The sequence below is a fragment of the Lynx canadensis genome, chromosome B1, assembly GCF_007474595.2.
Source record: "Lynx canadensis isolate LIC74 chromosome B1, mLynCan4.pri.v2, whole genome shotgun sequence".
Classification (NCBI taxonomy): domain Eukaryota; kingdom Metazoa; phylum Chordata; class Mammalia; order Carnivora; family Felidae; genus Lynx; species Lynx canadensis.
The window spans coordinates 150,403,237-150,627,481 of NC_044306.2; the positions used below are offsets into that span (position 1 = coordinate 150,403,237).

The window sequence follows — 224,245 nt, forward strand, 5'->3', positions numbered from 1 at the left end:
CTGGCTAGAATGGAGAAGCATGGAATTACAATGTAACTTGAACTCTAACATGTGTTTCTAAATAATAATACAAAGCATTATCATTAATAAGACTTGTGATTTAGAAGATGTTTGGGTGTACCTGAACTTGCTGTTAACACTTACATACACAAAGACTAGCTTCAGGATAAAAGCTGTATTGTGAAGGAGTGTTTCTGATTTATTCTTTAACAGCATCTTGCCATCCATATATCAATTGAAGTCAGGCCAGAAAGAAGAAAAAAAAGAATCTTGGGAGCATTTTTCCATGTGTACGAGGAGGATAAAAAGAACTGATGGGACATAGGCTAGTTGAGTTGCTTTCAAATGATTAAGAGCAAGAAAAACACACCTTAGATTTTTGGTGGAATGAGCTATCCAATTATCTATTTAGAAATATGTACAGCAGCATACAGTAACTGGTGCTTTTGTAAGCATAGAATTGTAAAGTCTTCAGCTCTCTGCCAGGTCAGATAATCTATCAGGTTGGGAGAATTGATTTGCGTAAGCACTTCGGACAGTGCCTCACATATATTAGGCACTATGTGGATATTTCCTGTATGTGGAGGAAAGGAATGCCTCCATGAGTTTTAAGATAAATTAACTTTGTCAAATGAGTGAATGGCTTTGGGACTTAAATACAGCTCAGAGTCTAATGGCAGAGAGCACAGCCTTTGGAACCAGACTGCCCAGGCTAAATGTTGGCTTTGCCACGTATGAACTGTGTGTCCTGATGCAGGTTTCTTGACATCTCTGTGCATTAGCACTTTTATCTCTACAATTAGAATAAAAATAATACCTACCTCACATGGTTGTTATGAGGATTAAATGCATTAGTAAAAGTAAAGCACTTGGAACAGTGTCTGCACACAGTAGTCTCTCAATATGAACTAGCTACTGTCAATTATTATTAATGTGCTTTGGACTCAATAAAACAGTATATTTTTTAAAAGCAGTCCCTTCTTTAAAATCATGTAATTGATTTAAGAATGCTTAAATTACACTGTAAAAAAAAAACCCTAAGTGATCTACTGAATTTTCAAAATCATGTTTTGATATCTCAATATGTTTAGGACTATGTCTGGTTATAGACATAGTTGTAGGGTGTGTGGCCATCAGTCACCGGGGTTGTGACTACAGAGATGCAGCAGTATTCATCTTCAGGGTTCACATGTACGACCAAAGTGCTTGATTTCTTGTTCTGATATATCAGAGAAAAATCTAGCCTTTCTATTTCTTTAATGACAAAGTTTTGTTAATTTACATGTATGTATGTTTATCTGTAATATATGTAAACAAGATAAATATAACTTAAAAACTTTCCTAGTTATCATTTACATCTTAATATTGAGATACAATAAACACAAAAGGGTCATCCACTCACACTCTCCTTTCAAAGGAAAATGTCACCACATTTCTGAGTTGATGACTGCTAATAACTAAATATCAATAGAAGCAGAGTAAAAACTTGAATGTTTATACTTCCTTCTATGCAGAGAAACAAAAGCTTCCTAGAGAATATTTAGCATATTTAAGATGTATTTGATTCATAATAGACCTTTTTATATTAAAGCTAAACATAGTCTTTTGTAGAAAGAGGAAAACAAATCTGTCTACAAAATCAATAAATTTCTACTGTGTAAGTTCTCTAACAATGAATATATGCTTTTGTGTAACTATATTTACATTTCATAAGACTGAGAGCTTTTTTGCATAGAAGTGCCTGTGAAACTGCACACTGATTTAAATGATTCAATGCTCAGTTCAAATTCAATTCAGTGACATTTTAACACAAATGAGAGCAATAAATACAAAAGGCCATAAGTAAATCTGAGAAATGGAAAAGTGGATTTTTAAAACAGGATTCATATGTCCTATTTTTAGTTTGATACCTGATCTGTTGAGTGGTATTATAGGAGTCATGCAATGTATTTTACCTCATGTTTTCCATCTACCAAATGGGACATTAACTATCTACCTCATGGGATTGTTGTGAGGCTTTCCTGTTGAATAATAAGTTGAAAAGTCAAAGAATGTTTAAAGCCTGCTAAACAAATGTGAAGTGTGTTATTGTAAACTGGTATCAGTACAGATGATGGTGCAAATACATTAAGATTGTAAAAAAAGGTTGTATTTTCTAAAATAGTGTTCACATTTTTACTGATAAATAGTATTGCCTTGTGAATTTTGCAAAAATATTGTGGTTAAAAAAAAACAAATAACAAACAAACCTGGGTTTTGCCTCCTGTGTTGTAAATGTTATAGTAATACTCTCATCTTAAAAAAACAAACAAAAACCACTAAAATTTGCTTGACATATTGTTTTGAAAGACAGGTCAAATCCATTAAACTGACAGTAAACAATACAGCACATAATCCCTGTGGAATCCTGATGGCATTTGGGGTGCCATGAGAACTAAAGGGTTCGTTTTTAATGCTAGAATAACAATGGACCAAAATTTTTGCAATGTTTAACCATCTCTCAATGAAATTCACAATTCAACAATAAGAGTAAAAGTACATCAATGGGAATCTACCCTCTTCAACTGAATAAATCTGTCACTTTGTTAATATGTTTGTTTGAGGATGAGGGGATGTATTTAAGGCATTCCTTCATGTACTCATGAGAGTGAAAAATAACCTTGTTACAAATGACTGGAACCCTTGTGGCCAGTCTAGTCTTCCCCCACTACTCTCATCTGTTATGTGGCTGTCACTAGCCAGGAACATTACAGTTCTAGAAGTCGCAGGAATTAGATGGGGTGCCTGGGTGGCGCAGTCGGTTAAGCGTCCGACTTCAGCCAGGTCACTGTCTCGCGGTCCGGGAGTTCGAGCCCCGCATCAGGCTCTGGGCTGATGGCTCAGAGCCTGGAGCCTGTTTCCGATTCTGTGTCTCCCTCTCTCTCTGCCCCTCCCCCGTTCATGCTCTGTCTCTCTCTGTCCCAAAAATAAATAAACGTTGAAAAAAAAAATTAAAAAAAAAAAAAGTCGCAGGATTTAGATTGTTGCCAGCTAATGTTTCTCTGTGAAAAAAAAAAAAAAAAAAAAAAAAAGTGAGGAAAATTAAATTCACTTAGTATTCAGCAAAGTTTCATTGGACCAAAACAGTTTTACTGTTAAGACAAACAACAAAAGTATATCCAACTATACCTAAGGAAAGGAGGATAATTTTAATGAGGCAAAGCTGCAGAGCTAGGTAAATTGACAGCAAATTTAAAACCTTAATATGGTATAAATTAAAAATCTAGATTATATTTTTAAATAACGAGCAGCAAAAGATTTTGAACTCTACTAAAACAACCAATGTCTTTCTCTTTGCTCTTTTCACTGCCTCATTAGAAAATCTGTTTTATGAATAGATAAAACACAGAAAGCCCACTAAAATTCAGCAAATTAAAATTTTTGATTGAGTTGGGTTTTTTTAATGTTTATTTATTTACTTTTGAGAGAGAGAGAGGGAGCGCATGAGCAGAGGAGGGGCAGAGAGAGGAGAGAGAGAATCCCAAGCAGGCTCCACACTCAGCACAGAGACAAACCACCGACTGAGCCACCCAGGTGCCCTAAGCTGTTTCTGTAAATACTTCCAATAAACATTCTTCTACAGATTTCAATATTTTCCTTGCCTTAAAGTTTTAACATGGCTAATAAGAAATGCAATCATGTCATAAAATTAAAAATCATGTCATAAAAATTAAAAACTTTGCTTCCAACTCCTTCAATCTGTGAAATGCAACATTAATCTACCTACCTCATGATGTTTATGAAACTTTCCTGTTGAATAATACCATCTAAAAATCAGAGAATATTTAAAACCTGTTTGAAAAGTGCAAAGTTTATTGCTGGACACCGATACCAGCATGGTTGATGCCAAACTTGCACTAAGATTGTCATAAATTTTTATACAGTGTTACCATTTTCATTTATCAATACTAGTTGCTTTGTGTATTTTGCAAATGCCAGTGTTTTGTTGAATTATATTTAGTATTTTTTTTGTTAATGTTTTATTTATTTTTGAGAGAGAAAGAGACAGAATGTGAGTGAGAGAGAGGCAGAGAGAGAGAGAGGGAGAAACAGAATCTGAAGCAGGCTCCAGGCTCTGAGCTGTCAGCACAGAGCCCAAGGCAGGGCTCAAACTCCAAACTCAGAGATCATGACCTGAGCCAAAGTCAGATGCTTAATCAACTGAGCCACCCAGATGCCCCTTTAGTGTTTTCTTGAAAAGAAATAATATATAATCCAACTCATGTGTATTATTATTGTTAATTTACTGCAAAAAGAAAAATAGGCAAATTAAATTGTTGTTCACTTGATAGCTTTAAGAATGATTATAATCCAAATTCATTTCATTTAAAGCATATTTTACTATAACATGTTAGAGAACTCTATAATCAATCTAGTGGCAACATTTTATTTTATTTTGATTTTAAATGTTTATTTATTTTGTTTTTGAGAGAGAGAGAGAGAGAGAGAGAGAGAGAGAGAGAAAGAGCAGGGGAGGGGAAGAGGGGCAGAGAGGCAGAGAGAATCCCAAGCAAGCTCTGCACTGTCAGCTTGGAGCCTGAAAGGGGCTCAGACTCACAAACCTCAAGATCATGACTTGAGCCAAAATCAAGAGTCGGACACTTGACCAACTGAGTCACCCAGGCACCCCTCTGCTGGGAACATTTTAAAAGCTATTGTGTAGTTGACAGTGGAAAATATCAAAGGCACTCCAAAATTAGCATTTAACAAAGTATACTTTAAAGAGTCTGCTTTGTAATATGTTAGTCTATATTTGGATTATTAAAAATTCTTTAACAAAGGTATGCAATAAAGAGTAAGCTAACCAGTTGTCATAGCTTTCCTTGAAGTTCTATTTTTATATATTTTGGTCCATTGTCAGAATCTATATCCCTACTTTTATTTAAAAAATGTAGTTTCGTAAATAAGGAGGTCATCCCATTGGATCTTTCTTCTCTTTCTACCCCAAACCTAGGTATTGTCTGTAAGAGATGCTCAGATGTCCCCCTTTTAAAAATTTCCAGGAAGAGAAATTTCATAAATGCATGGGATTGCCTTCCTAATGGTTTTAATAACCCCCTTCGTCTGTATCGTCAACCAAGGAAAAGCGGCTGTAAAGCAACCAGAAGTGTTGACTTGGGGTCTTAAGGATTGCAATCCAGGAGACAGAGTGGACAGAAATTAAAAAGTGTGCTCTGGAGGTGCAAGCGGGGAGTGCAGAGTTACCAAGGCAAAAACCACAAGGTGACACAACTTGTTTCAATGGAATTATGATTGGTGCTGACAGAGTTAAACTATCTAACACACTTATTGGCTACTTAGCTAATAGATGGGACCTTATCTCTATTTTAGTCCGAAGTACAGGATGTGTTCCAGAAGGCGGTCCACATGTAATGGACAAGTTGCCGCTGACAAAAGTAAAAAATCCGTGGTGCTCCAAAAATGGAAAGAGGCATGCATAAACTGCTTCCTCAGGGTCTTCCCAACACTATTTTGAATGACTCTCTTAGCAATGCTTACTTTACCTTTGAAATCTTTCACAGTATTCAAAACAAGCACTTTTTGCCGAACCTCAAACCTGTATCCTCTTGTTTAGATGTAAGTGGAGATTACTGAACTCCTGGGATTCACTCCACTAGTGTTTGTCCTACAAGTGATAATCCTCAGGGAAAGAGAATTAGAAAACCAAATGAACTTAGGCTGAAGTGCACTATGGAGAAAAGAATTTAAAAATGGAGAGGAGAGATCAAAAGAATCTGAAAGTAAAAAGGAAGCCATTGGAAAGACAAATATTAAGTACCAGCTACTTAATAAACGTTTCAGAGAAAATAAAATAGTTGGACTACTGAATAAAATATTTTTTTAAAGTAAAGGGATGATTGATTTATCTCTTGAAAAAATACTATAGGAACATTATAACTATACTTTTTGAGAGAGTGCACACAATTGTATTGGCTTAACTATTTCTGTTTTTATCTTCTAATCCTTATGTATATTTTACAAAGTTGACGTTAAAGCATATATAAAATTATGGGTTTTTTTCTGAGATCACATTATATATTTTTCAATGACTACGTGTTTGGTATAATTATTTTTTCAGGGCTACCTTTGAGTTGCTACATCAAATTGTTACATTACACAGACCTTGCCCAGAATGACAGGTTAGTCTACTGTCAACCAAATTTTATACTAGGGTCATGAGCTATAACCTAGGCATCCTTCTCTTCCTCACTCCATGAATCCCCTAGCCCTGCACCAAATGAAGAGCCCTGTAATCACCTACCCTTTCCACCTTTGCTTCTTTCCCATTATGCTTATGGTTTCTTTTCCTCCTCATACTGTTCTTTTTCTTCCCTCCTTGGTTTAAAACCTCTTTACTACCCTCTTTCTCAGCTGATTCCACTGACTCTTCCTTGCTTCTTTTTATTAAAATATTCCTAGACCCTCAACCTTTTCACAGAATGCTCCCCCACCAGCTTACCAAAATCTGGATGCCCCTATCTAACATATCCCTTCATTTTAGGCTTCCCAAGTGATTGTCCTTTTTCTCTGGCTGTAGTATTCAGTCAGAATTCCTCCAACTCTTAATTACAAGCTTCTAAATACTTGTAGTCTTCCAACAATTACTGCCACACACTAGTATAAAACATGTAGTATTTTTAGTATATAGGCTCATACCTCTATCTATTCCACACATTGTGCCTCCTAATTACTGCCAACCTCTTGATCACTCCTCACAATTATTGACTTACTAGGTGTCTGCTCAAAATAGATCTCTCTCCCTAACTTCTGTCTTCATTGTAGTCAATTTCAACAGCCAAGTGGATAATCCACACTTAGTTTCAATTCTTTGAACTCATAAATCCAAATGACTCTAACTTCCAAATGACCCCGCCTCCATAATCCCCTGCCTAGATTTTTGGAAGAACTCCAAAATGATCTTCCTTCTCCAACTTCATGTCCTCTAGTCCATTCTCCTGCACTTCTGTTTCAATTACCTCTAATTTCTCCATCTCCTACAGAAGAGATACTTACTTAATTTAGAGCCCAACAACTTGGATAGAAAAAAAATCTTAACTTTATTTTCACTAACTTTTAACAGAAATTTGCTATTTCTTTCTATTATAAAATAGGCATAAAAAACCCAAAAAACAAAAATAAAAATAGTAACATAAGTTATATCAGTGACTTTGTCACCAAGAGAGATTATAGATATTTTTACTACATTTAACGTTGTTATATACTTATCAAAATATGTTTATGCTCATCGCAGCTTTGAAACTATGTTATTCAACATTGCTAAATCCTGTGATTTAATATGTTAATGGAAAAACATATTTATTACTCTGTCACAAATTTAAAAATTTTCCCATAACTATACTACTGTATATTGGTTTCCCTCTAATTCTGTGTATTCTATTTTATGCATCTAAAAAAAACACACATTTTTAGGAGAAGGGATCCACAGCCAAAGATAGACATGGCATTAAAATAAATTAAGAGACCTTGACCTATAGAGTAAAAAACAAAATCCATTTTCTTGATGTTAAAAAATTTCATGATTATACTCTTCCTATTTTCCATTTTAATCTCCTATCTTGGCTTCTTCCTTTTGCCATTCTTCACTTCAGTTTTTAAAAAGGTACCGCTAGTCCTTTAAATACACTGTAATGTTGCATCGCAAATGAACCCTTTTGCATAGAAGCTTCCCCACCCCCATCATTTTTAGCAAGTGTGCTTTCTGAAACTGTTATACCAACTGACCATATTCCCAGAGTATATGATGTTAAATTTTCACTAAAATCTACTAACATTATTAAACATATAGGATAAAGGATAGAAAATAATATTTTCTTTTAATGTTGTGGTAGGTAGGCAGAATTCTGAAATGGTCCTCCAAGATCTTCTGTCCTAATCTCATTGTAAATAAAATGAGATACACATGTCCATGATAATGTTACATTACATGACAAAAGGAACTTTGTAGATATGATTAAGATTACTGATCAGTTGACTTTGAATTAATAAAAAAGGAGGTTTTCCAGGTAGGTTTAATCTAATCTTTTAGAAGTAGAGAATTTCTCTTTCTGGTAGAAGAAAAGTCAGAGATTCTAAGTATGAGAAGACACACTATTTCTTGCTTGAAGATGGAAAGAACTGTGTATCAATTGCAGATAGCATTTAGGAGCAGAGCAGTCTTAGCTGACAGGCAGCAAAGGAACAGGGAACTTAGCCTTTCTTCAAGGAACTTAATTCTGCCAATGACTGGAATGAGCCGGAACATGATTTACCTCCATAGCTTCCACAAAAGAACCTAGCTGAGCTCATACCTTGCTTTCCACCCATGAGACAGAAAGCAGAGAACAAAGTTGAACTTGCCCAGACTTCTGATCAGCAGAATAAAAACAGATAACAAATGGCTGTTGTTTTAAGTGGTTAAGTTTATAGGAATTTGTTACTCATTAATATAAAAATTGGCAAAGATATAGAATTTTTATTTATTAGCTAATTTGAACATTTTGTCCATATATCACTTATCAATTGTAATTATTGTGTGTTCCTGTCTTGCCAAAAACTTTTTTTCAAAACAAAAGAGGGATGGAAATGTGAGTGAATGTGGATTGTCAAATCAATGTTATAAAAGAAAGACAGTACCACATGTCCAAGTGTTTGCAGAGGTGCTGATAAGTGCATTTTCATTCAAAGACATCAAAGTTTCTAGCCTCAAATGTTTCACTCTTTAACAGGAGAGATGGATCCATAGACCTGAAAATAAGAAAAAGTAAAACTAGATGCTAGCTTGAAGGGAAAGCATGGGTGAGGGGTTGCTCAGACAGTGTGAGAGCCAGGGAAATCTGGAGGAGTCATCTGAGAATGTAGGCTTTCAAAGTCTTGGGACTCTGTGTAGACGGATTCTAATTAAATTACTTGAATCTTACAGTGAGGTGGATTTTGAATTGAGAGCAAGAAAGAAGGGAAAGGATATTTTAGGCACGTGGGCAAAGACACAATAGGAAAAAAAAAAAGGACTTGATAAACAGAAACGAAAACTCAAAGTCAAAGAAGGCAGATGCAGCCGTAGCTACAAAGAGCATATGAAAGAGAGTATGATCAGCTGGTGAAGCCTTTTAAAATGGCAGTCGGCACAAATATATTTTCATTTTTCTACCTTGAAGCTGGATTCCCCTTTAGAATACACACAAATGAACCACTGGGCCAGGCATAATGAGTACAGGTACCATTGCACTGAGAAAAAAAAAAGTCAAGGGCTATCAAATGTTTTACAAAAACCTTTGGTCTTGTTTCACGATTGCTTCTGAAAGAGAGGAAGAGCAGGGCCTGAGGACTAGACCTGTAGTGACTCAGAAGGAAGAGTGACACCTCTTGAAAGACAAATACAAAACTTCTCCAAGTTTTCAAGGGTGTTGCTTAGGTTTTGTAGGCGATACTGTTTCTCATTTATTTTCATTAGCCAAAGCCAGGAAATTCTTACTTCCTGCAACAAAGACTTATCAAGTGATTCTTCACTTCAAACCCTACTATTGGCTAAAATGTACCCATCCCAACTTGTTAAACTAGTTTATTCTAAATCCTTAAGCATTCTTTCTTTAGTTAGCTTACAAGTCTGAAAGAATGCCCAGGATGCTACTCATTTGACAAGAAATCTTAAGAAACACGGAGGTGGAGAAGTTTGTGTTCTCAGCAGAGTATGATGTATCAGTAAGTTGAACTTTATTTCATGTTTGACAGATTTGTTTCAGGTTGTGGTTTCTACTTCTGAAAATTATCGCGAACTGGAAATTGAATAGGTTTTTCTTTTCCTTGGCTGTTGTTGAAGACAATACGGTCGTGTTAGTGTTTTTTATTTCAGGAAACCATGCTAGCAATTTCATATTTAGGATTTGAAAGGTTTAACAAGTTGGATTTTTATTGGAAATTTTAATGTGAAAATGAGATAGTCACAGAGACAGGAAGGAGAAACAGAGTCTGGGGTAACATTGTGTAAATTTGTATGAGTGAAAGGATGGGGCAATTCTTGCATGTATCCAGATTCTAGAATATCTAATGCTGTTTGTGATCTTTCCAAATCATGCATTCAGTTGACACATTGAAGATACAGGAAATATACAAGTTGTAGAGCAAGTATTGTATTTTACCCCCATTCTGAAATTGATCAACATCATTGAAACTCAAAAAAAAAAAAAAAAGGGAACAATGTCCTTTGAGACTTTTTTTTTTGCTTTTTAAAATAAAAAGTTAAAGAACAATATAAGAATAATGTATACACAAGAATATAAAATAAGAGCAAAAAAATAATCCTAATATTTTTGTATTTAATAGATTTGAAAGGAAGTCTATGGAAAATAAATCTTAGATGTTTTTTAGTTCCCACTCCCCTGTCTAATCCATTCGGCATTTTTCTATATTTTTAACATTAATTATTTATTTGCAAATATGAGTCAATTAGTACAAATTACTCAAAATAATGAGGGAATTACAAATATCTTTCCTAATACTGTTTTTCTAGAGTTGCACTATTTCCTTTGTTGGTAATAATTGAATATTGTGTATAAAACTCAATTAAGCACACATGGACTTCTGGATCACAGTCTCCCAACAGATTTAATTCTCAATAGTCATTCAAAATGTTCATCTTTCTGCCTGCTCCCCATAGAGCTACACATTAATAACTTTAGGTTGTTAAAAGACAACATGAAATGAACAAAAACAACTTTTCACACTTAATTGATCTTATTTCTAGAACTGGCACACATTAGGATTCACTTTTTAAATGGAATGTAATAGAAGTGGGATGATGATCATTATTAATATTATTTTTATTTTTACTTAAAATTTTCTCCATTCTGTAGGGGGAAAAGTGGTGACTCCATATGATAAAGATAATCCAATTAATTAATTAATTTATTATTATTATTATTTTTTGCTCTTCAATATGCTATTCAATTAACAGTCCTCAATTTATTCAAGAATTACTATGTACTAGTCACCATTTGGGACATCAGAGGCATAGGGATGAATAAACACACAGTTTTATTGCTTCTTTTAAGGGTTATGTAAATGTCAATTGTGTATTAGGGCTGGTTAAAGAAATCTACCATAAAGAAATGAAAGTGACATAAAGGGATAGAGACAGGAACAACAAGCTGAAGTAAAAATCTAGGAAAAGCAGAAGACCTACCTCTGATCAATTGACCAGGAAACCATTTACACCTCTCCATTCCTATTATTTTATATTCTTAAGATTTTCAAAATTTTCCCCTCCAAGTCCAAAATCCTTACAAATTCTATTGCCCCTATCCATATTCAGATAAATGATTATATCTACTGTATAGATTTTTGCCATATTTGCTTTGGTTTTTCTTAGTTTTGTGGCTCCCAGAAGTAATAAGGGGTACGGGTGTTTGGATGGGTGGGGGAGGTATTGAAAAACTATCTCTATTCTTCCCTTTGGAAATCCATGCCTCAGTGTAGTTAAATCTCAGATTTTCTCCATTTGAAATATACAGGTAAATGTTTATTAGTTTTTGTCACCTGTGGGTAATGTGAAGAAAATATACCTATTCTTCGTTGTACATGTTAGCACCTAGTAGAATTCTTGGCATGTAATATGTTAATTGAGCTGTTTGATTGTTCTTCAAATTTATATGGGACTAACAACTTATCAGGTTTGGTTATTTGGAACTTCTCCATTTGACTTAGCTGGATTTCATATCACTTTCAAAGACTCTTTCACACAGAAAATTTTGTTTACTTTTCTAGTAAGCCACTCTGTATTTAGATATAGTGGCATAAACAGGTGTAAATAGATTTATAATTTTTAGTCCTTATTTTCTTTCCTAAAACTGAGTAACTATGAAATAGATTCCTTGGATTATCACATTCCTACAATGAGGTTCTGAATAATTTTACATTTCTCTTTGCCTCACAGACATATGAGTCTCTTTTCTTTTTTTTTAAATTAAGACATAATTAACAAACAATATTACATTAGTTTCAGGTGTATAACATAATGATTTGATATTTGTCTATATTGTGAAATGATCATAATAAGTCTAGTAAACATCCATCACCATACAGTTACAATTTTTTTTCTTGTAATAAGAACTTTTAAGATCTACTCTCTTAGCACCTTCCAAATATGCAGTATAGTCTCCTTGCTATACATTACATCTCCATGACTTATTTATTTTATAACTGGAAGTTTGACCACTTTTGACCAACTTCATTCATTTCTTCTGCCCTCCCTTACTGCCTCTGGCAACCACCTAGAGTCTCTTTTCATGTAGTAACACCCACCAATGGATTTTAAGTTCTCTCCCACATTGATTGTAAAAATCAAGTTTGGGTTTTATAACAATAGGCATAAAAAGACTCTGTCAAGGTTTGTTGTTGTTTTTTAAATATTTTTCAGAGAGAGAGACAGATAGACAGACAGAGACAGAGTGTGAGCAGGGGACAAGCAGAGAGAGAGGGAGACACAGAATCCGAAGTAGGCTCCAGGCTCTGAGCTGTCAGCACAGAGCCCAATGCAGGGCTTGAATTCACAAACTGAGAGATCATGACCTGAGCTGAAGTCTGATGCTTAACCAACTGAGCCACCCAGGCTCCCCTCAGGTGATTTTTAATTTGGAAACCAAGCTTGTCATTTAAACAACATATTTCCCTTATCTTCTGTAATTTCCCTCATCTTTTGGGCTCTAGGAATTCAGGACTGTCAATGTAGGGCTAGGACAAGATACCAAAAAAAAAAAAAAAAAAAAAGAGAGAGAGAGAGAGAGAGAGAGAGAGAGAAGACAGATGGCCCCTAAACTGAGTAAGAGTAATTAGTATATCTGAAGTAGCAAAATTCCAAGTTTAAATTAGGTTTACCAGAACACACTCACATTATACATCGATATACATTTGTATTTTCTTTTTTATCAACACTTTTAAAAAATAAGACTTAATGAGATACAAACATCTGTTTTTCTATAGCTAAGTATTTTTACAGGATGATGTCATGATACATTATCTCTAATTGAAACCTCTATTTGTTTTTGTTTTTTAATTTTTCAATCATAGTAAAATGGATACACATATCGTAAACAACACTGTAATAATGAACATCCTTCTGGATAATTTTTGCACAATTTGAAATTATTTCCTTAGGATAAGTTATCTTGTGCATTTTCACAATTTTTGGAATGCCATCCCTTCATTAACAAACTGCTCTACATCCTAACCTTCTTTTTTCTCTGTGTATTCTCTATATCCCTATAAAACTGAAATATAATTCTTTCCTCAAGACACGTTATTTTTTTACAACCATCTCAACTAACGGTTTATTACTGAAGATTTAGTCTTGGTCCTCCTCACTCTTTACTGCCACCTCAGACCATAGTTCTCCACACCCTTGTAAACACCCTTGAAAACTGCCTTTTTCCTCTGAGGCTCACACAGTTTGCTCTCTGCCCTCTTTCTTTTCTCATCATGGTCCTTATGGACCCATGAGTACGCCCCCTCTTTACTGAAGACTGGCACTTGCTTCCCTTTTTTTTTTTTTTTTTTTTTGTAAAGTGTATTTATTTTGAGAGAGAGAAAGAGACAGCACAAGCAGGGGAGGTGCAGAGAGAGGGGAGAGAGAATCCCAAGCAGGGTCTGTGCTGTCAGCATGGAGCCTGACGCTGGGCTTGAACCCACAAACCATGAGATTATGACCAGAGCTGAAATCAAGAGTCAGGCACTTAACTGACTGAGCCACCCAGGCACCCCGGCACTTGCTTCCCCATCTCTTCCTCTACTTCAAGTCCTACATTTACTCTAGGTAACATCACTACCATTGTGCTTCATCTGCAACATCCTGGCCATTTATTTCCTCGATCTTCTCATCTCTAGAATATTGTCTTCAAATACTACTCTCATGTCCACACCCTAGACTTGGTCATGACTTGGAATTACCTTTCTGAATCATAACTTTGGACAACTATTTGTATTCTAACCTTCCTTCTTAAAGTCTTAGTTATTTCTAGTGCATAAGGGTTTTTTTTTTTATTCATTGGCTCTTCTAATCTGTGAAATCTCCATACCTATTAGTTGCCATCCCCAACACACACACATGTGTGCGCACACACACACATGTTTTTGTTTTGCTTGTGATCCTTGTATTCATCATTTCAATAAATTTTTTAATGATGGCAAACTCCACTAAATTCTATTGTCCTTTTTTTCTTTCATCATTCACACCTGGATAAATTCTAGAGAGAATATAATTGTCTGAACAGTGGCTCACCCCTGCCCACACCAGAAAATTCACAAATGTACAAGAGGTGCCAATTCATCTAGGATTCAGCTCTCTCCAGCACTCCTACTACATTCCCTTAGTCTGTACTCCCATTTTCCACTGCTATTTCTACCTCCTCCAGCCTCTCCAAATTTCCAATTCTCACCACCTGTCCTTTCATGTGTCTACTACTTCAAACAGAGAATGTGATTTATAAATTAGAAAAGAATTCCTTCAACTTCCTGACATTGAACCAACAAGCCTACCTACATCCATTCATACTCTAACTGGATGCCTACAGTGTGTCCAAATTCTTCATTCTAGGTTAAGCCGTATGAAAACGTCAATACATGAACACTTTTGACCTCCACAAATAGCAATTTTATATGTAGGAACCTAAGAGTTTAGAATCCAGGATCCTTCAAATATCCACCCAACCTCAGGATCTCTGCTGGCTTGTTAACACCATTGTAAGCATACTCAAAACTGTCCCATTCACAAGGGGGAAAAAATCCTCCATCAACCCATATGCCTTGATGACTTACTATCTCCCCATCCATAGTCAAATTCATGGTGGGAAAACGTTTACATCTGCCTTTCTGTCTCCTCACTCCCAATTTATCCTCAAGTCCACTGACATTTTGTTTATAATGCCACTACTCTGTTCCTTTTCCTGTCATAGTCACCAGTGATTCACTACTGCTTAACCCAATGGGTTTCTACATTTTTATCATATTTGATTTCTCAAAGGTGTATGCCACTGTGGATCAATCCTTCCTTGAATATCCTCTTTCATCATCATATCACACTTTACTTTCCTCTTTATTTTCCTCTGTGGTTTTCAGACTTCATTCTTTGCCCATATCTTAAATGTTAGTCTTCGTTAAGATTCCTCTCTGAGTCTTCCTTTCTTCCTATTATTTCAATTAAGAAAATTATTGACCACCTACCATATTCCATGTGCTAAAAGTACAGTAATGAATTTGACACAGTACCTGGATTGTTCACTGCCATAATCTCAGTTACCAGAAGTACCTGGTATAAGTATAAACTTAATAATCATTTTTTTTGTTTGTTTTTTTTTTGTTTTGTTTTTTCAATATATGAAATTTATTGTCAAATTGGTTTCCATACAACACCCAGTGCTCATCCCAAAAGGTGCCCTCCTCAATACCCATCACCCACCCTCCCCTCCCTCCCACCCCCCATCAACCCTCAGTTTGTTCTCAGTTTTTAACAGTCTCTTATGCTTTGGCTCTCTCCCACTCTAACCTCTTTTTTTTTTCCTTCCCCTCCCCCATGGGTTCCTGTTAAGTTTCTCAGGATCCACATAAGAGTGAAACCATATGGTATCTGTCTTTCTCTGTATGGCTTATTTCACTTAGCATCACACTCTCCAGTTCCATCCACGTTGCTACAAAAGGCCATATTTCATTCTTTCTCATTGCCATGTAGTATTCCATTGTGTATATAAATCACAATTTCTTTATCCATTCATCAGTTGATGGACATTTAGGCTCTTTCCACAATTTGGAATAATCATTTTTAAATGGTAAAGTAAAACTGCTAATGCATATTGAATGTTTTAAATTCATGTTTGTAAGCCAACCTACCTATTCCTTTCATATTTGGAACATATAACTTAAAATTTGCCATTTGACTTTCCTTTTATTTATGAAAAATTGATAAATAGAAGATTTGATCTATTATTATTCACTTTCCTCTCCTTTAAAAAAAAAGTAGTCAAATTATTTAGTGTTTCCTGTGATGATGTCTACATGCCATTTTTAGGAAGTGAATATCTCATGCAAAAATGCAAAAGCAAAACATGAAAATAAACTAAGATCATGTGATACTGATTTATCTAATCTGTTAGCTCCAAGAACTTTGCAAGCAAAGGTATCAACTTTTTATCAATGCTCGGTATCAAATAACTTAAAACAGTGAAAAAGACACAATTTATACAAGCAAGGCAGTTTTTAAAAGAAGAGTTCTCCTCCTGGTGTGGCATTTAAGTAAAACACAAAGTGGGGTTTTTTTTATTTTGGGGGTTTTTTATTTATTATTTTTTACAGTGTTGGCATAGTACAATATTTTAAATGTCCCTATAGGAATAAGTAGTGTGCAATAATTATTTTATTTTACAGACTTATGGAAGGGAAGTTTGTAGTCTGAAAGTACTATTGCCCAGTCCATCCGCAATTAATCTTATTTCACAGATTCACGGCAAAGTTTTTCTGTTTCCCAGTTCACTAGCCATCTAAGAAAAAACTCCTTCCAATTTTCCTAGATATTGGCATATTACTGAGTTAAAATGCAAACTTAATCCTCAGTTCTGGTAAATAAACCACATAGAATTTCAGACTCATACACAGGGGTCATAGTAAGTGGATACTGAGAAAATTTCTTATGCAAACAAAAGATCTAAGTAATAATAAGATGAGCTCAATGTTAGTTTATTTCAACAATAACAATGAATGTATTCAATTCCTACCAAGGACAAGACTTGTAACTGGGTACATGGTAGGGGAATAAAGGAAACCTGATTTCTGGTAAGGGGATGATTGGAAGAACAATAAGTAGTAATGAATATAATACAATTTAAAATTGAATAAATGTTAAGTACAAGTATAATCAATGCACTTCAGCAAAATTACCTGAAAGACCAGTACCCATACTGCTGGTGACAAATGAAATGACTTTAGGTAGGATTTATTTTAATGTATGATAGAGAAGATAAAGCTACTATGTCATACTCAGCATTTGGTGGATATTATTGCTTAGGGATTGGCTATATTAAAAATGAGTTCATTTAAAAATGTAAGGAAATTACCTTGAGTTATTAGTGCTTATGGCAAAAAAAAATTGTGATGATTGCAACTAAAATTTGAAAATCATTCGAAAAAAGAACAATGAATTTTAAGCAGGACAGAATATGAACACTTCAAACACAGCACTTGAGTGAGTTCTTGAAGATGAGTACATTTTATGTACATAGGGAAGTGGCAATTGTAGACTGGGGTCGTTAGATTCACAATACAGAAAGCCTCCTTATTTAGTTAATGTAATAGGTGTTAAGTTTTAGCTTTGACCACATTGAAATCCTCAAGAAAATGCAAATTAGAAGCCCTACTTTTTAAAACACATGCTCATTATGGGTTTATTATAGAGGGTACTTATATACTTCAGCATACATAAAAATAAAATCATAAACACAGCAGGGGAAATTTTGATTTTTAAGTTTCATGGTTGATGCTTTTTTATAATTACTAAGGCTAAATATTGCTTTGATTGTAACTACCTGAATTTTTGAACAATGTTTTGAACAGATAAACTTTCAAGTTTATCAAATGGAATCTTCTATAATTTTTGCAATTCAAGCTCAAATACCAACTCTCTGGCAAAATATTCTTGTGCCCTCTAAATAATCTCTATTTTATGAAGAACTAATAAATTAAAATCCAGATTACTGAAATGTTCCCCTTACAAAATAAATAGCAGCTTAGAGCAAATAGCAGGGAAGAAACACTGGGTTTGGAGTCAGAACACCTAAATGAAAATTCCTCTAGTTAATAGCAATGTGTCCTTGGACCATACACAAGACCTGTTTTTATTGCTGTACCAGTATTTCAGATAAACACCATGAAAACTACAAAAGATTACAAATGTGAAAGGTTATCATTGCTAATGGACCCCAGTGAAGGTGCCAATTAGAAGACAGTTTAGTGTGTTAGGATTTATTTGATCATGACCCTTATGCCAGACACACATGTGTAACAAATGACTAGGTGATTTTCTAGGGGGTTGTTATACTTCTTTGACTTAGATTCTTACTTAGGTTTCTGAGAATAGACTCCATAGAATGGCTTATAAATGTCCCACTTATAAGCGAATTAAGTCTCTTCCACAAAGGATTTTAGTTCCCTCCAACAGGAAAAATCATTTTCTGTCCTCTACTGCTTTTTTGGGTTCCCTGAAGGTCATAGCCCAGATAGTCGGTGACCTCACTGTCGTAAGACATGTGACTAAGGCATGCCTCTCCCACATGGTCTGCTGAACAGCTCCACTGTAAGGCTTTGGTTGCCCTGGTTACTACGCAAAATACTAGAAGCTCTTAAGTGCTGCCATGTACTATTTTTCTGAGTCTTGGTGTTCTTCCAGATCCTTGGATTTGGGCTGAAAATGAAATTGCTTTTTTTTTCATACAGTTCTGCTCAACAAAATTTCCCTTCCTTTTCCCAGGTTTCTATTTTTCTCACATACCCCACTGGTCATTGCTGTCGTAATTTTGGATTAGAACCTGTGTTCCACAGAGAAAAATGTTCATAGGTAGAAGACGAGGAACCTAGGTGGGCTCCAATAGTTAGTACTTTTATGTTCTTGGGTAAATCTTTATAGCCTCAATTGAAAAATAGGCAAATCATACCATGTGAACTTTACAAAGTTATGGGATGGGGGTGCAGATCAAGTGTTACGGGGTATGATAAAGCTTTTTAAAAACTATAAAGTGCTATATAAATTAAAGCTATTATCATTATTATTATTGTTAGGGTGACCTGTGCTTCACCCTTCCACCCTCTACCTCACCCTCCGCTCTCCCAAACCTGTTTGAAATAAGGTGGGGCATCCTTGACTAAAGGACCACTCCCTATCTTCTCAGGGGCCCTAAGACTCTCTAGAACCACCCCCACGAGGCTCTGATTACACTGTGCAAATTTATCAAACACAGACAGAAAGAACTCCCAACAATTAAGATAGCTTATCATATATATACAAATGCCATTTATATTTAACTGAAGTAATACAGTCACCCTGTGGCAGGTATTTTGCCACTGAAATGTGAGGATGAGTCATAGGAAACTGGGGACAAGAGAACTGTCTGTACACTCAGTTATCACATAGACAGGAATCTCCCAAATGAGTGTGATTTCTATGCAGTGGCTGGACTGCCTTGGTCAGAACAGAGTGTTTATATTTTTCTCTTCTTTCATTCTTTCTTTTTTCTTTTCTTTTCTTTTCTTTTTTTATACTTTTTAAGCCATCCCATTTTGTTCAGCAGGGTCAACCAGTCTTCCTCATCCAAGTCTGATAGCAAGAGCTAATATCAAGTGAGAATTTACTAGCTCTTCATTCTTGTATCTCTGTAGGGATCATCTGCATTTTCCAGATTAATAAACTCAGGCTGTAATAAATGAGGCAAGGTCATGTGACTAGTGAGAGCAAAGGCATTTTGTCTGAAAACGACCTGGGCTCTTTCCACCCCATACATGCAACCTCTCTTCAGAAAGCTGGTAAGGCTGCTGTGACCAAAGCAATCTCTTTAAAAAAAAAAAAAAAAAAAGTAATGTGAGAAATATTGCTTGTTTTCTGTTGAAGACTGTGTGATACATGCAGAATTATCTAGAAGAGATGGAATATCATGTAAAAATGTGTAAAATATTGTAACACGGTATTGTCTTCAAACATCTTATTAAAAGCCTGACCCATAATAGTGCACAATACATGCATTAAGATACAATCCAATAAATACGCTACTGTCAGCTTCTTTCTTCCTCATGAGGCCACAGCAACCCAGAGAACTTTCAAATATGTGACAGATCACATCCAGACCAGTGGGATATTGAGAAAACTCTCTGGGCAATTAGGAGAAATTATCTAGACAATTGTCTTAATTCTTGACTTCATCTTTTCAAAGTGATTCTCTCAGATTGTAGGGGGATAAGACTAGAACCCAATGTTTTCACTCCTTATCCCATATGCCCTTCAGTTAAATTTCATTGTCTCTGCAGAAAACAGAACAATGTTTTGAACAGAACAGTTCAATGAATAAACCAGAATTTATTGCCCACTTTGGGCCAAACACTGTGTTAAACAGTATTGTTATAACAAGAAGAAAGGCAGAGAACACAGATGGGCACAGAAATAAGAGATAAAAAAGCACAATAGGGGTGGCAGATGTGTTGGTGGATGCTTTCTTCTGATTATTTCTATTTCCTCAGTGAAATTGTTTTAAGGTCACTAGCTGAGGGTGAGGATGAAGGAGGAGGTATTGAAGATTTGAAAAGACAAGGTATGAATAATTATCTATTTCTCACACTGGGAGAAAGAAAGAATAACTAAATGAGTATTATGGCAAGGAAGCACTGAGGCCAACTTGAGGTTAGTGCTCCTGCATTTACAATGAGACTCATCAGCAAAATTGGGTATTTTTTTCCCAGCCATATTTGTATAAACACAGAGTAGGTATAAAGTTGTATTCAAACAGGGTTGGAGTTTTGTTAGATGATTATGACAGAGAGAAGATTACAGGATGAAAGATGTATGCCAGGAATGAGTATAATTAGAGACCATGGGATTTATGCCAAGTAAGAGAGCAATGTCACCATGAGGGTGATGGGAGACAGTGAAAAGATAGTAGGATCCATGTATTGTAAGTACCAGTGGGGGTGAAGTCAGGGTACTAAGGTAATGAGCTGGAAAAAAAAGAGTGGTGGTAGTTGCAGAGCTGGTTGATTAAAATTTAGATTGTGGAGAAATTGAAGTTATTGGTAATAACAAGATATAGAACATAACCTTGCTGGACAGCTGAGGTAGGGTGAAGGACAAAGTGACACAAACAACCAGAACATGAGATAGAACACAACCAACCCAACAAAATAGCAACAACGCAGTAGAGGAAACTTCAAGGTGGCTGCTAACTGGAGTAGGATCGCAGTGAAAGGAACTGGCCCTTAGAGGAGGGAGAAGGCATTGGAGTAGCACATCGAAAGGTTTCCAGAAATGGAAATACCAGCAGCTGTGAAAAGAGGAGGTTAGAAATACAGGGGAAGAGAGGATATTTCAGGCAGAGGAAGTGTTGTGAGCAAAACAGGAATGGGTGAATGTAAGAAACAGAATAACACATATGAAGAGAAGTACTATCCACTAAAAACCCAGAATTAAGCTAGACACACCAAATGAAAGACTCTTAAAAATCTAAATTATATCATGTTCTTCCTATATTTAAAGTTGTCCAGTGGGTTTCTATGACACTTTGAATTATCAGTGTTTGGCATTGCCTTCAAGGGGTCCCATGACTTGATACTTGTTTGTCCCTCTGGCTGAACCTCTTCTACTCTTTCTGGGACCGATCATGATCCAGCACCCTGGCCTGATTTCTTTAAAGAACTCAACAAGCTCACACTCTTTTTCTAGCTTTAGGAACTTGCTGGCACCTAGTTGTTCTTTACTCAGAAGTAAAGTTTCTAGAAGCTGTTTCTTCACAATTCACCTCTCAGCTGAAATGGCATCTCTGCAGGGACAACTCCTTACTACTCAGTTAGGCATCCACTCTCTATTCATTAATATGCTTTATTTTCATGAGATGAAACTTATTCTTTGGCTTATTTTCAGCCTCTTTCCACTAGCCTGTGAGCTCCATAAAAGGAGATAACTTATCGGTCTTTGCCACAGTTTTTCCAGCAGCAGAATCAGTTTTAGCACATAGTGGGATCTCTATAAATATATCCTCAATGAATGATTGAACGAATGAATGAATACTAACCCAAAGAGCTTACAGCACACACAATGAGAAATATTCAAGGGTTTTTGAATGACAGAATCACATTATTAGAAGTGTATAATTGGAAGATAATTCTGGCAGCAACACTGTAGAATGTATTTGAGGGGAAATTATCTGGGCATGAAGAGATCTATTAATAGCTACTGTGTTTGTCCAGGTGAGACACATTGAATGCCTGAAGTATGATGATGTTAAGGACATGCAAAGAAGGGGACAAATGGGAAGGAAAATTCAGAGGTAGACTGACTATGTGAAGCAGTTGTGCAGAGGGAGATGTCCTATGATTTCAAGGTTCACAGAGTGGGTAATCTAGAAAACTGTGAATAATCTTATTAACACATATATTTGTCTTTTAAAAACGTTATTTAAAAAAGTAAAGGGAAGTGAAGGAAGAGTGTAATAATAAATGTACAGACTTAGCTAAAAAGAGGGTGGTGATACAATAAGAACAAAGCAAAAGAAATGAGTAGAAGGAAGAAAACGGAAAGAAAAACCACTATGGAGAAGCAAAAGGAAAAAGAAAAGATTAGTGAAGGTGTGAAGAAATTATAACATTTTTACACTGTTGATAGGAATGTAAAATGGTGTGGGCACTTTGGGGAAGTTTAGCAGTTCCTCTAAATGTTAAGCATAGAGTTATCATAAGACCAAGAAATTCCACTCTTAGCTATGCATGCAAAAGAGATGAAAACACATTTCCAGACAAAAATGTGAACATGAATGCTCAGAGAAGCATGATTCATAATAGCCAAAAAGTAGGGACAATCCAAATGTCCATCACCTGATGAATATACAAATAAAATATAGCATACCCATAAAATAGAATATTATTTGGCAAAAGAAAACAAATGAAGTCTTACCTCCCACTATGGAAAACAGTATGGAAATGATACATACCATCACATTGATAGCTTTTGAAAATATTATGCTAAGCAAAAGAAGACAAATACAAAAGACATTTGTTATATGATTGATTCTGTTTATATGAAATGTCCGGGATAAACAAAACAATAGAGACAGAAAGTAGATTAGTCATTGCCTAAAGTCAGGGAGTTAGGAAAAAATAGAGAGGGACTGCTAATGGGTACAGAGTCTCTGTTTGGGGTAATACAAGGTTTGAAAATTGATTGTGGTGATAGTTAATTTTGTGAATATAATGAAAACCATTGAATTCTACATTTTACATGAGTAAACTGTATGGTATGTGAATTATATCTCAATAAAGTTGTTTAAGAAATAAAGGAAGGAAGGAAGGAAGACATCAAAAGGCTCTGGCAGCTCAAAGTGTGTTTTGATTAAATGTAAAAACTCCTGACAGTTATTCACTAAAGCTGTCAAAGTTACCTACCTATCATTACTCTCCCCTTTTGGCACTCATGTGACTTCTCTAGCAGTAACAAACCTTTCTTTCAATAGTTCTTTCTGACTCAAGAAAGGCTTTGCCTCATTTTCTTTTCACATTTCAAATTTAATTTTTAGAAATAAATATTTCCCTGTGGTTAGATACAGTGACAGTAGAACTTGTTCATTAGAAAATATTTGTAGCTAATACATCTGTGCATGCTTCAATGTTCAAAACAATCCTTGCCTTCTTGTGGAGGTCAAAATTTGTCATTAAACAGCAGTAGGAAGAGAGATGATTAAGGATAAATGATGCTTACTTGAAAATATTAATAAGAGCAAGAAAACGTACCAACAAAACTGAACCAGTGTTGGCCAAAGTAGTGTGGTACTTCTCTGGCCGATCACCTTCTCTTCAATAACGCAATAAGCCAATGGCCTATGCAACTTTTTGGTCCTCATCAGGTTTTAATTGCCTCAATACTCTAAATTTTCTTTCAAGGGGTACACCTGGGTGTCTCAGCCTGATAAGCATCTTACTCTTGATTTCAGCTCAGGTCATGGTCTCATGGTTTGTGAGTTTGTCTTCCACGTTGGGCTCTGCACTCTGTCAGTGTGGAGCCTGCTTGGAAGTGTCTCTCCCTGCCTCTCTGCCCCTACCCGACTCGCGCGTGTATGCACACATGTACACACACACTCACTTTTACACACACACTCTCTCAATTCAAACAAACTTAAAAAAATTAAAATTTCCTTCAAGAAACAGCTTCTTATAGAACTTCATGCAAATTTGCATTCATGAACAGAACTTAATTATCCCCTTCTGAACTCTTATCAGCTAAAATACCAGTTAATTATGACATTAGTCAACTTTTCACTTATGAGACATTATGTCTACCTTATTTGCATAATGTGGAGTTATAGAAACAAGACACACAGCTTGTCAGAACACGAAAGATAAAAGAAAGCTCAAATCTTTCCATTTAATCTTTTTCACAACTTGTAGTATTTCTACTCACATCACAGGTTTTATGCAAGTCTCATCATATCTGGTGGTACAATTAAAATCATCATCATCACTGCTAAGCCACTGTTACTATGATAATAACACCATCACCTCCTGATACTTACACAACAACAACTTTCTTCCAGAACTGTTCTGTCTTCCCTAGGCAATGGGTTAAAACCCCAGCCAGGTGATTCAATTATCTTGTCTGAAATTTTCTCATATCCATTATTGTAATTCTTCCCCTTATGGATTCTCCAAAATGTGTTCATTTGATAATGCCCACTTCTGAAACTAGGGATTACTCTTGAAGGCTCTGGTAGCCTCCCTTATCTCAAGCTTAGACTCTTATCTGCTGGAACTCTCCCTGGAGATCATCAGGGCTTTTCTAGGCTCCTAAGGGGCTTCCCAGTCTCTGCATAGTTTCTGGCCAGTGTTGTCACTCAGATTCCAAGGTCCTGGGCACCAATTCTCACCTCTTTCCTTCATGAGGGGCACATCTACCATCCAGCACATATTTTCTACCAGTTCACCCCATCTCATCTATGTACAAGGATATCTGCTTGATATCCTTTGTCTGCTGCTTTTGATAATAAAAATAATAAAATAATCAAAACTCCTAAGTCTTCACTAGGTTTTAGTTACTATCCTAAGTGCTTTAGGTATATTAACTCACTTAATCCTTGCAATAATCTCACAAGATAGGTATCATTACCCGCATTTGGTAAAGGGAACCTGAGGCACAAAGAGGTTGAAGGACTGCCCAAGGTCCCACAGAGGAGGAGCCAGGATAAGAAATCAGGTAGGCCGGCTGCAGAGCCCACATCCTTAACTACAATGAATAACCTCTTTCAGAGACCATGAACCCTTCAAGTCATGTGGCCATGGCTGTGGCAGAAAGAAAACCCTTTATCTCTCATCTTTGAATCACTGAGCGACAATATTATGGTTATATAAAATGTTTAAAAGCTCCAGGAAAACAGTAGATGGTAGGAGAGCTATATAAAAGGAAGGACCTGAATATGTACCTTGGTAAAAAATTGCTACATTGAAAGAAAATGGCTGACACTGATAAGAGCAAGGAGAGTTCATTCCCTTCTGCTGAGCTTTGGTTAAGAAATACCTCCCCATGAGACAGTCTGGATAATGAGCCACTCAGAATGTAACCAAAGGGAGGGGAGGGATCAAAAATGCTTTGACTTTTTGTGAGTGACCTGTTGAATGAGTAACTTTTGTCACTGCTCATCTTTGCTTTGGCATAAACATTTCAAAGGTGAGGTCACTTTAAGTGTTTTTGTTTGAATGTCAAAGGTTTCTCTAAGGCTGGATTTTCCTACACTACACTGAATCTGTTTAGTCATCTGGCTAGGATAGTCTGACCAAAATTCAATTCTTTGAATTGGAAGGATTAGGGGGAAGGAGAAGCCAGGAAAGCAAGAGAAGGAAAGCATTGTCCTTTAGAGATTTTTAAGTGCAAAATTTATAATTGTATCTCTATCCCACATAAATGCTTAAGATCATTTCTCCTCCTACCATATTTGAAGAAATTAATCTCTTGCAAGACTTTGCTTAAAAGTGTTTTCTTGTTTTTTGGGGTTTTTTTGGTCACAAATAGTTTAGGGCTGCCTGCTTTTTTATGACACATAATTTTGTTTAGTAGACGAATATTTGCCAAGTACCTATGAGATACAAACTCCACCAATCTAGAACAGCCAGTGATATTTCATCAATTTTTAAGTTAAAATTAGATTAGTACTGAAAAAAATCAGGAAGAAAAATTATTTTATTTTTTAAAAAAACATTTAAGAATACATTTTAGGGCATGTCTACATAATTAACAAAATGTACTCAGAGTGCCTGAGTGGCTCAGTCAGTTAAGCGTCTGACTTCCACTCAGATCATGATCTCACAGTTTATTGGTTCGAGCCCTGTGTAGGGCTCTGTGCTGACAGCTTGGAGCCTGCTTTGGATTCTGTGTCTCCTTCTCTCTGCACCCACCCCCCCACTCCACTCATGCTCTGTCTCTCAAAAATGAATAAATGTTAAAAAAAATTCTAAATAAAAAAACAAAGAAAATGTACTCACACAATTTTTCAATATGACCCGTATGTAAGACTATAATTCATTCTTAGTGATGTTTCTGGTGTTAGAAGTAAAACAGTTCAAGGAAAATTTTGTTTTGAAACTAAATTGCCTCCTTATGAATGGTTTTCCATATCTGACTCAGGGGAGAGGAAAGATGGGTCCAGCATTTTCAAGCTTTAAAAAATTATCATGGTTAAAATAAATAAATAAATAAATAAAAATTATTATTTTTCAACCACTGTTTCCTCCAAAGAGAAATCATTAGTCCTTCTCTGAAATTGTCTTAGAAATACTCTACAGCTCTAGGAGCAATTTGGTACAATGCCATCCTTCTCTATAAGACTATAAGTTCCTTGAGAGGAAGATCTATTGAATATTCTTCATTATATTCCCCTGTTTTGTACATAGCAATGCTCAATAAATATTCACTGAGTTAACTAATGAATACATGCATTAATACATGCATTAATTAGGTATATCTATATTCTCATTCATAAATTCTACTTTCTCATGTATATCCTTGAGAAATCCTTGTCTTTGTTTATGTTGTTCCCTCTGCCTGTGGTAGACATCATTCTCACCAGTTCCTCCTCCTCAGCCTCCAAGACCCTGTTCAAAGGATAAGTTCTCTAAGGCAAAACCATTTGTATACACTCATCTCTCATTGCTTATTGGACATAATTCCATTATGGTATTTATCTCTTGTATTTTAGTAGTTACTTAATGTGTTGCTATAAGATGAGACTATGTCTTATTCACTTTTGAATCCCAAGCAGAAAGTGGCACACGAAGAAACTTGGTAAATGTTAACTGAATGAGTTCATGATTGCCCATGGTCTTCTATTAATAAAGGCAGTGAATATTTTCATCAGCTCTTTCCTTGCCCAGCTCTTCTAAAGATACCTCAGATGTTTGTAGATTTTAATACTCTTGTCTTGCTACCAACCAAAGAAAGAGTGGCAAGCCAGAGTAACTTTAGCTCCTTCCAGAAACACAACAACACTCAGAACCAGTGCTACCTGAGATACTTATTAGAGCTCAAGTTGATGGTTCTTGGGTGAGGAAACTGCCTCTAACTTCTTTGTGAAGATACAAGGATACAGAAATATCCCCACTTTTTCCAGATTGTTGATGCCAAAAGGTACCCCAAGGTGATATCTTCAATTATTTAGTGCTGATCTACTTTCCACTTTACCACAACCATCCACCGATCCAGGGAAGGTAATTCTTTCTTCTGCTTTTACATGTGTAATTTTAACAGAACAAGAACCGGTACCTTTAACTTTCAGAGACATATTCCTGCCTAGTTCTCCCATGAATCAGATGCTCCTGGACAAGCCATGCCAGTTTTATTCTAGACTGTCTCAATTCTGTAGTTATCCAGATTTAGCCTTTAGATTTTGGGCCCTGACTCTGGGATAGGGACAGAACTTTGTCACATCCCCCTGCCTCCACACTGTTTTTCCGAAATATCAGTCATTTACATACCACTTTCATGCTTTTTGCCATATTTGCATACTACTGGTACTATTATTGTCTTAACATTTTTGTTTAAATTGATTATTTACTCAGGTAAATATGGCCTGTTTTATCCAATATCATCTATTAAAAATCACAGGTCTGAAATCTTATAGCCCTATGAAATAGATATTCATCAAACCAGTGGTTCTCACACCACGAAGTTCCTGGGTCCAAAGTCCTGAGCTATAATTATTTATTTGTTCATTATATTGATGATCTCTTTTTGATCTACCTATTATTTCTTCCTTATAGCTCTATTGTTTTTCTTCAACCTGTCCTATTCTAGATATTCTTCATATGCATTACAGGTTACTTGTCATATAAATCAGGATTATGGGATTAAGTACAGAGGTCTGAAAAAAGCCCCAAAAGCCAAAGTCCTAATTCCAGTTCCCCTAACACCCAACTTTAAGGTTTTATTATTATTATTATTATTATTATTATTATTTATTTGAGTATTATTGACACACAGTGCTATATTAGTTTCAGGTATATGACTTAGTAATTTGACAAGTTTATGCATTTTGCTGTGTTCACCACAAGTATAGCTACCATCTGTTCCATTACATTGCTATTACCATATCATTTATTGTATCCAACTTTGAGCCTTTAGTAATCACTTTGAGCCTCTGTTGGGTTTATGCTAGAATGAGAAGAGTGACCCAGATGCTCTCATTATTTGAGGCTTTTTGGATGTGAACCACATGAGTGAAATATGTTTTTAGTTCATTTAACAAAGAAAAACATATTTCAGAAAATCTAGCGTGATGGGCCAGGAAGTATATGAAACAGTAGTCAGTTGCAGTAAAATTCTGACTTTCTAAAATCAAAATACAAAGTCAAATGTCAATCAGTTATATTTTTAGTATTTTTTTAGTATTTTAGTATTTTAGTATTTTTTAGTATTCAGTATTTTAGTATTTTTTTCGATTTTTTATAGAACAATATATTTAATGTACTAAATGTAATATGAACAAACCATGAATTCTAGAGAAAAAAAATTCTATATCAAAACTATGAAAAACTAAGATTTTAGTACTTAAGTTCTATTTGACTTTAATATACAACTCTCTCTCAAAAGGCCAGCAACACTGGGTAGAAGGACAAGTTCACTGAAACCATGGATGACTGCCCTTATTGTCACAGCTGTTGTGTTGGTTCTATCAATAATCATCGGTCTCCTTGTGTATTTTTTGGCATTTGGTAAGAATATACCTCATTGTATTATTTTGAAAATTTCAAGAGCCACTCAATTTATTTCAAAGCCTAATATTTTCTAATATTATAGAGTACAATTTTAATTGCAACAATAATTTTCATAAATCTATGCATACTTCATATGAAGCAGTATTAATTTGCATAAACTTATCTACATTTGGGAAATGATTATCCTTTATGTATAAAAATTATTTCTAGCATTTAAAATTTGAACTGGTTCATATAATATTATCTCTTGAACAATGCAATACATATTATTATATTGCTTAATATTTAATGTACTGAGGGTAAAATTTATTTTAGTAGCAATTCTGACTTCAAGGTTAACTTATGAGGATATATTATATTCTGTCATTATCTAATTAACAGCTTAAATGTATGAATTATTGTTAACAGGTAATAATTTTATTATGAAACAACTGACAACCACATAACTCTGAGAATGTGTGATCTTAAAAATAGGTTAGAAATACTTGCAACTCATATGTACAATAAGGGGTAATATCCAAAATATATAAAGAACTCAAATAACTCGAAAACTGAAACCAAAACAATCCAATTTAAGAATGGGCAGAAGACCTGAATAGACATTTTTCCAAAGAAGATATACACATAGCTAACAGGCACATGAAAAGGTACTCAACATCACTAATCATCAGGGAAATGCAATCAAAACCATGATATCACCTCACACCTCTAGCATGACTATTATAAAAATGACAAAAAATAGGGATAACCAGGGGGCTCAGTCAGTTAACCATCTGACTCTTGATTCTGGCTCAGGTCATGATCTCACGGTCGTGAGATGAGCCCTGTGTCTGGCTCCGTGCTGGGCACTGAACCTGCTTAAGATTCTCTCTCCCTCTCCTTCTGCCCCTCCCTGTTTGCACCCTCTCTCAAAAATTAATAAAATAAATTAAAAAAAATAAAAAGACATAAAATAACAAGTATTGGCAAAGATGTGGAAAAAGGGAAACCACATACACTGATAGAGTATAAATCGGTATAGCCACTATGGAAGACAGTATGAAAGTTCCTCAAAAAATTAAGAATAGATTTACCATATGAATCAGCTAATCTGCTTCTGGGAATTTATCTGAAAAAAACAAAAACATTAATTCAAAAAGATATATGCACCCCCAAGTTCACTGCTGAATTATTTACAGTAGCCAAAATCCACAAAAAAATTTAGTGTCTATTTATGGATGAATAAAGAAGATGTGATTATATAGATACAGATACACACACACACACACACACACACACACACACACACACACTATGGATTACTACTCAGCCATAAAAAAGGAGGAATTCTTGCTATTTGAGACAATATGGATGGACCTTGAGGGCATTATACTAAGTGAAATAAGTCAAACAAAGAAAGATAAATACTATATGATTTCACTTTTATGGGCAGTCTATAAAAGCAAGCCAAATACACAAAACAAACTCATAAATACATAATACAGATTAGTGGTTACTAGAGAGGAAGAAGTTATCAGAGGGGAAGTTGGGGATGGGCCAAAAGGGTGAAGGGGGTCAATTTTATGGTGACAGACAATAACAAGACATTGTGGTGATCACTTTGGAGTTTATACAAATATCAAATTATCATCTTGTACACCTGAAACTAATATAATATTATATGCCAATTTTACTTCAAAAAAAAAAAGAGAAAGAAAAGAAAAGGTTAGAGAGAGGTTTTGGCCACAGCTATTGAATTTTTAATTCCCAATAGTTCATCAATTATAGGATTTTTTTCTATGTTATCCCCTCTACTTCTGATATTTATACAACTCAATGAACTAAAGCAAAAATGTCCATTTTTGTTCTCCCTTCCAGATCAGAAATATTACTATTACCAAACCTCCTTCCAGATCCCCAGTATTGAATATAATCCTGAATTTTCAGTTGAGCACTCAAAAATTAGAACAGACCTGAAACAAAAAGTCAATAATGAGGTAAGTCTGGCATCATTTCTACCAATAATACTATTGTGAAGAAGGTTAAAATAAAGTTAAGAGATGATTGAACCTATACTGGGATTGCCAGATAAAATACAGAATGCTCAGTTAAATTTTAATTTCATATCCTCCTGAAAATATATTTCATTCAATATTTTAAACATGCCTATTCCTTAAATTGAAATGTAACCACATTTTAGTTTGCTAACTCTGGCAACTCTAACCGACATTTTCACAGGAAAATTGGAAAAATACCCTGGACAAAGAATAATTGCATCAAAGACTAAATAATAGAAGCCCAACAGAAAAATTAAATAGCTCAAACATAAAAAATGAAATTATTAGAGTTATCTGGAAACATAACTCAATCATTCAGACACAAACATTACCATGTATCAATTTTTAACCACCTAATGTATTTATGAGCCTCGTACATTTCCCACCAGGCAAGTTATACTAAACATTTATTCCTGAAAATACACCACAGAAACATACAGACCAGTTCTTCCACTGAAGACTTCAGTTGTGTACACAGCTTCTATTGTGCCTAGCATTGACCAAAGATGATAGATCATTTTGCCAGCTTTAGACGTATTTCTTTCTTCATTTCCTCAACCAAAAGTAAAAACTGATGAAATGAGTTGAAGGTTACAACTGAGTGGGATTGACATGTCTTTCCAAAAACACATCATAAGGAAATTTTGATTAAGAAAAAATAATCAGGGCAGGGTATATTTTGTTATAGGAAGCAAAATATTTAATTACAGTCTAAGCATTGAAGTCAGGACATCCATATTCATATCCAAATTTTAATTTTTGACAGCCTATCAGCTTTGATAAAGCTCCTTGACCCGTCAAAGTTTTAACTACAAAACAGGTATAATTTCACCTACCTCCCTCAGTTATTCTGAAGACTGGTTTATGTTGTGAATAAAAAGTATGAAAAGTTATGTCCAAATAAATGTTAGCATCTGTTTCCTGTGCTCTCACAGAACTTTTTATACACCTCTGCTAAAGCGCTTACCACCTTGTTACAACATTATTATTTTGTATGGCTTTGTCCTTCTGAATTTGTGAGGGGCTAAGTCTACTAATTCTTATATTTCTGGTGCCTAGAACAGTGCCTGTCATGTGGTAGGACTATAAAAATACACTTCAAGGAGATGACTAGTAAATAACGCACTAGAATTGGCCCTCTCCTCTAGAGTATGAATGGAGACAACATAATTAAGGGAAGTACAGTAATTTAGACCAGAAGTTGGCAATTTTTTTCTGTAAGTTACCAGATAGTAAATATTTTCAATTTTGCAGGCTATGTGGTCTCTTGGCAACTATTCAAATCTGTCACTGGAGTGCAAAAGCAGCCATAAGATAATACAACAAATAAGTATGGCTATGGTCCAGTAATACTTCTTTATGGACACTTAAAGTGGAATTTTGTTAAATTGTTAGATGTCACAAAATATTCTTCTTCTGATTTTTTTCAACTATTCAAAAAATGGGAAGACCATTCTTAGATGGTTGTCTAGATTTTTCCTACAGGCTGTAATTTGCTGACCCCTGATTTAGACTATGAGTTACAGTTCTAGGAAATATTTTCCTAAAAGAAATTATTAAAACCAGTGCCTAAAATGAATTTTAGAAACTTTTTGTGGAGTTCAATAATCTAAATTGTTTATACGTTCAATTACCATGGGTAATACATGGTTCACAAAGCAGTGATTTCAAAAGAAACAAGAAAAAATAATGAAATTGGAAAGAGAATGGAAGGAGGCAAGCAGAAAATTTATGATTATATATAAGATATGTAAGTATCATATATAAAGACATATTAATGTATGTAGAAAATCTGGAAGTACATAACCAAAAATACGAATAGCAGGTTCTCTATATGGTGACTTAGAAATTATTTTAATGCTTTTTGCTGTATTGCTTGCTTTTTATAACTTTTTATAATGAATATGTATTTGTTTTCTCAAATAATGTATGTATGCTATAAAGATATTTCCTTAAAAACCAAATGTATGTATGCTATAAATGTATGTATGCTATAAAAATATTTCCTTAAAAACCAATTTTCCCTTTATAATCAGTTAGAAGGAAGACACATGGTCATTCATTTTTTTGCTATTGATTTCTCAATAAACATGCTCACTAAATCATCCAATATGATATGGCATGGCACTTCGCCAGAAAAGAACTGATAAATCAAATTAACTGCATGAAAAGCATTTGTTCAACACAGACCCAGTTTCAATATTTGCAGCTCTTCACCTTTGATTTGGGAAACTGATTATTGAGACTCAAGTTCACTTAAGGTTTGGCATATGGTCAGTCTTTTTTTCAAGAAGCCAACTTGACAAGTTAATGATAATAAACAGGTTTGTAAAAGCATAGATTCTTTAACAAGCTGTGGTTTTAGTAAGAAATAATTTATTCTAGGAATTTATAGTACAGAGAAATTATCCCACAGAGAAAAGTCTAAAATGACATACAAATGGCATATATAGTCTTGTCTTTTCTAAGTAATTATTTCATGCATTTTTTCTTGATGAATATATTTTTTTAGGAAGTACCTGATAAATACACATCCTGCACCTCTCCTCCATTTGCCACAGGATCAAAACATGGCCTAAAAATTTCACCAAAGCCTACAAAACTGATTCTTCAATCAATGATGATAGCTGAGCTTTAATGATAATGACTATACACATCAAATTTTCAAAGAAATTCAGTCTCAGCACCTCCATCCCTATGTATATTTTATATTGGCTACTGAAATATCTAGCTTAATTCAACTCTTTATATCAGCCATCCTGGATCATGTGACAAATTGTTCAAAAATCAGCATCCACTTATAAGGATGACCTTTATGACACCAGGATTGTGCCCAAATGAGCTTTCTGAGGATAGTTGCAAACTTAGAAGTAAATGCTATAACTGCAGATTTTACACAGGCATTTTTGTGATATATTGAAATGTGTGAATTCATATTTTAAAAGTTCTTTACTGTTGTTTTTTTTTTTTCTTTTTTCAGATAGATCAGATATTTCGAAGATCCAGTTTAAATCATTATTACATCAAGTCTCATGTTGTCACTCTCAGGTAATCACAACTAATTAATTTTTATAATGAAAAGACAATTTGTATTATTTAGTTATTTTTCAATTGTTCCATTTGTGGACAGGATCTAAAAATCTCAGATTTAACAAGAGCACAAATTTTTTAATATTATTACATTTAATTGTTATTCTTTCTGTATAGAGTACCTATAGGGAGAGAATTTCTTAGTTTGGGTATTGATACAATATATTCTACTGGTTGTCCTCTTAAAGACTTGCATTTTAGTTAAAGATTCTTACAATCCTTAAATACTCTTCTCAGTTTTGCTTGCTTTATTTTTTAACAATAAATAGATATTGTGAATTTTTAAAAATCAAGAAAACATACACAAAGTTGATGGATTTAACAAGTGTTTTTTGATGTATTTTTCCAGAAAAAAAAATGTAGAACTCTCAGATACTCAGCTTTCTCTGAATATGATCAAGTTACACAAGGAGGGAATAATTCAGGTATTAACACCTATATGACACAGGAAGGAGGAAAAATCCATGACAATAAAATACATAAAATATTTATGTTGATTTTCTTGAAGATGTAACTAATATTTAAATACTAAGGTATAAAATAATCACAACTATGGCTATGACTTTACTCATTGTGGTGTTTTTCTTTTTCAGGTCAAGTAATGATGGTTTGAAAACAGATGTATTGCTTAAATTTCAGTTTGTTTCTAACAATGCAGACACAATAAAAAGGCAAGCTGACAACATTTTGCATCAGAAGCTGATATTAAATGACAGCTTCTTGAAGACAGATACTTCATTACCTCATCTTAAAGGCAAGAAATATCATTTTCCTTCCCTTGTTAGAGTTTATCATTTTAGCAATATTCTCAACTACAGAGAAAAGTTTATTTCACCATAAAATGAAACCACTTTTCATTTTTAAATCTCTCCTTTACTTAATAATAAACAAATCCCCACACAATCGACACCAAATATTATCTTCCTTTGGTTAGTATAGAAATAATTATGAAACAAATTATACTTTAACCCAAATATAATTTTTTTAAAGTTCTTGGTGGAATTGTTTGAATTAATTAAGCATGTATGAGATAAAAACCTACATTCTGCTACTGATACAGTAATCTATAGTGCCTGGCTCTTTCTGTTGTAATATTTTCTTCAATCTGAATCCAGAATGTAAGAGTGGTATGAAGACAGAAATCATGATATGTGGAACACAAACATAATTTGGGCTCCTGTGAAAGGAGACCTGGCTCTTTTTCTGACACTACAATAAGCCTTCCTACAGCATGCAGGATAGGACTGGTCTAGGGCCATAGAGGAAACAGAATAAGAAAAATGTCAGACCCTGATAATACCTGCCTCTGGCATAAAGGCACCGTATCATTTGCAACACAGGCATAAGGAACTAGGTGATAAATGTTTGGGGTATGAGACTAAACAAAGCTCATTATAATTCCAAGGCTATTGTTAGCCTCATATATATTAACTTTGAAGTTGTCATATTTACAAGAACTTATGTAAGCTATGATATGAGACTCTAAGGCTGACAGATAATTAAGTTACTAATAAGTATTCCCTTGGTTACCCCCCCCCCCCACCAAACTGTCCAGAGCACTAGAGCAGATACATTGTAATAAACTAACAGAAGAGAAACTTGCATTTGGCTTCCCAAAAGCCAGAAAGAAAAAAAATAGCTTGAAGAACTCTGAGTCTCTGTGAGTAATGGCCAACATTCAGTTCTGTGTATCTATCATGCACATAGAACAGAGTAGACTGAATCCAATGTGCTGGGCTTTAGACAGCAGAGACAAGACTTCCTGCAGAAAACATTTTGTTAAGGATATAGGTACATGTGAAATTTTGACTTTTTAAAAAATGTGATTTAATCTTGAGCTCCCATGAAGCCACATGCTAGAAATTTAAATTCCATCATTTCTGGATCTATCTGCCCACCCCGACTCCCACTTTGTGGTGTTAGGGCACTTAGGCCCTTCACAGTGTTGCTGGATCAGGATGGGGATTGGTCTATTCAGGGATCTCCTGGTGAACCATCCATCACCAGATCTTCAGTTGCCTATCAAAGCAAGTTACTTTTAAGACAATCTTCATTCCCATGCAAAACTCTTCTCAGATTCATCATTCATCCTGAGACTTCTGTGTTTACCGAGGGTGCTTAGAAATTAATTTGCACATACTTTATTTCATCTATCTTTGCAAAAGACTGACATTCTTGAATATGAGAAATGTGTCTTCTGTAGTTACAACCACATACCCAAGATTAGCACAGAACTCAGCACAGGGCAGGACGTTGGGATTTGTAAAATGTTCTATCTTTAACTGTGTAAACTAACTCAATCTCCTGAAAGTGAGCATGAAACATAAGCAGTCTTAAAATCAACAATCACCACAGAACACTGAGGAAACTGGAATCATTCCTTTTTCCATATAGACTTTTAGCACTGCATGAAAATACAGAAAAATTTTAAAAACAAAAGCTGAGTTTCATAGGGTGAGAGAAATCATTTCAGTATATATAGTAAAAAGAAAAATGCATGGAATGTATTCTAGGAGACACTGCAGGTGGTAGTGGGAAGAACCTTAGACTAGAAGTCAGGAGACCTGTGTCCCAGCGATAACCATGGTAGTGCAGCCTTGGGTAAGTTGCTAAAATGGTCTCAGTTCCTATTTTGCAAAATGAAAATAGTAGCAACTGTGAGATTTATCCTTTGGAAAAACTTTAAAATGCTTTGAAAAGTATAAACATATTAATGTAATGTATTATTTTATGGACTTTCTCAGGTATCTTTAGCAACACTGATCCTAGGAAGTTGGGGAATTAACTTATCTCTTGAAAAGGGTACCTGGAAAGCTAAAACACACACATAGGCCCCAAACACAAATATTAGAAGAGTTAGTTGGCTAATATCTTGAGTCCAACAAAGAAAAAACAATGCAGAAATATATTAGGTTTAATTTTATAAAAGTAATTTATACAGGATCACAATAAAGCTCAAGGGGAAGCTTTGAGTGTAGCTTTCAGAGTTAATAAAGTACAAGTTTGATAAATAGTTATCTATGTATATCTCATTTTTAAAAATTGCAGAATTTAAAGTGTTCATGCATAATTTGGTGAATTTTTTTCTAAAATTTATAGCTTTATGAAAATTTCTTCTCATTTTATACAAGTCAGAATACTCTCCAGTGATTCTAGTGACTAGATTTTGGGGGAAAAAGGAAAGAAGAAAGAAAAGGAAAGGAAAGAAACGGAAAGGAAAGGAAAGGAAAGGAAAGGAAAGGAAAGGAAAGGAAAGGAAAGGAAAGGAAAGGAAGGGAAAGGAAGGGAAGAAAGGAAGAAAGGAAGGAAGGAATGAAGGGAGGGAGGGAGGAAGGGGAAAACAATTAGTTGGAAGACAGAATTAGCTAATATTGCCAGTGTCTCAAGAAAGTGTACTTTTAGTCACTGATTTTACTCTAAACCTTTCATGAAATTATTAGTTCTTTTATGATCCCTAATTATGCCTCTATTTCTGTTTCTTTTCATAATATAAATATATACAATATAAAGAAAAATTCATGGAATTTACTTGTAGGGAGGAAAAATAATTTTCCATTCATACTTCTGAGTTCTTGATTATAATAAAAGACTACTGTAATAAAAGATGATTAACAAGAAAAAAGAAACAAAAGTTTATTAGCATGATGTATACATGGAAGATAAGTAGGGGAAAATGAGTAACTCAAAGAGGTGGCTTAGAATTTGGCTTTTATAGCATCTTCATCAAGGAACAAATTTGTGAAGAAATGAGAGAACAAAGGAGAGTAGTTTTAGGCTTTCAAGGACAGAGATAAGGGCTAGTTAGTAAAAGTGTTATAAAGATTCTTCTGGTGCCTTCTCCAGGCTGATAGGGTCTAAAATTATCTCTAGGAATTAACCTTTCTCCTTCCTGGTAGAGAGAAGAAGAGGGACACCTTTGTAAATTTACGTCCTGCCTTTAGGCAAATAGAGGAAGGGCAAGAGGAATTTCTTGTATCTGCTTTTTCTCACTTACCTTTGATTCAAAATAACTCATATACCAAAGTGACATATTTTGGACTAGCATAATCTGATGCTCCTCACACTCTAGGAGAGGATGTAAGTGGTAGTCTTTTTTTTTTTTTTTAATCATTTAGGTCAGTTATGGGGTTTTTTTGCTTGCTTTTAAAATGCATAAACTTTGAGTTTCCTCAGAAAATTAAAAATAGACCTACCCTATGACCCAGCAATAGCACTGCTAGGAATTTATCCAAGGGATACAGGAGTACTGATGCATAGGAGCACTTGTACCCCAATGTTCATAGCAGCACTCTCAACAATAGCCAAATTATGGAAAGAGCCTAAATGTCCATCAACTGATGAATGGATAAAGAAATTGTGGTATATATACACAATGGAATACTACGTGGCAATGAGAAAAAATGAAATATGGCCTTTTGTAGCAACGTGGATGGAACTGGAGAGTGTAATGCTAAGTGAAATAAGCCATACAGAGAAAGACAGATACCATATGGTTTCACTCTTATGTGGATCCTGAGAAACTTAACAGGAACCCATGGGGGAGGGGAAGAAAAAAAAAAAAAAGAGGTTAGAGTGGGAGAGAGCCAAAGCATAAGAGACTGTTAAAAACTGAGAACAAACTGAGGGTTGATGGGGGGTGGGAGGGAGGGGAGGGTGGGTGATGGGTATTGAGGAGGGCACCTTTTGGGATGAGCACTGGGTGTTGTATGGAAACCAATTTGTCAATAAATTTCATAAAAAAAAAATAAATAAATAAATAAATAAATAAAAATAAAAAAAAAATAAATATTGGTGTATAGTATTTGAATATCAGTTTTCAATACTGTTGGATATATATACCTAGGAGTGGAATTTCTGGGCAATATGGTAACTCTATGTTTGACTTGTTAGGGAACTGTAAACTGTTTTCCACAGTGGCTGCATCATTTTACATTCTCACCACAATGTATAAAGGTTCTAATATTTCCCAATCTTCATCAACACTTGTTATTTTCAAATGTTTTTATTGTGACTATGATAGATGGGTGTGGTGGTGTGACAGGTGCCAAATTTTGTTGAATATATCTTCTAGATCAATTGACATAATCATATAATTTTGTTCTGTAGTCTGTTGGTATGGAAGATTGCATTAATTGATTTACAAATATTGAACTATCCTTACGTACCTGGAATAAACCCACTTCATCACTCCATATTATTCTTTACATACATTGCTGGATTCAATTGGTTAAAATTTTGCTGAGAATTTTGCATCTAAATTCATGACAGATATTAGTGTGCTTTCTTTTCTTATCTAGTTCCAGTATTAGGATAATACTGGCTATATCAAATAAATTAGGAAATGTTCTCATTTCTTATAGTTTCTAGAAGGAATTGTGTAAAAGTGGTGTTAATTCTTTGAATGTTTTGCCAAAATCTCCAGTGAAGCCATCTGGGCCTAAGGATTCTTTTCTAATCTTTTATTACAAATTCAGTTTCTTTAACAGTAGGACTGTTCAGGTTATCCATACCATCTTTGATGAATTTTAGTAGTTTATGGTTTTCAAGGAATTCATCCTTTTCTTTTAAATTATCAAACTTATGAATGTAAGGTTGTTCAAAGTATTCCTTAATTAACTTATAAGGGCTGCAGGCTCTTTTGTGATATCCCCTCATTTAATTGCTGATATTGGTGATTTTTGTCTTCTTTATTTTTATCTTTATCAATCTTCTAGAAGCTAATCAATTCGATTGATTTTTTTTCTTACAACCAGTGTTTTTTGTTTCAATGATTTTTTTATATTATTCTTCTGTTTTAACTCTTGATTGAAATTCTGATCTTGATTGATTTTTTTTCTTCACTATTTCCTTCTTCTACCTTACTTTAGGCCTACTTTGCTCTTCTTTTTCTAGTTTTTTTGAGTTAGGAACTCAGAGTGTTGATTTGAGATTATTTCTCTTTTCTAACATAAGCATTTAGTACTATAACTTTCCTCTCTGTAATGCTTTATCTGCATCCCACGATACTTGGTATGTTGTATTTTCATATTCCCTCAGTTCTATGTAATGTTTTTATTTTCTTTGGGACTTCTTGGACCATATTACTTAGTAGTCTGCTGTTTAATCCCGTGTTTGGAGATTTTCTCATTGCCTTTCTGTTATTGGTTTCTAATTTGACCCCACCATGAACAGAGAACATAATCTGATCTCAATTCTTTTAATATGCAGAAGATTATGATACTGGATATGGTCCAGTTTAATGAACATTCCATGGCTGCTTGCAAGGAATGTGCCTTCTGTTATTGCTGAATGGAGTTTTTTATAAATGTCAATTAGGTCTTGTTGTTGATGTTGTTTAATTCCATACCCTTGCTGATTTTCTGGCTAGTAACCCTGTCAATTGTTGATATTAGAGGATGGTGAAGTCCCAACTATAATTGTGAATTTGTCTATTCCTTCTTCCAGCTCTTTCGGTTATTGCTTGATGTATTTTGAAGCTCTGCTATTTGTAAACACACAAAGTTGCTACATATTCTTCGTAAACTGATCCTTTTATCATTATGTAATGTCCCTCTATGTTCCCAGTAATTTTTCTCTTCTCTGAAGTCCACTTTATCTGAAATTAATAAAGCCACTACTGTTTTTTTTTGGATTCATATTTGTGTGATATATCTTTTTCAACCTTTTATTTTCAATTTAGATATTTCAGTGTAAAAAGAAAATAGTTGAGCCATTTCTTAATTATACTCTGCCATTCTCTTTTAATTGATGTATTTAAACTATTTACACATTAAAGTAATTATTGATATGTTAGAGCTTAAGTCTCTCATTTTATTACAAATGCTTTCTATTTGTGCTGTGCCTTATGTCTCTGTTGCTTGTTTTCTCCCTCCCTGTGGGTAACATCAATATTTTTTAGAGTTCCATTTTGATTATTTGTAATGTTTTTAAGTTTATCACTATGTATAATTGTCCTAGTGGTTGCTTTATGTATTAATATGCACACATGTAACTAGCCACAACCTACTGATGTCAACATTTCAAATGAAGTATAAAAACTTTACCTCCATGTGGCCTGTGCCCTCCCCATTTTTTAGATATATTTTTCTTAAGTATTTCTTCTGTATACATTCAGCACATGAGATGGTGTCACATCTTTTCCTTTGGCCATAAAATATGTTTAAAGAAACTCATGAAGTGAAAAATAGTGTATTATGTTTATTTCTGTGTTTACACATTCTGTCTCTTCCTTTCCTTTCTGAAGGTGCTAGCCTTCTATTATCAGTTGCTTTTTGTTTGGAAAGCTTCCTTTAGCCCTTTTCCAAGAGTAGGTCTGTTAGAAACAAATTCTTTTAATTTCTCTTCATCCTAGAATACTCATCTCCTCTTCATTTCTAAATACAGTTTCAGCGGATATAGGATTCGTGGTTAATAGTTTTTTCTTTCAGAGCTTGAAAAATGCTATGCCACTTTCTTTTGTCTTCCACGGTTTCAAATGAGAAAACTGCTGTTATTTGAATTGGTGTTACTTTATAGGTAATATATCATTTTTCCATTTTTAAGAATTTTTCATTGTCTTTAGTTTTTAGTAACTTAATTATAATGGATCTTGGTGTGGACTTGAGTCTTTCCTATTTGAGATTTTCTCACCTTCTTGAATCTGCGGATCTCTGTCTTTAGCCAAATTTGAGAAGTCTTCAACCATTGTTTCCTTCAATCCTTTTTCAGTCTCACACTCTTTTTCTTCTCCTTCTGGAACTCTGATAATATGAATGTTAAATCTTTTGTTATCATCCCACAGATCTCAGATGTTTTCTTAATTTTTTTTCAGTCTCTTTTCTCTCTGTTCTTCTGAGTAAACACTATTTAATTTAATTCAAGTTTACTGACTCTATCCCCCATGTCCACTCTCCATTATTAAGACCACCCAGCAGGGTTAATAACAATAATAATTAATAATAAATATAATAATATGAATATTATTGTAAATAATATTTACATATTATATAATATTATATATAAATATAATAGTATAAATATAATAATAATTATTACTTATACTTTTCAGTCCTATAATTTTGCAATTGGTTTTTGTAACTTCTATTTCTTCGCTCAGATTTTCCATTTCTTCACTTGTTTCAAAAGAATTTGTAATTGCTGAATTATTTTTCTGGCATCTGCTTTAAAATCCGTATCAGATACTTCCAACTTCTTATTCATCTCAGTATTGGTATTTGTTGATATTCTTTTCTCATGCAGAGTGTGGTTTTCCTGGGTTTCAGTATGGCAAGTAACTTGTTTGTATTCTGAACATTTCAGTTTATGTTAGGAGACTCTTGATCCTATTTAATTCTTTTATTTTGGCAGATAGCCAACTTGTTTAAGTTTGGAGTATAGATTCTCACCAACTTTTGTGGTTTCAATAACAACTTAGCTTGCAGAGTCCTTGCAGTGTTTATTCTAGTCTTCTGGAACATCCTCTCAATTCCTGCTGCCAGCAAAATATATGGGAATAAAACAGGCTTCTCTCAGCTGCCTTGTATCCCTTGGCCATCCTCTCCATGTAGGGGTGTGGTGGGCTTGAACCTACTTATGTCACAGGGGAGATAAAGGTTGATGCTGTCCCTGTGGGTGTCAGTCTGCAAGCTGGTGCCCTGATTGGGAAGTGGGGTTTGGGATGGTCAAGGGCTTATTACTGTCACTGCTGCTAGTAAAATAGATAGCCAGCCCTGTGTTGTGAAACAGGAGATTTGGGCTCCTCACTAGGCCTCTGTTGTGCTTCTTCTTTCCCAGTATTTGGATGGAGAGAGCAGACTTTTCTTAGGATTTTTTTGTCTATGCCTATGGATGGTTTCAGATTGCAGGCCTTTCTTGGTCCCCAGTCCAAATGTAGGTGAGATGAAAACAAAACTAGGAAGCTCATCACACTGTCCTTCAAATACTGTAGTCTCTAGCCATTTTGCCTTCCTCCTTCCAGCTTGAAGAATTATTTTACTGTTATCTGCTAGATGATTTTCAGGATATTTAGTTGTATTTAGTTATAGGAGAAGGGCTGAGAAAAGGGAGTCTACTGTCTTGTTCCAAAATTGGAGCTATTCAACTTTTGTCCTGCAGGTGAAGCACATCTGCTGGGTAACGTTCACCTAGGAGATTTCATGTCTTCTCTGAAGTCCCTCAGTAGTTGCCGCAGATAGAAATAAGCCCAGACTAGTTACTCATGAATTGACCATAATTCCACTCCTCTCATTGTTCCATTCCTACAGAAGGTGACACTAGACTATAATTGACCTTACAGTGAAATGGTTGTAGAACAAGCTTTATACCTGAAGAAGTATTTAAATTATGTCCTTAATACTTTTGCCTCATACTGCTATTGGGAGGATATAAGCAATGTTTGTCATACTCCCTAGTAGATAGGACTCAGTAAATTACTAGTTATCATAACTGCTCATTATTCATTTAGCAAGTATTTATTAAGAACCTATTTGTGTCAGGAAATTACCTCTCCTCATAGAACATCGTAATTGGAATAAGAAAGACAATGGCCCACTAAAAAATAAGTAAACAAAAGTTATATCAAATAATTTGAATTTTCATATTCAATAAAGAGAATAGAGAATGGGAGGTTGCTTTGATTTGTCATGGAAAGCCTGTCTGAGGAGAAGACTTTAATTTCTGAATGACAATAGGGAACCAACCATAAAAATGGCCAAGGGAAGAGCATTTCTGGCAGGGGACAACTAGAATAAAGACTGTATGAACACCTTGGCACAGCCAAGAAACAGAACGGCCAGGGTGACCACTGAGTCATGGCTAAAAGCAAGAACAGTTCAACATGACAACAAAGACGTAAATAGGGACCATGTCATGCAGATCCAGGTAGGAAGTTTCAGTTATAAAGATCAGGGAAGCCACTAGAGAATTATTAGCAAAACTAATTCAAAGGGATTCATTCTAACAAACAGTAATAAACATAAGCTTAGTTCCCTGCTGATGAACTCAATCTGAGTTTAGAGTCTGAAAGATGCATTAATTTTTCAGGCTTACCAGAACTCCACACTAGTTTTCAACTTAACAAAACTGTGGATCTAGATTATTCATTATATTATCTGGCATGAGGAACAATTCATATAATTTCGGGGAGCAGTCACTGATCATGATTTCTTCTATTTTACTTTATGATAAAATGACTAACATATTTTGAAGATTCATTAGTACACTGGTGGACCTTTATTCTACTGGGAGACTCTGTGGAGATGTCAGGCATCTAAGATGCTTTGAGTGCCTTTACCATATCACTAATGTGTGAATGAGGACAGAAGGAAATGGTGCCCACCATATAACAGTACACATGTAAAAGTAGTCCTAGACCCTCTTCTGTTTGACTTGCATTTTAATAAATTACTATGGCTAAATTAATTAGATGTAGCCTTCCTTCAAGAAAAATAATATCCTTCTCTATGCAGATGATTTTAAAATCATAACCCAGGATTTTCCCAGAGTCCATAAAGAGTTAGAAGAAGGGTTTAATTTATACCCAGGTCTCTTCTTCTGGTGGGATTTCATTTTATTGCCTTAAAATTAAAGAATGTCCTGACTAACTCAGCTCATCCCAACCAGAAATATTCATGTCATGTAGGCATAGTGTTTCCAAATTATAATTGTTCTACTGCTGAGAAATCATCTTGCTTTTTCCAGATATGAATGAAGCACAAGCAGAGCACATTCTGAACAGCTGTAAGTTCGAGACTACCCCTGTGATGTTTGTAAATCAAATGCTAAAATTCAAAATACCGCTAGAGTTTCTCTATCCCCAGGTTTACTATTTCCCAAAAGTATGAAATATCTCTGAATGGATACATGATTTAACACTCTGTAAGAGGAAAAATTATTATTAATAATAATTGGCCATGCCTATATGGGCTCCTTGGAAATAACTTACTATTCCTCACAGAATGTTTCCCTGATAACTTATTTTAACAATTCCCTATCATTTTATTGTATTTATTCTTATTTGGCTCACTTTGTTAAAGTAGAAAATTTTGCTTAGAATTAAATAACACCCATTAATTTTAATATGTGAATTTTGATACATTTGGGTAATGGCTATAATATTAGACAGGTATTTTAAATGTACCAGTGGTACTTTTCTGCAATAAGTAGCATACATTGTGCACTCAAAATTGTCAACGATCATGAAGTAAACTGTTGCACATAAGAAAATGACCTAGTAAGATATGAAAAAACAAACTTTAAACTGAAATTGCTTTAAATGCACTAGGGAGGATATTAAATAGTTTATTTTTTAAGTTAATCCTTTTTCAATTTGAATGATCATTATTCTATTACATAATTTTGATTAATTTTTTGAAGGCAAGACAAACTTATAACTGTTTCCATCTTTATGTGCTAAACATGCCTTGACATGTTTAAAACACTGTTTATAAATAACCATCTTATAGCTACACTTGTTGCGAGCGCAGCATAATGATAGAGAAGTTGAATCTCTATAATGTACAGCTAATGCTAATGTAACATTGTGTGTCAACTAAAATGAAATAAAATAAAATAAAATAAAATAAAAATAAAACAAAACACAACTATCTTATTTCCTTCTGACAGGTTGTGGTAGAGGGAGAGAGTTTCCATCCATGGAACGAATTGCTGAAGGTTATCCTGCAAAAAGAGCTGATTGGCCATGGCAAGCCAGCCTGCAAATGGACGGCATCCATTTCTGTGGCGCGTCTTTGATCAGTGAGGAGTGGCTCCTGACTGCTGCTCACTGCTTTGACATGTAAGTCCTCAGTCTATACCAGCAGGATGACCAATTTCACCTTCTTTTCTTACCTTCATCTCTCATAATTCTCAAAAATTTTTCATTCTTTTATGAGCATCTTAGGCCTCCCACGGGAACTCAACATTGTGAAGCAGGCTTAGGAAGAAATGACAGTAACTAAAGAATAGTAGAAAAATTAGAGAATCTTCAGCTGCAACTGGAAATATATTCCCCAGCAATCCTAATGTAACTAAGAACAAGATAACACTTCAAAAGTTAAGCACACTCACCAGTTTTCCTAAGATATATTGTGGATTTTTTAACTCTGCTAATAGTACCCTGATGCACAAATTTACATCAGATTATCCTACATGAATGTCTTTAGTCCTGCACTTTAATTATATCTTTTTTGAAGATGTAACATATGGGATACATGGAGATAATAATGAGATACAGTAAATCTAGTGAAATTCATATCAAGTGGGAAAATATTCTGAGTAAAATGTTAACTAAAAATAAAGGATGACAAAACAATCAACATATAAAGTGTGCCTCCAAGTTGACACCTCTCCCTCTCCTTCTCCCTCCCTTCTCCCTTTCTTTCTCTCTCAATAGCTATACATACATTTATATTACTGCATGCATATGGGAGTATATATGTGCATGGATGTGTACATATATGGGCACATAAGTCTAATTTCTTATTTACTTATAGGCTTTTCAACTACTCTGTATTTCTTTCATAATCAAAACTAGCAATAATATTTTGTTTCCTTTAGAAAATACAAACTCCCCCTCAAGGGGAGTAAGCTACCTTAGAATGGGGAGGCGGGGCGGATTTGTATCACCTAAATGAAGCAGAGCAATCCTGGGGGAGATACCTCAAGTAGAGTGGGAAGACCCCGATCAACTATCACCTTAAACAATTTTCTTTTCACTTTTTTTCCTTTTTTTAATTTATTTTTTAAATTTGCATCCAAGTTAGTTAGTATATAGTGCAACAATGATTTCAGCAGTAGATTCCTTCACCTTAAACAATTTTCCCTTCTACCACCTCTATGTCCTATGCTTATTTGGAGTCCTGGGCAACTTTAGATCAGAAATGAACCAACTTTAATACTTTTAATCTGTGATCAGTTACAAAAACCCCAAACTCTGGATGGCTAGTTTTGGAACAACTCTCAGCCCTCCTCTGATGAGAAGAAAGATACAATCAATTATCATTCACAACAACTATGCTACCCATAAGCATGATGACGACATTGCTGTGGTGAAGCTTTCCACCCCCGTCCTCTTTTCCAATGATGTGGGCAGAGTCTGTCTCCCAGATGATACTTTTGAAGTCTTGCCTCAGAGTCCAGTGTTTGTCACTGGATGGGGAGCATTAAAAGCTAATGGTGAGTATCTCAGTAAAAAGAACTAAGCAAAAAATGCAAAGCTGTCTTCCATTTGAATGGAGATATAAAATAAGATACAAAATCAAAATATTGAATGTAAGAGATGAAATCAAGATGTCCCATGAAAAATATCACAAAACAACAAACAAAAAAAAACAGATATGGTGACTTATGGCAACTTTGGCTATTACTATTAGACAGTATCTATGTTTAATGCTTTCTTTATGGGCTATTTTGGTTATAATTTTACAGCTAGTTATAACTTCCTTTTCAAAAATTATTAAGGCATATTTTTTCATATCATTTACTTCTTTGTTTCTGTCTCTTTTTTGTATTAAAAAAATTTTAATGTTTATTTATTTTTGAAAGAGAGAGACAGAGACAGAGAGATAGAGCATGAGCAGGGAAGGGCCAGAGAGAGAGGGAGATGCAGAATCCAAAGCAGACACTAGGCTTGGAGCTGACAGCACAGAGCCCAACACAGGGCTTGAACCCACAAACTGTAAGATCATGGCCTGAACCAAAGTTAGACGCTTAACCAACTGAGCCACCCAGGAGCCCCGTGTTGCTGTCTTTTATGTGTAGAGATTCTGCCATGGCTGCATGAATCTTAAAGTATGTGATTTGTGAGCAGTAATAACGATAAATTTCTGTAATGTGTCATACAACTAAACAAAAACAGACTTAAGCAATTTTTTTAAGTAAACAATTTAAATGTCATGCCTGATGCTAACTATTAAATGGGACCTTTCTGATCCATGTATCTATGGAGCAGGTTTTAAGCCTCAGGATTTATACAGTTCAAAAGTACAACATTTTACTACATTTAATAACACACAATACACTGCAAAGATAGATCTTCAGATCTTGATAGGAGTCTCTGTTTCTACCTTTCTTAGGTGAGCAATTTACATATAGTTTAAGCAGCCTTTGAATTTCTGATTCTTGTTCCAGTCTCTTGTTAAAAAGTTATAGTCTTATTTATGTACTTGCTCCAAAGATAGCTTTTATGTACTAAGTCTCTGTCACTTCATTTTTATAGAAATCTGCTTCCCTTCAATATGAACTCCAAAATTCTGATGTTGGGTCCAGGTTGTTATACTGTCATTATAATCTGAGAGTTCTTTTCCTCATCTTGGGGGATCTGCCTTGTTCTATAGGCAATGGTGATGAGAACAAAGAGGAATCAAATCCTTTGGGATTAGAAGGCCACTATACTGACTAGAGTAGAAATGGAAAGCATCTAGCACTAGGGCAATACCACTACACTTCCTCTAGACCCTAATTAAACTTAACACCACCCCCTCCCAGAGTAGTAGTTTGGGAGTGATTTGGGACTTCATCATGAATCGTTCAATGCCCAATAGTGTGTAGATTACTAAACTTTGATCTATCTACTCTAACAAGTTGTATGCTTTCCAGAAATAATGTTATAAATTTGTAAGACGTCAGTCTAAAGTTAAGCATTAAATATTTGATTATGGTTTTCTCTGTATTTTGAAACTGAGACAAGGACTAAGGTTTTCTTCTCTTACTTCCCCAAATTTTTCCAATTATATCTAATTAGAAATCTTGTTACCAGACAGCTTGTAAAATAGAAACTTTCTATTCTGGATGGTTTCTTCCTTGAATAGTTGATAATGTAAAATAGCTTGTTATATTGTTAAGCACTTGAATTGACTTTTTAAAAGTTGAGATTAAGGAATTATAAGCACTTGAAGTTTAAAACTAGGCATCCTAGGGGCGCCTGGGTGGCGCAGTCGGTTAAGCGTCCGACTTCAGCCGGGTCACGATCTCGCGGTCCGTGAGTTCGAGCCCCACGTCGGGCTCTGGGCTGATGGCTCGGAGCCTGGAGCCTGTTTCCGATTCTGTGTCTCCCTCTCTCTGCCCCTCCCCCGTTCATGCTCTGTCTCTCTCTCTCTGTCCCAAAAATAAATAAATGTTGAAAAAAAAATTAAAAAAAAAAAACAAAAAAAAAACTAGGCATCTTAGGCCAATTAACATAACACATAAAAGTAGGCACACAGAAATTATAAATAGTTTAAATACAGTTGATTAAAACCTAGGAATACCTATAAATTTTAAATGTCAATTAGAGAGGACAAAAGAGATAGTATTGAATATTGCTGAAGCATCTACACAGTTTAGCCTGTTCTAAAAATCTGTATAAAGAATAGATAGTGAGCAGATTCTTTCACTAGGACCATTTCAAAGAGAATCAGAAATGAAGAGAAAATGGTCATATAATGACCCTCCAGTGCTTAAAAATGGTGAAGAAATGCACCAGATCCTAGATAATCTTTAATGACTATAAAAGATTTAGGCTTAGTTTTTCAGCAAGATAGTTAACGCTAGGTAAGTGAATTTACTAGGCTTAATACAGAGAATTAGATTTATTTACAGTTAGTGACAAAATCCCTAGAAACCTATATCTTCTCTTATAAAAGCTCTAGCACTCACTAGCCATCTTTGACATTGAAGTGCAGCTTAGTACCATGAGGGTTTTAAATACATAATTTCATACTCTACAATCCACTCCAATAGCTTCCATTGGCTGAAATCTAAATGTGGGACAAAGCAGTATCATAATTGGTTACACTAATTATTTTTTTAAGTTTACTTATTTATTTTAAGAGAGAGAGAGAGAGAGATGGAGCACAAGTGGGAGAGGGACAGATAGAGAAGAAGAGAGAGAATCCCAAGTAGGCTCCTCACTGACAGTGTTAGCCAGATGCAGGGTTTGAACTCATGAACCATGAGATCATGCCCTGAGCTGAGATCAAGAGTCAAACACTTAACCAACTGAGCAACCCAGCACCCTAACATTAATTATTTTTTAACCCTTACAACAGACATGTGAGATAGGTATCATTTACTCCTTTTAGCGAGTAAACTGATGCTTAGTGAGATTAAACAACTTGCCCAAGGCTAAATAGCACATAAATTGTGCAGTATTCAAACTCACACGTGCTACTGCTAAGCCTAGAGTCTTTAGCACAGAATTACCCTGATTCGTTGGTCAGATTGACAGCACTGCCCTCCTTCCTCCTTTTAATTGTCTTTGAACCTTTTGTAAACAGTGCATCCATCTTTATATGAAGGACTAATACAGTCTTTAAAATTAAAGCTGATCGGGGCGCCTGGATGGCGCAGTCGGTTAAGCGTCCGACTTCAGCCAGGTCACGATCTCGCGGTCCGTGAGTTCGAGCCCCGCGTCAGGCTCTGGGCTGATGGCTCAGAGCCTGGAAGCTGTTTCCGATTCTGTGTCTCCCTCTCTCTCTGCCCCTCCCCCGTTCATGCTCTGTCTCTCTCTGTCCCAAAAATGAATAAACGTTGAAAAAAAAAAAATTAAAGCTGCTCAGGGGTAATGAGAAGAATACAATGACTAAAATGGTACAATACACAATTAAAAGCACTTTTCATATAACAACAAATCAATGAATGTGTGGATTATTAGTAAAACAAGATTTAAATCTTATCTTGGTATTGGTTACTTACCCTGGAATTAGTAGTGGACAGCCATTTGAGCTATTATCAAAGTAGATATGGTCTTTCTGATGAAGCAGTAGGGTTCCATTTATTCAGTATTAAAATTACTTTCTGATCGTACAACCTCACTCTATACTGCTCTTCCTGAAGGATTTTCAATTCCCATTATAGCTGTGTTTTTTAAAGTGATGTGGCAGATTTCCAGGTAAGGTAAGGTAAACTATCACAGATTTTCCCAGGTGGTGAAAAATGCCCTGGGTTTAAATATGATGTTGTCCTCCATTTAGCTATGTGATCAGAGAAAGACTCATAACCAGGTAAGCTTTGGTTTTCTCATCTGAAAAAGAGAATATTCATATCTACTTTTGTTGGTTGTTGCAAGGATTAAATAAGATAGTGGAAGTAAATGTGCCAAGAATGGTACCTAGCACCTAGAAGGCACGCAAGAAATAGAACTTGAACCTGAGCACTGTCATCGAGCTCAGAGTCCTACAACTTTAAGACATATATCTTATCACCAGTACATCCTTTATAAAACACAACAATTAACTATCATAAGCAACAGTGTGAAAATTCTTCATCTATTAATTATTTTCTTCTTTAGGCCCTTTTCCCAATACTCTGCGACAAGTTGAAGTAGAGATCATAAGTAATGATGTATGTAATCAAGTTCATGTATATGGTGGTGCTGTATCATCAGGAATGATATGTGCTGGATTCTTGACAGGAAAGCGAGATGCCTGTGAGGTAAGAATAGACTCAAATCCACAAAAATTAGTGTGTTGAATGGAGGTGGCCTCACTGACTATAGACCGATGTCACTTCATACAACTATAAAATTAAGTTGACGAGGAGGGAAGAGAGTGTAAAAAGAGGGAATGGGAGAACCTTAAAAAATACTCCTCATTTAACACCCTCGTATTGTCCAGAACCATATGTAAAAAAGGACCATCAGTTGCAAATTAGTACTTTGATTAGAGAAAAAGACTGGAAGCAGATAGTAGAAACCAAGCCAGGGAGCCACACAATCATTGCTTCAAGTCTCAATGATAACCAATTAGGTGTCTGACCCCTACTACTTGTAAGGCACTATGGAATGGAGTCTGAAGATCCCTCCATGGCCAGAGCCATCATCCCACCAGCGCTTAACCCTTTTGACCATTAGCAGTCCACATTCATATAGAATCACACCATTTAGGAAGAGAATACATTTATCAACACTTATTCATATTAAAGTGTTGCCTCACAAATTATATCTAAAAAGTAAATAAATAGCATTTCACTAAACCATACAAAATCTTAGGATTAAGCATTTAAGGAGAATATCAGTTTTAAAGTCAGGCTACTTAAAAGACTAAAAATAAGTAACTAAAATAATGAAGATTTTAACTTGGGTCCAATAGTTTAGCAATTCTTAAAAGATTAGGAAATGTTTTGAGAATTTGACACATATGAGTGCTTTACTTAAATGCAAAGGGCCCACTATTGATCTGCCACTACCTGGCTGTAATGTGATATAATAAATATGCATTCACTTATTCATTCCATTTGTTTTGTATATTGCAAGGTAATGTGGCAATTACTGAAGGAAACATAAACATTTAAAAAAAAAGCCTACACTGAACCCACAATGAATTTACAATCTAATAATATAGCAAACAAGTAACGAAAAGAACAAAAACCTAGGATTTGGCTACATATTCTGAATATAAGATCTCCTTCCACTCACTTTCCTTCCTGAGGAGAAGCAAAAACAAGGCTGTCCACAACACAACCGGATAACATGACTTTTGAGCAGAAACATAAATCTATGTAAAAGATGTTCTCTTTCCATTGGTCCATGTTCCCATGCTTCCTTCGCTAGCAGCAAAGTAAAATACTAAGGACCTAAATTAGGATGTGGTCTTACAGGAAAAGAGCTGAGAAGCATTGCTTTTAGTAACCAGAGTTTTCACACTCTGTCCACTGAGCCCTAAAGGCTACATGGGAAGAGAACGGAAGGGAGCTAAGAGCCAAAACTCTAGGATCCCAGGCCTGCTTCAAACAGGATCATTTGTCTTATAAAATAAGTCTATAATGGGCTTCCATATAGGTTTATTGCTAAAAGATAAATTTAAAAATCATCTGTCTAAACCTTCGGTTAAAGATATCAGGGAAGTCCTCAGGATTCACACACTTCAAAACAGTTCACTTGGGCTAGGGATTAAACATTAGTTTGGAAACAAAAGCCTGTCAGTGATAAATAGTGCATATTTGCCTGGAGTGACCTTTGCATACCCTTCTCTTCACACACCTATTCCAGGACACCTTCCTATCAATTGGTATGAGTGGAACAAGGTGCAATTCAAATATGGGGTGTCTGGGTGGCTGCTCAGTCAGTTAAGCCTCTGACTTTGGCTCATATCATGATCTCACGGTTTGTGAGTTCGAGCCCTGCATCAGGCTCTGTGCTGACAGCTTAGAGCCTGGAGACTGCTTCAGATTCTGTGTCTTCTTCTTTCTCTGTCTTTCCACTGCTCGCTCTCTCTCTCTCTCTCTCTCAAAAAGAAATATTTTAAAAAGTAAAAAAAAAAAAAAAACACAAATTCATAGCAAGTGACTATATCTAGCTAACAGAAGAGGCTTCATGGAGGTGACATATAGTTGAGCCTTGAGTTCATCAGTTATGTAACTATTATTGTATGCCTGGACTCAGGTTCAGCTTGTGCTCCCTGTTTAGATAGAGCAAAACTAAAAACTATACAAGGGTAAAACTGAAATATTAGCTTTATTCACACTATTCCAGATGAAGATATTAACACAGGTAAGTAGAAGTAGTAAGATAAAAACAGGTAATAAGCAATAAATTCAATTGTATTAATAACAATGGTAAGTAAAAACAGAATTCATTTTATATGCTTTTGTTTATTTTATTTTTTTAATGTTTTTATTTTATACGTGAGAGAGAGGGAGAGCATGAGCAGAGGAGGGGCAGAGAGAGAGGGAGACACGGAATCCAAAAGAAGCTCCAGGCTCTGAGCTGTCAGCACAGAGCCTGACATGGGGTTCGAACCCACAAACCATGAGATCATTACCTGAGCTGAAGCCAGACACTTAACCTACTGAGCCACCCAGGCACCCCTACATACTTTTATTTAAAATAGTAATTTAGTAGTCATTCACAGGCTCATAAACTTTCATTTTTTACTCCCCTTTATTTATTGCATTGACAATGTACATTTCTTCTTCTCCTACAGGGTGATTCTGGAGGACCTCTGGTTATAGCACATGATAGAAACTGGTATCTTATTGGGATAGTAAGCTGGGGAATAGACTGTGGAAAAGAAAACAAGCCTGGACTTTACACCAAAGTGACTTGTTATCGGGACTGGATTAAATCTAAAACCAACATCTAATGCAACAATCACCTGTACATCCAAAATGTTAATGTGGTCGCTAGCAAATTGCGTTGCTAGAATGTGTTGCTATGTATATTGTCATCGAGTTCAAGATGCAAATAAGCATGAACGGACAACATTCCCCTTAAACATGAGGAAAGCAGACTTTCTTTTACATCATCTGAAATGTTTTGCTAATCTGAATATACAAGATATCATCAACTCCACAATGATCTGCCATTGCTGCTAAGTGTCTCCCATGATCTCCTTGCTCATTTTTCTGTTCCTACTCATTTAAAATGAGAACAATCCAGTTTAATCAGACAAGTACCAATTGGCTAAGCATTCTTTATTTTTTCTTCCCCGACAGGGCACACTGCCCTTCCCTGACTCCACAGTTTTCATGTTCCTCACCAAATAATCTTCATTAAGAATCTGTAGGTTCACTGTACTCGACAAATCAAGGTAATTACTTCTGGCCAATGTGAACACAAATGATGGAGGGGCACTAGGAATGAAACTGGGACTTAAGAGATGGCCCTCCTATCAGCCCTTTCCCATTTGTCCTCACATGCACATTCACCTCTCTCTGAGACTTGAAAAACATTGACATGACAGTGTAGATTTTAAACTCTAAACAACTACCTAATATTTGCTTTGGAACAATAAATAAATCTGTGTACCAGACAGGAAAACTGAAAACACTGCCTAGCACAGATTCTGTGATACACTACCTAAAAATGCCTTTTTTTTTTTTTGTATTTAGAAAATAAAGAGAAAGTTTCTTGGTCTTTTTGTTAGATGGAAATGAGAAGATAAAAGGACTCTGTGAGAAGGATTTCCTTTCCATCTCTAAAAATGAGAGATGTTCCAAACCTGGTATAAATTAACTTTTCACTTATGTTTTATTACATCTTACTGCATTTTCTTTTCTAAATAGCTTTATTTTCAATCAACTTCAGAACAAGTAAAGGACCCACAGAATAAGAAGCCAATATAAATTAGATATTCATAAATCATTTACATGAGAAGACAATATAAAATTAGATATTCATAACCAATTTGATATAAGATTTTGGAAAAGATCTGATTGTCTAATATTTAAATTTACTGTTAAAAATGGCTGGCATTCTTTATAGTATTTTTGGAGAATACTCAAATAATCCAGAAAGCATCTTTGGAGAGATTTAACTTATATGACAAAATAGTCATTTTCATATGTATTTAAATGTATATTTCCTGACACTATATATGACTATGGACTAGTATTCAACAAAACTCAAACTTTTTCTGTGCTTCTAAACCTTTGCTCCCCCTGTTATGATTAATTTGGCTAATGAAATAACTGCTGTGCTAAGATTTTCTTCTGAGTTTTACATCAGCTGAGAGTCTTTCTTGGTCCACATACATAATGTTATATTGTATACATTAAAACATATTTATAATAATAAACTCAACCTCATTTCCTTTGAATCATCAGTATATTGCATTACACATCTCAACTTTTGCCCTGCTGACATTAGTCAGAGACAATTCTTTGTTGTGGGGGGAAGGTGGCAGCTATCCTGTGAACTGTAGAATGTTTGCAACATTTCCTACCTCTATACACTAGATGCCAGTGGTAACCCCCACCAAGTTATAATAACAGCAAATGTATCCAGATATTGCCAAACATTGTCTGTGGGGCTAAATCACCCCCACCTGAGAACCACTGCCATGGAATCAACAGTCAGAGGAAAAAAGTCACTTGTTAAAAATCTTACAACCACAATTTTCTTACATGGGTCTGAGCATATCTTTCTTCTCCCTTTTCTTACAATGCAAATGTGTTGAGAATGCTAAAAAGACCGTCTATGATGATTACTCTCATATCCAAAAAATCCTAACCAAATTAAGATCATTTGGAAAGTGAACCTGTTTGGGCAAAGGAGGCTGTTTATATAGATCTATTGAGATAGAAGTCTATCTATAGATAGATGTCAACTGGTCTATATAGATTAGAGAAATCTACAAAAATTTCTCTCTAGAAAGAGAGATATTTGTCATATACCTAAATCCTGCATAATCATACCACATATATATTCTATTTAATATTCTCTGAATGAATAAATAAATACTGCCTGAAAAAAGATTTACATATTCGGCTGAGGCAGAATGGCTCAGTCCATCATTCACTAGCATTGTAGAGTGGAGAATAGGAAGTTGCATAGCATCACTATGCACTAAAAGCTGCATTATCTGAAATAGTAGCCACTAGTTAGATGGGACTATTTAGATTTAAATTAATTAAAATTAAGTAAATTAAAGTTCATTTAATTGAACTTTATAATAGTATCAGTTATACTAATATCTTTTCTAATATAAAAGAGTCAAATAAGGCTAATGGTACCATATTGGGTAGCACAGATATACATCATTTCCAAAATCATGAAGTTTTATGGACATCACTGGCCTACAGCATTGTATGCAACTGCTTGCATAAATCACTTATTCATCTAACAAACATTTCTTGAAATACTGTGTGTCAGACACTGGATATTCTAGATATTGGGTATATAATTGTATATAAAACCAAGTCCTGTTCTCAAGACAACATAGAGGTAAAAGTATTTTTGATAATTATTGTTAAAAGTAACAGAGCCTTTGGGTAGTGTGTTTGGCCTTGTATATCATGGTGACTTCCAGACTCTTCCTCTAGTGTCATTGGCCCACTAGTACAGAATGTTCTTTGTATAAGCTATATCAGGCCCAGAGACCCATAAGGAAATTGAAGTGGTCACAAGTGGAATTTTCAAACTTGGACAAAGATCCCAGAACTTCTTCAATAAATAGTATATTAAAGAATAAAAAAGTTTAAAATATATATTTTTATTATTTTATTTAAGAATAAAAATATTTCGGTAGCTTTTTAAATCAGATAATTTCTTATAACCCAGAAAGATATATTAATGGCAACAAAAGAGTAGCAAGTAATAGAGGAGCATCAGAGTGACTTAGTCACAAAATTTAAAAATATCAAGTAATATTTTAAGCAAGAAGCCAACCCAGGTATATAACAGGGACTGGATTGTGCAATATGTTAATATTGTTTTATTATAGATGAATCCAAGAAATGTAGAAACAACAGATCACTATAATCCAAACCTATGTTCATCAAAAACCCAGTAAGAAACAGACCAAATGTGTTACTATGCTGCCATCTCCTGGTCTATATAATTTATTTAAATATACTTTTATTGTAATTGCATTTCAAGCTCTAAAGTTGCATAAGCTATTTTCCAACACAGATTAGTAGAAAGAAAAATCAGACAATCTCTCCCCAGTTATCTCCTGAGGTAATCAAAGTTTAAAACCGTATATCCTTAGGGCGCCTCGGTAGCTCAGTTGGTTGAACAATCGACTCTTGATTTCAGCTCAGGTCATGATCTCATGGTTCATGGGGTCGAGCCCCACATCAGGCTTTGTTCTGAGAACCTGTGGAGTCTGCTTGGTATTCTCCATTTATCCCTCTCTCTCTATCCCTCACCCACTAGCACTCCCTCTCTTTCTCAAAATAAATAAACCTTTAAAAAATGCATATATCCTTTCAAATTGTTCTGTTTATACAAATATAAACAAATATATTCATTCACTTATAAAGAGCTTACCCACTTTTTAAAAAAATAGCAACATTTTATATGCATTCATATATATGCAATGTGTGTGTGTGTGTGTGTGTGTGTGTGTGTGTGTGTAGTATCTGGGCTTTTGTTTCTGCTAAAATAATGTACTAGCGTAAGATATTCCCTCCAAATGAAAAAAAATCAGATAAACTATAGATGAAAGAAGCAAACACGGGTTCTAGGCCAGCAAATGAAAATAAAAATGAAAGGCTACGAGACTAGGCTCTCGTGAAGTGAATTATGTAGGGAGGGTAGGTGGCTGACACCCTGAGTGGAATAAAAGAACAGGTCAAAGAAACACTGTTTATGTTTTACTCTTGCAGTCCCCAACACCCTGCCTGCCCTATATTGCCTTAACAATACATTCACCTGCCCTTCAGACCAGAAACTAATCACAGCAATCCAGACAACTACTTTTGGGAGTATCAGGGCAAACACCTACTAAGGGGAGGAGGCTCTAGAAAAAGTGACCACTAATCAGATGCTTTCAGGTATTCCTCACCCTCACTCCTCCAAACCCCAGGACGGATGCATTAGTAGCTGGTTTCCTCCAGTACCGCTTCCCTCTGAAGCCAGCTCTATAGCTGCTCCTCGTGTGGTCAGCCTGCATCTGCAGGGGTGAGCCACCACTGAACTTCTTAGCTGCGCAGGAGCCCCTCTCACCAGCTCATTTGTAGGGCTTTGGTAAATGGTGTGTCATCTTGGCCTTCCCATAAAGCACATCTCCCGCAGGGTCTTCTGGCTTCACATGGCAGATCCATTCCAGCATGGCCACTTCCCTCAGCTTCTTAATTTCTTCTGCCACTGCCTGCCAGGACAACTGGGACGTTTCTGTTTCCCTCAGCTTTGGCTATTTCTTTCCACAAGATGTTAAGAGCCACTCCAGAAGCAAGACTTCCCCAGTCTCCTTGGGTCCTTGGCAGGGTGTTAATTCTATATTTTGAGAACATCAATGAATTCTTTTCCAGTCTTCCATTCAGCCCTCCTTCATCAAGCACACTCAAAACCCAATGTCAGGAACAGGAGTACTCTTCTCACTAATTCTCATAATCCCTCAAGTGCACAGTCTCCTTCCTCCCTTATCAGACCCAGCACATTGTAGTGGAGTTACCGACAGGTTTTCAGCTGAGGAAGGGGAAAGGGCTTGTGGGGAAAGTGCTCGCCAGTATCTTGCTGCATGGGAGAAGGGCTGGCTTTTACTAAGGAGTGAGGGACTACTTCTGCAAATTCTCAGGATTCAGAGGATCTGTAGAACAATATCCTCAAGGACATCCATACACTTGACTCCAAATTGCATTTCAAGGTCCTAGGTATTCCAAACCAGGGACCTGACCTAAAGAAGCATGGCAGATCTGCTTTGACCAAGCATTCAAATTCTGAGAAACTAATTATTAGGTCTTCATCCTGATGCTGAGCCACGTCTACTATTTCTCTGTAGAAGATTAGGGCCTCTTTGTAACCTATCTCACATAGCTTTTAACTGATTACAAAGGACTCTCAGCTTCTCCTTATCCTTCTGCAGGGCAACATGCAATCTAGCAGTAACCAGCCAACTCCACTATCTTTGTAGCACTCCTCCTTCTCAGCTTGCCTCACCAATTGCCTGAACCATAATGGCTGCAATCATGCCCCTACCAGGAAGTTTTCCCAGGTCATCACTGGTGATATCTTCAGTAATTCAGGTGTCACCTTATGCCAGGGATTATCTGTGCTCTGCATGCTTCTCAGGGTGGTGTTCTCTTTACCCAACAGGCAATGTAGTGAGTTAGTCAGTCCTAAATTTTCTCAGACTATTCAATCAAACCTCAAGGTGGGATTTGAGAGATTGGGGAAATTTCTGTGAAGAAAATGGAATAATTCCTGGAAGAGTCAAAGAGACCCTAGAGAAGACAGTTCAGGTTGTCCCCTTATGCAGCAAAGAAGGAAGGAAGAAGAGTTAGATAGGAAGAATCTCGTCAGATGGCTGTGCATTCCCAAGAAAATTTGACCAAGCCTATGGGGAGTCCTCAAATCAAAGCTGTCCATCAGAAAAGTCCCACATCTCTCAGGAGTGAGCTTGCCTTAACAACTCTGCTGTGCACGGTTACAGGCTGGGAGAGGCTTAAAGGAAGCATGGCCTCCATTAGTGCAATGGATGGTTCTGAGCACAGCAGCTTGGGCCATCTGTCAATTCTATCCTGCAAATCAGGGGATCTGAGAGGCACATTTCCATTATCATCACCATCCTAGATCTTTGCCTGAAAATATGCACAGGGGCACTTGGGTGGCTCAGTCGGTTAAGCATCTGACTTTGGGTCAGGTCATGATCTTGCAGTTCGTGAGTTCAAGCCCCATGTCAGTCTCTGCACTGACAGTGCAGAGCCTACTTGGGATTCTCTCTCTACCTCTCTCTCTGCCCCTCCCCTGCTCTTTCTCTCTCTCTCTCTCTCTCTCTCTCTCTCTGCCCCTCCCCTGCTCTTTCTCTCTAAATAAATAAATAAATAAATAAATAAACTTTTAAATACATAAATAAGTAATAAATAAACTTAAAAAATATGCACAAAGGTTGACCCCCAAAATGGATTAGAGATGTAAGTGAGAAGGGAAAAAAATGATAATGTTAAGACAAAAAAGGAGATTGTCTTTGTGACCCAGGATAGGTAATAGATTATTAAAGCAAAGTATAGAGAGTATTAACTATAAGGCAAATAATAATAATACAATGGACTATTCACTGCTTTTTTTAAGTAAATGATACAACGGATAGAATGGGAAAAATATTTAAAATGCATAAACTGAAAAGATACTAGAATATACAAAATAGTCCTGCAAATCAACAAAAAAGAACAGTCTCAGAAGAAATATGAGGAAGGATATGAAAAAGCAATTTATAGAAAAGAAAACCAAAAAGTTAATAAGCATGTAAGACAAATGTTCAAATAACTAGTATTGAGAAAAACACAATTAAAATAAAAGTAAATCATTACTGTACACCACACAGACAAGTGGAATAATAGCAAGTATAGGCAAGGATGTGAACTTGGATTGCTGGTATTCACAGCCAATTTTAATTAAATTACACATACATGTCCGATGACTCCCAAATTCTGATATTTCACATCATGCATAAATTCACTTTTAAATTGTATCCCAGTACATTTTCTTCAGATTAGATCAGATGGAAAAGTTTTAATTTTTCATATAATTTCAAGTGCAAACCAAAAATCACGAACACAGAAATTTTTCATTTGACAAGAGTTTAACTATGAGAATTATGGCAGAAGGAAAAGAAAACAAAAACATGTTATTAAGTAATTCTGCCAATCCCCACAGTCTGCAGAATCAATGACCCATATCTATTTAATTGCCGAAGGGAGAAGAGTTTTTCTCCATTTGAATAAACTGCCAGAGGTTGTTAGATAAGCAGTCAAGGATTACTCTAGCATCTATGCAAAATAACCAACATAAATTTCATCTCTCAGAGTAATAGGCAATAGGAAGAGAAAGGTTTTATGTATTAATCTTCTAATTTAAACAGATTCTCATATTTATAACTAATACTTGCACCTAACTGCACTAACTGGTAACTTTGATTAAAATGTTAGCACATTCTGTTTGGTCTACTTAATTAATTGTGGACAGTATTATAGCTATGCCTATAATATTCCTAGGTCACTATCCAATCCATGCCCTTTCTTTAGCGTGGAGCAGGACAAATAGTCTCCTCTTGAAACCTCTAGGACAAGAGATTTCCAAGGACTATCTCTCAGGAGATACAGAGATGCTGAGTAATTGGAGTTCAGGTATGCCCTGCTCACATCAACCAGAACTGCTCACTGTGATTTGTTTCTCGAATTAGCTTCAGCATAAAATTCAGTTAAAATAAATGGTTCTACTGCTTTATCTCCACCCACCCAAAATAACTGTTGGAATTCATTGTCATAGGAAGATATTTGTTAGATTTTGTGACCCAGTTCAATAGGAACAGAAAGAGAGGTGGGGTGTAGATTCTTGTGTGAGAGGAAGATTTCATAAAGAATAAGTACAGGTCATGACAATTCAATTGATGTGGGACACTCAGGAATGGATGCAGAGAAATCAGAGTACAATAAATTGTTTGGTTATATCGAGTTTGAGATTTCAGAAACAGATTCACACTATTCTAGGAGACAGAACTTTAATGCAGAAGAATAATAACCAATGTTTAGAGATTTGTGGGTCAAATGCATACAGGTGCTATTTGAATCTGTGGCAGTGGATTAAAAAAGATAGGTGACAAGCTTCATGATATTTAATTTGGCAATGATTTTTTAAATGTGACAGTAAAAAAATAAGCAACAAAAGAAAAAACCGACAAACTGGACATCACAATTTTAAACTTTTGTGCATCAGAAGATGCTATCAACAGAGTGAAAAGGCAACCAATGAAATGAAATATTTCTAATATTTGCAAAATATTTTCAAATCATATATCTGGTAATGGATTAATAGCCAGAATATACACAGACCTTCTACAACTCAACAACTAAAAAATAACCAACCAAATTTTAAAAGGGGCAAAATACTTGAATAGACATTTCCCCAAAGAATATATACAAATGGTAATATGTATATGATAAAACTCTCAGCATCACTAATTATAGATAAATACAAATGAAAACCACAATTAGATACCACTTCACATGATAATGGGTATTAGGATACAAAAAAAAAGTGTTGGTAAAGATGTGCACTAATTGTGCGTTATTGGTACAAATGTAAAACAATACAACTGCTATGGAAAATGCTATGGCAATATCTTAGTCCATTCTGACTGCTATAACAAAAGTACCATGAACTAGTTGGCTTAAACAACAAACATGTATTTCTCACAGTTTCAGAGTCTGAGAAATCCAAAGTCAACGTGCTAGAAGATTCACGTCTGGTGAAAGCATGCTTCCTGGCTTAACTTTTCATTGTGTTCTCTCACCTGGTAGAAAAGGCAAGAGAGCTCTCTGGAGTCCCTTTTATTAGGGCATGAATCCCATCCATGAGGGTTCTATTCTAATGACCTAACCATCTCCCAAAGGCTCTATCTCCTAATACCATCACATTTAGGATTAGGATTTCAGCATAGAAATTTTAAGGAGACGCATTCAGTCTCCTTAAATCACTTATCGCTTAAATCACTCATCTAACAGGTGATTTCTCAAAAAATTAAACACAGAGTTACCATATGAAACAACAATTCTACCTCTGGGTATCTTTCCAAAAGAGTTGAAAGCAGAAACAAACAGATATTTGTACACCCATATTCATAGCAGCATTATTCTCAACAGCCAAAAGGTGGAAGTAACTCAAGAGTCCATTGACAGATGAATGGATAAACAAAATGTGGTATATACATACAATGGAATAATATTCTATGCTAAAACAAAGAAAATTCTGACACATACTACAACAAAGATGAACTTTCAGGACGTTATGCTAAGCGAAATAATCCAGTCAGACAGAAAAAGGCATACTGAATGAGTACACTCATATGAAGTTTATAAAGTACGTACAGTAGTCAAATTAATAGAAACAAAAAGTAGAATGGTGGTTGCCAGGGACTAGAGGAAGGGGGAAATCGGAAGTTAGTATGCAAGAGGTACAGTGTTTCAGTTTTAGAAGACGAAAAATTCTGAGGATGGGTAATGCTGGTTGTTGCAAACAATGTGAATGTACTTAATGCCAAAGAACTGAACACTTAAAAAATGGCTAAAATGACTTGTTTTAGTTTTGTGAAATATGCTGTTAATATTTTTATAGGGATTGACTTAAACCTGTAGATTGCTTTGTGTAGCATAGACATTTTAACAATATTTGTTCTTCCAATCCATGAGCATGGAATGTCTTTCCATTTCTTTGCATCATCTTCATCTTCAATTTCTTTCATCAATGTTTTAAAGCTTTCAGAATACAGGTCTTTTACCTCTTTAAGTTTATTCCTAGGTATGTTGTGATTTTTGTTTCAATTGTAAATGGGATTGATTTCTTAATTTCTCTTTCTGCTGCTTCATTAATAGTGTATAGAAATGCATCAGATTTCTGTACATTAATTTTGTATCCTACAACCTTACTGAATTCTTTTTCCAGTTCTAGCAGTTTTTTGTGGAGTCTTTAGGGTTTTCTATATATAATACCATGTCATCTACAAATAGTGAAAATTTTACTTCTTCTCTACTAATGTGGATGCATTTTATTCCTTTCTCTTATCTGATTGCTATGGCTAGGACTTCCAGTACTATGTTGAATAAAAATGGGGAGAGTGGACATCTTTGTCTTGTTCCTGACCGTAAGGAAAAAGTTCTCAGTTTTTCCCCATTGAGGAAGGTGTTAGCTGTGGGTTTTTCATATAAGGACTTTATTATATTGAGGTAAGTTCCCTCTAAACCTACTTTGTTGAGAATTTTTATCACGGATAGATGTTTTGCTTTGTCAAATGCTTTTTCTTCATCTATTGAAATGATCCTACGGCTTTTATGCTTTCTCTTATTGATGTGATGTATCACGTTCATTGATTTAGGAATATTGAACCTACTCTTGCATCCCAGAAATAAATCCCACTTGATTACGATGAATGAATTTTTTAAATGTATTGTTGGATTCAGTTTGCTAATATTTAGTTGAGGATTTTTGCATCTATGGTCATTCAGATATTCTGGCCTGTACTTCTCTTTTTTTATTGTGTCTTTATCTGGTTTTGGAATCTGGGTAATGCTAGCCTCATAGAATGAATTTGGAAGTTTTCCTTCCTCTTCTATTTTTTGTGATATGCATATTTTATCACAAAAAAGAACAGGAGAGAGACAGCAAAGGAGGGAACACAGAACAGAAAAGACAACATGTTGAGACTGAGACAGAAACTGGAGTTTGCAGATACAAGTCAAGGAACTCCTGGAGCCACCAGAACTAGAAGAAACAAGGAATGATTATTCCTAGAGCCTTTGGAGGGAGTATAGTCATACTGACACCTTCATTTCCGACTTCTTGTCTCCGGAACTGTGAAAAAATAAATTTCTGTATTTTAAGCCACCAGGTTTGCGGTAATTTGTTACAGCAGCCTCAAGAACTCAATACAGTGATGCAGGGATCAAGGCCATCAGCTAAAATTGAGAATGGAAGAGTAAGTGAAGTGGTTTGAAGAAAAAAAAGAGAGGTGAGAGACTTCCCAGAAGTGTGGGGAAGTGAATGGCCTAGGGACATGTAAAATGACTACCTCCAGCATCAGGAGCACACTTTAGGATCATGCACAGGAATTTAAAACTAGATCAGTTTGTGTTTTTCTACTTGGCGTGTTTATCTGCAGAAGAGTACAGCTAAAGAATCATGGAAACAGGTTTATCCAAAATTATCTTTTCATTGAGACAGCACAAAGTGAAAACAAAGTGAAAGAGTTGATGATATATACAAAGAAGTGACTTTAATGATTATCTTTTTTTTTAACTTCCCTAATATCCAAGTACCTGAAATATATTCTGGTGCATCATAGGAACTGAGCAAAGATCTACTTAATGAGTTACTGAATGCCATGATTTTTAACATAGTAGGCTTCTCTGAAATAACCACAACACAAAGAGGCGGAGCTCCTATGTGCAAACACTCCTAGACTAAGGGATGTTTAACACCTGTTCATTCTCAACATGACAACACTTATTTGTCATTTGGCATCAGTTAAATTTCCTCTTATCAGACAGAGGACAAAAATATCAGTTGAAGGAAAATATTCAATCACAGAAGTTATATTGCTATTGTCTCATGATATAATCCTTATGCACTATAAGAGTTTTTATCATTTAATAGCACAATAGGAGACAAAAGCAAAGCAGTAGCATGCCAATTTAAGTTACACTGACAAACCTTCTTTAGTACTTATTTTCTGTGAAAAATTCCAACTTAAAAATTTTTTAATGTTTATTTATTTATTTTGAGAGAGAGAGCACAAGTGGGGGAGGGGCAGAGAGAGAGGAGGGAGAGAATCCTAAGCAGACTCTGCACTGACAGCATAGAGCCCAATGTAGGGCTCGAATTCACGGAACTGTGAGATCATGACCCGATCTGAGGTCAAGAGTCAAACTCTTAATCAACTGAGCCAGCCAGGCACCCCTCCAACTTTAAAAGTATAGGTTTGGACATGACAACTATATACAATCTTTTGAAACAGTGAATTATTGAGATCTACTTATGCAGATGTCTAAAATGAAAATATATACAATTTTATCCATATAAAAATGTGATTATTGACCATCATAACTCTTTACATCTTTACATCTTACCTTGTCACATTAGGTTAATTAGGTTGGGACGTAAAATATAGACCAGAATAGTGGCCAAGGACTGCTACCTCTTACTACAGCCTCTGTAATCAGCTAGTGATAAGAAAAAATAAAATTATTTTTAAGGGTCAGCTTTGTATCAAGTGCCATTCATAAAGTAGATCTAAGTGATAAAGATAAGGGCCTTTTAGAGTCAGAGACACCTGAGGGGGAAAATGCCATCTTTACCCCTTTCAGATGTGAGATTAGGCAAACTATTTAACATCTATGAGTTCCAGTTTCTATTTCTGTAAAATGGGGTTAATTTGTATCCCAAAGAGCTGTTGCAAAGTGTTGATTGTATTGCTTGGCCTTTGATAAGTACTGTTTACTTGCAATTTTTATAGTCTCATTAAACTGTTTTTCTATATTGATTATATATTTGTATTGAGGTGTAAATTACATTCAGTAAAATTCACCTTTTTTTTAGTGACTAGTTCTATGAACTTTGACAAATAAGTTCTTTGAACTTATAACCATCACCACAAAATATAAAACATTTTCCCCCAACTCCTAAACTCCCTTCTTGTGAATGCTTGCCTGTCACCACCAGATGCTGGAAACTCTGATTTTTGTCCTTAGAAGCTGGGCATTTTCTAGAACAGCCTATTAATGGAATCACACAATGTGTTGTCTTTTGAGTCTGGATTCTTTTACTCAATACAATGCCTTTGAGGTAATCTCATTTAATTTGCACATATATTACTATTCTCAGAGAAGGAAAATTACATTCAGAAAGTTAAATAACTTACTCAAAGCTGTAGTTAGACAGAAATTTCGTCCTCACTTTATTTGTTTCAAGCTGTGTGCTTCTTGTTTGCTACACCATATTGCCTTCTGTTAGCCTACAGCTTACTGAACTTCCACTACCAATTCTGGAATTTATCTTCGTATTCAGCCATTATTCCTCTACCTTCCCATAAACAGAGACCTGGAAAACTGAGGACCCAGAGGACATCAAGGCCAAAAGAGGAGTCCTGAGCAAATGGCCTGCCAGGTTCTGCTGTGCTGACATTCAGAGATGTCGCCATTTTATCTTAATACAGTTTACCATTCAGTTCTTGAATGTATACAACACACAGTATGGGGAGCATGTTACATGTACTCTCTCATTTAATTCCTACAATAGTCTGCAAAGCTATCGTTAATTCTGTGCACAGATGAGGAAGCTAAGAAAGGTCAAGCAGCAGCTATGTTAGGGGAGCCTGGATTTACAGGCAGGTTCATCTCCCTTCAACATCTGGGCTTTGTTTACCAGGCCTTCTGCCACACACTATGGAAGCTGCCGTTTATTACTAGACACTGTGCTGGGCAGTGTTATACACACCATGTCACTTAATTCTGACGAAAGCCCTGAACATAAATGGTATCAGCTCATTTCATATAGGAGGAAATTGATGCTCAAAGGGTTTAAGTGGTCTGTTCAAGGTCACATAACTACCAAGGAGTCAAAATCCCATTTTAGGGGTGCCTGGGTGGCTTCTTCATTCAAGTGTCCAACTTCAGCTCAGGTCTTGATCTCACCATTCATAAATTTGAGCCCCACATCAGGCTCTGCACTGATAGCTTCAGAACCTCTGTCTCCCTCTCTCTATGCCCCCCACTCAAAAATAAATAAACACTCATTTAAAAAGTTAAAAAAAAAAACTATTCCATTCTAAGTCCATGCCACTGTTGACTATTCCATGGAACCCTGTGTCAGAGAAACAGCAGGGAAAAGATGGAAAGGAAGAATGTAACTACGTGTGCTCCTTGTATAGCTCAACATAATGAGCTTCACTAAGTGTTTCTCTGTTAAATAGGAAGAAAATATATGCAAATAAACTAAGATCTTAATATTAAAAGTTAATAATATCGCTTCTTGGCCTTTTGGCTAAGATCAAGTGTAATATTGAGTTAATATTTCTGTAGTGCTTCCATTGCACAAGGTACTATTCTAAGTATTTTACATATATTGACACATTTACATTTCTAAAAACCTTAAAAGGTAGTCACTAGTATTATTCCTATTTTACAGATAGAAACTTCTAACATTTGAACCCCACATCTAATTCTAGAGTCTATGCACTTAAAGCATTCTACAGTACTGAGATTCTTTTGAATGGTACTTTCCCTAAGTGCTAGAAGCAATGAACATTAAATTTTCATTTAAAGTAGGGTTTCCTTTTAAATGGCTATCATTTGGTTGTGAGATTATAATCAAGGCTAAACACTAAGTATATTCATACTGCATGTAGCTGTTAAAAAAGATAAGGTAAATGCATTTCTCTCAACATAAAATAGAGTATCAAGGGAAGAAAAACCAAACTGCACAAGGAAGTATATAATACTGTTCAATCAATACTCATATGTTTTTCTATGGGTATACATGCATGTGTCTGTTTGTGTGTAAATGCTTAGTATATTCTGTAAGAAAATGGACCTTAATAACATTAGTTGCTTCTAAGGAGAAGGAAAGGCACCATGACCACAACATGGTGAAACAGCTTCAGCCTCATTTCTAATGTTTCAGTATACACAAAAAGCATGTATTCATGTCTGATTGAAAATTTATTGAAAATATTGTTTACTTATATTCTTTGTTTTCTTCACATTGATAAATGTCTCTCTCTTGCGCTCTCTCTATATATGTATATATATATATATATACATGTATAGAAAATATATTTGTAATTCATATTACATAAATATAAATTATAGCATGTGTACGTATCACATTAAGCCATTTTAGGAAAAAATCTGGTTTGATATGAATTTATTTGCACATACTCTCAGAAGTATGTATTTTTTAAAGAAAAATAATTATACATTAATAAATTCACTCTACCCCTGTCATACATGGAGATAGCTGCTATTCAACTAAAAATTAAACACTATTTCTTGAATTATATTATGAATCTAGGTTTTAAGGATACTTGATTGTTTTTATTAAGAGCTTTTATATAAAGGTTTCTTTAAGGTATTTGTATACCTACCAATAATCTTCTTTAAATTCTTAATCCTAGTGCATTCCTAAGGTATTTCTCATTCAAATCCTCTCAACCAGTTTATCTCCCTTTAACAAAATTAGTCAATACCAAAAGAAACTATGTTGCTTTCTTATTGGGACTATGCTATCTCTGGCTGTTTTCTTCAAGCTATCCTGCGGGTTGAGGCTCTCTGTTCAGACTTGTCTAACTAGTTTCATTTCAACTATTTGTAATTTGTTTTAATTTCTTTCAGCCATAGACCTCTAATACATCTAGAGGTGACATGCAGTTGATTAGAAAGTCAAGTTCAGTGGGTGCAGACCTGCAAGACCAAATTCTTCCTCTTACAGATGATGTATCGGTAAGTTCAGTTTTGTTTAGCAAATGGCTTATTTGCTCTACCGTCTGTCAGTGTCTAGATTCCCTATTATGTCAGGGCACTGCCTATAAGATGTCCTCAGTGCGTTCAATCTGTATGGATCTTGTGAGATTTCTGGAATTATTATAACAGCTGGATTAATTAATCTCTGTAATTGAAATCAATATCTTTGTATTAAAAATCATTCTTAGCATTATTTCATGTTGCCAGGTTCAATAGTTGGGATTTTAGAAGAAGTTAATGAAGAACTGTATTATATTATGTTCTGATTGAGTCTGGTTTGGGGACCTGTGGAAGGTGTTCCTTTGTTTTACAGAAAGCCTTCTTTAAGTAATCTGACTAAATTTATCTTCTACAGCATTTTCTGTTTTGTTGCTTTTTCTTATACCTTATAGTCAGTCCTGGGAACTAATAGGATTGGGAGGTCCATAGCTACAGAGATACCTGCCTTCTCACAGAAATCCTAGGATTCCTGTGGGAAGAATGGAAGCAAGAGACCCAAACCTGTCTATTCCCTAAAACTCTCCCATTAAATACTAAAGAAAAAAAACTGAATTCTTTCATTTTATTTCCCAAAAGGGCATTTGCCACATGCAAAGGAGAGGAAAAAATAAGATTCCTTGGAATAACTTTATATGGAATTAAAACCATGATTTTAAACATCCATGATGACAATAATACTTCACGATTGCTTTGATTTATGCCACTTTCAAAGTATTTTTACATATGCCATTCATTTAATAGGACACCCTTGTGAGATCAGAATAGGTATCGTTAACTCCCTTTTTGAAATGAGGAATTTGAGGGAAACAGAAGTTAAGGGGCTTCTTTGGATCTATGGAGCTGTATGATGACAGAGTCCAAGAGCTGCCATCTACAACTTCCAAGTCCAGTATTCCCAGACTCCCGCAGCCTGTCTGGGTGGCAAGGATTCTACCTGGGAAATTTCAGAGAGATCAGCCACTAAGGAAATCAGGAAATTCAGAGATCAGCTGCTGAGTTAGTGAACTCCACTGGGCTTCCTTCCCCACTAATAAAATACACATTTGTATCAGTCCTATAGTGAATTGCTAAAGGGTCTCTGAGATCCTTGGGCAGCATCTACAAGGTTTCACACATAAGCAGCACTCCATAAATATTTGTTGAACAAATGAATGAGTACACAAATGGAAATGTCTAGCATAATATTTTGCTTATTCATTAAAATTCATTGACTTTTAAAATGCCTATTTCATGTTTATGGAAGTCATGATATTGTAAAGTAAGTAGTTCCAACCTTTCATATTGCACATCCCCAAAATTATTCTCTTTAAAATATCACGATTATAGACACCAAAAGTCCTCTTTTCTAATGAATATTTGTGGGTTTACAGAAAGTTTTTGGCTTCAGGGAAAAAAAATTAGGAGTAATATTGGGGGTCAGTGATATTGTTCGAGATAGCCATCACATTTGGTAAAGAAAGGAGAAGGTGGGAAACTGAATGTGCATGGTTTCTTTGAGATAACTTCATGGAACACTCATCCAGGATTTGGAAGATTTTCAGGAGATGGCAGGTCACATTAATAGGCAGGCTTAAGGATTAAAGAAAAGCAAATGCTTAATTACTACTATGACACCCTACATTCCACATATAGTACTTCTACAATATGTTTTATAGCCATGCTCACCATTCTTCTCTATTAACAAGAAATATAATGTGGACACCTTCTCAAAATATATTTGATCCATATCTTTGCTGTTTCTGCTACATTGAACTTTGGCTACTTCTCTATGTTTCATGACCATCTTCACTGTATTTCAGAGATAGTCCTTAGTGCTCAGCTTTGCTGTGAATACCCATCTTCATTTGCCTTTAGCAATATCCATACCCCTACTCCTTCCTATACATGTATTAATTGGGTGATTCATTCACTTAAAAATCTCAATTATTTTTCATATAAAAGATAAAATATCAAATGACTCATCATATCAACAAACAGGTTACTGTCTTGTTCCCAGAAGTCTGGCATCGTTCTCTTCTTACAGGTCATTATTTTCAATATTGCTTATTAATAAATGTAAAAAATAGGTTCTTTCTCTTCATTATCATCCTTAAAAATTTTTTTTAATGTTTATTTAATTTTGAGAGAGAGAGAGAGAGAGAGGGAGAAAGAGACAGAGTGCAAGCAGGGGAGGTGCAGAGAGAGAGAGGGAGACACAGAATCTAAAGCAGGCTCCAGGCTCTGAGCTGTCAGCACAGAGCCCAACACGAGGCTCAAACTCTCATGAACCATAAGATTATGACCTGAGCTGAAGTCAGATGTTTAACTGACTGAGCCACCCAGGCGCCCCTTCATTATCATCTTTTAGAGAAAAAGGTAGTTCTGGGCAAATCTTATAAATATTGATGATTTAAAGTTTAATTTCATTTTGAATACTCATGCCAATCAACTTGTTAATTTGCCAAATTCATTCTCTAATTTATTCAAAAACTATATCTTCAGGGTTAAAACCAAAATGACAAAACCTTCATGTTACTGATTACTAAATTGTGTGTAAATTAGTAACTAAATTTTACTGTTTTGTTAGTTTTCAACAACTCATAGTGCCATATGCATGCTATATTATATTAGTTCATTCATTCTCACAATCCTACAATTAGATGCCATTATTATCTCCACTGTATAGATAAAAGTTAACTGGCCCTACATTACAGGCTAAGAGAGCCAGAATCTGAACTTAACTATTAGGATATCCTGCTTTTCTTTCTTTGATAACTTTCAAGAGAAAACAACTTTTTGTTTTTTCATACAAAAACTGAGTAAGAGGGGTACCTGGGTGGCTCAGTTGGTTAAATGTCCGACTTCAGCTCAGGCCATGATCTCACAGTTCATGAGTTTGAGCCCCGCATTGGGCTCTGTGCTGACAGCTCAGAGTCTGGAGCCTGCTTCAATTTCCCTGTGTGTGTGTGTGTGTGTGTGTGTGTGTGTGTGTGTGTGTGTATCTCTGCCCCTCCCCCACTTGCTCTCTGTGTCTCTCTCAAAAAGAAACATTAAAAAAAATTTTTTTAAACTGAGTATGAAATTCATAGTGCTAAAAATGATTCACTGAGTTGGGTTTTTTCTGTAGTCAATAAATTGAAATATGTGTTCATATCATCAAGATTAAAGGCTAGTATCTTCTTTGTTTTGCTTTCCTACTTTTCCACTTGTGTGGCATATAGGGAATAATATACTTATGGATAAAAATAGGCATTCTGGCAGATATGTATATAAAGTACTTGGAAACCAAGATGTTAAGAATTTATGATCAGGTAAGTATAGGAATCCTTACTGGGTGGTAGTTTATTTGTAATTATTATAATAACATCTGCCATTTATTATCTATTTACAAAATGTGAATCATTTTGCATACATTGTCTCATTCATTATTTACAGTCCTCATACAAGTTAGCCTATTTTAAAGATCAGAGTTAGTGACTTTAACTCAAGCTGTACATGCCATCCTATATTCCCAATTCATTAACAGCTGGAGCTGTGAAACATCTTGGGCAATGACAAGAAACTGACCTACTGGGGATATAGAAATAAGATAGGCAACATTTGAATAATATACTATGAAAGGCTTCACGTTCATTATCACAGTGGTCTGGTTACAAATGGGACAGACAGCCTTAAAGTCAGACAGTTAAGGACTTCCTTTCCCTTATCTCTGGTACCTGTGTTGTTTGCCTCTCTGATTCTTAGTTTCCTCATTAGTGAGTCAGTGATAAGGTAACAAGGCCTACTCCACAAAGCTGTGTCAACAATTACATGAGATAAGTCACATGAAAACTCCTGAGCCAGAGTAGGAATTTGATATGTGCTAGAGCCTTTCATTTACTCACTTTATTGCCTCACGTCTCTGGGTACTATTTATTACCACCACTTTACAAGTGGAAAAACTGAAATTCAGAGAGGTTTCAAAAACATCTCAAGATATATGTCAAAAAATTAAATGCAAGGACTGAGGCCAAAGTCTTCTGATCCTAAAAGGCAGAGGATGCCTGGAGAGGATTTGTCTGGGCAGGTAAAGACTTAAAGGAAATTTTTTAAATATTTTTCTCAGAAAAACTCCCTGTGTTTTCCTTTACTAAACCACTAAACTCCTTTCCTATGTCACTACTCATACTTATGATACCAGCTGTGTCGGTTTTTGTCAAAGCAATTCTCTAACATCAGCTGGGTATCAATTCAATTTTGACATTAACTGGAGTTAGCACAGACCCCACAGGTTAAGGGCTTGGTCCATAAGACTTCCCCTGCCCCCATTTCAGACAGAAATCCCAAGTCCAGGTTGTTGTTACCTGTGTTCTTAACGACTGGCTATAAATTGGAGCTTCCCAATTTTATTTATTTTATTTATTTATTTATTTATTTATTTATTTATTTATTTATTATTCCCAATTTTATTTATTTATTTATTAAAATAAAGCTTCCTCCTTTATTTTAATATGCTAGGGTGGCTCACAGAATTCAAGAAAACAGTTTACCTAGTAGATTATCAATTTATTCCAAATGATATTAAAGGATATGAATGAACAGCCAAATGAAGAGATACATATGATGAGGTTCAGAAGGGTCCCCAGTACAGGAGATTTTGTCCTTGTAGAGTTGGTGGTATACCACCCTCCCAGGACAGAGATGCCCAGCACCAACTCAGAAGCTCTCCGAACCCCATACTATTGGGATTTTCATGGAGGCTTCATCGCATAGACATGATAAATTCTGAATGCAATCTTCAGCTTCTCTCCCATTCCCAGAGGTTTATATGGAGGGGTTGGTTGGGGGGGAGAAGGGGAATGAAGCTGAAATTCCAAGCTTGTAACTATAGCTTGGTCTTTCTGGTGACTAGTCCCTATCCTGAAGCTATGTAGGAGCCCACCCAGAGTTACCCCATTGGAACAAAAGACATTGCTATAACCCAGGAAATTCTAAGGGATCGAAGAGCTCTGTGTCAGGAACCAAGGTTAAAGACCAAACAGAACAAATGATGTTCCTGGTGCTCTTATCACTTAGGAAATTATAAGGGATTTAGGAACTCTGTGCCAAGAACTGGGACCAGAGATCAATATATACTTTTTCTATTATATCAAAATTTTTAATGCTCATTTTTGTTACCTTAATGGAAATTTATTATTTGTGTAATTTTAAATATTTATAGAAAAGAAGTTTATAATACTTCATTATTTTCAATCACATGGCACAGACTGAGACAAAAACACTATGGGTTGGTTGTACCATGAATTACATAAGGGTAGAATCCATGTTTTATTCATCCACGCCTTTCTAAGCCTTGAATGATGCCTTAAAACAAAATAGAGGCTCAATAAAATATTGTGAAAAAAGAAAGATGGGTGGATAGGTGGACAGATGGACGGATAGTTGAATAGACAGACAAACAAAAGGACAAAGGAGGAATAACACTGTAATAGCTAATCAATTCTTAGAAGTAGTTTGTTAGGGCATATTTATGGTATACAAGGCTCTGACCAAGGCATTTGAATACAATTTATTTTTCACACATGCATAGCATCCCAGTGTGGACCTTTGCCTCTTATCTGATACACATTTTACAAATTTTAATAGGTGGGACTGCATCTTATGCCAAAACATGTCAGGACTATACCAAACACACACATATAACACACACAAACACACATGCACATACACCACATAATGTTTGGTGCTATCTTTTCTATAAAGTATAACATTCCATAATAAGTTTCTGTTTTGTTACTCAATCCCTTATTCCCACATTAATATTGTACTTATAAAACAGCATCTGCATTTTATTGTCACTCTGGGCCAGCCACAGTGGAACATATTTTTTGTGGATTAATACTGCATTAAAAATATTTGGGGTATTTACTAATACCCCTCCTATATAAGCTCTTTCCTGTAGGGCCACTCCAAGATGATCCTAAAATCTCAATTACCTACCATAAAATTCTCATAGTAAAATGCCCATTGTCTCAGCATGGCTGATTTCTATCAAGTGTGTAATAATAATAACAACAAAAATCGTGATACTAATTCACATTTATATAGTATTTACTATGGTCTGGTCACTTTACATGAATTAATGTACTTAGTGCTTATATAAATCCAATGAGGTAGATATTAATTTCATTTCCATTTTCCAAATGGGAAGACTAAAACACAAAAGGGCCAAATACCTTGCTTCATATTGCAGAGCCACCAAATGACAGAGCTAGGACTTGAGCTCAGGTAGTCTGGCTCCAGAGACTCGTTTCTTATCATTTAATGCTATACCACTCTCAATTAGAAGTTAGCTCAATGATGGTGCATTAATTTAAACTAACATGTGACTGTGCTCTACCCCTAATCCAAAGTCTAAGTTCAAAACTATTTAAGAAAGGCTTTGCAGCTATAAGCTAGCACCATGAACCTTCATTTTGCTGTTATCTGAAGATGGAAGAGAGTTAAATGCCTAACCTCTCAGAATACAGCCAAGAAATCCCTCTTACTAAATCAAGACAGAACGATCTAGAAGGGACAAGAATCTGAAATTGATTTCACTCATTAGGGTTGGGTAGTTGCTAAAGACAGAGCTACAAGGCTTTAGAGTAAATCCAGCTTAGCAAGCCAGACATGACTAAGCAGTGAGTAACTGTGCAGGGAAGTGGCAGGAGGTGGGAGTTTCCCTCCATGGGGATGAAGTATCCATGGGGAATCTAGGAAAGGTGTTCTCAATCCCTTTAGCTTATGCTTTCCTCTTACAGCCTTAAAATTCTCATTCATGCTCCTTTTTTGCCCGTGTGCCCAATTTCCATCCCTGGCACCAGAGTAAAGACATTTCCTTAGATAGGTGAAGAAATAGTCTTCTCTTCTCTGGGTCCTAATTTTCCTTCCCTGAGACCTCTGAATTCAGCTCAGCTTGAATAATTTCAACATTTTCCACAGAAACTTTTCTTTGCTCTGGACTCACAATGGTATTTTATTCAATTCTGCCCCTCGCCCCATTGTCCCTCCCATATCTGGGAGTTAAACACTGAAGGAATATAAAAAGTTTTCTTCGTTTCTTCTTTTTTAACCTCCTGACAAGCATTCCATGGAGCATCACAGTGGCATAAATATATCTAGAGCTATGTTTTCAAAGCTGTGTTCTGTAGAACATCAGAATCCCACAGGATATGAGTAGATAGGGTGTTTTTTTAAAAAACGTATATTTGAGGGGCACCTGGGTGACTCAGTCAGTTGAGTGGCCGACTTCGACTCAGGTCATGATATCCTGGTTTGTGAGTTTGAGCTCCACAACAGGCTCACTGCTCTCAGCCTGTCAGCTCATAGCCTGCTTAGGATCCTCTGTCCTCCTCTCTCTGTCCCTCCCCCACTTGCACTCTCCCAAAAATAAATATTGAAAAGTAAAGAAAGAAAGAAAGAAAGAAAGAAAGAAAGAAAGAAAGAAAGAAAGAAAATGTAATTTAAAAAACCTTTATTTCAGTCCAATTCAATAAATAGTATTCAAGATTCTGCTAAGAATCAGATAATGTATGAGGCACTGGGGTTGTATCAGTGAAAAGAATATATACAAAACCAAGACAGAAATGTTGTTCACATTTACTTCCACTTAAAACCAGATTCTGAGACTTCTAGAAGTGAGGGTCCTCTCTAATTTTATTTAACCCATTTTTTTCAAACCTGTTTGAATATGGAAAACCTCCTTTCCCCCACCACCTGGGAACATTTTTGGAGAAATGTCTCAATGCTATATATGATGTTTTCACTATCTTCAAGATCTTGCCCACTTTAGGGTAAAAGGATATTTATACACATTTCAAGAAATAAAATATATAGAGAACTTGTAGGAGTATGAAAAAAAGTGTCAAATTAGATAAAAGCCTTCAAAGTTTACAGACAACCCCCAATATGGTTATCATTCTATCAGCCCTACCTCCCCTCTGCCCACTCCAGGTGACCTCTGCCACTGTTATAGGAGATTCTACGGGGAGGGAGAGAAGGGAATCCTAACTTTTTCAGAGTTCATCAAAGTGTAAAGCCAATAGAAAGGAAGATGTGAAAGCAAAATAAATTTCAGACTTAACCACAATGAGGGTGGGTGGCCTCTCTGATCAAACAACCTCTACTTTCACTTCCTAAAACTCTTCACTTGCCTTTCATGCTGCTTGAAATACCACCCATTATTCATCTGAGTTCATAGGAAACCTGTTCTAAAAAAACGTAAAAATGACTCTCAGAAAGAAGTTTGATATCACAGAGAAAAATGGGCTTTTGAGTCACAGAAGCCCAAGTTAGGTTCTAGTTCTGCATACTGGCTTCATGAATGGAGCAAGTTAGTCACCTGTGAAGCAAAGATACATAATTCTACTGACAAGCATGTTTGGAGGATGAGATGCGACGATATACCAACAACTCCTACAAAGTCAGCATTTACTCCCTAGTAGCTCTTGTTGTCACTCTTAGTATTAAATGGTCACCCTAAAATAGCCACTGTGGAAGACAGTATGGAGGTTCCTTAAATACAAGCATCCTATGATCCAATAATTCCACTATAGGATATTTACCCAAAACATACAAAAACACTAAATTCAAAGGGATACATGCACCTCTATGTTTACTGCAGCATTATTTACAATAGACAAATTATGTAAGTGGCCCAAGTGTCCTTTGATAAATGAAAAGATAAAGAAGAGGTGGGGGTGCCTGGGTGGCTCTGTCAGTTAAGTGTCCAACTATTGATTTTGGCTCAGGTCATGATCTCACAGTTGGTGAGATTGAGCTCCATTGTCAGGTTCCACACTGACAGCCTGGAGCCTGTTTGGGATTCTGTCTCCCTCTCTCTATACCCCTCCCTTGCTCTCTCTCTTTCTTTCTCTCTCTCTCTTTCTCTTTCTTTCAAAATAAATAAATAAACTTTAAAAATAAAAAAAGAGGTGGTACACACACACACACACACACACACACACACACACACACACATATACATACAATGGTATATTATTCCACCATAGAGAAGAATGAAAACTTGCCATTTGCAACAAGGATGGAGCTAGAAAGAATCATGCTAAGCAAAATAAGTCAGAGAAGGACAAATACCGTACAATTTCATTCATATGTGGAATTTAAGAAACAAAAGAGGAAAAAAAGAGAGACAGATAAACCAAGAAACAGACTTTTAACTATAGAGAACAAACTGCTGGTTACCAGAGAGGAGGTGGGTGGGGGATGGGTGAACAGGTGAAGGGGATTGAGCACATTTACCATGATAAGCACTTAGTAATGTGGAAGTGCTGAATTACTATATTCTATGCCTGAAACTAATATACCACTATATGTTAATTATACTGGAACTATAATAAAACACTTAATTAAAAAATTAAATTAAATTAAATTAAATTAAATTAAATTAAATTAAATTAAATTAAATTAAATAATTAAACAAAATAGTCCCAGAGTACCCAAACAGATATTCACATGTCAGAGTATATTAGGTTACCACAAAATGTTGCTCTTCTGTAGCAAACATCTGACTTGAGTGACTCAAAGGAAATGACGATTTTCATTGGTAGAAAGAGAATTTGGCACTTTGGCTCTAGAACAACTTTCCTCCAGGGATGGGGACCATGCTAGGGAAAGAAGAGCAAAGTTTTTTGCACCAAATGCCTTCTAGGAATTTGATGCACTTAACACCTTTGTTCAGTTACATTAGAAGTTCAGTAAACTTGTAGGTGGCCTGGGAAGCTAACCAATAATTTATTTTTAAATAAGATTGCATGTTTTAAACTTCAAGAAACTATCTTTATGAAGATTTATGGGAACATAATCTGTCTGTAAATTGGCATTTGAATACTATTCACATGCATTTACATTTGTATAATGATAACATGCATCTACAAGAAAACAGAAGACTGATCCTGAAAATAGAAAAATTTAGAGTTTATAGATAAAACGATAATGGGCATGTGGTTGACTGTAGAGCAAGCCTAAGTTGCTGCCTTCAGGGAAGGCCTTTCTAGAAAAAGGAAAATCCATGTGGATAAAGAGGTCTATGATGTCTTTTGCTGACTCAAACCTCTTTGAACTCACACATATTAAAGTCCTCAGCTTAGAGTCTGGTTACTGAAGAATATCCCAACTCAGATCATTAACAGTTCAGACTGCCCTATATATTCCTCAAGATGTGTATTTTTCAGTCTGAAAAACTGCAGAAAGCAAAGTCACAAAATTATTCAAATTATCACCATGTTTTCATTGACATCTTTGGAAAAATGATGCCACGCATATGCCCTTTTAAACACTGAATACTCAAACTTAATGAAAGTAAATGAATATGATAAATTGGATTTCATACAGATTATAAATTGTGTTACTCTGAATTAAGTATCATCTGTACTTGCCCTTTCCTTTAAGGAATGCAGAATGCCAAATAGGTCTTAAACAGGGATTACTTTTAGCTGCCTTCCCATTTCAAGTTCCAAGAGTTTATTTTGTATTCCCCCAAATTTTTAGTTGAATAAAATATACCTTAGTCTTCTTCTAATTGTACATTCAACATAGAAATTTCCTTTTAATGAAATAGTTTTCTACAACCCCCACAAAAATTAGAAATTTTAAATATCACATGCTTTCTCTGAAGGCTATAGAGATTTCTGTCCATTTTCTGTTTCATGAAAGTTATATTTCCAGCTATGATAAAAAAAATTTTAAATGACCTCTAAGATTCCCATCCCTCAGTGTACACACTCCTGGACACTCAAACACTAATTTAGGTGCTGCTGTGAGGGAATTTTGCAGATATAATTAAGGTCTCAAATCAGTTGGCTTTAAGATAGGGAAATTGTCCTTGGTGGACCTACTCTAATCAGGTGACACCTTTGAAAAGGACTAGGCTCTACCTGGCGAGATATTCAGGATGTAAGAGATTTGTTGGGAGGGTGATTCTCCATTGCTGGCTGTAGAGATGGAATGGGCCACATGCAAAGAATGTGGTGGAATCTATGAGCTGAGAGAGAGAGGCCTGTGACAGCCAGCAAGAGAACAGGGACCCCAGTTCAACTTCAAAGAACTGAGCTATGCCTAGAACCTAAGTGAGCTTAGAAAATGATCACAAATGTCAGATGAGATAGCTGCCTCAATCAACACCTTGATTTCAACCTTGTGAGATCCTGAGCAGAAAACTCAGCCATGACATGTACAGAACCATGAGCTAATAAGTTGGTATTGCTTTAAGCTGCTAACTTTGTGGTAATTTGTTGCACAGCAATAGAAAATTAATAGATCAGTGTTTGTTTTCTGATGCAAGTAAAGCAGGAAAAAAAATGCATGGGCACAATGGTGCGGTGCATCTCTACTTACAATCAGGCTAGATTCCCAAGGCTTTACTGAGCCTATTTTTCTCCAAATCTGAAGTGATATTATGCAAATCACTAGCAGGACCTCTCCAGAATGGAAAGTCAATGATGCATATTGGCTTTCATGCATCTCTTCATATTATCATATTATTCATAAAAGTTGATACTGAGTTGACAGTTTATTCATACAGGATTAAATAGCTGCAGATTTAGACTATGGCTCCTGAAGCTTTTGTAATATGGCATTGTACACCTGTTATTCCCCAGAGGTTCTCACAAAAGGAGAACCTAACACACCTATTTGTTGGTCGTCATTCCCCCTGCCCAGATGTTCACAGCTCCTTGTATGGGATTTGTAGATATGACTGCCACGGCACTTGAAGCAGTGGGCTATTGGTTGTTGAACAACTCCTCTGCTAAGAGTCCTACCATTCAGTCTATACAGTGATGTGATCTTCCTGTCATCTGCTTTCTCCATTTGCCCTATTCAGAGAAACTCTGATGAGAAGACAGATTTGAAAGCCCTTAAGTCTCCTTACGTTCTAGCCTTCCTTCTTTGGTTCTCTTATTGATTTTGAATGTCTTGGAAACATACTAAGATTCTCTGAGAAAATGAATGGTCAAATAAATGAAGAATGAATGAATGAGTGAATAGATGAATATATAAATAATAAATCAATTTAAGAGAATGCACTCAATGGAGTGGAAGTGTGGCACTGCGGGAAAAACAATGGTGCCCTAGGAGTTAGAAGGCGTGAGTCTGAGATGACCACTAGTTCTGTTACATCAGAGGTCATTTAATCATTTCTGGGTGTCAGTTTTCTCACCTGGAAAATGTGTTACATTCTACCAAATAGTTTCCAAGTTATCCTTAACTTTTGAATTTAGGTTTTATTTAAAAAAATTTTTTTTTAATGTTTATTTGTTATTGAGAGACAGAGAGAAATGGAGCGTGAACAGGGGAGGGACAGAGAGAGAGGGAGACACAGAATCCAATGGAGGCTCCAGGCTCGGAGCTGTCAGCACAGAGCCCAACACGGGGCTTGAACTCTCGAACCACGAGATCGTGACCTGAGCTGAAGTTGGTCGCCTAACCCACTGAGCCACTCAGGCACCCCTGAATTTAGGTTTTAAGTCATTCAAGAGGCTAAATAATGTTACACTCCACAGAGCTTCTGTTTGTTGTTATATTCTGGCACCTTGATTCTTGTCCATTGGAAGACACACTGCCTCTCCACAGCCAGCTGTCTAGATTCTTTTTAATCAGCCAATGCATACATTGTCAATATTTTTTTTTTTTTTTTTTTTTTTTTTTTTTTTTTAATATATGAAATTTATTGTCAAATTGGTTTCCATATAATACCCAGTGCTCATCCCAAAAGGTGCCCTCCTCAATACCCGTCACCCACCCTCCCCTCCCTCCCACCCCCCATCAACACCTCAGTTTGTTCTCAGTTTTTAAGAGTCTCTTATGCTTTAGCTCTCTCCCACTCTAACCTCTTTTTTTTTTCCTTCCCCTCCTCCATGGGTTTCTGTTAAGTTTCTCAGGATCCACATAAGAGTGAAAACATACGGTATCTGTCTTTCTCTGTATGGCTTATTTCACTTAGCATCACACTCTCCAGCTCCATCCACGTTGCTGCAAAGGGCCATATTTCGTTCTTTCTCATTGCCACGTAGTACTCCATTGTGTATATAAACCACAATTTCTTTATCCATTCATCAGTTGATGGACATTTAGGCTCTTTCCATAATTTGGCTATTGTTGAGAGTGCTGCTATAAACATTGGGGTACAAGTGCCCCTATATGTCTGCAGTTTATTTTTTTTTTTTTATTATTGTTATTATTATTATTTTATTTTATTTTATTTTATTTTTATATGAAGTTTATTGACAAATTGGTTTCCATACAACACCCAGTGCTCATCCCAAAAGGTGCCCTCCTCAATATCCATCACCCACCCGCCCCTCCCTCCCACCCCCCATCAACCCTCAGTTTGTTCTCAGTTTTTAACAGTCTCTTATGCTTTGGCTCTCTCCCACTAAAACGTCCTTTTTTTTTTTTTTTTTTTTCCTTCCCCTCCCCCATGGGTTCCTGTTAAGTTTCTCAGGATCCACATAAGAGTGAAACCATATGGTATCTGTCTTTCTCTGTATGGCTTATTTCACTTAGCATCACACTCTCCAGTTCCATCCACGTTGCTACAAAAGGCCATATTTCATTTTTTCTCATTGCCACGTAGTATTCCATTGTGTATATAAACCACAATTTCTTTATCCATTCATCAGTTGATGGACATTTAGGCTCTTTCCATAATTTGGCTATTGTTGAGAGTGCTGCTATGAACATTGGGGTACAAGTGCCCCTATGCATCAGTACTCCTGTATCCCTTGGGTAGATTCCTAGCAGTGCTATTGCTGGGTCATAGGGTAGGTCTATTTTTAATTTTCTGAGGAACCTCCACACTGCTTTCCAGAGCGGCTGCACCAATTTGCATTCCCACCAACAGTGCAAGAGGGTTCCCGTTTCTCCACATCCTCTCCAGCATCTATAGTCTCCTGATTTGTTCATTTTGGCCACTCTGACTGGCGTGAGGTGATACCTGAGTGTGGTTTTGATTTGTATTTCCCTGATAAGGAGCGACGCTGAACATCTTTTCATGTGCCTGTTGGCCATCTGGATGTCTTCTTTAGAGAAGTGTCTATTCATGTTTTCTGCCCATTTCTTCACTGGGTTATTTGTTTTTCGGGTGTGGAGTTTGGTGAGCTCTTTATAGATTTTAGATACTAGCCCTTTGTCCGATATGTCATTTGCAAATATCTTTTCCCATTCCGTTGGTTGCCTTTTAGTTTTGTTGGTTGTTTCCTTTGCTGTGCAGAAGCTTTTTATCTTCATAAGGTCCCAGTAATTCACTTTTGCTTTTAATTCCCTTGCCTTTGGGGATGTGTCGAGTAAGAGATTGCTACGGCTGAGGTCAGAGAGGTCTTTTCCTGCTTTCTCCTCTAAGGTTCTGATGGTTTCCTGTCTCACATTTAGGTCCTTTATCCATTTTGAGTTTATTTTTGTAAATGGTGTGAGAAAGTGGTCTAGTTTCAACCTTCTGCATGTTGCTGTCCAGTTCTCCCAGCACCATTTGTTAAAGAGGCTGTCTTTTTTCCATTGGATGTTCTTTCCTGCTTTGTCAAAGATGAGTTGGCCATATGTTTGTGGGTCTAGTTCTGGGGTTTCTATTCTATTCCATTGGTCTGTGTGTCTGTTTTTGTGCCAATACCATGCTGTCTTGATGATGACAGCTTTGTAGTAGAGGCTAAAGTCTGGGATTGTGATGCCTCCTGCTTTGGTCTTCTTCTTCAAAATTCCTTTGGCTATTCGGGGCCTTTTGTGGTTCCATATGAATTTTAGGATTGCTTGTTCTAGTTTCGAGAAGAATGCTGGTGCAATTTTGATTGGGATTGCATTGAATGTGTAGATAGCTTTGGGTAGTATTGACATTTTGACAATATTTATTTTTCCAATCCATGAGCAGGGAATGTCTTTCCATTTCTTTAAATCTTCTTCAATTGCCTTCATAAGCTTTCTATAGTTTTCAGCATACAGATCCTTTACATCTTTGGTTAGATTTATTCCTAGGTATTTTATGCTTCTTGGTGCAATTGTAAATGGGATCAGTTTCTTTATTTGTCTTTCTGTTGCTTCATTGTTAGTGTATAAGAATGCAACTGATTTCTGGACATTGATTTTGTATCCTGCAACTTTGCTGAATTCATGTATCAGTTCTAGCAGACTTTTGGTGGAGTCTATCGGATTTTCCATGTATAATATCATGTCATCTGCAAAAAGCGAAAGCTTGACTTCATCTTTGCCAATTTTGATGCCTTTGATTTCCTTTTGTTGTCTGATTGCTGATGCTAGAACTTCCAGCACTATGTTAAACAACAACGGTGAGAGTGGGCATCCCTGTCGTGTTCCTGATCTCAGGGAAAAAGCTCTCAGTTTTTCCCCGTTGAGGATGATGTTAGCTGTGGGCTTTTCATAAATGGCTTTTATGATCTTTAAGTATGTTCCTTCTATCCCGACTTTCTCAAGGGTTTTTATTAAGAAAGGGTGCTGGATTTTGTCAAAGGCCTTTTCTGCATCGATTGACAGGATCATATGGTTCTTCTCTTTTTTTTTGTTAATGTGATGTATCACGTTGATTGATTTGCGAATGTTGAACCAGCCCTGCATCCCAGGAATGAATCCCACTTGATCATGGTGAATAATTCTTTTTATATGCTGTTGAATTCGATTTGCTAGTATCTTATTGAGAATTTTTGCATCCATATTCATCAGGGATATTGGCCTGTAGTTCTCTTTTTTTGACTGGGTCTCTGTCTGGTTTAGGAATCAAAGTAATACTGGCTTCATAGAATGAGTCTGGAAGTTTTCCTTCCCTTTCTATTTCTTGGAATAGCTTGAGAAGGATAGGTATTATCTCTGCTTTAAACGTCTGGTAGAACTCCCCTGGGAAGCCATCTGGTCCTGGACTCTTATTTGTTGGGAGATTTTTGATAACCGATTCAATTTCTTCGCTGGTTATGGGTCTGTTCAAGCTTTCTCTTTCCTCCTGATTGAGTTTTGGAAGAGTGTGGGTGTTCAGGAATTTGTCCATTTCTTCCAGGTTGTCCAATTTGTTGGCATATAATTTTTCATAGTATTCCCTGATAATTGTTTGTATCTCTGAGGGATTGGTTGTAATCATTCCATTTTCATTCATGATTTTATCTATTTGGGTCATCTCCCTTTTCTTTTTGAGAAGCCTGGCTAGAGGTTTGTCAATTTTGTTTATTTTTTCAAAAAACCAACTCTTGGTTTCGTTGATCTGCTCTACAGTTTTTTTAGATTCTATATTGTTTATTTCTGCTCTGATCTTTATTATTTCTCTTCTTCTGCTGGGTTTAGGCTGCCTTTGCTGTTCTGCTTCTATTTCCTTTAGGTGTGCTGTTAGATTTTGTATTTGGGATTTTTCTTGTTTCTTGAGATAGGCCTGGATTGCAATGTATTTTCCTCTCAGGACTGCCTTCGCTGCGTCCCAAAGCGTTTGGATTGTTGTATTTTCATTTTCGTTTGTTTCCATATATTTTTTGATTTCTTCTCTAATTGCCTGGTTGACCCACTCATTCGTTAGTAGGGTGTTCTTTAACCTCCATGCTTTTGGAGGTTTTCCAGACTTTTTCCTGTGGTTGATTTCAAGCTTCATAGCATTGTGGTCTGAAAGTATGCATGGTATAATTTCAATTCTTGTAAACTTATGAAGGGCTGTTTTGTGACCCAGTATATGATCTATCTTGGAGAATGTTCCATGTGCACTCGAGAAGAAAGTATATTCTGTTGCTTTGGGATGCAGAGTTCTAAATATATCTGTCAAGTCCATCTGATCCAGTGTCTCATTCAGGGCCCTTGTTTCTTTATTGACTGTGTGTCTAGATGATCTATCCATTTCTGTAAGTGGGGTGTTAAAGTCCCCTGCAATTACCACATTCTTATCAATAAGGTTGCTTCTGTTTATGAGTAATTGTTTTATATATTTGGGGGCTCCGGAATTCGGCGCATAGACATTTATAATTGTTAGCTCTTCCTGATGGATAGACCCTGTAACTATTATATAATGTCCTTCTTCATCTCTTGTTACAGCCTTTAATTTAAAGTCTAGTTTGTCTGATATAAGTATGGCTACTCCAGCTTTCTTCTGGCTTCCAGTAGCATGATAAATAGTTCTCCATCCCCTCACTCTGAATCTAAAGGTGTCCTCAGGTCTAAAATGAGTCTCTTGTAGACAGCAAATAGATGGGTCTTGTTTTTTTATCCATTCTGATACCCTATGTCTTTTGGTTGGCGCATTTAATCCGTTTACATTCAGTGTTATTATAGAAAGATACGGGTTTAGAGTCATTGTGATGTCTGTATGTTTTATGCTTGTAGTGATGTCTCTGGTACTTTGTCTCACAGGGTCCCCCTTAGGATCTCTTGTAGGGCTGGTTTAGTGGTGACAAATTCCTTCAGTTTTTGTTTGTTTGGGAAGACCTTTATCTCTCCTTCTATTCTAAATGACAGACTTGCTGGATAAAGGATTCTCGGCTGCATATTTTTGCTATCTAGCACCCTGAAAATCTCGTGCCAATTCTTTCTGGCCTGCCAAGTTTCAAAAGAGAGATCAGTCACGAGTCTTATAGGTCTCCCTTTATATGTGAGGGCACGTTTACCCCTTGCTGCTTTCAGAATTTTCTCTTTATCCTTGTATTTTGCCAGTTTCACTATGATATGTCGTGCAGAAGATCGATTCAAGTTACGTCTGAAGGGAGTTCTCTGTGCCTCTTGGATTTCAATGCCTTTTTCCTTCCCCAGTTCAGGGAAGTTCTCAGCTATTATTTCTTCAAGTACCCCTTCAGCACCTTTCCCTCTCTCTTCCTCCTCTGGGATACCAATTATGCGTATATTATTTCTTTTTAGTGTATCACTTAGTTCTCTAATTTTCCCCTCATACTCCTGGATTTTTTTATCTCTCTTTTTCTCAGCTTCCTCTTTTTCCATAACTTTATCTTCTAGTTCACCTATTCTCTCCTCTGCCTCTTCCATCCGAGCCGTGGTGGTTTGCATTTTGTTTTCCATTTCCTTTAAAGCGTTTTTCAGCTCCTCGTGACTGTTCCTTCGTCCCCTGATGTCTGTAGCAAGAGATTCTCTGCTGTCCTGTATGCTGTTTTCCAGCCCAGCGATTAATTTTATGACTATTATTCTAAATTCACTTTCTGTTATATTATTTAAATCCTTTTTGATCAGCTCATTAGCTGTTGTTATTTCCTGGAGATTCTTCTGAGGGGAATTCTTCCGCTTGGTCATTTTGGATAGTCCCTGGTGTGGTGAGGGCCTGCAGGGCACTTCCCCTGTGCTGTGGTGTATAACTGGAGTTGGTGGGCGGGGCCGCAGTCCGACCTGATGTCTGCCCCCAGCCCACCGCTGGGGCCACAGTCAGACTGGTGTGTGCCTTCTCTTCCCCTCTCCTAGGGGCGGGATTCACTGTGGGGTGGCGTGGCCCGTCTGGGCTACTTGCACACTGCCAGGCTTGTGATGCTGGGGATCTGGCGTATTAGCTGGGGTGGGAAGGCAAGGTGCACGGCGGGAGGGGGGGCAGGCTTAGCTCGCTTCTCCTTAGGTGATCCACTTCAGGAGGGGCCCTGTGGCAGCCGGAGGGAGTCAAATCGCTGCCGGAGGTTTGGCTCCGCAGAAGCACAGAGTTGGGTGTTCGCGCGGAGCGAGCAATTTCCCTGGCCGGAGCCGGTTCCCTTTGGGATTTTGGCTGGGGGATGGGCGGGGGAGATGGCGCTGGCTAGCGCCTTTGTTCCCCGCCAAACTGAGCTCTGTCGTCCGGGGGCTCCGCAGCTCACCCTCCCTTTGTCCTCCAGCCTTCCCGCTTTCCGAGCAGAGCTGTTAACTTATGACCTCCCAGACGCTAAGTCGCGCTTGCTAAGTCGCGCTTGCTGTCTGAACACAGTCCGTCAGGCCCCTCCGCTTTTGCAAGCCGGACTCGGGGGCTCTGCTTGGCCGGCGAGCCGCCCCTCCGCCCCGGCTCCCTCCCGCCAGTCCGTGGAGCGCGCACCGCCTCGCCGCCCTTCCTACCCTCTTCCGTGGGCCTCTCGTCTGCACTTGGGTCCGGTGACTCTGTTCTGCTAATCCTCTGGCGGTTTTCTGGGTTATTTAGGCAGGTGTAGGTGGAATCTAAGTGATCAGCAGGATGCGCGGTGAGCCCAGCGTCCTCCTACGCCGCCATCTTCCCAGAATCCTCCACATTGTCAATATTTTCTATACCCAACAGAATTCAAGCCTCTCAAGCTCCACTAGGTTTATTGGGTAAATGTATTGCTTATGCCAAAGCTATTATCTTCTTAATTATTTAGGTCCATATGACTTGTATCTTTTATGCTTTCATTTACATATAAAATATGTCTATATTCAAAAGAAAAATTTCTTGTAAATCAACCAATGTTGATTAAAATTACACTCAGTGCAGGGGCGCCTGGGTGACTCTGTCAGTTAAGCATCTGACATTTTAATTTCAGTTCAGGCCATGACTCATTGTGAAATTGAGCTTCACATCAGGCTCTATGCTGATAGTGTGGAGCCTGCTTGGGATTTGCTCTTTCTCTCTCTCACTCACACTCTCTGTATATCTCAAAATAAATAAATGAACTTAAAAAAATTAATGAAATAAATAATATAAAAAATAAAATTACACTCAGTGCAAAGCATTGGACTAAATCTTGTAAAGGAAAAATACCTTCTGTCCCCAAAGAGGTTGGTTTAGCAACACACACCCACCCAAAGCTAACTTCTAATGAAAGAGGTAAATAAAGTTGATCTTAATGGCAAGTTGTAGAGAAGGAGACTACAAAACGAGTTAGAAGACCAGGACCTTTTTAAACCATTTGACTCTAATCAAGTGTCCTCTCTCTCAGCCTCTGTTATTTCATATATAAAGCTGGCATAATATCTTCCTCTTACGGATTTGTAAAATTCCTACTCTTTACCAGGCACCTTATTAAATCTTAATGATAAAAAGATGAACAATACCAGTCCAGCTCATTGAGGAGTTCACAATTAAATTTAGATTAATATACATGCAAACAAATACTTGACACAATGTCATTAGCACTATTGTTGATAAGAGATGTTAGGACTGACAGCACAGACAGCCAGTGCCTCTAGAAATAGAAACCACGAGTAATATTGTACATTCCCAGATCTTGATCTTCTTAATACATCCCTTCACCCCAAGATAACCTTGATGCATATCCAAGACAAATGTATTCTTGCTGGAAAAGGTAGACCAAAAAAACTTGCTGTTATCCAAAGGAGAACCAGAAAGCTTGTAACTGTTACAGTGTAAGAGTAACCTGCTGAGTTTTGCTTTTTACAGGACAGTAGGATTTGGCACCCAGAGCAGAAGTTTGAAACCATGGATGATTGCCCTTCTCATTGTGTTATTACTGACAGTGGTGGCAGTGACCACTGGTATTCTGGCCCACTTGTTAGTCTCTGGTAGGTAAAAATTGTGAATTTCACTCAGCTTGATTTCATTTTTCTGCAAACTTTCATTTGTATATATGTAAATGTAATTTTATCTAAAAGTATTTTTGTGCTTTTACCAGCATTTAGAATTTAATTTTTTTCAGTCATTTTATAAAAATGATTGAATGCCTATTGTATATGAGTACTTTTCTGGATGACTCAAGGTACAACATTATGTAAAGCAGACCAGTTTCCTATCTCCTTGGAGCTCACAAGCTAATATTCTTTTAAGACTACACAAAAGATCAAAAATGGTAACTGAAAGAGGTGTCTGGGTGGCTCACTAGGTTGAGCAGCTGACTCCTGATTTCCCAGGGTCATGGGATCAAACCCCACGTTGAGCTCTGTGCTGAGCGTGGAGCATGCTTAAGATTCTCCCCTCTTGGGGCAGCTGGGTGACTCAGTCGGTTATGTGTCTGACTTTAGCTCAAGTCATGATCTCACAGTTCATGGATTAGAGCCCTGCATCAGGCTCTGTGCTGACAGCTCACAGAGCCTGGAGACTGTTTTGGATTCTGTGTCTCCCTCTCTCTCTGTCACTCCCCTGTTTATGCTCCGTCTCTCTCTCTCTCTCTCTCAAAAACAAATACTTAAAAAAATTTTTTAAAAAGATTCTCCCTCTCTCTCTGCCCCTATCCCCCACTCACACACTTTCTCTCACTCTAAAAAGATTTAAAAACTAAAAAAAGTAGCAGCTTAAATCTACTGGTAATCATAATAAACAACTCTAACCATTCAAGTGAAAAACTATGATAAATTAGTTATTATATTAGCTATTAAAACTGACTCATTTACTCATCATTATGTCCACCAACATTTCAAGGGCCAAAGAAAAACACATGTCCAACAAAATAATGAATTTTGAAATAATTGGTAAACTATAAATATGACAAATATTGTTACTTATTTTTAGAGAAAATTTTATCCTTTCCTAAATGATATTCACGTATTTTTTAATTGCCTGATATATTTATAATCACACAAATAATGCATTTCAGAATTCTTTTTAAATTACATCTTTCTCTGCACAGACTGCAAAGCATTAACATTTGCTGACAAATCTCCACAGGGTCACTCACACAGATGTGTTTGATAAAACAACTACCTCAGGCTTCTTACTTGAATGGCCTCACCTATTGTCATCTTCCTCAGACTTGGGGCGGGTGAAGACTATCATGATCATTAAAGGTTTTAAGAACACACTTCTGGGCTTTTTGTAACAACCCCGCCTGTAGTTTATGCTAATGGCAAAAGATTCTCAGGTCATTTCATTTGACTGCCTACCAGCCCCTTTACTAGGAGTATAATGTTTGATAATGATATGGATTGTGCAGATGAGTATCAGGGGGACCAAAAAAAAGCACTACAGAGCCCAGAAACGTACCACCTAGAAGATGTACCATTCTGAGATCCCTCTCTCTTTCCTAGGTCCATAGCTGGGAAACCCATTGTGCCCACTGTGTCCTTCCTAGGCCAGGCTCCCTAAGGAGAGATGCTATTCTGTGGCTGGTCCGTTTTTCTATTTTCAACTCTTTGTAGGGGCACCTGGGTGGCTTAGTCAGTTAACCATCGACTTCAGCTCAGGTCGCAATCTCATGGTTCATGGGTTTGAGCCCTGCCTTGGGCTGTGTGCTAACAGCTCAGAGCCTGGAGCCTGCTTCAGATTCTGTCTCCTTCTCCCTCTGCCCCTCCCCTGCTCACGCTCAGTCTCTGTCTCTCAAAAATAAATAAATGTAAAAAAAAAAAATTAACTCTTCGTAAATTTCTTGCCCCCCCCCGAAGGCCAGACTCCTAAGATTACTAGATTTCTTAGGAGCCCCACTGCTCTGTTTTCTTATCTTTCCCAGCAGCCAAGCAGAGATCTGACTGATTCACCCCATTTACACACTGTTCTTATCTCCCACCTCTGACAGTTTGTTCCCTTTCTTTTCCTGTCTTTCTTACTTTGCCTGGCTCTCCCATTATAAATCAAAATTCACAAGGATATTGATATACATCTACTTCTAGCAGAGTATAAGGTGGTATACATTTTACCTCAGCAAGACCTAATATAGGAATTAAATGTTTCAGCTTTAGAGCTAGTCTCTCTAGGTTTAAACTCAGGCCAACTCACTAGTTATATCGCATAGAGCAAGTTACTTAACACCTCTGTGCCACACTTTCTTCACCTGTGAAATGGAGGTGACACCAATCTCAGGGAGCTAGAGTGAGAACCAAATGAATTAATACATGTAAAGTGCCCAGAACAGTGTTTGGCAATATAGTAGACACTCAATAAATTCCAGTTATTATTAACATAAAAATTAATTATTATCTTCATTATATTTATTAAGAAACTAAATTAGAAAGAAGTCTCAATAATAATTTAAGACTCTATACTAACGCCATTACATCTGTGCCTTAGATCCTGAAATCTAATGTAATTTCCTACTTTTCCTTTTTATCACAGGACAGAAAACGGAGTACTATCATGGAACATTTAAAATTTCAGATCTACAAGTCAATAGAAATTCTAGACAAAACAACACATACAACCTTAAGGACTTAAAGGAGATGAGTGAGAATTTGGTAAGTCAGATGTATTCTTTCTGTTTTAAAACAATGTTGAAGGAAGAGATTTGTGGATCATTTCCCTCAATATTTCTCAAAAGACTATTTTCAGACCACTTGCATTAAATCACCTTGAAAATTCCTAGGCCCCATTCCAGACCCACTGAATCAGTGTCTAATGGGATGGGTTGGCAGGGATGGGGGAACAAGGAAATCTCCATCCTAATAAACAGTGATTCTGATAAACCACCCTTTGTGACTCAACCACCTTATCTAAAGGTAAGAGAATTGGGGCATCTAGGTGGCTCAGTTGGTTAAGTGTCTAACTGTTGATTTCAGCTCAAGTCATGGTCCCAAGGTCATGGTATCAAGCTGCATGTTGGGCTCTGCATCAAGCCTGGAGCCTACTTAAGATTTTCTCTCTTTCTCCCTCTGCCCCTCCCTCTTCCTTGCTCTAAATAAATAAATAAATACATAAATAAATAAATAATAAAAATAAATAAAATAATAAAAATCCATAAATGGAAGTGAACAAATGCAGAGTGCATTTATGATAGTAATACTGTGTTTGAAAGTGGACTTTTAAATTTCAATAAATCATGTATTTCTCAGAGTGAAGGAGCTTCACGTGCAAAGACTGAGTTAGGTAATGACAGATTACAATCATGAGCACATGCAAGGCCCTTCACTGGCTGTCATTATTTATTACTCTCATTTTTTCACAAAACGTACTCCCATTCACCTCCCTCAGCAGGCAACCCTTCTTTGTGCCACATGTATTCTTTTGTTTGTATTCATTCCTGTAAAAATGTATTTTGTTGTTTTGTGTGCACATGCTTTTAATTTATTCTTTGTGTTATAAATCATTCATCTTAGTCATTTTGGGCTACTACATCCAACTACCAGATACTGAGTGGCTTGTAATATCAGATATTGATTTCTCAAAGTTCTGGAGGCTGGAGGTCTGAGATCAGGGAACAGCCAGGTCAGATTCTGATAAGGACCCTCACTCAGGTTGCGGACTGCAGACTTCTCAGTGTATACCCACATAGTGGAGAACAGACCTAAAAAGCTCTCTGGGTCTCATTATAAGGGCACCACCAACCCCACTCATGACCTAATCACCTCTCAAAGGCCCCACCTCTTAACACCATTACATTGAGGGTTAGCGTTTCAACATATGAATTTGGGGGCAGGAAACAAATATTCAGTCCATGGCATCACTTTTTGTTTCATGCCTTTTTACTCAGAACTTTTTTTAAAGCTCTGTCCATGTTGCTAAATGTACACATAATTCACTGCTATTGGCTACTACAAAATGGTTTATAGTGTGTTTTGCCATATTTTACCTCCTACCTATCATCCCAAGAAATGCTGCACTAAATAGCCTCCTACTTGTCCCCTATAGACCTGTGCAAGTTCTTCTGCGAGCAGAATTACTGGGTCACTGGGTGTGTACCCACTTAATTTAACTAATTAGTGTGGATTGCTCTTCAGAATGGCTGAGCCAGTGTACACGCCCATCTGCAGTGCATAAGGATTCCTATGTCCCCACATCTTTGCCAACACTTGGTATTATTTGGCTTGCTGACTTCTGCCAGCCTAATAGGCAATAAGATATGTCTTTTTGTGATTTAATTTACATTTTTCTAATTACTGAGTTTCTGCATTATTAAATATGCTTGTTAGCCTTTCGAGTTTTCATTTTTATAAATTGCTTGTACCTATCCTTTACCTGTTTTTCTGTTAGAGTCATTTTGTTTTATTAGTGTTATTTTCTAGAAGTTCCTTATATTTTCTAGATATGAACAGTTTGCTGGTTGAGGAAATTATAATCATCCATTCTATCTTCTATTAATTTGGACCATGTTGTCCTTCATGAAATAGAAATCCATAATTTTGAAATGATGATCTTCATCAATTTTGTCTTATGTTTGTGTTTTTAAAGTTTTTTTAAGAAGGTATTCCCTCTTTCAAGTCATAAAAATATTTTAATTTATTTTCTTCTATTAAGTTCAAAATTTTACCTTTTATATTAAGCCTTCAATGTATCTAAAGTCCACCTTTGTGTGTGATGTTAGGTAGGAACCCAGGTTGTATTCTCCAAATAAGTTTTCCCAATTTAACTAAACAATCTTTCCTCCCAATGGCATGGTTGTTCAGCTCTTTACATTTCTTCACACCTGAATCTTGCAGAAAAGGAAACATGATCTAGCTCCTCAAATTGCTTCATATCTTTTTGGAGATATGAGAGTAATGAGCATGAAACTGAACACCATGACATAATTAAGGACTAAATTGTATGCTGAGGACCATAAGGGCAGAAGAACTTCAAAGAAAAGGAAATTCAGCTAGGTTTCCCATGGTCAGGAAAGGCTTTGTATTATTTAGCCTTGTTTAAATGAAACAAGTGTCCTTTTTCCTCCACTCACCACCCAGTTACCTTCAGAAGAAGTATGTGAATGGTTCATGCCTCATCCTGCCACTCCTGTTTATTGTTGCTGAATCCCAATGAATGAAACCAGATTCTTCTCTCTGCCCTATATGGGTGCTAATTAGACAGCCAAGAAAGACAGGTTGCAGGTCCTGCTCTTCCTCATAATTTGGGATTTACTGATTTGAATGCAAATGGAGATGCAAAAGTAAAATGAGCTCATGCTCAGATACTGCTAAAAAGACTTCAGTAACCAGACACCTGTAATTCATGACACTCCCAAATAGGTAGGTCACTTTCTTCATTATTATAAGTTCGGGTAGGATCACTATCTGATGTAGTACTTCATTTGAAGAAACATATTTCAGAAATATCAAGAAATACTTTTAAATTACAGGGTCATTACAGATGTGAAAGTCATAACCTTGTAATTCCATAACACTAGCTAGCATGTACTGAGTGCCAAGCACTACGCTAAAGCACCTTACATGTATTTTAGCTAATCCTCAAAAACAACTTTATGAGGTAACTACAATTACTATCACAATTTTACAGATGAGAAAATCAAGGTAGAGAAAAGTTAATTTACTCAAGATCATAGAGCTAGCAAATGTAGCTAGTAAATGATTACATATTCTTAATAAACTTCTGTCATCCATAAGAATAATCTGTGTGACTTTATTTCCCACCTACTATGCACAAAATTCCAGATATCAAGTAATTATCCCCGGTACATTAGTCTATTTCAATTACACTGTCAACACAGGCCAGTGACCATCGTCTCATTAAAAATGGGAACAGTTGGGAATTTTCTTAGGGATGTCTCCCCATAAAAAAACACTCCCTCTGTGCCCAAGGAGCACTCAGGGACACCAGAAAAGGGCTTAAAATGATCTTCCAAATATCCTTAATGCTATGTCTCTAGAACTTTAGAAAAAAAGGAGCTTGGAAACAGAAAGAGATGCAGAGATAAACTAGTTAGAAACACTCTAAAGGAATTAGAAAACAAAAGTGAGAGATTGGGCTCTGATCAACACTGAAGCAGGAAGTGCTTCTACTGAGAAAAATTAGTCGAGATAAATTTAAACTTAGCAAAAGTATTAGTCCCAAAGTTTGGATTTGCAGAAGGTAAAAGAAGTAAAAGATGCTCCATGCTTGGTGTAGGATTGTGGCCCTATGCCTGGAGAGAAGATATTGGATTTGGAAGATTTAAGAAAAAACTAAGCAGACATTATCAAGAAACTTCATGTTCAGAGGTTAGAAAAATTGAATGGAGAGTATGGCCAAGTCCTTTCCTGAGAACACAGACCTACATTTATTTTGAAATTAAAGATTAGGCATGTTTAAAAGAGGAAGATGTGTAACACCTCTACCTTAATTTGAATCCTGGAAGAAAAAGATAATTGTTGTATATTTCATGTCTAATCTGCAATGTAACACTGCAAAGGAGGCATTATTATCCACACTTTAAGGATAAGGGAACTAAACCTCTGAAGTTAAGGTCCATAGCCAGTAAATGACAGAGGGGAGATTTGAAGCCATATAGGTAATTTGAATATGTGCTCTTTCCACTAAATTGTTCAACTTGTCAGGAAGAAACTCAGCTAATATAGGAAGCTCAACTCTGTGTCAATTCTTCTCCCATTTAATATTTAAATTTATAAAGATTATAAATCCCATATGCTGTGCTAGGTAATTTAAGCAACACGTTGGGTTTACTTGTTATATAAGTGTGTCCTCCTCCATAGTATCCTCACTTTCCTGTTCAGCTTTTGGTCCAGCTTTATTGAAACACAATTTACAGATAACATTGTGTCAGTTTACAGTGTAAAGCATGTTGATTTGATGTATTGCAAAATTATTATCACTGTAACACTTCCATCATGTCACATAATTACTATTTTTTTGTGGTGAGAACATTTCAGATCTTATACTGTTAGCAACATTCAAGCAGCATTCAGTATTATTATCTATAATCACCGTGCTGTACATTACATCCCTAGAATGTATTCATCTTATAATTGGAAGTTTGTACCCTTTGATCAACATCTCCCTGCTTCTCCCACCCCTCCCCCTCAGCCTTGGTAACCACCATTCTATTCTGTTTCTATAAATTCATCTTTTTAGACTCCACATATAAGTGATATCATACAGTATTTGTCTTTGTCTTATTTATTTCACTTAGCATGATGCCCTCAAGGTCCATTCATGTTGTCCTAAATAGCAGGATTTCCTTCTTTCTCATGGTTGAATAATATTCCATATGTATATATACATATATATATGACATATTATTGTATTGTGTGATTGTGTGTGTATATATATATATATATATATATACATACATATATACATACACACACACACACACACACACACACACACATACAACATCACATCTTCTTTATCCATTTATCAATTGACAGGCACTTAGGTTGTTTACATATCTTAACTACTGTGAATAATGATGCAATGAACATGGGAGTACAAATATCTCTTCTGTATGCTTGCTTTCATTTCCTTTGGATATATACCCAGAAGTATGATTACTGGGACATATTATAGTTCTACTTTTAATTTTTTGAGAAACCTCTATACTATTTATGATAGTGGTTGTACCAATTTACATTCTTCAAAAGAGTGCACATTCTTCAAAAGAGTTGCATCCTCTCCAACACTTGTTATCTCTTGTCTTTTTGATGATAGCCATTCCAAAAGGTGTGAGATGATATTTCATTGGGTTTTAATTTGCATTCCCTGATTATTAGTGATGTTAAGCCCCTATTCATGTACCTGTTGACTATTTTGCTATGTCTTCTGTGGAGAAATGTCTATACAGATCTTATACCCATTTTTAATCAGATTTTTTTTTTGAGTTGTATAAGTTCTTTATATACTTTGGATATTAACCCTTTATCAGATGTATGATTTGCAAATATTTTCTCCCATTCCACAGGTTGCCTTTTCATTTTGTTGATAACTTCCTTTGATGTGCAGAAGCTTTATAGTTTGATGGAGTTCCACTTAGCAATTTTTGCTTTTGTTGCTTATGCTTTTGGAATCATATTCAAATAATTGTTGCCCCAACCAATGTCAAGAAACATTTTGCTCTATTTTCTTCTAGAAGTTTTATGGTTTCAGGCCTCATGTTTAAATCTTTAATCTTTAATTTTGAATGAATTTTTAATTTAATTATTTTCAGTTTAATCTTTAATTTTGAATTATTTTTGAGAAGGAGTAAAGGGGCCCTATTTCATTCTTCTGCATGTGGTTATCCAGTTTTCCAACACTATGTATTGAAGAGATTATCCTTTCTCCATTGAGTATTTTTGGCTGCCTTATTAAATATAAGCTGGTCATATATGTGAGCATTTATTTCTGGGCTCTTGATTCCTTTCCATTGTTCCATGTGCCTTTTTATGGCAATACCATGCTGTTTTGATTATTATAACTTTGTATTAGACTTTGAAATCAGGAAGTGAAATCAAGAAGTGGCTTTGTTCTTCTTTCTCAAGACTATTTGGCTACTCAGGGTCTTTTGTGGCTCCATACAAATTTTAGGATTTTTTTCTATTTCTGTGAGAAATGCCACTAGAATTTTAATAGAGATTGCATTGTTCTATAGATGCTTTGGGTAGTATACGCATTTTAACAACATTAATTTTTCCAATCCATGAACATGGAATATCTTTCATTTATTTTTGTCTTCTTTGATTTCCTGCATCAAAGTGTTACAGTTTTCACTTCCTTGGTTAAATTTATTCCTAAGTATTTTATAATTTTTGATGCTACTGTGAATGGGATTATTTACTTTCTTTTTCAGATATTTCATTGTTAATATATAGAAATGCAGCCATTTTCTGTATGATTTTGTATCTTGCAACTTTACTGAATTCATTGATTACTTATCTGCTTTTTTTGTGGGAATCTTTAGGATTTTCTCTATATAAAATCATATATCTGCAAATAAAGACAATTTATTCCTTTTTGATTTAGATACCTTTTATTTCTTTTTCCTGCTTGATTGCTTTGGCTAGAACTTCACTACCATGTTGAATAGGAGTGGTGAGAGTGGGCATCGTAGATATCTTGTTCCTGATCTTAGGAAGATTTCAACATTTCCCTGAGGTATATTGTATAATCTGTGGACTTGCCATAGATGGCCTTTATTATACTGAGGTATGTTCTTTCTATTTACAACTTGCTGAACGTTTTTATCATGAAAGGGTGTTTCATTTGTCAAATGATCTTTCTGCATCTATTGAGATAATCATGTGATCTTTATCATGTGATCATTCTATTAATGTGTGTATTACATTTATTGATTTGTGTATGTTGAAGCATCCTTACACATCAGGAATATATACTGCTTGATCATAGTGTGTGATCCTTTTAATATGTTGCTGAATTTGATTCACTAATTTTGTTGAGAATTTTTGCATCTATGTTCATCAGAGATTTTAGCCTATAGTTGTTTTTTTTTTAATTTTTTTAATTTATTTTTTAAAATTTATATCCAAATTAGTTAGCATATAGTGCAACACTGATTTCAGGAGTAGATTCCTTAGTGCCCCTTACCCATTTAGCCTATCCCCTCTCCCACAACCCCTCCAGTAACCCTCAGTTTGTTCTCCATATTTATGAGTCTCTTCTGTTTTGTCCCCTTCCCTGTTTTTATATTATTTTTGTTTCCCTTCCCTTATGTTCATCTGTTTTGTCTCTTAAAGTCCTCATAGGAGTGAAGTCATATGATTTGTGTCTTTCTCTGACTAACTTCACTTAGCATAATACCCTCCAGTTCCATCCACGTAGTTACAAATGGTAAGATTTCATTCTTTTTGATTGCCGAGTAACACTCCATTGTGTGTGTGTGCGTGTGTGTGTGTGTGTGTGTGTGTGTGTATATATATATATATATATATATATATATATATATACACACCACATCTTCTTTATCCATTCATCCATCGATGGACATTTGGGCTCTTTCCATACTTTGGCTATTGTTGATAGTGCTGCTATAAACACTGGGGTGCATGTGTCCCTTCAAAACAGCACACCTATATCCCGTGGATAAATGCCTAGTAGTGCAATTGCTAGGTAGTAGGGTAGTTCTATTTTTAGTTTTTTGAGGAACCTCCATACTGTTTTCCAGAGGTAGCCTGTAGTTTTCTTATAGTGTCTTTATCTGGCTTTGGTATGAGGATAATGTTTACCTTGTAAAATGAATGTGGGAGTGGTCATTCCTCTTCAATTTTTTGGAAGATTTTGGGTAGAATTGGTGTTATTTCTTTTTTAAATGTTTGGTAGAATTCATTAGTGAAACCATATGGTCCCGGGTTTTTCTGTATTGAAGGGTTTTGATTACTGATTCAACCTCCTTACTCCTTATTGATGTATTCACATTTTTAATTTCTACATGATTTAGTCTTGGTAGGTTGTATATTTCCAAGAATTTATCCATTTATTCCAGGTTATCCAATTTGTTAGTATATAAATTTTCACAGTCATCCCTTATGATCTTCTGTATTTTTGTAGCATGAGTTGTAATATTCTTTCATTTTCTGATTTTATTTGAGTCTTCTCTTTTTTTTCCTTAGTTTGCAAAGGTTTTGTCAATTTTCTTTAACTTTTCAAAAAAACAACTCTTAGGTTTTTTTTAATCTTTTCTATTGTCTTTTAGTCTCTATCTCATTTATTTCCACTCTGATCTTTGTTATTTCCTTCCTTCTGCTAATGCTAGTTTTTTCTTCTACTTCTTTCTTTAAGTTTTAATTCAGTTGAGTTAACATAGTGGTATATTAGTTTCAGGTGAACAATAGTTTTTCCTTCTTTTTCTAGTTGCTTGAGGTGTGCAGTTAGATTGTCTATTTAACATCTTTTTTTCTTAATGTAGGCATTCATCACTATGGACTTCTATCTTAGAGCTCTTTTGCAGCATCCCATAGTTTTGGTATGCGTTTGCATTTTCACTTGCTTCAAGATATTTTTTTTTTATTTTTCTTTTGATTTCTCCTCTAACTCATTGGTTGTTGAGAAGTGCATTGCTTAATTTCCACATATTTGTGAATTTTCTAGCTTTCCTCAGTTCTTAACTTCTAGTTTCATACCATTGTGGTCACAGAAGATAGTATGATTTCAATCTTCTTAAATATTTGCTAAGACTTGTTTTGTATCCTATGATGATCTACCCTAAAGAATGTTCTGTGTGTGCTTGAGAAGAATGTGTATTCTCTTGTTGGGTGGATTGTTGTTTACATGTCTGTTAAGTCCATTTGATGTAAAAAATGGTTAGGTCCAAGGGTTACTTGTTGATTTTCTGTCTGGATGATCTATCCACTGCTAAAAATGGGATACTAAAGTCCTCTATTATTATTGTATTATTGTCTATTTCTCTCTTCAGATCTGTCAGTTTTTGCTTAATTTATTTAAGTACTCTGATGTTAGGTACAATATTTATAATGGTTCTATCTTCTTGATGAATTGACTCCTTTATCATTATATAATGACATTCTTTGTCTCTTGTTACTAGTTTTGGCTTATGGTTTCTTGTTTGTACCAGTTTTTGAGGAGGAAGACAACAGAAAAACAACTATAATATGGGAAGGAGGTGGATGGAAATATCAGCATATATTTATTTAGCATAAATAATCTATGACTGGAGGGAAAATGTGGATGGTTGTTTTCTGAGAGAAGTTTTTTTGAGAAAGGAAGCAATATGAACCATCTCAAAACTTCCTGATAAAGTTATGAATATATCACAGTCTTCACTCTACTGGATAATCTATTTAGATGATGGCTCATCATTCTGGAACTGTACAAGAGTCTAAGAGTAATGATTCATACCCTCTCTTTCTCACAGATTAATCAAATTTAGAGATTTCAAAGACAACACACCTGGAGAGGACAGGAACCTTCTAAAGAAATGACCTTTCCTTGCCTCAGGCATCTGGTTTAACTATCTTTAGTGCAACTTTAAATACACACAAATTACATATTTTCCTCTTCTAAAATGGTAATTCAGAGATCTAAGCTTTTGTGGTATACTGAAAGTTAATAATTTATCCTTTATCACCCTTCACTGCAAACATTTTAATTTCTTGAATTTACTTTGCCTCTCAATCTCAGGAATACAAACCAATTTGGGATAAGGTTATCCAATATATTGCTACTTACTATGTGTGATTAAACAGTCAGAGATGTCCATCTGTTTCTTTCTGACATTCTACAAGGAAACACTGAGGAAGGACCAGTATAGTCAAATAAATAACTTTGATAATATCCTATAATGTCACAATCCATTTGCTGATACTATTACCTCATGGTTTAGAGTAATCATACTTCCATAGTACTCCAGTCACACACCCTTATTACACAGGATCCAACTGCCATCTCTAATAGACACAGCACTGGGTTCACAGCTGTGGGAGGTTTTGTGTTTTTTTTAAAGGATTTTTGTGAACACAAAGTGACGTGATACCCAGAAAGCCACCAAAGCTTCAGAATCCTGTAGATACCATCACTGCTCAGGTTGGCCATGCCATACATAGGTTTAGAAAAATTATTCATAGCTGACTTTTTGATTCTTGGGTTGTACCAAAGATCTAGAGTTTTAAATAGATAGAACTTTTAAAAATTGCAATAAGAACTATAAAGATTATAGTCCTAATTTTTTTTTTAATTTTTTTTTCAACGTTTTTATTTATTTTTGGGACAGAGAGAGACAGAGCATGAACGGGGGAGGGTCAGAGAGAGAGGGAGACACAGAATCGGAAACAGGCTCCAGGCTCCGAGCCATCAGCCCAGAGCCTGACGCGGGGCTCGAACTCACGGACCGCGAGATCGTGACCTGGCTGAAGTCGGCCGCTTAACCGACTGCGCCACCCAGGCGCCCCAATAGTCCTAATTTTAAAGGACAAAGAAAACAGACTGCCTTTGGAGGGGGATATAACAGTTTCTTGATCTCTTACATGCTGCCTGCTACACATCAGTGAGTAGGAGTTTGTTTTATTTATTTATTTATTTATTTATTTATTTATTTATTTATTTATTTATTTATTTTAAGTTTACTTATTTAGTTTGAGAGAGAGAAAGAGAGCATGTGCAAGTGGCGGGACAGCAGAGAGAGAGAGAAAGGGAGAGAGAGAATCCCAAGCAGGCTCCACATTGTTAGCACACACCCCAAAAAGGGGCTTCAACCCACGAACCACAAGATCATGACCTCAGCCAAAGTTAGATGCTTAATCGACTGAGCTGCCCAAATGCCCCAATAGAGGCTTTTACTAAAAACACACTTGTGTGCTCATCCCAAGGTCAACTGGCTCATTACTTTTTCACCTTGGGCAAGTCACTTCCTCATCTCTGTAATGCAGATAATAATAGTATTCACCTGAGAGGGTTGAGGAAAAAAGCAAAGGAGCTCATAAATACAGTGGACTTTGTGCTTGCTGCATAGGTGATCCACAACAGTGATGACTATTCCTACTATAATATCTATTGTAGTCTCACCTGGGAGGGGCTTTCCACAAGCAATGAAATTACCTGAAAATGTCCATAAGGCAAAAGACTTCCCATCAGTAATTCATAGTCAATTTGCTTTTTTCTCCAGAAGCATTGATCTAAATCTGATGAAAAGCTCATTAAAAACTCTTACAAGTTTCCTGGTAATGGCAAGGCTTTCTGATAAATTCTCACTTTTTTTCATGCATTCATTCAACAAAAACATGCTACATTTCTACATACTATGGAACGAGAAAAGATCAATCACCACACTTAACATAAAGGGTTTGCAGTTGAATAAAGGAGATAATATATTTGCATAAATAACTATATTAAGGGAATAGTAGTAAGCATAAGATGGATTAGAAAAATCACAACAGAAAGAGGAAAGATTAAGGAATAACCACAAAGAAGCTTCAAGGAATAACCACAAAGAAGGTATTATCTGAAATAGACATTGAAGGAGAGATATGATTCAGAAAAGCAGAGCCAGCAGAATGGGGGAGGGTGCTATAGTTTCAAGGAATAGCCTGAGAAGGGCAAGTATAAAGGAAACAAGGGCCAGGGCTGACAGGTACACATGGTTGAAGACTGGACAGGATGGAAAATGGGCAGAAGGGGAAGTCCTTGAATATCTGACTCTGTAACCAGAGGCCCAAATGAATCGTGCTTTACTCTTTGTACTTAGAGTTCAGCTCTTGTAGCAAGGCAATCTCAATTAGGACTTATTTAAGGCAAAACAAGTGTTGTTTTTCTAAAGCATCTCTTATACTGTTCTTTGTGTGCTAATCTTATTGTAATTAGGAGAAAGCAACAGGATCTGAAGTTTTCTTCATGGCACATTGGTGAGTCCTTTAATTCTCAGGGCTCATCTGCTATGACAGTGGAAGAAACTGCTTTTATATTCCATTGGCCAATCTTCAGTGGCATATCTATCTTAAGTTTACAGCGCCAACCCTGAAACACCTCCTACGTAACTACCAAGACTGCTGAGAGAAGCCCAGTTGGGGAGCATCTGACAGTGAAAGGCTGGCGACATGTGTAAACAGGGTTCTTTCGGGAATGAGAGCTGAATGGTTGGGCGAGGCTGTGTGTTGGAGTTAACAGCCTCTCCCTCACTCTTTTATTAAACACCCAACTAACCTTCAATTGCCCTTTTAGAACTTAATCTCAGTGCAACTTCCAGCATTACAAAATCATCAAGCATAACGAGGTACTAGCCTGAAAGGGGGAGGCTCTCTGTTAAATTAAGAGACTAATCCCAACTATCAGACTCTGCCAATGCCCCCAGAAAGGAGGTGGGATAAATTTATTAATCACTATCTCTATTAGCTTCTGTGAATAATAAATTTATAACAAACTGGCACGCAGTTAAAAAAAAGCGTCCTTTGAAACTTCTACAAATTTAGAATGCCAAATTATTGGCAGAATGTTTCTCATAAGGCAAGCCTTATCTTCCAGGAAAGATTAATCATTATTTTAGGGTCTAAAAAAGCTAGTTCATACGTAAAATCCACTCAGCAATAAAGTTTATGTTCATGTTTTCCCTGATTTTCCCTTGCTGAAAATCCCTTTTTGGTAGAAACCCATTTAGCCAATCCCTATGCCCTAGTATTTCTCAGAGTGTTTTCCTCAGGCTACCAGGATCACCTGAAGATCCTGGGGCTCACCCCAGGCTAATCAAAGAGGCTTTATAGGGGCAGGGTTTTGAATTTGTATTCGAAAGAAGAAAACTTCTTTATTTCTATGATTACTAAAGTCACTTAAACCAAAGATGGAATTGATGCTGGGTGCAGATATTCTTCTCAGCAGGCATGTGGCCAGATGAATGATGTCATCTAAAGCCAAAAACTTAATCCAATATCTTCACCAACAAGTTATGAACAGCCAGCAGAACAATTGTGGGTGGAATTTCAGAGGATAATTACAAATCAAACTTCTATAAATACGCAACTGCTATTTGCTTTTCTTCCTTTTACTACTTGACACTCCTCTCCCTGTTTTTGTTGTTGTTGTTTTGTTTTGTTTTTACCTTTTCTTTGCTTTTGGATCTCCCCCCAGATACTGAGTAAAAGACTAGCTATGTGTTGTGTAACAAAAAAAGAAATTAAATTTAAACAGTTCCATTTCTAGCATATGAACCGCACATTTCCTCAGTCCATTTAAGCTTTTCTTATGTAAATACAAATAAATGTATATTTTGGATACTGGCATTTTTTTTATTTTCTAAATACTACCTTTGATCTTCAGGTTTATAAATACATTACCAATTATAGCTTGATAAATGTTATACTTTCAATCAACCAACTGTTTATTTTATAACTTATTGTTATGGGTTCTGTGAAAGAACCTGAAGCAACATGTACATCATATTTATCAAGGAGGCTGTGTGATTGATAAGAAGAGATGAAACCACAAGCAGAAGATCTAAACTTAAGTCCCAGTTTATTATCCACCTGATGCCAGGGAAATTTATATAATGTCTTCAAGTGCCAGCTTCCTCTTCAAATAAAGAATCAAAATAATTTTTACTCCATACCGTTATTGTAAGGGTTAAATGTGATTAGGAGTATTTTGTTTCCCAGTTAAGCACTTGGGAATGCCTGATAGTGCTAAGGGAGTCATGACTTGTTCCTTGATCTCTGAAACAGCTTTCCATTTATTCCATTTATTTTTTCCATTTATTCCATTTATTTTTCCATTTATATTTGTGTTTTTCAAAATGAGAGTTGGTCTTCTTGCGCCTTAGGGATTTGGGACATTGTTTTTACACATTTGGCTCATCACATTCATCAAATGTGAAATGGAATGCTCAAATTTAGATGACACTGTTGCCACCAAGTGGTCACCAGAAGATATTGCAATCCAGTATCCAGGTGTGCTAAGCCACAGCCACATGATGTCAGATCAGGCAAATTAAAATTCTGTGCAATAAGGCTTATCTTCTTCTTCCTTCGTGATATGAAATGAGTGATAAAACTCTAATCTAAATCTTCAACACCATCTTACTCTTTATTCCTCTCTGATTTACCTAGGGCCCACAATCAAAAACAATGAAAAAATTGTTGGCTCTCCCATATCCCTAATGCCTCTTTATACTTTCCACCAAAGACCTACAAAGAAATCTGAGACCTGAAACACCAGGATGGGGGCTAGGGAACCACCAGAACTTCATTGCCAAAATATACTTAGCATTTTTTGTGTGTGTTTAATCTTTATAACCCTATGAGCAGTATATCAATATCTCAGTTTGGAAACTGAGGCTCAGGTTGGGTTCGGTCACTTACAAGGTTGCCCAGTTCATGAGTGGCAGGATAGGCTTCAAATCCAGTACTCAACCAAGGTTCTCTCCACCATCTCTCAAGGTTTCCCTGGATGTCCCACCTTGGCTCTATATCTTTTACTTTACCTTCTATATAATTTTAGGAAGATATCTTCTATTCTGGATATCTATGTCAGCACATTAGAATCACCTGGGGAGATTTTTAAAAATATGAATGCCTAGATTCCCTCCAGATCAATTATAACCAAGACTCTGAGATAAGGGCTCCAGCATTTATAATTTTAAGGGAAAAAAATGCCAATGATTCTGCTGCACTGTGAGAGTTAAGAACCACTGGTTTAAATAATATTACTCATGTTAAAACTTCTTTTTATTGTTTTAGCATTTAGTCAGGGGGATATCCTTACTATAAAATATTAACACAGAGTTTCTGTCTTGTAATAACAGGTGGATGAGATATTTATAGATTCGGCCTTGAACAAGCATTATATCAAGAACCAAGTAGTGAGACTGACGTATGTATATTTGGGCAAAGGTGGAGTCACAGCCTGGAGGGACATAGGGCAAAGGAGATAGGAATTCCTCACATATTGTTGCCTCTGTGACCTTGGCTCTTGCCTAGGATTTCTCATGAATAGCATCTCTACAGTGGTTTGGAGATATACTGCTGGCCACCATTTTTAAAATGTAAAAACTAAGGTGCAGGGAGGTTAAGTGATACATTCAAAGTTCCCCAAGTGACAGAACAAGGATTTAAACCCCATCAGCTGATTATAAGGTCTGGGACTAACAGAACCTGTGGCCTTGGGAAAACCCAGCAGCATGTCACTGCATACACCAAGTTCTTTCTTTAAGTCATGTCATTTCAAAAATAAGAAGGCCAAGTTGGCTGTATAATGGGATCATAAGTTTTACTTGTAACAAAGTCCCAGTAACAGGAGGCATGCCCAAACAAAAAGATGTTCCTGTTTTAATAAGTTTTCTGTTTGTTATGGTAGAAGGGGGAAGTTCATATCAATTGCTGAAATAGCTCAGAGGTGTCAATTGTGTTATTTGGAAAGCATGTAGCAGAACACACACATAATAAATACAAATCTATGGACCTATATGACTCATCTTCTTAAAAATGTATATATTCAAAGAGATTTATATTAAGAAATAATCACTTTTATCACCAATAGACTAATGCCTTATTGGAAGACATTCCACGTTCCTTATACCTTTACTAAATAGCCAGTGAACTCCAGAAGAATTTTATAATATTAATTGTATAAATTGTATAATATTTAGGAGATAAAAAGCACATATTTGTTGAAATTTTCTAGAGTTCACATCCTCTATTTTCAAATTCTGATTTGCCATACAATTCTAGCAATATTATTACAGTCTTGTGAACAAACTCCTTTGAATTTATAGTCATTATCATTATGTAAGTTTTTGTGTGTGTCCAGAGAAACTCCACCTTGTAAACAAGGTCTTCCCTTTGATTCAAGAGGGAATACATTTGACAATTGGACATAAAATTCTGGTTATTATATCTTCACATTCTAGAACCTAAATGGACCACAATATATAAAAAGCCTCAAAATCAATATGATTTCCTCTTTTTTTAGTCAAAAGATTTCGGACAATAAGGCCTATAGTGCTTTTCAGAGCTTGGGTCTTTTTAGGTGTAAAAATAAGAGATATAACAGATCAATACATAGATTTCAATTTTTTAAAGACCTTTAATTGTTTGGCTTTCCTAATTTAAGAGGAAAAACTGAATACTACAGGTAAAGGGACTTGAACTTGTTCATATGAAGAAAGTTCAAATAACTGGACATGTGTAACCTAGGGAAGACTCAAAACCAAGAATGCCGTTGTCTTCAAATACTTTATGTGGAACAGAAAATTAAGGTTCTATATATGTCCCAAACTAGACCTAAGCTTAATGTAATGGAAGATATAGGAAGACATATTTCAACTCAAAATGAAGAACTCTCTTAAAATCAGAGCTGACCAAAGAGAAATAGCCTCTTAAGGGAAGTAAATTTCCCATCATTTTAATTACTGTACTGGGATTAGAGGGCCACTTATCACAAATGCTGCAGAGGTGGTTTAGGTATCAGATACATGAGCGATTGGCCAAAGAGACACCAAAGTTTCTTCCAATTCTCAGACTTTATGATTCTGAGAAAATATTTTCTGATATCTGAGTCTTACCCAACTGCTATAACAAACCTTCAAATTAATGGGGGAAATTTACAGAAAAAATAATGGAAACTCGAAGAGACAACATATGAAATGACCTTGGGTCAGAGGGTGACATACAGATGAATGTCAATGTGAGAGGATTAGTCCTTGACATTTGCAGCAATTAAGACATAATTTAGGAGCATTAAGTATAGGAAAGAGTATGATATCCAATGTATTCTTGGAATAAATACCTTTCTCTTGTATGTTGTAGGCCAGAGGAAGATGGTGTGAAAGTAGATATCATTATGATATTCCAGTTCCCCTCTCCTGAGCAAAGAGCCATGATAAAGGAGAAAATCCATAGTATCTTAAATCAGAAGATAAGGACCACAAGAGCCTTGTCAATAAATGCATCCTCAGTTCAAGTTAATGGTAAGTAGGTGCACCTTCTGTGCTATGTGAAGTTTTCTATTAGGTCCATTTTATGTCTAATCTTAACCTTACTTGCCATTATTTCCTTTCCGAATAATAGCTAGAATTTAGATGGAAAAAAATTTCAAGTTAAAAATATGACATTTAAGGTTTTATTTTCCTCTGTTGAAAACATGTCTGAAGTTAGTTGTCAAGTGGTTTATCCTATAGGTATTGACTGGTACTCATCATAAAATAAGGAAACCTTACCACTAACAGAGAATTAATCTGACTCAGCCACTGCCTTCATGACTAAGCAAGTGAAAATACCAAGCATTTAGCAACAACTACTTTTTTAAGTGGGACCTTCCTAAAACATGAGGTCATTTGTTGCCTTTTAAAAATATGGATAGTTTCTGTATATAGTCAAGTTATGAAGTTTCTGTTTTTTCCTATGGGCATTTGGGAATATGGTAAACCAACTTTGTAGCCACTAAAGCCATCTTTTAAGTGATGCTTTAAAAATCACTGAGCTAGAAAAAAATCATTAGAACCATTATACTATACCATTATCATTTCTCTAAACAGGAAAATCAGTCTTTATCAAGGCCTTCTCTATGCCCTTCACGTGCAGCATCTAATTTCCATATTCTTATGAAATAGGCAAATTTATCTTTTATAGATATAAAAGAGAGATAAAAAAGTAAGGACTCTAATAATTAAAATGATATAAGATTCAAGTCTAGATCTCTAATTTCTTGAGAGATTCTATATAAAAAGGGTTCTGTGGTCAAACACATCTTAGAAATTCTGTCTATGATATTCATCTCTTACGTTAGCATATTAAAGGCTCTGAGGAGTCCAGCCAGACAGAAACCTGTTCACCCTTGTACATTAAGCTGCTTCCACAAGCACCTACTTCTGGCAGACAAGTGCAAATTTCCCCTACAAATTCCAATGGACACCAGACTTAAGAGAAGCACAAAGGAAGTGATTAATATCAGAGGTGAAACAGGATGCCCTACCCTTGTAAGGGTCTGGCTGACTCTTCAAGAGGAAACCTGACCAGGAAGTGAAAATCTGAGGGAATGGGATGGGCAGGAGTCTGCTGAAGTGACAGTCAGCTACTCCGGGAATAAAGCCTGGGACCTCTCCCAACCCAGGAGGGAAGGGCTTAATCCACCTTCTTTGTTAGGTGGGGAAACAAATGAATCAAGGTTGTGAAATAGTGGCAATTCTGATAAATTATATGATGTGTTACAATTATAATTTCCAATAACCAGTTAATTTGGCAGAAATTTAAAAGCCTGAGCTATCTGAAACCAGAAATGAAGCATGAAATGGTTATCAGTTGCCTACCTTTTGTTTTTTCACAGGGTCAGTTTGTGTGCTATAGTTTATTTTAATGACTAAGAAATTATTAAAAGGCAGGGTGTGCTGATTGAGAACCTATTTTGATCCCACTGAGTCACTGCAAGACCATCCAAGTAATTGGCCCATGACTTTACCTCCATTCTCTCAACAGTAAAATTGCACTAATAATGTTTGTTCTTCCTACAACCATAGAAATAGCATGAGGATATATAAGAAAGTAGAACATATGCAACAAATAGGCCATTACCACTTAGAAAGCTAGTAGGTTGTACATGTGCTTTGTACACAATGCATGTGATTAGTAGTAGAATAAGCCAGAACCTTCATGGTTTCAAAATTTCCAAATGTAAAAGGATCAGTGTTTACTAGCACGTAGGAAAACCCATTTAGTGAAAAGCTCAGTATTATCCTCAAGGCAATTTTTACAGGCAAAATCATTGCTCTCTAGGAACACTCAATCTGGGGGATTCCCAATGAATGGAAAACTGCCAAAATTCTAAACCAAGTCTAGAAATAACCCTGCAGCCCAAGATTATCTGTCATTTGTCAAGAATCTGTGTTTTGTTTTGTTTTCAGGAAAAAACAAAACTATGTGGTGTGGGTCCTTTATGGGATGCAATGTGTCAAAGCAAAGCTAAAATCAACTTCTTTGCATTGCAAACACCATAGTTATGAAAGAGCAGCTCACTGTTCACATTTGGTTCATGTGTGCTCCAGTTCCTCTGATGTTACTTACAGCGTGCAGAGCCCTAATTACTAAATTACTCTCAACTCAAAGTATGTTAGAGGGTCACTCTCATGTCTAAGGCGTTAGTTTATTTCTCTCCTACACATGAAAAGTAAAATTCTTTGGTAAAAATTAGTTATGTTCACTGGTTGAAATAAATACTTCATCCTCATTCTGCTCATAAGCCTTTTTACCTTGAAAATCATCACAGTTTTCATATAACCTTCCACTGATTTCAATTTAAATTCTCATGTTTCCTTTGTCAGAATCCTAACTGTTGGAAATTGACAGAATTTAACTTTATATTCTCTCCAATAATTGGTCTTTACTAATACTTAGCAGATGTTGGATAAGAATACACAAGTTTATTCTTCAGAAAAAAATCATTTTGATACTTTAGAAACTGTGTTTTAGAAGTATTATTCAATATAGTTTATTTGGGTGCTTTATTTTTTCATTCCTAAACGCTTTGACCAAAAAAATGCTTTATGCGAAAGCTTAAATAGAAGAAATAAAAGCAGAGTTGTTCTGACTGAGGCTGGATTTGAGCCTGGAGATCCTGTCTACTTGCTGCCTCTTTCCCCATTTCACTTCACCCCTGAAATGAAATCCAAAGAGGTTGTATCCTACACAATTAGAAAACAACTGTTCTGTATTAACACAAACTATTTATGAATTTTAATCATCCACTGTTTGTGCCTTAATCACCCACTGCTTGAGGATTTATCCACCTAATTAGAGGTTGCCTACAAATCTCTATAAAAATTGTATACATATCCTGTTTTATTGGGTAGCCATTCTCCTGAATATTTGTTCAACTGTCTAGAATCCATACGTAGTCAATATCCTCTGGTAATTTCTGGTTATTGAGACCAACTGAGAGAATATCATATTATCATTCTATGTTCTCTTTTGTTTTTCAGCAATGAGCTCATCAACAGGAAAGCTAACTGTCCAAGCATGTAAGTCTAGTTAGCTTATTAAGAAAAGTTCAATTTCCACATCAGAAGAGAAAATATCTTCAAATATTAGCTCATAATTTCCCATCCATGTCATACATTTTCTTTGGAAGAGAATAACAATTGGACAATAAACAAGTATTTTTTTTCTAGCTCTGAAACCAATCTTTACATCATGTTCAATAAAAACATTTTACATGGTAGGAATTTGGGGGCAATTTGAATAAACTATGTATTTCTGGCTTGGAATAAATGGGCTTGCTTTTCTAATTTTGAAAAATGCTATGAAATGTTCTTTCTGTTGAGAAAGGAAATAATGAGAAAGTGATAAATGGGGAGGAAATAGACTCCATTATTCGTGACTGAGCTATAAAATGTGCTTATTATGTTCATTTTCATGATTGACACCAACTCCACTCACTCCCTTCATATCACTATGGCCTAAATTTTGAAAGATTTAATCAAAGTGGTGATGACTTTGAGCAAAAGCATTCATGCATTTGTTTCTGTGTCTTACAAACAAACTATATGTATCTATTCATTCATTCATTTATTTGTTCAACAAATATCTTTTTCACATCTACCTAGTGCCAGAAAGTGAATACCACTATGAATAAGACAAGATCCCTCCTCTAAAATTAATCGTTCAAAGGTAGGGGAAAATATAAATAAATCAGGAAATGTTAAAATAGGGTGATAAATGCTACAACAGAGAAAGTGCACAGTGCTATGAGAGCCAATCACAGAGTCAGCTTAACCTGGTCTCATAGAGTCAGAAAGTGATCCCTAAGACAGGAGAGACCATGAGTCAAGTGACAAGTGGGATGAGTGTCCTTACCAGGGGGAGCAGTATGTAAAAATGTCATTAGAAAAGCAGGAACATGGTCATTTATTGTAATTGAAAAATGTCAGTGTACCTGGAACATAGAATGGGGGGTGGGGAGCATGGGAAATGGATATGATTAATAGTGATCAAGGACCAGAATGATGCTGAAACATTTCAATTTCATTTGGAGGGCAGTGGGAAGTCACTCACTCAGATTTCAGTATAGAGAATGGATTAGAAGAGCAGGACTAGAGGCAGAGCGATGAGCTGGGAAGCTGTTCCAACCCTCCAGATGAGAAAAATGGTTGTCTAAACTAGAGTAATGGCAGAATGGTGGAGATTTCTACAATGACTGGCCACAATGGAGTGTAGTCAGTATCAGTAAAATGAGTTTTCTCTTGTGATACCTAATTAGTTGGAACAAGAATTGAATCTACTATATTTTCCTTATTAGCACCATGTTCTAAACAGGCTTAATTCTTAGGAACTTAAGCAACAAAGTAATCTCTGATCTGACACACATAATAGAGTACATATTTAGTCCCACCAATAGTGAATGGGATGTTTGTGTGGAAACATGGAACTCTTCACCCTGAAGAGTAAGAAACTGGTCATTATATGTTAACCCATGCACACCTTAGGAACTAGTCATACAGAAAAATGTATGGGAGAAGGAGTTTCAGCAAATGGGCAATTACTTGTCTGGTGAGTTCTACGGATAAAAACTTGTACTTTTACTGTATAAAAATGTGTCAAAGTAACACGCTGGATCATCTGAAACTGGGAAGCAAAAATTATAGTAGGAGCTCCCAGGATATCTAGATAATTGATACCATAAGTCTTCAGGAAACATAACTTTGTGTGATATATCAACACTTTGAATTTTTTTTTCAACATTTATTTATTTTTGGGACAGAGAGAGACAGAGCATGAACGGGGGAGGGGCAGAGAGAGAGGGAGACACAGAATCGGAGACAGGCTCCAGGCTCTGAGCCATCAGCCCAGAGCCCGACGCGGGGCTCGAACTCACGGACCGCGAGATCGTGACCTGGCTGAAGTCGGACGCTTAACCGACTGTGCCACCCAGGCGCCCCTACACTTTCTAGTTTAACATAACTTTAGTGGGCAATATATATACCCACATCTATAAATGCAGGGATGAGCAAAACATCAGTATATCAGGAAACACAGAGGATAGGTGTTAATATTGTACATGTTTACATAATGATAGATGCAAATATTGCATTCTAGTACTCTATTAGGTACTCTGAATCAAAGACTATGGAGATATTTCTTATAACTTAGTGATTTTATCTCTTACAGGTTGTGGTAAACGAGTTGTTCCATTAATAGTCAACAGAATAATGTCTGGAGACATTGCAGCCAAGGCTGCCTGGCCATGGCAAGCTTCCCTTCAGCGAAATAACATACATCAGTGTGGGGCCACCTTGATTAGTAATACATGGCTCATCACCGCAGCACACTGCTTTAAGAAGTAAGTTATTGACTGTAAGTTGGCCCTCACTACTGCTAAAAAACTGAGTATTATGTTCTGATTAATAACCAACGTCCCCCAATATTACCGAGGTAAATGAGAAAATTTTCTTTCAGGCTTTTTTCTAATGTGTTATAGTTGCATACGTATTTGCAAAGTCAGTGAGGGTAGTAGTCCTTATCCTAGCATTCATTCGTCATGTTCTCACAGGTTTTGGTGGCTTTTTTGGAGTATAGTTGACACAAATGTCACATTAATTTCAGGTGTATAACATGGTGATTCAACTTCTTTATGTTATGCTATGCTTACCACAAATGTAGCTACCATCTGGCACCATACAACGCTATTATAATACCATTGGCTATATTTCCTATGCTTGCTTTTATTCCTGTGACTTATTTATTCCATATTTTCTCCATCCCTCAATACCTCTCCCCTCTGGCAACCACCGTGTATGCATATATATATATATATATATATATATATATATATACATATATACACACACACACACACATATATATATGTATATATGCATGCATACACACACATACACACACATATATAAACACACATATATGTACATATATGTATATATCAATATATATCAAATCTTTCTTATCTATTCATTTATCAGTGGACACTTAAGTTGCTTCCATATCCTGGCTATTGTAAATAATGTTGCAATAAAACATAGGGGTGTATATACCTTTTTTGTTTTAGTTTCTTCTCTTAAAGTTTTTATGTAAATTCCTGTTAGTTCACATACAGTGTGACATTAGTTTTAACTGTAGAATTTAATGATTCAGCACTTACATACCACATCCAGAGCTCATCACAACAAGTGTACTCCTTAATCTCGATCACTTTTTAAGCACATCCTTCCACCCACCTCCACTTTGGTAACCATCAGTTTGTTCTCTATAGTGAAGAGTCTGTTTCTTGGTTTGCCTCTCTCTTTTTCCCTTTGTTCATTTGTTTTGTTTCTTAAATCCTTCAGATGAGTGAAATCACATGGTATTTGTCCTTCTCTGACTTATTTCACTTAGCATAATACCATCCAGCTCTGGGATAACTGGTGGCTCAGTTGGTTAAGCGTTGGACTCTTGATCTCAGCTTAGGTCTTGAGATCATTGTCATGAATTCAAGCCCAGCACTGGGCTCTGCACTGGGCTTGAAGCCTACTTAAAAAAAAAAATAGGGGCGCCTGGGTGGCGCAGTCGGTTAAGTGTCCGACTTCAGCCAGGTCACGATCTCGCAGTCTGTGGGTTCGAGCCCCGCGTCGGGCTCTGGGCTGATGGCTCGGAGCCTGGAGCCTGTTTCCGATTCTGTGTCTCCCTCTCTCTCTGCCCCTCCCCCGTTCATGCTCTGTCTCTCTGTGTTCCAAAAAAAAAAAAAAAAAAAAAAAAAAAAAAAACGTTGAAAAAAAAAAATTAAAAAAAAAAATAGTCTCTAGCTCCATCCATGTTGTTGCAAATGGCAAGATTTGGCTTGAAATTAGCTTGGAAATTGGCAAGATTGGCTTGAAATTTCTTTGGCAAAAAATGGCTAAGTAATATCCCATTACATATATACTATATCTTCTTTGTCCATTCAACAGCCAATGGACATTTGGGCTGTTTTTATAATTTAGCTATTGTAGATAATGCTGCTATAAACATCAGGGTACCTGTGTCTCTTTGAATTCATATTTTTGTATCCTTTGGTAAATATCTAGTAGTATGATTGCTGGATCGTAAGGTAGTTCTATTTTTAACTTTTTTGAGGAAACTCCATACTCTTTTCCAGAGTGGCTGCACCAGTTTGCATTCCCACCAACAATGCAAGAGGGTTCTCCTTTCTTGGCAAGCTCACCAACACCTGCTGGTGCTTATGTTGTTGATTTTAACCATACTAACAGGTGTGAGGTGATATCTCATTATAGTTTTCATTTGGGGTGCATAGATCTTTTTGAATTAGTGTTTTTGTTTTCTTTGGATAAATACCCAGTAGTGAAATTACAGGGTCATATATGGTAATTCTGTTTTTATTTATTTATTTTTTTAAAGTTTATTTATTTTGAAAGAGAGAGCCCACACATGGGAGCAGGGGAAGGGCAGAGAGAGAGGGAGAGACAGAATCCCAAGCAGACTCCCCACCATCAGCACTGAGCCTGACACAGGGCTCAAACTCACAAATTGTGAGATCTTGCCCTGAGCCCAAATCAAGAGTCAGATGCTTAACTGATTGAGCCACCCAGGCATCCCAGTAATTCTATTTTTAATTTTTTGAGGAACTACCATATGATTTTTCAAAGTGGCTTAACTGATTGAGCCACCCAGGCATCCCAGTAATTCTATTTTTAATTTTTTGAGGAACTACCATATGATTTTTCAAAGTGGCTGTACCAATTTACATTCTCACCAATAGTGCCTAAGGGTTCCTTTTTATCCACAACCTGGCCAACACTTGTTGTTCCTTATCTTTTTAATTTTAGTCATTCTGACACGTATAAGGTGATGTCTCATTTGGTTTTGATTTGCATTTCTCTGATTACCAGTGATGTTGAGAATTTTTTCATGTGTCTGTTGGCCATCTGTATATCCCCTTTGGAAAAATGTCTATTTGGGCGTACTGCCCATTTTTCAATTAGATCACTTGTTTTTTTGGTGTTGAGTTGTACAAGTTCTTTATATATTTTGATTATTAACCTTTATCAGGTATATCATTTGTAAATATACTCTTCCATTCAGTAGGCTGCCTTTTTGTTTTGTTTATGGTTTCCTTCACTGTGCAGAAGACTCCAAATAACCAAAGCCATCTTGAGAAAGAATGGGGCTGAAGGAACCACGATCCCAGATTTCAAGATACACTACAAAGTTGTGGTGATCAAGACAGTATGATATTGATACAAAAATAGACACATAAATCAATAGAACAGAATAAAGATCCCAGAAATAAACCGATAATTATATGGCCCATTAATCTACAACAAAGGAGGCAAGAATATACAACGGGACAAAAGACAGTCTCTTCAACAAATGGTGCTGGGAAAACTCGACAGCTACATGCAAAAGAATGAAACTGGACCACCATCTTACACCATACACAAAAATAAACTCAAAATGGATTAAAGACCTAAATGTGACACCTGAAACCACAAAATTCCTAGAAGAAAACACAGGCAGCAATCTCTTTGACATTAGCTGTAGACATTTTTCTAGACATGTCTAGACAGGTAAGGGAAACAAAAGCAAAATTAAACTATACCAAAACTATACTACTATTCAAAAACTTTTTCACAGTGAAGGAAACCATCAACAAAATAAAACAAAAAGACAACCCACCAAATGGGAGAAGATATTTGCAAATAAAATTCCGACTTTTGATACCATGGTAATTCTGTCTACCGGAGTCTAAATTTGAATATAGAGACTTAGATTCTTAAAGTTTGAAAGACATCAGAGCTCAACAGGCCAATATGTTAGAATGCAAAGAAATCCCTAGTTTCCTAGTTGGGAATCTAATATCTCAAAGTAAGGAGAACTTACTAGCTCCAAGTCAGCCAATTTTGTGGTAGATGGATCCACTTTTGCAAATATCCTTATAACAATGAACATCAAATCTGCAACCTAATAACTTTTATCCACTGATATTTGTTTTTTTTTATCTGGAACATCAGGGATCAAATTTATTTCCTTCTCCATAGAACCATGGAGAGAACTAATTCCTTATCTTCTCTTTTTCAGGCCAGATAATATAAAATAAATGAGAATCTCAAAACCATATGTGAAAATAAATATCACTACTTTATTTCACAACATCAGCTTCAGATACCCTACAATCTTACTTCTTCTCCTCTACATGTTCTTGATTTTGTCAGTGTCTTCCTTAAATCATGCTTCCAAGAACCAAAACACTCTTCAAAATAGATAGTATGATTGGGGTGCCTGGGTGGCTCAGTCAGTTAAGTGTCCAACTCTTGATTTTGGCTCAGGTCATGATTTCACATTTCATGCAATTGAGCCCCACATCAGGGTCTGTGCTGACAGCGCAGAGCCTGCTTGGGATTCTCTCCTCTCCACCTCTATGCTGCCCCCTCCCAAATAAATATAAATAAACATATTAAAAAATGAGATAGCATGACTAATGTCATAATGACAAAGTAAAATGCGAGGGCTTTTGAAAAAATAAAATAATATAAATTGAATGGAAGGTTATAGTTAGCTCAGTAACTGAACAATTCTATCTAAAGGATGATGATTAAGAATTGCTATTGAAAGACTGCAGATGTTTTTTATGGCCCACCAAAGATCTTTATTCTGCACTGTGTCCTAGACAATGTATTTTCTAGGCTTGGTAGGTGATGTGGAAGTTATAATCAACAAAGTAGCTGATGATAGATGCTGGAAAGGATAACAAATGTGGGTAAGAAAAACAAATTTCAACAGGACTTTAATTATGTTAGAATCATAAGCAAGAACTAAATGATTAATTTTGGTAAATATAAATGTAAGGCTCTACACTGAGTCAAAAAAATCTAAGTATATCAGTACCAAAAGCATATTTGTGCTTTAACATGTGCAAATTGCTTAAAATTTTTTTCAGAAAATATCCTACTATGAGTTAGTTGTTCACAAAACTACATTATGATTTAAATTGAATTAAAAGAAATGCAGATTTCAAAATAAAGGAGACATCAGACTCTTTGTTGGTCAAATCCTGACTGGGATAGTGAGTTCTGTCCTGGACAACACACTCAAAGAAAAATTGAGAAAATGAAATGTTCTCAAACTATAGAGTGTTGGATGGTAAAGAAAGGTGATAATATAATTGTATGGTTTACTTTGCCATTCAAAGCCTATGTCTGAGACACTTTCCTGTGCAAGAGAATTAGGGAATCAAGGAAGAACTTTCTTTTTTTTTTTTTTTTTTTAATTTTTTTAATGTTTATTCATCTTTGAGAGACAGAGAGAGAGAGAGAGACAGAGCATGAGTGGAGAAGGGGTAGAGAGAGGGAGACACAGAATCCGAAGCAGGCTCCAGGCTCCAACGAGCTGTCAGCACGGAGCCCGACGCGGGGCTGGAACTCACAAACCGCTAGATCATGACCTGAGCCGAAGTGGGCCGCTTAACGACCGAGCCACCCAGGCGCCCCAAGGAAGAACTTTCAATAGTTAGAGCTGCTCAAATATGCAAGGGATTCCAAGGTGAAGAAAGAGATTCTAAGGGAAAGGCGATGTTCCCATCTGCAGAAGGGTTCAAGCATAGACAATTGCTACCTGAGACTGTGTTCTTACAACAACTATTAGCACTTATTAAGCTCCAGTGTGGTAAAAATTTTTGATTAGATCCTTAAGATTGGTTTTACATAGGGGCACCTGGGTGACTCAGTTAAGCCTCCGACTGTGGCTCAGGTCATGATCTTATCTTATGGTTGGTGAGTTCGAGCCCCACATTGCATCAGGCTCTGTGCTGACAGCTCAGAGCCTGGAGCCTGCTTCAGATTCAGTGTCTCTATCCCTTTCTGCCCCTCCCTTGCTCATGCTGTCTCTTTCTCTCTCAAAAGTAAATAAACATTTAAAAAAAATTTTTAAAGGATTGATTTTACATAATTCTTACACTCACACTCACCTCATTAAGTAAACAATGCTTGATAAGCTTTTTTTTCACTGAGCAAAATAAGAAAAGTTAAGTAACTTGCCCAAGGTCACAATGTTAGGGGAGGGTGGAATTGAACACAAGCATGTATGTCTGCCTCATGCAAAGTTCCATCTTTCAAGCACTGGATCAGTGAGAGGACCAAATGACTTTTTATGGCCTTCCCTAGTTTGAGATTGTTTGATATCATTGCACTCTTATACTGACTGAACCCTTTAAGAACTCTTATCACGTGGATCGATTTTCAAGCTAATAATCAACAAAATTCCCAGATCCTTTTTATAGGGATAGTTTCCAACCCAGGAATCACACTTTCAATTTTTACAATTTAGTCTGGGATCTGAATTACTGTTTTATACTCATTATCATTATCATTTTTTTTATTTGGGCCCAGTTTAAAATTTTTTTAAGTTTATTTGTAATCTTCACTTAGGATCTTTCATGTCAGGTGTTTCTTTCAGGTTTTCTGTCCACAATGTAACAAATACAAGTTGTATTAAATAGTATCAGGGTTTTGTTTGAAAGTTCTGAAATGATCATTTAAGTAAATGCAATTCAAGGTCTGTCCTTTGCACTTCCAAGTTCGAAATACTTGATTTATATTAAGTTTATCTAGGTATGACTAAGGTGAGGGAGCAGATTTGCACAAATAAAATTCACAAGAGATTTATTTATAAACAAAAATGTCAATATATTTATGCAAATGAACAATTGTGTTCACAAACCATTTTTATTTAGCTTTTCTCATTATTTTTGCACATCAAAACTGTGTATAAAAACACGATTTAAAATTTAAATTTAAGTTCCCGTAAAGATAAAAATAATAATCCCAACACAATTACAGCTGTCAAATTGGACTTAAACCCTATGATATGTTTATATGCTTCTTTCTATGACTAAAGCTACCTATTAGGAAATAATTAGGTTGAGGAACAAGTATCTATATGGGCAGTATCTGTTTCTGCTTATCCCTCATGGACGGTGTTAGTTAAGTACTTAGTTAAGAATACTAATCTTGCTACTAATAAATAGATTTTGATGGGAGACCATGTCCAATAAAGAGAAGAGCAGAGAGAGGCAAGCAGACATGATACGTGGCAAATAGTTTAACCTATCTAGGTTTTATTTTCCTTATGTATAAAACAAAGGCTTTACTAGATGATCTTTTATTACTAAATGACCTTTCCAATCTCCATATGTACCATGATCTGCCAGTTGTGCGAGCCCACAAGCTAAAAGTTGCTCACAAGCTAGAAGTCATCCATACTTGGTCATCTTTCACAAGACTTCTGACAAATTTTTTTCTTAAATGTTTATTTATTTTAGAGAAAGAGGATCCAAAGCAGGCTCTGTGCTTTCAGCACAGAGCCCAATGTGGGGCTCGATCCCAAGAACTGTGAGATCATGACCTGAGCTGAAGTGAGAAGGTTAACTGACTGAGGCATCCAGGCGCTCCTACTTCTGACAACTTTTACCTCATTCACTCTTACCTTCCAACAATCTATTCTCCAGAAAGAACTTATGTGATTTTTTTTTAATGTAAATGAGACTACATTACTCTTGTCTTAAAATTATCCAGTGAATTCCCATATCACTTGAATAAAATCTAAACACACTATTCATGACCTATAAGACACTCTAAAATCTGGTTCCTGCCTACCTCGCCAGCCTCATGCCCCACCACTCTTCCCTTGGGTCTCGAACTGCAGCCCATCTGATGTAAGCCTTGGGAAGTTTGTCTGGAAATTTGTCTCCCTGCCTTCTCACAGCTAATTCCCCATAAACCATGTCTCAGCCTAAACATCCTATTCTCAAAAGAGAATTATCTAACTACCCCCCTGTACTCTATTCCCCTACCCTATTTTATTTTATTCATAGCCCTTATCACTGCTTGGATTTACTTATCTGTTAATTCATTTTGCTCTTTTTCCTTCACTGGAATTGAATACTGCCACCAGCAGGGACCTTTTCTGTCTGGTTCACCACTTTAATCCCAGCACTTCAAATAAGACTTAGCATACAGAATTTCAACAAATATTTGCTGAAGAGATAAATGAATGATAGCTTATATGCTTTACAGTTCTAGAATTCAATAATTCTTATTTGGATTTCAGCTCTAAGATGCTATTTGTATACAGTTTATCTTTCAAAATAGCAATAGTCTATATTTAAAGGTCAAAGGAAACTATCATACAACCAAATATTTTTAAGATGGAGTTATTAGCCTTCATGCAGTTATTATAGTGCTGCAGTTTATATGTACAGTTTATATGCATTTCTAACCTTTTCCAGCAATGCAAATCCACATCAATGGACTGTTAGCTTTGGAACAACAATCAACCCTCCATTAATGAAAAGAAATATCAGAAGAATTATTGTCCATGAGAGATATCACTCCCCAGCAAGAGAGTACGACATTGCTGTTGTACAGTTCTCTCCCAAGGTCACCTTTACTGATGACATCCGCCGGGTTTGTTTGCCAGAAGCCTCTGCATCCTTCCAACCCAATTCAACTGTTTATATCACAGGATTTGGAGCACTTTTCTACGGTGGTAGGTATCTCAGAAAGGACACAGAGCTCTAAATCCAATTTAGGACAGTGTGATTTAATCTAATCTCCATTAATATATCCTGCCAGCCATTTCCACACAGCTTGATTGGATTAGTTAGAGCTCTTACTTTGTCAGTGACAGAAACTCAACTCAAACTAACTAAAGCAAAAACAATAATAAAATGGCAAATTCGGCCCTTGTGATTTGTAAATCAAGAGAGAGGAGATGAGTCTTGTTTTAGACATAGCTGGATTCAGGAGTTTGTATGTCATTAGATGCTGAATCTCTGAATCTTCCCATTTCTGGCTCTGTTTTCCCCTAGATTGCCTTCATATGGAGGGATTCTAGCTCCATATAGTGTCAAAGGTGGCCAACAACATCAAGGTTTACATCATGTTCCCTTAATAGATGCGGAGGGAAGAACACGTCCTGCTCTTTGCCAGAATCTACATTAATCCCTGAAAAGGTTTCCTTTGGCCCCATTTGTGTCCAGGGCACTTGGGTTGACTCACTAACTCAGGTACTCACTCCTGTGCCTATACCAAGAAAGGAAGGTGTGTGATAGACAGCCTGGTCAGACTCACATAGAATAGGGAGAGGCAGCTCCAAAGGGGTAGGCTTCAAGGAAGACATAAAAGAAGTGAATGTTCCCTCAGCAACACTAGAGTCTATTTCTATGTGCTGTTGTCTATGCAATGCCAGGTGTGCATCAGATGTGTTGTCATCTTCATGCCCACTTTCCCTCCAACGCTCCCTCCCTTTATGCCTCATCTCTGTGAGCCCCCCTCTACCCTTTTAATCTATTCATCCCCTTGGTTTGCTCCACTACTCATTTTCACTTTCCTGGGTCACTTCACAAGTTTTTCTGTTTCTCAGGTACAATGTCCAATTACAGCCAAATCTGCTTCAGAATTACAGAGGCTAATTTAGAGATCGTCTCTGATAACAAAGCTTCCGTGGCTCTCTCTAAACTGATATAACTTGATATACTACCTTACACTTCTAATAAGTAAAAATGATTTTGTTTTTGAATGCTTTTTTGGCATAGTCAGATACACTCTGGATTGTAAAATCTGGTCTAGGTACTTACATATAACAACAGCAAGGGAGTTTCCTTAACTCTGGGCATAAGAAGATAAAGAAAAGCCTTTCTGGGAATGACAAAATCCATTCACAGAGCTCTGTACAATTCCTTTATACATAAAAACCCTAAAGAATAAACCATTAATTCTTAGTCTCCACTAAGGAACTAGGAATATCTTTCACTAATGTACCCAAGAATAGTCTTGATGGTCTCTAGATTTTTTCCAGGTGTCTCATATGGTTTCATTACTATTATACAAGCTGAGATATGTATGGCTTTCTTTACAGCCATATTACCAATCACAGAAATTATTCATAATCTTACTAATCCCAGGGCAGCTGAGTAGAGCTGTAAGCATAACACCTCTATGTCTGCACTCTCTCTGATGGGTTTTCTTATAATATAGAATTTGCACTCCCTGCTTCATGATGATGGGAGGGGCACTTCATTTTCCCTTTGGTTTGGTGGGAAGAATCAGTTCTGGCCTGGAGTTTGAGGTTGACAGAAATATACCTGCTGTAATACTTTTTGAGTAGCAATGGAATCTAAATGGCATGTATAGAACCCAAAGCTGAACCCAATTTTTTCAACCATCCATAAAATATTCACCAATACTGACCAAAAGTAGATCATATCTAGCTCCATAATACAATCTTCAACAACTTTAAAGAACTGAAATCATACACAGTATCTGTCTGATCATAATAAAAGCAAACTAGAAACCATTAGCAGAAAGAGAACAGAAAAATCTCTAACGGCTTAGAAATTAAACAATACCCTTCTAAATAATACATAGGTTAAAGAGGAAGTCTTAAAGAAAATTTTAAGTATACAAAAGACTGAAAATGAAAAAGAAAACAACATCAATATGCACAGGATGTAGCTAAAACAATGCAGAGAGGGAAATATATAGCAACTGAAGACATTAGAAAAGAAGAAAATTCTCAAATCAATAATCTAAGTTCTTACTTAAATCAGAAATAAAGAGCAAAATAAGCCTAAAACAAGCAAAAGGAAGGAAATAATAATAGGTATAAATGAATAAAGTCAAAATTAAGAAAAAATAGAGAAAATTAGTGAAATAAAAGGCTGACTCTTTTAAAAAACAATACTTTGTGAGAAACATCATTAAGCATTCCCACAATAGTTGAGAAATAGTTCAGGGATGCCTGGAATTTATGTGCTGTATTTTTTATAAATTTTGCCAACCAGTTTTCTGAAAAAGTTATAAATTTATATTGTCAGGTACAATATGTAGATTGTCAATTTCACTTTACCATTCCTGACACTGGATGTGAATTTTTTTAACTGACAATGCTGTAGGAAAAAAAAAAAAAAAAGACAAAACACCAATTGATTCAAAGAACAGAATAACTTAAGCACTTTTTAAACACTTCAGTAATCACCTCTCCAGAAATAAATCCTGAACTGGTATTCTACTAAAATTGGTATGTCTATTAGTTTCCCACTGCTGTGTAACAAATTACCACAAATTTAACAGCTTCAAACAGCAAGCATTTATTATTTCACAGTTTCCATGGGTCAGAATTTCAGACCCAGCTTAGCTAGGTCCTCTTTTCAAGGTATCACAAAACAGCAAGCAAGGAGTCCACTGGAGTTGTGGTCTCCATCTGCAGCTCTGGGTTCTCTTTCAAGGTCACTGGTTGCTATGGAATACAGTTTCTTGCAGCTATAGAACTCATAGCAGCTTGCTTCTTCAAAACCATTAGGAAAAAGTCTCTGAACTCAGGGAAGGCCTAAACCCTTTTGAAAATGAGGTTCACCTCATTAGGTCAGGCCCACCTTGGATAATCTCCCTTTTGATGAACTCAATGTCAAACTGATTACATCCGGAGAATTCCCTTACCTGTGCCATGTAACATAACCTAATCATGAGAATGACATCCATTATATTCACAGATCCCATCCACACTTGGAGGCCGAAGCAGGGGAGGAGATCACATAGGAATCTTGGAAATCATTGTAGATTCTGTCTACCACATGTCAGTTTCCTGACCAGTATGTGGTTTGATATAAAGAATCCCCAAATGCTTGTGATATTCTTTGTTTCCACCAGACGCAGTTATCTTCCTGTCATAACATTGGTTTCTACAACTCAGGATCTAGTTTATACTCTGGAGTCCCAAACTTGTAATACATTAGAAATTAAATCATTGACTTTAAATGTCATTATATATGTAAAAGTTCTTCATAAAATGTAAAGGATAAAATAAACATACACAGTATTTTAGTTATTTTATCAAGCCAAGGGAGGAAGCTATCTAAACCTGACAAGTTTCTAGAAACAATCTGGAATCCACAAATACAAACTGTATTTTTAAAAATGAGTGCTTTCCTACCTATATATATATATATATATATATATATATATATATATATATAGAAATGGATTGGTTTAAAGAAAAAGTACGATGCTAAGCCAAATAATTCTGTCAGAGAAAGACGAACACCATATGATTTCACTCATATGTGGGATTTAAGTAAGACACACACAAACAAAGGAGCAAAGGAAAAAAAGAAAGAAACAGACCAAGAAACAGACTCTTAACTGATGGTTACCAGAGAGAGGTGGGAGAGGGGATAGATAAAATAGACAATGGGGATTAAGAAATGCACTTGTTGTGATGAGCACCGGGTGATGCATGGAAGAGGTGAATCACTAAATTGTGCACCTAAAACTAACATAACACTGTGTTAACTATACTAGAATTAAGATAAAATAAAATAGGGGCGCCTGGGTGGCTCAGTCAATTAGGCGTCCGACTTCAGCTCAGGTCATGATCCTGCAGTTTGTGAGTTCAAGCCCCTCATCCGGCTCTGTGCTGACAGCTCAAAGCCTGGAGCCTGCTTTGGATTCCGTGTCTCCCTCTGTCTCTGCCCCTCTCTGCTCATGCTCTGTCTCTCTCTGACTCTCAATAATAAATAAACAGTAAAAAAAGATGAAATAAAATAATAAAAATAAAGTAAATGTACAAAGGTTTTCCAGAAAAAGACACAAAATGTTTTTCTTACAAGTATAGGTATTTACAAAAATATGATAAGGGCAATAATTATCATTTAAATGTGCCAGATTTTAAAAACAGATTTATTCTCTAGAAACTGCTTATATTAACTTCATTTTGTATTGACAGTTTTAATATGAAATAGGTTCGATTAGGAAAAAAGTCCACTCACTTCTTTCTAGCTAAGGACGTTGATTGTAAACACTAAAATTACTTTGTTTTCCCTTAAGGGGAATCCCAAAATAATCTTCGAGAAGCCAGACTGAAAATCATAAGTGATGATGTGTGCAAACAACCACACATATATGGCCATGATATAAAATTTGGAATGTTTTGTGCTGGATATCTGGAAGGAATTTATGATGCCTGCAGGGTAGGTAGAAATTATTTTGATATCATTAACTCAAAATATTTTTTATCTCTTTCAAGAAATATTCAATGTTCTTTATGTTTGTACCAATATAGATATTTTGTCAGTTCAGTAATTTCTAAATGCATATTTCACAACACAAACATTTTTGGATGTTTTATTAAGCAAAATTATATAAGCAGAGTTTCTTTAAAGCTATCAAACAAACTAACTAACCAAATTAAATTTTCTTAATACCAGAAGTCCAAAGGTTCATACAGCAAAGTCCCTTTTCTTAAAGCGGTCTCATCTAGAAAGGAAATCATCATGAACAATGAGCTATGATGAGATGTTTTAAATGATATAATGGAGAGCAAATATCTTTAGTGTGAAGGGAACAATTTTACAGCAAATATCAGAGAAATCACACTTAAATGAGGCCTGAAGCATAAATGGCACATAGCAGTTATACAACAAGAAAATACTATTATTTTTCTATACATAGAAAGAGCATAGCAAAAATAATGAAGGTATGAAATTATAATTCATATTTGAGGGAATTCTAAGTAATCTGTTGGCTCTCAGCATAAGGAGAATGAGGGGGCGAGAGGCAGTTAACACTGAGTGAGAAGGTGCATTAGGCCTGGTGCCCTTTCCAGTGCCTTCCTCTGCTGTCTAATAGCTATCCTGGATGTACGTTTTCTGATGAAGGTATAAAGTATGTTTCTTCCTGTAGGTACTTGCTTTATAACATGAGATTCTTGAAAACTTCAAGGAGATGATTGCACATGATGAAATAATGGAAGTTGTTTTGATGTCAGGTGGCAGAAAGCTCTGCCCTGAGTCCCATAAATTACACATGTAAACCTCTGTCAGAAAAGGAACAGGGAGTTTTGTAGCATATAGGCTGGGCAAGAGCAGAATCGGGTACATATCCAGCCTCAGTTACTGAGAAAGAGGAGAGAGGCAGCTAGAATTCAGAGAATGCACAGAGAGGTCCAAGCCATGATGGAGAAGGGGAAGGTGGTGACAGGAGTCCAGGAGCAGACAGGATATGAGAATCTAGGCAAGTGGTCAGATTCGTGATATGCCTCAGGAAGGAGGTGGTCATAAGGAGATTTCACTAGATTGGGAAGCAGAGATAAAATTCCTGCTCCATGACTGCGCAAGTGAGTAGTAAAACAAAGCTCTAGACACAGAAAAACTGGGAAAGTTATTGAGAAAAGACTCAAGGACAGGGTCCAAGACATGAATACAGCAATTATAACTGAGGTGCGTGATGAGGGGATTAGTCTCTCTGATAAAACAGAGATCCAAGAACCCTGCTTCGAGCCAGGAGAAAACCAACACCAACTAGACTTTCTGTGTTGTGTATTTTTTTTTAATTTTTTTTTTCAACGTTTATTTATTTTTGGGACAGAGAGAGACAGAGCATGAACGGGGGAGGGGCAGAGAGAGAGGGAGACACAGAATCGGAAACAGGCTCCAGGCTCTGAGCCATCAGCCCAGAGCCCGATGCGGGGCTCGAACTCACGGACCGCGAGATCGTGACCTGGCTGAAGTCGGACGCTTAACCGACTGCGCCACCCAGGCGCCCCTGTGTTGTGTATTTGAAATTTGCCAGTAGACCCTAGGCATTCTACACACACACACACACACACACACACACACACACACACACAGTAACTATGTGAAATGATAGATGTGTTAATAAAACTGATTGTGGTAATCATTTCACAAATTATATATATATATATATGTATGCTAAATATCACATTGTACATTTTAACTATATACAATTATATTTGTCAATTATATGTCTATAAATCTGAGAAAATTAAAATGTGGAAACTGAACTTTTAAGCTTTTATAACTTTTGAAATCCATGTTTCAATTAATTGTTCTGTAATTGGTTATCAATAAATATGCTGTCTATAATAAAATATGTGCTTCATCAGAATATTTTAAGTAATAAGTTCTATATTGAGGTAATTTTATTTCTCTCTTTTATTTTCAGGGTGATTCTGGGGGACCCTTAGTTATAAAGGATTTTAAAGACACCTGGTATCTCATTGGAATCGTGAGCTGGGGAGATAACTGTGGTCAAAAGAACAAACCTGGAGTCTACACAGAAGTGGCTTATTACCGAAATTGGATCACTTCAAAAACAGGCCTCTAATTCTCTATAAAAGTTAAATATTGACAGCTTTAAGCAACCTATACATGTATGAGAATTTAAATGTTTAGTGAATACAGTACAATGAAGTGAAATTAAATGACATGATTTATTTTAAAATCACTTTAATCAACCCATAGTCAATTTATAAGGGATTTAAATTCTTATAAATTTGTAAAGTAGTGGGTCAATTTATCCTGGCTGGAAGAATACAGCAGAGATACTCAACTCTTTACATCATGCAAATTGGAATATAAAAGAGGTGTAATGAAAATTCTTGAAAATAATCTGGATTTTTGGAACATCTTTGTCAAGGGTGTCTCCTTACGTGAGAAACCTTTTAATCTCTTAAAGAATTCAGGGAAATGTTATATAATTTCTAATCATTTCTCCTGAGCTCACAAATACTTTTTTCTGTTTCTTTATTATTCCAAGTTTTCCAAAGAGATTTTTTATTTAATACATTTTCTACTTATAAACCCTTTAGAAGGATCCTCGAAAAAAAGTTATATCTAGGAAACAATATATGGTGATAAATCAGGCCAGAGATCTTCTAACCATTTTTACTATGAAACCTCCCTATTTTTGGTGATTTTTTTAACACACACCCACCCACACCCACACACACACACACACAGAAAAAAAGAGAACTATCCCCACCCTTAGATATATCCAAAGAAAGCCTGATTAATAAATGAGTGCACATAATAATTAGCTAGTCACAAATGTATCTTTGTTACAAAACCTGGGGGAAAGGTGATGGTAACTTCATGAGTCATTCCAAAACAAGGGCACAAAAATTTGACGTTTCATAGATGCATTTACATGTTTGAACCTCTAGGAGGTAGTTCTTTACATTATTGTAAGGTTAAATGCCTAGAAAAACGAGAATTCCCTAATATGTTGAAGAATCAATGAGTTTGTCTTTCTACATAGAAAGAAACATTTATATCTTTGAATTGATGCAGCCAATTATCTCCTAGGGCTTGTGGCGGTAGCCTAACTATTGCAACCATGAAACACTAGTTAAAAAAAAAAAATGAAATGTAAATTTCAAGGACCTACTGCACAGAACACATAAACAAAGTAATCTGAAGAAAGCCCCTTAGTGTCTCATGAAGACATTAGGAGAGTCAGGCTTGGGTATTCCATGGTACAATTAAATGAAGGCTTTGTGGAAACTGACTCCCTGACAAGGTCAGCGGAATATCAGGTTTGTGGGCAGAGACTGTCATTTATTCATATAAATATAATTTATATTCTATAACTATAAGTCAAATATAAGTCCAAATATAAGCCAAACCATGGAAAAATTGAGTTACTTTATAATAATGTCTCCCCATGGGCTATTGATAAGGCATGAAACTAATCCTACAATAATCTAAAAGAGACTAACAATTTATTCACACACACACACACACACACACACACACACACACCCACAAATCCATAAACTAGACTCACAGAATTTTAAAGGTTGAAGAAGACTGTGAGTCATTCAGGCCAGCACACCTATGGTTCAGATAACTGAAGACAGGAAATGTCAATGACGTGGTAAACCTGTAGGTAGTTTGTACGCCCAGTGGGCCTAGAACTGAGGTACCAATTTCACATGCCCTTTTCCTTACAAAGTCTCTTTATGATCACATATATTTATTGGAATAATCAGATCTATAAGAATTTCAGTGACTTCTATTGAATCTATTTTAAATTAGAACTCTTATTTTTCACTTATTGTTATGCATTTATGTTCCTATGTGTCTTTTTGTGGCTTGATAGCTCATTATTGCTGAATGATATACCATTGTATGGATGTACCACACAATTTGTTTATCCATTCACCTATCGAAGGACATCTCTGTTGCTTTCAAGTTTTGGCAATTATGACTAAGCTGCTATAAACATTGTGTGCAGGTTTTTGGTAAAAGAATAGATAAATCAATTCAACAGAATAGAGAGCCCAGAAGTAGAGTCATATATATGTAACACCAATTGATCTTCGACAAAAGAGCAAAGGCAGTTCAGTGGAGAAAGAACAGTCTTTTCAACAAATGGTACTGGAACAACAAGACATCCACAAACCAAAAATGAATCTTGATGCAGACCTTACACCTTTCACAAAATTAACTCAAGATGGGTCATAGACCTAAATGTAAAAGTTTTAAATGATATGATTCACTTGGGCAGCTGACTGCCAATTCTCTGAACTCACTTCAAGATAAAGTTGCTTCTTCATATGTAAAAACATACATAGGCTTATACGTTAGTCAATATTATGGTAGTAGTATATAATTCTGACTTTCGATGTTAAGATTCAAGAAATGAAATTAGAGTTACAAACTTTGTATTGCTAAACTGTTTTGGGCAGCATATCATTCTGGCTTACAAATAAGCAAATGTTATATCATTTTAAATTTAATAATAAATAATGATCAGAGCATTCTACAAATAATATCACTGAATCTGTGTTAGGCCAAATCTTAGCATGAATCTTTCAACTGCTCTTACAAATTGCATTTCTTTTAAATAACTAGTTTGAGTGATTCTGAAGCAGAATTTCTCAACCTTGGCACTTTTGACGTTTTGGCCCAGTTCATTCTTTACTGTGAGGGGCTGTCCTGTGCACGGAATATTTAGCAGCTCCCCTGGCCTCTGTCAACTAGATGCCTACAACACACTCCTTCCTCCCAAATTGTGATAACCAAAAATGTCTCCACATGTTGACAAATGTCCCCAAAGGAGCAAAGTGTTCCCTGTTGAGAACTGCTGTTCTGAAGGCATTTGGTCACGTTAGAAACTAAGAGATACCTCAAAATTATGACATTGAGTATTCAAAAATTATGGTCTCCTGATCAAACTGAACATTCACTATCATGTTTCTAAAAGAAATAGAAGAATATGTCAGTGGCTATTTCAAATACAGACTGAGCTCCCTATACACAATGTGCTTGAAGGATTTCTCTCATACCCCTGCCTAGACTATATTTGTGGAGCCCCATTAACCATTACCATAAAGACAGACTTTTATAAATACAGCCTCTTGTATAGTCTCTCTATCTTGACCACAATCCACAGTAGAAAATATATTTCACATCATAGCTCCATAAATACATAAATAAATACATATATATTAAAAATTGACACAGAAGTTTCATAAAATAGTAGTTGCCTTAGTGCAATAAAATCCAATATTTTCTACTCTATTTCAATTTTTTAAAGGGTATGAACATTTAACATTTATTTTATTTTTTAAAATATTTGTTTATTTTTGAGAGAGCTCAAGTGGGGAAGAGGCAGAGAGAGGGGGACAGAGGATCTGAAGCAGGCTCTACCCTGACAGGCTGACAGCAGCAAGCCCCATATGGGGTTCAAATTCACTAACTGTGAGATCATGACCTGAGCCAAAGTCGGATGCTCAACCAACTGAGCCACCCAAGTGCCCAACATTGTATTTTACTTTAGTTTAAAGTTTATTTATTTTGAGAGAGACAGAGACAGCACAAATGGGGGAGGGGTAGAGAGAGAGGAGACAGAGAATCCCAAACAGTCTCCACACTGCCAGTGCAGAGCCCAGCGTGGGGCTTGAAGACATGAAACTGTGAGATCATGACCTGAACCAAAATCAAGAGTCGGACTTGTCTGACTGAGCAACCCAGGTGCCCCTCTATTTCAAATTTTTTAATATTTACCCCACAAAGTAAGTTAATTTTAAAACCTAGCAGGCCATGACCTGCAGGGCCTATAGCACTTTCTAGAATAATAATCCACAATTATTAACATCATATTATTATTATCTCACCTACCCCCACTGCTCTTCCCACCTTCAGTTTCTCCCTAATCTGTCCATTTAGCAAATTGCAGCTCAGTTATGATGCTATTCAGTAACATTATTCCCACTCACTCAAATCATCACTGATTTTCTCTTTCCCTGACAGAGTCTAAACCATATCACCTTTTACAATCTGCTAACAACCAACAGACTTTTTGTTTTGCTTGTGTTCAGTGTCCATAACTCTGAATGTTACACTTTATATCCTGAATACATTCTCCTCTCTGGTCATGCCATGTTCTCTTCGCTCTAGAAGGTCTAACCCAAATATCACCTCTACCAAGAATACTTTTATTATTCCAGATAAAATTACTCTCCATTCAAAAGCTTTTGGAGTTTTTTTGTTCCCCCTCTAAAGCATTTCTCATACTTTACTCTGCATTGCACTTTTAATATACATGTATTATCGCTAAAGTATAGTGCTAGTAGTTCCATAAGACTAAAGACTGATCATTCATTTTTGTATCACTCACAGTATTTAGGACATTTTTCAGTATATATTATGTTTAGCGAAAGAATAAATTAACAGAGGCAAATTATGATTTCTATGAAGGTAAGAGACCTCAATTCTCAGTTGTTAACTGCTTCCCCCATGTCACTTTCCTGTACACGGCCTTCCAACCTGCGCTGGTCCTGCTTTTATATTCCTGAATGTTCCTAAAGGCTCCCCCCTCCCTGCCTACACCAGAAGTAATCAAAATACAATAAAGCATGCATAATTGTGGCCTTTCAGGAAGCCCTCTAAATCAAAACCTGTTCTCTATATTCCCTTAAATGAGTACATCCCAAACCCATAGGAATATTTGGAAATGAGGCTAAAAATCTCCCATTCTCTTTCATCATTTTTATTTTACCTACCAGGGACTGTCCTTTCTTCCTCTTTCTGCCATGGGCCTCACAAATCTGGGTACTTCCCATGGCCCTGTTAGATATCCATGATTATATTCTTCTGATTGAGGTCCTTCTCTGTTGAATCTGCCTAATAGGAAAGAACAGAGATAAAACTAAAACATACATACTATATACTTTTTTAAAGTTCACAGAAATAAAGGAATTTGAATTTTAAAAAATGATATTTGGTTTATTGATTTTAATTATCCATATAAGATTGCCCTTTTCATGTCCATTAGCAATCAAGATTTAATTGATTAATTTTTTAAAACTGTTTTTGTTGTTTTCCAAGTTCAGAAGACTCCTCCACACCAGTAGTCACTAAATTAAATACAGGAAGGAAAACCCAAAATGCAACACTGAAATCCAAAAATATGCTTAATGGAAATGATTCTGGGGCTCATACGTTAATGAAGGACTGAGAAACTCCACGCAGCGAGAGTGTTAAGACCTTTGCTATATAAGTATATGCCAGGAATATCCAAGCTGGAAGAAAAATACCACATTTTAGACTCAGTAACTGAAAAATCACTTGTCTGTAACTGTGGTATTCTGAGCTAAAGTCAGAATTGCTGAGGTACAACTTTAGAGAGAAAGCTGTGTCAAAACCATCTTACAAGATGTTTAACCTGACGATTAAAGCCAGTGGAGAGGGCAATCTAGATACAAAGTCACTTAAATGGAAACAAGAGAAGTCTGAAAGAGTAAGTTCAAAGGAAAGTTTGAAAATTCAGAACCTAATTCTTAGAAGAACTAAAGGCAAAATGAGGCAGATTTTAATAGAGTAACAGTATTGTTATTTGTAAAACTAATGGTAGAGGAGTTAAAGGTATCATTTCAATTTTACTCATTGAAAGACGCAAATTGCTTGCTACATTTCTAAGGTGGGAGGTGGGTTACTACAGTAGCATCTTCAGCCTATACACTTCTCAGTAGACAAAAATAGGAGTTAGCTGGCAACCTCTTCATATACTTACGTTTTCGGCTTCAGGTTAATATAATTGGGATATGTAGATATAAGCTAGAATGCGGTCTTAATTAATTGGCATAGGGGAGAGCTGAGGAAGAAGGGAGTGATGGGGACGAATGGGAAAATTAAAGCTGAAAGTTAGGAGATTAATATTAATAGTTACTATCACCTCAAAAGGGCCCATCAAACCTCTAGACCCTGGCACTGGCCAGTAACAACAGTCAAGAGAGTATATTCTACATAGTAGTCTTCCATATGGTTGGAAATTCAGCATTCTTAACGATGTCACACAGTTGACATACTGTTGGCACCTGATCTTGATACCCCAGAGACAATACTGGTGCCACTTTTGTATGTACACTTCCCAACTGCTAAAAAACTGCCAGAGGAATGAAGAATGGTACAACCACTTTGGAAGAAAGTTTGGCAGTTTTCTACAAAACTAAACACATTTTTATCACATGATCTAGTAATGGTGCTCCTTGGTATTTTTACACAAGCAAATTGAAAACTTATGTCAATGCAAAAACATGCACGTGGATGTTTATGGCAACTTTATTCATAATCGCCAAAATTTGTAAGCAATCAAGGCATCCTTCAGTAGGTGAATGGGTAAATAACTGTGGTACATCCAGATCATGAAATATTACTCAATGATATAAAGAAATGAGCTATCAAGCCATGTAAAGACATGGAGGAAACTTCAATGCATATTACTAAGTGAAAGGAGACAATCTGAGAAAGCTGACTACCATATATTTCCAAGTATATGACCATTCTGAAAAGGTAAAACTATGGAAACAGTAAAAATACCAGCAGTTTCCAGGGATTAAAGGGAGGGATGGATGAACAGGTAGAGTATAGAGGATTTTTAGGGTAGTAAAACTATTCTGTATGATACTATAATGTTTGTCAAAACCCTCAGCATGTCAATGTTGAGAGTGAATCCAAATGTAAACTCTGGGCTTTGAGTGATAATGATGTTTTATAGTTGGCCCGCTGGTTGTAACAGATGTACTACTCTGGTTGATAAGAGTGGGGGTGGCTCTGCGTGTCAGGGGCAATGGATGTATGGGAATTCTGTATTTTCTGCTCAATTTAGCTGTAAACCTAAAATTTCTCTACATGTAAAATCATTTTTTTAAAAAAGCCATTGGAGCCTCAGAGGCCCTTGAGATGGGGTTGAATAGTATAGAGGCATACTGAGTTTTAACTCGCAACGTAGTTAGTATAAGGGAATTCTTCTGGAGGTAAATTGTGTTGTTGGCAGAAAATATAAAACATATTCTTCTAACGATCAAGCTTAAACTCTTTTTGTCAGTAGAATTAAGCAGAGAACAAAAACTAAAGGTATTTTTCTTCAATGAATAACTGAATATCATGTACTCTAAAATTCCACAGAAACTGATGGTAACAGTGTGGAGTGAGGCCCCGCACAGGGACCGACAACCTCATGAGGGTATTGGAGACCTCCAGGGCAGTGTTACTACTGTTGGCTGGGAAAATCAAAGATAAAATGCAGGTTTCAGGAACGAGACAAAGAAACAAACAACCATTCCTCAGATCACCCTAATCTGTCCTCAGTCTTAAAATAGGTGTTACAGGTTTAGACATACTAGATGATGTTATGTGGTATGCAGTGTCACTGAAAATCCCTGCATAACCTGTTGAATATTTTGCATGGGCTATAATCATCAACTAGGGTAATATCGTGGTACAGAAAAGGCACTAGGTTGAGCACCTCCCTGACCGAGTTATGCAGCCCTCATAAAGTGGACTACATCTGCACTCTGGGCCTCCCAGGGCCATCTCAGAAGGCTCTGGCATTCAGTTACACTCTTATCCACAGGAATTCTCCTGCTTTCCTTTGAGAGATCATCTGCTTTAGCTGGAAACTGACAGCTAGAGGACTTCAAAATTCTCAAAATCCTCTGTTTACTTCAGCGAACGTAACACATTCAAAGAAAACGGAGGCAGTAACTATGATAGTACAAGACGTGGAAGTCCAGGCACATGGCTCCATGACACTGGTTCCCATCAAAGGAATATTTATAAATCTTAAAACCATGCTTAATGTTGAGGAAACAATATTTCTTCAAGGTATTTGATCTTTGTGGGAATGTTTCCCTGGAGAATTGGATATGAATGGAGATCCCTGAGAAAAGGCAGTTTCAGTTTCAGTGATTAAAGGTAGGGTTAGTGTATAAGAGATTGGAGGAATTTCTGTCATTATCTATATGACTATCTATAAACTACACAGCTACCCTGGGGTTCCAAACTAACCTCCTCCAACATGAAGATTTGTTTTACTTTGTTTAAGTAACTAAGACATTAAAGTATGAAATGAATCACTGGGGAAACTTACATGTTTGTTACTAACCTAAACGATTCTCACATACAAAACTGTTGTGTCATTTATCTTGCTGGGATTATGTCTAGATGAAGAGATCATTTGCAGTTCCTCTCAGTGCTCTTCTTGAAACTATACTCAAAGTGGTAACAGTCTGGCTTCATCATATATGCATGATGGTGGTCCAGCACAAGCCTCTGGCTGAGCCTCCAACTCTCAAAGCCCCTCATGCTTTCCCAGGAGTCTAGACAGGCATTGAGGAGCCCCTTCTAGGATAGGAGTCATGCCCACAGCCTAGAACAGCTCTGTCTCCTTTCTCCCACTGTGTCTGATGCAATGAATATTGCCTTTGGTGCAAAAGCACAAACATTACTCCTAGCTTTTCATGAAAACCATTCTAGACACAGTCTTTCCCTCATACTGCCTTTCACTGGGCCATTTTTAAAAAGAACTTAACAACATACTCTGATTATGCCATCTCCTATTTAATCCAAAATCCTTTTTAGATATCTCTAAAAAGATCAGATCAACAGATTAGACATAGGACAAAAAATACACAGACACAAAAATACAGACTAGATTCCAAAGTGAGCTGGATAGCTTCTCCCTGTTCCATAACTATAGACTATTCCTAATCCTAGACAACTATCATAGTATTAAAAGTATTAATCATGGTATTAAATGGCTAAAAGCCTTGGAAAACAAATAAGGATGAATCAGTGGAATTGCATCAGTATCACTGAAAACAAAAACAAAAAAGAAGAACTTGAGTACATCTTCTTCTGACAGTAATTGAGAATTGTTATCTTTGTGTCAGAAGGGTGTTATATTGTACTTTCATGGTTACAAATGACCTCAAGCTCTGTTTAAGTACCTCTCTACAGTCATATATTTCATAGTTTGGTGAAAGAGTGAAACACCAATACAAAACCTGCCCATTGGTGCTCATTCGAATCAACTGGACTATTGAATAAAGGTTCAAATACTCTTAAAACAGTTGTAGGGGCATCTGGGTGGCTCAGTTGGTTAAGCCTCGGACTTCAGCTCCGGTCATAATCTCACAGTTCGTGCATCAGGCTCTGCACTGACAGTGTAAAGCCTGTTTGGATACTCTGTCTCCCTCTCTCTCTGCTGCTCCCCCCTCCTCTGCTCATGTGCTCGTGTGTTCTCTGTCTCTCAAAAATAAATAAATAAACATTTAAAATATTTGTAAAAGATTACATCACCAAATCACACATTTGCTGAATCGTGGATAGTATAACACAGAGGTAAACAATATGAAGTTCAATGGAACTGTATTTGAATCCCAGCTCCACAACCCTCCAGCAGAGTGACAATGGGTCTATTATTTGAACTTCATGATGGTTACTTTTATGTGTCATCTTGACTGGGCCACAGTTCCCACATATGTGGTCAAACATTATTTTGGATGTTTCTGAGAGGTTGTTTTAGATGATGTTAATATTTTTTTCCAGGTTTAAGATATAACTGACGAATGAAGTTGTATATATTTAAAGTATAGAACATGATGACTTGATAATACACATACATTGTGATATTATTAGCACATTAAGTTAACACATCCATGGGGCACCCGCATGGCTGTCAATTGAGTGTCTGACTTCAGCTCCAGTCACAATCTGATTCGTGGTTCGTGAGTTCAAGCTCCGCATCAGGCTCTCTGCTGTCATCACAGATATTTCAAGTATACAATATATTTCAAGTATACAATACAGTATTATTAACTGTAGTCACTACTGTGTATGTCAGGTTGTCAGGGGCTTAATGGCAAGATGGTGGTTAAAGAGTACAAACTTTCAGTTAGAAGATGAATAAGTTCCAGGATCTAAAGTGCAGCATGGTAACAATACTTAATAATACTGGATTATACTGGGGCGCCTGGGTGGCGCAGTCGGTTAAGCGTCCGACTTCAGCCAGGTCACGATCTTGCGGTCCGGGAGTTCGAGCCCCGCGTCAGGCTCTGGGCTGATGGCTCAGAGCCTGGAGCCTGTTTCCGATTCTGTGTCTCCCTCTCTCTTTGCCCCTCCCCCATTCATGCTCTGTCTCTCTCTGTCCCAAAAATAAATAAACATTGAAAAAATAATAATAATACTGGATTATATACTTCAAAGTTTCTATGAAAGTAGAGCTTTAATGTTCTCATAACAACAACAACAAAACGGTAATTGACATGAAGGACATTTCTCAATATCACATTATACACATTAAACTTTCATAATATTATGTGTCAATTATATCTCAATTAACCTAGAGGAAAAATCAGTACATTACCTTGAATTTAGCACTAAACATCTAGAAAAAGAAATAGGAGCTGGAGGAGTGAAGATGGCAGAGAAATAAGGGGACCCTGGGCTTTCCTTGTCCCTCAAACACAGCTGTACTGAAGTCAGATCACTTGGAACACCCAGGAAATTGATCTGTGGAGTGGCGGAAGGATCTCCACAGCTGGAGGGAGAGAGCATGGCAGATGCAAAGTGAGAAGTGAATTAAGGGAGAGAAAAATGGCAATGCCATGGAGGGGAAGGAACACTTTCCATGGAGAGATGAAAGGGAGAGAAAGAGGGGGGTTGAGAAAGTGCAGCATCAAATTTGCACGAGAGGAAAACCTCTCTGGACCATGGACTGGGGAGCAAGAAGTACTTGCAACCTGAATGTCGCAGTTTTTTGTTTTTTGTTTCTTGGGTGTTTTGTTTTTGTTTTGTTTTTGTTTTTTGTTTGTTTGTTTTTGGCAAATAGCATTTGGAGCTCAAACTCTGAGGTTTTGGAAGTGTGCACCTTTCTCCAGAGTGGAGCTGTGGCACCTGCTCCTGAGCAGAAGGGAGCTGGCCCCATAGTGCATAGGGTGGTGTAGGAATCTCCAGGGCATATAGGGAAAGAACATTCCCCTTCCTGGAGTACTTTTGGAGTATACTGCCTCCCCAAGTACAGCAGACCCTGTAGGTGGTCTTTCATCAGCAGGGGACAGAGGTGCTCCCAGAGGGAATACAACCTTTGCTGCTTTTAGCAGTGCTACATCATAGATTCCACACACTGTGCATGCCTGAGACTTTTTTTCAGGAACGAAGAATTTCAGACATAGCATGGAGAGGCTCTATTCTGGAGGAGAGGGGTAGGATCTGTGTGGTGCCCGGTCCTTTAAGACTTGAGCTCTGAATCCCAGCCACAGGCCAAAGAATAAACACAGGAAAGTTGTGGCCCAGGGCAAGCTGACTGACTGAGCTATTCTGTGAGGGCCGCCTAAACAGTGTGAAGTGTGAGATCCCCAGTCCGGGGGTTGAGAAATTGGGGTGGTGCCATTTCCCCCCAACACCAACACAGTGTGACTTCAGAGAGCAGTACAGCAGCCCCCAGTAGAAGCAGGACCTGCTTATACCAAACCCTAACCCCTGTGCCTGGCAAATGGTTAATTATTGGGAGGAGACTGACCCTGAGCCAATGCAGCAGGCCCTCTTCCAGGAGGGCAGCACCGCCAGCATCCCACATGGACCAAGTATACTGAAAATCAAGTGCTTCAAAGTGTTACTTACAGTTCTGGTGGAAATAGATTCAGACTTACTTTTTTTTTTTTTTTTTTTTTTTTTACTTTTTTCTTTATTTTCTTTTTCTTTTGGAATCAGGCTCATAGTTTCTTGTTTGTTTTGTTTTTTTATTTCCCTTTCTCTTTTTGGATCAGGATTTTTTTATTATTATTATTTTCTTCTACTTCCTTTTTCTTTTTCTTCTTCATTTTTTCTTTGGAATCAACATTACAGTTTTTTGATTCTCTGGGGTTTTTTTGTTCCCTTTCTTTTTCTCTTTTCTTGGAATCAGGCTCCCCTCTGCCCTTTTTTCCAGGAATTATTGCAACAAACCAAAGTACACCTAAAGATCCAAACAGTCCCCACTGCAAGCAAGGAGGAGCTCTGCACAGGACTGACCAGTGTCAAAGAGCACCCAGAATGCAACATCAGAGTGCATACAGTACGTACCAGAAACACTTCCTGAAGTGCCAGACCCTGGACAGTGTATGACCTTTTTTTAATATAGCAGTACTCTCAGGTGCAGGAAACATAACAAGCTTTAAAAAAATGCAAAAGACAGAAACTTAGTCAAAATGACAAGATGTAGGAATACTCCCCAGAATAAAATATCCATATTGTAGGAGTTCCAGAAGAAGAGTGGGAAAAAATGGCAGATGGTTTATTTGAGCAAATTATAGCTGAGAACTTCCCTAATCTGGGGAAGGAAACAGGTATTAAAGTCCAAGAGGCACAGAGAACTTCCCTCAATATCCAAAAAAAAAAAAAAAAAAAAAAAGTCAACACTACAACACATCATAGTGAAACTTACAAAGACAAAGATAAAGAGATTTCTGAAAGCAGCTAGGGACAAAAGGTCCTTAACCTACAAGGGTAGACATATAAGGTTAGCACCAGACCTGTCAACTGAAATTTGCTGGCCATAGGAAATGGCAGAAAATATTCAATGAGCTGAATGGGAAAAATATGCAACCAAAAATTCTTTATCCAGCAAGGCTGTCATTCCGAATAGAAAGAGAGATAAAGAGTTTCCCAAACAAACAAAAACTAAAGGAGTTCATGACCACAAAACCACCCTACAAGAAAATTTAAGGGGTACTCTGAGTGGAGGGAAAAAAAAAGACCAAAGCAACAAAGATTACAAAGGACCAGAGAACATCACCAGAACACCAACTCTACAGATAAAACAATGGCACTAAATTTGTATCTTTCAATAATCACTCATAATATAAATGGACTACTTGCTCCAATCAAAAGACATAGGGTATCAGAATGGATAAAAACCAAGATCCATCTATATCCCGCTTACAAGAGATTCATTTTAGACATAAAGTTACGTGCAGATTGAAGGGAATGAGATGGAGAAACATCTATCATGCTAATGGGCATCAAAAGAAAACTAGAAGTGCCTGGGTGGCTCAGTCAGTTAAGCTTCTATGTTGGCTCACGCCATGATCTCCTGGTTTGGGAGTCTGAACCCCACATGAGGCTCTGTGCTGACAGTTTAGAGGCTGGAGTCTGCTTCAGATTCTGTGTCTCCCTCTCTCTCTCTGCCCCCGCCCCTGCCACTCACGCTCGCTTGCTCTCTCTCTCTCCAAAAAAAAAAAAAAAAAAAATACACATTAAAAAAAAATTAAAAAAAAAGAAAGCTGGAGTATACATACTTATATCAGACAAACTAGATTTTAAAACAAAAACTGTAATAACAGATTAAGAAGGGCATTGTTATCATATTAAGGGGTCTATCCACCAAGAAGATCTAACAATTATAAATATTTATGCCCCTAACTTGAAGAACCTAAATATATAAATCAACTAATCACAAACATAAAGAAGCTCATTGACAATAATACCATAAAGTAGGGGACTTTAATACCTCACTTACAGCAATGGACAGATCATCTAAGCAGAAAATCAACATGAAAAAATGGCTTTGAATGGACCTAACAGATATATTCATAATATTTCATACTAAAGCAGCAGAATACACATTCTTCTCAAGTGCACAAGGAACATTCTCCAGAATAGATTACAAACTCAGCGGGTCACAAAGAAGCCCTCAAAACATAGAAAAAGATTGAGATCATAACATGCATATTTTCAGATCACAATGCTATGAAACTTGAAATCAACCACAAGACAAAATTTGAAAACCCTCAAATACATGGAGGTTAGAGAATATCCTACTAAAGAATGAATATGTTAATCAGGAAATTAAAGCAGAAATAAAAAAAAATACATGGTGCAAATGAAAATGAAAACACAAGAGTACAAAACCTTTGGGATGCAGCAAAAGCAGTCCTCCGAGGAAAGTACATTGCAATTCACGCCTATTTCAAGAAGCAAGAAAGGTCCCAAATACACAACCTAACTTTACACCTAAAGGAACTAGAGAAGGAGCAGCAAATAAACCCTAAAGTCAGCAGAAAAAAGGGAAATAATAATGATTACAGGGGAAATAAATGATATAGAAAAAAAAACAGAACAGCTCAATGAAACTAAATGCTGGTTCTTTAAAAGAATTAACAAAATTGATAAATCCCTAGCCAGACTTGTCACAGAGAAAAAGGTAGATGAAATCATGAATGAAAGAGGAGAGACCACAAACAAAACCAGAGATACAAATAATTATAAAAGAATACTATGAAAATTTATATGCCAACAAACTGGGCAACCTAGAAGAAACAGACAAATTACCAGAGACTCATGAACTATCAAAACTGAAACAGGAAGAAAGAAATAGAAAATCTGAACAGACTCATAACCAGCAAGGAAATTGAATCTGTTATCAAAAATCCCCCAACGAACAAGAGTTCCGGGCCAGATGGCTTCCCAGGGGAATTCTACCAGACATTTAAAGAATTACTTTCTATATGGCACCAATGTACCTTGATCACAAACTCCACTTGCCCCCCACCCCAGGCCCTTTGCTTACACATACAAGTTAATGATTACTATCTAATTGTTCTCTTCACACTCACCACATGTGCAAGATCTTGTTTTCTTCTCATTCACCATGTGGGTAATATCTTGTGAGCTCAATAAATATGAAGACAAAACCCCTGTTCAAGGCTCTTCTCTCCCCCTAGACATTAGCCCCTCTCATATTCAATTCTATGTTCACTCTCTTGCTGGACAAGAAAGAACTCTAGACTCATAGTCTGCAACAGTTCGAAACCAGAAAAGACCCTGAATAGCCAAAGTAATGTTGAAAAAGAAAACCAAAGCTGGAGGCATCACAATCCCGGACTTCAAGCTGTATTACAAAGCTGTAATCATTAAAACAAATGGTACTGGTACAAAAACAAACATATAGATCAATGAAACAAAAAGGATAACCCAGAAACAGACCCACAAATGTATGGCCAACTAATCTTCAACAAAGCAGGAAAGAATATCCAAGAGAAAACAAGCAGTCTCTTCAGCAAATGGTGCTGGGAGAACTGGACAGCAACATGCAGAAAAATGAACAAGGACCACTTTCTTACACCATATACAAAAATATATTCAAAGTGGATGAAAGACCTAAATGTGAGACAGGAAATCATCAAAATCCTATCGGAGAAAACAGGCAACAACCTCTTTGACCTCAGCTGCAGCAACTTCTTACTAGACACATCTCCAGAGGCAAGGGAAACAAAAGCAAAAATGAACTATTGGGACCTCATCAAGATGAAATTTTTTTTGCATAGCAAAGGAAACAATCAACAAAACTAAAAGGCAACCAATGGAATGGGAAACGATATTTGAAAATGTCATATCAGATAAAGGGTTGGTATCCAAAATCTATAAAGAACTTGTCAAACTTAACACCCAAAAAACAAATAGAAAACATGAATATACACTGTTTGAAAGAAGCCATCCAGGTGGCTAACAGACACATGAAAAGATGCTCAACATCACTTATCATCAGCGAAATACAAAACAAAACCAAACGTCTATATGTTTATATGTATATGTATACATACATACACATACACAATGGAATATTACTCAGTGATCAAAAAGAATGAAGTCTTGCCATTTCCAACAATGTAGATTGGGCTATAGTGTATTATGCTCAGCGAAATAAGTCAGTCAGAAAATGACAAACACCATATGATTTCACTCATATGTGGAATTTAAGAAACAAAGCAGATGAACATAGGGGAAGAGAGGAAAAATAAGATAAAAACAGACAGGGAGACAAACCATAAGAGACTCTTAACTATAGAGAACAAACTGAGAGTTGCTGGAGGGGAGGTGGAAGGGGGGATGGGCTAAAATGGGTGATGGGCATTAAGGAGGGCACTTGTCGGGATAAGAACTGGGTGTTATATGTAAGTGATGAATCACTGGGTTCTACTCCTGAAACCAGTACTATACTGCATATTAACTAACTTGAATTTAAATACATAAATTTTCTTAAAAGAGAGGGAAAAAAAGAAATGGGAAAACTATTCAAAATAACAACAACAAATCCAATTTTAAAAAAAATCAAGAAATTTAATTGACAATCCCCAGGCCAAGGCAGAAAGAAATTCAAGTTCAGTAAAAGGTCTATGTGACTAAAGATCTAGTAGGGCATGTTAGGTATATTATATGTAAAACAAAAAACAGAGTTTTCAAATCCCAACTTTAAAGTGAAGATCACAAGGACAAACACTTTAAATTACAAGTGTTTGATTTGTAATCTATATAGATGATGCTATGTAGTTTTTTCTAGAAAAGACAGACCCAGGGGATTATTTATTTACATACAGTTAATAATTCCTCAGAACTAGATTGGTATAATTCTTAGTATTCCTTTAAGATTTTTATTAACCAAGATAATGTCAGCATTATGAAATTCACTGAAAAGCTTTCAGCATGTTCTATACAGCCAAGGGAACAGTTAAGACAGCATAGAAAGAGGAGGAGCCAAGATGGCGGAACAGCATGGAAGCTTTTTGTGTGTCTCACATCCATGAAATACAGCCAGACCAACACTAAACCATCCTACACACCTAGAAAACTGATTGGAAGATTAACAAAACAATCTGCACAACCTGAACCACAGAATTCAGCAGGTATGCGACACAAAGAGCTGAACTTGGGGAGCGAGAAGTTGCAAAAGGTAGGGAACCCCTTTTGCGGACAGAGAGAGGATGGAGACTGGGGGGGGGAGCCTATGGGAAAAGCACCCCTTCCCAAAAGCAGCTAGAGAGAAAGTGGAAAATTGGAAACAGCCGCAGGGACTAAACTAAAAAGGGAGAAAGGAGAAAGGACAAAGGAGAAGGTTTAAATTCCATTAAGACTGTAAACAAGGGGAGCGCAAAAGGCAGCAACTCCACAGCTTGATACTTGGCGGTGCTCTGGTGGGAACAGTGAATCCCCAGGAACAGAGTGGGGTCCAGGAGGTTCTCGGGCCACACAGGGAAAAGTGGTTCCACTGCTGGAAGGACATTTGGTAGAAACTGTTGAAGCCACCTGGTCCCAGAAGATCCCAGAAGGCGGCCACATCGCTGGTGCTGGAGCAAGGTCATTGAGGGTGAAGGCTAGTGCCAGATGTGTGTTGTGATTTTCCATAATCCCTGAAACGCTGCTGCTACACTGTCTCGTGAACTTTCTTTGAGGCAGGCTGGCACCTGACCGCAGTCTCAGGGCACCAGTAACAGCAGGGTCCAGTGGGCATTCCTGGGAGCAGCCGACATTCGGCCATTGCTCATTCAGCCATTGCTCAGTGAGACTCTCCCACAGAGGGGCAGAACAGGTCAAAGCCGCAGTCCTTCGGAAGTAAGGGGCCAGGGAAAACAGCCTTATCTGAGACAAAATGTGGGAGAGGTACTGCCTGGGGCCTGGTCTCAAAGAGAGAACAAGCAGGGAGTGGACGAGAGCTGAAGACAGAGGACTGGTGTGTAATTGCTGATCTGGGAGAACAGACTGGGTAGCTGGGTGGCGCCATTTTCTCTGCTCCCGCGCATGCGCATAGGCACCTACAAGCACCGCAACAATCCACCTCAGTAAGCTAGCAGCGCCATCTTGTGGAGAGCGGAACTCTTACATCAAGCCCTGCCCAAATGGGCCAACTTAACTCTTTAAGAACACAAGCGTCACCGCCAACTTGATTTATGGACTATAAAGAGCTCAAAGACTGACCTCTAGGGGAAAACGAAGCAATTTCAGTCCTACTTCAATCTGTTAGCAGGTTCATCTACTCATTTTTTTTCTTTTTTTGTTTTTTTTCCTTTTTCCTTTTTCTCTTTTACAATTCTTTTCTTTTTCTTGAATACAGAAAGAGAAAAAATTCATTTTTATTTTAAATTTTTATTAAAAATATCTGTCTTTAATTTTTATTACTATATTTTTTACTTTTATGTAAATTTTTCAAATTCTACTTTACTTCCATTATTTTATTTTAGTCTACTTCAGTGTACTTACCTTTTCAAATTTTCAAATAATTTCCTTTTTTTCTTTCTTTTTCTTTTTTTTCTTTTTCATTTCTTTTCTTTTTCTTGAATGCAGAAAAAGAAAAACTTCATTTTTACTTTCAATTTCTTTTAAAAATATTTTATTTAATTTTTACTACTATATTTTTTGCTTATATGTATTTTTTTTCAAATTCTATTTTACTTCCATCATTTTATTTTAGTCTACTACAGTGGGTTCACTTTTTCATATTTTCAAAAGATTTCTTTTTTTTTCTTTTTTCCTTTTTTCTTTTTCCTTTTTTGTCTCCTTTCACTTTTCTTAAATACAGAAAATGAAAAAATTCATATTTTTAATTTTTATTAAATATTTTTTCTTTAATTTTTTATACGATATTCTTTACTTTTGTGTATACTTTTTCAAATTCTATTTTACCCCCAACATATCATTTTAGTCTACTTGAGAGTATTCATTTTCTCAAATTTTCAAACGATTTCTTTTTCTCACCCCCCCTTTTTTTCTCTAATCTGTCGAACCACTTTCAACACCCAGACCAAAACACACCTAGGATCTAGCATCATCTATTTTATTTGTGTGCGTGTCATTTTTAATTTTAATATTTTTTTTAATTTTAATTTTTTTTAATTTCAATTTTTCTGCCTCATTAATTCCTTTTCTCCCTTCAAAATGACAAAAATGAAGGAATTCACCGCAAAAGAAACAGCATGAAGAAACGACAGCCAGGGATTTAACCAACACAGATACAAGCAAGATGTCTGAACCAGAATTTAGAATCAAAATAATAAGAATACTAGCTGGAGTCAAAAATAGGTTAGAATCCCTTTCTGCAGATATAAAAAAAAGTAAAAAATAGCCACAATGAAATTAAAAATGCTATAACTGAGCTGCAATCACAGATGGATGCAGCGGTGGCAAGGATGAACAAGGCAGAACAGAGAATCAGCGATAGAGAGGACAAACTTATAGAGAATAACGAATCAGAAAAAAAGGGAGATTAAGGCAAAAGAGCACAATTTAAGAATTAGAGAAATCAGTGACTCATTAAAAAGGAACAACATCAGAATCATAGGGGTCCCAGAGGAGGAAGAGAGAGAAATAGGGGTAGAAGGGTTATGTGAGCAAATCACAGCAGAAAACTTTCTTAACCTGGGGAAAGACACAGACATCAAAATCCAAGAAGCACAGAGGACCCCCATTAGATTCAACAAAAACCAACCATCAACAAGGCATATCATAGTCAAATTCACAAAATACTCAGTCAAGGAAAGAATCATGAAAGCATCAAGGGAAAAAAAGTCCCTAACCTACAAGGGAAGACAGATCAGGTTTGCAGCAGACCTACCCACAGAAACCTGGCAGTCCAGAAAGGAATGGTGGGATATATTCAGTGTGCTGAATCAGAAAAATATGCAGCCAAGAATTCTTTATCCAGCAAGGCTGTCATTCAAAATAGAAGGAGAGATAAAAAAGTTTCCCAAACAAAAATTAAAGGAATTTGTGACCACTAAACCAGCCCTGCAAGAAATTTTAAGGGGGACTCTCTGAGGGGAGAAAAGATGAAAAAAATATATGTGTATATACATATATATACATGTGTATATACATATATATATGTATATAAATAAAAGCAACAAAGGATTAGAAAGGACCAGAGAACACCACCAGAAACTCCAACTCTACAAGCATCATAATGGCAATAAATTCGTATCTTTCAGTACTCATTCTAAATGTCAATGGACTCAATGCTCCAATCAAAGGATGTAGGGTAACAGAATGAATAAGAAAACAAGATCCATCTACATACTCTTTCCAAGAGACCCACTTTAAACCTAAAGACACCTACAGTTTGAAAATAAGGGGATGGAGAACCATCTATCATGCTAACGGTCAACAAAAGAAAGCCAGAGTAGCCATACTTATATCAGACAACCTAGATTTTAAAATAAAGACTACCAAGAGATGCAGAAGGGCATTATATCATAATCAAGGGGTCTATAGACCAAGAAGACCTAACAATTTTAACATTTATGTGCCAAATGTGAAAGCACCCAAATATATAAATCAATTAATCACAAACATCAAGAAACTCATGGATGGTAATACCATAATAGTAGGAGACTTCAACACCCCACTCACAGCAATGGACAGATCATCTAATCAAAAAATCAACAAGGAAACAATGGCTTTGAATGACACACTTATGGACTTAATAGATGGACTTAATAGATATATTCAGAATATTTCATCCGAAAGCAGAAGAATATACATTCTTCTCCAGTGCACATGGAACATTCTCCAGAATAGACCATATACTGGGACACAAATCAGCCCTCAGCAAGTACAAAAAGATTGAGATCATACCATGTATATTTTCAGACCACAACGCCCTGAAACTCGAAATCAACAATAAGAAAATATTTGGAAAGGTAACAAATACTTGGAGACTAAAGAATGAATGGACCAAAAAGAAGTTAAAGAGGAAATTAAAAAGTATATGGAAGCCAATGAAAATGATAACACCACAACCCAAAACCTCTGGGATGCAGCAAAGACGGCCATAAGAGGAAAGTATATACCAATCCAGGCCTTCCTAAAGAAGGAAGAAAGATCTCAGATATACAACCTAACCTTACACCTTAAGGAGCTGGAAAAAGAACAACAAATAAAACCCAAAACCAGCAGAACACGGGAAATAATAAAGATTAGAGCAGAAATTAATGCTATTAAAACCAAAAAAATAGCAGAACAGATCAATGAAACCAGAAGCTGGTTCTTTGGAAGAATTAACAAAATTGATAAACCACTAGCCAGTTGGATCAAAAAGAAAAAGGAAAGGACCCAAATAAGTAAAATCAAGAATGAAAGAGGAGAGATCAAAACAACACAACAGAAACAAAAACAATAATAAGAGAATATTATGAGCAATTATATGCCAATAAAATGGGCAATCTGGAAGAAATGGACAAATTCCTAGAAACAGATACACTACCAAAACTGAAACAGGAAGAAATAGAAAATTTGAGCAGACCCATAACCAGTAAGGAAATCGAATTAGTAATCAAAAATCTGCCAAAAAACAAGAGTCCAGGGCCAGATGGCTTTCCAGGGTAATTCTACCAAACATTTAAGGAAGAGTTAACACCTATTCTCTTGAAACTGTTCCAAAAAATAGAAATGGAAGGAAAACTTCCAAACTCTTTCTATGAAGCCAGCATTACCTTGATTCCAAAACCAGACAGAGACCCCACTAAAAAGGAGAACTATAGACCAATTTCCCTGATGAACATGGATGCAAAAATCCTCAACAAGATATTAGCCAACCGGAGCCAACAATACATTAAAAAAATTATTCGCCATGACCACATGGGATTTATACCTAGGATGCAGGGCTGGTTCAATATCTGCAAAATAATCAATGTGATTCATCACATCAATAAAAGAAAGGACAAGAACCATATGATCCTCTCAATAGATGCAGAGAAAGCATTTGACAAAATACAGCATCCTTTCTTGATAAAAATCCTCAAGAAAATAGGGACAGAAGGAGCATACCTCGAGATCATAAAAGCCATATATGAAAGACCCAATGCTAATATCATCCTCAATGGGGAAAAACTGAGAGCTTTCTGCCTAAAGTCAGGAACAAGACAGGGATGTCCACTCTCGCCACTGTTATTCAACATAGTATTGGAAGTCTTGGCCTCAGGAATAAGACAACACAAAAAAATAAAAGGCATCCAAATCGGCCAGGAGGAAGTCAAACTTTCACTCTTCGCAGATGACATGATACTCTATATGGAAAACTCTAAAGATTCCACCAAAAATGTGCTAGAACTGATCTATGAATTCAGCAAAGTGCAGGATATAAAACCAATGCACAGAGCTTGGTTGCATTCCTACACAACAACAATGAAGCAGCAGAAAGAGAAATCAAGGAATCAATCCCTTTTAGAACTGCACCAAAAACCATAAAATACCTAGGACTAAATCTAACCAAATAGGTGAAAAATCTATACACTGAAAACTATAGAAAGCTGATGAAAGAAATTGAAGAAGACACAAAGAAATGGAAAAAGATTCCATGCTCCTGGATAAGAAGAACAAATATTGTTAAAATGTCGATACTACCCAAAGCAATCTACATATTCAATGCAATCCCAATCAAAATAACACCAGAATTGTTCACAGAGCTACAACAAATAATCCTAAAATTTGTATAGAACCAGAAAAGACCCTGAAGGGCCACAGCAATCATGAAAAAGAAAACCAAAGCAGGAGGCATCACAATCCAGGACTTCAAGCTGTATTACAAAGCTGTAATCACCAAGACAGTACGGTACTGGCACAAGAACAGACACTCAGATCAATGGAACAGAATAGAGAACCCAGAACTGGACCCACAAACATATGGCCAACTAATCTTTGACAAAGCAGGAAAGAATATCCAATGGAATAAAGACAGTCTCTTCAGCAAAGAGTGCTGGTGCTGGGGAAACTGGACAGCGACATGCAGAAGAATGAACCTGGACCACTTTCTTACACCATACACAAAAATAAACTCAAAATGGATGAAAGACCTCAATGTAAGACAGGAAGCCATCAAAATCCTCGAGGAGAAAGCAGGCAAAAACCTCTTTGATCTTTCACATAGTAACTTCTTACTCAACACATCTCTGGAGGCAAGGGAAACAAAGGCAAAAATGAACTACTGGGACCTCATCAAAATAAAAAGCTTCTGCACAGTGAAGGAAACAGTCAGCAAAACTAAAAGGCAACCAACAGAATGGGAGGAGATATCTGCAAATGACATACCAGATAAAGGGTTAGTATCCAAAATCTATAAAGAACTTATCAAACTCAACACCCAAAAAACAAATAATCCAGTGAAGAAATGGGCGAAAGACATGAATAGACACTTCTCCAAGGAAGACATCCAGATGGCCAACCGACACATGAAAAATGCTCAAGTTCACTCATCATCAGGGAAATACAAATCAAACCCACAATGAGATACCACCTTACACCTGTCAGAATGGCTAACATTAACAACTCAGGCAATGACAGATGTTGGCAAGGATGCGGAGAAAGAGGATCTCTTTTGCATTGTTGGTGGGAATGCAAGCTGGTGCAGCCACTCTGGAAAACAGTATGGAGGTTCCTCAAAAAACTAAAAATAGAACTACCTTACTACCCAGCAATTGCACTACTAGGCATTTATCCACGGGATACAGGTGTGCCGTTTCAAAGGGACACATGCACCCCAATGTTTATAGCAGCACTATCGATAATAGCCAAAGTATGGAAAGAGCCCAAATGTCCATTGATGGATGAATGGATAAAGAGAGTGTAATGCTAAGTGAAATAAGCCATACAGAGAAAGACAGATACCATATGGTTTCACTCTTATGTGGATCCTGAGAAACTTAACAGGAACCCATGGGGGAGGGGAAGGAAAAAAAAAAAAAAGAGGTTAGAGTGGGAGAGAGCCAAAGCATAAGAGACTGTTAAAAACTGAGAACAAACTGAGGGTTGATGGGGGGTGGGAGGGAGGGGAGGGTGGGTGATGGGTATTGAGGAGGGCACCTTTTGGGATGAGCACTGGGTGTTGTATGGAAACCAATTTGTCAATAAATTTAAAAAAAAAAAAAAAACAAAACAAACAAACAAAAAAAAAAAAAAGAAGGGGTAGTATATATATACAATGGAGTATTACTCGGCAATCAAAAAGAATGAAATCTTGCCATCTGCAACTACGTGGATGGAACTAGAGGGTGTTATGCTAAGTGAAATTAGTCAGTCAGAGAAAGACACAAATCACATGACTTCACTCATATGAGGACTTTAGGAGACAAAACAGATGAACATAAAGGAAGGGAAACAAAAATAATATAAAAACAGGGAGGGGGACAAAACAGAAGAGACTCATAAATATGGAGAACAAACTGAGGGTTACTGGAGGGGTTGTGGGAGGAGGGATGGGTTAAATGGGTAAGGGGCATTAAGGAATCTACTCCTGAAATCATTGTTTCACTATATGCTAACTAATTTAGATGTAAATTTTAAAAAATAAAAAATTAAAAAAAGAATTTGCAAAAAAAAAGCATAAAAAGTAACTGTTTCCTGAAACATTAGGAGTCCAGATCTTTTAGAAAAAATTTTTTTATGTTTTTCATTTATTGTAGAGTTGTTTTCCTGTCCAAGATCCCTAGCTCTTGAATCAATTTCAATAATTTTCTTTTTTTTTTTTTTCAGAAATCTATTTTCTGAAGGCTAAATATTTTTAGTATAGTTTCACATATTATCATTTCTTATCTCTTCAATGTCTGTTATTATTACATTATTGTTCTCAATTTTCTAATTGTGATATATTTGTGTACTTTTTATCAACACAAATTACCCTCTTTGCCCTGGTTCCCTTTGTTGCTTTGGATACCTACCCCTACCCACTTTGTATGTTTGCTTGATGATAGTTCTTCTCTTTAAATTTCTTTTCCTTTTAAAACCGTCAGAAGAGACTTTGTTTCATACTATATCCTTTGAAACCACTCATATATATTAGCATAATTTTATGTTTAGTACAACTTCTGTCACCTTTCTCTCTACCACTTTTTTTCTTATATTGCCTGGCTAATTTCTTAATTATATTTTATTCCCCAAATACATGCCCATCCCCAGAGCAACAGAAAGCTTACTAATATTTCTATGTACTTCCCTCCTTTGGGGAAGATTTTCAACATTGTATTCATAATGGTCTAGTCACTGTTTTAAATATACATAAATTGTTTTCTTAAAGCATCTAAAAACAAAAGTGAAAAAAGTTTTGTGCCAATACTTAATGTAATTTCATCTTCCACAACACTCCGTCTTTTCCCTCCTCTCCAGTGATATCTCTCCTTTTCCAGAGGACTGGTTTGTGCTTTTCTAGGATGTCATGGTGGTTCCCAACAGGGTTTTAGGAAAGCTACTCACCATGGGAATCCATACCCATAACTTAATAGGTTCTAGGGCCCTTAAATTACAACACTGCACAGCTATCGATATATTATTCAAAAATAACTACTTTAAAAATATTACCATATATTCAAGTCAATATATGATGAGGCATTGTCTCAGACTTAAGATTATAATTAAATTCCTTTTATTTTTTCATCGTCTTTGCTATCTTTCATGTCATTGTTGATATTAGACAAAAATCTTCTAAACAATACTTTCTTAACACTAAGCAAGAACCATCTATAAATTCTTGTGGGATTTTTATACTGTCTTTGATATAATTTTAATATCAATTTTAAATACCAACAAATGTTCTATTACTACTCAAGAATCCTTCATTTTAGAAAAGACAGATACAGGGGCGCCTGGGTGGCTCAGTCGGTTAAGCGTCCAACTTCGGCTCAGGTCATGATCTCACGGTTTGTGGGTTCGAGCCGCATGTCGGGCTCTGTGCTGACAGCTCAGAGCCTGGAGCCTGTTTCAGATTCTGTGTCTCCCTCTCTCTCTGCCCCTCCCCCACTTGCACTCCTTCTCTCTCTGTCTCAAAAATAAATAAACATTAAAAAAAATTAAAAAAAAAAAAAAGAAAAGAGAGATACAAAAGATATGACAGAAGAAAAAACAAGTCCACCCATGTCACACCTCAAATTACACTTAGTCATAACCTGAAGAGAACAGATTTCATAGCAAAAAAAAAAAAAAAAAAAAAAAGAACTGAGGCAGGTGGGAGCAAATGCTGTTTGGGCCCATACACAGCCCCCATTTCTCCCATAGTAGCCATCTCATTTATGTACCCATCATGCCAAAACTTAGTGATACTGCACTAGAGTGACCATCTGTGCCAGTTTACCTAAGATTGGGTTTCCAGAATGCTAGAGTTTCAGTTTTAAAGCCTGGACAGTTCCGGGAAAAATGGAGCAAGTTGATTCCCTACTGGTACCCTTCTCACTAGCACATTCCTGATGGCCTTGGTGAATGATATATTACCTGGGCCTTCCCATGAAACATGATTTTCTAATGAAGCTTTGCATAATATATCCATTCCACCATGCCTACTTCTCTGAGCCTTTTAATCCCTTGACCTCTACTGTCTCCCATTAAAATTCTAGAATTTCAACCTTGTTTAACATGGGCCATTGCTTTTTCTAGACTTCTGGGAGCCACCCCAGCAGCAAATTGACACCATCCCCTGTACCTTGCTTGGCAGGTGTTATGTCCTGTCTACTGAGAGACTGCCCCAAGTCAATCATCCCTTCCTTAACCAGCCTTATGTACCGGAACAGTTGCTCAAGCACCTTCCAAATCCAGTCAAACAGAACGTACACCCACAGCACCTGCTAGCACCTGCTGCCAGTTTTTGCAACTTCTTTGTAATATACATACTTTCCTCTCTCTTTAGGCCCAACACATTCCCAGATGTTTATGTTGCAACTTAACATTGGTAAGAGGCCTGGCATCCAGGAAAGGAGATACATGCAGCTCCTGAAGAGGATAGCTATCACCTTGTAGGAAAAAGGCCTCTGCAGTGTCTCTGCAGAATACTAACTCTCAAAAGACAGAGAAGACCCACTTATGAAAATTCAGAAGGCTCAAAAGAAGTCTGCAGATCAAAATCTTCAGGGATGTCTAGCCAAATAACTACATTCCATGTGTCAGGTCCCAAGTTTTCCCAGGTAGGACTCTGACTTTGGAATAACAGACCTCTCTCTGTTGAGCATTCAACAATCATGGGAGTTCAGGCACTCTATCCAATCCTGTGCTTGGTATGCAGTTTTTTCCTACTCACTTACTTACTACATGAGATGAGGGTTTCCTAATAATCGACCAAAGAGAAACTTTGGATCTCATACTCAGTTTTCAATTACATTAATGTCCCTCAACTTTCCATTATCGTTACTACTGCATTATGGGGCATACATACAGCCTACCAGCAACCATGCAATTCCACTGTCCTTATGTCTACTCCCCCCCCCCATTCCTTTCAAATACATGAATCAACACACTGGCCTATGCATTCACCTCTACTGTAATGCTGGCCCAGCTCACCGGTGGTGAGAATTTTAATATCACATCACCACCTGTGTTACAGGCTGTCAGCGTGCCACCTACCACCGAGTCCTCATTACCATCTGGGTGGTGAGTGATCCAGTCCACAAATCTCATCTTATTGCCTGTTTTCCTGGAGCTCTCTCAGTACTACCTTTCACAAGTTGGATTTTCTGGACAACAAACACTGAGACAAAGTACAAAGGCTTATTGAAAAGTAACACCTATTAAAGGAAAAGGGAGGAAGCTGTATTGTCAGGGGAGTAATGCCTATCCAATAAAATCTCTGCCAGACCAGCTGGGAACTCTGGAGTAAATGTTACTTGTTAGATAAATTTACATTACATGGAAATGGCAGTAATCTTACATCACCCTCTTGCTCAGTCATTGGTTGAGTAACCACTGAGAAGAAAATGCCCTTGCCTTGAAAAATGAGGCAAAACTTGGCAAAACTAGCAGTTTCAGGGTGTCAGGTTGTCTTAAGCATATCTTTTTACTCTGGTGCTTTGATATCTGGGGCTTTGCTAACCCTAGAGGGACTGCTGCTCCCAGGGCTAGCTAGTACCTAGAGACAGCAAATGACTCCACCGTGAGGGAGTCCTTCATATGCAAACGAACCAATCCAGAGTTCGTACCCTAACCACCTCCTTTTGTGAGGCCTTACAAAATCAGGTAATTGGATTTTGTATGTGTGGCCAAGTTTAATTTTACATATTATCACTTGTACATAGTTGGAAGTAAGGGAATAAGTATATCCCACTATGTTTCAAAGGCTTTTGTCTATTCAAATGGCACATTGTGGTAGAAACAGTACACTCTTTGAGGTCAGAATACACCTGGATCAAATCTAGGTTCTTCTGCTTATTCTAAAATTTACATTTATAATAAATGTTAACATGCATATTTAAATAACATTTTACAACTTCCAAAAAGTGGGAAAATTCACTATCTTTCTTTTTGTATCTATGTTACAATTCTGTGAGAGAGTCATGACGCATTCATTACCAACCATAGCCATATGACTGCTGCCCTGAACCTAAAGACAAAACAAACTCTAAATTGAAAGAAAACACCAGTGGTCCACACCTTCTTAGATCATCTGCTTTTTGGTTATTTTCTCTGCTCATATTGTTATGACGGGCTCCATTCAATGATTCATACATCTGTCAGAGCAAGGCTTATTAACACACATTTGCATATTTGGAGATTCTGTCTTTACCAGGATCTCTCTGCCTCAGCCTAGGCAGGCAAAAGAAGCAACCTTGATAGCTCACACACAGCATGATTTCTTCTCCCCTAAAACAAATGATCTAGTTCCCTGAAGCCTGTTCAGGTCAGTCCTCCTAAGTCAGGTTGTCTTGGTTTTGTAAATGCAAAACTGGAGTAATAAAATCAAGCCAATGACATGGAGGAAGAAGATTCTGATAATTTTTCTATAATGTCAGCCTATATGCTTTATTCTTGCAATGGCTATTTGTTAAGAATAGAAAAGTCAAGACCTATCCTGCCACTCCCTAAGGATTTGAAGATTAAGATTCAACATCTTTTGACCTAGCCCCTGTTAAGAGCAATTCCTTTGCCTCACAAACCATAATTTCATGCCCCACCTCTTTTTCTGTGTTGAGCTCATCACAGGCAAGCAGGAAGTCACTTTCAGACTGAATGCAGTTTTTTTTTTTTTTTCCTTATGCCGCTCCCCTGACTCACTCCCAAGTTCTGCTGTGAATCTGTGATAGGGCACCAGGATCTGCATTAATATATTCAGTTACTGGACACTTAAGTAATATATGTTGACTAAGCACCTACTCACTAAAAAAAGGCCTTTGCTAAGTACTCCAGGTAATACAAAGATAGAGAAAAGCAAGCATGTGCAGTTGGGGGAAAGTGCTGTCAACAAAAACCAGAATATTTCATATCCTTGAAAAAAAATTTTTTTAAGTAAATTTTTAAAAGTCCTTAAAATATTTATATAATTTAGTCCAATAAGTTACTTTTCCTTTCCACTTATTTCAAGGAAACATTTAGCAGTGTAGTGAAAAATAAAAAGTATATTGGTGAAGGTGATCATTGAAAGAATCACCTACAGTTAAAACAAAGAAAACATCTAAATACATTGGGAGATGGTTTTAGTATTTTATGATAAATCTATTCAGTATAAGATGATTCACCGTTTAAATTGGAGCCATTAAAATTGGTAATAACTGATGAATCTATGTACTACATCTGCCAAGTTTTCTTTCAGTTTGAAATTACATCAAAATAAAAAATTATAATGTACATTTTATACAACTATTAGGTACATATACAGATACTAAAATAGTATATATAACTACTAGAAATAAAAATGTAATAACACAGGGATATGCTTATAGAAATAACATTCAGTATAAAGAGCATAATACAAAATTATATACTGTGATATAACTATATGAAAAAAACTTGTACATGTTAAAAGTACTTAAAGATTAATATGTAAAATGAAATAGTTTGTTTAGATAACTTTGTTCAAAAGTTATAAAAAATTTTGTTTTTACTAAAAAAACAAAAAACCAAAAATAAACAAAAAAACCCCAGAATATCAGACATGAGATATAGGATCCGATGGAAATATGTAAGTGAAGGGTAGAACAGTAGAGAGGAGCCCACTCCTTCCTGTCCCTCTTGTCTGATTTGCACATTATATAAAAAAAAAAAATGTGTAAGAAACTGAACACTTGTCTAGTTGAAGTCCTGGAGTGAATTCATTAGCCATTAGCTATCAGTGATTTACAAGATAAAGGCACAGAATCTGAGTTGAAAAGAATCCTCTAAAACCTTCTGATTTAGCTTTCTTTCTCAGTAAGTTGATGATATTCATAAAGGAATAAGTGATTTTTCTTCTTAGGCTACAGTTAGTTGGCAAAAAAGCTAAGACTAAAATTTAAGTTTTAATACCTGATCTAATTCAATTACACATTCTGATTCTTTAGCATGCAGTATTTCTCACAAAGTAACCTCAGCACAACCTTCCAGGTATATTTCCTACTCCTTCCCAACACATGTGATAGAAATGTCCTTTCTACTTCCATGCTGTTCCTGCCTCTGTGTTTTCATGGGCTCTGCCCTTGCCTGCAAACACTGCCGACATTCTCCATCCTTACCCTCACCCCACGCTTGCTTTTTCTATGTTTTGCTATCTACTCATCTGCTAGCAGTAGAGATTTAGAATATTTATTTCAAAACACATACTTGGAAAAAGACAAAGTTAATTTTAGTTCCAACTATTCTGCTTGCCTATCCCACAACTTTTACACCTATTCAATTACTTCTCTGAATCTCTGTTTCATATTCCGTGAGAAAAACAGTATTTTATAACAGAGATGGGGAATTCGGAGGTAGTACTACCCATTAGTGCTTGGAAAATATTTTCTGATCATCCTCAGCTTGCTGTGGCAAAGAAGGAAGTGTATAACAATATAACACAGGCAAGAGTGTCATAAACTCTTGAATTAAAAAATGACTAGAGCGTGTGGAGTAGTCTCAAGCTTTTGCAAAACAAAATACCTATCACCTGTTATCATGTTTAGTCACAATTTACCAGAATAAATAAAATTCTTACTGATTTGTGAAATTCCCTGTTTCTGATTCCATTCTACAAGTCATACTATTGGTTCAAGTTGATTCCTTCAGACTTGTTTAACAAGTTAGATTTTAATTACGTGGGATTTCCTCCTTTGTTTTCAGCTCCTTCAAAGATCACACATAATACATAGAGTCATTCATTTGAGTAGAAATCTCAGAGAAGTTGGATAGGCAGAAGAAAGGACCTCTTCATTATTAAGGATTAAAATGTATAGGTAAGTCCCGTTTTTGTCTCTGTAGTTTTAGAAGTTTTATTATATCTTAGAGCATGTGAAAAACATACAGAAGCTGAAGAAATTTTGGCTGTGTCTAACAATCTTTTCCAGAAACTTCACTGAAACTTATAGATATTGTTTACATAATATGTTTGATGTTGTTTAAAAAAGGTGTTTGGCTGACTGATTTTTTTTACAAAATTAGTAAACCTAAAGAGACGGCTTAGGATTATGAAAACATATCTTTAAATAAGGAAATGTTTTTGTTTTCTCATGCTTAACTTTTCAAAAAGTGATGAGTGGATTTTAAAAATGTAATCAGTAAAAAATTCTTCTGTTGTTTTAGAATTTTTCCATGATTCTGTATTTTGACTTCTGTATAGCTACTAGCTATATGTAATGAACCTGAAACCTGAAGTCTTCTTTAAGAAGATAAGATAGTATTTGTTTACTTTTCATAAACTTACCATATCCTTATTTTCAAGTAAATTGTTATTGATACTTAAGAAAAAAATAGTACTTGTTCAGTTTTCTTTTTAATTAATATTTATTTTCATACACATTTACATAAAAGGAGCAACAAACTGTGGTCTAATCCAAAATCAGATCGTACAATCTCAAAAATCACTATACAATTTGATATGTTTATATGTGTATCTATGATTATACCTATTGTTCATTTTGTTTTTCCATGAACACAGAAAAACCTGATACTAAGCCATTTAAAAAGTCATCTAAAAAATGTGCTAAATAAAAACATTAGCAATAGATTGGCTACATTAAGTGTAGTTGAGTTTACTTTAAATCTACCAAACTTTAGAAAACTCAATGAAAACTTAGATCATTTTAATAAAATATATATACAATTATGTGCATTTGAATATATATAAATACACAAATGAAAAATAGGTAACCATGTAAGTTTCTAACAACAATAAAGAATAATATATAAATAAAATAATTTCATGCTCAATGGATATGCTGAATTCATTAAAAGGGTTTAAAATCTCTGAATTTATACATTGTATCTGTCCTCACTGTATGCAAAAAGCCACAGTTGTATTTACTCATGGACTATCACATCACAGAGCTCTACTACTAATCATGCTTGTTGTATTAAACTGGTAAGCTTATTAATTACCTTTTTCCATTATTTTTAAACTATCTATAACAATGTAACATTGTTTTGGTAATCAAAATACAGTTTGAAATGCATTTGGCTGAAACATTTTTATTTTAATTTTGTAAAGAAATTTCTCTAATTTTTCAAAAATTGGCCCTTATAAGGAGCTAAAGGTGCATCAAAATATCATTCAAAGGAAAATATAGAAAGATATAAAAACAATGCAAATAATAAAAGAGATGTACAATTTCAGAATACCTCTATCTAATTCCTAAATTGATCCACCCTACGTGAAATACGACACTCAATCAGAACCAAATTTTCCAATCACAAAGACTCTTCTTTGAAGCCTTGATTTCTACAGATCAGTCTGAAATATTTTATCTTTTAAATAGCCTGCACTATAAAAAATCAATCTGTGCTCCTTTTTTAACCTAAAATATATATAATTACCAATTAGTTTTGTTCATGGATTAGTTGGGTTCATATATCATGACCCGGGCTGAAATCAAGAGTCAGATGCTCAGCCAACTGAGCCACCCAGGCATCCCATGGATTGGTTGGTTTTTATGAGAATGAGATCATCAAAGTTACCATGCCAAATTGATGAAATTTTGAAAATAGTTTATGGATTCTCATCTACCAATTTGAGGATCCATGCCTAAAAACTAGTGCCTTCTGTCAACCTGAATAAAGAGCAGACTTCTCAGTGGAAAGGTGAAAGAGTATTCAAATGGGCTGGGGAGTTAAAAATTAGGCAAATTTTCACTCTGACAATTTTACTTTAAAGCCAAGACATCTGCCTGAGTTTAACACTACAAGGGATGAATTAAAACATACAGTTTCCTTCTCTGCTAGAATATTCCCATCAGCATAAAGTCATGCCATACTATCTCCAATTTAAATCTCAAACTCCACGATTTTCCAATTCCTTCATATGCTCTGAAAAAGCATGGTATCCAAATTGGGTAAAAGAAGGGAAATAAAAGTGTGTAATATGTTTTTCAGGTAATTGTAGGCAATTTTTAGGGAATTTTTGGTATATTTCTAGGTAAATTCTGTGATATATTTTGGTTGAGAATGGGCTCTCTTGGATGGTTTGATTACTTTTATATATACATTAACCCCCCAGACCCCTCCAGGTTGTCCTTTCCTAAAGGTTGCAAAAATGCTGTGTTCCTATCTTCATCTACCTTGTTCACCCCTCTCCAAAGAAAGAAATCCTACCACAGGGCCCAAGAATCTGCACAGCTATGTTATCATGATATAATAATTATTCATTTTAAATCCTTGGGTATTCCAGATTTTGTCAAGTTTACACAAGGAGTGTCTATCTATGTCCACTAGATTACATAAAAAGTATGAAATACAGTTTGGAAAACAGGATAAAGATTTACAAGCTGGAATTCAGAATGTAGTTTAAGGAAAGACTTAAAGGTAAGGGAGCATATCTCAGCTCAGGAACAGACAAGTCTTAGCAGAAAGCCTTAAACCATAACAGATCCTATTTCCATTTTCTTCCCATTTGTCTGTGCTTGTGATACAATGAACTGTCTAAACAGACATGCCGAAGCCAATCAGGTGCTCTGCCTTCTACCAGCTCAAAACAACATGAGACAAAAGTAGGAGGAAAAAGCCATAACTGTCAAAAACATATTCCAAACTCTGCCTGTTGTTTCAATGCTGCTTTACAAATTGCCATTTTAACTTTCATAAACCATGCTTTAAATTATAAATCATTAGCAAAGAATATATGTCTTAATAGAAATTAGACAAGTGGGTATCAATTTATCTTTACAGACACAGCACCCAAAAATAGTGAACTTAAAGTTCACGTTTTTGCCCACAAAACCCCAGGCTGCGTACCAAAACACTTGCCACACTTGGCCAGACTTTTTCTAATGGTGGTACATGCTGGGAGGTGGGGACATGGCATTACAATACATAGGAGGTAGGCTACAATTAGTCACCTAGGATCATATATTCTCCAACAAATTCTCTCATGTCCATTTTCTTACAAGAAATTTTTTTAACGTTTTTATTTATTTTTGAGACAGAGAGACACAGAGCATGAATCGGGGAGGGGCAGAGAGAGAGGGAGACACAGAATCGGAAGCAGGCTCCAGGCTCTGAGCCATCAGCCCAGAGCCCCACGCGGGGCTCGAACTCACGGACTGAGAGATTGTGACCTGAGCTGAAGTCAGACACTTAACCGACTGAGCCACCCAGGCGCCCCTCTCATGTCCATTTTCAATTTGTCCTCTAGAAGGAACTGCCAAGTTATTTCCTAGAAATTTGTTACTTACCTGATTTTATGCTGCTTCAGCCCCCAACATGGCTACGGTTGATACCCCTAAAATAAGTCATGAATCAACACCTACTATTATAAGGAAACTTAAAGATATTCAATCCAATTCCTTAAATCCAATTTCTCCAACTACAAGGATCCCATTCTCTTGAGCAAAGAAAACGTCACAGTTTTTCAAAGTATGCTTTAAGTCTAAATATAGCATATGTTCATGATATGTAAAATAGAAGCACCATTCCAAGTCTAAAGCCATTCATTGGATAACTATCCAAAATGACTGAAAATAAGATTGACTTTGGGAAAGTTTACACATGGATGACTAACTCAGCAGAAAGAAAATGGCAGATTCTATTGAATACTTATAGTATCCATTTGCCAGAGATATGAACAAGTGTTTCAGTGATTAATAAAAGGATAAGTAACCTCAAGCTTTAAGGAAATATATTAAAAACAGCCATTGAACATATTTTTTCTAATCTAGACAAATTTTTACCCAGACAATCTTACTTCTTAGCCAGGATATCTGCCTGAGTTTAATATTACAAAGAATGAATTAAAGCTTACCATTTGTTTCTCTGCTGGAATACTCCCATACGATTTCCAGTTTAAAAAACAAAAAACAAAAAAAATCCTTCCTAGACCTACATTCCCTCTCCAGCTGGTGTTTTATTTCTCATTTCCTCCCTTCAACAGCAAAACTCTGCCAAAGGTTTGTCTAGACACACTGCCTCCATTTCTATTTCCTTCTTCACTACTTTTCTTTTTTTAACTTTTTATTGTGAAATATATTGCATAAAGACTAATTTTTAAAATGAACCTCAAGGCAGTCACCATTTATTAAGACAAATAGCATCACCAGTATTTTTGAAGACTGTGGCCCCTCCCCAACTGCATCCTGTCTACTGACTGTGTTCTCCCGACCTGGCCCAATCTGTTATCTGGCATGTTATCTAAATGTCCTTGATTTTTGTGATTTTACTGCTCATAGATAGATCCCCAAATAACATATAATTTAGTTCTACCTACATTTAAATTAATATAAATGGAATCAAAATTATGTTTTAATAAAGTAGGTAGTAATAATTTATTCATTCACAAGCAATATGATATTCCATTGTAAGAATATATTCTAACTTACATAGCCACCCTTATGGTATTTTGCCATTACAAATACTGTAGCTTTAAACATTCTCAAATGAATCCTGTGGTACAAGTGTGCAAGAGTTTCTCCTGAAAATGGATTTTCTGTGTCACAGAGTGTGTGCATATTTATCTTTAACCTACTCTCTCTTGTCTCACTGCAAAAAGTTTCTCTTCCCTACGGCTCTGAAATAGCTCTTGTCCAGATCTTCAGAGATTGTCTGCATTGCAAAATCCAATGGTCAGGTCTCAACACTCATTTTTACTTAATAGCTCCAGAGTAGATCATTCCTTCCTTGAAACACGATCTTCATAAAGCTTCCAAAACACCATTGTCTCCTGAATTTAATCCTATCCCATTGGTCAAACTTTCTGAATTTATGTTATTGGATTATTTTCATTTTCCTATTGCCCAATTTCTGAGTAATCTGAGGTACAGTTTCTCTTCTGTAGCTATACTTACTTTCTGTATGATTCCAACTAGTTCCACGGTTTTCACTACTATGTAAGCTTATGGTTTCCAAGGGCAAGTACTGTTCCCTCAAGTCTTCAATCATTCATTGGGAAACCCAAAATGTTCTTGCTTGAAAACAAGTTTTAATTCAATGTGGCAAAATAAGCCATTTTGAATCCTACATATCCATGCACTTTATCTTTAAGTCTTTTATGATATTTATACTCCATAAAGGATACTGCATTCATTCATTCATTATTCACCCATTTAAAAAATACCCACTTTTTCAGTGGCTAATAGTGGCACTGAAACCGTGTGGGGTGCTAGACATACAGAATGGAACTGCTTTCATGTTGTTTATTGGTAAGACAGGCACTAAAAAATTTAAACAAGCAAGTACCTATCTAATTATAGTTGTGGTAAGTACTACAGAAAAAAGCTTGGGGGTGGCTTTTATTAATTAAGATAAATTGAAGCAATTTTCATTGAACATATTTATTCTATGGAAATCTCAACAGAGCAAAAGGTAGTCTTTGTTGAAAATCACAAACTTTCTGGCCAGGAGACAACCTTTATAGTGATTGATATGAAAATATGTGGTCTCATTTTTACTTTTTTAATAGGATGATATTAAAATAAGTATTGTAATAGAGGAAACTAGCCATTTATGGAAGGTTTCTCTAAGGGAGTATTATTTAATCAGAAACTTAAGTGCAGGCATGAAACAGATTATGCTAGTCATTAAACACCATAAAATGGAGTTGGGATTATATCCTGATAGAAATGTAAAACTGTTAAAGGTTTGGTGAGGGCAGAGATATTACTATGCTAGGATTTTTAAAAGACAATTCTGGCTGTCTGCAGGGAATGATCCTTGGGGAAAGGAGAGACACCCATTGATGAAGGAAGACCAGTTGGAGGCTAGTGCAGTATTTCAGAAAAAAAAAAAAATGAAGATGGAATGGACAAATGTGGTGGGAGTGCCGATAAAACAGACATAAGAAGCAGAAAGGATGGCACTGGCACTTGACTGGGGATGAGAGAGGTGTTGAGGATGAGCACTGGGTGTTGTATGGAAACCAATTTGACAATAAATTATATAAAAAATAAAAATAAATAAAAAACATGAAAAGGCAAATTTGAAAAAAAAGAGAGAGAGAGAGAGGTGTTGAGTAGGACTTTCGGTTTTTCTACATGAGTAACTTGAGAGATATTGGTATCATTTACTGAAAAAGAAATGCCAACAATGGGCTGTTTGATGGGGCAGAAACAGGTTACAAGTGCTAGAAGGGAGAAGACAGTAAATTCAGCTTTAGAAATGCTGAGTTCTAGACACCAAGTGAGACTATGTAAAGGATGTAGTTGAAGACTTTGGCTTGAAAATCATGTGTAGATCAGTGTTTCTCAGAGTGTATAATATTTCAGAGTGTATAATCTCCATCTGAATCCCCTAAGGCAATTAAGTGTTATATTTGAGAGATGAATCACTAAATTCTACTCCTGAAATCATTATTATACTATACGTTAACTAACTTGGATTTAAATAAAATTTAAAAATTAAAAAAAACAATGAAGGTTTCTGAGTAGCAAGACCAGACCCACTGAAACAGTTTACCTGGATATTGGATACAGGAATCTTTTGTTTTTCCAAGCTTTTCAGTTGATTCTCATGCACACAAACACTTGAGAGCTGTTGGTTTAGATGGTAATTGAAGCTGATTGCATGAGATCAGCTAGAGAGAAAAGAGAACACCCAGACAGAACATGAAGAAACATAAGACACCTAAGGCTGAATACAGGAGAAGCAGCCAACAAGACATTTAAGAGGAGGAACCAGAAAGCTAGAGTGTGAAATCATGGGAGAAAAAAAAAGACAGTGTTTCAATAAAAAAAGGAACTGTCAATAGTACCAAACGCTGTTACCAGATATGTCCTAGCCTTCCTCAGAAAGACAGGACTGCCTCGTGGCAAAGACAATTCTTTGGCCATTTTTAAGATGTCCCCAATGCCTAGCAGAAGGGCATTGTAAGTATTCAATAGCTATTGATTTTCCTAACGTTTATTTAATAAACACTGTTAATAGAGTGCCTACCATGTCCTGGGTTGCAAAAAAAACAATAAAATAACAAAGAAGGGGCACTGACAAACAAAGTCAAGAGGCTTCATAGCAGCACTTAACCTCTCTGTAGATCAGTTTATTCTTTTGCATAACGGGAAGTCGGAGTGGTTATTCCTGAAATTCTCTTCCATTGTTAACATTCTGTGATTATACAGAATGTTACCACTCTTGAGAAATGACATTATAAAAAAAGATATATTATTTGCAGCTAAAGCTGGGTTCTACCTAAAAGAAGAATGTAGAATTTACCATTTATTGAACACAGGCCAGAGTTCTAAATACTTTTACAAATAGTATCCCATTTAATCTCACAGCCCTCCTTGGCATGTGATTGTCTTCATTTTATAAATGAGGAAAAACTAAGGCCCAGAGAGGTTTTATCACTTGCCAGCCATCAGCTGGTCTGTCTGATTACAAAAGTCATATCACTATTGTACGATATTATCTTACATTGTCTTTTTTTTTTAATGTTTATTTATTTTTGAGACAGAGACAGAGCATGAACAGGGAAGGGGCAGAGAGAGAGGGAGACATAGAATCCGAAGCAGGCTCCAGGCTCTGAGCTGTTAGCACATAGCTCGATGCAGGGCTCAAACCCACGAACTGTGAGATCATGACCTGAGCCGAAGTCGGACGTTCAACCGACTGAGCCACCCAGTCGCCCCTATCTTACATTATCTTATATTACTTGTGTAGCAATTAAAAATACAGGCTTCTGGACAGGGCTAGTGCTTCATTGAATACTTATATAAAAATAGAAGAAACCCAGTAAATGGATGCATTGGTTCAGGAGACAGAAAAGAACCCCTACGTGTGTGGCTCTTCATGCCCATGTTAGGAGCCATGTTCACAGAGTAAACAGGGCCCCATCCCTGTACAGCTCCACTTAAACACAGACCATTAAAAACTTTGAGAGATACAGTGGAGAATTAATTACAAGCAGTGCCTGCCCTCATTTATTTGATTGACCAAGCACCAACACAGGGCCCAATGCCAGATGTAATTCTAGCTATGTTAACAAATGTTTAACTCATTTGTCCTCACAACAGTCTGGAGGTACTACTGGTATCTTCAGTTTGCAGGTAAGGACATTAAGGAGAAATTAGGTGAGTTCCCAGGTTCATATAGTAAGCAAATGGCAGAAGTGGAATTTGTAGCCAGTGTGTCCACCTTCAGAACCTATGTTCTTAACTGCTGCCTCTCATGGTGCTTACCATCTACTAGGAAGCAGGGATATGAAGATGGGGAGATGGATAGGACCTTGTAAGCAGACAGACTTTCTTAAGAAATAGTGTTTGCAAAAACAGCGTGGGCAGTAAAGGTAAGAAAACCTACTAATAGAGTGGTCATGGAAATTTAGAAGGAGCCACCCTTGTAAAGGAGGAAAGAACAGTGTGAAGGTAACAAGTAAATTCACTGATTGTTTGTTCAATGACAAAAGAGAAAACTGGAGTCCAGAGGAGTGATTTGCCTCACGTCGAGCAGCTTTTCTGACCACTTCAACAATGTTCTACCCCCACTATACATATTGTTTCCCAACATAAACCATATGTCTGCATTTTTCCTAAGCTCCAAGGGACATATTCTATTGTGTAGGCCTCAAAAATATTAGGATCAGTGACCTTGGAATTCTGTTCATTTCATTATGACATAAAACCATCATGGGAAAATAATACTGAGAATCTCAATTCTTTCCTCTGCTTCTGTAGGCAAACTGGGCAATAAGCCACTAGAATTAAATTCAGGGGGCGCCTGGGTGGCTCAGTTGCTTAAGCATCCAACTTCAGCTCAGGTCATGATCTCATAGTTCGTGGGTTCGAGCCCCACATCAGGCTCTGTGCTGACCGCTCAGAGTCTGGAGCCTGCTTTGGATTCTGTATCTCCCTCTCTCTCTGCCCCTCCCCTGTTCGCGTTCTGTCTCTCTCTCTCTCTTTCTCTCTCTCTCTCTCTCTCTCTCAAAAATAAATAAACATTATAAAAAACTTTAAGAAGTACTAAACAGCTCCAACTACAATGAAATTCAACAGCTACATGGTAGTCTCTCAAGTATCCAAAACGGAGAGAGAGGCACAGCAAGAAGCCTCCTTGTATATTTAAATATGAATAAGCGTGTCTTCTAAGCTGGGAGTGCAATAGTTCCCATGCTCTCCTGCAGAAACACTTAATGCCTTGGGCAAGTTAGAACTCACAGAGCAGCATTTTCTTAACTGGGTGCTGGGAACATTGTGATCCTCAAAATGTTAGGTATTTCAGGAATAAATACTTCTGTGCTCAAATAAGCTTGGGAAAACTCTAATATCTAGTCAGCTTAGGGTGCATATGGGAAGAAAGAATCAGCAGAATTAGGGAATGTGCAAAGAACAAATGGGTTTTGTCACATCTGAGCTTGAATTTAAATATAAGCTTTTTTTCTGGAATTTCTTGGCCTTTTTTCCCCACCCTGACATATGATAGTAATATGTGTGACACACCCCCAGGGATCTAACCAGGCTTATAAGCAATTCACCATGCACTACTTGTAACTCCACCCAAAAATATAAGAAAACGCAAATCAGTAAGAGGAATGTTATGCCAGAATTATCGACTCTAAATTGTGTAAGAAGTAAATTATTTCAAAACTCTGAATCTTTAACTATTATTTGTAACAAATCACTTGCTATCAACAATAATACACCACTGTATTCCAATACTTCACTGAGAATTGCATGGCAATGGCATTGAAACTTGAACTGAATTGGGGCGCCTGGGTGGCTCAGTCGGTTGAGCGACTGACTTCGGCTCAGGTCTTGATCTCATGGTTCATGAGTTCAGGCCTTGCATTGGGCTCTGTGCTGGCAGCTCAGAGCCTGGAGCCTGCTTCTGATTCTGTGTCTCCCTCTCTCTCTGCCCCTCCCCCACATGCTGTCTCTCTTGGCCTCTCAAAAATAAAGAAAACTAATAAAAATTTTTTAAAAAAAAGAAACTTGAACTGAATGGATTATTGAGAACTTTTCTGCTTCTGTGAGTTTAAGCTACTCTGTCAATTATTCTCTGACAGTTTGGTAATTTTGTTATTGCAATAAGTTAATAATCAATAAAATATGGATATAATTTTTTAACAGCTTTATTGAGATGTAATTCCAGAACATAAATATCACCTGTTTAAATGTATGATTCAGTGGTTACTGGCATATTTATGGAGTTGTACAACCAACACCAAAATCCAATTTCGGAACATTTTCATCACTGCAACAGATACATTTAAGTTTAAATTTTTTAAACTACTCATTTCCCAAAGAGCACCTTGACAATAAAATATCACATATTTATACTGCCATGAATATTTCCTTGTAATTTTCAGAAAGTTGGCAAATAATGTTGGTGCCAATAAAGGTTACAGATCTTCAGCCAAAAATAAGGAAAAAAAGGAAAGGAAAAGAAGGGAAAGAAGAGAATGAAGGCAGAAAATAAAACTTGTTTATTGAAAACTCAAACCAGATAGGTAAAAAAATTCTATTTGGAGGAAAATAGATAAGGAAACAAATCTTCAACTAAATAATTGTTTCTTGCTTAGAACCTGCTCTAGGTTCAATAGCTCTGTCAATAATTACACTTTCTAGAACTCAGAGGGAATACTAACATTGAACAGCAGTGCCCTCTATAGTACACTAGGTTCTCCCTAACATTAATTATCAAGGAGATAGGTAACCTGGGTCAGGAATTTCTCTGTCATGACTGTTGGTGAAACACTAGGCGTATATTCTTCTTTAATGATTGAATCAACAAAACATTGCTCCCATAACTTTGTGGATTTGATGATTTCTAGAGAAATACACTTAAAATGTCAGCATCATGAAGTTTGAGAAGAAATATTTCCATCTGTTCTGTTGTTTTCAAATCACCTAGGTAGCTCACCTTTATACACCACGCTACCATCTACCATAATGCCACTGTGCCCATTTGCACACTGAGAAGGCTCCATAATCTCAGTGATGGAAGCAAGAACCCACCCTTTGGGCAGCTGTAGAGTTCCAGCAAAGATTACTTTCCTTATAAAAGCGAGTGTATATTAAGCATAGCAGGGCAGTAAACAGAATATGCCTCCAAGTCCTTAACTGACTCTCTAAGTCAGGAGTCTTCAGACATCTTCTATTAATAATTACACAAGACTGATTCTACAGTGTAAATCTCCTAACTGCATGTCTTTTTCCATATTCCCCTTAGAACTCTTTTACAATGAGAGAATTGAACACTATGCTCAGAAGTTTAAAGTCAATTAAAGGAATATTTCATATCTTAAATCTTCTATTTCAAAAACATGGCTGATGTTAGAACAAAGGAAATCTCACAAAAGAAGAAATAATTTTTAATTACAAAAATTTAAATGCCTGCCTTACTTATTACAGAAACATAAAGTGAACACTATTAACAAAACTTAAAATATTACAAAATTGAAACTATTTTTCAACTTAGCAGTGTCCAAATAAATTAAGATTTAATACACTATGATGAAGTATAATTTACAATATTTTCTTTCTCTAGTAGTTGTTTAATGCAGCCTCAATCACTAGGACCCAGTGAAATTTTTCTAAATCAGTTAATAATTGTGGTAACTTATCTTGAAATACATTTCAATGCTATAATAAAAATAATAAAATGAAAAAAGAATGCCCATGGACTTCCAGTATATGAAAATGAATCCTTCAAGTTTAAGACCAGTTAGACAAAGTATGAATAGAGCACCATTAGGAAAGGCATTTATTTTTTCCCTCAACAGTAAAGGTAGATTTTTCCTCTTGGGGCCACACTCTCTCATGGGATTCATCCTATGACCTCAATTTATTTAAAAGAGGCTGAGTTCCAGAGTATAGCCTGAGTCCTAAGAAAGAAAAAACTTAACAAGCCAGTAAAGGAATTGAGAACACACTCTTAGCTTTACTGGCAGCAGGGTCTTACAAACCATCAACTCCCAACTCCAGGACTTCAAACACACCCACACACACACACACACACGTCTACCTATTAGTCATTTGTTCATATGAACTTGCAAATTTGGTGAGAAGAATTTGAATCCCAGATTGACTTTCCCTACAAACAACAGATTCCAGGACTTCAGCACATCATTTCAGGTCTGCTATATACAGTTGTGAAGTTTGTGCAATGCACTAAATTGCATGGCTCGGGGGAAGATTCGAAGCTGAGATGGAGGCTGTGCTCCCTGGCAAGCTGTCTGTCCCAGAGTGTTGCTGCATGCAGCCCAAGGAGCAGCTTTCATAATTGTCTCTGTGTCCCAGAAAAGCTGCCTTTTCCTAATTCTCATCAAAGTATTACATAAGTTAGCTCAGGTCCTCCACCACTTGCCCAGCCTCTGTAGCCTCAGGAAGCATAAAGTGATTTATATCTCCAAGGAATATAAACTTATTTCAATGCTACCCAAGAGAAAAATAAATTGGCAAGTAAATCATTGATTTAAAAGAAAGTCACGTAGTGCATTCCAAAGGTACACAGACATAAAGTGGTGTGGGTTTGTGATTCAAGGATAAGATTCTTATCTTCCAAATTAACCTAGAGTTTTCAGAATGCACCATGGTTTAATGAAATAAATATATTCAAGAAGTCTTAAAACTGTGTCAATGACTCTGCCATCATCTAGTTGTATAACGGGAATAATCCTCTTGTGTCTCTCTTTCTTGCGCCTAAGTTTATCAAGAACAGAAAAATTTAAGAAAGAAAGAAAGAAAGAAAGAAAGAAAGAAAGAAAGAAAGAAAGAGAAAAATGTTGGACTAGATCAGTGAAAATTTACTGGAAATAGGAGCAGGGGATCCTTTTCTCCCATCCCAAATTCAAACAGAAAAGCTATTCCATTTAATGTTTTCCATTATTGAACTTGCAAGCAAGACCTTGTTTGAACAAAGTGTTTCTCAACCTAAAAAAATTAAAACGTTGAATTAGATGTCTAATGTCTGCCTAGTGGAACCATTTCAGAGTCTTCATAACTCCAATACATAACGTAAATACACACACATACATATTCAAATATACGTGTTTGTATATCCTATAACACAAAGTCTAAAGAAATATTTTGAACTTTCCATTTCTTAGCATCAGCAATAAGGTAGGGGATAGAAATGGATAACAACAACATGATAATTAACATAAAAATCTCCTCCCATCTGATGTGGACATTTGCAGTTTGAGCTTGACAGACCTGGATTCACATTCCAGCTCTGTCATTTACTAGCTGAGTAAGTAAGCCTCTATTTCATCATCTGTAAACTAGGGTTATTTACAAGGATTAAATTCAATGATGTAGAAAAAGTCAATACAGTGCCAGGTACATGGTAAGCACTCATTAGATGGCAGAGATTATTCTCCAATCTACATTTTGTCAGTATTTAAAATAAAAATGCACATCACACAATCCTATATGAAGTCCTTCTAAACTATAAATTATTTTTAAATCCTTCTTTGCAGTGTCACTCGTCATTTTTTTCCATAAACAAACCTGATGCCGACTCTGGGATGGGTATTATGCTAGGGATGGGGCATGTCCTGACAGACAAGATGCAGGTCTACTTTTCATGAGATACAGCCTGGAGGTGGGTGCAGGGAAGAAGATCGTTGTTTCCCACATGAAGGGATAAGGACTAGAAGAGGGAAATTCATTGAACATTATGAGATCAGATGAGGGGAAGCTAGGGGAGAAAAAGGCATCTACCTGGAGGGAAAATAAAAATGGTTAAATTATCTTCAGAATAAAAGGGGAATCTGCCAGGAAGTTGAGGTATCACATTTTCTAGACAAAGGGTCATCACACTGACGTGGCTGTCCCATTTGGTCTGGCTGGGGTTAAGCGGGCACATGAGGATACGACAGAAGATGAAGCTGCAGAGGTAACTATGAAGAGCTTTCAATGCCACGTGGAAGGTTTGGATGCCATCCTGAGGAGCTTGACAAGCTATAGATAAATTTTCAAATGAGATAGGGGAGGGGGAGAAAGTCAGAACCTAAGATTTAAATTCAAAAAGTCCCTGGAAGGATTTTAAAGTGTTGATTAGAAAGAAACAAAAATCCTGAATTCAGTCTAAAGCCCTTCCTTTCCCATATCTCATAAATGAATCATCAGCAAATTCTCTAGGGTCTAAATTAAAAATATATCCAAACTCTGACATTTCTCTTACCACCTCCACTGCTCCCATGCTTGTCTCAACTAGTATCATGTCCCACCTCAACTACTGAATAACAAGTTATCTGCCCTCCATCCTATCACCCAGAGTGATGCTATTAAAGAAATAGATCTGATGTCACTCCTTTGCTCAAAACCTCAAAGACTTTTTATTTGACTCAGAAGGCAGACCTAAGCCCTTACATGAAAAGCCCTAAAAGATCTGCCCCACCACTGACTCCTACTCTTATCTTATCTCCCTCTCATGCCCTCTACCTCTACCTTGCTCATTCCACCCCAGTCCAGCTGCCCCCTTGCTCTTCTTCAGATTTACCAGGTGAGCTCCTGGCTCAGAGCCTGCTGTTCCCTCTGCCAAAATCATTCTTCTCCTGGTTTCTTCTTGCATTAACTAATTAATGATTGAGTAGTTAATGGAAGAAGGGAGACCAGTTAAGAGGCATTTCAAGCAATATAAGTCAGGTGATAACAGTCAAAATTAAGAACAAAATAGATTAAGATAGGAAAAAAAATTTAGGTATAAGATAAGCACTGTTTGGTGATCTCTTGAATGTGGAAAGTGACTAAGAGGGAGCAGGTGCAGCTAATTCCTAGGTCTCCAACTTAGAATACAAGGTAGATAGCAGTGACATTCACCAATTTTAGAAACAGTACAGAGTAAGTGTAGTGCTGGGGAGAAAATTCAGTTTTGAACTGAACTGTTATATTTAAGGAGGTTTTAAAACATCCATAAGGTGTCTGGTGATAATAGGCAGTAATGGCATGGAGCTCAAAAACAGAGGTCTGGGCTAAAGATCTATCCTAGAAAATATTATCCTATAGAACGTTTGCTAAAACCATGACATAAAGTATGATTACTCAGGAAGAATGCTTCGTAGGAGAAGACAACTGTGGACCAAACCTTTGTTACTAAGATATCTGAAATCTTATTTAAAAGGACACAAAATTGTCTAAAAGTCCTTTATATACATATCATGTGCATCTGAATTTGCAGTTACCCTGTCACTGTTTTCCTCCATTCTTTCAGATAATGGAAATTATTGCCAATGGCTCTATTAATCCACAGCCCTATAATGGTTGTAAGTATGTGTCAATAGCAAAGATTAATTACTACAGTAGTCCTATATAAATTTGATATATTAATGTAAGACTTACTTTCAAATTAAAATTAAATCAACAATTATTTTATTGCACACTTACTAAAGTCCTACCTCTCAGTATATGTTGATCCCCTTTGCTTCCCCCAAGTGAAGTCAGAAGAGACAGAAGTCCCAAAGCTTTCCTATCTCCTGTAGTGTGAGGGAGGAGGTGTATATGAAAGGAAGAGCATGTGCTTTGATTCAAACAAACCTAGTTTCAGTTTTCAGCTCTGCCATTCATGAGTAATTTTTAGTTATTTACTCTCTGACCCTCAGTTCTCGTATATTCAAAACAGGGTTCATAATACCTGCTTTACAACTGTGAAGATTGGCAATATACATGTACAATGCCTGACACTTAGACTCTCATGATAAAAGTATGGAATACATTTTCCAACATTAACATAACGTTTTCAAGTCAATAAAAGAGAGCAAAGAGAGGGGGAAGATGGTTAAACATGTTACAACTGAATTATCTGTTTTGCTGTTTAAATGCAAGCACTAAAAATCTCACTAATCAGGAACAAGCTTTGAAAGCAAAGTATTTTCTTGCACAGATTTCCATTGCACTGAGTAAAAATTCAGTGTTTACAAACATGTTTTCTCTACTAGTTTACAAAGTAAATATTGTGCACAATTTAGACTGTGTTGGCATAAGCTTTGTAACCAGCCACATACAGAGAGGTTCAATGACAAGGTTCACTATCAACAAGAAAGATATTTCTTCAGCTGTTTCTACAGGGTGGAACAACCCATTCTTATGCAATTAATTATGGCTTGTGAGATTAGATGACTTGAGCTCCACACCCTTTATTTATTGAGTCATATGTTTCATGGTGCTTTTTAGTCATTGAGTTTAACGTGTTTTCCATGAACTGAAGCAAAGTTGGTGCTAAAGTCATTCCCATGGGAGGCTCATCCAAGCTAAAGCATATGCTGACTTGAGCCTTTGGCTTTTCTTTTCAGCCTCCAACCTACTCCTAATCTTTCAGTACTTCTCCCTCCACACTCACAAATCTTAACACATTAGTTCATCTCTGGTTGAGGAGAAGGGTCAATCCATTGGCCCAAAATCCATTAGGTTTTTGGGTTTACCCTTGACTCCAAACCTGTCTCCTTTTGGCTCTGCCACTACTCAGCAGCCACTAACATTTTCTGAAATCACAAATGCCAAACTCTGAATTTGTGATCACATGTCATTGGTACAGTGACCACCTAAGGTAGAAGATGAGTAAATGGAGTCTCAAAAATCAGCAAATGTCAAAGTGCCAATTTTCTCCAACTTGAAGTTTACCACAGTAGTGGTTTCCAAATATTGGACTCTGGACCAGCATCAGTGACAGTCAGTTTTCACCAGTATAGCAAAATGAACAAAGGAAGAGCAATAGAGTAAACAGGTATCATAAGGCTAAAGCCAAGTTATTTATTTTCTGATAGCCTGAGATTATGTCCTTCCTACTTCTACGTACTTCAGTGTCCTTTCTTTAAATGATAAGGTTTGAGCATGGTTATTTTTTTTTAACATGTTTATTCACCAGAATTGAAGGTTGGCAAGTCTAGGTCTGCCTCCAATAATCTTTTGAAATGTTACTGGTCCCAGAACCACAGAATACAATGTGCAGGTGGTACATTGCAAAATAGCAGGAAGTGCCCTTCTGTAAGTTTCTGAGTTATGCAGAGCCCAAACAAGATCAGGCAACCCTGCAATGAAACCTAAATGTCTGGGAATCACTGACCCTCAGAGCATTCTTTTCACACTTATACCAGAATGTTGGCAAAACAAATAGGAAAAATGAAAGACTATATTCTGGCTAAATGTAACTGCTTTTCAGCTCTGTGAAGTCTTTTAAATCTGACACATGCTTATAAGTTAACACATGCAACAAATATTTATAAATATCATAAGTATTTATCACCTATTTATGCCAGGCAACCTGCAAAGTGTCTGAAACATAAGCATGCACACTATCTCTTCCCTCCAAAGGCACACAGCCTAGTGGTAACCTATTTAACTAGAAATATAGTTCATAACATAACTTCATTGATCTTCAAAATGGCTTGTGAGGCAGATATTATTAATTCCATTTGTCAGACTAGGAAAGTCTCAGATTAATGACAGTGTGATCTCCAAGCACACAAGGGATAAAACAGAAATTCACACTTAGCCCTTTTGGTTACCTCCCTCGTGCAAGTATATGTGGTTGTGGGTAGGTGAAGAAGATAGCATCTGGACTATATACTCAATATAATGCCATGTACTCTATTAGTACAAATCTTTTGACTCACACTGAAGTTGACAAATTCATGGGGGAAAAATGATAAATCATGCAAATCTGCTGCTGGTACAGTTCTTCATTTCAGGGGCTTGCTACTCTTTCTGGATCTCAACATTTATCCTCTGTTCACACCCCACTTTTAATAATATGGAGAATATGACAGTGAGGAATGCTACTGTTCTGACTCCCTTCCCCCCACTCCCCACCCAAAATGATTAATCTTCTATACACCACTGGGATGGTGCCCAGTTATGGGAGGTTACTACAGTAAGTGTCCAACATAGGGTCTTAGAAAAACTTACAGCAAAACAGAACAATTAGCTGTTATTCTTGAGAACTTCATCAACTGACAGAAGAAGGGAAAGTAAGTGCAAAGCATAGGTCAGATTTACTTATTTTTCTATCAACTACCAAAATGTCAACAGTTCTGTGCTGAAAGAAATTTGAAAGAAAAATTATTAAGGAGAATGTTAGTTCAGGTTCATTTCCAGGATTATGTTCTGATCAATAATCACTGCAGTTTCCTATAAATAGAACCACATATAGGCTAAAAGACTTGGGGAGGCAATAATGATCATGAGTACTGAAATCATGGCTTCTTTAAGTGAAAGAATTAGTCTTTGATCATTTTCTCTTGTTCTAAGGCCAGCACGGGTACCATCAGCCTCAAGATTCATGAATCCCTATGTAGTGGGTTTCGTTGTTGTGGCAGGAGTGGTAATCCTGGCAGTGACCATAGCTCTACTCATCCACTTTTTAGCCTTTGGTAAGTACTAGAAGACTAAAAGTACCACTTTTTAGGCCAAATAACTAAATACACCTTCAGATGACAAGTCTGTCATTCTTTTATTGCCACTTTTATTTTCTAATATAACCTGATTGAGGGTCTTCTATATCTCTAAATACATGTTTGTGTCTATATATTCCCTCAATCAGTACTTTTCTCTTCTCTGTCTTTTGTTTTTTTTTATTTTTTATTTTTAAAAATTTTTTTTTCAACGTTTATTTATTTTTGGGACAGAGAGAGACAGAGCATGAACAGGGGAGGGGCAGAGAGAGAGGGAGACACAGAATCGGAAGCAGGCTCCAGGCTCTGAGCCATCAGCCCAGAGCCTGACGCGGGGCTCGAACTCACGGACCGCGAGATCGTGACCTGGCTGAAGTCGGACGCTTAACTGACTGCGCCACCCAGGCACCCCTCTTCTGTTTTTTTTAAATAAACATTATTACCCGGGCAAGAATTACTCTAGCCAAAGGAAAAACGTCTCTTGATTCTTTTCTGACACTAGAATTTGCTTACTGTGTTTTTTCACTTAATATCATGATTTCCTTCTTCATATAATAACCTGATAAAACTGTAGAAGTGAAATATTGCAAAGAACTTTAAGTTTCAACACCTAAAAATTGGATGTACCTAGTTATTTGTTAATTCATGATCTATTGCCTGATAAAACAGTCTTAGTTAAGAGAAGAGTTATGAAAGATAAGGGAAAAAAACAAATTTTTAAAAAGATCTGTTCTTTTACTTTTCTCTATTATAACAAAAATGTAGAACATATGGACAAGAAACAATATAAAGAACACATATACCCTGCTCATTCATAAACAATGCTCCTTAATATTTCAGTGAACATCCCTTTCAGATGTTTTAACGTAAATATGTCAAATTTCACTAGATAACATAGGCTATAATCTGATTTTATCACTTATAAATGTACTTTGAGGTTATTTTATTTCAGCTACAATTGTGTTAAGTCATTTAAATCATATGTGTGGGTGTAGGTATGTGGGTATCCATGAATATGGAGAGAAAGAGAAAACATAACTTATTGTATGTTCTATTGTAAATGGGCAAAAATGCTTATTTGAGAGTTGAAAAACTCCTAGTGGCACAATAAAATTACCAACACTAGAAAAAACAGTAATGAGGAATAATATTTCTCAGCCAATCTAATTACAAAGTTGTTGCTACATTTTGCTATCAAATCACCCAGAGTCAACTATGTCTTAGGTGAACTACAGAGGCAGGAAAAAGAAATCTCAAGTTTCCAATTAAATTAATGAATTTTCACTTTTGATGGTACTATATTGTCACACAAACAGAACCTAGGTTAATCCTCTTCAGAGGGTGACCATTTACAGCCCTTGAAAGACTTGTCCTTCCGCTACAAAGGAATACATTACCCTTCCACCAGGATCTCCAACTTTTTCTCCTGATTGAAGTATTTCTCTGCATTAGTTATCGCATATGAACGATCAAAAGAAAGCAGGGATTTTCCTGAGACAGGTTAGGTTATGCCCTTGTTCATAATGTTTCTAAGATGTATACAGTGTGTTTTGAGAGTCTTTATTTTCCTCACACAGCTGAATATGTCCTCTGGAAGACTTTTTTTGATGAAAACAATTCACACTGGACAACCAATTAGATATCCTGTTCAAAGGCTTATTTTCTAGTTTTAGTCTAAAAAACTAATGACAAGTCAATAATATCCCTAAAAAGATTATTATTTGAAATAATTTTAAAAACTATTCAGAATTATTTTGGGTATTCCTTAGGGATAAATGAATAATAGCATATTATAGACATTCATTAATATTTCTTGAATTAATAAATCTTCAATCACAAATCTCCCAAAAATATAGTAAAAATGAAAATTATGATACTTCTGAGCAGTTTGATTTCACAAATGATGCTGCTCTGATTTTCCTACATCTTTAAATTTTCAGCTTTGTCAATTTAAAAAAGAGAGAGATGAATAATCTTATTATAGTTACATTTATAATAAGTTTGGAGTTTTAAGAGAAGCAACTTTTTTTAAATTGTGTAAGATAGCCTCCCATAATCCTGAATAAACTAAAGATTAAAGTACTTAGCAGTGAGATTGATTCTGTCTTTTCTTTGTTTTACAGATCAAAAGTCTTATTTTTATCATAGCAGCTTTCAAATCCTAAATGTCAAATACAGTAATCAGTTAAATTCACCAGCTACACAGGAATATAGGGATTTGAGTGGAAGAATTGAATCTATGGTAAGTTAATATTTCTCTTTGCTCTTTATCCCATCATCAAACAAATTTGATAATAAATCTGATATTTTGTGATATATCTGTAATTGCTAGATGCTCTATATTGTTTTCTTCCCTGAATACTGAAAGATATGTTTCTTTGTGATTTTTCCAAGTTAATTTGCTAGTATACTGGTTCTTCTTTACATTTTTTAAGTCATAAGTGGAAAGTGTTAGAAGAGTCTTGAATAAATTAATATTTTATATGATTATGACTTCAAAGGCTGGAAGTCTATTGTTTGTGCAAGTTGAGCATTTATTACTGCTCTCCTTGAGACTGCCTTTCTAAATCCTTTTCATTTTGCCTTCTTTCCTTTTTCTTATCCAACTAAACACACAGGTAGCAGGTGTTAAAAGATATGTTTGCATGTCCATAATAACATAGGTTAGACAACACCCTACTTTGGCTCAATGATACACATAGAAAATATGCAAAGCAAGCTCGGGCTTTCAGTTGAAGAGGCCTGCCAGGAAACCTCACAAGTGGGCCCTTTGCATTCATTTATGACCATGGACCAGTGTGTGACCTTTCACCCAGAGACTCAGAGTTGACCAGTGTCAAGGTTGCTTACTTACCCTTCCTTTTAAAGAGTCCTAAGAATATAAATTAATCCAGTTGCTCTAAAACTTAAACATTAACAAAATCACCTGGCAGGCTTTTCAAAACACAAATTTCTGGGCCCTGATGTAGAGTCTCTGATTCAATAGGTCTGGGGTAAACTGAAGAATTTCCATTTCTAAGTTCCCAGGTGATGCTGATGCTAATGGTCCAAGGACCACAATTTGGGAACCACTAAGTTAATCTAAATGAGGACTCTCATGGCTGGGGGACTGAATCACTGGCTTGTCTAACACATTTTTCCCCAGAGGCAAACCTCACTAGAAGCCAACTTATGGGACAACTGCTTAGTTAGCATGGGATTAGAGCAAGGGAAGTTAGGTGTATCATTTAAATGTTTAATGAGATCAGAATAACAGCTGAATCAGTGATTTGGGAGGAGAATCTATGACAGATCCTAAGATTTTCCTTGTTTTGAGAACCTTGAGAGTTTTGCAGAGTACTGGGCAGGCATTTTGTAAAATCCCATAACTGGGCTTTCTAAACTATTTCCTCATGCTTAGGGTGGAATTACAGGTTCAGGGGAGGACGGCCATAGAGAAAGAGTATCATTTTCACTCCATCACATGAAGGGGGTTCATTAAATTGTCAACATGACTTATCACTGTCAACTTGATCACCCAGCTGAAGTAGTGTTTGTCAGGTTTCTACACTGTAAAGTTACTTCCTCTCTTTTCCATACCATACTCTTTGGAAGAAAGACACTATGTGCAAGCCACACATAAGGAGTAGAGGAGTGAAGCGTTAAGCGTTGAATGTTTGAAGACTATTTAAAATTCTTCAGTCAATTCTCCCATGTATTTATCAACCAGTTGCTTATATTAATATAGTGGTCTCTGCATTTTTAAGATTAATTTTTATTTGTTTATTTATTTTTAACTGTACCTATTTTTAAATTTTTTTTTAATGTTTATTTATTTTTGAGACAGAGAGAGACAGAGTGCAAGTGGGGGAGGGTCAGAGAGAGAGGGAGACACAAAATCTGAAACAGGCTCCAGGCTCCGAGCTGTCAGCACAGAACCTGACGCGGGGCTCGAACCCACGAACCATGAGATCATGACCTGAGCCGAAGTCGGATGCTTAACAGACTAAGCCACCCAGGCGCCCCGAACTGTACCTGTTTTTTTATTTTTTGTTTTAAATATAATTTATTATCAAATTAGTTTCCATACAACACCTAGTGCTCACCCAACAAGTGCCCTCCTCCACTCCCAATGTTTATAGCAGCACTTTCAACAACAGCCTAAATGTCCATCAACTCACAAATGGATAAAGAAGATGTGGTTTATATATACAATAAGATTAATTTTTAGGCTGCACTCCAGAAGTGCTCCAGTTTACATTTTCACCAGCAGCACATAAGTATGCACAAGTATGCTTATTTCCCCACAGCATTAACCCTCAACGTTGTAAATCATTTTAATTGTTGCTAATCTAGTAGGTGAGAAGTGATATCTCACTATTATTTGGATTTTCATTTCTTTGATTACTAAGATTTAATCTGTTTTCATATAGTAATAGGTCATTTTTATGACTTCATTTGTCAATTGCCTGATCATGACTTTGCCCATGTTCTTACTGGAGCATTTGTCTATTCTATATGGATTCGAAAAAAACAAAAACAAAAACAAAAAGAATACCACTTATCCTTATTAGCATATTAAAGTTTGCCTGTCATTCACATTGCATATATTTCTCTAATAATGTGATTTGACTCTCAATCCTATTTATGATGTAGGGATTTTTTAATGTTAAACATTTAGTTTTTTTATATATTTCATATGTATTTTATATATTTCATGTATATTTTATATGTTTATAGAGCTAAATTATCAATCCCTTTTATGATTTCTCATTTTGTGTCATGTTAAAAATGGCTTTATTCATTCTAAATACTCTTTAAAATATTAACCCTCATTTTCTTTTTATAATTTTATTATTTCAGTTTTTAGTACCAAGCTATTGAGAGTACTGTGGTTTTATAATATATTTAAACACCTGGCAGGAAAAGATTTCACTTGAAATTCTTCTAATGTATGATTTTCATAATCTCATTTATTTATCCTTCTGTAAAACCACTTTGAACATTTAAAACATTATATGAATGATACTCTAATAAGGTGCTAATCTATAGTTTACAAAGCACTTTCACATGTATTATACAGTCATATAAATTGACAAATAATTTTTATAGATGCATAAAATAAAGGTTGTGAGTTTAGGAAACATGTCAAAGGCCATTCAACTGGAGTGTAGTAGAACCAGAATTCAAACCAAGGTCTCCTGACTCCAAATCCAAGTATCATACCATTTCCCAATGGTAACATGAGTATCATCATTGTCCTTGTCCCACAGACAACATTGTTTTCCTTCATGAGCAACAGAATAGTCTCAGAAACTTCTATGAGGCAATTCATCTCTCTTTTCTAGCTCTCAGTTTACTCATCAGTGAAATAAAGTCATTGGACCAGATAATTTTCACAGTACATTCTAACTCAAAAAGCCTATGATTTTATGACTTTCATGCAATATATTCATTTATCTGTTTTTCCTATCCTGCCTCTCTTGCCACTCCTCTCTGTCTCTATAGGCTCACCTTCCTTTATACTGTCATTAAATTTTGAAATTCCCCAAGGCTTTGACTTATGCTCTCCTCTTTTCTCACACTGTTTTTTTTTTTCTATCCTTAGATGTTCTCTTTGATGAGTGTTACTTCAACCAACACTTGTACACTAATGACTCATTCTGTCTCCAGCCCAGACTCTTCTTCTGTACTTCAGATCTGTTCACCACACTGCCAGCCTAATGTCTCCACTTGGCTGTTTTTTTATTAATCTTAAATTTATTCTGCCCCAAATCAAACTCATGATTTCCCCAGAGCATCCTAGCCTCCTTCCAATAATCCTGTCCCCATTAACAACATTTATTCAGTTTTCCAAACCCAAACCCTGGAATTCATCTTTGAATTACTGCCCTCTATCATTCCAAATACCCAATCCATTACCAACCTCTGCAGGTTTTATCTTCTTTATTTCCCTCAAATCCATTCATTTCTCTTCATACCTACTAACACCATGTCCATCCAAACCATCACCTCTACTCTGAACTACTAAAATAGCATTAACTGATTTGCATTTCTTCCCTAAAACTAAATATCCATAGGCAGCAAAAGAAATTATTCTCAAATTGCAAATCTGATTATATTATCCTTTTGTTTAAAACACTTCAGCAACTTCCCATTATTTATGATAAAGACCACTAACAAGACATGCATGGTCTGGCCATTCTGACTCCCTAGCCTCCTTGCTCTCTATGCTACAGCTGCACTGGCCTTCTTTCATTCCTGAAACACACCTGTGTGTTCCCACCTCAGGACTTTGCATGTGCCATTCACTTCACTGGTGAGGCTTTTTCCTTCCTCTTCAACTAGCTAACTTTGATTCTTCCTAACAATCTCAACTCCACCAGCATTTCCTCCAAGAAACTTTTCTAATATTGATTGGATCAAATTCCTCTACTGTATTTCTGTACCTATCAGTTGTAATTTTACTTAAATGTGGATAACTTGATTGGTGCTTGTCTGCTGCCATTAAACGTAAGCTCCATAATGGCAAGGACTGTTTATTTTCTCTCACCATTGTACCCAGTGCTTGATAGAAGGGGTTTGCAGCAAAAAAGTTACTGAAAAACTGTTGTTGAATGAGTGAAAAAAATGAATAAGGCCATCTAGAAATATTGAAAGCACCAGTTTGCAAAATATATATATCAAAACCATGAGCGCATTCTGACTAAATGGGATGGGTCTCTGTCAATAAAACAAAAGATTTCAGTCAGGATTCATACCTGGGATCAACTGAACTGTTGAAACTCCCCTTTGTTATCAGGTGTGATAATGCAATAAATTCTGCAAACAATTGCCACTTTTTCCAAAATATATCTAATTATAGCCCCATGAACAAACTAGTTCATAGGAAGAGAAAGAAAACAATACCCATTTGAGATTAATTTTATCATATCACTTAAACCATCAGGGCTTCTGGGTAAAATTCATTTCAGTTACGTCCATTTAACAAGCATTAATTATTGGGGTGCCTGGGTGGCTCAGTCAGCTAAGCGTCTGTCTCTTGATTTCAGCTCAGGTCATGATTTCATAGTTCATGAGATTGAGCCCAAAGATGGACCCTATGCTAACAGCACAGAGCCTGCTTGGGATTCTCTCTCCCTCTCTTTGCCCTTCCCCTGCTTATGCACAGGCCCTCTCTCTTAAAATAAATAAGTAAGTTTAAAAAAAAAAGCATTGATCATTACTTAATGCCAAAAAAAAAAACCCAATTTGATAACATACTTGACAATGAAATGTTCTTTGAATGAATAAATAAAAGACGCATTCTATCTGTTGGTTCCTGTGCCAAGTCTTAGGGATACAAAATAAAGACATCATTGTAGTCAGAGGCTCACAGTGGTCTCCAAAATGGGGTTGTGCATTCCAGGGAGGGATTCACAGTAATTAATTGTAAATACTCAAATACTTGGATATCACTCTATATGTTTTCTTCTCATAAAGAGTATTTTTTAGAAGGAAGTGTTTTGTTACTATTTAATAAATGGACTGGCATTGGTACCTTGTTTGGTTTTATGTCAGCTGGTCCCACACAATGTTTGTAAAGGTATCTTGAGGGAAGAGGGGAAGGGCAGTAACACTTTTACTTGCTCTGAGTAGATTTCAACAATGTGCAGTTTCAACTGGATTTAAAGATTTTATTATCTAGTTCTAAAACTAAACAAAGCCTCCCCGAAATCACTAAAGGAACTGAGAAGAATCCTGCAAAACACAAATTTTAAAACCACAATTCGGAGATAACTCTAATATGCCAAGGACAGTAATGACCAAGTAAAGGAACAGTAAGGTAATAACAGAACTGACACTTCACTGCTACTGACTAAAGCAAATTTACCAAGTGAAGCAATAAACAGTATCTTTCTTAGAAGATATTTAATACACACAAACACACATACATACCCTGTCTCTTCAAAGTGTAAGAAATTAGGCGCTTTTTAAATAAAGTTCATACCATGGAGAGAAGACTTTGAAAATATGTTTAGCAACGGGTCCATCATGAGGTGTTTGGATTTTCTTGTGTTTTACTGAAAATGTTGCATCTTACCTATAAAAGTGCTTAGACATGCACACATAAAAACTGGGGGGGAAGGATTAACTATCATGTTTCGTTGATTTTGAACATACTTCTTTTAATGTTTTTTAAATGTTTATTTATTTTTGAGAGAGAGAGAGCACAAGCAGGAAAGGGGCAGAGAGAGGGGGATAAAGTATCTGAAGCGGGTCTGCATTGTCAGCACAGAACCCAAGGTGGGGCTCAAACCCACAAACCTTGAGATCATGACCTGAGCTGATATCATACGCCTAACCGACTGAGCCACCCAGGTGCCCCTAAACACACTTCTTTAAAAAAACATATAAAATGAAATACATTCCATTTGGTTTGCAAGGATAACCAACTGAAATCAGGGAAGACAGAAAGTCACATGTTAAATTTCAACAAAACCTTTGCACAATGGTTGGGAGGGACTGACAACTTTGTGTCATGATTTATTAAATTCTGCCAATGAGGCACTTTATACATTTATAGCCACGTAATGGTGTGGAAATGTCTTCAGCATTCCAAACCAAGTATTTAAATTAAACTTAGAATCATAACATTGAATCATTTTATCACAAAGTATTTCAAAAATTATAAATTCTATCCACATTACCAATGAAAATATTATTACTAAATACAAAGGGGATAAAATGACTAAATGTTTGCTCTGTTAATTTGGTCTTTTTAATTTCTAATTTTGTCAATGTTTTATAGTATATATTATTAGCAGTACAGTGTTACTGCATATATATAATTTATAAATAAATATACATGTTTGTGCTACTCATGCATAAAATATTTTATCCATAGGAATGCATAATCAAAAATTTTTGGAGACCACTATAATAATAGATCATATTGCCACATATTTTATCTTTTTCTTGAAAACTGAACTTTCCATATCTGGTTAAACAAAAAAGAAACTGATAACTGGAGGGTGGTTGAAATCACAAAAACAACATTATTTCCATTATTCAGCTCATGAATAATATGAACAAAACCATACCTATCAAGTAAGAAGACACTAAAAATAAGGTGATTTATCTTCATGGGTAGCTAATAAGATCTTTCTTCTCTAATGATGGAAATGTGTGATAACTGCAAACATTCTATATGTAATTGTCTTACACTTTAATGGCTGGTCTATTAACAAATTTAATGATTCACTTTGTTAGAATTTAAATAATCCACATCTCACTTCAGTTCTTATCAACTATGAACATTACTGAGGTATGAGAATTCTAGACTATTCTAGAATACAAAGATAATACTGACACCCTCAATCAGTGAAGAAATATAAAATAGTACTCTGTTTTTCATTGTTTTCTTGATTTTTGTCCAACACCCTTCGGAAGAGCCACCAAATCACACTGAGTACAACATCTGATGTTTAGATGTCTTCTAGTGAAGATGCATCCTATCCATTATCATGTTTGTATCATAAGTGAAGAAATAGGCACTGCATCAAAAGGCTGTTTCCCCAGACTAAATCAATCCTATGTGTTGAGATGGAATTGAACTAAAATTTCATTGAAATTTGAACTGAACTGAACTGAACTGAAAACTCCAGTCCCTATTCCTCATTAACTTAAGTCCTGTGTTGCAAGGTTGGGAGGAAGGAGAACAACTGGAAGCATAAAAACATTTTCCCCTTTCTTTCTATAGATTACTAAAACATTCCAAGAATCAAATTTAAGAAATCAATTCATCAGAGCTCATGTTGTCAAACTGAGGTAAGTGGAACTATATAAAAATATATATAAGCTTAGGGGCGCCTGGGTGGCTCAGTTGGTTAAGTGTCAGACTTCAGCTCAGGTCATGATCTCATGGTTCGTGGGTTCGAGCCCCATGTCAGGCTCTGTGCTGACAGCTCAGAGCCTGGAGCCTGCTCCGGATTCTGTGTCTCCCTCTCTCTTCCCCTCCCCAGTGTATGCGCGCTCTCTCTGTCTCTCAAAAGTAAACATTAAAGCTTTAATGTTTATTAAATAGTAATATTACTAGTAATATATTAAGCTTATATTAAGCAATATGGCCCATTTGACTTTTGTTCACAGCATAGATAATGAGACATTCACACAATTTGTTGCAATATTATGAAAGTAGTATTATGGGCAGCTTAAAAAACAATGCAAATAAACAAAAACAAAACATGCCACATTTTGATCTATTACTCATGTAAGTAAGCATATCACTTGAATACATGGTAGAAAAAAAAGAAAGGTTAAAGAGAGTTGGGTGAGGGTACAGTAACAAGGCCATCCTACTGTATAAATCCAGTGGATACAATTCACAATACAGTCTATGTAAACAGTGCCCCCTTGGAGTTGTGCAATTCTGTGGTCCTGGGCATATTTAGCCAAGATCAGAACACTATGACCAACATCAAGCTTTTTGGTTTGTATCTGCCTGGAATGCTATAACACAAAGGACCTTGTGGTCAAATCCAAGCATGTGTGGCATGAATTAACAATAAGGGGAGTAGCAGCATGCATTCTAGTTATTTGACATTCCTACCTTAGTTGAATATATACTTATCTGTGTGATGTGATGAGACAGGCTCTCCCAGCTAAAATACTGACCCTTACTGACCTTACCACAAATGCCTCAAATGCCCACATTACCCAATCCTTCAAATAATATGCAAAAGTCCTTTGAAAGGGAGGTGTTTCCCAAATACCACCACCACAAGAAAATTAATAGTTCTTATTTGCTGTAGAAATACTTAGTAAGTCCAGAGCATGAACATCTGGTCAGATATGTTTTGTTGAGAAATGAGAGGGGAAGGAAGAATCCATGGGAAGAGTACTACCAAATCAATTTTAGTCAGTTCAGCACACTTTCGCCTTAGCACTGTCTTGTGAAAATCTCTGTACTAGCCACTGGCTTTCAAAACTTGTAGGATTGAATGAGTCATCTGTACTATTTTACTTCCCATTTACTGCTCAATCCCCTGCAATCTTACTTCTGATGCCACCACAAAATGCTAATCGCCTTTGCCAAATTCAACAAGAAGATTCAAATCACAAGCTCTAAGCAAATTATATCATCTTCTGTTTGGACCTCTCAGTGATATTTGGTACTGTTGTATTTTTAATCCTTCTTAAAATAGTACCATCCTGTAGTTTCTGTGACCCTACACACCCTATTTTCCTCTTACCTCTCCATTCACTCCTCAATTTTCTTCACTAGCTCTTATTCCTTCTCTGCACATCCTTCAAATGTTGGACATTAGGCTGTGCTATAAGCCTCTCATCTTCTCAGTTCACATTCTTGACTTTCAGTGGCTTAATTGACCCCTATATATTCATCATTCTCAAAGTTGCATCTCTGGGCCAGTCCTCTCTTCTCATCTCCAGTCATGAATGTACACAGCCATCTCCTTAATGTCATCACACAGGTATCTCACAGACAACTCAACTTACTAAATCCAGACCTGAACCTATCAACTCTCTCCCACCAAATGTTACCTCAAATTAATTGAGGTGTCACTTTCAACTTAGTTGCTCAAGAAATATGTAAGTCATCTTTAATTTCTCCTCTCCCTCAACCCATACATCCAATCATCTAATCTTTCAGTTCTATTTTCTAAATATCCCTAAGATCCGTAACTTTTCTTCAAACAGTGCCCTCAACCATCTCTCTCCTGGACTATGAACAGCCTCCTAATGAGTCTCCTTTCCTCCAGTCTTGCTCCACTCCACATTCTGCAAAGCAGTCAGAAAGACTTTTTGAAACAAAATTCTAAACATATTTCTCCCCTGGTTAAAATCCTTCCATCCTTCCATTGGCCTCTCCTGGGCTCATCTTTCACTATCATCCAAGTAGACTTCTTTCAGTTCTTCACTAGCCCTAACCTCAAGACCTTCATATAAGTTATTCTCTCTGCTGGAAATGTACACACACTTTCCCCCCTTTCCCTTCAGTTTTAAACACAGTGTGTAAATAGAAAGCTTGAGGTACGTAAGTAAAAAAAAAATCAGGAAAGGATTACCCTTAAAAAGATAGTTTGTTACAGTTCACAAGAGGAGGGTACATGCCTCTTTGGTAGAGTTGTTATAAAGATCAAATAAATTAGTGTAAAACACATGGTCCTGTTTGGGTATCTTATTCAAAGTTTGTCATTCACTAAAGATAACCTCTTCTTTGAATTGGTTCTTCTACTTTTGTTAGTCTTTTCTTGTTGACTTGTAGGAATTCTGTATTTATAGTAGGTAGCAATCATTTGTCACTTTCTGTGTTGCAAATATATTCTTCCTGTCCATAGCATATCTTCAAACCTTATGGCATCTTTTATTGTGAAAAGTCAGTTGCAAATAGTCTTATTTAAGAAATTCTTTCTACTCATGTATGTAAAGACATTCGTATTTTCTCGTAAGTTGTAATCATTTTTGCTCATATTTAGACACTTTGTATATGATATGAGAAATAGATTTAAATTTTTCCATATGAGTCATTTTCCTTCCATTTGTGATACCACTTCTGCAATACATTGTTTACATATGTCAAAGAATCAATTTCTGGTCATTAATTCTGTTCCTTCCTATTAAGCTTAATACTTGTCATTCAAATAAAATCTACCACTATAGATTTATCTATTTCTCCTTATGCAATATATTTTGAGGACATAGTGTCAAGTACCTATATGTTTAGAATTGGTATATCTTCCTCAGGAATTAGTTCTATCAAGATATTAATCTTTTTTATCCCTAATTAATTTTTTTTAATCTTAAGATCTCTTTTTTTAATGTGTATTTATTTTTGATGAGAGAGAAAGAGTGTGCAAGGTGGGGAGGGGCAGAGAGAGAGAGAGAGAGAGAGACAGAGGATCCAAAGCAGATTCGGTACTGACAGCAGCGAGTCCAATATAGGGCTCAAACTTTAGGGCTCACAAAGCATGAGATCATGACCTGAGCTGAAGTCGACCACTCAACCAACTGAGCCACCCAAGCACCTCAGTCTTAAAATCTCTTGTGTCTGATACCATTATAGCTACATTGACGTTCTTGTGGCTATCATTTTTCAATATATTTATCTATCCTTTTATTTTTATTATTTACATATTCTTATAGGTTAGACATTTCTCCTAAAACAGAAAGTTAGATAATATTTTCTAATGCACTCTAATCATCTTTGCTTTATTTTAGTGATTATCCTTAAAATTTAAATAAGGAGAGTTGGCTTAATCCATTACCCTTCTTCTACTTGGAACTCTTATTCATGTTATTATGAATGATGTTTTAGCTCCACCTTATTTATAATGACACCAAATCAGTCATTGTAATGATAGATTACCAGTTTGTCACTTTCTCTGTTCCCTATTTCTTACTGTACCTCAACTCTCCTACGCTCAATCTCTCTCTTACTGAAGTACTTCATTTACAAATTTTCACAAGAGTCAGGGCATCTGGGGGGCTCAGTTGGTTAAGCGTCCAACTCTTAATTTCGGCTCATGTCATGATCTCACAGTCATGAGATCGAGCCCTGCTTTGGGTTCCATGCCAAGCATGGAGTCTGCTTCAAATTCTCTCTCTCCCTCTGCCCCTCTCCCCTGTTCACGCTCTCTTTCTAAAATAAAATAAATAAATTTTCACAAGAGTAAATGATCTGTAAAGTATCCTTTTTAATTTTTCTTTGGTCTACAAAAAGTCCTATTTTATCTTCATTCTTGAATAAGACTTTAGTATGGATATAAAATTCCAAATTAATAGCTATTGTGTCTCAGTGCTATTGTGCTCTCAGTGTATATATACAATTATATATCACCTTTTTCATTGCTATTAAAGAACCTGTCCTTCAGTCAAAATGTTCTTTGGTAGCTAATCTCTTCTCCATTGTCTGAATATCTTCCATTTGTCTGTGGAGTTCACAGTTTTTTAATGATGTATTTGTATGTGTGGGTTTTTTTTTTATTTAGTATGCCTCAGACTCATTGTGATCTAAGCCTTCATGCCTTCATCAATTCTGGATAATTCTCATCATCTCTTGTAATATTGCTGCTCCTTTGTTTTTGTTATTCTTTAGTTTTGCATTAGGTAAACATTGAGCCTTCTCTAGTCTCTTAGCCTCTATTTGATCTGTTTCATCTCTTTATCTGTTACGTTTTGTGTGATGTCTTTATGTTCATCTTTCAGTTCACCAATTTCTCTTCAGCTTTGTCATATTCTATGTAACCTACCCATTGAGTTTTTACTTTCAGTGAAAAGTTATCATTATGTATTCCTGTCTGCAAGCTCTGTTTGTTTCTTTTGTGAACCTGTCTGGTCTGTTTTGATAAAGTCCTGTACTTTTCTCATATTTATGACTCCCCTTTTATGTCATTAGTCATTTCAAGTATAGTTATCTGTTAATTTTATTATGTGACGCTTTTGAGGATGCTCTCCTTTTTCTGCTGAATCTAGCTCATGATATGTTGTTTGCCATTGGGATTGTATGCTTATATTTAATCCCACTTCATAAGTAAGACACTATGCAGCCTGGATTTAACATTCAATATTACAGAGCATTTGTTACTCTAGGAGGATCAGCAGCATATGGACCTTTTTTGTTTGTTAATTTCTTAAAGTTTCTGGAACCATGAAGGTGGTGGTACTATAAATCCAAAACTTTCAGGTAGCTAGGCTCATGATCATGAATTATCAGGAGAATCTTCTTTTTTCTGTCTAGACCTGGAACCCTAAGACCCATAGACCTACAGACCTTTTTTTTTTTTTTTTTTAATGACATGATGAGCGTGTTTTTTTCTTTCCAATCCATGCTTTCATTGAGGGTTTAGTTCTTTGAGAATCCTGGTCTTATTTAGAAACCTAATGTTCATCTCCCTATTTAGCACTATCCCAAAGAGTCCTCTCCATTAACTATGTAAATGCTAAAAGTCAAGCCTGTTGGATACTCTAGTGCTTATCACATAATATTCATTTTCCTTATTTTTGGCTTTCCAAGATTTCCCTTCCTTTCACGTGACTTTAGCTTTGCATTCCAAATGAAATGTATTGTATTTTATCAAACACTTCTGGTTATTTTATATGGAGAAGGTTTTTTTTTAATTATTTGGGCTTTTGAGATGTTAGAAATGGATATAAATATTTCTTCAGTGTCTGCTCCTCCATCTAAACTGCAAAATCCATGAGAATAGCAACTGTGAATCTTGGTCACAGCTAATTTCTGAAACCAAGAACAGTGCCTAGTGCAAGAAGGTACCTATTTAATATTGCTAAGTAAATATTAAATTAATATCTGGAATAAATATTACGGCAGAAATGACTATTGAGAGGAGAGGAGGAGGCCTAGAATGAATATGAGAGACAAATTTGTCTAAAGCACCTTTTAAGGAGAGAAGATGGCCAATGTTAGGTGGAGGAAATGATTTACATGGTAATTTACACAGAAAGAAGTGGAAATTATATCCATTTTTGATAATTATAGCCTTCAGTCAAATTATTAAGGCTCACTGTGAGAACTATCTGCGGTTAGCTGATAACAGAGGTAAAATTTTAACATATGACTACAAAAGTTAAATTTCGCTTTTGTAGCCACATTAATGGGTTTAGGTAATAGAAAATTAACCTGAGGCTTTAAGTCACATAAATTTGGAACCTCTCTCCTTACTGGTTTGTTTAATGAGATAAGGGTGTTTTGTTTTATTTTTTAAGATATGTGAAGTCTAATAAAAGCTAATATGTACTGTATACTATTCACTCTTCCCAAAAGTTTTGCATATATTAATGGACATAATCTTCATAACAACCCATTTTAATGTGAGGAGACTTAAATACAGAAAGATTAAGAAACAAATAACTTACCAAAGTCAAACCATAAATGGCAGAGCTAGTATTATTCAAATTCTGGCATTCTGACTTCAAAGCAAGCTATACCAAATAGTGGATACCACATACTATGCATCAAAATCAAATATTTGTGGAACAGCATTGTGTGATAGATCATTAAGTATGCAAACACTGTTATGTGACCAGTTAAATTCTAAAGTTGAATTGCCCAAATGAATCTTTTTAATGTTTAATCAATAAGAGTATATAAACAGAACAACTGAAAATTATAATTATCTATTTTTTAATATATTTATGGTTTTCAGGCAAGAGGGTAATGCTGTGAAAGCAGATGTTGTCATGAAATTTAAATTCACTAGAAACAACAATGGAGCATCAATGAAAAGGAGAATTGAGTCTGTTTTACACCACATGCTGAATAACTCTGGAAACTTGGAAATAAACCCTTCAACTGAGATAACATGCAAGTACCATTTCTATATACCATTTTATCCCAATATATCAACTAAACCAGTTTTAATTCATATTTTAATTTAATGAGACTGACTTTTCTTTCCTTGGAATTAAACGTTATGAAAACTATATATTATAAAGCTAGACATAATACATAGTTCTCTAATATAAAACATTCTAAAATTTAAAGAATCATTTAGCATTCATATAATAAATTTTATTTGCTAAACATTCTTTATTACTTTTCCCTCTCAACACTCCTTATCTCTCAACAGGAGAGACATTACTGTCAGATCTTCAATCTGTAGGTGTGCTGTAGGAATGGTAAATAGCTGCTCAAGGTCAGAGAACAATTGAATTAACACTCCACCTCACCCAGAACCCAGCATGCAATCGGGAGGTGTGTGATTAATACTTCTAGAATAAAGAAGAAAATTAGAAGATTTAGCAACATCCTAACTCCTCTCTGAAAATATCTGTACCTCTTCTTGTCTTGAATCTATTTTCATTTTTTCCCATCCCAATTGCTACCACTCTGGTCCAAGCCAACATCATTTCTGACTTGAACTATTTGCACTAGCCTCCATACTACCCGTTTTATTTACTGTTGGCCCCTTCCAAACTATTGTCCACATACTGATGAAATTATGTTTTATATTTTAAAACATAATCTCATCATTATTTAAAAGCTTCCCATGACTTCCCACAAAAACACAAAACAAGGAAACAAAAAAAGACCTGTAACTGGGATACCCAGGCTTACCCAGGACAGTCCCAGTTCATGTCAATTGTCCAAGAACCATTATTAATATTAATCCCTAAGTATCTTGGTTTGGACAATAAATGATATGACCATCTCATTTAAAGCCCTGCATGATCTGGTTCAAACTTACCCCTTCAGCTACTTATTATACCACTCTTCCTTATTCACCATAATCTGGCCACATTTTCATTTCCTCCACCTGCCAAACTCTTCTCCTCCTGACTCAGGGCCTTTGTATACATTGTTTCAGTTTCTTATAATACTCTCTAGTTCATCCCTTTACATCCATCAGGTCTCATCTGGGTCACTGGTTTCTAATGTAAGCCTTTTCTAACTTCTATTACTCAATTATTTACCTGTATCATGGACTCCATTCTCCTTCATAACATTTATCACAATCAAAACTACAAAATTATTTGTGTGATATTTCTGTTGATTGTCTTCATCCTACTCTGTAAGTTTCCTAAAGGCAAGAACAAGTCTTTCTTGTTCATCCCAGTGTGCTTCTACGACCATCTACTACATAATAGATGCTCCATTAATATTTCTTGCATGACTAAAAAAAAAGACTTGATATGTACATAGAATTTAAGGACACTCCTCCAACTTTGTCATGCACTATTAATAAACCATGATTCCCTTAATATAAGCTCAGGATTAAAGGATTTTGGTAGCCCCAAAATCCCACACTGGACTGGTATTCAATTAGTATATGCCTGTTATAGCTGTACTAAATGTTATGATATTGAAATGCTTTCCTATCTATCGGTAAACCACCATTGTACCAAGCCCACAAAGATGTCTTCCCAGCCTTTTCAAATACTCCCATCCCTACCCCCAGACTCTCAGTTCATCCCCCTGCAATTGAAGAGTTAATGCTTAGGGACTTCCAAGACACTGCTCTAGCTCCACGGTTTATTACATCCTTCTGACTGGCTGGCTAATGCTCATCCATTACAATTTGTTTAATCCCCACAACAACCATAGACTCTACTTTTATTGTTCCCACTCAGAAACGATGGACAATTGCCCAGAGTCCTGCAATCTTCATGTAGGGGAGGCAGGATTTGAACTCAAGTCTCTCTCATTCAAAGAATAAAAAGGAGTGGTCAGTTCTTTTTATTCCTGGCATCCAAAAGGATATTTGGACTCCCCTGACACAAAGCAGATATGATACCCAAACCCTGTGAAAGTTCTGGCAGGAAATAAGTTTGCAAAAATTGATTTTAGAAAGCATGAAAACTTGTCTGAGAAGTTTAGATATCTTTTATAGGAAAAAAGAAACTGGTTTCTCATCAGAAGCTTTCAAGCAAGGAAGGATATGATTGGACATAGATTTTTAGGGAAAAAAAAAAAAACAGCCTCGTAAAGTAAAGGCAGACACATTGAAAAGTGCAAAGGTGGAGGCAGCGAACGCAGACTGAAGGTTGTTATAATAGTACAGGTGTTAGGGGCGCCTGGGTGGCTCAGTCGGTTAAGCGTCTGACTTCAGCTCAGGTCACGATCTCGCGGTCCGTGAGTTCGAGCCCCGCGTCGGGCTCTGGGCTGATGGCTCAGAGCCTGGAGCCTGTTTCCAATTCTGTGTCTCCCTCTCTCTCTGCCCCTCCCCCGTTCATGCTCTGTCTCTGTCTCAAAAATAAATAAACATTAAAAGAAAATAGTACAGATGTTAAATGACGAAAGCATGAACTAAAGTAGTAGCCAAAGGGATGGGGAGGATAGGCCTGATTCAAAGGATAGTTAGAGGCTAGAAGATATAAAATCTGAAAGCAAATAAAATGTGAAAATGACAGGAAGGGAGGGAACTGGAGACTGTTTCAGAATTCTAGCCACTGGTAGAAGTGGAATCATTTCCTAAAGGAGGAAATATAACGAAAGTAGCAAATCTGGGGTAAAATTTGGTGACCTTGAGTTTGAGAGGGCTGTAGCATGTGCAGACCTTAAACTAGAATAGACAGACCTTCACTATCTACTATCAACATAGTTTTCTGTCTGCGCCCTCCTCCCATTTTCCCACGTCACACTTTCACTCCTGACTGAAATTGTTCACTACTGACTTCATTGTTCCACAAACATCATACATCTCCATGCACTTGTGCCCACTACACCTTCCACCTGGAATACACTTTCACTGCTTGTCTACCTAGAAAATTCCTTTCATGTCTTCAGAATACAGCTCATATGTTTTTCTCACCATGATAACTTGGTGAATATCTCAAGTAGCATGACCACCCTCTCCTTTCTCCTCTCTACTTCATACTTAAATTTATTTGAATGATTTTTTTTATTAATTTCTAAACTGTAAGTCATGTGAGGGCAGACCTCCTGTATTTTTCTCACTGTTACACCTGCAGTACTAAGAATTGTATCAGTTGAGTAACACAGATGTATCAATATCTACCTACATATATATTCAGGTAAATGAAAACTTAACTTCTCTTATACAACTTATCACATCATATCTCAACAACTTGCTTATGTTTCTCTTTTCCCAACTAAACTGAGTGAATTGAAAGCAGGAATATTTTAAATATCTTTTAAGTATCTTTTAGTGTTTGATGAGAAAAAAGCACAAACTTAAGTATAGATAACAATAAATTGGGGGAAGACTGTAAACACACATTTCTAGGACTTATGACTCAGAGATTCTTTCAGCAGATCTGAGATGAAGCCTAGAAATCTGTATGTATCTTATCAGGCCCTAAGTGATTCTGATGGTGGCTGTCTGAAGACTACATTTAAGAAATTAAGACTACATGTAATAATATACAGTCCTTATTGTATTCATCTTACTCTCACTTTTTTTTTTTTTAACACCAGCAATTACTGACCAGGATACAGTGGATATGTTCACTCAAGGTAAGTTTCAAAATTACCTTATAAAAATGTTTTCCAAAATATAAATAGTAAACATTCAAGTATTTGCACTCTTTGTCAAGGTAGTTTCTATTGAGGTGTTATCTTTATTCTTACTTCACTCCTGTGGTCTGAGATAAGACATTGCTGATTCCAACAGCCAGTGGAGTGATGTGTAGGTTTCCCCTCCTTTTAGAGGAAGGTGCTGGCAGCAATGGCATTCTGTGTCAAGTCTGGCCTCAGGAAAAGTTTTTTTGCAGCTTTGGGAAGCTTTTCCTGCCCCAGTTCTATGGTGGCACTCCTTTAGACTTATAAATTATGTTTGGTGACACCATTTATATGGCTTCTCCTAATCACCAGAATAGCTTGCTTTGTTGCGGATTTGGGTTAATCGAAAAGTATAGTAAAAAAAAAAATTATAAAAAGTGATGTTAGTTTTAGGTCTCAAATCTTAAGGAAAAGTCACTACTTTCCAATGTCATTCTGTATACTCTCAGGCTAGGATAGCAGAAATATAATCCCTAGAAAACAGCTGTTTACTTCTCTGGCTGATGAAATATAGTTAGAAATTAGTTCAATGTACCTCAATAGCTGGCCTATCTCAGATACTTAAGTGATGTTACAAGGTAATGGTACCTTTTTCAACTTCATTTTATATTTAATTCATGATTATTTTTAATGAAAATGTGCTTAAGTAATTTACTAGGGAATTTGGTTGAAGGATGCAGCAGAGGAACTTATGTTCTATGTATATTCTTTTTTTTTAAGTGTATTTATTTACTTTGTGAGAGAGGGGGGCAGGGGAGAGAGACAATTCCAAGCAGGCTCCACACTGCCAGGGCCCAGCTGGACACAGGGCTCAATCTCAGAACCATGAGAGCATGACCTCAGCAGAAATCTAGAATCAGACCCTTAACTGACTGAGCCAACCAGGTGCCCCGTTCTTTGTATATTCTTAATGAAAGTCTGGAGGTCTGTAAGAAAAAAAAAATGCCTTTGGATGGATGTTCTATTGAAGTAGTGTCACTACTTTAGAGCAACAGAAGTTGTTGCTGATGATTTACTTCTTATTTCTTAGTAATAGACTAAACAAAAGGAAATAAATCATGGGAATGAGGATGAAGAGGGCTTGAATAATCATTTCAGCTTTGGCCATTGGAGTGTTCATGGGCTTTCTCCTTTAAGGCACTTAAATAAATCTCATCTAGATGCTTAGAAACCCTCAGTTACCCTCAAGAATATTCTGTGAAATATGCCCTTGAAAAATGGCACATTTGGTAATATAGAGTCAGTTACAGAGGTAGACTGGAACTTCCACAATGAGCTGGATTACCACTGTGGAGATTTCTTGATGAAAGCAGTTTTCCTCCAACTTCAATGTGGACATGAATCACTCATAAGAATGTAGCTTCTAATAAGTTCTGAGGATCTGACATGCAGCATGGTGACTACGGTTAATAATACGGTATTGTGTGCTTGGAAGTTGCTAAGTAGATCTCAAGCACTCTCACCACACACACAAGAAGAGTTAACTATGTAATGTGATGGAGGTGTTGGTTATCTTGATCTTGGTAATCAACAATGTATATGGATATCAACTCATCACACTGTACACTTTAAATATATACAATTATATTTGTCAATTACTCCACAATAAATTTGGGGAGAGGGGGAATGCAGCTTCTGATTTTTTTTCCTGGTGTGGGTCTTAGAGTCAAGTTTTTTCAGCTTTGAGGTATAAATGACAAAATTGTAAGATATTTAAAGTATACAACATTATGATTTGTTATACATATGCATTATGAAAAGATTCTCCCATCTAGTTAACATATTCATCACCTCACATATTTACTCCCACCCTTTTTTTTGGTGAGAACATTTAAGTTCTACACTCCTAGCAAATTTCAATTATACAATAATGTTATCAACTATAATCATTATGTTTCGCACTAGATCCTCAGCAGAACTTATTCATCTTATAGCTGAAAGTTTGTCCCTTTTTATCAAATTCTCCACATTTCCCCCACCCTCCAAGCCCCTGGAAACTACTTTCTATTCTTCCTTTCTAGGAATTTGACTTTTTTTTTTTTTTTTTTTAAAGATTCCACATATAAATGGTATCAGGCCGTTTTTGTCTGGATTTGTTTTTGTCTGGATTATTTTACTTAGCATGATACCCTCCAGGTTCATCCATGTTCTTGCAAACAACAGGATTTCCTTCCTTTTCAAGGCTGAATAATATCTCTGTATGCATGTATGTATATACAAATATATACGTATATATCCCTTTGTGTGTGTGTATACACACACACACACACACACACACACACACATTCTCTTGACCTATTCATTCATTGATAGACCCATAGGTTATTCTACACAGTGCCAACATGTCAACATTTTTAATAAACTTCCAGGGTATACCCATACTGCAGGTCCACAGATCATACTTTGGAGTAGCAAAGCTATATGGAAATTTCCTAGTGAACTTGTGGCCTGAGCTGGTATATCCAACACTAACCTATCTTAACCCCCTTTGATAAGGAATTTCAGAGAACCCTAAAGTTGCTCTAGAATTTGAAGTCTCTATGTCAATTAAGTTCAGAAATATTCTCTAAAATGCAGTCTATAGGCAATAGTAGTCACAAAGGTACTCTAAAAAACAACACATTAATCTTGCTTTTGGAAAGGCTAGCCTGTTCTAAGGACAAATACACAAAAGACAGAAAAGCTGTAAAAGATGGAGAGACTCTAACAGCATCTCCCAAATGTAAATGAATCATAATCTTCCCAGCACATTAATGCTTTTTTCTTATTAGGATGTGGGGCCCGTACAGACCTAATAACTCTGTCTGCGGAGAGGATACTAGGAGGCACTAAGGCTGAGGAAGGAGACTGGCCATGGCAAGTCAGTCTACAGACGAATAATGTTCACCACTGCGGAGGCATCCTGATCAGTAGCATGTGGATCTTGACAGCAGCTCACTGCTTCAGAAGGTAAGGCTATAGCTTATCTACCCACCTGGGAACAACTAGGAGAGACAGATACAGGACTCCACCCTGGACTGAACATGATTGGATTATGCTAGAAATAATTGCATGTGGAAAAAAATTAATGAGGCTTTTCTTCCTATTCATGATAGCAAAAACATTTTTTTTCCTCCTTCAGCTGGCTAATTTAATACTATTTTTCTCTTTCAGGTAATAGTGTGCCATCATGGTAAAGAACAATGATCTATATGTAAGAGTGTTTAATTGAAATCCTAGCTATGAAAACTTGAGAAATTTACTGAACCTTTATAAGCCTTTTTTTTTTCCTAAATTAGGAAGATACTATTATCTGTGTCTTAGCCTTATTGATAGGATTAGATACACTAATGCAAACATGTTAAGTGTTAGCAAAATTAATTGCTGTAGGAAATTTGCACATTACATCATATAAGCTGATCAGCAGGCTCATGGCTGATCTGAGACTGCCTTATGCCATTAACTAATTCTTTCAAAACAATTATTGAGTATCTACTATGAGCACAGTATTATCACAGAAGGTAATTAAACACTGCCTATACTTTAAGTGAGCCTATATTCTAATGTTGGAGATAGACATACACAAAAATAATGATCAATAACAGTGAGTAGCATAAATAAAATGAATTTAAACAACTTCTAGAAAATTCTTCACTGATGTGACTAAAGGATAGTGCTAACATGAGGGTAATAAACGGCCAGTGGATAGTAGGATGCATAAACTTACTCATGATAGAAATTTAGACCTAGATGACTCAAATCTGTAAGGTTCAGACACACCTTATTATTGGAGCATCCTAGACCCTAACAGTTGCTGGGAATTAATCTCAAAACATTCACTAAGTGAAGAATCTAAACTCAAACGTGCCTCTGACCATATTTACTCTTTTCTCAGACTCACTCAATATCCATAGTCTAAAATCCAACTTACTACACACCCATAGCCCTCCTATTGAAACAATCCAAATTTCTTTCTCAAAGCATGAACCTTGAGCTCCAGTCAGACTGCATTATTCTCTTCCCCTGGATTCTGCCTACTTTTTCAGGTTTAAGAGCATTGTGCGCTAGTCTTGTTAAACTTTACTCCCTCTTAATTTAATCGTTTTGTAACAGGCACTATATTATGCAGCAATACCCTCAAATCTGCAAAGGACTTCTTAGAAATAGTGAAGATTGGGGCGCCTGGGTGGCGCAGTCGGTTAAGCGTCCGACTTCAGCCAGGTCACGATCTCACGGTCCGTGAGTTCGAGCCCCGCGTCAGGCTCTGGGCTGATGGCTCAGAGCCTGGAGCCTGCTTCCGATTCTGTGTCTCCCTCTCTCTGCCCCTCCCCCGTTCATGCTCTGTCTCTCTCTGTCCCAAAAATAAATAAACGTTGAAAAAAAAATTAATAAAAAAGAAATAGTGAAGATTTTTCTGAATTCCAATACGAAGAAATGGAGGAAGGGATATTAACATTTTAGGGAGAAGAAGAAGATTGAGAAAATGCTCTTAAACCTGAAAAATAGTAAGAGAATAATGCAATCTGGCTGGAGCTAAAGGTTCAATCTTTATTTCCACTTGAAAGGCCAAAGAAGAACTATGGAACTAATTGATTTTAATCACTTCTGAGTGTGGGAACCAGAAATGCAAATGCTTGGATTTAGTATAACGAAGGATGTAATACATAAACAGTCTGTATTCTAAGCCCTATGCAGACCCAACTACCAAAAGCTAAGTAAAGGATATCACTATAATGAAAGTCACCATTATAAATATCATCAATGTTTACCAAAATAATTCATGATTTTAACTTTTTTTTTTATTTATTTGGAGAGACAAAGAGTGAGCAGGGAAGGGGCAGAGAGACGGGGAGATAAAGAATCCCAAGCAGGCTCTGCACTGTCAGCACAAATCCCACAGACGGTGAGATCACGACCTGAGCTGAGATCAAGAGCCAGACACTTAACTGACTGAGCCACCGAGGCACCCCATAATTCATGATTTTAAATGCTTGGAACATCTTTGAATTATGCCTCCCCAATCCTTCTATTCACTACTAAATTGATCCAGGAAAGCTAACAAACTATGTGAACCTTATATCGGCACACTTCCAGTAGGCCTGATTGTCACTGAGAACCCATCAACGAGGATTTCTGGGGACACAGCCAGCCTTACATCAAGATATATAGATGTGATAAGGCCCTCCAAGAGTCCAAAAGAAGATTTTTGAGTTATCACTTCCCCTATGAAGTCTTCCCTGATGCTTTCTTCCTCCCCCATGGTACTCTCACAGAAATCTGCTCACTTATCTTTAGCAGTAGTCCCTGTGATTTATGATACTTAATTGTCTCATGTGGAGCTGCTCATGAACAGAGACCATAGTTATTTATATATATTTTAAGATTTTAAATTCCAGAAAGTTAGCATACAGTGTAATACTAGTTTCAGGTGTACAATATAGTGATTCAACACTTTCATACAACACCTGGTGCTTTTTAATCCTCATCTATTTAACCCATCCCCCCACCCACTTCCTGTCTGGTAACTATCAGTTTGTTCTCTATAGTTAAGCCTCTGTTTCTTAGATTGTTTCTTTTTCTCTCCTTTTTCCCCTTTGCTTGTTTGTTTTGCTCCTTAAATTCCACATATAAGTGAAATCATATAGTGTTTGTCTTTCTCTGACTGACTTATTTCACTTAGCATAATACTCTCTAGCTCTATTCACATCATTGCAAAGGGCAAGATTTCATTCTTTTTATGGCTAATATTCCAGTGTGTGTGTGTGTGTGTGTGTGTGTGTGTGTGTGTGTACCACCTCTTCTTTATCCATTCATCAGTTGATGGACACTTGGGCTTTTTCCACAATTTGGATATTGTAGATAATGCTGCTGTAAACATTAGGGTGCATGTATCCCTTTGAATTAGTATTTTTGTACTCTTTGGGTAAATACCTGGTAGTGTGATTGCTAGATCATAGGGTAGTCCTATTTTTTTTTTTATTTTTTTAATGTTTATTTATTTTTGAGAGGAGAGAGACAAAGTATGAGAGGGGGAGGAGCAGAGAGAGAGGGAGACACAGAATCTGATGCAAGCTCCAGGCTCTGAGCTGTCAGTACAGAATTTGCAATAGGGCTTGAACTCATGAACCTTGAGATCATGACATGAACCGAAGTAGGATGCTTAACCAACTGAGCCATCCAGGTGCCCCAGGGTAATCACATTCTTTAACTTTTTGAGGAAACCAGAGTAGCTGCACTAGTTTGTATTCCCACCAACAATGCAAGAGGGTTCCCCTTTCTTCATATCCTCACCAACACCTGTTTCTTGTGTTGTTGATTTTAGCCATTCTGACAGGTGTGAGGTGGTATCTTATAGTAGTTTTGATTTGTATTTCCCTGATGATCAGTGATGTTGAGCATCTTTTCACATGTCTGCTGAATGTATGTCTTCTTCGGAAAAATGTTTGTTCATGTCTTCTCCTCATTTTTTAATTGGATTACTTGTTTTTTGGGTGTTGAGATTTATTAGTTCTTTATATGTTTTGGGTAATAAACCTTCTACACTTTATCAAATATATCATTTGCAGATATCTTCTCCCATTCTGAAGGTTGCCTTTTAGCTTTGTTGATTGTTTCCTTCACTGTACAGAAGTAATCCCAATAGTTTATTTTTGCTTTTGTTTCCCTTGCCTCAGGAAACATGTCTAGAAAGAAGTTGCTATGGCTGATACCAAAGAAGTTACCACCTGAGTTCTCTTCTAGGATTTTTATGGTTTCAGGTGTCACATTTAAGTCTTTCATCCATTTTGAAATTACTTTTGGCTATGGTGTAAGAAAGTGGTCTAGGTTCATTCTTCTGCATGTTGCTGTCCAGTTTTTCCAACAGCCACTGTTGAAGAGATAGTCTTTTTCCCATTGGACATTCTTTCCTGCTTTGTGGAAGATTAGTTGGCCATACATTTGTGGGCCCATTTCTGGGTTCTCTATTCTGTTCCATTTATCTAGGTGTCTGTTTTTGTGCCAGTACCATACTGTCTTGATGAATACAGCTTTGTAATATGGCTTGAAATCCAGAATTGTGATGCCTCCAGTTTTGTTTTTCATTTTCAACATTACTTTGGCTATTCTGGGTCTTTTCTGTTTCCATACAAATTTTAGAATTGCTTGTTCTAGCTCTGTGAAGCATGCTGGTATTATTTCAATAGGGATTGCATTGAATATGTAGGTCGCTTTGGGTAATATAGACATTTTAACAATATTTGTTCTTCTAATCCATGAGCATGGAATTTTTCTCCATTTCTTTGTGTCTTCTTCAATTTCTTTCATAAGCTTTCCATAGTTTTCAGTGTACAGATTCTTTACCTCTTTGGTTAGGTTTATTCCTAGGTATCTTATTGGTTTTGGTGCAATTGTAAATGGGATTGATTCCTAATTTCTCTTTTTTCCTGTTTCATTATTGGTGTATAGAAATGCAACATATTTATGTATGCTGATTTTGTATCCTGGGACTTTATTGAATTTGTTTATTAATTCCAGCAGTTTTTTTGTGGAGTCTTTAAGGTTTTCTATATATAGTATCATGTCAGCTGCAAATAATGAAAGTTATACTTCCTCCCTGCCAATCTGGATACTTTTTATGTCTTTTTGTTGTCTGATTCCTGTAGCATAGTTATTTATTTATGTTTTTATTCCCAGAGACTCATACTGTTTCTTATACAAAGTAAACATGTAGTAATGACTTGTTCAACTATAACTAATGAAAATAATAGTTATTTCCACTGAGTGCTTACCTTGTATGCCAAACATTGTTTCAATACTTACAACTGAGTGAGGGCATATAATCAGTCACATTTTGTGCAAAAATAAACTGAGAATTAAAGATATGAAGTTGCCCTAAATAACACAGTTAATAAACGGCATAGCCAAGATTTAAATCTAATTCTAATTTTTTTTTTATTTAACGTTTATTTATTTTTGAGACAGAGAGAGACAGAGCATGAACGGGGGAGGGTCAGAGAGAGGGAGACACAGAATCTGAAACAGGCTCCAGGCTCTGAGCTGTCAGCACAGAGGCTGACGTGGGGCTCGAACTCACGGACTGCGAGATCATGACCTGAGCCAAAGTCGGCCACTTAACCGACTGAGCCACCCAGGCACCCCTAATTCTAACTGATTCCAAAATCATGCTCTTATTCGTTTGCTGGAAGAAAGAAAAGGGAGGGAGGGAAAGAAGAGAACAATAGCTTTAAAATTTTCTCTGTAAAGAGACTGATCAAAAGAAGTTCAATATGAAAAATTCATGTATTTGGTGGTTGTAAACTACTTTTTTCTTTAGAATTTTTAACTAGCATTCACTCTTACATAAGCTACTGTACATTATAAGATTATTTCCTGGACATATAATTTTTATTTCTGTATCACCTATATCTAAAGTCCACAAAACTCTTAAATTGTTGTTGTGTGTATACATTTTATTTTTATTCAAGCTTAGGAGCAACACTGAGTTAATCAACTCTTCAATTCGCAGACCCTTTAGACAAATTATCATTCATTTACTAACTATGTAATCCAGAAAATATATATCAAAGAGATATTGATCATATAGTTGCTAGCCGGGAAAGGGACGGCAAACGCAAAATTCAAATATTTGAAATGCTCATAAATTCACTCTTCAAAACACATTCTCATATTTTTTTAGCTACCCTAATCCTCGTCAGTGGACTGTCACTTTCGGTGTTTCAACAACATTTCCTAAACAGAGAAGAGGAGTAAGGACTATTTTAATCCATAGCAATTATAACCCTGCAACTCATGAAAATGATATTGCAGCTATACAACTTGACAGAGGCATCGCCTTTACCAAAGATATCCATAGGGTGTGTCTCCCGGAGGCTACCCAGAATATTCTGCCTGGGTCTACTGCTTATGTAACAGGATGGGGATCTCAAGAATATGGTGGTAAGTGTCTCAGGAAAAATCAAACAACAACAACAACAAAATCTCCTGGGACTTGCTGTTATGTAATTTAATTAGGGAACACCTGAAGGATATGTTCTGTGGAAGGAACCATCCCATATTCTGATGAGTCCAACCTCTAGTTATTACTACATATCCTCAGCAAAGCAAAGCAGTGTCCCTAGAAATCATGGGGGATTCTCAAACATAGTAATAGGGAAACGTAAAATAAAAGTGGTGAAGAAACATGAGTTCTTCAATGAATCAGGGACTCTATAGGTCTCAAATGTCTCTCATATAAAGAAAATTTTAAATTTTGAAAAGAAGATTTTGATAGGTATTCTCTAAGGGTTTTAACACCCTCTAAGGTGTTAACAATCATTAAGGTATTCTGAGATGAAATGAATTCTACCTCTAGAGCAAGAACTCTACATACATAAGCATTGCTCTTTGTTTATTGAATGAATAATGAGGGCAATGTAAAAGAACAAATACGGCCATGGTGAAGAGAATATCAACCAGGGCGTGGAAGGACATAGCATTAACAATTTCCACATGCTTCAGCTCATGCTGTAGATTGTATCTCCAAGAAATAATATGAAGACTTAATTGTCCTAGAAAATGCCTCATTGTGTTTTCACCACTGAAAGTAATTTGGTGTAATAGATAAAATGTGTGCCAATCACAAAAATGGCAGTGCCATTCTGAAGGAACATCAATACAAGTAAAATAAATTATTTCTTTAGCCTTGAAACCAGACTGGTTTCTCTTTCATTGGTAAATTAAAGTTTACTCAATATGTAATTTTCCAATTCAAAGTCAGTGAATAACTTAAATGCTACTAGTCAATATTAAAATAGCAGATATGTTTTGCTCTTAAGGTCCAAGGGGCACTGCATCACAAAGTAAGGTAAAAAAAATAAAATTGATCTGTGTAGAGGGTTTATTCTTCTCTACTATGGGCATCTTTGCTGAAAAGAAACTCCCAATATATCTTCCATAGCCTGCTTTGCTAAATAAGATACAGTGTTTTGGAGTCCAGTTATTCCTTCCCATGTTTGACATAGAATCATTAATTTACCCATTCCATTTCTGCTTTATACTTCACAGGTAGCACAGTTTCAGATCTACAGCAAGCACGGGTCAGAATAATAAGTAATGATGCATGTAATGCACCAACTAGTTATAATGGAGCTGTTTTGTCGGGAATGCTATGTGCTGGACTACCTCAAGGTGGAGTGGATGCATGCCGAGTAAGTTCAAAATAATGTTATCATGTCATCATCCAAGTTCATAAGCACTTACTGGCATGTGATACTGTGATAAGCATAGAGGTAACATAATTAGAATACACAGCCCTGATCCTCCAAAAAATTGTTATATAGATTTTACAGTTAAAATTCTCTTATGAAATTGATCCAACGTTAATTTTAAGAACTTTGTCTGTGATTTTTAATATAAATAACACCTGAATATCAGCACCCTGAAGATAAAAAATGTACACAAAAAGCTTAGTTATTTCAGTCACAACAGTTTCTATAATTGTAAAACAGCACAAATGAGGGAGAGGGGAACTATTTAGATTGGTCCTGTCTTTTTTAACCAAACATAAAAATGAAAATAACTATAAAATTCTTACTTTAAAATAATTACAATAGGATTTTAATGGTAACATTTTTAATTAAATTATCTAAGCAATTAATGTGGTTATATCCTTTAATAGATTTTGATCCTGTGTCTGAAATCCAACCTCATATAGTAACAGCAATAACTACTTAGTATCCAAAATTACATTTCTGGAATTAAGAAAAATTAATCTTTTCTTGGGGAATCTGCTGCTGTTTTGGGGGTGGGGGGAAATTGTATGCAGAAAAATCAAGTTTATTCTTTCCTCAAACAATGCTGACAGTTTTTTAATTTTTTTATTTCACTTTTTTATTTCAACTTAAATTCTAATTAACATATATGGTAAAATTGGTTTCAGGTGCAGAATTAAGTGACTTATCACTTACAGACAACACCCAGTGCTTATCACAAGTGCCCTCCTTAGTACCTATCACCCATCTAGCACATCCCCCACCTACCTCCCTCCATCAAACCTCAGTTTGTTCTCTATCTTTAAGAGTCTCTTATGGTTTGCAAACATTACTGACTTTTATATTTTAGTTCTCACATTCTTGAAAAAATGGGTAAGAAGTAGCTCTTCCACAGTTTTTTTCACATTTTGGGCATTTTCCCCTAAATGAAACATTTTTATTGACCACAAATTGTGTATAAATAGAGAGGAACTGTTTATCACTTTTCAAGAAACCATTAATTACCCATTAGCCCTTTGTTCCCTTTAAGTGGAGATGTCTTTGTGATAGGAAACACTTCTTGTTCCACTTCCTATTTTTTTATTGCTAGTTCTGTAACAACAAATTCTCAAACTTCATAGTTTTCAAGAAAATTCACCAAATAAGTAACACACATCTACACTGACAATTCAGCATTAATTAGAACCGACTTAGGGAAACACATGAAATATAAAAGGGCATTGCTCATGCCTTACTCAAAATGCCCCTTTCCTTCTGCATACACAATTTCCACTCTTCCCCTCAAGCCCAGATCAAGTCATCATGAAATTCCCCCTATGTGTTCCACTCTGGACCTCACTAATTTTCAGCTGAAATACTACAATACATAGAGTTTGTGCATCAGAAAGAACTAGCACTTTACAAAAGAGATTATGAGGGGCGCCTGGGTGGCTCAGTTGGTTAAGCATCCGACTTCAGCTCAGGTCACGATCTCACGGTCCGTGAGTTCGAGCCCCGTGTCGGGCTCTGGGCTTATGGCTCAGAGCCTGGAGCCTACTTCAGATTCTGTGTCTCCCTCTCTCTCTGCCCCTCCCCGTTCATGCTCTGTCTCTCTCTGTCTCAAAAATAAACGTTAAAAAAATTTTTTTTAATAAAAAAAAAACAAAAGAGATTATGAGATCATACTTGTTTCAGTTCATTTATTCATAGAAATTGTATGTTTTCTGTGCACCAGATACAGTGCTAGAACAACTATGTGTTCCCTGCACTCATCAAGGCTATAGTCTAGAAGAGGGAACACAAGTTAAAATGCCTGCACAACCAGGCAGTGAAGCTGTCCAGATACAGGATAAATTACATGTCCCTCTTAGTTTAACATCTGCTCGTCCACTCTTAGATATTATGCAGAGAAATTCCTTACTAGAAAGAATAGCAGCAGAAGCACAACGATGAAAAAGAACTGGGTAGCTGGAGCACGAACACACAACCTGAAGGAGGCAGGTGCCAATCAGCTGCATGCAGTGCTTGCCATGCGATTGGTGATTCACACACTGACCCTTCTCCCCATCTAAACCAGTAATTAGAAGAGCTAGCTACAAAGAGCAAATGAATAGCAAACCATTCTAAAAGCACACTTGATAATAGTTGGCTTTTATTAGTAGTACAGACTGTATGCCAGGCTATACTGGAAGTGTTACATGTATAAAACTCATTTAAACATATAGAAACATTACTCATAGATGAGGAAACTGAGATCAGAATACTGAAGGTCATATGGCTGAGAAGTGGAGAATTCTTCTTACCGTCTATCTAACTCCAGAACACACAGACTCAATCTATCATGCAGCATGTAAAATGGACTAAATTTGTCTCCCCAGGTAGATTATTGCATGTACAAATATTTGTTGGTTGGGTTATTATAATTGGCCAGTATTTCATAAGGAGTGTTTTACTCATTGCGTTATAAATTTCTTTGTGATTATTCACCAAAGAATACTTTTTGATGATATATTATTATGCATCAGACACCATGCAGGTACTATGAATAGGAAGACAAATGAAACTTCATCCATTCAACAAATATTTGCTTAGCATCTCCTGTGAGTTAGAAGCTTAGGATATAGCAGGGTCCAGAATAAGTATGCCTTCCCTGGCAGACCTTACAGAATAACCAGAAAAACAGACACTGAACAAGTATCCTAAATGCTGTGAGTTTTGCAGCAATGTGTGGTTGTCACAAGGGGAATTGGTGCAAGGGAATAAGTTCAAACAGGCATACAATGTGTTTGCATAAAATAATATAGAAGTGGTGAAAGAGATACACACAAGATGTGGAACACAGGAAGTAAAAAACTGACCCAACCCAAAGCTAGAAGGGGTGGCGGTGAGAAAGAACAGCCCTGGGAAGGCTTCCTGGAGGAGGTAAAGTCTGGGAAGGGAAGCAGTCCACCAGGTGACTGAGGACAGTCTGGGAAACATGCACCTTGTCTTCTCACACCTGAGGAAGGAACAGTGTGTGTTCTTAAAGGATTTTGGTTAATTTTCACATGAAATTGGTACACTATTTCAACTTGCTGTAACATTTCACAAGAAATGTCAGATTATTTTTATTGTCATACTGGGTGTGACTTCTACTGACAGAAATAAACTCCTTAATACTTCAGGGTGGTCTCACACTTAAATTCAATCATTGTGTTTCTTTCAGGGTGACTCTGGTGGCCCACTAGTTCAAGAGGACTCACGGCGGCTTTGGTTCCTTGTGGGGATAGTAAGCTGGGGGGATCAATGTGGTCTGCCAGATAAGCCAGGAGTATATACGCGAGTGACAGCCTACCGTGCTTGGATAACTGAAAAAACTGGGGTCTAGAGCAATAAAGGCATCTCTGTGGCAAAGTCTGTATGCAGGTGTATGCCTAAAATTCCAAAACCTTGCCTTTCAGCTGCAAAAGAACCCGAAGTTGCCCTATTTTAACCTCCGGTCACATAAATATCGTTTCGCAAACACAATTTGTTCTTTATTACTACAGATTTTGTTTTCTCAAGAAAGCTATATGAATGTTGCATAGTATTGTGGCTGTGTGCCAGGGGAAACATGTAAACTAGTTACAGAGGTAACAATTTTATTACAGTTGTGTTAAGAGCTCATAGTGAGAAAAACAGGTACCCTGAGAGAAGATATTAGAGGAATCTGGACAAGTCTGCAGCATTGGAGGAGTCTTCCCTGAAAAGTCTCACTGAAGCTGATAATGGTAGAATAATAGTCAAGGCAGCAAGAATAGCATGAGGAAACAAAAATCCTATTTATTTGAAATTTCTGGTTACTCAATAGGCAGTGTAAGTCCTAAAATTAAATATGTGAAGTCATTGTACAGCAATCTTAATTACCCTATAAGAACACACTCCCAAAGAAACTGAGGAATTTCAGGTATTTAAGATCAAAGCTCAAATAGTCACTGCTCAACTGAGACCCAAAGAATTATAATTTTTATGATGTATTTTATTAAAAATATCTTGGGGCGCCTGGGTGGCTCAGTTAGTTAAGTGCCTGACTCTTGGTTTCAGCTCAGGTTATGATCTCCACACTTCGTTGAGATCAAGCCCTGCATCAGGCTCTAAGTTGACAACGTGGAGACTGCTTGGGATTCTCTCTGTTTTTCTCCACCCCTCCCCACTCTCTTTCTCAAAATAAATAAATAAACTTTAAAAATATCTCTCATCTATGTGAAAGAGAGAATTTACTTCCTCTGTAAACTGATGAAATACACCTGTGCAACCTTAAGTAACTTCCAACTATACAGTGCTTTTGAACAACTAAGTAGGAATAATCTTAAGAACTAAAGATCATCCCAGTGGTGGTCATTTTTGAGAATATAAGGACCCTCAATAGCTAAATCCAAGTAATGAATTTAAAGTCACATGTGTAGTTATTTTGCAAAGAGAAGGGTTAAACAGTTTAATTTCAATAAAACTGTCTTGGGGTGCCTGGGTGGCTCAGTCGGTTGAGCGTCCGACTTTGGCTCAGGTCATGATCTCATGGTCTGTGGGTTCTAGCCCCGCGTCGGGCTCTGTGCTGAGGCTCAGAGCCTGTGCTCAGAGCCTGGAGACTGCTTCAGATTCTGTGTCTCCCTCTCTCTCTGAGCCTCCCCCGTTCATGCTCTGTCTCTCTCGGTCTCAAAAATAAACATTAAAAAAAAATTAAAAAAAATAAAACTGTCTTAGAAATGTCTCTCTCCTTTTTTCCTCCCTTTCTCTTCCTTACACACACATTACCAATGAACGTAAATAAAATCCATTAAAATTTAATGGCACAGTAATTTATGTAGTTTGAATCATGAATGTAACTGAATTTTTATGGGATCCTGACATTAATTAAAGCTTGGTTACGCATGACCATCTATGTGTCAGGGCTTCCTCCTTCTAAAAGCTAACTCACAACACCTGGGCATCAGAACTACAACATGCATTGTGATAAAAACTTCTTGTATTTCCTCATGTAAATTGTGAAGAGACCTACAGTGGAGTCATTTACTTTTAAGGAAAAGAAGTTGAAAATTTAACTAACTTGGTGAAATGTGCAAATTATTAACACATGTCATTTCAAATAAACTCTTTTAAAACTATTTCCCTGCCTAAGAATTTATGGAAGTTATGATTTATGAATGGCAATCCAAACCATTTATTTAATTGGTTCTCCAACAAGAGAATTGCCAAGCCAACTCTAAAGGCTTGGTACTTTCTGCTGCCTTATAATCAAGCTCTATAACTGAGGCAAGCGTCCAGCCTGACACTCCCTGGCTTCACCTGGTGAGGACAATGTTAAATTGGTAATTTAGTAATTTCTTTTAGGAAAAGAAGTTGAAAATTTAACTAACTTGGTGAAATGTGCAAATTATTGACACATGTCATTTCAAATAAACTCCTTTAAAATCATTTCCCTGCCTGAGTATTTATGAACATTAGGATTTATAAAAAAAAAAAAAAAATCTAAAACAATTGACGTAATTGCTTCTCCAAAAAGAGGACTGCCAAGTAGACTCTAAAGGCTTTGCACTTTCTGCTGCCTTATATGATCAATTTTCTGTTTCCTAAAGATTAATATGACTACTCTAAGAGAAACAACTACAATACAAAAGTAGAAGGGAGAGGAGTCAGAAGACTATTGCAGGAACCCGGGAAAATGATGGGACTGACTTGGATTGAGGAGCTAATAGTGAAGATGGTGAAAAAGACTTGAATTCAGGAAATATTTGCAGAAAAAAACAGCAGAAATTTCCGATAGACTAGATTTAGGGGCTGAGGGTAAGGGAGAAATCAAGGTTGACTCAAATTTTGAGCCTGAACAACTGAAAGGAAAATTTGGGAAGGGGATCCAGTTTGAGGATGGGGAATCAAGAGTTTCTTTCTGAATCTGTTACATTTGAAATGTACAAGCAATCAGGTCAGGAAAACAACTGTAAATTCATATCTGTCGCTCAGAGAAGGGATTGAACTGCAAATATGAATTTGATGGCATTTACACTTTCAGGCAAGTAGAAGCAAAAGCCATTTTGCATGACTAAAAGAGAGAATGGGAAATACATCTTTTAGAAAATAAGGAAATGTCTGATGACCTCTATAAATATCCTGATGTCTTAAGATGAAAAAAGTTATTTTAGTATCGCACAAAAAAAGACTTAAAGAAAAAATGTGTTCAATTTGATTTTATTAAAATTAAGAATTTTTTATTATTCAAAAGACACTATTAAAGAATAAAAAGGGGAAATGACAGAATGAGGGAAGATACTTACAATACATGTAACTAAACTGGTTAATACCTAAAATGCATAGGGAATTGTTACAAATCAATAAGGAAAATATAGGTAACTTGGTAAAAAAAAAATGGACAAAAGATTAGAACAGGTACATCAGAAAAAAGAAATCTGAATGGCCAATAAATACAATAAAAGGGGCTCAACCTCATTAGAAATAAAATAAAAAATAAAAGCATTATACCACAACTACACACCAACAGACAGAAATTGAAAGTCTGATAATATCAAGAACTGGCAAGGATGGAGTGGAGTAAATTGCTTTAATAAACTTGGGGAACTAGCAATTCCACTCCAAAGTGAATACACTAGAAATGGGCCCACATGAGAAGGAATATACAAAGCAGCATTACTCATAATAGCCAAAATAGTGACAACAAAACGACCATCAACAGTAGACTGGATAAGTAAATTCTGTTATATTCACACAAGGGATTGTCACAGACTCTGGGTCTAGAGTTCTTTCTTGTCTAGCAAGAAAGCAGGACCCAAGATTAAAATGTCAGAGATGGCTAATGTCCAGGAGAAGACAAGAGCCCCAATTAAGGGTCCTTGCTCCATTTTTATTAGGATCAGAAGGCTTACAAACATGGTGATGGACATGCACAAAGAGACAGTGAAACTGTGAACATTAACTCATGGATGTGAAGGAAAGGGGGTTTTGAAGATATGCCAGGTTAGGGGGTTTGGGTTTAATACAAAAGAAAATCCTGGTGCTGGGCAGTTGGGTGGTAAGCTTGTTCACAGCAGACGTGAGGCACCACCTCTGTTTACCTAAACTTCTGGGGACAAGAAAGACAGAACCTGTTCCATCAGGGTCAACAAGGCCCCTTTCTTTTGCTAATTAGCTCCTCTTTGGGCAACTCTGCCCTGCAGCAGTCTAGAGCCCTATTTACTTGTTTACCTAATTTGGTCCTTCCCTCATGTGAAAGCAGCTTTCTGCTACAGTACTAAATTGGGGGGCGTTTCCTCCCTGAATACCTAATCTTTACCTCATATACCTTTGTTCTATATTGGGGCCTTTGCCCAACCCTCTCTATACCTATTTACTTAATCTTGTTTACCCAAACGTGGGTGTAAGCATCCTATGGCTTTCTAATTCTTTATGCCTTGTTAACCCATCAGTACAGGCTCAGGGAATTCCTAAGCTTATTCCCCACAATGGATGATCATTGCCATACAGCCACAAATATGAATAAACTAGAGCCACATTTAACAAAGCTGAACCTTATAAACACAAAGTTAAACAAAAGAAACCAGCTGTTAAAAAATACATACTACTCCATTGATAGGTTTTTAAACTATATTGTTTAAGAATTTATTTTACTCATGAAAAACTATTCTCAAAAAAGCAAGACATCTATTACCAAAAAATATAAAACAATATTTACCTTTAGGGGACAGGGTAGAACTGTACCTAAGAAAAGAAAGGCAGAGAGCTGCCGGTTGGTTAGCATACCTATATGGATATCTGCTTTATGGTAAGTCATTAAGTTGTACATTTATGTTTTATGTGCTTTCCTGTATGTATATTATTTTTTTCATCTCTGATAAAGAACAGTTATCAGCATCCTCAGGCATAGTGAGGGAAAACAAAAATTCTCAGGTCATTCAGAAAAGAGCCCTTGAAGGAAATATATAAAACTGTTTAAAAAGTATATATCATTGTAGATAGCAGAAAAAGCATTTTCCTATTCATGATCCACATTAATATTTTGATATTGCTTTCATTTGAATTTTTATAGATCTAGCAGGATTGTCTATCAATGTTAACATTGTTAAGAAACATTTCTAGTGTGCATGGTACTATTTCTTATGCAATTAGGAATTTTCCTAATCTATAAATTTGGGGATAAAATTAAAAAATATATATGATCTCATTTTTTAATAAGACAAGCTCAAATGATTCAGAGATTGTTAAATAATTGCATTTGCAATAATAAAAAAGTAAAACTGTTTTAAGTTTAAAAAGCCTGTATTTTTTTCTATGTGTTTGTAAACAGAATATTTGTAATAGTCCTTAGAAAAGTACTTTTAGTGATTCATTGACCCCAAGTTTTTCTTGCTGGTAATTTTCTACCTTACCATTTTTAGTCTTCTCTAAAAAAAGGTTACAAAATCAGAAAGAGCATTTTATAGCCTTTATCATTTTCAGGGCTTTCATAGAAAAAGTCTTGAAATAAGCATCCTTTAATATTCTAACCATTTCCATTTTAATGGTTATTTCAATTTATTTTCCTGCTTTTGTTCTACTAGTCAAGGAAAATGGTCAGGGTTTCCCATCAATCTTTACTTGATTTGCAACAGGGAAAGAAACTATCAAATATAGTAGCTGAGTCTGACTTTAAGACACTAATATATGCTCAGAAGAGATAAATTCAGTAAGTCCCCTGGATATAGCTATATATTTAGATGTTTGTACTCATGGCAGGGAAAATCGCCTAAACCTGTTTCATCTAACTTTCTAAACTATCATAAACTTATAATTTTTAATAGTAGTTTTCACTGCAGGAATCCAAACTAAAGAGAAGCTTTATTGTGGTAGAGTCTTATGTATACATTTTTATTTTTTTTTTAATTTTTTTTTAACGTTTATTTATTTTTGAAACAGAGACAGAGCATGAACGGGGGAGGGTCAGAGAGAGGGAGACACAGAATCTGAAACAGGCTCCAGGCTCTGAGCTGTCAGCACAGAGCCCGACGCGGGGCTCGAACTCATGGACCGCGAGATCATGACCTGAGCTGAAGTCGGCCGCTGAACCGACTGAGCCACCCAGGTGCCCCTTATATATACATTTTTAGATGACAACAATATAAGATAAATTTGATAAACAGCAGTGATACTATTAGTCTAACTATTATGGTCCAACATTGGATATTAGACATTATCAGACATTTTTGCATATTGTTATTTTTAGAAAAAGATAAGGAAATAAATTCAACCCATAAGATGATCTGATGGTCACATTAAGTTGAAGAAGCAGGGGTTCAAACTGCAGATAAAATGTCAGAAGTCAATTGAAGTGACCAAGCCCACACCGTAGGAAAAGGCAGAGACTGCTCAACTGCTGGTTCTGTGACTCAGACCAATGCTCTCCATCTGTGTGCACCATCTCTCACCAGCCACTTACACTATTCTGCCACTCACAATGGTCTACTAAAGGACCATGGTAGGTCATAGGCAGTGTTTCCATTTCTTTATCTGTAAGGCTTCAACAATAATTTTCCCTACTTCATAGCGTTTTACTTCGGGTAAACTGAGCGTTTTAATAAATTGTATGAAACAGACCATATAAAACTTACTAAGAAAAAAAGATTTAAAAATAGAGTTAAAAATAACTCTGAGCCAAAAAGAAATTTTTAAGTGGGAATTTTTGCTCTAAAGTTATACAATCAAGTAATACATTGCACCACCAGCTATGTATTTTAAAAAACTATTTTTTATTAATCCTTGATTTTAATTTTAAGCAAGACATCTTTTTCTAAAGATCTAATCACACTCAAAAAAGAAATGTCCTTCTTTAGCAGGAAGTGCAAAATCCTTTTACTTTTGCAGTTTCTAATCCTATTAGGTGAAAGATTGCAGTTCCCTCCAGTATGGTTGGGTAATTAAATAAAAGCTATCTCTTTTTGAGCAGATTGCATTGAGCTCCTTTTCAGAATTCATGCCAGACAAAACCAGGAAAAATTAAAGTGTGAAAGCTTCAAAGTTCACACTCTACTGTTACCAACCATTTACATTTTCTCATTAAGTGAAATTAACGTTAAATCTCCCCTTTTACACACACAGATCAGGCAAAGTGCTTTCCTTAAGTTAGTGTAGAAGAAAATAAGTTCTCATGAAAATACCTTCTGGATCGCTTTCTTTTATTAAAGAAATAAAGCCACAAATATTATGAAATGAGCTTCTATTACATTACAATACTCATTTGGGTAGAATTCATGAAGTAAAGACAATTTCTCTGAATTCTAACATAAATATATTGGAAGTGTGGTCGTTAACATATTAGGCCTGCCCTATCACTAAAGCCTATAGATGATCCAAAAGGGCCTCGATTCTGTTAAAACTTGCTCCAGATAAAAGTTTTATAAAGATAGCTGTTTTTACTGGCAGTAGTTTTGTAAGGAAATTCCCACATAAGCAGATTTGCTGGGTTACCCCAGTTAAACACATGTATTCACAGTCTTGACCAATTTTGAGGTTATGCTTCAGCTAAGAAAATTTATTTTATTCTAGAATTCACACATATTTCTCACTAGCTGTTCTACTTCGTTAGAGGCATTTGTCTGTGATAAGTAGAAACGATAGGAGCAAAAATTCATTTTTTTCCAGGAACTTTTTGGAAAATAATGTATGACAATGGAACAAGCAAAGGGGACTGATACTCTACTCATTGGAAGGATGAACTGAAATAATAAGAGTAATGGTAACAGTGGTAGTTATAATAGCTGATTTTGCTTCCATAGCTGATGTAGCAGTTGGTAGCTACTCCCATCTACTAACCACCAGGTCTCATATATAATAAACCCAGGAGAGGTATTATTATTACAACTGTGTATAAGAAGCTAAGGTTCAGAGAAGTTCAGTAAAATGTCTGAGATCACAGAACTGTTATATTGCAGAGTTAGGATCTCAAGGCAGTTTTTCAGATTCTAAAGCCTATATATTTATTCTTTAGAAACTAATCGTTAGCATGATTTGAATTTCACGTTATTTTTATTTTCCAAACTCTGATTTTTAACCTAGGAATCAGAATATCTAAATACAATTTCCTCTACACTGTGATAGTCATCTTCTCACCAGTGCCCTCCACATTACGAGAGTCACCATGTTTTGATAATTTAGATTTTTCTGAAGTTTTTATGTATTCACATCCGTTATCATCAACAAACATACCCTAGCTGTAATTCACATTGGTACCTTCAAAATCATTACACTCAGAAGGTTTAGCGAATTTCTTTGTTCTTCCTCATGTGTCTCTAAACATATTCTCACTCTCAGTGTGATGATGTAACACATATGCCTCTTTCTGGAACCATGCAGCTTCCATTTATAAGCATCCATTAAAGCTGGCCCGTTTTCCTCTTTCTCAGGCTCAAATATGCCCACAGTGCCCTTGAAGCCATTCATAAGCCTCACCACTATGACACCGATCTTCACATGGAGGCCACAAATCTCTGGAGATTACCCTAAACTTCTAACCCTTGTGAATGATGGGATGTCTGTGCAGGGGCAGAAAGAGTAGCTTCTCAGTCTTCCCCCAATCCTGTGTCACACTTCTTCATAACAGAGGATTCTCTGATGGGGTCCAGAGTCTCAAGAGATAGCTCTTCAACATTTCATTCAGCTTTTATTAATCACCCGTTCCTTAAAATTTCCCCAACTCATTATATCAAAATGTTCTGTTCGGGACCTTGACTTCTCTAAGAAATGACAGTCCTGGGAACCTAAAGCTTCCCCTGAACTCCCTCTGGGCACTGCCTCCAATAAACTCCCCTCTCTAAAAGAAAGAAAACTAAAGCTTCCATACATATCAATACAATGAAAACAGATGGTGAGAGGGAATCCAGGATGAAGGTATGAGGGGTGTTCGTAAAAGCTTCAGGGCTTCAGGTTAAGTCAGCTAGAAGTAGTGTTCTATTATAGTTTTAAACTACTCTATCTTCCTCTGCACATGTAGTTGACTGAATCACACTTTATCTGTAATTTCTAAACTTCTTTTCTAGTTCTAATGATGTCCTAACTCCATACCATTTACACTTATCATGGGCCACCTGAAAAATCCTGCTCTTGCTTTTCTTATTTAGATTTATGCATTTTTCATGGAGTGATTTCACTAACATTTTGTTTATACTGAATGGTCTTAGGATTCAACACTGTTTCTTTTTGACCTTAGATATATCACTTTATCTCTACTTTTGAGAGTCAGAGCCATTTAATAAGGTACAAATTTTAATGAACTGTTAAAATCATATAAATAGGGGTGCCTGGGTGGCTCAGTCGGTTGAGCGTCTGACTTCAGCTCAGGTTGTGGTCTCGCAGTTTGTGAGTTCAAGTCCCACGTTGGCTCTGTGCTTACAAACAGCTCAGAGCCTGGAGTCTGCTTCAGATTCTGTGTCTCCCTCTCTCTCCCCCTCCCCTGCTCATGCTTTGTCTCTCTCTGTATCTCAAAAATAAATAAATGTTAAAAAAAATTATTTTTAAAATAAAAAAATAAAATCATATACAATAAAGATTATTTTTAAGAAATCAACACTAGCTCCAAAGATAGGTGTATACCACCCATTTGGACTAATTGAAAAAAAAAAAAACTTTAAAATTATTCTCTAATGTTATAATCTATATAATTATATTATTCTGGTAAAAAAAAAAAGATATCTATTTGGTTTATAGCACTTCTCAGAACGCGGACACTTTGCTCTTCTGAAATCTGAAGCTTTTACGATCCCTTCTCTAAAACTTTTCTGTATACACTTCTCAAATTTGTTTTATATAAATTGCCTGTAACTTCATTTTTTTTTTTTTTCTTTTCTCAACCTTGGCTCAGGAAACATTGGTTACAGCACAAACTGCCCCTAATTTTATGGTAACATTTATCCAATTCAGAGATTAAAATGAAGACTTCCTTTCTTCTCCACCAATTCTAGAGACCCAGAGGTAAATGTGACTTTCATTTTTTCATATAATCTGGGGGATAAATGCCAACATAGAGATATAGTATTGTAGGGTTCTGCTCACTGGTAACATTAAGAAAATTAGAGGGGCGTGTGGGTGGCTGAGTTAAGCATCTGACTCTTGGTTTCACCTTAGGTCATGACTTCAGTTTTGTGAGTTCGAGCCCCATGTCTGGCTCTGCGCTGACTGTGGAGCCTGATTAGGATTCTCTCTTTCCTTCTCTTTCTGTCCTTCCCCTGCTCATCCTATCTCTGTCTCACTTACAATAAACAAATAAACTTAAAAATTTTTTAAAAAGAAGAAAATTAGAAAATAGTAACTGTGTCATGAAAAAGAGCTCTCTAAATAGAGGGTTTCTTTCACTCTGCCTCCAAAAAAAAGAGATTTTTATTATGCTCCTCTAAAGAATGTTTTTAAATTTTAATAATAAAATTGAAAATTTCTAAATAATTTAAAAGTGGACCAAAGAAAGACTCTAAATGAGTCAAAGAAAAGGAAGGAATAAGAACTAGAGGGTCAACAATCTAAGAGAATATTCTTCAGGACAATGTTTACTTTAAGCAAACTTGAAATTAGTCATTAAAAGAAAATATTGACCAATGTTTGAGTATATATTTTCAATTACTTATGTACATATGGAAAAGTCCAATAGGATCCTACACTGTGACACACTGGATTTTAATTGTTCAGTAAGTTTTAACCACTTAAAAAAGATTTGTGTATGTGTATTTACATATTAGGTTTCTTATATTGAATTATATCATCATTGGGACTGAGCAGACAAAAAATACAGGGCAGTTGGCCTCATGTCACACGTCACAGCTTCCTCATGAAATGCACATAATCACGCAATACATGTATACAAACATTCCACAAAATCCTTGTTGGAATAAATTTTCTTAGTTTGTTTTTTTTTTTTTAACATTTATTTATTTTTTGAAAGGCAGAGAAAGACAGAGTGCGAGCAGAGGAGGGGCAGAGAGAGAGGGAGACACAGAATCTGAAGCGGGCTCCAGGCTCTGCGCTGTCAGCACAGAGCCCGACATGGGGCTCGAACCCAGGAATCCTGTGATCATGACCTGAGCCAAAGTCAGATACTTAACCAACTGAGGCACCCAGGTGCCCCTAAATTTTCGATAAATTAAAATGTATTTGACTTTTATCTCAGAATTCCCATGATGCATAACAGATAATAGACATTTAATAAATATTTGCCAAAGGAATGAATGAATGAAAGTTAAAATCCAGTGACATTAAAAGGAAAATTAAATTTCTTCTCATAGTAGATGGAGATTGTAGCCACAGGAAATTTAATTTTATATGCAGCTATTTTTTTATCATGGTTTCTAAAATCAAAATACATTTGGAAAAAAAACAAACAGAATGCACTTGTTTCAAACTTTAGTGAAATTCTTTCAAAAAATTTTCTTAGTATACAGGTTGAGTTAGAAAAGGCTATAGTGCTAATGGATCAGCTAGGTACATACAGAGACATGAACACAGATATAAACACTTTCAAATACATACAATTATATAACTTAAAGGAATTATATATATCTATAGAAACACAATCATATGCACAATAAAAAAAGTATTCTGAGGTAAGAAGAGAGAATTTGACTAATATTTGTTTTTATGAGTTAGACAATTTTTACAAAAATATTTAAAAATATGAATTACCAACAATTAGTATGCATTAATATATTATTAATTATTATTAATATGTAATAAAACCCATAAATACTATTTCTCAAATTGTGAGTTGCACATATTCCAGGATTACCTCTTAAACTAGTTTTCTTGGTATTGTAAATAAAAATTTTTGCATAGAACAATGTCTTCTAAAATGGCTTATTATGTTTATTTTATTTTATTTTATTTTATTTTATTTTTTTGCTTATTATGTTTAAAAGCTAATAATATTTCCTCTTTCCTAAGTGCCTTTTAAACATTGAAGTATTTTTGTTTTGTCTTTTGTGGTTTTCCCAACCTTCCTTTCATTAAATGTATTCCATTAGAAAACTGGATAGGAAAGTAACTTTATTTTTTTTCCTTCATTTCATTTAGGGGCTCCTGGGTGGCTCAATCGGTTAAGTGTCCGACTTCGGTTCAGGTCATGATCTCCTTCCTGGTTTGTGGGTTGGATCCCTGCATGGGACTCTGTGCTGACAGCTCAGAGCCTGGAGCCTGCTTCAGATTCTGTGCCTCCTTCTCTCT

At 36.3% G+C, this 224,245-nt stretch overlaps 3 protein-coding genes across 3 annotated transcripts; all 3 read left to right on the top strand.

Moving 5' to 3' along the window:
* The first annotated feature begins 27,038 nt into the window (after positions 1–27,038).
* Positions 27,039–54,181, top strand: LOC115513063 (transmembrane protease serine 11G-like). Its single transcript, XM_030314498.1, has 10 exons — positions 27,039–27,091; positions 28,895–29,016; positions 30,877–30,995; positions 34,036–34,103; positions 34,739–34,899; positions 44,823–44,861; positions 45,747–45,918; positions 47,038–47,297; positions 51,391–51,533; positions 54,023–54,181. Exons 1-10 carry the CDS (start codon positions 27,039–27,041, stop codon positions 54,179–54,181), a joined length of 1,296 nt encoding a protein of 431 aa, XP_030170358.1.
* Positions 54,182–69,392: 15,211 nt separating this feature from the next.
* TMPRSS11A (transmembrane serine protease 11A) lies at positions 69,393–129,508 on the top strand. Its single transcript, XM_030314500.1, has 11 exons — positions 69,393–69,470; positions 70,862–70,941; positions 89,794–89,915; positions 92,395–92,513; positions 107,159–107,226; positions 109,161–109,321; positions 112,325–112,363; positions 114,510–114,681; positions 122,614–122,873; positions 127,211–127,353; positions 129,347–129,508. Exons 1-11 carry the CDS (start codon positions 69,393–69,395, stop codon positions 129,506–129,508), a joined length of 1,404 nt encoding a protein of 467 aa, XP_030170360.1.
* Positions 129,509–134,845: 5,337 nt separating this feature from the next.
* On the top strand, positions 134,846–212,411 carry LOC115513065 (transmembrane protease serine 11D-like). Its single transcript, XM_030314501.1, has 12 exons — positions 134,846–134,929; positions 141,401–141,526; positions 175,702–175,753; positions 178,730–178,855; positions 181,000–181,118; positions 188,598–188,665; positions 195,022–195,179; positions 198,753–198,791; positions 201,608–201,785; positions 207,493–207,756; positions 208,864–209,002; positions 212,250–212,411. Exons 1-12 carry the CDS (start codon positions 134,846–134,848, stop codon positions 212,409–212,411), a joined length of 1,515 nt encoding a protein of 504 aa, XP_030170361.1.
* The last annotated feature ends 11,834 nt before the right edge of the window (positions 212,412–224,245 follow it).

Bases quoted from the DNA above. Each gene is read 5' to 3' on its own strand.
- LOC115513063 (XM_030314498.1), top strand. From the start codon at position 27,039: ATGTCTTATTCACTTTTGAATCCCAAGCAGAAAGTGGCACACGAAGAA. The intron at 30,996-34,035 runs GTAAGTCTGGCA...TTCTTTTTTCAG, and splicing joins AACAAAAAGTCAATAATGAG to ATAGATCAGATATTTCGAAG. The intron at 45,919-47,037 runs GTAAGTCCTCAG...ATCTGTGATCAG, and splicing joins GCTGCTCACTGCTTTGACAT to TTACAAAAACCCCAAACTCT.
- TMPRSS11A (XM_030314500.1), top strand. From the start codon at position 69,393: ATGCAGTTGATTAGAAAGTCAAGTTCAGTGGGTGCAGACCTGCAAGAC. The intron at 69,471-70,861 runs GTAAGTTCAGTT...GTGGGTTTACAG, and splicing joins CTCTTACAGATGATGTATCG to AAAGTTTTTGGCTTCAGGGA. The intron at 89,916-92,394 runs GTAGGTAAAAAT...TTTTTATCACAG, and splicing joins GGCCCACTTGTTAGTCTCTG to GACAGAAAACGGAGTACTAT.
- LOC115513065 (XM_030314501.1), top strand. From the start codon at position 134,846: ATGTTTAACCTGACGATTAAAGCCAGTGGAGAGGGCAATCTAGATACA. The intron at 181,119-188,597 runs GTAAGTTAATAT...TTCTTTCTATAG, and splicing joins GTGGAAGAATTGAATCTATG to ATTACTAAAACATTCCAAGA. The intron at 188,666-195,021 runs GTAAGTGGAACT...TATGGTTTTCAG, and splicing joins GCTCATGTTGTCAAACTGAG to GCAAGAGGGTAATGCTGTGA.